Source organism: Leptodactylus fuscus, chromosome 3 (genome assembly GCF_031893055.1).
Source record: "Leptodactylus fuscus isolate aLepFus1 chromosome 3, aLepFus1.hap2, whole genome shotgun sequence".
Classification (NCBI taxonomy): domain Eukaryota; kingdom Metazoa; phylum Chordata; class Amphibia; order Anura; family Leptodactylidae; genus Leptodactylus; species Leptodactylus fuscus.
The window spans coordinates 154,754,911-154,965,627 of record NC_134267.1 but is presented as its reverse complement, the minus strand read 5'-3'; the positions used below and the strand labels follow the sequence as shown (position 1 = coordinate 154,965,627).

The following is a 210,717-nucleotide window of genomic DNA, read 5'->3' as shown; positions in this document are numbered from 1 at the left end:
AGGGGGCGGGGCTAAGTAAAGGGGGCGGGGCTTAGCAGCGTTCGCAGGCAGAGAGCAGGCACGGAGATGACCTGCTCTCTGCTGAGCGTGAGGGGAGGCTGCTGGACCAGCGCTGCTCCAGTGGCCTCCTCAATCCACCGCTGGGTGCTAAGCCAGTCCAGGACAGCTTGTCCTGGGCTGGCTTAGGTAAGTAAAAATGCCGCCCTCCCTGGGGCCCTGGCATAGCGCCGCCTGAAGCGGTCGCTTCAGGTCGCCTCATGGGAGGTGCGGCGCTGGGTAGAAGTATAAGAAATTCCTATATATTTCCCTTTTCTTTTGTAGCCATTCTTGGCTTTGGCTCAAAAAAACCCAACAACAACAAAAAAGAACTACGCAGAAAGTCTGCAACAAAAAAAGCTGTGTTTCCACAACGTGGGGCCTTAGGAGAGTTATTTGGTGCAGCAGATCTTGTGGAATTGTCTGTAGTAGAGCAATTCCTAGATTTTGGTCTTTCCGCTAGTGGAAAAAAAAAGCTAGCAGAACCCACTGAAATCAATGGGAGGATTTTTTTCAGTGCTGAAAATTCAGCACCATTTTCCTCCGTGTGAATGAACCCTAAGGGAGCCTTCACACGAAGTTTACGCTCCTCTCATTCTGAACGTAAACTTGTTCAGAATAAGCGGCGTTAAAACAGATCCCATTGATTTTTAGGGGGGCCGGCATACGCACGCTTTTTTTACCCATTGCTTTTAATGTGATACGCGCGTATCACATTGAAAGCAGTGAGTGTGTGTGTGTGTGTGTGTGTGTGTGTGTGTGTGTGTGTATGTGTATGTGTATATATGTATGTGTGTGTGTGTGTGTGTGTGTATATATATATATATATATATCCTATTAATATTATAAATGTGAAAGTTTGTGGGTTTGTGAGTTTGGATGTTCGGATGTTTGTTCCTCAATCACGGAAAAACTGCTCCACCGATTTGGCTGATATTTTCCACAAACATAGTTAATACACCCGATTGCGCAATAGGCTACTTTTCGTCACAATAGCGCACATACGTTTGTGCCAGGACCCCCACAAAACCCAAACTCACACCACCATCTCTGCAATCTCACACACTTTGGACCATAGCAAGCCACAAAATTCATATTACCCTCTACAGCCTCGCCCCTAACCCCACACAATCACATATACATAGACTTTACCACTTTGCCCCTCACCTTGACGATACTCCAGGAGGCGCTCTTTAACGCTCCGGAGCAGCCATGTTTGCCGACCCCCACCGCTCTGACAATCCGCGACACCACCCACCCATGTCAATACCCCTAGGCGGTCTAATAAATGCAAAAAAAAAAGTTTACAAAAAGTAAAAAAAATATAAAAAAATAAATAAAAAGGATTAAACATTCAAATCACCCCCCTTTCCCTAGAACACATATAAAAGTAGTTAAATACTGTAAAACACATACACGTTAGGTATCTCCACGTCCAAAATCGCCCGCTCTACAAAGATATACAAATATTTTTCCTGTTCGGTAAACGCCGTAGCGGGAAAAATGGTCAAAAGTGCCAAACCGCCATTTTTTCACTGTTTTGATTCTGATAAAAAATTGAATAAAAAGTGATCAAAGCAATAACATTTCCCGAAAATGGTAGAACTACAAAGTACACCCGGTCCCGCAAAAAAAGACGCCCTATACATCCCTGTACACGCACGTATAAAAAAGTTACGGCTGTCGGAATATGGCGACTTTTCCCAAAATTTTTTTTAACACAGTTTGGGATTTTTTTAAGGGGTCAAAATGTAAATAAAACCATATAAATTTGGTACCCTGGAATCGTAACGAAACATAGAATACAGGGGACATGTCATTTTGGTTGCACAGTGAACGCCGTAAAACCAAAGCCCGTAAGAAAGTCGCAGAAATGCATTTTTTCGTCAAATCCACCCCATTCTGAATTTTTTTCCTGCTTCCCAGTACATTATATAGAATAAATAATCGCGGCATCATGAAGAAAAATCTGTCCCAGGAAAAATTAAGACCTCATATGGCTCTGGGAACGGAGAAATAAAAAAGTTATGGGGTTTAGAAGGAGGGGAGTCAAAATCGAAAATCAAAAAATGCCATCGGCAGGAAAGGGTTAACTTCAAATACTTCTGTCCCAAAGTCACTATGTAAAGTTTCTCACAACACCGTATATATAGCAGCTCAAATACAAATTACATCCAACACAAAAGTCTCACGTATTCTCTGAATTACAGCAACAACAAGATACAAACTTACATTTCATATCCCATCCCTTATACACAGTACGAAAACCTTACCCGCGCCCGTATATACCCACTGCTACAATCACCGCAGACGGAGTCGCGGGTACCAGCTAATATATATATATATATATATATATATATATATATATATATATATATATATATATTTATATATACACACTCACCGGCCACTTTATTAGGTACACCTGTCCAACTGCTCGTTAACACTTAATTTCTAATCAGCCAATCACATGGCGGCAACTCAGTGCATTTAGGCATGTAGACATGGTCAAGACAATCTCCTGCAGTTCAAACCGAGCATCAATATGGGAAAGAAAGGTGATTTGAGTGCCTTTGAACGTGGCATGGTTGTTGGTGCCAGAAGGGCTGGTCTGAGTATTTCAGAAACTGCTGATCTACTGGGATTTTCACGCACAACCATCTCTAGGGTTTACAGAGAATGGTCCGAAAAAGAAAAAACATCCAGTGAGCGGCAGTTCTGTGGGCGGAAATGCCTTGTTGATGCCAGAGGTCAGAGGAGAATGGCCAGACTGGTTCGAGCTGATAGAAAGGCAACAGTGACTCAAATAGACACCTGTTACAACCAAGGTAGCCAGAACAGCATCTCTGAATGCACAGTACGTCGAACTTTGAGGCAGATGGGCTACAGCAGCAGAAGACCACACCGGGTGCCACTCCTTTCAGCTAAGAACAGGAAACTGAGGCTACAATTTGCACAAGCTCATCGAAATTGGACAATTGAAGATTGGAAAAACGTTGCCTGGTCTGATGAGTCTCGATTTCTGCTGCGACATTCGGATGGTAGGGTCAGAATTTGGCGTCAACAACATGAAAGCATGGATCCATCCTGCCTTGTATCAACGGTTCAGGCTGGTGGTGGTGTCATGGTGTGGGGAATATTTTCTTGGCACTCTTTGGGCCCCTTGGTACCAATTGAGCATCGTTGCAACGCCAAAGCCTACCTGAGTATTGTTGCTGACCATGTCCATCCCTTTATGACCACAATGTACCCAACATCTGATGGCTACTTTCAGCAGGATAATGCGCCATGTCATAAAGCTGGAATCATCTCAGACTGGTTTCTTGAACATGACAATGAGTTCACTGTACTCCAATGGCCTCCACAGTCACCAGATCTCAATCCAATAGAGCATCTTTGGGATGGGGTGGAACGGGAGATTCGCATCATGGATGTGCAGCCGACTAATCTGCGGCAACTGTGTGATGCCATCATGTCAATATGGACCAAAATCTCTGAGGAATGCTTCCAGCACCTTGTTGAATCTATGCCACGAAGAATTGAGGCAGTTCTGAAGGCAAAAGGGGGTCCAACCCGTTACTAGCATGGTGTACCTAATAAAGTGGCCGGTGAGTGTGTGTGTATATATATATATATATATATATATATATATATATATAAAGCCTCCCATTGATTCCAATGGGTAGCGCGCGTATGCCGACACCCATAGAAATCAATGGGATCTGTTTTAACGCTGCTCATTTTGCTTGAAAAATTTCCCTTTGGGAGCTTTCACACAGAGTTTACGTTCAGAATGAGCGGAGCGTAAACTCTGTGTGAAGGCTCTCTAAGGGGAATTTTTCAAGCAAAATGCCACAGAATTGTAGTGTTATTTACAGCAAAAAATGTATAAAATGTGCGCTACATTTATCAAGTGTTTTACACACTTTTTAGACACTTTTGCGACTTTTCGGCTTATCATGAAAGAGGCATGGCCTAAGTTACAACACTGTTTGGCAAAAGTGCACCAAAGCTTTTTAAGTTAACTAACAAGTGGAGTAATGGGCGCCAAATTTTATCAAACAGCATCAGACATTTTGATAAATCTACAGTACAATTTTGTATTTTCTAAAACTTAGCCAGGTTGCACATGGTCATGTGCTAGCTGCTGGCTGTGCCATTCAATCATCCGTGTGCTACCAGTGTGCTTCCGTGGCCCCATTCATTCAATGCATAGGAGCTGGGGAAGAACAACTGCAAAACCAGACAGGAAAAAGACCTGTCCTGAGTTTTGCGGCCTGGACTGTTGGCCCAGAGAGCACACTGATCCACGCCATGGTCATCTGAAAGGGGCCTATGACATTATTAGTAAATCTGCTCCATTCTTGATTATAACGAAAAGATAAAAACTCTTCTCGTTGATGCTTCAAAGTGGCCATGCGCATTGTGCAATCGCCACTTACGCTGGGTTCACACTAGCATTTGGTCTCCGTCTGTCGGGTTTCCTTCTTCTGCAGGCAGAAGACGTAAACCTGTCAGACCGTGTCTGGCCGTGAGCGCCGGTGAGCGGTGAAACCGTGTTTTTTTTTTTTTTTTTTTTTTAAATCAGACACAAAGTCCTGCATGTCCGACTTTGTGTCCTATTAAAAAAAAAAACAAAAAAACCGGTTTCGTCGCGCAGAGCACAAAACGCTCCCTGGCGCTCACAGCCGGACACCTTTCAAACCCAGTTTCGGGCAGGAAACGGAAACCTGAAAGCGGAGACCCCTGGCGCAGATGTGAATGAGCCATTAATAATGTATTATAACATGACAGGCTTTTTTTATGCTTTTCATGGACGGTTTTTGAATTTTTCCTTGGAACAAATAATTCCACCTCTCGAGTGCCCCAATGTTGAATCATATCAAACATGTTAGACAGTATTCCCTTGGATCTAAGGATTCTCTGCTCAAGAAGACAGATTTTAGTTTTGAGAAACCCTTTAGGTGCAAATCTGTTGCCAAAAGATGTTTTTCTACCCACCTGAATATCAAGGCTGAGAGATATGGAATGTTTTTTTCCCTCTGGTGGCAAAGAAAGGCCATAAGTTGTCTGAGTAGGCTTTGACATGAGAATTCAGAATGGGATGATTTGAAGCTTTCAAACTTTCTAGAACCACTTTCACCTCTATGTTATTTGAAGAGAAAGGTTAGATTCAGTGTCAAGGATCATTCAAGAAGATGACTTAGCTATCACTAAACCTGAATCTTACCTTTGGGGAGGGGTGCCATGGAAGTCAACTAAGTTTCTGCAATTCTGCCACCAAAAGAGGGGATTCCTTACCCTAGTGGAGAAGAGGGAAGATCTGCTGCAGTTGGAGAAAATTAGCTTTTGGAATATGGCCTGGATACATGTGATCACGGCACCTATGATGGACATTGCTTCCCTTATGGTTACCATTTTCTTCCTCTGGAATTAGGATATCTTTGCAATCAGTGACACCTTCGTCTCTTCTGGAAGAACGGGCATTTGGAGATGAGAATCTAACAATATTCATATGAATAGTTTTCTGTTGAACCAGTTTGGACTTTTCAAGGTTCACAATTCATCCCGCGTGTTCAAGTCAGCTGAAAGTTAGAAGTACTTGTTGTTCCAAGAGAAAAAGAGATGAAGCAATGATCAGAAGATATGGAACAATGTGCAAATCTTGTTTCCTGAGGACATCTACTATTTCTGATGTGATCATTGTGAAGATCCTTGGAGCAGATGAGATTCTGAAAGGAAAGACTTTGAACTGGAGGTGAAGTATCACTGAATCCTGAACTACTGAAAATTTCTGAAATTTTCTGTAGGTCTGATAACTCTTTAATATGTGATATCTTGGTATCTTGTAGATCGATTGTTGACAGGAAGAAATCTTGACCTATCACAGGGATAAAGAACTTTATTAACTTCATCTTGAAGAGATGGCAAATGATATTTTTGTTTAATGATTTCACATTTATGATAATCCTTTAATTTTTATTTGGCTTTTTACCATAAAAAGCAAAGAATAATGACTAGAGATGAGTGAGTACTGTTCGGATCAGCCAATACGAACAGCACGCTCCATAGAAATGAATGGATGCACCTGGTACTTCCACTTTGACGTCGGCCAGCCGCTTAACCCCCCGCGTGCTGGCTACGTTCATTCATTTCTATGCGAGCGTGCTGTTCGGATCGGCTGATCCGAACAGTACTCGCTCATCTCTAATAATGACCAAGACTGTGTACTGAGACAGGGACAGGAGTCCCCATTTTCATATTTATCAACTTTTGCATATCTTCCTTTAAAGTCAGACGAAGAGACAGGTAAATCTGTAACAAACTACAATTTGTCTGGGGTGTTAAGCAGAAAATTCTATTTTGTAACAATTCTGGATTATTTTTAATATCCATTAATTTTCAGTACGTCTTACCAAAAAGGAAAGCGTCTTGAGATTCTGTTCCCTATGCCTCTGGCTTCTTTGCGTGTCTTGACCTGACTTGTTTTGATTAAGAAATATGTTCCTTCCTATTTCCCTTGGGAATAACTCCATCTACTGGTTTTTCCCTTACCTCTGTAAATCTGTGACTGGTTTTGAAAGTGGCATAAAGAGCTGTTCCTTTTTTTGTTACCTTAGGTTCCGCTAACGTCTTCTTATCATCGTTATATTTTCCTAAGGTGGGTCCAAGTCAATACATATTCCCACTGAGAGGGCAGACTGCAAAGGATTGCTTTAAAAAGAACAAAAGAGAATCACCAGATCACATTTTTAGCCACAAGGCATGTCTAGCGGTATTTTAAAAGACTTCAGCTCTGGACTCAGTTCTGACCAAGTTTTTTGAAGTAACAATTTAGGTGCTAAGATAGGGAGAGGTTTTTCTCTGGGTATTTTCACTTGTCTTCTTCTAGGCCTTTAAAGTGTAATTAAACTTTCAGACAATTATTGATTTTCTGGCAGTATTTATGTCATTAATAAATTTTGTATTTTCTGACTAATTCTGCACGATTTTTCTTTTTCCACTGCTTGTCATTGTGTATAGTGTATGGGCTGTGTGAAATGAAGAGATGCTGAAAACGGGGAGGATAACTTCATATGGCTTTATCTGCGACTACGACTTTATAAGATAATCCTTTACTATAGTCAGCTAGCCCCAATAGCTCAGAATTCCCCGGGCCCAGCATGAAGAAACCACTGGAGGAGGTAAATTTAACTTCCCCCGACAACAGCTTTAACCGCAGGTCTTAGGTCTAGCTGCAGAATAGGGCAGTGGTGTCCCCACAAGTAGTTTCTCCCCAGGTGGTTGGACTTATGTCTGCTGGGGCACCTAATATGACAAAGTGGTAATTAAATTGTGGGTGCAGCAGCTGTCGCTATCACACTCGCAGTTCACTGACTCCTCAATCTAGAGGCCCTCAGAATTTTGACAAACTCTGGAGGGGCTAGGGGCAGGTGTAACCTTAATGGAAAAAAAAAACCCCTACATTTCCTGGGACTTTGGTATCCGTTGCTGAAACCTGTTTGGTGATGCACTTTGCCTTGGTCCTCAGATCCCACACACCCCACATTACCGCTGAGGTAATCAGAGGTCTCACTGGTTGCCGAAGAGGAACCAATGACTTATGTGAGTGACATCACCGGCCCTCACTAATTTGGCCTCAGCAATCATGTGGAGTTAAGGCACAGTGCATGAACAGGTTTCCGTATTGGCCACTGGAATGCTGGAGACAGAGGTGTAAGTTTTCTTCTTAATGTTACACCTGTCCTGGCCCCTCTTGAATTTGTCCAATTCGTGGACAACCTCTTTATGAATAATGTCCCATAGTGCACACAGTATAATGTCCTACAGTGGCCCACATACAGAATAATGTCCCATAGTAGACTCTTCACAAACTACAACGTCCCCAAGTATCCTCCATTCAAAATAATGTCTCACAGCAGCCCCTCCACACAATATAATGTCCCAGAGTGGCCCTTCCACACAGTATAATGCCCATACGGCTTTCTTTACAAATTTTACTCTAGCGCCATTTTGCATCAAAAGGCCAATGTCACTTCTGAGACCCCATTACAAGCATCCGCAGTATCTGATGTCATTCATGAGTAACACTATTTGCTATATTTCTTCACCTCACCCGTGACTTTGCTTGTCATACTCTGCGGTGTTAAGAAACCCCAGAGTATAATAGTAGTTTTGTTTGGGACACACACACACACACACACAAATATATATATATATATATATATATATATATATATATACACACACACACACATATATATATATATATATATATATATATATATATATATATATATATATATTTGGACGTGGACACGAATATGTTTAAGTAAATAGGTAAAAACAAAACAAAAGAAACCAAAACATAGGTTATAGTTGAATAATGTACATAAAGTTCAGACTTTCAGCTTTCATTTGAGGGTATCCACATAAAAATTGGATAAAGGATTTAGGAGTTTCAGCTCATTAACATGTGCCACATGTGCCAAGGCTGTTTCATGGGCAGGTGGGGATAATTCCTTCATTATGTCATTCTCAATTAAGCAGGTAAAAGGTCTGGAGTTGATTTGAGGTGTGCTTGCATTTGGAAGATTCTGCTGTGAAGAAAACATGCGGTCAGAGGAGCTCTCCATGCAGGTCAAACACGCCATCCTTAAGCTGCGAAAACAGAAAAAAATCCATCCGAGAAATTGCTACAATATTAGAAGTGGCAAAATCTACAGTTTGGTACATCCTGAGAAAGAAAGCAAGCACTGGTAAACTCATCAATGCAAAAAGATCTGGATGCCCATGGAAGACCACAGTGGTGGATGATTGCAAAATAATTTCTATGGTGAAGAGAAACCCCTTCACAACAGCCAACCAAGTGAGCAACACTCTCCAGGATGTAGGTGATCAATATCCAAATCTACCATAAAGTGAAGACTGCAGAAAGTAAATACAGAGCGTTCATTGCATGGTGCAAGCTATTCATAAGCCTCAAGAATAAAAAGGCTAGATTGGACTTTGCTAAAAAACATGTAAAAAAAGCCAGCACGGTTCTGGAAGGACATTCTTTGGACAGATGAAAATAAGATCAAAATCAACCGGAATGATGGAAAAAAAAAAGTATGGCAAAGGTGTGGTACAGCTCATGATCCAAAGCATACCACATCATGTGTAAAACATGGCGGAGGCAGTGTGATAGCTTGGGCATGTATGGCTGCCAGTGGCACTGGGTCACTAGTGTGTATTGATGATGTGACACAGGACAGAAGCAGCCGGATGACTTCTGAGGTATTCAGAGACATACTGCCTGCTCAAATCCAGCCAAACTGATAGATCAGTGTTTCATAATACAGATGGACAATGACCCAAAACATAGCCAAAACAAAGCCAAAGCAACACAGGCGTTTATTAAAGTAAAGAAGTGGAATATTCTTGAATGGCCAAGTCAGTCACCTGATCTCGACCCAATTGAGCAGCATTTCACTTCTTAAAGACTAAACTTCAGACAGAAAGGCCAAATCCAACTAAAAAACAGCTACAATAAAGGCCTGGCAAAGAGGAAACACAGCGGTGTCTGGTGATGTCCATGAGTTCAAGACTTCAGGCACTCATTGCCAACAAAGGATGAACAACCAAGTATTAGAAATTAACATTTCATTTACAATTATTTAATTTGTCCAAATACTTTACAGCCCCTAAAATGAAGGTGTTGTGTTTATTTATAGGCTTTAGTTCCTCACATTTTTGTGCAAACATGTTGTGCTTCACCTAATGGGGAGGCTGGGCTGGTAGGTTAAGGGGGCAGTGAGGATTTTGGGGTGCAGGGGAATTGCGGTTGTTGTTATTACTTACCTTTACGGAGTGTTCTGCTTAACATCAGCTAGGTGGTATTGCTGATGGCTTCACCACGAAAAAGAGGGGCAGGGCTGTAACTGATGTAGGGTAGGCTTTCCTCTTCAGCAGCTGAAATTGCAAGCTATAAAGGAATGACTAGACAGCTGCAAATCGCTTACATCAGTTCTACAAACTAGACTAGAATTGAAAAGCAGCTGTTGCGGATCTGTTTTTTTTTCTTCTTTTTTTAAAGGACAGAAAAACATGAATTCACACTTTTCTATCTGTCTGAAATAAGTTCATACAGAGATCATAACTTATTATTTTTTGGTGGCAATGGGTCCGCTAACTGATACATTTTTATAAGCTAAATTGCTATAAAAACGTATTAGTCAGACAGACCTCTGTGATGTGAATGGCCCCTTAGGTTTTCAGAAATTAATACATTCTTGGGCAGTAGGAAGGGATCTTTGGTGAGCAGATTGTCTTATTTTCTTTAGTGTCTTCTCTACTTGTTAGGAGATTCTACGTATAATGTCACCCCTCCTTTGACAGGCACAGAAGATATCAAATACAAGAATATACACTCTTAAATTATATGTATTCCTGTGTGTGCAGCTTGAGAGAATGAGTTGGCATTGTACAGAGTACAGCTTGCAGAGAGAAGACCACGTGGCTTCTGCCCATCCACATTACAGCTATGGAGGACAAAAAAAAAAGTGAAAAAACTATTTACTGCTTAAGTTCTCTAATCTGAGGCCATTTCCATAGTTAATAAAAGAAAAAATAAATTATGACACATTGCACACATATACATTGTTCAAATAAAGTTTTATTAGCTGTTCTCCTCTTTCTGACAAATGGAATGAATAATGCTGCCTGTTCATTACCAACTATGTTCATTTAGTAGTGTATAAGGAGGCTCTCAGAAGCATATACAATTTTTTTTTTGTAAAAACAATTTCAGAAAACTTGCAATGGATAATTAGTACCAAACAATGTACTTGTTCAAGACCAGAACTTTCATTGAAATTCCCACCTTTTACAAGAAGAACCCGGCATGAATCTAAACACAGGTCGTCATGAACATGGTACATGCAGTTCATAGTGTAAATGTACATAAAAACTCAGGACCATTCTAGGTGAAAATCCACACAGGGTAAACACATGCACATTACATAAAATAACACACCAGGGACATTTCAGAAGAGAGGAGAACACGCCTAGGTTTAATAAAGCAGCTAACCTTTCTTAACCCAGCATCAATTAACACAGCCACCAAAGTCTTGCTCATAATTTTACTGAAAAGAAGATATGAATATAGCTCATACTACTTCTTCCCCAAAAAAAAAAAAAAAAATTGAGGTGATAAGAGAAAAATATATATATATTTTATATTTGTATATGCACGTGTGCAAGAAAAGTACTTCAATAGTTAGATTTTAAAGAAAGTTTAATATTTTATTATAACAAAATAGGCAGTTATTGTGGGTAAAATATTAAAATCTGTCCTCTAAGAATAAACATACAGCATCTATGGAAGTCTATGAATCCAATTCTCCATGTGAGATGAAGAAATAACGTGTTCTCATGTAGTGCTATATACATGACCAGACCTTCAAGAGGCTATGTTAATTACCTGAAGTTTAACTCTCATTTCTTAAAGGTGATCCTTAAAAAACATTCAGACGGTTAACTTGTGTTACATGTACACGATTAACTCCGTTAGGGCAGACTCACACATGGTGTTTTTCGGAAAAATACCACAGGTTTTGTTGCATTTTTACAGTCCGCATTTTGAGCTCAATCCAAAAAAAAAGGAATAAATAAAGAACGAGAAATATAGGAGGTAGAACACATTTCTCCTTCCTGCTGAATCCACTTCTGGCTTTAGCTCAAAAAAACTGCATCAGAAACTGCAATGGTGTTTTTCCAAAAATCTCTGTGTATGTCACTACCTTTAAAGTGTAATTCCTAGCAAAAATGCTGGGGATTAGAAAAATATTTTTTTTTTTTTTTTTTTACAATGAACGTTTTAGGTTATTTCTTCCATTGCAAGATGTTGTATAGTAATTCAGCAGCAATGGATCTCAAAATCAATAACCTCTGCCTATGTAGCGAACCATATCAAGTCAAAACAGTATATAGAGAATGAAATGCATAGGCCAAACCATGCTATTAAAAGCGAAATTGTGCAAAGATGCTCACAATATAGTTAAGACCACTTATTTCATTTATTTTATTTTTTTTATCTGAAAATTGTCTATAAAGCTTTTTTTTCTTAAAATGCATTTGTCATTTTCCCTTAAACATTAAGGAATTTTGCCACTTATTTTTTATTTTTTTTAACCTTTAATAACTGGTCCGGCCGTTCCACCTTAAAAAAACAAAAACATAAAAACAAAAATCAAAACTGGGACATAGTTAAAATGAGTTAAAATAGGACAATGCAAAAGGTGGAAGGAACGGCAGCAAATAAGTGGCGAGAACAGTCCCAAAAGAAAAGGAGCCTGTTCGTATGGGTGAAAGTATTGGGTACATGTACGGGCAGTGATGGGGACTTTGATGGAGTTCATTTCATGTCTCATAACTTCTCTTTTGCAGGTACCCAGATAAACGTGCTGGACTGTTCTTCTATTATCTGTTTCACCTGATTGTAAATTTCCTCTAATGTGTCTCCTTGTACAATTGCTAAAATGAAAAAACAAAAAACAAAAACACAATTAAAACAGAGCTTTACCTCAAACATTGACAGACTATTCTACGTCACACAATACACACAAATAGTAAAATAGTATTAGTGTGCTGTGTGGACAATTACCAGGTGACCACTTGTGATGTATCTATTTTATTTTTTGCAATAAGGTTATTGTGTTAGATCATACAAAACAGAACAAGTGCTCACATGGAAGTTAAAAACAATCCCATGTTTAGATATTGGTGTTACATTATGTGTTATGGCAGCCTCAAGTTTATTTTCATTTCCTCTAAGAACATCCACATAAAGTACCCACTGCTGATGGGAAGAAGCCTCTTCTAGTGCAAAAATTATTTTTGGCTAGTCTACACAATAAGGCTACAGTCACCCTACTGTCATTAATGTCCATTGCAGTCAAAGATGACAGTAACAGACATTAACAGTAGAGATGAGCGAACACTAAAATGTTCGAGGTTCGAAATTCGATTCGAACAGCCGCTCACTGTTCGAGTGTTCGAATGGGTTTCGAACCCCATTATAGTCTATGGGGAACATAAACTCGTTAAGTGGGAAACCCAAATTCGTGTCTGGAGGGTCACCAAGTCCACTATGACACCCCAGGAAATGATACCAACACCCTGGAATGACACTGGGACAGCAGGGGAAGCATGTCTGGGGGCATAAAAGTCACTTTATTTCATGGAAATCCCTGTCAGTTTGCGATTTTCGCAAGCTAACTTTTCCCCATAGAAATGCATTGGCCAGTGCTGATTGGCCAGAGTACGGAACTCGACCAATCAGCGCTGGCTCTGCTGGAGGAGGCGGAGTCTAAGATAGCTCCACACCAGTCTCCATTCAGGTCCGACCTTAGACTCCGCCTCCTCCGGCAGAGCCAGCGCTGATTGGCCGAAGGCTGGCCAATGCATTCCTATGCGAATGCAGAGACTTAGCAGTGCTGAGTCAGTTTTGCTCAACTACACATCTGATGCACACTCGGCACTGCTACATCAGATGTAGCAATCTGATGTAGCAGAGCCGAGGGTGCACTAGAACCCCTGTGCAAACTCAGTTCACGCTAATAGAATGCATTGGCCAGCGCTGATTGGCCAATGCATTCTATTAGCCCGATGAAGTAGAGCTGAATGTGTGTGCTAAGCACACTCATTCAGCACTGCTTCATCACGCCAATATAATGCATTAGCCAGTGCTGATTGGCCAGAGTACGGAATTCGGCCAATCAGCGCTGGCCAATGCATTCTATTAGCCCGATGAAGTAGAGCTGAATGTGTGTGCTAAGCACACACATTCAGCACTGCTTCATCACGCCAATACAATGCATTAGCCAGTGCTGATTGGCCAGAGTACGGAATTCGGCCAATCAGCGCTGGCTCTGCTGGAGGAGGCGGAGTCTAAGATCGCTCCACACCAGTCTCCATTCAGGTCCGACCTTAGACTCCGCCTCCTCCGGCAGAGCCAGCGCTGATTGGCCGAAGGCTGGCCAATGCATTCCTATGCGAATGCAGACTTAGCAGTGCTGAGTCAGTTTTGCTCAACTACACATCTGATGCACACTCGGCACTGCTACATCAGATGTAGCAATCTGATGTAGCAGAGCCGAGGGTGCACTAGAACCCCTGTGCAAACTCAGTTCACGCTAATAGAATGCATTGGCCAGCGCTGATTGGCCAATGCATTCTATTAGCCCGATGAAGTAGAGCTGAATGTGTGTGCTAAGCACACTCATTCAGCACTGCTTCATCACGCCAATACAATGCATTGGCCAGCGCTGATTGGCCAGAGTACGGAACTCGACCAATCAGCGCTGGCTCTGCTGGAGGAGGCGGAGTCTAAGATCGCTCCACACCAGTCTCCATTCAGGTCCGACCTTAGACTCCGCCTCCTCCAGCAGAGCCAGCGCTGATTGGCCGAATTCCGTACTCTGGCCAATCAGCACTGGCTAATGCATTGTATTGGCGTGATGAAGCAGTGCTGAATGAGTGTGCTTAGCACACACATTCAGCTCTACTTCATCGGGCTAATAGAATGCATTGGCCAATCAGCGCTGGCCAATGCATTCTATTAGCGTGAACTGAGTTTGCACAGGGGTTCTAGTGCACCCTCGGCTCTGCTACATCAGATTGCTACATCTGATGTAGCAGTGCCGAGTGTGCATCAGATGTGTAGTTGAGCAAAACTGACTCAGCACTGCTAAGTCTCTGCATTCGCATAGGAATGCATTGGCCAGCCTTCGGCCAATCAGCGCTGGCTCTGCTGGAGGAGGCGGAGTCTAAGGTCGGACCTGAATGGAGACTGGTGTGGAGCGATCTTAGACTCCGCCTCCTCCAGCAGAGCCAGCGCTGATTGGTCGAGTTCCGTACTCTGGCCAATCAGCGCTGGCCAATGCATTCTATTAGCCCGATGAAGTAGAGCTGAATGTGTGTGCTTAGCACACACATTCAGCTCTACTTCATCAGGCTAATAGAATACATTGGCCAATCAGCGCTGGCCAATGCATTCTATTAGCTTGATGAAGCAGAGTGTGCACAAGGGTTCAAGCGCACTCTCGGCTCTGATGTAGCAGAGCTGAGGGTGCACAAGGGTTCAAGTGCACCCTCGGCTCTCCTACATCAGAGCCGAGGGTGCGCTTGAACCCTTGTGCAGCCTCGGCTCTGCTACATCAGAGCCGAGGGTGCGCTTGAACCCTTGTGCACACTCTGCTTCATCAAGCTAATAGAATGCATTGGCCAGCACTGATTGGCCAGAGTACGGAATTCGGCCAATCAGCGCTGGCCAATGCATCCCTATGGGAAAAAGTTTATCTCACAAAAATCACAATTACACACCCGATAGAGCCCCAAAAAGTTATTTTTAATAACATTCCCCCCTAAATAAAGGTTATCCCTAGCTATCCCTGCCTGTACAGCTATCCCTGTCTCATAGTCACAAAGTTCACATTCTCATATGACCCAGATTTGAAATCCACTATTCGTCTAAAATGGAGGTCACCTGTTTTCGGCAGCCAATGACTTTTTCCAATTTTTTTCAATGCCCCCGGTGTCGTAGTTCCTGTCCCACCTCCCCTGCGCTGTTATTGGTGCAAAAAAGGCGCCAGGGAAGGTGGGAGGGGAATCGAATTTTGGCGCACTTTACCACGTGGTGTTCGATTCGATTCGAACATGGCGAACACCCTGATATCCGATCGAACATGTGTTCGATAGAACACTGTTCGCTCATCTCTAATTAACAGTGATAGAATAATGGACATGGAGGCCCCTCTGTCTGTTCCCATCGACGATAACATGACTGACATAGGGACTAAACTACAGAGCAATGTGGGCTACGGAGCCATCTGACTTTTTTTTTTTTAAATAGGTAGCAGCAAATTTATATTTATTTATGGGAAAATCACTTTAAAGAACAATATTCCTCTATAACAGAATGAACCACATTTATTTTTCCAGGAACAGCAAGACTCTTGTGTATAAGCTGAGAAACCAGAAAGCTTGTAGGCAAGAGTGGTGCTGTTCTTCCTATTCACGTATCCAGTGCAGCACACCAGACAGTTAATATGCTACACTAAATTTGGCTTTCAAAAGAAAACACTGGGTGGTAGAAAGCCCAACTGGAAACAGTGTCTTACCATTACATTCTATCTTTTATATTGCCTCTGTGTCTGGATTGTGTTTAGATAAAGTTCAAAATGCAAATAAAATGCATGTGTGTCGCTATTGTACAGATGGAGGGCAGACCCGCAGAAATCCCAGTCAAATATTGGATATACATGGAGTGCAAAAAATGCACAAGGTACAGACCTGTAAAATGTTCTGTGAATTCTTGTTCTAATTTCATTGCTCTCTCAAATGTCTTTCGAGCTTGGTCTTCTGATAGACGTTTGTTCATTTCCCTGTTTAATTGTAAACAAATCTCTATGACTATATACATCTATACATTCACAGTATGGAACACAACATTTTTTTTTTTTTAAAGTTTTTTATTATAAAAGGGAAACTTTCACATAGATCTGCATGTACTATCTGTGATATATACAGTAGTTTAAGTCTAAGGCTACATTCACATCTGTGGTGGTGATTGAACAAACTTTGCATAAACAAATAGATTTAAAAAACAACATAGAAATAAGAAAATGTGCAATATTTCCTATCTGAGAGAAATGCCTTTTTATCAGGCTGCTCTCAAGCTCTCCCTTTCCTAGAAAGGGTTCTCAGTATGAAAATCCCTGCTACCTCCATTTAAGGTTAGACTGCAGTTCACATGACCCAGATTATTTATGCATAGAAGTCTACAGACAATGTCAGGGTGAGTTCACACTACGTAAACGGCAGCTTATTCTGAACGTAAAACACGTACAGAATCAGCGGCGTATAAAGCAGTTCCATTCATTTCTATGGGAGCCGGCATACGAGCGCTCCCCATAGAAATGAATGGGCTGCTTTTTTCACTACGAGCAGTCCCATTGAAGTGAATGGGATGTGCTGGCGTGTACGGCTAGCTCTGCTCATGCCGAGCTGTACACGCGGGCACTTTCCATTCACTTCAATGGGAGTGCTCGGAGTGAAAAAAGCAGCCCATTCATTTCTATGGGGAGCGCTCGTATGCCGGCTCCCATAGAAATGAATGGAACTGCTTTATACGCCGCTGATTCTGTACGTGTTTTACGTTCAGAATAAGCTGCCGTTTACATAGTGTGAACTCACCCTCAGAGTGGGGTGCCTAGGGCCTACCAGTAAGCCTCAGGCAGCAGCAAGACCATGGAAGATGACTGGCGCCTCTACAGTGTGTTTGAGAACATGGGGCCCAGAAAGGAAGGACATTGGTTGACCTGATATTGTTTCTAGTGGTTATCTCAGTCACCCAGCGCATCCACACTATCTAAAAATAAACTAGGTAGTTTCTTAAAGAGGACCTTTCAATTCCTCATCAACTCGCAGTATTATATACCACTAGAAAGCCAACACTGCGCTGTTTCAGTATAAGGCCCAGTGCTGGAGATAGCTCTGCACTGTCAGAAAGGTGGTCTTTATAGCTTATTGTCAGTGCTGGATGGTAAGGAATGCCCCCTCCACCTGACAGTAGACTTGTACTGGGGGGCGTTCCTTACCACACAATGATGATGCTAGACTGTAAAGCTCGCCCTTCTGACCGTGGAGAGACATCAGTGCCGAAACTAACGGCACTGATATCTCCACCACTGGGGCGCATACCGGGAAAGCTGATTGTTGGCTTTCTAGCGGTATATAAAAATCGCACATTGATGAGAACATGAAAGGTCCTCTTTAATACCCAGTATATTATACTGACACCTAGTCTGGTTGAGATGTTGAATAATGAATATCATCTTTATGAAGTACAATGATAAATAAGCTGGGGGCCCACCAGGTGATTCACCTGTATGCCAGTACAAGACTGTCTATAGAGAATAGAGAGTAAGTTTGAGCAAGAATTGCAGAAGAAAACCGAATTCAGACAGGCTTAGGCCCCCTTGCAGACGGCTGTAGGCTGGCCGTTGGCCTTGATTGAGATGGCACAGCCAGCCCACAGATATCATCCGTGTGTCGCCCGTTCTTCCGTGGCCCCATTCATTCAATGAATAGGAGCTGTAGAAGCATAGCTGCAAAACTGAACAGGAATAGGCCCTGTTCTGAGTTTTGTGGCCTGAACTGTCAGCTTGCACACTGATCTGTGTAACAACCCAAACAGCACACTAAACGTTCCATGGCCATCTGCAAGGGGCCTTAATTTGATGATGGAGCTAAATACGAGCTTTCAATCAGAGCCTAAATATTTTCATAGCAGATTTCATATTCCATAGCAGTACAGGTCAGTATATTTTATATAGATATATATACAGTCCTATGAAAAAGTTTGGGCACCCCTATTAATCTTAATCATTTTTAGTTCTAAATATTTTGGTGTTTGCAACAGCCATTTCAGTTTGATATATCTAATAACTGATGGACACAGTAATATTTCAGGATTGAAATGAAGTTTATTGTACTAACAGAAAATGTGCAATATGCATCAAACCAAAATTTGACTGGTGCAAAAGTATGGGCACCTCAACAGAAAAGTGACATTAATATTTAGTAGATCCTCCTTTTGCAAAGATAACAGCCTCTAGTCGCTTCCTGTAGCTTTTAATCAGTTCCTGGATCCTGGATGAAGGTATTTTGGACAAACAATTCAAGCTCAGTTAAGTTTGATGGTGGCCGACCATGGACAGCCCGCTTCAAATCATCCCACAGATGTTCAATGATATTCAGGTCTGGGGACTGGGATGGCCATTCCAGAACATTGTAATTGTTCCTCTGCATGAATGCCTGAGTCGATTTGGAGCGGTGTTTTGGATCATTGTCTTGCTGAAATATCCATCCTCGGCGTAACTTCAACTTCGTCACTGATTCTTGAACATTATTCTCAAGAATCTGCTGATACTGAGTGGAATCCATGCGACCCTCAACTTTAACAAGATTCCTGGTGCCGGCATTGGCCACACAGCCCCAAAGCATGATGGAACCTCCACCAAATTTTACAGTGTGTAGCAAGTGTTTTTCGTGTAATGCTGTTTTTTCTTTGGATGCCATGCATAACGCCTTTTTGTATGACCAAACAACTCAATCTTTGTTTCATCAGTCCACAGGACCTTCTTCCAAAATGAAGCTGGCTTGTCAAAATGTGCATTTGCATACCTCAGGTGACTCTGTTTGTGGTGTGCTTGCAGAAACAGCTTCTTTCTCATCACTCTCTAATACAGCTTCTGATTGTGCAAAGTGCGCTCTATTGTTGACTGATGCACAGTGACACCATCTGCAGCAAGATGATGCTGCAGCTCTTTGGAGGTGGTCTGTGGATTGTCCTTGACTGTTCTCACCATTCTTCTTCTCTGCCTTTCTGATATTTTTCTTGGCCTGCCACTTCTGGGCTTAACAAGAACTGTCCCTGTGGTCTTTCATTTCCTTACTATGTTCCTCACAGTGGAAACTGACAGATTAAATCTCTGAGACAACGTTTTGTATCCTTCCCCTGAACAACTATGTTGAACAATCTTTGTTTTCAGATCATTTGAGAGTTGTTTTGAGTAGCCCATGATGCCACTCTTCAGAGGAGATTCAAATAGGAGAACAACTTTCAATTGGCCACCTTAAATATCTTTTTTCATGATTGGATACACCTGGTTATGAAGTTCAAAGCTCAGTGAGGTTACAAAACCAATTTTGTGCTTCAGTAAGTCAGTAAAAAGTAGTTAGGAGTATTCAAATCAATAAAATGATAAGGGTGCCCATACTTTTGCACTGGTCAAATTTTGGTTTAATGCATATTGCACATTTTCTGTTAGTACAATAAACCTCATTTCAATCCTGAAATATTACTGTGTCCATCAGTTATTAGATATATCAAACTGAAATGGCTGTTGCAAACACCAAAATTTTTAGAACTAAAAATGATTAAGATTAATAGGGGTGCCCAAACTTTTTCATAGGACTGTATATATATATATATATATATATATATATATATATATATAGATAGAGAGAGAGAGAGAGAGAGAGAGAGAGAGAGAGAGAGAGAGAGAGAGAGAGTGGTTTCTAAATGAGGAGGCAGATTCACCTCTAAGACTCAAATGAAACATGTAGGTTTAAATCTCTGCTCAAGACTTCAATGTATTTTTACAGCAAAATAGAATTGATACTAATGTAATTTACAGACTGCTCCTTTCCTTCATTCTTCCCTTTAGCCATTCCCTTTCATGCAACCATGTAATTATTTGGCTGCTGCGCTTTCAGAATCCTTTCTGGTAGTACTAATATAAAAAAACAAAAAACTTGAGTCTTCAGTAGTTGATATCTTTTTTAATGGCTAACTACTAATGATGACAGATTACAACGCTTCGAAGCTCTTGGCTTCTTCTTCAGGTATATCTAAAAACAAGTACTAACAGAAATTATTGCCATTATTTAGCCGATTCCCTTGCTAGTATTAGCTTACAAACATTACAAGTACTTGGAGTCAATAAGGAAACCATAGACTAACGGTACAATTTTGATACTTACATAATATTTTCGACAGATTTAGGTTTGATGAAGATGGAGATTGGGTAGAGTTGGGCTATCTGTAATCTTTTAATTGCATTGCCAGAAACATCAAGTATGCAGTGCTTGCCCTAATAATAATAATAAAAAGTTTGGTTAAATGTTTAGCATTGGAAAGCACTTCTTTTATATAGTGTAGGGAGATAAGATCTTACCCTTTCCGCCACTTCCCGTACAGACTGAACGCTTGTGCCATAGAGGTGGTTATTGTATTGCCCAGCCTCAATAAATTTATGATCTTGAATGTCCTTTTCCATCTGCTCCCGAGACGTGACAAAGTGATAATCTCTCCTATCTACTTCATAATCCCTCTTTGGGCGAGTAGTGTCTGAAAATAAAATCATGTACTTATATAAAATACTTCTAGCATATGAAATCCATAATGATGGATATTAACACTCATCACCTAATGGCAAGTGAAGCAATGGTTCACACAGGATGTAGACAGTGCCAAGTGGTAACTGGAGGCTCTACAAGTGCATGATATGGATAAGTTTTCCACTCGGACCCCTACAATCCATGAGAGGAGATGGCCAACATTCCAAATGTACACATAGAAGGCAAGAGTCACATGATAATGTGGGAGTCCACAGAGAAGGCTTGCAGCCTATTAATGACGCCAATACTTTTAGATTAGATGGTCTACCCAGCACCTAAGTCTGTACATTCCATTAGTACCACTAGTATTTTTCCTCAACTGTCACAGGGCGGGCTGCAAAAAAAAAAAAGAGTTAATAACCATGAGGTTATTAACCCATTTTACTCACTAATGTTTATTAGGAGATAATAACCATTAGTTGATGTTTTGGCCAAAATATAAAGGTTTGCATCCCACTTCAATGGTCCACATGTCTTGCTGTTTTTTTTTTTTTATTTTAGCATAGGCATTTGCGAGACATAGGGAAAGATAAGCTTGAGATGAACTAATACCCCTAGGTTATTAACCAACATAGCAGGGCGTGGCTGCATCCTGCAAAAAATAAGTTGAGGGAAAATGGTATGCTGGTACTGGTGGGATGTCTGTATATACGTGCTGGACAGTCCATCTGAGCTTAAAGTACAGATGCCATTAACAGTCTGTAAGCCAGCATTAAGTACCCCACATTAACCTTATTCTAGATTCACACAAGCATTGGCGAACTGCTAAAATAGAGGTTACATACTGAGCTTCCAAATATCCCCTTCTAAATATTACAGATCAAGCCAGATGAAGAAGTTCAAACATCTGACCGAAACGTTACATGCAATTTGATCTGTATTTCTAAAACAACATTGTTACTATACAGTATGGCATTGTGACATAAAACAAATCTTTGACTACCATTGATAACTGGGGCAAAAAAGTATTTAGTCAGTCACCAATAGTGCAAGTTCCACCATTTAAAAAGATGAGAGGCGTCTGTAATTTACATAATAGGTAGACCTCAACTACCGTGTTTCCCCAAAAGTATGACACCCCCTGAAAGTAAGGCATGCGGGGGTTTCTGTTGAATTGCCTAATATAAGGCATCCCCCGAAAAAAAGGCATGCCTGTCAGTGGTGTGCGGGGTTTCGGGGGGCGGGGCTTAGCAGAGGTTTCGAGGGCGGGGCTTAGCGAGCTACACTTCAGCAGCCGTGCTCTGTGCTCCGTGTGCACAGCAAAGCCGGCTGCTGCCTCTGCTGTGGTAGGATGAGCTCTCCCAGCTCATCCCAGAGGCAGAGACAGCAGCTGCCATACAGAAGAGGCAGCAGCCGGCTTTCCTGTGCACACGGAGCACAGAGCACAGAGCACGGCTGCTGTGTCAGTGAAATGGAGCTTGCAAAGCTCCGCTAAGCCCCGCCTCCCGAAGCCCCGCTAAGCCCCGCCCCCCAAAGCCTAGCTAAGCCTCGCTCACCACTTCCAGGAGGAACAGCAGCACCAGCGCTGCTAGGAAGAAGGGAAAGGTAAGTATGATAACTTCCCCCCTCCCCTACACTACACTACTTACAACCGGCAGTCATGCTGAGGCTCCACTAAGGAAGTGCCGGCATGACTGCCGGTTGTAATAAGGCACCCCCCGAAAATAAGACAGGTCCTATATTTAGAGTGACAATTTAATATAAGACACTGTCTTATTCTTGGGGAAACACCGTATCAGAGACAAAATGAGAAAACAAATCCAGAAAATCACATTGTCTGATTTTGTAAGAATTTATTTGCAAATTATGGTGGAAAATAAGTATTTGGTCACCTACAAAATCAAGATTTCTGGCTCTCACAGACCTGTAACTTCTTCTTTAAGAGTCTCCTCTTTCCTCCACTCATTACCTGTAGTAATGGCACCTGTTTAAACTTGTTATCAGTATAAAAAGACACCTGTGCACACCCTCAAACAGTCAGACTCCAAACTCCACTATGGTGAAGACCAAAGAGCTGTCAAAGGACACCATAAACAAAATTGTAGCCCTGCACCAGGCTGGGAAGACTGAATCTGCAATAGGCATCCAGCTTGGATTGAAGAAATCAACTGTGGGAGCAATAATTAGAAAATGGAAGACATACAAGACCACTGATAATCTCCCTCGATCTGGGGCTCCACGCAAAATCTCACCCCGTGGGGTCAAAATGATCACAAGAACGGTGAGCAAAAATCCCAGAACCACACGGGGGAACCTAGTGATTGAACTTCAGAGAGCTGGGACCAATGTAACAAAGCCTACCATCAGTAACACACTACTCCGCCAGGGACTCAGATCCTGCAGTGCCAGACGTGTCCCACTGCTTAAGCCAGTACATGTCTGGGCCCGTCTGAAGTTTGCTAGAGAGCATTTGGATGATCCAGAAGAGTATTGGCAGAATGTCCTATGGTCTGATGAAACCAAACTGGAACTGTTTGGTAGAAACACAACTTTTCGTGTTTGGAGGAAAAAGAATACTGAGTTGCATCCATCAAACACCATACCTACTGTAAAGCATGGGGGTGGAAACATCATGCTTTGGGGCTGTTTATCTGCAAAGGGGCCAGGACGACTGATCCGGGTACATGAAAGAATGAATGGGGCCATGTATCGTGAGATTTTGAGTGCAAACCTCCTTCCATCAGCAAACCTCCTTCCATCAGCAAGGGCATTGAAGATGAAACGTGGCTGGGTCTTTCAACATGACAATGATCCAAAGCACACCGCCAGGGCAACGAAGGAGTGGCTTTGTAAGAAGCATTTCAAGGTCCTGGAGTGGCCTAGCCAGTCTCCAGATCTCAACCCTATAGAAAACCTTTGGAGGGAGTTGAAAGTCCGTGTTGCCAAGCGACAGCCCCAAAACATCACTGCTCTAGAGGAGATCTGCATGGAGGAATGGGCCAACATACCAACAACAGTGTGTGCCAACCTTGTGAAAACTTACAGAAAACGTTTGACCTCTGTCATTGCCAACAAAGGATATATAACAATGTATTGAGATGAAATTTTGTTACTGACCAAATACTTATTTTCCACCATAATTTGCAAATAAATTCTTACAAAATCAGACAATGTGATTTTCTGGATTTTCTTTTCTCATTTTTGTCTCTCATAGTTGAGGTCTACCTATGATGTAAATTACAGACGCCTCATCTTTTTAAGTGGTGGAACTTGCACTATTGGTGATTGACTAAATACTTTTTTGCCCCACTGTATCTTGGAAAAATGAAAAATAAAAGCACAGTTTCACTGTTTGCTGAAAATACTAAAAGGTATTTGCGGTGATCTCTATATGTTGATTACTGTGTTGCGACCAACGAGCCGTGCACCTGTGTGTTCATCATACAAATAACATTATTGGGCCGAAATTGGAGAACCCCTTAAACTCCATATTTGCTAGTCTCAGATCCCTTCCAGCAGAAATGAATACATACATACATACATACATGTATGTATGTATGTCCAGAAAACCAATTACAAGACATATGGTAAGTGGAATTACTCACGTGGGACACATGAACCAAACTTTTCAGGGAATTCCGAGATCAAATCATCATTTATCCGGTCCTTCATTGGCCCTAGAATAATTACCGGCCTGGAGTAGTTTACTAAGCACAAGAAAAAAACAAAATTAAAATGCGCCATTCAGACTCAACAGGAAACACACAGAAATAATGAGCAAAGTAATGTATAATGCTGACGTGCAGTTATACAATGAAATAAGTGAGACCATCAGCTTAGATTGTCAGGTGATCGTTCCTTCAAATCTGAATAAAAGAATAGTGCAGCATATAGTGATACTTTGCTGTCAAAATGACAGAAACCGTGCCAGATCCCATTATAAGCCCATGGGGTCCCCTGACACAGCTGAACTGAAGCCAGAATAGACATTCCATCAGAACTTAAAGAGAACCTGTCACATAGAAAATGCTGTTAAAACTGCAGGCAGCAAGTTATAGACCAGACAGAGCCAAGCAGATTGATATATACATTTGTAGGAAAAGATTCAGTATTACGCATCATTTATTGAACTCTGCTCTAGGTTTAGATGTCAAGGAGGTGGATGTATCAGTGTTTGACGCCTCCTCTCTATGATTGTGCATACAGAGATAGGTCACTGATAGGACCACTTCTTTGACTTAAGATAAGATAATCCTTTAACAGTCCCACCCTGGGGGAAATTCAGTGTGTTACAGTAGCATGTAATATATTACAAGAATGATCACATACAAGCTCAGAATAGCAAATAGAAAAAGATAATAGGAGTCATAGCAACTAAAAAGAAAAAAAAAAAAAGACTTCAGGATCATTTAGTAATCTGTGCGGAGTGATTTCCACTTAGCCTGATGTTGATTTTACAGCCTGACCATGGCTGGGAGGAAAGATCTCCGATCGCGCTCCTTCTCACACTTGGGGTGAAGCAGTCGGTCACTGACGGTACTGCCCAATGCTGTCACAGTCTAATATATGGGATGGGAGTTGTTCTCCAGCATAGAGCTCAACACGGACACCTGTACTGGATCCAGGGGGCTCCCCAAGACAGAGCTGGCCCTTCTAACCAGCCAGTCAAGTCTATTTCTGTCCCTGGCTGGTATGCTACTCCCCTAGCAGGCCACTCCGAAGAAGATGGCTGATGCTACCACAGAGTTGAAAAAGGCCCTAAGAAGTGGCCCCTGGACTCCAAAGGCCATCAGCTTTCTGAACAGGTAGAGTCTGCTGTGACCCTTTCTATGTAGCACATCCAGGTGATCAGCCCAGTCCAGCTTATTATTGAGGAGCACACCCAGGTACCTATAGGTCTTGACTATCTCAATGCCTGCCCCATGGATGTCCACCAGATTCGGGGCACTCCATCGCTTACTTAAGTCCACCACTATCTCCTTGGTCTTTCTAACATTAATCCTGAGGTGGTTCCGCTGACACCAGTCCACAAAGTCCTGGTTTAAGTCTCTGTAGTTTTCAATAATGAATGACATGTTCAAGTGAATCTTTTCCCTCAAGCTGTCTACAGACTGTACAGCATTTTTCACGTTAAGGGTTCACTTTAAACTGGAACATAAATGACAGGAGGCAAATAAACATGGTGTGCAGCCACTTTGTTCCAAAGATTGTGAGAATCACCGTACTCAAAATTTCAGGCTGCAGACTTTGACTCCTATCTTTCTACACTTCAACTCCTGCATCAAGTACTTCAACTACCATATATACTCGAGTATAAGCCGACCCGAATATAAGCCGAGGCCCCTAATTTTACCACAAAAAACTGGGAAAACTTATTGACTCAAGTATAAGCCGAGGGGGGGGGAATGCAGCAGCTACTGGAAAATTTCAAAAATTAAAATGGTCGGAGTTTTTTGGTGCAGTAGATGCTGGGTGCTGGGAAAGTGGAGGGGGTGTTTTGGTTGTCTGTCTGCCCCTTCCCTGAGCTTGAGGACTGTTTTTTTTTTTTGCCTCACTTGGAATTCAGCCTGGTTGAATATAGGGTATCTGCAGTGCTCCTATTAACCCCTTCCCGATGGAACAGGAGCACTGCAGATACCCTATATTAAGTATTCTAGGGAAAGGAGGGATTTAGAACTTTTATTTATTTTATTATATTTTTTAAAGCTTTTTTTTCACTATTTTATGGGAGATTCTATACATTATTATTGCGGTTGGTCATAGGACCCCCTATGATTGTTGTGTATTTGGTTTAATAGAAATTCAATCACAATTTTTTTTTGTGAATTAGAGGAGCTTTACGGCCTTAGTATAACCACAGCTTTCAGCCATTTATGAGAGAGTTGGATTCTGGCTATGGAAAAATAGAGGTTAGTGGTTTGCCCTACCAACTGCACAGCCTTTAAAATCATATTTGCAGAGATAAGTAAGCATTTTATAGGTCTCAAAGTCACATGCACATCTAAAGTTGAATCAATCACAAACCTTCTTGCTGGTTGACAGGTTCGTAGGATAAAACATACTCTTCTTGACCACCTGATAAAAATAAATACCATTAGGACAAACTTGAAACAAGGAATACGTACATACATCTTACGTAGATTTTTAGGTGCTCATGAGATTAAACACAATTCACTATTTTTTTTAGCAACCACCTTTTTAGCAACTCAAGTAGATAAATTAACTAGCGCAAAAAAGTTGTCTGTGTAATGACAACTGGACAATAACATTGGAATGATGCATAGTGAGGACAGGAGGCAAAGATTTTAGGTTGTACTCTGCAGACACATGCAAGTCTGTATACCAACAGGTCAACAGAATGAAACTCTGATAAATGGAGAATTAAGCTTTAGAAGTTATGGTTCATCTTTTTATTGCTCCAAATATAAATTGTAAATATTTTCAATTAAAAATATTTTACTATTGTTATGTGTTTACATCTCCGGTGTGTCTATATATTGCTGATATTTTATGATTAGGGTATGTTAAAAAAAGAAGAAACCATGGCAGGACACTGAAAAAAATAAACATCCTAGTTGAGCCATAGAGCCCAAGGACTCCAAGCTGATTAGTAACACATACACGTTCCTCCTCCTAAAAGATAGGTCTCATACTTTTTTCACCAAGATATATTTGGTAAATAGGCATAACGAAGGAGATGAAGGGCAATATCACTGCAGGATCAGACTACAGAGGCTTTATGGAGACCCACAAGAATTCACATGAGCATTCAGATGCAAAACTGTAGGATAATATTTAAATCAAATCAATCTAAAAATCTACTTTTTTCATTTTAAATACATTTTATCAATCAAAAATGATGACTATATTTTACAAAAAAGTTTGTGAGCGGAGGAATCCGTGTAAAAAAAAAGTATCAGCAAGTATCATATTAAACACTAAAATAATTAAAAACATACCTATTTACCAGTTCAACACATTACACATTCAGCATGCTTTTATCATCAAGCATATGGGATGGCACACATTACTCACAATCAAAAGCCAAAAAACAGTCTTCGATCAACAATGACATACTGTACACACAGAAGAGATGTAAGACTTCACAGCAAGTCTCAGTTTAGACTTGAAATGGCCAACTATAAATATTCTACTTTATAGCGTATGTGCACCTTTAAAGACCATCTTAATACTTGTGTGCAGACAAAACAGAAAAGTATTTAAACATTGTAAGGGTGCATGCACACTACGTAACGCCGGGCGTGTATGAGAGCCGTACACGCCGGCATTACGGCAGACTGCCGAACACTTCCCATTCACTTCAATGGGAGCGCTCATAACAGCGGCGTTTACGAGCGCTCCCATTGAAGTGAATGGGAAGTGTTCGGCAGCCCTGCTGTAACGCCGGCGTGTACGGCTCTCATACACGCCCGGCGTTACGTAGTGTGCATGCACCCTAAAAGGTTGAGTAACATTGTTAACACATTACATGGCAATCTCTATTATAGCCTTGTAAGGCACGGACTGTTCTTGTTACAAATGGGAGAAGTCGACAATCCTGTTGATACACACATTTCCAATAGCTTAGTTAAGCTTTTAGAAAATCAGTGAGGGCTTATTGTAAGACAAGCTACCCATGGTTTACAAGTTTTAAAGACTACACATCCAGGAAAGCAGATCACTAGAAGTTTCTACCCACGTCAAGTTACAGTATACACACATGCACTAGTATATACTATTTGACTTTTGTAGTTTGTGAGCCACTGAATGTTGCTTCTGATTAATTAATAAACAAAATGGAGGAGAAATAAATTAGAGAATTATCCTCATTCTATAACATCATGGTATATCATATTGATATGCCATCACTTTATAAACAGCAAGGGTCCGACCTGTAGCCTTATCGAAAGGGACGAGGAAGGTGCCACATTGCTGACTCAGCACTGCATTCAGTAGTACTAGGAGCCAAGTAAGTATAAAGTGTTTGGTGGTGTTTTGTTTTTTTTTTTGCAGTGGCCACCGACAGTATTACAATGCGTCTGATAAGGAACCTGTGTGGGACACTAAAATCCCTGTCTGCAAATAATTTAAGGTTGGATGCTTTATTGTAATCAGAGCATATAGCCATAACCAAAGGCCTCATGTTTGAATGCTAGCTGTGGCTTCAGTGTCGCTTTTTATTTTTTGACTACTACTACAATAAAGTTCTATTTTCAAGCCCAGGATAAAAATACATCCAAAACTAAACAATGGGAATAACAGATTTACTGAAGTTTTTATGTGGACTGGTGACTGGTGTTGATAAAATGGTGTTTATAGGTGAACATACAATTTAAAACTCAAGTTAAGAATTTTTGCGCTTCTTACCATCTAATCCCCTTTCAACTGACGCAGTAAACAAAAATGTCCAAAAACATGCAGCGATGATGGAAAAGGACTCAATCATGCAAGTTACAGATCATACTTTAAGAAACCTCATTAAAACTTCCATAAAATAAAGCTGTGGAAGAAGTGGAATCAATCTAAACTATGAAAATTACCAAACTTCTATGAATTAGATGCAGAAATTAATTTTTTGAGTGTATAAATGTGAGTCTGGAAGACTATTTTGAGGTTTCCAAGTACATTGTTGAGATAAAAAGTTAATATAATAGACCTTGTGAACATCCATACTCATCTGTAATCAAGATTACTTTCATAACAGACAGCAGAAAAAGGAAATTAAAGACAATTTAAAAATCTTCACTTAGGATGGCAACATATACATGGCAGAGGTTAGACAGAACTACGGTAAATGTAAAGCAATTTTACAATTCTATATTGTTCAATATTTAACATCTAAAATTCAGAACAGATTTATGCTGTGCCACGAAACATGACTGGACCTTTGTATGCCATGGATTTAAAATGACCCTTGGAGTTAATGTAATGTAAGCTGTAGTTGACATGACTGAAACACTGATGAGAAGGACAGAAAGAATGAACAGAATAAGCCTTGAGAATGCAAGAAGCTTAAATCACTTACGGTAACTACTTTCACTATCGCTGGCATTAGAAGTTACATGTTCTGAAATGCAACATAATGGGAGAAAAAAATGAGGGACACAAGTATTAAATGGGAACAAAACTAAAAAAAGCAAAATATTAATGCAACACAAAAAACACTATTTTACACTGTTACTGTTAAAAAGAAAGGATGGAATTATACATAAAACAGTAGGAACAAATGATGGATACGGGAATTATGAAATAAAAATATGTATATTCTCTCGCCACCTTTCCTATGATGGAACTGCAGTGCTGTGGGAAAAGTAAATGACATCCCAGTACTGGACAAGGGGAAGCCTGCAAGATATTGTGAGACTATCAAGCCAATGTGCGCGTTCACCTCATAGATTGTAAGCCCTCGTGGGCAGGGACCTCTACCCCACTGTGCCAGAAGGTCATTGTTAATATTATATCTACCTGTATATTCTGTGTATTGTATGTAACCCCCAAATTGTATGTAACCCCCAAATGTAAAGCACCATGGAATTAATGGTGCTATATAAATAAATAAATAATAATAAAATAATAATTTTATAAGAACAGACAAACATTTTAAATCCCTACATGACAAAGCGAGGTCTACATGAAGGATGACGTCTAGGGTGTTTATTGGTGCCCACAAACTCAGGAGATGTGTATTTAGCACTGAGCATTGCATCCAGTATTAAATGGCCCCAACTTTTCAGAGAACTTTGTCTCATTTAATAGAGTATGTGATTCTGGACCAAAATGTAATGCACTTTCTTCACAGTATGTCTGCAAACTGCTTTCTCAGTGTCCCTGGATCTCCTTTGTTATTATGCTCACTTGAGCTTTTCTCAGCCAATTGTTATTTTACAGATACCCCTGCTAGAACAACATGAAAGTAAGTAGTACTAGTAGTTATAATGGATCAGGAGGAAGCAAACATCTCCTTATTGTTTCATGCCCACATCCTCAAACAAATGTAAAATATGCTGAAGCTATAATGGGGCTACTAGCAGCAGAAAAACTAATAGGACATCATGTATGAAGGCATATACAGTCATAGAACAGACTGTCCAGCAAGCCCCTGGAGATATTTCAAGTGTACATGAAAACTCTGATATCTTTTAAGTGGCAAATATGGCTGAAGTGTTCTTAAAGGAACCAAAGCCTGAATAAACATAAACCTGTGTGCCAGTCCGTGGCACCACTTCATCATTCTAACACATAATTGTAATCCAAGTAGACGATGTGCAAGAACAGTTAATATTCTGCTAATCCGATTTCAGGCTTGTGTTTGGCTACGGTGGGTGGGGCTTAACAATTATTGTCATACTACATATAGAGCACAGCACGGAGGCTCTAACCAGCTGCCTTATAGCTATAAAGTGAGAGAGAGAAAATATTTCTTTATATATTTTTCAGTTTTAGTTGTTATACAGAACAGGCTGAGGAAAAGGAAGAGTTAAATTCGATATTTTGGCTCATTTTTAATGTACATTTTTTGAGATTTAGTGGTGCGCCTTTAAACAGAATTGTGCATAACCCAATACTCCAAATAATAAACCAGGTTATTGCAATTTAAATGTAAATCTTAGACTGGTTTTGCACAGTCATGTTAAGGCTGGGAAACACGGTCTTGTGTACCAGCCACAGTGTATGACCTGTTTTTCTCAATATGCCATATACAAGGCCATCAACAATGGGTGTTAAAGCATCTATATTATTTGGGATATGACACATTCATGGGGCTGATCACCACACAATTTTACCAGCCCCATTTCCCAGCCCAGTTGAACTGAAATAACATGCAAGTTAAACTGGGAATCGATACACGAATCATGTTTCCTGGCCCAAATACAGCTGTTTGAAACCAGCCTGAAAGTCTTCCTGTTAAAGGTACTTAGATGGATAAAGGCAAAATGTAAAACAAAATACTCTAACATTATATTTAGAAGCCTGACTGGGGTTCTTGTGGTTATCCAATTGCTTGTAAATCCCTAATCCAATAACTAGCCAGTCGCAATGTCCTGACTTTAGATCTGGAGAAGATAGTCATTGTCACTTTATGTTGTCTATTCAACCATTTTCTCTTATCGGAGAACATATTTAAAGCAGGAACAAAAAAATAAATAAAAGCCGGGTAATGAAATTCTGAAAGGAACACATTTTCTAAAAAACCAATTTGTCCACACTTCCAATGGGAAAGCAAGTAACGGTGGTTTCTATTTCCAATGACCTTGAGCACTTAATACACAAAAGGATTCAGATGGAAATACATACAAATATTTGAGGTCTTCGATATAAGGATTACATGTAAGTAGCACACCAGTTCATGATGTTGCTATTGATTGAAACATATTCCAAAAAGTGGAAGGATTTGGCTGTACATACCCTGTTTCCCCCAAAATAAGTCATCCCCCAAAAGTAAGACATGGCAGAGGTTTTGTTGAATTGCCTAATATAAGGCACCCCTGAAAGCAAGACATACCCCAATAATAATAATAAACTTTTTGCGCAAAGATTGTATAAAGAAAAACATTGCGATGTTCCATGTGCACAGGTATGCCGGCTGCTGACGGCTTTCTTGTGCACACGGAGCACCGCACACAGCGTTCAGCTAGGTTTTCCTTCATACAGTCTTTGCGCAGCAAGCACATCTCAGCTTAGTGCAGGGGTGGAAGCACACAAAAATAAAATAAGACATCCCCTGAAAATAAGACATAACATATCTTTAGGACCAACATTTAATATAAGACACTGTCTTATTTTCGGGGAAACACGGTATTATGAAAATCATTGTTAAAGAAGATGTATCAAACATTTGTAAGGAGATTTTTTCACTCAAATTGCAGGAGCATTGTGGAATAGGGGGGGGATAGTGGCTGCAGTATAGATGCTCATCCCCAACACCCACAAGGGTCAGTTGTTTGATGAAGCTAATATACATATCAGTACATTTTTGGTATGTGCAAGGAAACTGGAGGAAACCCACACAAACACAGGGAGAACATACAAATTCCATGCAGATCTTGTCTACAGTGCTGTTGTAATAGTTAAAAAATAGAAAATTTTATATTGGTGAGACTTTCTTATTACATCAATAGCTGACCAATACAATGGGGGGAGGGGGGCAGGTCCCCAGGATTGGCAGTCACTATTGCATTGCATAGTGTCTCTCTGCTCTGGCTAACCCCCCTTTATGACAGGAGGTCGTTTTTTGTGACAGTGGTATGCTGTAGTAAAGCCCTTAGATTACTTACATTCCTGGCACCCTTATATAATGAACATAGACTTTTAGATTATTAAAATAAAATGATTAATGAATAAAGCAGATTTTTTGAGCTTATAGAATATATTGAAGTCTTTCAGGAATTCAATATTTAAAAGTGATTTCAAAAGTGACTTAAAATGATTTTACTCTTTTCAAGAAGCAATGACAGATCCTCCTTTTCCAAGGAGAGGAAAGTCATTCAATTTTAGGAATTATAATTCAGCTGGTGGTTTTTCTGTCACTTACTCAGGCCTTTTGATCCCATGTCGTCAGGGACCTCCTGTAGTCCCAGAGAGCAAACAAAAAAACAAAGAAATAATCACAGAGAAAGACTTGTCAGTACAATATACACAAATGGTGCTATACAAAAAAGGCATTTCCAAGGTCAGGAAAAGGTCAAAGGTCAAAATTTTCTGCCTAATTATTCAAGGGGAAAAAAAAGTAATCATTCTGATTGTTGATACCTGAACGTACATAATTAGAGATAACGAATAACGTTTTGCCTGACTAATTACCTTATATCATACAGTGCATACATTGAAAACAAAGCCAGCGCACATTACTTTTTGTCATTAGAAGCGTCTTCCACCAAGTCTCATACTCCCAGCATGCACTGAAACATTAAGGTAATATGTTGACTGAAAACCAAGTACTGTTCTTGAAAATGCCTTATTTGTAACACCCTACTACAGGCTAGCAGACCTTTCTAAAGCTTGGCCCATTATATCACATACTTACGGTCAACATCACTGGTTTCCATCTCACTCTGGTCCTTGTTCTTGTAGAATGGGAATTTTCGGGAAAAGAGGTTCTTTTTACGCTTGTCATTGAATGACTGCTGAAGAAGAAAAGGAGGGGCAAAACAAAGGATGTCTAATGTCCATGTGTACAATTGCCCCACCCTTGCAGATCTGTGGATGCTGACCAACGTGTCTGTAACATGTAGCCTAAAGTTCAAGGGTCTCCAATGACTACTGCAATGAACAATATGTAATGGCAGCTTCCAGCATGGATTGCATTTCAAATGTAGTCTGACTCTTACATGTTATAATGTTGAAAATAAAAATCCTTCAACAAATAGGATATAAAAATTGGTCATCCTAGTAACTCTTGTTCATGCCACTTATAGAACATTAAGGGTTGTCCCAGATTAAAAATAAAACAAAAAAAAAAAAACAAACAAAAAAAAAACAATTTAGTAAAGGGCTATGGGTAAACCTCCTTCCCAAACCCCCCATACTTTTAAAATCCCCAGATACTTGTATGTCCTTCAGTAAGGATGTCATGTACATCCATGTGACTGTTGCAGCCAATCACTAGCTATGGTGACCTAGTGCTGTATATGCAAGCAGGACAGTAATAACATGCCATACATGTATATGACTGCTGAAATCAAAGACTGATAGACCAACAGAGCACTAAGGGATTTAAAAGGAAAGTTATGGTTATTTTGTTTTGGTTATCAAAGTTTTGCAAGCAACTCACTACTTCTGTGGGTGCACATGAACTATACTGAAATCTGAAGGAAGTAGATTTACTGCACTGCACTGTTAATGTGAAGAAGGGGAAGAGAAAGGTGAAATGTGAATATTCATTATCTGGCATGAGCAGAGTGGACCCAATACTTAATATTAGTACAGATATATATCAAATGGGAATTGTGAACTCTGTCTATAAAACTAATCTACAGGTCAAGGATTTGGCGTCAAGTTCCCAAAATTAACTAGAAGTTTATATTGCAGACTTATGCCAAACAGTGTTCAGCGTGATACTTTATTACCATCATCTCCATTTCTAGGTTACAGTAATGGTTTTCCTACAAATGAAAGCTGAAGGGTGCCAACACTACAGATTGTTCCACTGCAATGGTCCCATCCATGTTTAAACTACATGTATATTGTTATGGTCTGTCCATCAACAGAAAAAAATGGAATAAGACAAAACAAAAAAGTAGGAAGTAAATGGGCAGTTACAGAGCGTTTTGTTAGTCCACCACAAGTTATATAATAGTGATACCAGAGTGCAAAGAAATCGAGAATCCCATAAGAAATGTGGGAAAGAAGCATAAAAGAGTAGGCCATCAGCTAGAGGTAAATGTTGAGATGTGAGGTCCCCTATCCTGGCCCTATTACAGATGTGTGGATGATCAGGACTATGCAGGTTGACCATACTAACCACTGTGACCAGATATAATGAATGTAAACTATAGCAATAGCAACCAGATGTCCCACACCATGATAGGTAACGCTATTTTAACAATTCCTTTTGGAGCCTTTGTCAGCATTTTTGTGAGGCTTGGCTGCATGAATAGCAATCCAAACAGTGTTTTTTCGCTGCAAAACAACACACTACAATGAAACCTAAATGGATTGCTATATATGGAGTCAATGAAGTGGAACCAGAATCCACTGTACAACAAATTACACACAGCATTGTAGCTGCCCTTAGGCTGGGTACAAGCTGCGTTTTTAGCTGAAGAACTGCACACTGTTTTTACTGCAGAAATTCATAGCACGTTACTATGTCTCCTATATAAAGATACTTAAACTGAAAACTTATGGTTTAGCATACAGGTGAAATACATACTAACGTGCTACTCATTATGCAATTTAAAAAAAAAGCTCATAGTTCTTCAGCAAAAAAGCACCACAAACCCTTATAACCCTTAAATCTGACAGCACAACAGACGTGTGAACAGAGTGTTGATGTAATGAAACTTGTTGAAACTAAAGCAAGAACACACTATTTTTATCTACCCTACATATTCTGTATTAGGCTCAGTTCACAAAATGCAATTCTATGCTACTCATGCAATTCTTAAGATGCCTTCACAGAAAGCAGCAACACAATTGCACAGGGCATTTAATGTTCACTTTCCAGGTACTTTAACCCCATCCCGATACAGGCATTTTTTCGATTTTGGCTTCCTGCCTTCCAAACCCCATAACACTGCTATTTTTCAGTTCACATAGCCATATGAGGGTAGAAAAAAAAAGTCAGAATGGTGTTGAATTGGATAAAAACGGCATTTGTGCGACTTTCTTACTTTGCAAAATAAAGTTTTCTTTGGAGTCTAACACCTGTGACTTTTGTATTTTGCATAATGCTTTTTTTTTTTTTTTTTTGAGGGGTCAGATGGACTTTTTAGTCATACCATTTTGGAGAACGTCTGATGTTTTGTTCACTTTTTATTTACATTTTTATGGGAGGCAAAAGTTGTTTTTTTTAACCATTATATTATATTAGCACCCCTAGAAGCCTTGAACCTGCACTCTAGATGTCATGCAGTCTATGGGACTTTCACTATATAGCTATAACCATCCTCAATACATATGTTACTATGACAGTATCGGAGTGCCTTGACATCTACATTTACCTTGCACAAAAAGGGGGCACGGCACTGCAGGAAAAGGATTGGACTTGAATATCTGCACTAGTAAAGGTGCTAAAATGTTGATATTTTTTCTAGCATAAACCAAGTAAGAAAAGATGTAGACTTAGGCCTTATTCAGACGTTGCAGGTCCATGCTTTTCAAAGACAGCGCCACACCCCGCTCATTTGCAGATAGTCTGCTATCCATGGTTGATCTGCTTTTCATGGACAGCAGATCAAATTTTTTATATTTTTATTACATTTTGAATATCTCTGGGTCCATGAAAAACATCTGATACATGGAGGTAATCAGGTTTTTTTTTGTTGTTGTTGTTTTTTTTCACAGACTCGGAGACTTTCATTCACGTGATACATTTGTGAAAAAAGGACTTTCTTCTATTGCCTTTTTGCAGACATCTGAATAGGAATAGATACGTATGGAGTCTATGAAAAAAAAACGAACGCACCATATGTACGTGACATGTAGACGTCTGACTAAAGCCGTAGACTAGACAATCTAAAGATGTGACACATAACACCCAGTATCAGACCAATATGATAAAACTGTCTAGTTTAGCTTACAATATTTGTAAGTCTGCCCCACTGTGCTTCTGGCTGGATTGTACAAGTTGGGTTTTACAAATCACCTTTCAACAATGTATTTGCCTGCCGGATTAAGTAAAATTTTCCCTGAAATGCCCCAAACCTTTCTCATTCTATTAAGAGACTATGAATTGTATTGCAGAGTGTACTTGAGTCAAGTATTATAAATTTCACAAAATAAAAGTTGATTTATTTACAGCTGTCTTTACAGTGGGGTGTTTCTTGTAGTTGACTGAGGTTTTGGGGAGATGCTCTTATTGGACCAGTAACTACCTTACTGCTAAAACGGATTTCAAATTAATTATCCAATCTAAGAGCACTGGACTGACTGCCTATATAAAGGACAAGAATACAGATGTGCGGAGAATGCAATGCTTTTGATGGTCAATGAGGGAGCTTTGTGCACTGATGTACTCTAACTTTCCTACAAGGTAGGTTATACTCTATGGCGGCCTACTGTTGTTGACATTTAGCAGTAATGATGAATAGACTAGCAGATAAGTGAAATTTTATCTCCTCTCCATGTCCATCAGTTCTGACACTAACTCTACTACGCAGAGCCACTCTAACATATTATATGAGGTTAAATTGCAAAGTGTCGCTCAACAAATATTACAATGCCATATTGCAAAAACTGCATCTAATGACAGTCTGAGTTTGGCTTGTAAAATGTGACCTTCTACAACTGACATCCAAACCTGTTGCCTATTTGGTTGCAAGTTGCATGCAACTTTGCACTTATAGACTGCAATCCAAGTCATGTGCAACTTGCCTGGGACCTGTCAAATTTTTTTTTTTCATAATCACCCAAGCTGTGGCTCTAAAATGGTTGTACAACAATAAATCACAGGCAAGTCATGCACACTAGATCATGTGACTTGCCTATGTGTCAAACCTTAAATCTACAAATGAGTACAAGACTGGTTGCTATAATTTACACTACATATATTTTTAATGTAAATTAAATCATCAATGGCATCTAACTGACCAAGCACCATTCTAGCCGGTGAATTTAGTAATGCAGGTAAAAATGCTGCAAGGCTAAAGCTAGCCATTCACACAAAGCAGCAAGTACCTATCTGGCCTGACTCCCTCACCCATGCGCACTAAGTGTGTACTGAATAGGAGGAGGATGAAATCTGCAGGTCTCCTCAGAAAGCTGCTTATTTCCCTGTGAAGAAAGTGATTGGGTATCTCAACCCTCAACTGCCTAATCCTCATCTTCCCCAACATCTGTCAAGGGGCAGAGTCAGAAGGCCCCTCCATAGACATTAGATGATCGGCCAAATCCATTTTGATTGACATATCTAATGTGTATTTGACTGTGTAAAGCCTGGCTCAGCACCTTCACATTATTGGTACAGAAAATACAATATATTTTTTTTCACCAAACCTCCATTATTTTTATACAGAGGTGTGATCAGAAAATTTACATATTTGATTGTTAAATTAATGACGTTTGAGAGATGTAAGGAAGTGTCAATTTGCATATTACAATTATGGTCTTTGTAGTCACAAGCAAAAAAAGGGAGTATTACATTTAAGAAAAAGATGCAGAGAAAAATTGATGTATTAAAGAAAGAAAAAGCAGTTCTCTATCAATGGCAAGCGTATTTTTCAACTCGTTTCATGCATTTTTGGGTGCAGTGTTAGTACACAGTCTGTGTACAACAATTATACATTCAAAGAACAAGGACATCATTTAGTAAACTTGGTTAAAAGGTTCAGTCATTCTTACAGCATGCTCTTGTAGCAAGTTTTAAACCACTACATATAACTTGGATATCTAACACTGAAAGAAATCTTCATAAAATACACAAACATGCATCAGAATAACAGCACAGACGAATGGTTCACCATTTGTTATTTATAAGCAGACCTTATGTACAGCAACCATTACATAACGTAAAGCCACCGTCCACTTCCTTGGAAGACATTTTCTTGATATTTTTCATTATCAGCTTTTCCCTAATACTCCGCTATGGCCCAAAACCATTCATTTTACAAGCAGGAGTATTTCCAGTAAGGAGGTCAGCCAGCAGTGGGCTAGCTAAATTCTACAAATTAAAAGGTTGGGGCCATGCACAGGCTTTTATTGAAAAAAAAAGTTACAATGACATTTACTGCAAATTGTAAAAAAAGAAAAAAAATAATAATTCCCCCCTCCCTTTCATTCAGATACGTTGTTGCATAACTGTCAAAACTAATGATATTGAATGTAACTGTCAAGGAACTCAAGCTATATAAAGTCTGTATGTAGCCCAAGCATTAGAAACCAGATCAAATCTTAGAAGCTCTATTTGTAAGATTTAGAGAGCATGAAATAGAATTCCAAGGAAGTGGAGCTTTCTTTATAGGCAACAGTATCCCCTTACGCAAGGGGAAAAGACACAACCCTAAGGGTGCCCTTACAAGGAGCATTCCAGCTGCATTTGGAATACACAAATTGCTGGGCTGCACCTGTATTTCAATGCAATAGCAAGTCCTGGCTCCCCATTGCAAGCTGCACCTTTTACTGCTTCAAATAGATAGTACAGTTGTGGCCTCCCAATCAGCACATGCATCTGGGCCACACCATGTAAGGGCACCCCAACAGTCACTAATATTATTAAAGAGGTTTCCCAGGTTCACAACACCAATGACCTATTCTTGGAATAGGCTTTCAATCTATTAGTGAGTGGCTGACTTGGCACCCCACTAGTCAGCGGTTTAAAGAGGCCTCACTACTTGAGTGTGTGCTACAGTATCTTCATGGTTTACACTGCTTTGTATACTTGAAAGCCATCTACTTGCAGGATATTCCACTGAAAAGTAAGGGAATAAGCTGCAATACCCAGCAAAGCACCACTAATAAGGACAGTGCTGCACAGTAAGGAGCAATGTAAGCAAATAAGAAGCATAGTACATGACTAAATGCTTGGCCCCTTCAAAAAACTGACCGTCAAGGTTGTCAAGATCAGGACCTCTCCCCTAATCCTAATACGCTATTACAATTATGAACTAGAAAGACCCCTTTAATGGTGCCATGATTGCAAACAAAAAAAAAAAATATTGCAAGGGATTTAAGATCTATTTCCATTTGTACTGATATATTTCACTTATAATGCTCTTTAAAAATGGGGGGAAAAAAGCCCAAAATATAACTTTAGTTTATAGAGTATTAATATTCAGAGGTTGGTGAAATTCACCTTTGTATGCTATGAGATCTGGACAGAAGCTTTACAAGTCAGCATGGCTACAAGATACAAAACATTGCATCTTCATAATGGGCTTCTTTCTATAAAATAGATTACAAATGTGCGTCATGAAATTAGCATAAGCAGCAGGTCCTGCATTAGCCACCTGCATATCCCCCATGCTGCCATAATGAGCTTTAAATATTTGCTACTTAGGAGTCTGTGCCAACAATCAGATTAGGATAAAGATTACAGGGACTTGAGGCAGGTTCTCAAATCTCCAGGCGAATTTAGAGGGGGGGGGGGGGAAGCAACCATGCAATATTTTTTTTTATTTTCACTGAACAATGTTTGTCAATGTATATCACATGTATTACTGTGGAGATACATACAAACACACCACCACCAATTATCACCATAGTTGTCAAATCAGGATGACAAAGCTTCCTGCACCACGTCATCTAAACTACTTACCCCCTTGTCTCCTCTGGCTTTTGAGTTAAACTTCACAGTCTTTAACCTCGCTCGTTCTTTTTTCTCAACCCTAAGGGACATTTATAAAAGATAGCTGAGCTTCATGAGCTGAAGTACACAAAGGATGCACATAAAAAAATTATGGAACACAGAAGGGGGAGAATTGAAAATTTTCTTTGATCAGAAAGTTGCTCTAAAAATCTGCACTCTGACCAACAGTTTAGTAAGTGGCACCACAGATAAGAGAGAAAAATGACAATTTTAACCAGATGGGATTATTGCGCTGTCAATGCATGGTAAACATATCCAGGGGAGTGAAGGGGGGGGGAATGCTGCATGTTGGAGGAGCAGGAGAGCAGCAATTTTGGGAGGTCTCACAGGTAAACCAGGCATATTCAGGCAGGACCATCCCTCTACCCTATAGAGGTCATCATGCTCCTCCCTAATCCCAGAATATATCCAAACTTAAGCAAACGCTGTTCCAAGAATTATCAGCGGCGATATTGGTAATTCTGCGCTACTGTAGAACAGCCATATTCCCTTCCCCATATCAGCCTGGTTGGCCGAATTCCTCGGCTTTAGGCTGATGGAGTAGATGACTGTACATTTGCATCTCTGGTGGGAATTCATAAGGGACACCAATTTTTTTTTCTGTCTTTTAAATTAAAGAGTTGTTATTAGAGATGAGCGAATACTGTTCAGATCAGCCGATCCGAACAGCACGCTCCATAGAAATGAATGGATGCACCTGATACTTCTGCTTTGACGGCGGCCGGCCGCTCAACCCCCCCGCGTGCCGGCTACGTCCATTCATTTCTAGTTGTTACAGAGCTTGTGTGCTTCCATAGTATATGTGAGATGGACATATGTTGTAGTTTGGTTTCAGGCCCTATCCCCCAGTTTTCGTTCCGTCCTCTCTTTTTGCTCTTCTACTTTATATTATCTATTCATTTTTAATACACTTACAGTTCTTTATATTAATCTTGATGTATATTGTGACCAAAGTGACATTTTATGTATGTAATGTGATGGTTTTATGCTTGTCATTTTGATTCATGTTCATGATGCATGTATGCTTAATTCTCAATAAAATCTGATTAGAATTCTAATATTGATGGGCTAGCCTGAGGATAGGCCATCAATTTTGTCTGGCTAGGAAACCCCTTTAATGAAAATCGAAAAACACCAATAAATACTGGAGATCACAAGTGTTAAAAGAGGACGTCTTGAAATTTGAAGTTCCAAAATACTGTAGATCTGAGGATAATCTGCCATCCTGCTGTTATATTCTGACAACACAAGCACTTTAGAATCTATTGATGCTACATATAATATATATAGAATAGATCTATTATATATGAATGGGCACCTTATCTTTACCCATTGCTGAATACACAAGACAATTGGCAGCCAAATAATTTACAATATTTTATCATGATAAGTGTAAATACTAATAGTAGACTAAAGAAGTCACCAAGTGACATGATCCATTTCACATTATGTTTAATGGGTAGCAATTCAGCAACTCAGATAAAACAATTGTTTAAAGTAGGTGTTGGAAAAATTTCTATAAAGTATAACCATTTGGTGAGACCACCCTTTGGAGGAGTCCTGGATGTGATTAATATTTATCTAGAAGGCAAAGGCTCTGTTTTCATGGAGTAACGCGCCGCACATTTAGACACGTATGTCAGAGCGTGGCGCTTCAAAACAGATCCCACTCATTTCAATGGGTACCGGCTTACGTGCCTAACTCGGGCACAAAGCCTCCCATTGATTTCAATGTGTAGTGTGCAAAAGCCGGCATCCATTGAAATCAATGGGATCTGTTTTGAAGCGCTGCGCTGTCACGTGTATACGTGTCTAAATGAGCGGCACGTTACTCCGTGAGAACGGAGCCAAAGGGTGGTAACACCAAATTAATAGATTTGATTTAGAGAACTCTTGATCATTCGCTGAGTTTTGCTAACATTTCTATTTGTGAAAGAATTCTTAATTTGCAGAATTTTTCCCTATATTCACTTCGCTTTCTTTCTGTCCTTGGTTCTAATCAATCATAGGATCTATCATTCACGCCAACATTAAAAACAAGATGGAAGCTTTCTTCCATTGTGTTAGTTTTTCAATAGAAAATAAAATCCTGCGCACAGAACTTTCTTTCTTTTCCAACAATAACAAACAAGACAAAACAGCTTACATCTTGTTTTTAACATCAGATTGAATGGTGACAGATACAAAACGGAGAATACTCAATCTACATCCTTCATTCTTTCAGCCAGTTGTTCTGATCATATGACGGTTGATCAGAACAACAGACAGAAAGGCTGCAGTGTGGATACAGACTAAGTTGGTTGACTTGAGCCTCTACTCTCAGGGTAGATAGAGGAAAAAAGGAAAAATAAGGGCAGACACATCCTTTACATTTCCTACTCCTTTTCAATCAGCTGTTGAATTTGCTCAAAAACCTGTAGCAAAAACAATTTAAAAAAAAAAGTGAAAACGTGAAACCATCTAAAACTATTAGATATAAATATTGCTCATATACTGCTCCATACTAAACAGTTTGGTGTGTGCACACAGTGTAAAATCTGTGCTCAATGTTGCAGCACAGAGGACTGCCCAAAATATGGAACAGGGAAAGGCAAGACTGAATCTATTATACAAGCTGGTAGGATAAATACTGAAAACATGGAGAAGTGCCAGAAAAAAACCTTTTACCTCTATGATGCCATTATGTGTAATGTGAATTATTTGAAAGAGAAGGCAAAGAGAGCTTGTAACTTTATTAAAAGAAAGATATAGTATACCTGCGCTTGCTTGGAATGACTCCAATCTCTTCACTTTCCCCATCTGCAGTGACTTGCCGCGCCTGCCACCATTCATCATCAGAGGCGTTCACAACATGCAGAATATCACCAAACTTAAAATTAAGGCCTTGGCTGGGGAGGCCACTGTCTTTAGTCTTGTCATAATCAAATAGAGCTCTACATAATGATAAAAAGGGATATATAAAATTCACATACCGCACTTTAAAACTATGCCACACCTTTCCTTAAAGAACACGTTAATAGACATTTATTAAGAAGGAGTTATGCCAAGATTACAACTTCTCACTTATCCACAGAACAGGTGATAAGAGCCTGAGCAGTGACTGTGACCATTACAGCCCTAACTGATGACTTGAATGGAGCTCCCTTGTACCCTTGTCTGGATGTTGTACAGGCTGTTGTTCTTGTTCTGTTAGTACAATCACATATAGCCGAGTGCTGTACTCATTCTCTCTTTGGCACTTTAAAAAGAGACAAATGGAGTGTCAATGCGCCCACAACTCCATTCAGACAGGGAGTAGACACAAGCCCTGTTCTTGTTACCAGTGCAGTCACAGTGCTTGGCTCCTCAATGATCAGCCAGTTATTAACTATTCTGTTACTTGAAAATTTCCATGTTACATTCAGCAAACTATAACTTGACAATTTAAAGGTTATTTAATCATGGTATGTACTGTTAAAGTTGACTACATCTGTACACTAAGCAGATGATGTTCACAGTTCTGAAAGATCTACAAATCACAAATGAGGAATATGCAACATGAGCTCTCTCTACAACTTCTTTAAAGAGAACCTTTCACCATTTTGCCCATAGGCAGTTCTATATACTGCCGGAAAGCTGACAATGCGCTGAGTTCAGCACACTGTCGGCTTTCCCGATCTGTGCCCGGTGTGAAGAGCTTACGGTCCGGTACCATAGCTCTTCTATGGTCAGAAGGGCGTTTCTGACAGTTAGCCAGAGACGTCCTTCTTCACAGCACAGCCAATCGCGCTGTGCTGTGAGAGCCGGGAGGAACGCCCCCTCCCTCCCTGATAATGCTCGTCTATGGACGAGTACTGCGAGCAGATGGAGGGGGCGTTCCTCCCCGGCTCTCACAGCACAGCGCGATTGACTGTGCTGTGAAGAAGGACGTCTCTGGCTGTCAGAAACGCCCTTCTGACCATAGAAGAGCTACGGTACCGGACCGTAAGCTCTTCACACCGGGCACAGATCGGGAAAGCCTGAGGACAGGCAGCACTGGATCTGGAGGACAGGCAGGTTTTTTTTGTGTTTTAGACCTACCCTGGCCACCTAGTTTGTCCTAAAATTAAAGGGAAACTGTAGGAGTGTTCTTTACTTGATGGTGCTAGGTTAGCTAATAAAAAAATAAATCCATTACATTTTCATATAAAGTATGCAAACCTATTAACTTCTTATACTTTAAATTGGTGGACTACTGTAAAAGTTCTGTGGTTTTTTAAGTAGGTAATTGGCTCAACAGGAAATTCCACATACTTTCATCCAGACAATATAGCACTTGAGCATTGAGTTTTATAGAGCCAAGTCTTATCATTGTGTGGCAATTACCAGAAAGGTACATCGAAAAAAAACATTTGAGGCTACCAAACAATCTTGTTTGAAGAAAAAGCAGAAACTATTTTTAAACAAATTATGTGCATCTCCATTCAGGGAACATTTCACTAAATGTTACCTTCTAGAGGTTTGTTTTCCAGAATCAGGATATTGATGACATATAGTTAGGATACACTATGGTACCAATGGGTGTGTGTCATGGCACCTACTGATCAGCGGTTGAGTCAATCAACACGCTTACCTCTATCAAATTACATGCATGACATTTACGATACACCTTCCTTGAATGGGACAAAACTGTGCAGACCACAGAGCTAGCCTAAACGACATAGCCATTTCGGCAGGATTACAGAGAGTGCAACACTCCTCAAACTGACACCGATGACCTATTACAAGGACAGGCTAGCATTATTCTGATCCTGGAAAAGACGGGAAGGATGAAATCCTACCCTGTGAAAACGCAGTGTTTTTGTGCAAAAACCACAAAATAAAATGCAGTGTTTTAAGTTATCTTCAAATTGAATGAGATTCTCGGTAATCTCATCCATACATTGCAGATAAACATCCACCATGGAAAGGCTGCATTTTTAAAAACTTCCTTGTGTTTGAAAGTCACAGCATGTCAATTATACCTGTGGAAATGCTGACGGTTTCCCTAGAAGTTTAATTAGGGAAAGAAAATCTGCTGGGAAAATCTCAGCAAAAATGCAATGGAAAAAAAAAGTGATATGTTTCCATTGTGTTTTTTTTAGCTGTGTGTTGCTACATGGGGCCTTAGGCTTATAGAGGTTTTCCTGAGATATGTTAATATTCCTGAGGTATTACTTCATTGTAGTGTGAACATGCTTGATAATTTAGACAATCATTTTCCTGGCACTCTAAATACCTCCCTCATGGTTACCTAGAACTAAGCCTTCTAGAAGAGGAAGTCAGAGAGGAAAATCATCTAGCAGTATGCCCTAGATGACTTTACAAAAAAAAAAAAAAAAAAAAAAAGGAAAAAAAAAACATTATTTAAAATTTAAAAATTCATGATCCAAATCAAATTTGTAGTCACCAAATTTAAATACATGTGTAATTAATTATAATAAAGACTTAGGCCACCTTCATAGGACTAGAAAGTCCTTATGCAAATTCTTAGTCACATTAGGGATCAATTTGGTCGCCATCTGGAACCCTATAGCAGCCAGTATACACACAGACAAAATTGTTGGTACCTCTCATTTAATGAAAGAAAAACCCACAATGGTCACAGAAATAACGTCAATATGATAAAAGTAATATATAAAAATTGTTGACAAGCCACAAAGCTTCCGGGAGAACGTTCTAAGGCAGATGAGACAAAAATCAAACTTTTTGGCAAGGCACATCAGCTTTATGTTCGGCGGAAAAATGAAGCATATCCTGAAAAGAACACTGTCCCTACTGTGAAACATGGAGGAGGCTCTTATGTTCTGGGGCTGCTTTGCTCCATCTGGTACAGGGTGTCTTGAATCTGTGCAGGGTACAAATGAAATCTCAAGACTATCAAGGGATTCTAGAGAAAAATGTGCAGTATCAGAAAACTTGGTCTCCATCGTAGATCATGGGTCTTGTAAAATGACAATGACCCAAAACACAGCTAAAAACACCCAAGAATGGCTAAGAGGAAAACATTGGAAGTGGCCTTCTATGAGCCCTGACCTCAATCATATTGAGCATCTTTGGAAGGAGATGAAACATGCTGTCTAGAAAAGGCACTCTCCAAACCTGAGACAACTGGAGCAGTTTGCTCATGAGGAGTGGGCCAAAATACCTGCTGAGGTGCAGAAGTCTCATTGACAGTTACAGGAATCGTGTGATTGCAGAGATTGCCTCAAGAGGTTGTGCAACAAAATATTAAGTTACGGGAACCATCATTTCTGTCCAGGCCTGCTTCATGAGTTTTATTTTTGTTAAAATTCTGTTGAAGCGAAAAGCAATGTCTGACTTTCATATGTTAATTTTCATAGAATTTTTATTATCACTTTTGTCAGATTCAAGTAATTTCTGTGACCATTGCGGGCTTTTCTTTCATTAAAGGAGGGGGACCAACAATTTTGTCCATGTGTGTATTTCAGAAAACATACACTGGGGCAGGTTCATCAAGAATTAACACTAGTTTTCATTGTAAATAATTTGAAAATCTGTGGTTTGTGACTCAACACCATTTGTAACTTAAATAATCACATGTGGTATTTTGACACCATCATAGTCACTTTACTCAAAGTAGACGGGCAGGGAATGAGCCAGGGGGTGTAACAGATTTACTCTAATTTGTGCTATAGATTTTTACTAAGGTGCACAGGCCCGGGAGGATGTGCCTAATTCATAAGAAAGATTGTGTCTTCTCTTAAATTAAGGACTTCCTTTATTGGCGCATGGAAATTTGATACACCTGTCTTGAAGACTCCCCCCTTCTGCCCATAGTTTTTGTGGTTGTTGGTAGCATAAAACACATTTTAATGTAAAAGTCTTTACAATTTCTTCCTTGGAGTTATTAATATTGTGTTTTATTCCCTGTGGTCAAAACAGCAAAAACATGTCCCACCCAACTTGTCAAGGACATAATGCTATGAAACTACTACACTGCATTTACGTTGCCAATGGCATTGTCAACAGCTAGGAGCATTAGATCTGAGATGACATTTAGATAATAAAAATAGCAGCAGTTTATATGTCACAGAGACTAAAGGACAGATAATCTATGCAACATGAAGTAAACCTATTCCATCATAGGAGATACTGATAAAATTAAAGATATAACAAACCATATGAACAGAGAAAATGACACAGAGATCCAGAGTAAATAGGGACTTCACAATCTATAGAATGAGTAGTTAAATAAATGGTACACATTGTTAAGAAAATAACAAAAGAAGATTAAGCTTTGCGGATATATTACTAGAACAAGATTGAAACGTTTATGTTTATTTTTTAGGAACCCACCTGACATATAGTGACCGTTTTTGACTTGTTCGAAGAGAGCCTGACCCTGAACTGACGCTGCTGTTCATCATCTGTTCCCTAAGATCATGTATTTTTGCTTCAAAGCGACTATATTCTATAAAAAAAGGAATAAAGTGTATATATATAATGCAAGTAATAAACAAAATGATTATATGGAAAAGAGCAGGCATATGCTACTAAATTAACCCTAGAATGCGTGACGTCAGAAATCTACACTTTTACGTAACAGGGGCCTTTTATTGCAAATCATATGGAGAAACTTGCATAAATAACTTTTACAAGTTTATTTCAAAATTGAAAAATAAGATATAAATAATCCACAACATTTTAAATGATAATTTTTTTGTAGAACACACAAAATTTCAAACAAAGATATGAAAAACAAACAAAGGCATATAAATCTAGAGTAATCAAGCTGCAGTTACATTTCTTTTCAATTTTATTGGTCTTCCAAACAATTTTGACATGTTATCCCCAGATGTGTGGTTCAGAATAATAAAGATAAGAATTGCCTTTCTTAAGGCTATTCCTACATGTACTTATTTAAAGGGATCCTATCTTTTAAACATATTTTTTTCTCCCTAACATGTCAGAATAACCTTAAGAAAGGCTATTCGTCTCCTACCTTTCCTTGTCTTATCCACGCCGCCGTTTGCCTGCAATCCCATTTTTTCTCAGTATGTAAATGAGTTCTTTCACAGCACTGGGGGCCAGAGAACTCTCCAGCGTTGCCTCCATTTTCTTCTGCAACGAGGTCTTCACCGCGTCTTCTTCCGGTGGCATCTTTTAACTTCTATACCTCGCGCCTAGGGCAAGCTGACTGTGCATGCCCGCTGGCCACAAGAAAATGGCCGCTTACAATACTGTGGAATTTTTACTTGGCCCCCCCCCCCCCAGTGCTGCAAGAGAGCTCATTTATATACGGAGAGAAAAAAACAGGATTGCAGGCGAACGTCGGCGTGGAGAAGATAAGGAAAGGTAGGAGACTAAAGCCTTTATTAAGGCTATTCCGACATGTTAGGAAGAAAAAAAAAAAAAGTGTTTAAAAGATAGGATCCCTTTGAAAAAATGGAATGCCAAGGGTCCATTCACACGGAGGAAAATGGTGAGGAATTTGGTGTGGAATTTTCCACGCTGGAAAAAAAGCCTCCCATTGATTTTAATGGGTTCTGCTAGCGTTTTTTCCCACTAGCTAGAGGAAAATTCTGCTAGTGGAAAAAAAAAGGTAAGCAGAACCCATTGAAATCAATGGGAGGCTTTTTTTTTTTTTTCAGTGTGGAAAATTCCACACCAAATTCCTCACCATTTTCCTCCGTGTGAATGGACCCTAAGATAGAATTCCTTTAAAAGCACCCTCTTTCCTTAGATCACATATAAATCGATAAAAGTAAACATACTTTAATTAAAGGGAGTTTACCACCACCAAAATCCCTTCTAAACCACTTATATGCTGCTGTGGAGGATGTTCGTGACATAGTGAAAATACCCTTTTGTAAACTATAATCTTGCAGCTAAGAAAATGAACTTTTCAACTATACGAATATAAGCCATTTGGTGCATCTAGTGCACAGCTGACCCAGTTGGAGCACCTGATTTTATCACGCATGGGTGGCGGCCACAAGCGATATAGCGTGCTTTGGCAGATACAGCTAGGCCCCAGGTGCTCCAAATACATAATCTGCATATGAATTAGATGTGGATTTTCTTGGCAGCAACACTATTACACAAAAAAAAGGCAAGTTCACTATGTTCCACCAACTATATACACAAGAGCATACAAGAGTTTTCAAAATGAATTTGGTGAAGTAGACTCTCCTTTAACAGAACCAGAAAGCAGCGGGTTTGACCAGCATATATACCAAATTTTTGTCTTTTTTCTAAAGTAACTAAACACAAACTATTTTTAGTTAGTTATGCAAATAAGACAAAAGAGAATAAGCCAGTGTACCTTCTGGACGGTATTGTGCAACAATAGTCACGGTTTGGCCGGCATTTTTAAGAGCTGCTGCAGCTTGTTCGTGAGTGGCTGCTCGAAGATCCACACCATTTACCTGGAATAAAAGGACATGGTATGATAGGAGTTGTGTCAGAAGGGTAATGGATAAAACCACAAAGAAGTTTGTGTTTCTAATCTTCTAAACCATTTAAGTAGAATTATTACTCATAAGTGCATACTCTGGGAAAACATCTGGTAGGTTGGAGAGACATCATTTTGATCATTAGACAAAGGCTGCTCTAGAAACTAGTAAGAGGTAATATTGTTGAGATTCACAGTGTACGAACCACAACTGAAGTTTTACCACATACCAGAAGTTTTATATATTTGCAAGTACACAAGAATATATAAAACCTTCCTTACAAGCTGAACTTCAGCATATATCAGATCACCCTTTCTACATATGATGAAAAAAAAAATAAAAAAAATGTTACAGACTACAGAGTATTTCATGCCACAAGCTCAGATAAAGAAGTGGCCAGTAAGCATAACCAACTTGCACCCCTGCAGGCTTGTGTAGGTATAGTGTGTATGTGTTTTTCTAACGTATTTTTATGTAAAATGGAGCTTTCAACAAAAGCAGCACACGACAGTATTTCCTATTACATTAGGCATCCTGTTACATTGATTTATTTCTATTCATGAGTGACAGGCTTGCCATCTCTTGTCCTAGGGCAGCATAAAATCCATACTCCAGTCCCTTTACACTACCATGTTTATAAGTCTAGCTAGATCAATCTGCAGAATGTCTGTCTATCAGCTGAGGCGTGTGAGGGATTTAAAGAAACCATCTCAGAAGGCCTGATATTTGTAATTCAGAAGACAACATATATCAAATCAAAAAAGGAATATACAAAGGATGGCTAATGCACATTAATGGAGAGTCAAAGCTCTATGTGAAAATATAAATAAATAAGATAAGGAAAGGTTTGTGATTTGTGATGGGAAGACTAGCACTCTCTTTCACTATAAAATAATATGAAGTACCAGATGGACCCTATTTTAAAGCAATGGGGTCCACTGACCCCTGCCAGAGTCATTTGTATAAAGGATTAAGCATTACTGATTCACCACTCCAGCATGCTCTATGAGGTCTTCAGCATTTTGTAATTCTGAATCTGAACATGGGGTTACCAAATATTATTGACTTACTCTGCCCATCTATTATACACCTGATATCTGAAAATCACAACCACTATAAGGCTATGGCCAAGTGGGATATCTCTGGCCAAACACACAACAAAAACAGACATGATGTATGTTCTAAACCAGCAGTACAAAAACACTTCTTCTGCAGTGTGTCAATGTTACTTAACATTTCAGCTGCAAACTTGCTCCATGTCTCTCCAGTCTAAGCTGCAAAATCTGGAGTGCTACTCTATGCGTGTTGTATCCAATATGCAGCTACAGTAGACACTGCTTTAAAATTAAATTGTGTCATAAAAGTGACGAGGATGAGCCCACTTATCTGGCTTACATATGAAATATCTAGAGCAGTGGATACTCCTAGTGAGAACACAGATCTATGTGTCTCTACGCCACATAACCGCTGACGTCCAATCACAGGCCTCAGTTGTCCCCAACAACTCTGCAGGCCAGAAGAACACAAGAAGCAGTGCCAGATCATGGGAAATCTACAAGCAAACTGCTCCATACATTATGGAATAGATGTGCCAGGCTATTGCCCTCAGCTTCTGTTCAAGTGAATGGGAGATTCAATGCAATAGTGTGGTCAGCATGTGGAGCATCTGCTTCCAGTTAGATATCCCCACTAATTACTGTGGTTGCGGGGTATCAGGCTCCCATCAATGTGATATTGATTAATATAAGGATGGATCATCTGTATTCAAATCTTTGACAACCTCTTTAAATTTTACAGATCGAGAGCTCACAGCTGTACAGCTCACATGTCATTTTATTGTGGGTTCATGTCTACTATCTAGGATAAGGAAATTGATGTGGAACATGATTTTAAAACATACTCAAATCAGAATTTAATATGTAAACATACCGATATAATACGGTCTCCTTTCCTAAGTTCTCCGCTTAAATCCGCAGGACCCCCTGCAAGAATAAAGGAAATAAAGATTCCTTCGCCATCTTCTCCACCAACAATGTTGAAGCCTAGACCTGTGGCACCTCGAAATAAAATAATTTTCCGGGGTTCCCTAAGAGAGAGACATCAAGGTGATATATGTTATATGAAACCTGGAGAGCACAAACAGAACATTAGAACAGAGGTATAAATTTCAAGCACAAAGACAAAGAAATAGATAGGCAGTGCAGGGAGCTACATGATTTGTCTGTCCAATGTCAAAAATTTATATATATATATATATATATATATATATATATATATATATTTATTTTTTTTTTTTTAAAGAAAGGAGTATAGAATATTTTAATCCAAATTTTTTTTTTTTTCATTCATCTGGGAGATTAGAAGACTTCTCTTTACTGATGTAATGTCAATTAGATACTCCATGATGACTGAGAACAGAAAATTAAACTTGCTAGTGCCTGTTGGAAACTCTGACTGACAAACCACAGAAATCAGTGGAGAGAAAAGCCCACATGGAAGACTTTCCTATCTGCCAGTTTCAGTGTAAAAACGGCAGACACGCGATGGACGCCCATGCGCAATTGTGAAGTTAGCCTTTGGATTTCCCTAAGGCCAAGTTCACATCTTCACACAAGTACCTGTCACATGTCCAAAGTTTTTATACAAACCAGCGCACACGCTTAAACAGATGTGAACTTGGTTGTGATTATGTCGTCAAAAACATTGAATTATACACATATAAAAACTCTAATTTATTACAAACACACAGATGTATATTTACCGCGTTAAATCATCATCACCAAGCATTCCTTTTGGTACAGGGGAATAGCGGCTAGGGGATGGTGGTAACGTATGTCCAAGAAATCCAGGTGAGCTGATATGATTATCTGTTTGCTGAGAATATGCTGCAAACACAATTAAAAATATACATTTTAAGAAATAATACATCAGTGAAAAACAAAAATATACCCAAAATGTATACACAAATAATCTAAGTCCATTATCATTAATTTATATGGGATCAGAGAGTGTATTCTGTCTGTACACTACACTATAGGGGAAAGGTGATCCAATGGCTGCCAAATGTTGAGGGTAAAACAGTTATTACATGCAATATAGTAAGACGATGCTGGGGGTAGGTAGGGTTTGTGTCACGTGTAGCCACATGGTAGCCATTATGAATAGTCATACTAAGAACATTCCTAAATTTAGTTGGTTCAAGCAAATGGGCACATAAAATCAGCATACAGTTATGTAATTTCCATAGACAAATAGCTAGTATTGGAAATGCTGAAGAGCTCAGTGACTGTCATTGGATGCTACATCTGCTACAAATCAGTTCATGCAAATCTCATCTGCCAGATCTGCCCTGGTAAATGTTGTTATTGTGCAGTGTAAGCAACTAAGAGTAACAATGCTGAGTACTGAGCCCACATTGTAATTTGCATCTGGAAACCATTGGAGCACATTAACTATCTGCCAACAGCAGTTTTCTGGTGTAAAAAAAAAAAAAGTGGCAAACCCATGAGCTGGAGTAATGCAGGCACACAGACCTCTGGAAAATGAGCCCGATGTATGCTTCATAAGTCTGCTGAATCCTCTGCTAGCGCAGGAGATATGAGGACCATTGTTGAAAACCCTGATCTTCATAAATCTCCTCCATTGTCTCAGGAGCTTTATGTAATATCAGCTGTAATGGTTGGGGATTGGAAAGAGAACTCTGTTGCTTGCCATTTAACCCCTAAGATGCCAAGATCAATAGCATTTAAGTGGTCTACAAGTGCCCCCTCCCCCTTCACTCTGATCAGGGTGCCCAATGGCCCAAAATGTCTACCATCTTCGTACTCCTTTTAGGTCCTTCCAAGTCTTTACAAAGCTAGTTTTTGGCAATTTAGCCACTAGACATTTGGATTTGTACCTATAATATGTTGCTTTTACATTGGTCAGCATATTGGACATCTCATTTGAAATCCATAACAATCTTATATAGGTGTGATGTTAAGGTGTTCATTTTTGACAATATTGTGCATTTCCATGCTATATAAATAAATTCTTAATCATTTCCAGCAAGTGAGATGTTCTAACACCAAACCCTTAACTTACAGTTCGTGATATCTGGGGGGGCATAGCTGTCATTCATAAACATGGTGGTAGGTTTTGCTACTTTGAGATACACAAAATCTGAAGTGTTTTTTAAAGCCGTGACAGCTTCTTCATGAGAAACTTCTTCCAAACACACAGAATTCACCTGTAGGAAAAGAAAATGTAATTTACGTACTGTGGGGAGGCAATGGTGTGGACCCAAACAGTCAAAGACAGGGACACAAAATATGCAGCAAACAGTTTTATTTAGAAAAAAAACCAGCAAAATAAATAAACCTTGACTTCAGGCACAAAAAAAAAAAAAATACAGCCTTAACTTAAGGCAAAAACAAAATAAAATCCTGCTCGTCTGAGCAACTAACTAAACAGAAATGTTAACCTAACTATTTGTGTGGCTTATTACTAGCCACACGAACAAAGCAAGCACAACATAGTCTCACTGGACACAGGGTTACAGGACAGACCATACAGACTACAATTAACTGTAGCTTGGCCCCATTGACTTAACTACTAAGTGCAATTCCTCACAAACCGGCTCTCTAATATTATTGTTAATCAAAAAAGCACATCACATATGCCTGTAACTAAATGTAGTAACTGCTCTGCCCACTTGCAATAATGTTAGAAAATGTGTGACATACCCAAGGGCATTATTAAAACTAGGTTTTTGTTTTTTTGTTTTTTTCTGGAGCCAGGTCACATGGCTAACAGCCAGCAGCCTAAGACCAGATTAGAAGGGTTTTCCGGGCAAAAATTATTATTGGTTTTTTAAACTATTGGTGCTATTAATGGGTTAATAAATGTACCTATACACATTTTAGGGTGCTTTGAGTGGTTTCTGGGTGTCTCTGGAGGCTCCTAGTGTCTCCTACTTTTGTTTGCAACTTTCTGCTTCCTGCTATGTAACTTCCTAACTCCTCTCACCCCTCTCCCATACATCCCCTCCTTATGCTATGTCCTACCCTACCTACTCCGCTCAACCCCCGACCCATATTACATACTTACTCTTCTTCCTGTGAGACGGCCTTTTCTACTCCTGTACTGTGTGCGTGCTCCTTCTCCACTGACAAGTCACCTCTACTGCGCATGCGTTGACCATGCGTAGAACATGTAGTAGAGTAGAGATGAGCGAACAGTGTTCTATCGAACTCATGTTCGATCGGATATTAGGCTGTTCGGCATGTTCGAATCGAATCGAACACCGCGTGGTAAAGTGCGCCATTACTCGATTCCCCTCCCACCTTCCCTGGCGCCTTTTTTGCTCCAATAACAGCGCAGGGTAGGTGGGACAGGAACTACGACACCGGTGACGTTGAGAAAAGTAGGCAAAACCCATTGGCTGCCGAAAACATGTGACCTCTAATTTAAAAGAACAGCGCCGCCCAGGTTCACGTCATTCTGAGCTTGCAATTCACCGAGGACGGAGGTTTCCGTCCAGCTAGCTAGGGCTTAGATTCTGGGTAGGCAGGGACAGGCTAGGATAGGAAGGAGAAGACAACCACAACAGCTCTTGTAAGAGCTAAATTCCAGGGAGAAGCTTGTCAGTGTAACGTGGCACTGACGGGCTCAATCGCCGCAACCCAGCTTTCCCAGGATCCTGAATGGAATACACTGACAGTGTATTCCCGTATACCCGATATATACCCCCGATACCCGTTCCAACGGTGTGCCCCCCCACCTTCACCCCAGAAATACCCTGCAAGTCCCCTAGCAATAGAATTGGGGCTATATACACCCACTATTTTTGCTACTGCCATATAGTGCCATTGTCTCACTGGGAATTCAAAGAATATATTGGGCTTACATATAACTTCAATTCCAGGGAGAAGCTTGTCAGTGTAACGTGGCACTGACGGGCTCAATCGCCGCAACCCAGCTTTCCCAGGATCCTGAATGGAACACACTGACAGTGTATTCCCGTATACCCCATATATACACCCCAAATCACCGTTCCAACGGTGTGCCCCCCCACCTTCACCTCAGAAATACCCTGCAAGTCCCCTAGCAATAGAATTGGGGCTATATACACCCACAATTTTTGCTACTGGTATATAGTGCCATTGTCTGACTGGGAATTCAAAGAATATATTGGGGTTACGTGCACCCACAATTTTTACTACTGGTATACAGTGCCAGTTTCTGACTGGGAATTCAAAGAATATATTGGGGTTACGTGCACCCACAATTTTTACTACTGGTATACAGTGCCAATTTCTAACTGGGAATTCAAAATGCGCAAGGCTCCCGGAAAGGGACGTGGACGAGGCCGTGGGCGAGGTCGGGGGAATGGTTCTGGGGAGCAAGGTAGCAGTGAAGCCACAGGGCGTCCCGTGCCTACTCCTGTGGGGCAGCAAGCATTGCGCCACTCCACAGTGCCAGGGTTGCTTGCCACATTAACTAAACTGCAGGGTACAAACCTTAGTAGGCCCGAGAACCAGGAACAGGTCTTGCAATGGCTGTCAGAGAACGCTTACAGCACATTGTCCAGCAGCCAGTCAGACTCTGCCTCCTCTCCTCCTATTACCCAACAGTCTTGTCCTCCTTCCTCCCAAAATTCCCAAGCTTCACAGAACAATAACCCCAACTGTCCCTGCTCCCCAGAGCTGTTCTCCGCTCCTTTCATTGTCCCTCAACCTGCCTCTCCACGTCACGATTCCACGAACCTAACAGAGGAGCATCTGTGTCCAGATGCTCAAACACTAGAGTCTCCTCCATCTCCGTTCGATTTGGTGGTGGATGACCAGCAACCCACCCTCATCGACGATGATGTGACGCAGTTGCCGTCAGGGCATCCAGTTGACCGGCGCATTGTGCGGGAGGAGGAGATGAGACAGGAGTTGGAAGAGGAAGTGGTGGATGATGAGGACACTGACCCGACCTGGACAGGGGGGATGTCAAGCGGGGAAAGTAGTGTGGATGTTGAGGCAAGTGCAGCACCAAAAAGGGTAGCTAGAGGCAGAGGCAGAGGTCAGCAGCTTAGGCGAAGCCAGGCCACACCCGGAATCTCCCAAGATGTTCCAGTTCGTACCCAGCCCCGAAAAACTCCCACCTCGAGGGCACGTTTCTCGAAGGTGTGGAGTTTTTTCAAGGAATGCGCCGAGGACAGATATAGTGTTGTCTGCACAATTTGCCTCTCGAAATTGATTAGGGGCTCTGAGAAGAGCAACCTGTCCACCACTTCAATGCGCCGTCATTTGGAATCCAAGCACTGGAATCAGTGGCAGGCAGCAACGGCAGGACAAAGGCCGCCTGCCGTTCACGCCACTGCCACTGCCTCTGCCACTGCTGACTGTGCTGGCGATGCACTCCAGAGGACGAGCCAGGACACCACTTCATCTGCCTCCGCCACTTTGTTGACTTCTCCCTCATCCTCCCCTGTTCCTGTCTTATCTCCTTCTCCTGCACCATCAAAGGCACCATCAGGCGCTTCTTTACAACAACCCACCATCTCTCAGACATTGGAGCGGCGGCAGAAATACACTGCTAACCACCCACACGCGCAAGCCTTGAACGCCAACATCGCTAAACTGCTGGCCCAGGAGATGTTGGCGTTCCGGCTTGTTGAAACTCCCGCCTTCCTGGACCTGATGGCAACTGCGGCACCTCGCTATGCCGTCCCTAGCCGTCACTACTTCTCCCGGTGTGCCGTCCCCGCCTTGCACCAGCACGTGTCACTCAACATCAGGCGGGCCCTTAGTTCCGCGCTTTGCACAAAGGTCCACTTGACCACCGACGCGTGGACAAGTGCATGCGGACAGGGACGCTACATTTCACTGACGGCACACTGGGTGAATGTAGTTGAGGCTGGGACTGCTTCCCAAACTGGCCCGGTGTACCTCGTCTCCCCGCCTAACATTCCTGGCAGGGACACGAGAAGAACACCCCCCGCCTCCTCCTCCGCCACCGCCTCCTCCTCCGCTGTTAGATTGACCCCAGCTACGAGTTGGAAACGTTGCAGCACTGGCGTTGGTAGACGTCAGCAGGCTGTGCTGAAGCTGATCAGCTTGGGGGACAGACAGCACACTGCCTCCGAGGTGAGGGATGCCCTCCTCGATGAGACGGCAATATGGTTTGAGCCGCTGCACCTGGGCCCAGGCATGGTCGTTTGTGATAACGGCCGGAACCTGGTAGCAGCTCTGGAGCTTGCCGGACTCCAACATGTTCCATGCCTGGCCCACGTCTTCAACCTAGTGGTGCAACGTTTCCTAAAGAGCTACCCCAATGTTCCAGAGCTACTGGTGAAAGTGCGGCGCATGTGCGCCCACTTTCGCAAGTCGACAGTAGCCGCTGCTAGCTTAAAATCTCTCCAGCAACGCCTGCATGTGCCACAACACCGGCTTTTGTTCGACGTCCCCACACGCTGGAACTCAACGTTTCAGATGTTGAATAGAGTGGTTGAGCAGCAGAGACCTTTGATGGAATACCAGCTACAAAACCCTAGGGTGCCACTAAGTCAGCTGCCTCAGTTTCACATCCATGAGTGGCCATGGATGAGAGACCTTTGTGACATCCTACGGGTCTTTGAGGAGTCCACAAGGAGGGTGAGCTCTGAGGATGCGATGGTGAGCCTTACAATCCCGCTCTTGTGTGTTCTGAGAGAATCCCTGATTGACATCAGGGATAACTCAGATCACACAGAGGAGTTAGGGATAGCATCCGATCCGTCACAGCTGGAGAGTAGGTCCACACATCTGTCCGCTTCACTGCGTTTAATGGAGGAGGAGGAGGAGGAGGAGGAAGAAGAGTTGTCCGATGATGTGATGGTGATACAGGAGGCTTCCGGGCAACTTCGAATCGTCCCATTGTTGCAGCGCGGATGGGTAGACATGGAGGATGAGGAGGAAATGGAGATTGAACTTTCCGGTGGGGCCAGAGGAGTCATGCCAACTAACACTGTGGCAGACATGGCTGAGTTCATGTTGGGGTGCTTTACAACCGACAAGCGTATTGTCAAAATCATGGAGGACAACCAGTACTGGATCTTTGCTATCCTTGACCCCCGGTATAAAAACAACATCTCGTCTTTTATTCCGGTAGAGGGGAGGGCCAATCGCATCAATGCTTGCCACAGGCAATTGGTGCAGAATATGATGGAGATGTTTCCAGCATGTGACGTTGGCGGCAGGGAGGGCAGTTCCTCCAGTAGGCAACCAAGTTCTCACCGGTCCACACAAACGAGGGGCACACTGTCTAAGGTCTGGGACACCTTGATGGCACCCCCTCGCCAAAGTGCCGCCACGGAGGGTCCTAGTGTCACCAGGCGTGAGAAGTATAGGCGCATGTTGCGGGAATACCTTTCCGACCACAGCCCTGTCCTCTCCGACCCCTCTGCGCCCTACACGTATTGGGTGTCGAAGTTGGACCTGTGGCTTGAACTTGCCCTATATGCCTTGGAGGTGCTGTCCTGTCCTGCCGCCAGCGTCCTATCTGAGAGGGTGTTCAGTGCAGCCGGTGGCATCATCACTGACAAGCGCACCCGTCTGTCAGCTGAGAGTGCCGACCGGCTCACTTTGATAAAAATGAACCACCACTGGATAGAGCCTTCATTTTTGGGCCCACCTGTGTAAAGCACCCCAACATGAAACTCCATGTCTGTACTCAACCTCTCCAATTCCTCCGCATCCTCATACTCATCCACCATAAGCGTTGCACAATTCTGCTAATACTAGGCTCCCTCCACCCTGATTTCCCCCAACTCTGCTGGTTAGAGGCTCCCTCCACCCTGCTTTCCCACAACTCTGCTGGTTAGAGGCTCCCTCCACCCTGATTTCCACCAACTCTGCTGGTTAGAGGCTCCCTCCACCATGAATTGGTCCAAACTGGGCTGTTTAGCGGCTCCCTCCACCATGAATTGGTCCAAACTGGGCTGTTTAGAGGCTCCCTCCACCATGAATTGGTCCAAACTGGGGTTTTTAGAGGCTCTCTCCACCATGAATTGGTCCAAACTGGGCTGTTTAGAGGCTCCCTCCATCATGAATTGGTCCAAACTGGGGTTTTTAGAGGCTCCCTCCACCATGAATTGGTCCAAACTGGGGTTTTTAGAGGCTCCCTCCACCATGAATTGGTCCAAACTGGGGTTTTTAGAGGCTCCCTCCACCATGAATTTGCCCAAACTGGCCTGTTTAGAGGCTCCCTCCACCATGAATTGGTCCAAACTGGGGTTTTTAGAGGCTCTCTCCACCATGAATTGGTCCAAACTGGGCTGTTTAGAGGCTCCCTCCATCATGAATTGGTCCAAACTGGGGTTTTTAGAGGCTCCCTCCACCATGAATTGGTCCAAACTGGGCTGTTTAGAGGCTCCCTCCACCATGAATTGGTCCAAACTGGGGTTTTTAGAGGCTCCCTCCACCATGAATTGGTCCAAACTGGGGTTTTTAGAGGCTCCCTCCACCATGAATTGGTCCAAACTGGGGTTTTTAGAGGCTCCCTCCACCATGAATTTGCCCAAACTGGGCTGTTTAGAGGCTCCCTCCACCATGAATTTGCCCAAACTGGGCTGTTTAGAGGCTCCCTCCACCATGAATTGGTCCAAACTGGGGTTTTTAGAGGCTCCCTCCACCATGAATTGGTCCAAACTGGGGGTTTTTAGAGGCTCCCTCCACCATGAATTTGCCCAAACTGGGCTGTTTAGAGGCTCCCTCCACCATGAATTGGTCCAAACTGGGGTTTTTAGAGGCTCCCTCCACCATGAATTTGCCCAAACTGAGCTGTTTAGAGGCTCCCTCCACCATGAATTGGTCCAAACTGGGGTTTTTAGAGGCTCCCTCCACCATGAATTGGTCCAAACTGGGGTTTTTAGAGGCTCCCTCCACCATGAATTGGTCCAAACTGGGCTGGTTAGAGGCTCCCTCCACCATGAATTTGCCCAAACTGGGCTGTTTAGAGGCTCCCTCCACCATGAATTGGTCCAAACGGGGGTTTTTAGACGCTCCCGACACCATGAATTTGCCCAAACTGGGCTGTTTAGAGGCTCCCTCCACCATGAATTGGTCCAAACTGGGGTTTTTAGAGGCTCCCTCCACCATGAATTGGTCCAAACTGGGGTTTTTAGAGGCTCCACCATGAATTGGTCCAAACTGGGGTTTTTAGAGGCTCCCTCCACCATGAATTTGCCCAAACTCTGCTGGTTAGAGGCTCAATCCACCCTGATTTTCAAAACAAATGTTGGTGCCAACCTCAACTTACTACAAGGGCCAAATTCACTGCTGGTGACAAGCTCTCCTCACTGCAAGTGCCAAATACACATGTTTCAAGGTGTTTTCCTACTGTCAGAGAGGTGGTATTGAGTGTGTAAAGTGTGTAGTTGTTAGGCTGTGATGTTGGGGTAATAGAGGGTCTTTGGTGTGTTAGATGCCCCCAGACATGCTTCCCCTGCTGTCCCAGTGTCATTCCAGAGGTGTTGGCATCATTTCCTGGGTTGTCTTAGTGGACTTGGTGACCCTCCAGACACGGATTTGGGTTTCCCCCTTAACGAGTATCTGTTCCCCATAGACTATAATGGGGTTCGAAACCCGTTCGAACACACGAACATTGAGCGGCTGTTCGAATCGAATTTCGAACCTCGAACATTTTAGTGTTCGCTCATCTCTATAGTAGAGGTGATTTACTGGCAGCAGTGTTCACACACTGCTAGGAGAATAGCGCACATCCTGCCAATACAGGAGGAGAACTTGTCTCGCTGGAAGAAGCTGAGGATGGGTAAGTATGAGTGAAGTGGATGAGGGGAGTAGTAGTGACTATCCATTTCTGGAAATGAAGAAACCGGATTATCAGAAAATGTAAATATAATATATGGCTAAATATACATTTTTTTTAAATTAATTTTATTTAGAAAGTAGGAGGGGAGAGAGTGTTTAGATTAGTGTAGGAGTTTCAAAATATCCCAGAAACCCCTTTGAGTAATGTTCATTAAAATATCTGCCACAATAATAATAATAATACATTTCATTTATATAGCACCAACATATTCCACAGCATTGTACAATTTGTAGGGTTCAAGTACAGACAAAAAGATGCATTATAAAGAAATAGTCACTACACACATTTATTATTTTAATAAAACACCTGACTTATCCAACTGTCTGTGTACTAGCAAGTTCAGAGTACAGTGATAAATGCCCTCTAAAGTATTTCCAAAATACTTAAAGGGGCTCTATCAGCAAAATCATGCTGATAGAGCCCCACATATGCGTGAATAGCCTTTAAAAAGCCTTTAAAAAGCCTTTAAAAAGGCTATTCAGGCACCGTAAAAGTTATATTAAACTATCCCCCAGTTTTAAAATAATACCCTAATAAAGAATGTGATCTACTTACGCATCGTGCACGCTGGGTGGGCATTCAGGGTGCGCCGTCTTCTTCATCCACGCCTCCTCTTCCTCCGATGTCCTCGGGTCCCGTCCTTCTCCGATGCTCGCGAACGGACTTTGATTAAAAAAAAAAAAAAAAATGGCCTGGGTGCATGTGCAGTAACATGAGACTTCTACTACGGCTACTGCGCATGTGCCCAGGCCATTTTTTTTTTTTTTATCAATGTCCGTTCGCGAGCGCCGGAGAAGGACGGGACCCGAGGACATCAGAGGAAGAGGACGCGTGGATGAAGAAGACGACGAACCCTGAATGCCCACCCAGCGAGCACAATCCGTAAGTAGATCACATTCTTTTTTAGGGTATTATTTTAAATCGGGGGGAGTAGTTTAATATAACATTTACGGTGCCTGAATAGCCTTTTTAAAGGCTATTCACGCATATGTGGGGCTCTAGCAGCATGATTTTGCTGATAGAGCCCCTTTAAGACTATATGCTTCCCTCTCCCTCACCAGAACAGATTTACCACTTAATGTGCATGGATTGGGGTCCTGAATTGCCCTCTGCCAATGGCAGATCTACAGTATACATGTATTTTGTTGTAGGGGGAGGTGGTATGGCATGAACTGCCTAATTCTTTGTACTCAAGGGGGATATGATGCTGTGAAAAGAGGTGTGACAGTGCTTTATTCCTCTCCATCTAGCTGAGAACACAACCAAAGAGGTAAGCAGACTGTGCATCTTAGATGTATGGCTACCTTAACTGAATCAGACATGGCTAATCAATTCTGGGATAAATTGATGTTTAGGATCAGATTATGCACTTAACAGCAGCCTAGTCATAAGCCTGCAGATGAGCTGTATAGAGAAAAAGCAGGATTCAATCAAGACTTTGCTTCCATTTATCTTCTACATTTCTCTCTGTATGAACCTTGCAGAGTATTCGTCCATTAACTATAAACCATAACTTTATTTTAGCTACATATAAAAAAAAGCAAACTGGAAAGATAGTCAAAGATGACAAATGTTTAGAGTGACATTTTGCTTTCTTTTCTTCAACTGACCTTGAACTTGTCCTGTTGGGGCGACCGTGTTGAACAGAATAGCTTTCTACATTCCAGTATTCACCCTCTTGATACTTGAGGCTAGGTATTCTACAACAAGTAATTCCCCTGACTGAACCACTATTGACAGGAAATCTCAAGGCCATTGTATCACAAAAACATTAAGTGCATAACTATGTTTCCATGACATAAAAAACTAGGTTTATTGTGTACCCCCCCCCTTTAAAAAGGTCAAAGACTAAAAATTCTAATGCATTTATGCCACCAAATATACTGAAGTTCTACAGTAAACCTTGCACAAAAACTTTTTAGTTATTCTTTGTCAACTATTAAAATATTCACAGAGGCCAGTGCCCATGTTTTTGGCATATCATGTAATTTAGCAATATATAAACGAAACTAATTTACCGCTCTGGGTCAAGGAAAAGCTGGATAGAAACTCCTACGCATAAAATGTACTCTGGAAGATTCTTACAATCTACTACTTTTAATTATTTAAGAAAGGTAGACTGCATAATAAATGGTTACACAAACCTGTATTTGTTTGTGTAAATTTACTTCTATGTATAATTTTCTACTTTTTTTTTTTTTTTTTTAATTAGGAGGGGGGAGGGGGGGGGACCCACAAAAACACAACATATTCACCAGTCCCCGATGCTCTGGTGTCTCCCAGTGCAGTCTGGCCCTGCAGCCCCAGACAGAAGTCCCTGCTGCATGTGACAGCTAAGCTCAATCAAGTGACATGACATATAACGTCACGTTACTAACTAGGACTTTGATGTCACGTCACAGTGATGTGGGGACTTCCATCACATGAAAACACCAGAGCAGCAGGATCAGACGACACGGGAGAGTATGTTTTGTTTTTTTTTCACCTACCCTAACCAAATATAATAAAGAAAAAAATATCCTAGACAACCTCTCAAAAGCAATCGGCACACTGTGACCATTTTTTTTCTCCTAGAAATTTATATTCAGTGTCAAGATCCTTGACACATATTATTGACCATAGCAGATAAGTGATCCAATACGACTCTAGTGAATAAAGCCACATGCAAGAATCTGTACATATTGCACACGGTTTTTTGACAACTGCGGTCCCATGCTGCAACTTAGCAAAACCCGCCCTTGTAGGAAGAGTGTGCAGCTATTGGCTGTAGCTACAATGCGCTTACAATATGGCTAACTGTCCTTTCACACAACTGCTCTCCACTGTGGCTTTAAAATGCTGATGTCAACCCTTAGCAGTAGGCACTCATTGGAAACAAACTGAAATAGTGGCATAATAAAATGCTCTGTTCATCACAAACCCGATTATATTCATTTTATACAGAATGCTATTCAGAAAATATAAAAACGCCAAAACCATACAATTATCTACACCTAGAATACAGTTTTAGATTTTTATGCCAAAGGCAAAACAGTTTCTGGATGAAAAAAGTGTCCTCATTAAAATAGAATAAATTATTCAGTAGGCAGTGAAATGGTTTATGAGATACTACTTATATGAGCTGGAATCTTGGCTCAGAAAAAGTTTGTGTTGCAATAACTTAGAAGGTAAATAGTCATTTTCTGATCTTATAAAACAAATTATAAAAGGTAACTAGAAATGTATGTTACACATTTGCTTTTAAAGAAGTGACAAACAAGAAAAGTTTAGATATTTATTTAGTAATTTATAAAATGAAGTCAGAGCTACACTACATAGAGAGATGCCCTCAATTCTCGCTCATGTATTTGAAGGGGTACTCTGCAACTATGATATTGAGCTCCACTTCCTCCTCTCAGGCCATAACACCACCACCATGACCATGCTGTATATTAATGGGTCTGAGCTGCAATAGATTAAATATTGGACCGATTATCACTGTCAGATTGACACTCACTATAGTGGTGCAAACAAGTTCATGATCACAGAACTGAGGTGGTTTACTGCCAGGGCAAGCAATTTTTTTTTAGTTTCAGGAAGTTGCAGTCTAAATTTTACTCTGATATCTCATATCTGTGCCAGTCACTGCAATGGTTGCCTACTCACTACAGAATACAATATATGCTCTTATCACCCTCATCCACAAAGTTCCTCATGGTGCGGCACCTCCTTTCATTTCCTACTTCCTCTCGGTCCACCACCCAACCCATGCCCCCGGTCAATGACTTAAGAGTTGCATCCTCTATCCTCAGAACTTCCAACTCCAGTCCCCCAAATGTATCCCTAGTTGCACCACCCTGGACAAATACATTTACTTACGTCTAAAGCTTCAAGCACATCCTAAAAACACATCTCTTCAGGCAGGCCTATCACATTTCCTAAACTAACACTTCAGAAGTCACACTCCCTAAAATGAAACCTCCTCTGTTCACAACTCCAAATTACCCCATAGGGCATACCATCTTTATCAGAGTATAACTGTATAGCCAAACACTCTGGATCTGCACATAAAAGGACACTGGCCAGTGACCAGTTAATACATCTTTATTTGTAGAATAGTAAACCTTTTCCTAAAAAATGTCTGGTCCACTCTATAAGCAAAGCTACCTCTTATGCTGCCTCATAGCTTGAAAGCTTTTGTGACAGGGCCATCACTCCTATTGTGCAAATTCATTTATTATTCTGTTAGATCTCATTTTATCTGTACATGAACCCTAAGAAATGTAAAGTGTGGCAGAATATGCAGGTGCTATAGAAATAAAATGTATTATATTTCAGATACCCTGAGAATACCTGCAAGATCAGATCATGTTAACTAAAATAAACATGGAATGGTTAGTTGTCCGTCACATCCGCTTCAGTCTTGAAGCAGGAACAATTCAGATGGATTAAACAGATTTCGTTAATTACATGGTGAAGGGTGATACGAGTGTTATTACGTGTAAATCATTTGCCAGCTTTCATCAACCCTTTTACCTTGATATATTGTAATAGGACTTATGCAAAACAGTAGGCAGTGCCATTGTAAGAAACAATCCCTGTTACCAGTGTAAGACAAGCTGTTTGCACAGTCTCTCCACTCTGACTTTCACATAAACAGGTTTTGTCCATGGACTGAGTTTCACAGACAAAAACTTATGTAAAAGCAGCCTACTCTGAAAACGTGATTCTTTGCATTACACTGGCAGACAATCTCATTTTGTAAATGCGATTTAAAAAGATTAGCTTGTTGCCAGATGTGGTGATCACACAGGTCACAAGTAGCAATAAAGAACAGTTTTCAGTTTAATACTAAGGTGTGCACAAGGAAATTGTCCAACAACTCATCATCCAATTCATTAAAGTTACAAATATTTTATGCCAATGAGCAGGTAAGAGTCTGCATGGGAGTGATTGCTATGAGGGTTAGGTTTATTGTTATGGGAGTACTGTAAAATCATTCTTTACCATTTTAAGATCTCCATGCCTACCAGAATAATGTATACTTACTGCAAGAAGTTTGTCCCCAATTTGAAGCTTGCCATCTTTGTGTGCTGCACCACCCTCAATGATTTTAGTGACATAAATACTGTTGTCACCAGGGATGTGCTGATTCCCCACACCACCAGCTATACTGAAGCCAAGACCTAGGAAAACACAGATATTAAATATAAATGTATTAATATATCCCCCACAAATCACATACTGAATGATTTTTGGGCCAGACAACTCCTTTAAAGAAGATCTGTCAATAATGCTACAGGTTTATTTTAGCCAATATTTCTGTTCTTCTCAGAGTAACAATTCTGGTGCATCTTTTCATAGAACTTGTAACATTCCTTATTGCTTAGAACACCAAGTGACAGCTGTGTGTAACAGTCAGGAGGTATCTCTGTGCAGTCAGAGCTACCAGTGTCACACTATGTAGGTGCATAAACCTATGACAAGCGGTATGGTATCAGAAAAACATCACAACGCAGAGCTTTAAGAAAAGATGCTCCAGATTTGACATTTCCTGGGCTATACAAATAACTGAGCTTTATCTAGCCCTAAGGGAACCCAGTTATTAATAAAAAGCTGGTATTACAAATGAGGTAGAACCATGCAAGTCCATACTGTTGCTACTGTACACATTGAATCAGCTAGGAAAATAAGTGAGCTCCTTGGGATAGGTAGTAATACTGTCTGTGGTGACCTGTATGCTGGAGAACAACTCCCATCTCATGTATTAGACCGTGACAGCAATGGGCAGTACTATCAGTGACCGACTGCTTCACCACAAGTGTGAGAAGGAACGTTATCTGAGATCCTTCCTCCCAACGACTGTCAGGCTGTATAATCAACATCAGGCTAAGCGAAGATCACTCCGCACAGAGAACTAAATGATCCTGAAGTCATTCTTTTTATTTGCTATGACTCCTAGTATCTTTTCTATTTGCTATTCTGAGCTTGTAAGTGTTTCTTATTGTAATATATTACTGTATTATCCATGCTGCTGAAACACACTGAATTTCCCCATGGTGGGACCATTAAAGGATTACCTTAATACTAAATATATTTTGGTATGAGAAAAATATTTTTTAAAATTTAAAAAAACGTTTCTAAATAAACAGTTACAAGTAAAAACTAAATTAAATCAGTAATACTGAATACAAGAGGGAAACAAAACTCTTAACTATTTGGCACTTTGGTAACACACCCATATAATAATATTTAGTGGATGGAAACTTGGCCCAAGCCTGCCTGACTAACTAGGGCACAGGAAGGTGCTAAGTGAACCTAAACAGCACAGACACTCACGCGGCACACTACAAGCACTGACTGAAAAGCTCCAGTAGCAGACAGAGCCCTGTGCTCTCTCCCCTAGGCATCCTCATCCGGAAGTGAGCAGCACTGTGGTGTTTCTATTGTAATCACTTCTTCGGTAATAGTCCATGAAGTGACTTCAGTCTGATAAGCTTGGAAAGCGCTGTACAAGCGGTTTCTTTACTGCCCCTATATTATGAACTGGTTATAGATGGATAAGCATTTGGCAACACTTAATTTACTTACTATTTTAATTTGCCAATTAATAAAACTGTTAAAGGCTAAATAAAAGACTTTTAGGACATTATACACAGCATTTCGGTTTTTACATGTTGAGCTTTCATATATGAGGAAAAAGTCCTTAGTCTTACTTTATGCACATTTTATTTCTGTGATTGTGCATGTAAAAACACAAGGAGTAGCCACAGACACTCAGGTAACTGCTGAGAGACTGACTGATGGATGATAAAGGCACAGGAGGCGTTCATGCTTCATGTCATTTTTTATTTTTTTTTATTTTTTTTTTCTCTGTGTTCTGTTTGGAGAGTTGTCTACATTGTTACACTATATGAAGACAAATGCTCAATGGTAATTAAAAAAAAATAAAAAAATCATACACTGAATATTACTGTTGACATTTTTAAAAGCAGACCATCATGCACGTTTAACCTGAATATAGGTTAGGATAGGATTCTTAACCCTAAAGGGTATGTGGATAGGCTGTGCCATAAGCTATTTAGATATCACCCACCTAAAACTGTCAATGACGAGCCCTTCCATCTCTTCAGAATTGTCATGTTCTGCAATGCGCTTTTCTCTGGTTGCTTGGCAACCTTATCAGGGAACTAAAGAGTATCTAGTGCCCACAGTCCAGATACAGAGGCTTGCTTAAGGTGCCAGACTACAGAGCACAGCATATTCACATCTACAGAGATGACACTGGAAACTTCAGTCATTTTTACTCAGTGGAAACAGGGATATGTCAGAGAACCTGGGTAAGCCAATGTAACAAACATTAGCATATCCAGAGACATTAACTCACCTGTTTTCTATAGTCTGGTGCAGGGTGATGTGTGATAACTGGATTCATGAAAGTATAGTACAGTGAATTAATGAATACTATGGATTCTCCACTCACCTTTGGGGCCTTTAACAAGCTTTATCTCCATTATTTTCTCTGTTATTGGCTTTCTTCTTCTAACATACAGGCGCACAATAGATCCTGCCTCCTTTAATGCCTCGACGGCTTTACTGTGTGTGACATCTTGTACATCCACATCGTTCACCCGTAATATACAGTCATTAACTCTAAGGAAAAAGGTGGAAAAACAGAGCAAGGATTAACAAAATGCAATAACTAAATATAGAAATGAGAACGAATAGACTTCTTATGCCAATTAAATAAAGTCAAATATAGTAACTAAACACATATGCAACAAAGGACAAACTATTTTTTATCTAAAAATATAAAACCTGCCTGCATACAGAATATCACTGCACCTTTCCATTGCCATTGTGAATTTAAGGTGGCAGAGCGCAGTTTTCTAGAGCAAACACTGAAAATGCTAGTAAAATATTTACCTGACACCAGTTTAGACTTTATATAAAATTATTGAACTATAGTAGAGGCTCTATGATAAGCAATATATTGTTTTCATATAAAAAGTGGTCTTTTATTGACCTCTGTGTAATTACACCTGTTTATGGTGCACATTAGACAATGTTTTAAAAAAAAATATATAAATGTAACCCCCCCCCCCCCCCCCCCCGAAAAAAACAAACAAAACAAAAACCACATCCCATTAATTTCTCCCCAATATCCTTATTTCCTTTGATGCTGATCGGTTGCATAATTCAATCAAATCTGTGAGTAAGAATTGTTCTGTGTGTGTCTCAGGAGATCACCCCCACCTCCCTCGCCCCCCACCCTTACATCAGACCTGTCTCTAACAGTAAGCTAGCCAGGAAAGTAAAGCCTTAAGCTGTCTTCCAGATTTCTTCAAGACTGTTAATTTCATAGAAAACCAGCAGACTGATCACTGTGGAAAGAATCTACTTGTCTCATAAATCTCTAGGATTTAATACAGGTTTTATAACAGAAATGAAAAATAAGAGGTGGAACTTGAATACTGTCGGTGGCAACTCCATTTTTATATTCAACAGAGGCCATACAAAATTGAAAGCAGCAACCCAGTTGGATTTATTGGGAAAGCACTCTTCTTTTCACCTATTTATTGGGCCACACGAGCATTCACAGGAAAGTCCATTCCCTATACGGCTCTCTGTAAACTGCTTATGCATAAAAATTCTCTTAGCTGCCCATCAACTTGTGTAAACAGGGAATATGCTGCTGACAAAATGCAAGGTTATTACATATTGTTAGTCACCATACATTACGATGATTGAAACAAGTTTAACAAGGGGTGATGGATTTGCTATAATGTCAATCACGGAAGGTCCCTTAGGAACAAGCTCCTCCAACTCTATGAAGCAAATGTAATTTCCCCCTTAAAAATGTATGGTCTACACCCAACATACTACACAAATGCCTGATTTGCAAGTTACAGTCTTGTCTTTTATCATCTAAATTTCACTTACCGTAACCTTCCATCTTGAGCTGCTGCACCTCCAGAAATAATTTTTGTAATAAAAATGCTAGTATCCTCTCCAATGTGTGGATTATCCGTACCTCCAGCAATGCTAAAACCAAGCCCTGATGTGCCCTGAAAACAGAGACCAACAAATATACTTAAATACAGGGAATAGATTATATTACAGTGCCAAAATCGCTTGCATTTACTTTATACAGTAGTGAGAACTCGTTAAGGGCTAGTTCACACGTTGTTAGGTGGTCGAGGAATTTGGTCAGGAAAAAAATCCACTTCAGGAACTAGGAAGCGTTTTTTTGGAGCTTTTTTCGTTTTTGTTTTTTTCCTCCAGCACAGTGAATGAATCTTGAAAATAAAAAACGCGTTGTGGTTTTTGCCAAAACTGCATCAAAAAACGAGACGCAGTTTTTCTGCCTCCAATTGAGTCCCATTGGTTTCTTCAGGCAGAACCCGCCTGAAGAAAGGTCATGTCGCTTCTTTTTTCCGCTACCAGAAAAAAAAAAAAAAAAAAAAAAAAAAAAAAAAAACACAATAGCGGTCTACCTAGAACTGCATTGTTTTGAGGCGGATTTTGATGCATCAAAATCTGTCACATTTCACCATGTGTGAACTAGCCCTAAACATTCTGAAATACAAAAATAAGTACCGTATATACTTGAGTATAAGCCAACTTTTTCAGCACATTTTTCATAAGCTCTCCTCAGCTTATACACGAGTCAGGGTCCACGGAGCACAGAAATCTGGAAGGGGGGAGGTCCTTTAGTGCTACTGCTCTGCGATTGGCTTGTCATAAGGTCACGTGACTGTGGTGTCATCAAAGGTCCTGTAACCACTGGTATGTAACATCTGCAGATAAGGTCAAGTCTAAATCCTAGTAGCTCTGCCCACACCAGAGTCCGATCACATGGTCATGATGTCTTCAGAGGTCTTTTAGCACACTAGGATTTAGCATCTACCCTGCAGATGAGTGGCCAGGATTCATTGTGTCTTATGGAAGATGTCTGTCTATGAAGGCGAGGAAGCTACAGTAAAGTTTAGTTTCAGTAACTCTATGTGCCTCACATTAATAACAGTTAACCCCATCATGTCCCTCATATTAACTCCTCCCCATATAAGGGTTACTAATATGTGAGACACATGTTGGAAGGACATATGAGACAGACACATAATGAAGGACCTTAATTATGAAGATACCTAATTATTACCTCCATATGTCCCACATATCAGTAACTCTTATGTGAGGCACACGGGGTTAATGTTATGGACATGATGGGGTTAACTGCTATTACTATGATCCCCATGGAGTTACTAAGCTGCAATGCACATGACCAGACTTTTTATCTGCAATGGTGGATTCCCCCCCCCCCCCAGGCTTATACTCGAGTCAATAAGTTTTCCCATTTTTTGTGGTAAAATTAGGGGTCTCTGCTTATATTCGGGTCAGCTTATACTCGAGTATATAAGGTAATATCCTTTTCCTTTATTTGCTCAGTAGCCAGGGCTTTCCAAATATGGAAATTGTAGGAATAATAAATACACACTACTGTGAACGTGGACTAAACAGAAAAAAACAAACCAAACAAACAAATGCTAAACAGAACATTTAGGCTTGATCCAATAGATATTCTTAGTGTTATCTGATATAGTTTTAGATATAGTGCAGTGAAAAACTACAATCAATCACAAAAGACCAGCAACTTCTAAAATTTTTCTTTCTAAAGAGTTTTTTTTTTTTTTTTTTTTTTTTTTTAGAATTTACCCTTTCAAGCGTAATTTCTTCATATTCATAATCTGTATCAGTTCCATTCACCTGTAAAATAAAAACATTTTAGCATGGTCATGAAAGTCGAAACACTGTTACAGATGTAAATTACAGTCAGATAAATTAACTTCAAATACGAGTCCTAAAGATCAAGTTACTAAATGGGTTGTGGGAATAAAAAAAAAAAAAAAAAAAAAAAAAAAAGTTGATTTGAAAAAGGAAACCAGATTTTAAACAAACAGAGCCCCCCCCCCCTATCTCTTCAACTTCAATTCCAAGATTATTCTCATCTTGGCAAATCACTGCAAAGATTGGAACAACAGTTCCAAAATCTCAGCCACCAGGATAAGACTTCCAGAAACAGCTGAGCAGCGTTGCTCTAAACTGTTTCTTTAAAGGGGTATTCCCATAACTCTTTTTCTGCAGCCGGAAGGCTCTGTACTTTCTTCACTTCCAGGATTTCTCGCACATTGGTGGGCGGGGTTTCACTTGTTCTGCTATCTGCTATGATCCACAGTATGACGCGGATGTGGAAACTGATGTAGCAGAGCTGGATTTGAGTCAGCTTGCATTACATACAGAGGTAACAGACTCCTTATCTCAGCCCTTATCAGCCAAATTTAATTAAACCGGCTGATAAGTGGAAAAACTGAAGATAGACAGTACAGTAATCCCGGAGCTCTCACCTTCCCCCTCCCCTACATGAAGAGCTCAGTTGCTTGTCAGCCCCTCCCTCCCCCCCTGAGAGCAGGCAGCTACATCGCTTGACAAATTAGCAGATAATCCCAAGGGCCAGTGTCAACAATGAAGTGAATAAATTAAGATAGCGGCTAAACAAAGCAGTTTTGATAAAGCAATGTATTTAGGAAACCCTTTTAACTCTCACAGAGGTGAGCATGGGCTACGGAAACCATATTGTACAGGTGTGCTCTCTCTATGGGAGTTTCAGAAACATCATAGAGCGACCTGGGAATAAGCCTTTAAAGGGCATCTCAGCAGAAACGTGTAAACAGCTAAACTCAGTATCTATTAGAGACGATTCTCCAGTTGTCAGGCCAGGCTTATCTAGCTAGGATTTTCTATTTTCATAAATATATGTGAGCAAAAAGTGCTTTGGAGGAAAGTTTTACTTTGCCCAGGCTTTGGCCTCTGCTCTACCTTCACTGTCCTATACCCTGGCCCAGCTTCTTCCACTAGTATTTATATTTCGCTAAAAATGACACATAATATCCTTGGTAAAAAATACAAACCTTTATTTAAGCTTTAATCATAAAATGTGTAGACAAAGAGAAGTAAAGTGATGAAAAGTTCCATCACCAGAAAGGTGCTGAAGTTGTAGTAGATATCTCTCCCCACTGTCAGAAAGGCGTTCCTCACAGCCCAGCAATGACACTGAGCTATAAGTAATGCCCCGACACTGTCGGCTTTCTAGAGGTGCATAAAACTGAAAGATGACATGAAAGGTCCTCTTTAACAGTTTCCCCCTTATAAATAGCAGCCAAGCCTTTTATAGAATAGGTCATCCCTTATAAACAAGAGCCCCCTTATATATAATAGCTCTAAAATATAATATATAGTTCCCCTTTATACAGCGTTGGACTGAAGGGTGTGAGGTTCTCCAGAGGAACTTGTTCTTGGGGCCTCAGCCAACAGCTTCTTGTTAGTAACCTACACCACGGCTCCTTCACTGAAATATTGCCAACGGGCTGACTACCTGGCTTACAGAGAATATTCACAGTATAGTCATACCCTATAACACTGTGCAAGCCCCAATAGCTCCATAGCCGGTTCATTCACAGTACTGTATGAGGAAAGACATGGCCATGTAGCACTACATGTATGTGCAATATTATAGTGAGAGCCGTGATACAGAAATAGCACACTGGACTGCTGCCAGCAGGAATTTTGAATATCAATAAAGAAAGCTCAGCTCACCCACATAAGTCTTGATTCCATAGGCTGTGTAATTTGTTGTCCGGGGTGCACGACACAGACACTCTATTCCGAAAGTGTCTAGTATTCCAATAAACATATAGAAAAAGATGTCCGGCAGCTCTCCGATAAAATATAACTTTTAATGAAAAATGTCATAAAATAACAAAAAATGACATTACACAGAAAAAAGAGAAATAATAAACCCCCTAAAAAAACGCAGACGCGTTTCGGAACAAGGTGTTCCTTCCTCAGAGCGCTCTGAGGAAGGAACACCTTGTTCCGAAACGCGTCTGCGTTTTTTTAGGGGGTTTATTATTTCTCTTTTTTCTGTGTAATGTCATTTTTTGTTATTTTATGACATTTTTCATTAAAAGTTATATTTTATCGGAGAGCTGCCGGACATCTTTTTCTATATGTTTATAGGAATTTTGAATGTCTCCTCCACCACAATATAATATCCTGAGCCCACAGATTCCACATATGGTATATAATGTTCCACACAGTACAATAAACTCTGCAGAGCTCCCACAATATAATGCTCCACCGTGACCCAACACGGTATAAAATGCTCCCCTGAGGCGCACCCCCCAATGGTGGACCCACATGGTATGTAACGCACCACACAGTATAATATGCTCCCCAAAACCCCAACACAGTATAATGTTCCACAGTGGTCCACACAGTATAATACCCCTTAGTGGCCCCAGACAGTATAATATGCTTTGCAAAAGCCCCACTCGATATAATATTCTCCACACAGTATAATATGCCCCCACAGTGTATAATATGCTCTCAAGAAGCCCCACACAATACAATATGCTCCACAGTGGCCCCGCAGAGTTTAATATGCTCCCCAGAGGGTCCCCATAGTATAATGCTACCAGAAAATTAAAAGTTGTCCAAAAGTTTAGTTCCATTTTAAATAAACATCTGCATTTTTAGCACAAATTTTGTGTGTTATTTTTGGTGCTATATTTGTATTTGGCACACAAAATAACTTTGATAGTTATGTTTTTTCATTGGTTCCATTTTCCTCCAGTACTTGGTTAAAGGGTTTTTCAGCTTCGCATGTTGTTTTCATACTGGTGGTCTATCCATAAGACTACTCACAATAGTCTTAAATCACAAGCAATAACACCACATTGGCAAGACAACTGAATCATGTGATCTCTTTCTGACTTGATGAGAAGTACATGCCGCCGTGTAAACTAAAAAGTTACAGCGGAACTTCCTGTATGATGGACTGTTACACATATTCTTCTCGGAAAAGGGGGACACAAACTCCTATCACAGTCTTCTGTCACATAGTTATAAGAAATAAGATAAGATTACAGAACAACCCCTGATGGTATATTTATGGTCTCAGTTTATTTAGGAGAATATAGAGAGAAAGAATATAAAGAAAGATAATTACAGTGGCCCTAGCAGGTACAGATGGTGTAGTCTCTAGCTGCTCTTGTGATACTCTGCTAAGGTATTATGGGATGAATGAGGCTCCGTTCTCACGGAGTAACACGCCGCTCATTTCGACACGTATACACGTGTCAGAGCGCGGCGCTTCAAAACAGATCCCATTCATTTCAATGGGTGCCGGCTTACGTGCGTAACACATTGAAATCAATGGGAGGCTTTGTAACTCATTGATTTCAATGTGTAGCGCGCGTAAGCTGGCACCCATTGAAATCAATGGGATCTGTTTTGAAGCACTGTGCTCTGAAACATGCATACGTGTCTAAATGAGCGGCGCGTTACTCCGTGAAAATGGAGCCTTAAAGCAGAGGAAAATGTAAAATCCTAGACTGTCTGAGAGGAACAGAAGGCAAGCTGTACTGAATAGATGTTTGTGTAATATACATAAAAGAAATAAAAAAAGTGTGAGAAACAGATGAAGGGTGGATTGATGGGGAAAAAAATGTCTATGCTAGAGAGTTGCTTTAAGGCTAGATATACATTGTAACATTAGGATTGCTAATATTGAGCAGCCAGTCAATTTAGGAGCGTTGCACATTGCAACACTCACACCCATTCACCATCATTAGGCACAATAAAATAGTCTCATGTCATACGACTACATGTGAGGGATGTACATTATAACTGCTTATTATGGAATTGTTATAGATATACTACAACACTGCATATAGCTGATGCATTATACTAGAAGTGTAAAAGGTTTACTTGTGACCCACAGCAACAACAAAAAAGCCAAGAGTGCCCATTACAAAATAATAATATATTATTATTATTAACCCTTAAACAACAACAACAACAACAGTACTAATTCAAGAAACCAAAAGGAGATAATTCACGATTTTACACGCTGCTTCAGATGCAACTAGAATCAAATAAGTAAATACACTGAACTATTTTCCATCTGCGTAAGCTAAGAAACAATACATAGGAAACTGTGTAAATAAGTGTTCAGTTCAATATCACTGCTGCTTTTTTTTTTTTTTTTTTTTTTTTTTTAAAGTCACCCCAAGTTCTGAGGTGAAAGCACCTTAAAATTCTACCTCCAAAACATACAAACTTCACTTTAAGAAGCAGAAGTCAACATGTAAAAGAAAATACAATCAGATTTTGATGCTGCTGCAATTTGGTCTAGCCAACCATTGTGAGGATGAGATGTGATACTACACAAATTTCTAATGAAACCACTGGGAAAACATCCAAACCATATTAAACTTCACAAATACTAAAAATTTAATGGACAGCTTTTGTTTATAAAGAAATAAACAGCGAGGAAGGGGCTGGGAGGCCAGAAGCCAAGCAATAGTCAGCTGCTCACTTTCTTTGTGTGTCATGCTACCTTTTGGTAGCTTACCTTATTTTATTTCTTTTGAACAGATGTACAGCACCTGATCTATTCACAAATTGTTTGAGAATGAAAGTATTCCAACTAGTTTCTCAGTTTTTGGTTTCTGCAGCAGGGGAAACCTCCCCCCATACATAACAGAAGTGGGGGTTAAACATTTCTAGCAGTAAAAGGGCTCACCCCCAGGGTTTCAATGACTACATGTGGTCATAACCATGCCCGGAGGACAGAGTTTTAAAACACCTTACTAACTGGCTAAATTCCAAGTTGGTAAAATCATGTGGTCTGTTAGCAACTTGAAAATGTGCCCACCGCATGCAACTATAGGCACATACCCTAAGGGCCCCTTCACACGGCGTATACGCTCACTGCTTTGGAGCGTGTAAACGTTCCGTAGCAGCGGCGTCTAAAGCAGTTCCCATTGTTTTCTATGGGAGCCGGCAGACGCGCGCTCCCCATAGAAATGAATGGAAAAAGCAGCCCATTCATTTCTATGGCGAGCGCGCGTCTGCCGGCTCCCATAGAAAACAATACGATCTGCTTTTAGACGCCGCTGCTACGGAACGTTTACACGCTCCAAAGCAGTGAGCGTATACGCCGTGTGAAGGGGCCCTTAAAGGTAAAATTATTTTTCCATTAGCATTAAAGGGATTGTCCAGGATATGGAGCAAACTATAAGGCAGTCAGGGTGGGTGTAAAGACTCTCATACTCTTCCAGCATTCCATTATTTAGCCCCAGGAACAGGAAACCGAGAAGCTCACACTATCTATATTTGGTATTTCTAGGATCATACTAACCCATGCACAGTATACCATTTTCTCTCTATATTCACATGACTGCAGAGACCAATTTAGTGGCCTCAATGGTTGGAATTGGTGACATACCGGTATGTGAGTGACAACACAGATCCCTCTCCAATGACCACTGAAGGCTTTGTTCTCAGCAGTCAGTGTACCTCTTTCCTTTCTGCGTGACAAGTCCCAACATTGTTTGCAACTTACCCTGGCCACATGCGAGTTTGCTCCAAATCCTGAACAACCCCCTTAATTTACAAACCATTACTCCTTCAAGACTGCCCTACATCGGGCTTAATAAGGTTGTCTGCAATAAATGGCCAAGGACAATACAAAATAGAAGACGTGATCCTCACCTACCCACAAGTCCTCTATTCATTTGGTTCTCTTTGGTAGCAACATTAGCATTATTATTAACATCAGCTCTACATGTACAGTGGATGTCAACACTTTATATATGGCACCTACTGAGGAGCTGGGTGCGCATCATAGCCACTGGGTCTCTGCTGTTTTACAACAGAGACACAGCAGAAGTCTTGGGGAGAATGGGCCTGGGAGTCTTCAAAAGGCTTTTGGCTGCAATGATATTTTAGTGATTTTTCCATGGACTGCAATACTCTAGTACTGCAGTGTATTGTTTAAGTAATCTAATGATTGCATGTTCAAATCACTGCAGGAAAATAAAGCAGAGGCCCAGGGGAAGTGAGGAGAAAAAGAGAAAAAGTTATAGATGTGGCAAGAAAATGAATAAAAAGGGTTTTTCCTGCCAATAATTATTCCCTAGCCATAGAATAGAGGATAAATGTCTGATTGCCGGTCATCTGACTGATCAGAAGAATGGCGATCCTCTAGTGCTCTACAAGGAGTGTGCATTCACCTCTGCATTCAAATGAAACACTCTGTTGTCATAGTCACACCAGCAACATTCAGATACTAAGGACAGGAGAAGAGTGTTCATGTAAAATCACTCACTAGTTTTTTCCTGAACTAGAAGAACTTTAAAAGGGAGTAAAGGGGTGTTCACACTTGTGCGGCTGTCTGCTCGCTGTGATTACACCTAAATCCCAGGAAAAACAGATTGGAGATGGCTTGCTGGCAGTCAGTTTAAAAACCCATTCATTTCAATGGATTTTTAAAGCAAACCGTTGATGTCCGTATGCCACCTCTCCGCTGTGAAACGTTTTTTCTTTAGCGTGTCCGACTTTGTGTCCGTGCAAGAAAAAAAAAAAAATGGTTTCACGGCGGAGAGGCTGCCTTAGAAGTAGAGAAGAAAACAAAAGATATATTGCAAAGTTTCATACCTTAGCCTATAGCGCTCATTTATGAAAAGTTGTTTAACTCGAGGTACATTTTAAATTGTCACAGTGGGTAGATGGTGGAGGCCGTCTTATGCCCAAGGGTACAATGCCAATGTTCCCTCCCTGCCAATTATGGCAACCATGGCAGCTACTAAAAAGATTCAGCTATCAGAGAAATCATAGTTAAAGACTATTTTAGCTAACTGCTTAGACATTTGTTACCAAGTCAGACAACCTAAGCAATGGTCCACTCACATCAATGGCTGGTTACATAATGCATGGTCAGAATTTTTTTTCTCCTCACAAATCTTTCCTTTGCTGATCATACTGTTGATTTGTTCAGAATTCAGGGAACACTTAACCAGCATGGCTACAGCACTATGCAGAGATATGCCATGCGGCCTGCAGTTGGTGAGATAATTTGGTTTTTAACGAAGGAGCTGTTTGACCAAGGAGAATGACAGCGTGCCATGTTAGAGGTCATTCCGCCACTATCACCTGGTTTAAGCCAAACTGAATTTGTTTGGGATGAGATGGCCCTCAGAGTGAAAAAGTCAGGCAAAAGGTTTTCAGATATAGCATCATTTTCAGAGTGAAAGTCAGCCTAGCATAGAGGATGAAGTAAACAGCCTGATAAGAGCAAAATAAGAAGCATTTTTCCCTAAGATAAGATCCATTACAATGTTTCCTACAATCACCTGTACTACTGTAAAGTTTGTTAAGGGATTGACTTAATTGTTCTTACAAGACTTACATAAGGTGGAGAGTCCAGACTATCTGTATTTACAATCACAGGTGGGGGATTTGCCTAGAAAGAAAGAGAAAAGAAAAATTATAAATGTTTATTCTTCAAATAATGTAAAATAATATAATATACCGTATTTCGGACTATAAGACGCACTTTTCCCCCCCAAATTTCGGAGGAAAATGAGGGTGCGTCTTATAGTCTGAATGTGGGTTTGCAGCATGGCCGCGCTACTGTCACCGCTGGTTTTCTTCAGCGGCAGTAGCGCGGCAATCTGCAGGCCCCGGCAGCTAAGACAGTCCCCGGCATCTGCTGTAATAGACCGGCGGATGCCGGGGAGTGTCTTAGCTGCCGGGGCCTGCAGATTGCCGCGCTACTGCCACCGCTGGTTTTCTTCAGCGGCAGAAGTGTGACTATACTGCAGGCCCCGTAAGCTAAGACACTCCCCGGCATCCGCCGGTCTATTACAGCAGATGCCGGGGACTGTCTTAGCTGCCGGGGCCTGCGGATTGCCGCGCTACTGCTGCTGAAGAAAACCAGCGGTGGCAGTAGCACGGCCATGCTGCAAACCCACTCCTCCACCGCAGGTCCCGACAGTTAGTTAGCAAATCCCCCCCCCCCCCCCCCCACAAAGGCCTCATACCTTTAGTGATGCAGGCCGGCTCCTGCACGGCGAGGCCGCAGGAGCCGGCCTGTTCCGATGACAGCCGGGAGCCTAATGAAGGCTCCCAGGCCTGTCATAGATATATATTACTATCGCGGCTGGTCTATGACCCTCCGCGATAGTAATGTATAGAATCTCCCATAGACGGCAATACACTTGTATTGCCGTCTATGGGACTTGCAATCAAATGATTGCAGGTTCAAGCCCCCTAGGCGGGGGATATTAAAATAGTAAAAAAAAAAAATAAAAAAAAAAATAAAAAACCCTTAAAAAATATATAATAAAAAATAAAATAAATAAAAGTTCACCTCCTTTCCCTAGAATACATATAAAAGTATAACATTACTGTGAAACATATACATTAGGTATCCCTGTGTCTGAAAATGCCCGGTCTACACCTGGCCCCACAAAAAAAACACCCTATACATCCCCGTACAGCTGCAGGGTCACCTGTCAATGTGGCCTTGCAGCTGTTCCAAAACTACAACTCCCATATATTAAATATTTTACCATTTTTTGCCTGAAAATTTTTTTTCCCTATTTTTCTCCTCTAAAACCTGGGTGCGTCTTATAGTCCGAAAAATACGGTAAAAGCTTGCAGCACAATATGACCAAATAGGTAATGATTAAAAGAAAAAAAAAAAAACAAAAAAAACCACTGTCTCCATAAGGCTGTGATCAGGTCAGGTTTATGCTCTCTTTTCCAAGTACGTTAGAAGGAGGGTTGTGATGGATGTCAAACAGTGGCATCAATCACCCAGAAGGTCCCATTGTTAAAAAAGAAGAAAAAAAAAAAAAAAAAAAACACGAAACAAAATCACACAATTATCACATACTTTTTTTTACTGCATATCATGAATCCAAAAGCATACAATAGCTTTTCTGAGTGATATAAGCTTTCAACCACCAAATGCCAAATGGCTTCTATTGGGCTAATGTAACCTTATGGAGAAGGTAACATACTAGGTTGCAGGCTTTGTGTATTGCAGGACTTATATACAGGACTTTTTATGGGGTTTTAAATCCCATGTAGAAAATAGTTTGTGTGTTTAAAAAGATTTTTAAATTGTCTTTTTTGCACAATTTTTTTTTTCTTTTAATTTTTTTAGGCATTTAAAAAGTCTACTAAAAAGGCATACCTTTGGCATGCAGCATTTTGATCAAAGAAAAAAAAGAAAATTGTCAAAAAGCACACTAGCAAACATACTGTGTATGTAGTCATTTTGATGTATCCAAAGCACAGTAACAGGCCAACACTCACTTGTAAATGCTATTAATTCAGAGATACAAGTGAGTGATGGTCTGTGGCTACTTTTTAGATATACATTAGGCTGCTACCCATAGACATGTGCACCACAATATCTGTCCTCATGCCAACCTTTTATGATATATTTTGGATCCCCACAAATATCTTTCTGTAGTGCTTAATTCCACACATTTTTTTTTAATTAAAAGTAGAACAGCATCCTTTAGTGCAGTGCAATGCTGTGTTATTTATCTATCTTCAAATGATCAAAGACTCAATGTGGTGAGCAGATCCTGATTGAAGAATGGAGAGGTGGTCAAGTATATGTCCTGCTTAAAACAAAAAAATCTAAGTATTGACAAAAATAACTGAGTGCTTGGTCTTGGCAATTTCCTTCAGTCCCATATAGACTGAATGACCCTGCAGCGCACATGCCCAGTTGTCTCTCTATTCAACTCCTCCTGGCTGCTGTCTTGTGGCTGGAGGGGTGAACAGATGATAAATGGAGTGACCCTTTAAGAACTATACCAATCTAAACACTAGATTCACATCACGTTTCCACAGTGACCTTTCACTAACATCCATTTCAGTTCATCTAAGATTTGCTAAGTGGATCATAAAAACTTAACATTAACTTAACAAGTGAACTTAACATTTTTTTATTATTTTATTTCATAGGCACAAAAGTGTAGAGTCTGCTATTGTGTCTGGTTAAAAAAAAATATTGTATAAATAAATATGTATGCATATCTATCTATCTATCTATCTATCTATCTATCTATCTATCTATCTATCTATCTATCTATCTATCTATCGGCCAGAGCTTAAAATTAACTTGCCATAGAAATTTAGATTTAAAAATAAAGATTATAAAGGAGATTCACAGTCATTGCTTATTCAACAGATCTCAACAGATGTTGCAATTATACAGTACCATGCAAAAGTTTTAGGCAGATGTTAGAAAAAATGCTGCATAGTAAGAATGCTTTCAGAAATAGAAGTGTTGATGTTTATGTTTGTGAATGAACAAAAGATATCTAAAGCCACATCAATATTTGGTGTGACAACACTTCAGAGGGGAAGTCTTGGAAGTGAAGATATGGCCCCCACAGAGCACTGATTCGCACATCATGAAGCCAGCCTGGGATTGCATGAAGAGAGAGAAGGATTGGGAATGATCTACGGATAGACTTTCTAGAATAATTAATGCTGTATTGAAGGGACAAGGGCTGTCTCACTAAATATGGATTTAATTTAGAGTTCCCTTTTGTTCATTCACTTAATTTTACTAATTGTCCAAAAAAACCTTAAAAGAGGACCTTTCAAGTCTTCTGACATCAGTTTTATTATATACCGCTAAATAGTTAACAGTGTGTAGATTTCAACGCAATGTCTGTATTGATGGTATGCACCACTGTAAGCTATAAGGGCCACCCTTCTAACAGGGAAGGTAGATCGGTGCTGAAATTAATGGCACTGAAATCTCTGGCATCGGGGTGCAAACCAGCTAATCTGACAATGAGCTGAATTCGCCAATATTAGAGGACATGAAAGGTCTTCTAAAAGTAGTGACACAGGTCGCACATAAAGCACCAGCGGTTTGGTATGATGTAGCTGTAGCTATCTCTCCTGTGTAAGCCTAGGGAATACTGCACAGGCTGAAATTAACTAGTGTTAGGGCCCGTGCATACGGAGTAAACGCGCACTCATTTTTACATAATACACGTGTAAAAATCAGACTCCCATTGACTTCAATGACATTTTTTTACACGTGTAAAAAACGTGCAAAAAAACGTGCGTTGTTTGACACGTTTTTTATACGTGTAAAAAATGTCATTGAAGTCAATGGGAGTCTGATTTTTACACGTGTATTCTTTACACGTGTGTTATGCAAAAATGAGCGTGTGTTTACTCCATGAGCACGGGCCCAGAAACTGTCTGGCCTGTAATTCTATCCAGCTGACATTAAACAGTGTTACACTTACACAGAAGTGAATGCCACATCCAGGTAACCCGTGTGTCACCACTTTTTTTTTTTTTTAAATTCACACAAATAAATCTTTAAGTGAATGAACAAAAAGAGAAATCCAGGTAAACTGTAATTTACCAACCAACACTTTCTGAAAGTAAAATTTTTGCAGAGTACTGTATGAATATCAAACTTATTTTCTTGGATATTCTATACAGGATATGCATAGAAGACAGCCTGGACAAGCTCTCACATCGCAACTGTAGCCTACAGCTCGCCGCTAGGTTCATACCTGCATTCGGGTTTCTATTTGGGAAGTCCCCAAGTGGAAACCTAATCCACTTAAAGCGGTTATCCGCGGACACCATAGACTATAATGAGGTCTGCCAGGTTTCCGCTCGGTATCTGCCCAAAAAAGAGCAAACAATACGGAGAGAAGAGCGCTGCTTGCAGCACTTTTCTCTCTGCATTTTTCAAGCAGAGTGGGGAACAGAATCCCCAGGTGGACAGCAAGCGCAGGTGTGAACCCTGCCTTAGCCAAACATGCAAGTTGTTTTCTTTTTTTTTTTTCTTTTCTAAGAAGGGAGGTAATAAAAACTGTGTGTCAGAAATTAAAACATGCCCAAGTCCTAATCTATGCAACATATTCAGTAACTCACAGATTGGAAACTGTCTGGAGATCTGGTATAACAGCATCACATTATACAATTACAGAACAGGACAGTAGTCCTTAGGTGAGAATGTTATGCAGGCAGCCCGGGCCCCCAGGCATGTTCATGTGATGCAGGCCTAGGGCTGGGGCCACACATGTATCAGCCACAGTTACCAATCCAAACACTGATCAGCTGAACTGAATTGACATGCTGAGATCAGTTCAGTCGAGCCATGCTTGACCAGGAACTCTTGGCTTGAACACAAACATATGAACACAGACTTTGATGCTCAAAATCTGACATCAATTTTGATATTGATGAAGATTTATAAAAGTAAAACTTATTTTTCCCTTTGTAATGAGCATAAAGTATTAAATGCCTTCTCACATGTATTAACCCTTTCGCTGCCAGGCACGTACACTGTACGTGCTCCCAAGGTGGCACTTCAGTAGCGGAGGACGTACTTAGTACGTCCTCCCTACTAATGCAGATATCTCTGGACTGCATCAACATATCTTGATGCTTTAAAATGCATTTTAAAGAAGAGACTTTCATCTTTAAAATGATACCAGGGACTTGATGATTTTACTTACAGTTTTGTAGTGATTCACTGTTGAAAACACTATTTGGCATTGAGATCCAACTGCAGATCTCAATTCCTGACAGCATTTCAACAGTGAATTTCTCCAAAACTGTACATCCAATCATCGAGTTCTTGATATCATTTTAAAGATGAGATTCTCCTTTTTAAAATGCAATTGAAAGCATCAAGATATGTTGATGCAGTCCAAAGATGACTCTCTGCATAACTTGTATGTGACAGCAGGAGGGGGGTGGCAGGGACTCTTTTGTCCCTATTAACCCTTCTCCTGCCAATCAGAGTGTATACTATACATTTGTCTCTGATTGTCACGTACAGTTATAATATAATTCCCCCCTGATCTTTACTAGTGAGCTATTCTTATGTTATACCTCCTGAACATAACCAGGAAGTTTGTTGGCACTGTGACCCAGACGTTTACCATTGTCCAGGTCGCAAGCCAAAAAAAAAAAAGTTGCACCAAACACTTACACAACATATACATAAAGTCGCAAATAAAGTTTACATTTCACCCAATCCCTGTCCTGTCTATACCTGAGCTTTCTGCAGTAAAAAACGTCTCTAGTGATATCCGTTACACACTAAAATAATAGTAATAACGATTATCACTAGAGATGAACGTATAGATTGCTAAAAATTATTATAGGGGGATGGAAAATAACATTTTTATGTAAAGTCCTATTTAATTTTCATGCACAAAATGGGATGGCGCATTTCTGCGATTTTGGCGATTCTTTAACACCCGCCCCTGTAAATATATACATGTGTGGTATGTATGAACTCCTCACATATTGCAGTTTTATGGACAGTACATCATGTTTGCAGAAAGGGATTTCTTGAGCCGCACTTTAGTGGCAAATTTGAATTTTTGCGCAATTTTTGCTACCAATCTCTGTTTGCGGCAAAGTTGAATGAAGGTCATTGTATATATAAACTATTAAATTGTGTTTTTATATACGGTATGCTGTGTACTCTGAAAAAAGTTAGATTTTGGTATCACAGTCACAGTTTGGTAGGTGCAGTATAGCTTTTTAACATATTAGTGAACAACAGCAAAATCCTGCTTGTGTTCTGTATTCGTGTTTTTGGGAGTCCGAGCTCTTGTTGTAGTTGATGTTTGCGGTACATATAGTATATATACACATTGTATACACCATAAGCTATTATTTTAAAAGTATTTTGTATATGAATGTGAGATTGAACATGAGTTTTAGGTGCAAATATGTGTTTTAGCGTATTTTTTCAAAAAATTATTTGTGTTGGTCGCAAAGTTGCATGAAGGTGGATGTGGCTATCGATGACCCATTAAGACATTTGTAATCTTCAGATTGTCTACTTTCAAAAAATATATAGGGTTTAGGGGTTCACTTACTTTTCATGGTGTGTAATCCCTACATTTTATAGGATGATACTTTTTTAACATTTCCAGCTTCAAAGCAGAATTTTGTTCCTTCCAGTTCTAGTGATTTTCTGAAGACACGTGCATGCGGGTTCAGGCCATAGTGATATGTATGAACTCTGCACATGTTGAACTCTTATTTTTAGGAGGTTTGGTGCATTTAATTTTTTGTTTGGTTTCCGCTTTTAAACAACTAATATACATTTATTTGCATTTTTTCATAAAACATTCACTTTAAATCAAAATTGCATGAAGGTGCCTGTTCGTATACAGTACCAAGTGGCATTCTGACAATGCTGCAGGTGTCTACTTTAAGAAAATATATAAGTATGCTTTTTTAATGTTGCAATTTAGGTTTGATTTGTCCATCTCAAAACTGTGAAAATTGCTCTGGCTACTGGAGGTGCAAAATTTCCAGAGACCCTTGGCAGCGAAAAGGTTAAAGAGGTTATTAAAACTTTTTTTTTTGTATAACATTATATAGTTGGGCAGACAACCCCCTTTAAGATGGTCATCACTGGGTAAGGCTTCATGCACACATACTTCAGTGAAAAAAATATTTGAGAATCTGTTTATAACTTTAAAGTTTGCCTGTGAGTTCATGAAAAACAGATGATCCCATAGAACTCAATGAAAAAAAAACCTGCAGTGAAAAAAATTACAAAAAGGACATGCCCATAAAAAAAAAAAAAAAAGTGTGTATGAGTCCTAACACATAATTATGGATGACAGTAGTTATGCCCAGAAAGTCAATCAGGTACAGGTATTACAGTAAATCAATTTATTGGCATGTGTGACCCACCGCTCACTTCCAAAACTACACTCCTTGTGACTGAGGTCAGCACTTTCTTTCTCTGAAGATTTAGCTCGAAGGCCCTTTGTAAGGGGTGGTTGCCACATAGGAATTAGATGCTGAATTTGTCAAGCAGAAAACTTCTCCTTCAGGAATTTGGATATTTTTTTTTCTGCCTGACAAACCAAAGCAGATTTTGACGATGAATTTGACGTAAAATTTAAGGCAGAATTTGGAAAAGAGTAGCAACATATTTTGCCTATATTAGGCAATTGCCACCTCTCATTTACTTCAAGGGGGTTCTCGGGTGTAATCCGCCTACAGAACGAGCAGGATGCTAGCAAAAAAAAATTAAAAAAAAAAAAAAAAAAAAAAAGTATAAAATATCAAAATCTTAATGAATTAGAGATGATCTGCAAAGAGGAGTGGGCCTGAATTCCACCTGACATGTGCGCAAACCTCATCAACTACAAAACATCTGATTGCTGTGCTTGTCAACAAGGGTTTTGCTACCAAGTCTTGTTTGCCAGAGGGATCAAATACTTATTTCTCAATGCAAATAGATTAATTAAATGTATATAATATAATGTGATTTTCTGGATTTTATTTTTGATATTCTATCTCACTGTTAAAATTAACCTACCCTATTAATTCTAGACTGTTCACGTCTTTCTCAGAGGACAAACTTACAAAATAGGGTAGGTTAATTTTAACAGTGAGATAGAATATCAAAAATAAAATCCAGAAAATCACATTATATTATACACATTTAATTAATCTATTTGCATTGAGAAATAAGTATTTGATCCCTCTGGAAAAGAAGACTTAATACTTGGCCGTAAAACCCTTATTGGCAAGCACAGCAGTTAGATGTTTTTTGCATGAGGTTTGATGAGGTTTGCGTACATGTCAGGAGGAACTCGGGTCCACTCCTCTTAGCAGATCATCCCTAAATTATTAAGATTTTGAGGCTGTAGCTTGGCAACTTGGAGCTTCAGCTCCCTCCATAAGTCTTCTATGGGATTAAGGTCTGGAGACCGGCTAGGCCACTCTATGACCTTAATGTGCTTCTTTTTGAGCCGCTCCTTTGTTGCCTTGGCTGTATGTTTTGGGTCACTGTCCTGCTGGAAGACCCAGTCACGACCCATTTTTAATGTCCTGGCAGAAGGAAGGAGGTTGTCACTCAGGATTTTACGGTACATGGCTCCATCCATTCTCCCATTGATGCGGTGTGTAGTCCTGTGCCCTTAGCAGAGAAACACTCCCAAAACACAAGGTTTCCACCTCCATGCTTGACAGTAGGGACGATGTTCTTTTGTTCTCTGGGTCATGGGCCGCATTTCTCTTCCTCTAAACACGGCGAGTTGAGTTAATGCCAAAGAGCTCAATTATTGTCTCAGTTGATCAAAACACCTTCTCCCTATCACTCCCTATCAGAATCATCCAGGTGTTCATTGGCAAACTTCAGATGGGTCTGCACATGGGCCATCTTGAGCAGGGGGACCATGTGGGCACTGCAGGATTTTAATCCATCACGACGTAATGTGTTACCAATGGTTTTCTTGGAGACTGTTGTCCCAGCTGTCTTGAGATCACTAACAAGTTCCGCCCGTGTAGTTTAAGGCTGATCTCTCACCTTTCTTCCTGATCAAGAATACCCCATGAGGTGAGATTTTGCATGGAGCCCCAGATTGATGTTGATTGACAGTCATTTTGTGTTTCTTCCATTTTCTTACTATTCCACCAACAGTTGACTCCTCCTCACCTGCGTCTTACTTAAAGAGGACCTTTCACCATTTTGCCCATAGGCAGTTCTATATACTGCCGGAAAGCTGACAGTGCGCTGAGTTCAGCGCACTGTCGGCTTTCCTGATCTGGGCCCGGTGTGAAGAGCTTACGGTCCCGGTACCGTAGCTCTTCTATGGTCAGAAGGGCGTTTCTGACAGTTAGCCAGAGACGTCCTTCTTCACAGCACAGCCAGTCAGCTTTCCGGCAGTATATAGAACTGCCTGTGGGCAAAATGGTGAAAGGTCCTCTTTAATGTTTTGTAGCCCATTCCAGCCTTGTGCAGGTCTATCACCTCATCCCTGACATCCTTAGAAAGCTTTGGTCTTGCCCATGTTGTAGAGGTTAGAGTCTGACTGATTAAGTCTGTGGACAGGAGTCTTTTATACAGGTGACAATACACTGCCTACCAATAAGTATTTGGACACCCATGCAAATGAAGATATCTGTGGTGTCACGCCTTCCGCCGTTAAATATCGTGTAGGAAACAGCATTGGCATTAGTTGCATGCAAGATGCCATGAAGTGCAGAGTTGTCCAATTTCCAAAAAGGGGTAATTGTCAGGTACCACAGAAATGGTTGATCCTTAAGGGACAAAGCAAGCGAACTGAATTACCCAATATCGACATTGGCCTATGTGATTACGAAGTGGAAGGTGATTGGCGATTGTCGGAATGTGCCCCGAGTCGGCAGACCCCCGAACCTGGGAGATAGAGACCGACGAGTGCCAGCCAGAGAAATTTGGAAGAACCGCACCCAACTGATTGCTCACATACACCAGGAATTTCAAAGGGATCCAGGAGTATTGTGTCGATCAATACCATCCATAAGGAAGCATCTGCTGGGTTCTACCAGCTGCCAAATGGTAGTGAATAATTGTGGTTTTTCTATTATACCACAGGTGTCCAAATACTTATTGGTAGATTGGTCAATTAGGAGCTGGTCTGTAGGAGCCAGAACTGTTAATGGTTGATAGGGGATCAAATGTTTATTTCTGTATGCGAAATGTAAATAAATTTATAAAATTTATACAATGTGATTTTCTGGATTTTATTTTTGATATTTTCTCACTGTTAAAATTAATCTACTCTTAAAAGGGCTCTATTATTGGGAAAAATCATTTTTTAACTAAGCACATACATGCAGAGCCTTTAGAAATGCTATTTATCTAATATCTAATATCTGTGTGTGCAAACAGGAAGTCATCAGCTGCAGCCTGTGCTGTACACATACATAGGAAAGAATAGCACAGAGGGTGCACGATCAGACTTCCAGGGTGCACCGAGAGGCTAATTAGCATATGAATAAAAACTGTCTCATTCAAAAACCACTGAGGCAATTTACATACAAATGGTAGGTATGGAATAGCCTTTTCTAAAGGCTATGCAAGGACGTGCTTATCTAAAAATGACTTTTCCCAATCATAGAGCCTCTTTAAAATGACAGACTGTTCATGTCTGTCAGTGGATCAAAATTATTTGATTTTGATTATTCAGTTTTTGTGCTGAAAAAGTCCGCCTCGGCTTATACTCGAGTCATTACGGTAATTCAACAATATTTATAGTTACAGACCCGGCATCTGGACCCAGCAACAGGCACCGGGGAGGTGCCAGGCCGCAGCTTCGCCACGCTCTTAGCAGGAGCGTGGCGATGCTGCTCATTTCAAACTGCAGAAGTACTTACGGTACTTCTGCTAGCAGGCCTGGAACGCAGACCATGCCCCCGCACTACAGACACCGGGTGACGTGGCCACGTAACCTCAGGCCCGCACCCGGCGTGTATCTGCGTTCCAGGCCAGCTAGCAGAAGTATCGTAAGTACTTCTTCAGTTTGAGCATGGCGATGCTGCAGCAGGGCACCCACCCCGGTGTCTGTATGACGGGTCTGTAACTATAATGGCATCGCTCTGCTCAGAGATTGCAGGCATGAGTTCTGATATCTCTGCTGTAAATGTTACAGCGGAGATGCTCTCCGATGATGTCCCTGTCCAAGGGGAACCTGCAGGCGCCGCCATGTCGCTGGAGGGAGGAGGGAGCGGGCACAACCGCTCTACAAAGGCCGATCCTGAAGATAGGAACTGCGGCCGGCCGCCGGCAGAAGCGCTTCTGCGGAGGATTGCCCTCAATGCTCCTGCCGGGTATTCCCCTCAGCGCTCTTACCGACGGCCGGCTGCAGTTCCCTTTCAGGTCCAGCCGGCTGAGGTTCTCATTCAGGTCTGCCCCTCAGCACTCTTGCTGGGGATTCCCCTCAGCACTTCTGTAAAGGCTCCCTGGCTGGCAGTGCTTTTCTTTTGCAGGCTGCTCTATGCAGCCTGCAAAAGAAATGACAATTTTTGCAGTGCACTGCAATGCATTAGCATTGCATTGCATTGCATTAGTGATCAGATCCCCTGGGGTTCAAGAATGAATAAATGCAAAAAAATAAAAAATTAAAATAAGTATCAAAAACTCAAACCCTCCTCCTTTCCCTAGAACACATATGAAGCACATACACGTTAGGTACCACTGTGTCCAAAAACACTCTACAAATCTATAAATATATTTTTCCTGTACGGTAAATGCCGTAGCAGGAAAAAAATTTGTCTAACTGCCCCTTCCCCAAGACTGAGTTTTTTCCCACCCCCAATTGAAAATCAGCCTGACTACAGCCAGCCTAAATATAGGGTATCTGCACTGCTCAGATTCTGTCGGGAAGGGGTTAATAGGAGCACTGCAGATACCCTATATTCAGCCAAGCTGAATTCCAAGTGGGGGAGGGGGGGGCAGTTCTCAAGCTCAGGGAAGGGGCAGACAGACCCCAGCGTCTACTGCATCCAAAAACCCTGACCATTTTAATTTTTGAAATTTTCCAGTAGCTGCTGCATTTCTCCCCAAGGCTTATACTCGAGTCAATACGTTTTCCCAGTTTTCTGTGGTAAAATTAGGGGTCTCCGCTTATATTCGGGTCCGCTTATACTCGAGTATATACAGTATATTTACACACACTTCTGCCTCTCATTAAACTTAATGGAACGCAGATTTCAGCGTGAATTCCGCCTCAAATTCCTGTGTGTGAACACCCCTCAGCTACACATCTGGCACAGCTATTAACACAACTAGAAGCCTTTTCCTAACAGATTATGTCCTGGGTCATACTCAATTAGGGTAAGTTCACACAGAGTTTTTTTGGTCAGGGTTTTGAGACCGTATCCGCCTCAAAACCTTGACCAAAAAGACAGTCAGTGAAATCAATGGGAGCCACTCAGGTCTTTTTTTTTCCGGAAGCAGTTTCTTCCAGCTCCCAGAAAAAAGAAGCGAGATGCTTATTCTTCAGGCTGAGTCGCCTCGCGATTCGGCCTGAAGAAACATCCTCCTCCGGCCTAGGCCCATTCATTCACCATGGAGGCTCGTTGTACTTCACACATTGATCTGGCATGACGTCCCTGCTTAACACTGGATCAATTTTTCATGTATACCTAAATGCCGTTTTTTCCATGGCGCATCAACCTATGTTAACTTCACAATAAATGTATTTGTTTATTCATCACTGAATCAAGAGTGTGCAGCAGATAATTTCTTTTTTGGATACTGACAGGATTGGAGGACCCATTTTCTGCTTGCACCTCAATCCAACATATGAGTGTGCGGTTCCATGGTTTTCTTACATTAGGCCCATTCATTGGGCCTAATCCGGAGCAGAGTGCGTGGCTGGATGCCGATGCAGTGCACCGGCTTTTAGTCGCGACTACCTGGTTTTTGGATCGGAGCCTGAGACGGCCTCCGCCTCAGGTTTCGATCCAAAAAACCCAATGTGAATTTACCCTTAGAGCAAAGCACAAGTTTTACAGGGGCTCGGCTACATTCTTCTCTCTACATTTCTACAGGCAACCGAGTAAGATTGTATATGACCTTTTATTTTTCACAGTATAACGCCATTGTATTAGAAAGCTTGGCACTACACCTCAAGTCCTGGGTCTTTTAATGGTTGCATTAAAAGTTTATTACATTGTTGCTACATTTGTATTTATCTTGATTGCCTACTATGCACTATGATACTGTGGTTTATAAAAGATTCCACTAAGGCTAGGTTCACATCTGCGTTCAGGTTTCAGTTAGGAGAGTCCACTTGGGGACCCCTCAAATGGAAACCTAATCCGCATAAAAAAAGCAGTTAGCTTACGAAACCTGTGGACCCCACAAACTATAATGGGGTCCATTTGGTTTCCGTGCGAAAAACACAGAGAAAAGTGCTGCTTGCAGCGCTTCTCTCTCCACATTTTTCATTGCGGAGAGGAGAACAAAATCCCCCAACACAGATATGAATCAAGCCATTGATCATGTCATTTACTGGGTCTTTTACTGTTTGTGTCTGTCATATCATTTGGATTACATATATCAGTCTTGATTAAGTGCATACAGGTACAGCCATTTTGATTTCTGGTTTATTTCTATCCCATGTCACATGACATCCCCTCACTACTACTATTACACATCTTTCCAAACGTCTGAGGAAAGTCCCACCGAAACCTCATGTGTTGTGTGGATCACCAATAAATTGATTTACTATATTAACTGTACCTGAGAACCAGAATTGTTATGTTAATTTTACACAAGTGAACCAAATACACCAAATAAATAGGCAAGCACAGCAAATTAAAATGAGGAGAGGATATGGTAAATGTTACAGAAACATTCACTGAAAATATGGATTATTAATGGTAGACAAACAAACAACATAAGTAGAAAACAGGGGAAAATAAAAAGACCTGTGGAGTGGAAGATGGAATGACATTGTTCTCAGCAGGGACTGGAATAACAGGGATCACAGGGACAATGGGAGGGCAGGGAGCAGCAGCTTCTGTGGACTAAAAGAAAAGAAAAACATATTCAACCTCCTAAAATAAAGAAAAGGGAGGAAATTGAAAATGAAATCAGCTACATGTAGAAAGGGAACTTTGCTATATACACACACAACATAAGTGTCACAGCTTTCTACCCACACATTTGTAAATCCATCTCACACCAGATTTTTTTTTTTACTGCTAACAGACAGAACAAAAGAGTTTTACATAACTTGCTTCTACACTTTCTGTACCCACAATTTGGAACATAAAGCACATTGCAACACTCTGTAAATATGGCAGTTTGTGAAGGCATGCAAGGATTATTACTTTCTTACTTATCACTTTCTAATGCTTTTTCTACTCTCAGGCTAAGCCACACGCGTTTCAATCCTTGCCTGCTTTTGACTTAAAAAACTGCATGCAAAAACCGGACTGTGTCAATGTACCCTCATCAGTAATTTGGTATTTTTCGCCCTTTTTGGGTGGAAAAAAAAAAAGTCTATGGGGTCCGCGGGTTTTTGCAGGCGACTGCTTTTTCAAGCGGACTCCCTAACCGAACGGAAACCCATAGGCAGGCGAGAACCTAGTATAAATCACTGTTTTATCCACATGCAAAACAAGGGAAAAGTGCTTAAGGCTAAGGCCCCACATTGTGGAAACGCAGCTTATTTTTAACTGCAGATTTTGTTGCGGTTTTTTGAGCCAATGCCAGGAGTGGATTGAGCAGAAGGGAGAAGTGTAAGAACTTCCTATATATTTCGAATTCCTTTTGTAGCCATTCTTGGTTTTGGCTTTAAAAAGCGCAGCAAAATCTGCAACAAAAACTACGTGTTTCCGCAACGTGGGGCCTTAGCCTAAAGGTGTGCCTTAAGCTTGCCTGGTCTGTAGATTCCAGGACAAAGAACTTTTCCCTTCATTTGCATATTAAATGTCAATTTACATGAAAACGAGGGTTCAAAGCTGAACAGATACATATTTGGAAACTGGAATCACCTCTGCAAGGCATTGGGACAGGGAGGTTTATAACCAAATTACTGCTGACAGAAACCCTATTTCTAACATTTTTATAGTAGCATTACAAGCGCATTAAGTAACTATGTCAATAAAAAAAAATAAAGGCTTATTCTTTGTGAGAAGTCTTACTTTCAATAGAATCAATCATTCTCTAGTAGATAAAACTTAGAATTTCTGATTTCCCATTGTTTCTGGGGTTTTTTTACTTCCATTCTATGAGATTTTACGATGATGGTGATATGAAATATATATAGTTTATGTATTTCCATTTTTTGCAAGGTAAAAAGTATTTTTTTGGGGGGGTTTTTTAGGAAAAAAAAATTGTGTCACCATATTCTAAGTGCTATAACTAGCTTTCTTTCAACAGAGCTGTGTGATGGTTTTTTTTGTAGTTGATATTTTTATTGGGATTGTATTTGAGAGATGGGATAGCAATATAGAAATTATGGCTTTTTCATGCATGTGGGCTTTTTTTTATTAATCGCTACATTGTAACAGAAGCAGCAATATCAATTATTTGTATTTTCTAACTCAATAGCTTGAGGAAAACCGTGAATAATTTTTTAAAAAAAATCTATTTGAAATATTTTGAAACTTAATTTAGTTCTTTGTTTAGACACACTAGGGGGACATGAACATATGTTATGACAGAAAAACAGGGGCAGAATCAATTGCTTTTGTGTAGTTTTATTCATATCTTCCTGCTCAGTCACAGGTGCAGAAAAATGAAAGTGGCAGCATGGTGCGCTATATTGTCCACTTTCCCTCACATCTGCATTAGAGGGTCCATTAGGAGCCTCAGATGCAGATTCCGTCAAAATCTATGGCAGGAATATATCAAATATACCAGATGAGAAATAGGAACAAAAAAAAAAAAAAAAAATCCACTCTCTGGGTTGCAAGATACAGGAGCTGTCAAACTCACTGCTCAGTGGTGCAGTTGAGCAGAATATACTAAAATCCAGCATCTCAATCCCACATGCTGCATAGCTGAGTGCACAGTGTGTGACTGTATCAGGAGAGTCACTACAACTGCACATAATAGCAATGTAGCTGGGAGGAGTATATTATTAAGGAACTGCCACAGTGGGATTCAATAAAGCAATATACACATGAATTGTTTCCATTGAATCCCAATTGATTTGTGTAGATCACATAAACACAACAATTCCTAAAAGCATCTCTGCAGTCATGGAAATTCTGTTGTGCGGTTTCCCAACAAAAAAAAACTCTGAAGTGCGAAATGGGTTTGAGCATAGCAGAGACTTCTCATTTTGGAAAAGTGGTGCGCTGAGGACCCAGGCTTCACCAGTGCTATCCCCGTACCATCTGTGGCAAACGGTATCAAACGGATATGGTTTTCCATTACCTTATGTTGGGTATGACCCCTTTATCGATCATTACTGTTGCTGTTACCACATACAATCTCCAATGATATCAATGTCATGATGTAACTACCCTAAAATGACTTACACATATGATTCAATGTTCGTTTATGGACAATGAACAGCATAGCAAGTCAACTACCCGAAAAACCAAACAGAAAAAAAAAAATATCACACCACAAAACAAAAAGTCATGTTAATAGTCACTATTCACATGTATTGAATTTAATGCAGCCGTATAACTACACGACATATAGATATTTTTGAACAACTCGTGACAAGAACTCTCTGAATTGGGAGCCCGTCCTTATCATGTGAGAAACAACCTATCTAAACAACAACTGGTAGCCTTGAAAAATCTGGAGGAAGATGATACAATTATTATAAAGGCAGCAGATAAGGGGGGGGGAATATTGTTATTATGGATAAATCCCAATATAAAACAATGTGCCTTGACCTTCTACAATACCCAGGGGCCTATAGAGTTCTTGACAGTGATCCAACCAATGAATTCTCTCTCAAATTGTGTGGCATTTTGGATAGAGCACTTAACGATGGTCTAATTTCAAGTAAGGAGTGGGCTTTTATGACTCCCGAAAAACCTATAATCCCAACATTTTATTGCCTGCCGAAACTGCACAAAGGGACCAATCCCTTAAAAGGGAGACCTATAGTATCTGGAGTGGGCAGTATTTCGGCAGGTATTAGTATGTACGTAGATCAAATCCTTAGACCATTTGTTACTTCCCTTCCGTCATATGTACGGGATACTCAAGATGTACTTAGACGGTTGGATGGAATTACATTACCAGCTGGCAGTCTTATTGCCAGTCTTGATGTGGAGGCGCTCTACAGCTCCATACCCCATGAATTGGGGTGTGGGGCGCTTCCTTGAGACTAGAAGTAGTCTTCATGCACAGCATAGTCAATCTGTCATGAGTTTGCTTGAGTTCATTCTTAAGCATAATTATTTTGTTTTCGACGGCTGCTTCTTCCACCAGTTGGTTGGAACTGCGATGGGCAGTCCCGCTGCGCCAAATTGTATCTCGGCTGGTGGGAGGAGCGGCTCGTCTTTGTTGAGGAAAATTAAATTTGGACATCTCAGATCCATGACTGGATTAGATATATGGATGATGTACTGTTGTTTTGGACTGGAACGGAACAAGAGTTCTATACATTTGTGGAGTTGTTAAATAAGAACAGTATAAACTTGAAATTTACAGCCAATATTAGTAAAAGGGAACTCACTTTTCTTGACTTATCTATCATGATAGATGAACAGGGACATATTTCCACAAAAATTTTCAGGAAGGAAACAGCAACAAATAGCTTATTATCCTGGAACAGTTTTCATCCCCTTCCCCTCCGTAAAGGGATCCCTAGGGGACAGTACCTTCGCATGAGACGAAATTGCTCATCATATTCAAACTTCCGTAAGGCTTGTGACGACTTGACTAATCGTTTTGTGGATCGTGGTTATCCATCTGAAGTGTTGCAGGAAGCCTTTAGACACGCATCCATACAAAATCGTACAGCTTTACTTAATCCTCGTCCAAAAGCCACAGGAGAGAATCAATTACGAATCATTGGTACATTCGACAATCAAAATTCTAGAATGAGATCAATCATCGCTAAACACTGGAATGTGTTGAGGTTGGATCCAGACATTAATGCGTTATTAATAGAGATGAGCGAACAGTGTTCTATCGAACACATGTTCGATCGGATATCAGGGTGTTCGCCATGTTCGAATCGAACACCACGTGGTAAAGTGCGCCAAAATTCGATTCCCCTCCCACCTTCCCTGGCGCCTTTTTTGCACCAATAACAGCGCAGGGGAGGTGGGACAGGAACTACGACACTGGGGGCATTGAAAAAAATTGGAAAAAGTCATTGGCTGCCGAAATCAGGTGACCTCCATTTTAGACGAATAGTGGATTTCAAATCCGGGTCATATGAGAATGTGAACTTTGTGACTATGAGACAGGGATAGCTGTACAGGCAGGGATAGCTAGGGATAACCTTTATTTAGGGGGGAATGTTATTAAAAATAACTTTTTGGGGCTCTATCGGGTGTGTAATTGTGATTTTTGTGAGATAAACTTTTTCCCATAGGGATGCATTGGCCAGCGCTGATTGGCCGAATTCCGTACTCTGGCCAATCAGTGCTGGCCAATGCATTCTATTAGCTTGATGAAGCAGAGTGTGCACAAGGGTTCAAGCGCACCCTCGGCTCTGATGTAGCAGAGCCGAGGCTGCACAAGGGTTCAAGCGCACCCTCGGCTCTGATGTAGGAGAGCCGAGGGTGCATTTGAACCCTTGTGCACCCTCAGCTCTGCTACATCAGAGCCGAGGGTGCGCTTGAACCCTTGTGCACACTCTGCTTCATCAAGCTAATAGAATGCATTGGCCAGCGCTGATTGGCCAATGTATTCTATTAGCCTGATGAAGTAGAGCTGAATGTGTGTGCTAAGCACACACATTCAGCTCTACTTCATCGGGCTAATAGAATGCATTGGCCAGCGCTGATTGGCCAGAGTACGGAACTCGACCAATCAGCGCTGGCTCTGCTGGAGGAGGCGGAGTCTAAGATCGCTCCACACCAGTCTCCATTCAGGTCCGACCTTAGACTCCGCCTCCTCCGGCAGAGCCAGCGCTGATTGGCCGAATTCCGTACTCTGGCCAATCAGCACTGGCTAATGCATTGTATTGGCTTGATGAAGCAGTGCTGAATGTGTGTGCTTAGCACACACATTCAGCTCTACTTCATCGGGCTAATAGAATGCATTGGCCAGCGCTGATTGGCCGAATTCCGTACTCTGGCCAATCAGCACTGGCTAATGCATTGTATTGGCTTGATGAAGCAGTGCTGAATGTGTGTGCTTAGCACACACATTCAGCTCTACTTCATCGGGCTAATAGAATGCATTGGCCAGCGCTGATTGGCCGAATTCCGTACTCTGGCCAATCAGCACTGGCTAATGCATTGTATTGGCTTGATGAAGCAGTGCTGAATGTGTGTGCTTAGCACACACATTCAGCTCTACTTCATCGGGCTAATAGAATGCATTGGCCAATCAGCGCTGGCCAATGCATTCTATTAGCGTGAACTGAGTTTGCACAGGGGTTCTAGTGCACCCTCGGCTCTGCTACATCAGATTGCTACATCTGATGTAGCAGTGCCGAGTGTGCATCAGATGTGTAGTTGAGCAAAACTGACTCAGCACTGCTAAGTCTGCATTCGCATAGGAATGCATTGGCCAGCCTTCGGCCAATCAGCGCTGGCTCTGCCGGAGGAGGCGGAGTCTAAGGTCGGACCTGAATGGAGACTGGTGTGGAGCGATCTTAGACTCCGCCTCCTCCAGCAGAGCCAGCGCTGATTGGCCGAATTCCGTACTCTGGCCAATCAGCACTGGCTAATGCATTGTATTGGCTTGATGAAGCAGTGCTGAATGTGTGTGCTTAGCACACACATTCAGCTCTACTTCATCGGGCTAATAGAATGCATTGGCCAGCGCTGATTGGCCGAATTCCGTACTCTGGCCAATCAGCACTGGCTAATGCATTGTATTGGCTTGATGAAGCAGTGCTGAATGTGTGTGCTTAGCACACACATTCAGCTCTACTTCATCGGGCTAATAGAATGCATTGGCCAATCAGCGCTGGCCAATGCATTCTATTAGCGTGAACTGAGTTTGCACAGGGGTTCTAGTGCACCCTCGGCTCTGCTACATCAGATTGCTACATCTGATGTAGCAGTGCCGAGTGTGCATCAGATGTGTAGTTGAGCAAAACTGACTCAGCACTGCTAAGTCTGCATTCGCATAGGAATGCATTGGCCAGCCTTCGGCCAATCAGCGCTGGCTCTGCCGGAGGAGGCGGAGTCTAAGGTCGGACCTGAATGGAGACTGGTGTGGAGCTATCTTAGACTCCGCCTCCTCCAGCAGAGCCAGCGCTGATTGGTCGAGTTCCGTACTCTGGCCAATCAGCACTGGCCAATGCATTTCTATGGGGAAAAGTTAGCTTGCGAAAATCGCAAACTGACAGGGATTTCCATGAAATAAAGTGACTTTTATGCCCCCAGACATGCTTCCGCTGCTGTCCCAGTGTCATTCCAGGGTGTTGGTATCATTTCCTGGGGTGTCATAGTGGACTTGGTGACCCTCCAGACACGAATTTGGGTTTCCCCCTTAACGAGTTTATGTTCCCCATAGACTATAATGGGGTTCGAAACCCATTCGAACACTCGAACAGTGAGCGGCTGTTCGAATCGAATTTCGAACCTCAAACATTTTAGTGTTCGCTCATCTCTAGTTATTAACACCATCCCCCTCTATAACATATCGTAGGGGTAGAAATCTCCAGGACCGATTTGTCCATAGCCATCTGTCCCCAACAATACACACTACATGGCTTAATAAACATATCCCAACGGGGAACTTCCGTTGTGGACATTGTAAAGCATGTGACTTTATCAAAGCGGGCTCTGTTTTTACTAGTGTCACTACAAAAAATTCGTACGATATCCGCAGCTTTATTAATTGTCAGACCTCCGGCCTTGTGTATATGGCTACCTGTGGATGTCCTAAGAATTACGTGGGGAAGACACGCCGCAAATTTTGCAGGCGCATTCTAGACCATATCGGCAATATTAGACGGCGGGAGGACCGTACCCCCAGCCGTCATATGTGGGAGGTTCATGATGGGAATCTTCAAACATTGTCTTTTCAAGGGATCGAAGTAGTACAGGCGAATCCTAGAGGGGGGGGGGGGGGATTGGGATAAAAAGATTTTACAAAAAGAGGCAGAGTGGACATATAGACTTAAAACCTTGGCTCCACTAGGGCTTAATGAGAATATCAATTATAGTTGCTTTATATAGTTAAAAATGGGGTATAGTGTTGTGGTTTGTGATTTTTGATAAGATTAAATTAATATAGATCTGAATAGAGAACTCGTATATATATATATATATATATATATATATATATATATATATATATATATATATATATATACCATAACTCACTATAGACTTATTTATAGCCCCTATGTGTTTTACTATAGATATTCCATTTTTGCAGCCTCTAATTGTCTCACAATAGGTTAATATCGCCGCAGTTTTAATATCAATGTTGCTATATGATTACTACCCCCTCTCTGTATCATGGATGCCCTAGTATCAATAAATACACTGAAGAGATTCTAATAGAAAACATTTATTCTCTAGCTGGGACTTGTGGTTCTCCAGCTAGACTTGCATATATCCATAGGAGCACTAATGAGAGTGCCTCCACGCCCCCTGAGCGTCATATGACATCTACGTGGGTGTAATCCTTTGGAATCACGTGATGCCTGCATGGGCGTTGACTGGGGATGTGGTTAAGCTTTAAAAGGCTTGACTGCCGGCGCGCTCGCTGGCAGTCTAACCTAATACCACGTCCTACCACCAAGGACGTGGGAAGTGCAGTTTTCACTGCAGCTTTCATCTTTCCTTAGAAAAACCTCCTGATGAGCTAGAATATCAGCTAGTGAAATACGTATAGAGGGTATTAGGAAATAGTTTTTTCTCCATGTAATAGTTCAGGGACTTACAATACATTTAAATTGAACCAGAGGATAGATAGGACTGCTGCTTATCCATTGTATACTGGCAATATCATTACCTGGTCAGACCTCTGAGTACTGTTGGGAGCTAATGCTGCATATTAACTCTTGCTCCTCCAAGTCCTGCTGAACAAATAGAATACTTATCTATTTTTTCCTGCCAATTGGAAAGATAAAGGGGAGAGTTTCACTTTATCAAAGAGATAGAAGCCATATCTACCTAATCTCTTTACTGGTTAATGAATCTCCCTATTGGAATATTTTATGCTATAATGGGCACAATTTTAATAAAATAAAAAATAAAAGTTATGTTTTATTTCTACTCCCTCAGCTGTATATAGCCGTATAACTAGTATTTAAAAAAAAAAAAAAAAAAAACAACCGTCACGCGGCTGATAGTTACTGTTGTGAGAATATAAGGTAAAGGAGTCTGTCTTCCTAATATGAGGAAGGGCCTGGTACATATTTTGCTGTGGAGCTTCATGTTAAGCCTCTGGTGAAAGCAGCAGAATATAAAATGTGTTGCCCATGGATTTAGCCACATATTTACCCAGCATTCACATGACAGTTTCAGCCGTGAAACTTGGTCCATGTGTAGCCCAGACCAAACAACATACTGCATTACATGGCTGAAACTCTGTCATGTGAATGTGAGGTTATCCTTTGCATTGTCAAACGCCTAAACGCCGCCATCTCACAAAGCTTACTCATAATGGAAATGTACTTTGTAGTGTAAATAGAGCCTCAGTTCTGCACCTTAAAGGGATATATTATAAACTGGAATGCATTACTTTGGTAGTCAAATTCCCTACATAGTGGAGCAACACCTGAAACCAGTATAACAAAATAAATGCTTCATGGGTCTCATATCACAAAATCAAGTCAATGTTGAAATCAGTTAAAATCTATCTAAGGCTTCACATTGCAGATTTTGCTGCGCTTTTTTGAGTTAAAGCCAAGAGTGCCTAGAAAAGCAATGGGAAATATCTTGGGAGCTCTAATTCTTCCACCTCCTGCTCAATCCACTCCTGGCCCCACATTACGAAAACACCGCCACAGTATTTTTAGAGGGCAGATTTTGCTGGCACAGTTTTCCAGTGTCATGTTACATGTGCCCCTGTACTAACAAAATACTGGAAACCCTCTAAAAGTGATCCAATTCTGGAAACTACATCCCTTGAGGAAAGAGTACAGTAAGTACTTTGACCCCACAGGAGTGTCATACAATTAGGCTGTGTAAATGAAAAAAATATGTTTTTGTCCAATATAATGTAGCATTAGCCCAAAATGTTTTCATTTTTACAAGAGGTTATTGGGAGGAAAAAAAAAGAACAAAATACCAGAGTTTGTTTTGCAATTTCTGCTCAATATGGCAGTACCCACATGTGAATGTAAACTGTTGTTTGGGTATATGGCACGACACAGAATGGAACCAATGGGCTTTGAAGGGAACATCTGGCTAGAATGTTTTTTAGTTGCCATTATGCATTTTCCATAACCTAGAGGTAGCAGAAAAGTGGAAAACTATTTTAGAGATTACAACCTTCAAAGAATTTACCAGAAGATACAGTAATATTTTAATGCCTATGGGGTTATGCCACAAAGTATTTATCCTCTAACCAAAGGATAAGTAGCAGATCGTGGAGGTCTGACCGCTGAGATCCACCCAAACCCGAGAACGGTAGGCATACATACATTCAGTCAGATCACAATTCACTTCAAATGGGAGTGCTAAAATAGCCAATTGCTGTTTTTTTTTTTTTGTTTTTTTTTTTAATTAACACCCCCCACACACACACACACACACACACACACACAAAGTCCACTGTGCAGATTAAAATAAGTTTTGCTGTATGGGTTATTAGGGATGTGGTAATTCAAGATCCACATTATTTTTTTATTTTATACTAAAGGACTTTTTTATGATAAATCATTCAGCAGTGATTGAAAGAAGACCTGATATGTCTGCCATGAAAAAGGATCATCTTGGGTGGTAAGAGGGGGACACATTTATTTATTTATGGAAGTTTGAGGTGCTTCACTCCTCTATTATTTCTCCTAGAAACTTATGAATAAACTAACCATTAGGGAGTAACATGCCCTTTGTGTATAGGGGCACAACCCTGGCGATGCCGAATTATTGAAATTAATAGCTTTAAGTAGGAATAGCAAAGGAACAGCAGATACACACCATTGTATTGTTTGGTTACATCTCAAACCAGTGGGTGCCTCAAAATCACACCACACAGAGAATAGTGCACTCTTGTGGAGTCACCCCTGCCATTTTGTCATCTTGGTAAAACAAAGTGCGTTTATGATCCAAATATTGTGGTTTTCTCACACCAAAACACAAAACACTGAAGAAATATGCTCAGCAAAATGACAAACATTAACTCTACATTATCATTATAAGTATAACAAAGTCTATCAATGTAAGGGTCTGACGCTAAAATATTATTATTCTACTACTGTTTTGTGTGTATTTCTCCTTTTATTTTGTAAGCAGAGAATAAAAACCAGAATGACTTCACACTTCCAACTCAACAATTCCTGCAATCATCCTTTCTGATATAAAAGGTATTGATGGGATGAGCTGGTTATTTGCAGTATATTGTGATGCTCATACAAAGCCAACATATTTCACAGAAATGTAAGAGACGTTTCAGCCACAGTTATACAGTAAATTTCTACAAACACATCAATTACTCCAATATACACTCTCAAATAAAAAAACAACACATCCAGATGCCAGACTGCCGTAAAACCTGGCATGACGTTATATCTCAGGCTGATAGGAAATCATTACAGATGTGGTCTGATTAAAACGGTTTTCTCCACTGCCCTATAAAAAGGCTCTGAGAGGATACATTTTGGTAGTGAACCTCTTGCAGAGACAGCACTGAATACTACACAAACCTACTCAACACATTTTGTACAGAAGACAGAGAGGGTGCATAATTGGACAGAGGAGAAGATTTAGGTAAAGGCTCCACGTTGCAGAAATGCAGCTTTTTTTATTGCAGATTTTGCTGCAGTTTCTTATCCAAAGAATGGCTAAAAAAGGAATGGGAAATATATATAGGAAGTTCTTATACTTTTACCTACTGCTCAATCCACTCCTGGCTTTGGCTCAAAAAACAAAACAAAACAAAAACAACAAAATCTGCAACAAAAAAAAAGCTGTGTTTCCACAACATGGGGGCTCAAACCCAACTCTAAATTCACTTTAGCATTCGGCACTTCGTCCCAGATTTTGCTTAAAATTGGAGGAGAAAAAAAATGTACTGCAATGAGAAAGATCAGCAGAAACTGTGCAGACCCCATTATAGTCTATGAGATCTGCTTTTTAATTAAAGTTTCCGACTCCCAGGTCGCCATGCAGACCTGAAGACGCAAACCTGAACGCTAGTGTGAACCTAGTGTAAGTTTTGATGAACCACTAACCCTCTATGTTGCACTGATCTAGCAGTGAGATGGTGTTGGGAGCAGTCATTTCATGAGGGCATACACACATGACAAAGAAGCTCCGGAAGGTCCCAAGAGACCACCAGTAGCGAGGCTTGGTTGATCTGCCGACAAGCACAAGTATCTCCCACAGCTAAACTAGACACACGTAGGACTCACACTGCACACCCAACTCTGCCTCTTCCTAATCCAATGTAGATGCCAGCAAAGCCTTATAGATATTCCAACCAAGTTTAGTAATACTTTCTAGGTGTGGGTTATATAATGCAAAAAATAAACCAAACAGACTGTTATGTATCTGATATATTTTTAGCAATTGAATGCCCACTTGGCTATTATTCTCATATTAAGCAATTCGGTTTTATGAAAAACCACAAATTATTCTATAGGAGCTACCTTCCAAAAGGTGGCACTAGGAGTAATGTCCACTTTTCCGCCAATGAGGTCTTACTTCTATAACCCTTATCCATTGCAAACAAAACAAAAAACTGAATCTAACGTCACACGTGGTTATTGTACCATTTTATGTGCCAGGAGAGCTCCTTGTGAAAACCAGGAACATACCCCTATGGCCTCACTGACCTGGAGTATGCCTTGCCCTTTTACCATGCTTTTCACTGTATCTAAAACATTGAGTACATTTTGTTTGAAATACTATGGGCGACACATGCAACTATATGCATAGGCTAGATAGCGAGAGAGAGAGAGAGAGAGAACTTTGTCTATCTAGAAGATATCTGAATATTCTGTCGGGAAGTCATTCTGATATCTACACCTAATAGTGTGGACAGATCATAAATTAACATTTCTAATTGAAAAAGCAAAAACACAACACACACAGAAAGACACAGCAGAAACATTAATCCCTATGTGGTAACTAAAGCCAAAAATTTCTACTACTTTAGTCCCGTTGGCCTTTATGAGGCTATAGCTTTTTCCCCCCTTTACTCTTACATACACACAGACTGTAGGTTAAAAATATCTCTCTAGTCAAGCAAAAAAAAGAGGTTACAATTTCTAATCATTAGTAAGCCAAATCATGGTGAAGTGTACATGTTCCAACAACTCTGACAGCAACATTACAATGCCAACATTATAAATAAGGATGCTAAAAAATACACAGAAAATCAATCAACTATACCTTGATAAAGGAATAATTTGACCAAGAGCCATCAGACCACCAGCCACTCGTTGCTTTGACTTTAGCAGTGCTCCTAGTTGGGCTTTTTTTCACACTGTCACGGAGATTAGTAAATTTGCCTTTGCTTTTGGAGGATGAAGGTAAAGTTGAAGAACTAAATGACCTCTGCATGCATAATGTCTGTTGAAGGTTCTGGATTGAGGGATGATGTAGTTTTTGGCAAATATCTGTAGCATTTCGAGAGAGACTAGCCATGATAAGCTTTCCTAAAAAATTTCCTCTGATGCCAAAAATACTTAGGGTTGAAACTAAAATAACCTTACATCTATAACTGTGCCATATGTGAACTGGACCAGCAGAAAAAGCAAGCACAGCAAAAGCGATATTTTCCTGCAGCTCACCAACCAGTTTGTTAATTAAAGCTGCACCAACGGAATGAAAGGACAGACCGCCCCGGTCCTAGGCATGAAGAATCAATTCTCAGCACAGATTAATATGTGTGATACAAAGGTCAGATCACACCAGACACACGCTGATGGCCAGGCAGCAACACAAAGCGGACATTAGAAAAGCCTTAAAACAGGCTGAACTTTTTATTTTGCTGAAGGATGCCCTCATTTTAGGTTTTTAAAGGAGCATTCTGACCAGAGATTTTTATAATGTATCCCACTTATACACTATAGAGAACAACTGGAAAGAGTGGCTCTCTGTGGACACAGCAGGATTTAGAATGAAAGGAGAATGGTGGCTTTTGGCTTTTTTGAGTGCATGTTTAAAAGGATTGTTTTTTTTGGATGTCACCGTGGTAGGTGCTGTAAACTTGAAAATCCCAGGGAAGGAAATACATTTTGGGATCTAAACCCATTAAGGAATTTAGCAAGAGGGTGGTGAGCACTTTGACCCCACATGTACTACATTTATTTCTTTTTAGAAATGGTATCATAGGATTTAGGGCATTCTGAGGTTTTAATTCTGATGTCTTCACGCATGAATTCTAAATCTGGAGGAGCCTATCCTGATGTACTTTCTCAGATAAAAATAAAAAATTCCCCTTCCTGCTGCAGTCAGTTTTGTGATGATTTTTCGGTTCTTTGTTGTTGCACTGTATAAACCAAGTTCATCTTACATTGATGTTGCCATACGAGGGCTCGTTTTTGTGGATTAGTGACAAAAGACCTTTTTATGGTTCCTTTAACTTACTGCTTAAATAGCTTTATAGTTTTTTCCATCATGCCAGAGTGTATTGTGTCATGCACATTTTTGTCTTCTAATCTCTGAATTTATAACTTCGCAATAAAATTTATTTTGTACATTTTTATTATTGTTCTTGTGCTTTCACCATACAATCTCCTGCCTGTGCCATCTCAGAGTGAAAGTTGATCCTCCCACGGCTCTGACAATACCCATCCTACTTGAGCAGCAAGAGCAGTGCTCCAGAGAGCCGAACGCCCGCCCCCACAGAACCAACTGCCTCACTTGCATGAGACTTCAAAGTTGTTTTTTGCCAAATCAACAAAAAAAGTAAAAAATACATAAAAGTATGATGATCATCACTGTAACGTGTTCTGAAACATGCTGAATATACTTAGAGGAGATGGTAAACTCTTTAACAACTGATGTCTGCAAAAAGGGGGATCAGATGGGGCAAAACTTTGTCACTGATAAAGCTCTGTGCTGCCATAGAAACAACAAGCCCTCCTAAACCGGCACAAGGAAGGGGGGTCATCAAGGTACTAATAACTTCGCAAAACCTCTAAGACCTCTAACTTCCAATCATGACTGATCACCACACCTAAAGATAAGAAAACCCATGAATGGAGTTATGCTCGACCGCAGGTGATGCAACATGGTGTCTGCTGCATGTTAAAAATGACACCTGCTGCTCAGCTTCGGAGCAGATGCCAAGTCCATTCCACAAGTATACAGCAAGGTGCCTTCACTACCTAGCAGCCATGCCATAAATATACGGCAAGCCATAAATATACAGCATAATACGTCAAGTGGTTGAAGTTCACTCAGCAGCAAAACTGCACTCAGTCACCAAGAAGATAGAGTTGCTGTGCCATGAACAACCTCCATGTGTTTCAGAAGCAATTGTGGTGGAAGACCATCTTTAACAAAAGGGACATTACTGACGGTTCACTTGAAACTTCAACCATTACAGCCAAGAGAACTAGCCCATGAATGAAAAGAAAAGCGTAATCTGTGGAGATGAGCAAGTAGTACTCGATCGAGTAGGTATTTGATCGAATACTACGGTATTCGAAATACTCGAATGTAAAAGTTCGATGCAGAACCAGCATTGATTGGCCGAATGCTATACAGTCGGCCAATCAACGCTGGTTCTTCTCCCACCTTTAAAAGTCTTCTCCGTGCAGCTTCCCTGCAGCGTCTTCCGGCTCTTCATTCACTCTGCCAGGCATCGGGCCTGGGCAGAGCCGACTGCGCATGTCCGCTTGTAGTGTGGGCATGCGCAGTCGGCTCTGGCCAGGCCCGATGCCTGGCAGAGTGAATGAAGAGCCAGAAGACGCCGCGGGGATGCTGCAAGGAGAAGACTGCTTGGAGGATCCAGCCCAACCCTCACTCTTGGACTTGGCAAGTATAATTTGATCGAACGTTGAATACCCCTGAAACAATCATCCCCCCCCCCCCCAGACTATAATAGGGTTCGATATTCGATTCGAGTAGTCGAATATTGAGGGGCTACTCGAAACGAATATCGAACCTCAAACATTTTTCTGTTCGCTCATCTCTAGTAATCTGTCAATGCCATACCATGAGCTAGACTAAAAAGTTTAGGCAGCGCAAAGATATGGTTTCACCAACATGGTCAATTCCATTCTATAGAGCTTCAGTTAACTGTATCTCATGTAACTCAAGTATCTTTGCAATCAGGTGGTAAGATGGCCATACAGACTATATTAATGTTGAATTACCCTATTGATCCATGGGTTGATGTGTATGGGGAGTAGCAGATGTTGGGGGGAAATAAAGATCAGATTGTTGGTCTCATTAATCCTTTTGTTTTCATGGCAGAAATTGGTGCCTGGCAGTGGCTTGTTCCCATATCCTCACAGAACATGCATGTTTGTTTGTTTGGCATCCATTGGGAAAAAAAATAAAAAATAAAATCAGCCGCAATTTGATACAATAGACCTCTATAAATTTACACACACTACAGTGGACTGCGGAGCATTTCTTAGAGGCCACAAATGAAACATTACTTTCTTAAGATCTTAAATAGCATATTCTGATGACAAATCTAGTGTAGCTGCAAGCAAAGTGTGAAGAGACTTTCTAGATGAGATGTATAAAAATTTTACATTTTTATTTTTGACTGGAATATAGGGATCAATTATGCATACTGTAACTAAATGCAGATCACCAGCAGCAGGGAATCCTCAATATGGATATTGAGTTTAGAAAATATTGTTTGTTATAATGACCCAAAATATAACTGCAATACTTGGATATCCACTTGAATGAAAAAGACAATGGTGGTTATATGTAAACCCGGCATCAGTTACACACCACCTATGCCCAGGCTTGAGTTCATAAGGCACTGAATCAGTGACATATGGAAAGAGCTGGCTTTAGCATCTCGGGCACATATGCTCCCAGTAATAGGAAGCCCGATCAAGCTGATACGCATAAGAGTGTTATAAAACATTGGCCTTTAAGGACATTTGCAGACATAATTACACGGCAGACACATAAATCAATGAGCCAGCTTGTGATGCCAAAAAGCTTGTCTGGAAGTGATCAACAACCTCTATACAGGGAAACCTGGTAAATATAAGGAGAAGCTTAACTTAAAAGGGGTGTTATAAGAATTTTATACCTTCACATAAGTCATAAATACCAGATCAGTAGGTGACCAACTCCTGGCACGCTCCCCTATCCATCAATGAGTTCTAAGTCACTGTGATGCCATGTCCACTACTTCTATGGCTCTTATACAAGGCAATGAGTGGAAAAGAGCTGTGATAGCCACTTGCAGCCAGTATACAATGTATGGTGCTGTTCCTAATACAGTAAGGAATCCCTACAATCAGCTGATCAGCTAGACCAGACCACACGGAGACATAGGAACACCAGGGGCAGGCGAGTAAGTTTTGGATTTTTTTATTTTTTTTTTACAATAAATATTAGCCCGGGCAAGTCTTTTAACAACTCGAATCTTTTTAATGGCACAATCCAGATATTACCATGGATTTCGCAAGGATTTGGATTTCTGCCTCAACAGATCAACCCTTAACAAACCGCTAGATCATTGAGGGTGTTTAATTCATCCAAAGCAATCTACTGGTTTGATCAAGGACCTTTGAGACCAAAACACCCCAGTAACACCTATGCTGCAAAGGCAAAGAGGGTCAAACTATTAAAGCGAGTCTGTCACCAGAATGTAGCATAGATTTAGGTGACCCTAACCCATTTATCTTCAAGAGACGTTCTTATTTATTTATTTTTTTGCTTACTTATACGGCACCATCATATTCAGAATGCTTTATGGATAGATAATGGTGACACTGTTTCAAGCAGGGGGACACAATCCAAGCTCCCCATCAGTATGGAAGAAACCAAAACTCCATGAAAATGTTTTCTTTGGATGGATTCGAATCCAGGACTCCAACTCTGCAAGGCGGTTTTCTTTACTTTTACTCCTGAAACAGGTTTCTACCCAAGCGTAGGTGCCATGGTTTAGAACGCTATAATAAAATCTCAATAGTAAGTATTCTAAAACAATAAAGAGTTCCTTACCATCAACCTACTGTGACCGGGGGTCATTTCCTAGGAGCGCGGGCTGTCCTCCATATTCCCTGGGTAACCAAACCCATTACTTGCTTATCTTTAGACGTTCCGAACCATTGACAAAAGGGCGCACCTTCTGCCACTCTTACCTTGGATATTCACTATAAACAGTTTATGGTGTTGTGACCCATTTCACAACCCAACAAGGTAACAGACAAACCGGTCTTTAATTTTCCTACTTTTCTCACAAAATCAAGATGTGCCGTTCAGCGTTTGTCCTCTTTATCTGAGTATTCTAAAGATAAATCATTAATACAAAATCTCAGAAAACCCCTTTAATAATGCCAATAGATTATATTGCAAAACAATGTCACTATAGACAACATCAGAAGATAATCCTGGATATCACATGTAAGTCTATAGCCTGGAAAGAAGCTCAATTACACCTAATTTTAGAAATGTACTCATCAACTACCCACATTTCCTAGTCCCAAAAGCACTTTGCTAGATATTTTGACAGCATCGATCGACTCCTTAGGGTATGTTCACACAACAGATTTAAAATCCAACATGTACATACTAATTGGCCATGGCAGGCCAAAAGTTTGTTAAGAAGGGGTTTTCCAAGGGAATTAGAAAATACCTAATATAGCTAAACATGGAGCCCTCAAATACATCAAAAACACTCACCTGTCCCTAATCTCTTGATAGTCAGATGTTGCCCAGGTTTCCCATTGCTCTCCACTTCTTGAAGATTTACATTACACGGGAAAGCTTAAAAGATGTCCAGCTGACTTTCCTGAGCAGGTGAATGGGCATCACCAAGTAGCAAAGACTCAGCCAGTGTCTGAATCACAGCAACAGGATCAGGGAGAGGTAAATACTGTTTTGTTACTTTAGGGCCCTTCATAAGTTTTGCTATTTGCTCTTTTAGAACTCCAAGTTAATTTGATCCCAGTCTTATTTGGGCCTAAGTGATCACCTATACAAGCAGCTGTTTGTGACATTTTTGTGGCGCTGCTTTTGCAATCTGTACTTAAACAGCTTTAATAAAAAGTGATTGGGGAGAATCAGACATGTATTTTACATGACAGGGATTCAAAGTTAACCCCAGATCTGTGCTGCAAATTTGCTACAACTTTTACTGCTCCTCATTAAGGCTAATCCTGACTTTTCTCACCTGAAATGACACGAAGTTCCAGAAGGAGAAAAAGGGGGAAATCCGGGCAGAATTTTTCCTATGCATCCGAAAGGGATTGCAGAAGCTAATAACATGCATGGGCTAAGCAGTCTGCATGCGGATATTCATCAGAAATCTATGTGAAAATCCATGGTGTAAAAACCTTAGGGTGCATTTACAGTAGCCTTAGGGTGGCAGTACAGGTGAGGATAAAGCAGCTTTTATAAGATTTACACAGGTATTTAACATCATTTGCCATAGCTTTGTGATGTGGTAATTGGTTGCTCTGAGTTTACAGGTTGAACATGTAGAACAAATAGGTTTCACCTGAGGAGGGGAAATGTGGATGATGTAAAAATTATTTTAAAATAGGTTTAAAAGTCTTATTTTTTAGTAACCAGGTAGCTTGATAAGTCAATATTATTTACATATGTAAAAGGATCCAAAGCAAGAGTTATTCAGTAACTCAGGCATCATGCCATTTCCACTTCAATAGCACTCTCAGTGAAGACAACACTTTAGCACAGCTCTCTCCCTTTTGTTTTTGGAGAGATCCTCCCCACACAGTACATGCACTGTTAAGCATGCTCAAAGGGTACTGTGCACAGTCAAAGGCAACATGAAGCTGCTATGGGGGAGGAAGAGCAGGGTCATTTATACTACTCCTATGGGATATCAGCAATAAAGCTCTTCTCAGAGCCATTTCGTACAGACATGCACGTGGTGGTCAAGATTTTTGGATATTCTGAAACCAAAATGTTGAACTGTCTGAAAAAGCCTTATAAAAAAAAAAAAAAAAAAAAAAAAAAAAAAAAGTGTATGGGCACCCTAATACTCTGTTCACAGTTACAAAAACCTGCAAAACTGACACCTTACATAAAACCCCTTACAGAAAACCTCACATGGAAGAATTTGCATTCCACATGGCTAGCAGTGACAGGATGCCGATATACGGCGCAGCATTCCGCTCCAGATGAGGCCCAAATGAATGGGAGTTGGGAGCGAGTCTTGCGCCGGAGTCAGCTGCGGAATCAGCGGCAAGATAGGTCACCTTGCTTCTTTTTTCCGATAGCGGTAAAAAACTGCTAGCAGAAAAAAAAGCGAGAGGCTCCCATTGAAGTCAATGTCATTTTTGGTAGCAGATAGAGGCAAATTCCGCGCCACAATCCGATGCCAAAAAACTGTGTGAACTAGCCCTAATATATACGAGAAACACAACAAAAGCCAAAAGTTTTTTCCAGAATTTGAAAATCAATTATATTTAAAAAAAGGGAAGAAAATGATATAAAACATTATAAGCATAAGGAGCGAATGTACCAAGAATAGGTACATCAAACACATTTGATATTATTTATGACCATTTGTTACATTTTTTTTTTACAAGTTCAATATTTTTTTGGTGATCAACATTATCCATTATTTATAGAGCACCAATGTATTCCAGAGCTTTCCTATTCATTCAAGTCAGTGAGCATCCCCTATGGAGTTTGTAATTTTCCTTCTTCAGGCACCAAAGCACACCCTGGGGCTAGCGACATGGGAATCCAATTAACCCTAGTAAGCCTTGCCACACAGACTGTACAAATCCTATGTAAAACCCTTGGCTCTATTTTTTACGATTACTTGTTGCTTGGTGGCACATGGGAATTTAGGTCCTATAGAACTAGATACCAAGCATGGTTTTATGAGCAAGATCTGACTGTATTCTCTTACATTTAACCCCAAATATGTTCCTCTATACAATATCACTAACAGACTGAACTTCCAATGTTTCTGAGTAGGTTAAACTGACCCAACAATGGCTTCTCTGAATCTTCCTTCAAGAAAAAAAAAAAAAAAAAATTTGCAACTGCATATCCAGTCATCTGACAAGCAGTCCGTGAAAGTATCTACCAACTCCGATCATTTTATCCATGGTGACACCATGGCAACATGAGAAGCAGTCTATGGAGACTTGCCTCCATGACAAGGTTATAGCATTAGTAGAGACTCAAGTAATTGCAATGTGCTATGCAGCGTAGACTCCGAGGGACACACAAGCAGACAGAAAAACCAGAGCGCTTCATAGGTTAATATTTTAGCATATGGCTGAATCACATTCATCCTGACAGTACAATTCATATAGTAAGTTTGAACCTGAATAGGCTAGACACGTAATAGCATATGCATGCTTTCTAGCAAGTTACATCCAACTCACGTACAGTGAAAAGAACTGAAAGTCTAAAAATAAATAAAATGAATAAAATAATCCCTTTCCACAAGTTTATTCAATCATCATGAAGCTGGGCTCCTTCAGGCAGAGGCCACATAGCACGATGCCCTCTTCCTGCATTGTCTCCTTACACAGACATTTGGGATTTCCCCCAACCAAGCATCAGCCATCTGCCAAGCCAAAACCCCCAACATGCCCTGAACAAGGCTCAAATAAAAGGAGTCATTGAGAGAGACAGAGAGCGGTACATCGAGGAATGGAGAAGCGCAGTAAATAACTCCCAGAAACTCACCATGTACCAGTCACTGCAAAGGGACTACACCATGGCCACCTACCTGGAGAGAATACGCCACCCCAAACACAGACACACCCTGAGCTGGTACCGACTGAGCGCCCACAACCTAGAGATAGAGACGGGGCGATACAGGCAGACGTACAAGCCACGGGAGAACAGACTGTGCCAGCACTGTGACCAGGGGGTCCTAGAAGACGAGACCCACTTCCTGCTACACTGCACCAAATACTCAGCTGTGAGGGCCGTCTACTTCCAAAGACTCTCTGCTCACATCCCAGCATTCACATCTGCAGACGAGAAGAGGAAACTCTACATCCTACTGGGAGAAGAAGAGGCCACTGTGGAGATCGCTGCCCAATACGTGTCCAGCTGTCACCAAATAAGAGGAAGATGAGACTCCCAAGACTGTTATACCCCAAATCAGCCACCCCCATACTCTCCCCCTCGACTCCAACCCCCCCCCCCCCCACCCACCCACTTTACTAGCCTTGGCAATGCCAAATATCCATTCGGACGTGCCAATAAAGCCTATTTGATTTGATTTCAATTTAGGCCCAACTGGTTAAGTAGTAGCAGGATTTGCAACATGTTCAGCAGAATGAGCTGCCAGAGTAACTGACCACCCATACATAACAGCTTGTCAGCAGAGTACATCATAGGGGCATGAGGGAGCTTAGTAAATGAAATCACTACCGGAGGAGATGGGAGGTACTTTCTATATATTATGCATAAGAGGCACTTTTGCAATTCATGACGAAAGAAGATTAAGCACTTTGGAAAAAAAAAATGCCTTTTATAAAACTTATCTGGGTCTTATTTGATTCCCCCCACCACCTCCTTCCTAAATAGAAATGTACAAATCACATGTTTTAATACTGAAGAATGTTACAGCAGCTCGGTTATTGCTGCTCAGCTCTCTACGTAGCGATGCTCTGAGCTTTGTGTTAGCTCAGACGCCTGCTGGGAGAAGCGGATTGGTCAATACACCACAGACTTTCTACGTTTGTCAAACTGCCGTGTGATGGCTGTTCAATGAACGACATCATACAGCTTTTTTATGTAGTGTGAATAAGGCCAAAGGATCTGTTCCCTTGATTTTCCTTTTATTGGAGGCTGCCAGTGAGCTACCATTGTAACAGAACAAAATAAATACCATGTAGCATTTGTTTTATTACTGTATGCCTCCATCAAGCTACAGTGAAGGAGTGGATAACCATAAAGTAGTCATCTCATAATGGCTACCACCAAAAGGATAATCCACAGTATTAACAGTTATACATTATCACAAACTGGTAAAACATAGATGGGAACAATGTAATTATATTCCAAAAACCTGTAAATTCATTACCTAAGCCTACACCAAATAAAAAAAAAATATATAAAAACAAATGTTACAATAAAGTTGATACTGAAATACAAAATGGATTACAAACACAAATGGGATTTCATGAAACCTCCATAACAGAAATGGGGCATACAAAAGTTGTACAGTCTTTCTTCCACCAGAAAAGTGAAAATCATGACTGAAAAACGCTTTGTTTGCATTGTATAATGTTCATCGCTCGCATCCTATAATGGATGAGAGCAGCAGACATCAAAGTAGTGTGAACCTACCCTAAAACTATGCTGTTACTCAGCAGACAGTAGCCCATGGACATTTGTTGTGTCCAAAAAATACAAGCACCACACTGAGGGTGGATTTGGTGGTCAGCAGGGATTTGGAGAGAAATTTCAGTCAGTCAATCTTCTGCCTCAAAAATCCTATGGATTCTGCGGAGGAAAACTGAAGCAGAGCCTTGGCACATCATTGCCCTCATATACAATAAGGCTAGTCGAGCTTGAGGCCTTGCCACGTGTACCAAAAGCATTTCTTTGGACAGGCCCATCAAGATTTCTAATTCCCCTCTATTATACCTCAAAGCTTGATCCCTTAACAATAAGCCCACACGCCTTGCACCAATTACATGAGAACGGCTAACTCGTACAGCTTTATATACTGTGTACATCACAGATTGTAGACAGACCGTGAGCAGGGCCATCACTCCTTATTAGTTTTTGACTAGGTCTGATTTTATCTGTACATGTACCCTCAGAACATAAAATAATTTTATTCTATGCCTTTGAAGATAAAACCTGTGTAACAGATACCGAACCTTCAATTTTGCATTTTCGCACTTCAGTCTGTTTTTCTTCTACTATAAAACTACTGAGTTGTACTAGAATGTCAATATAATAAAGGGCAGGAGCAGAAGTGATCAAACATTTTCTGGTTGATACCCAACTTTTTTGTCTGTTTTCTTCAGAAACAATTGCCCGACTACCAACAAAACTCACGCAGAATCCAAGAGGTAGAGAAATATAAATATATATATATTTATGTAAGTAATCTTGTAGAAGACTGCCCTACCTACATGTTCTGCTCATGTTCAGCCGGAATATCAAAACCCTCATTACTTCCCATCAATAAATAAATGTAACTTAAACTGGTACAATGCTACAATGTATTCAATGGCCTTTCATTCAGGGAAATCTGCAGGTTACTATTACAATAGAGTATTACTTTCTCTTTTAAACTGTTTATCTGAATGGTAGGACAAGACATTAAAAATTCATGTCAAGTTTGTTTTACTACAATATGTACAGCTTACAAAAAGAATCTAACATATATATATATATATATATATATATATATATATATATATATCATAAAAGGACTACATATCATAAAAACCAGACTTTCCATTTAAGTATTTAATTTTTTTTTAAATAAAATTACCTACAAAGTTCACTGAATAAACCGAGACTTTACAGCTTGTTGTGCCATTCGAGGAGGATACTTGAACAGAAATGAATATATTGTTTGCATGCCATCTCTCCCACCCTCCCTCTAACTTGTTGCCAGCGATCATGGATTATTTTGGGAGCACACAGTAAGAGTACCAGTAAACATTATGTATGATAAAAGTTCAATTTCAAGTAAAATTTGCAACGTTCTGTTGGCTCCTCCTCATTTTGTCTGATCGATTCTCTGACATCAGTTCCAGATCCGTGCTGTGAATTATGCTGAGCAGTAATACACAGAACAGAGGATTAAAAGAGCGTATGCCAGTGTGTATACACATTACATACACATCACACACAGAAGTTAAGGAAATGCAGATACACTGCATATGTGCAGATTTTTCACAGAAGTGTGATCATCAAATCCATTAATTAAACTTTCAATGTAATCCGTATTAATGAAGTTATAAGCCGGCTATACCAAATATTTCAATTTCCCCCATTTACTAAAATATATCAGGATGATCACTTTCTTTGGATACAAACCAAGAGAAGCATTGAAAGCCATTAGACTAAGTCTCTTGCTGCAGAGCAAAATGAGAAAGCAAGGTCCATTTAAGAGATTTTAATTTAATCCTACACCCAATGCAGCACAAACAGGTGCACCCCCCCTCCCCTCCATAAGCACAGCAAAAAAAAAAAAAAATCACACGCTCTAAAATGAATATTTCATTCTCAGAAAGCAGACAAAAATACATTTAACCCCAGAATACTGTGCTGACATTTCCAAATAATTTACAGATAAAAGAGTAATTACAACAAGTGGCAAGTTACCTGGGCGGAGCTGGCAGCTACTGAGATGCAGTCAATAAAGCTGTGTCTGCGAGTAAAAAAAGCCACTATCTGCTGCCATCGAGAAGGTTCTGGCTCAGCTCTAAGCTCTTCTGTAGAGCCCTTCTTTGCCCATGGCTTCTGTTTTGGGCCTACTGAGCTATGACTGGAGCTAGTATTGCCCCCTCGATTGGCGCGGGAGTATAGGAGTGTGTTGTTTCCGAAAATGTAATTCATCTCTGCAGCTCTGCAGGTGGTTGCCAGGCAGTCTTACTCTTCTACCAGCTGCCGAGTGGTGAAGGATCAGCAAGAACTGCAGATAGAATTACAGCAGCATCACATCCAAATCAGAAAGCAAAAATCCTGGTCCCTTGCTGTGCTCATTGTTTTCCCTTGGAGTCTAGCCATGCAGAACACTATACCTGTTACATGTCTACAAGGTAGTGCTCATTGCTGCAGCAGCAAAAAGGAAAGAAAGGAAATCCAGCAATTGAAGAAGCATCTGCTGCCCATGATTTCCTTGCCTCTGAGGTCTGCAGGGATCAAAAGCTGCTCTTCTTTTGTTAGCTGATAACTAGGCAGACTGAAGCCAGGAAGTGAGGTCGATTAGCAGGTAGGATGCTACAAGCATTTGACTGCAAGGACCCACTGGGGCTGCCTGATTTAATGCACTGGGTGGGGAAAGGCTCCATCGCAAATTACCAAGTTTCAATCACCGCATGGAGTCAAATCCAATGACATTCTCACTGTTGACATAAATAATACATAGGACCTGAACAAAAACAGTGAAAGTAAACACTAATTGATTTTCCTCATAGACAATTAGTTAAGTGTTCTCAGATAAACAGCATCTAAAATGTCCGGTTTAGGGTATCGCGCATGAAATGAATAATATTCCTGGAACAGCTACATTAGCATTGATTTTCACTGTGTTATTAAGCATTGTGCTTTCAGAAACAAGAACCTAATAATGGGAAGAAATCCATTTGAAAAGAGATTTGTGTGGACATAATACCACAGTATTGAGTCCAGGACAAAGAAGTCTGTAGCCACAACACTTCATGGATAAACCAGCCGCTAGAATCAGAAGCCCTGGACACTTAGATTTATTCTAAAGCAGGGCTTATTTTTTTACGTATTTGTTTATTCCAATAAACATAAGACTTCTTTATAGAATGCCAGGGGTGCTTCCTGAAAATGGCACATCTTGTAAGTTCATGAAACTGTCTTCTAGAAAGCTCACCAGTAACAAAAATGTTCTACAACATGAGCTATATTCACACTGGTGCAGCCACAATAGAGGATAATCAACCGGTGACTGGGCAGCGCTCATATTGAAGGAAATCTGTCACCACATTTACCGCCAGCATAAACTAATGGCAGATACGCTGACTTCAGCACTGCCGGCTGGACCTGCCTTTTTGTGAAATTTACAGTTTAGTGGTAGCAGCACTCAGTGAGCTAGGAGCCAGGCAGGAGTCCTTGAGTATTCAGGAACTGCAGCCTGCTCTTATCCATCACCATCCTCTTGCTACTGATTGCCTCCTATCTCCCAATATTAGGGAGAAAGTTGTCAATCAATGACAGGAGGGCAGAGGTGGGTCAGACCAGACTACAGTTCATGATAAGGTGGATAAGGACTAGCCACATAGACCTGGGAGGATAATAATAATAGTAAATTTATTTATATAGCGCCAACATATTCCGCAGCACTGTACAATTATGTACAGACAGATACATAAAGAATGTCATTTCACACAATGGGACTGAGGGCCCTGCTCGCAAGAGCTTACAATCTATGAGGTAGAGGGGGTGACACAAGAGGTAGCAGGGGCGGCATTGCTTATACAGTATTCAGACAATTTTGTAATAGAGGTTACTGTCATTACACAAAATGGATGTGCATCAAGCTGCAGGTCTCTAAAACGTACTGTGACACCTTCAGTTTGATATATAAAGATAAGATAAGATAATCCTTTAATAGTCCCACAATGGGGAAATTTCAGTGATACAGTTTCATAGATGGTACAGTAGTATATAACAAGAGAGAAACACATACAAGCTCATGGCAGATAGAGAAATCCTAGGAATCAGAGCAACTAAAAAGGAAAGAAACACAGACACACTGCAGGATCATTTAGTTCTCTGTGTGGAGTGTTGTTAATAATAATACAGCCTGACCGTGGTTGGAGGACATGAGGAGGGGTCACAGCATGTGGATATAACAAGCAGAAAACATTTTTGCAGAGGTGGGGGACATATGCAGCTATCATGATAACATGTGGTAGTTCCTTTGGTAGGTGGTGAGATCTCCTGCTCTCAGCTGATAGTTCGGTATCTTGCATCAGCACTATTGTCCATTAACCACAAAAAAATGCCCCAAATGTCCTTCATCACAGCCCTCCTCCATTCCTCTTACCACTGTGTTCTACTGCCCAAGAAGTCCGAAGCCATCCAGGTATACATGGTGCTGCTCTCTTGCCAAGCTTCCATAACTCCTGGGGTAGGTGGGTGATTGTAGGTTTCCAGGCTGTAACAGAGTCCCACGTGTCCACAGTAATAGAAAGAAATACCAGTCAGCTGTAGGCATCTTCACACACCAGCAATAGACTCCAAAAATCATCTCCTTGAAGGAAGAAGTCCGCATTTCCATGTAGGTTTCTCCTCCTTGCCACATGGTGAGCCATGCTGTCCTAGCTGGGGGGATGGTAACAGGCACATGTGGAAACCAACAATAGAAACAAAATACTCCACAGCGTCTTCCATTCGATTTATAGTTGCTAATTCATAGCGCTAGATTGCTTAGTTACACGATTCTTGAAGATAAAGAGGAAAAGAGTGAGAAAGGAAAGATAGAGATTGCTCCCAGCTTGGAGCTCTGTATCAGGCAGCCACTAAGGGCGCCAGGAAGTAGGAAGTATGCCTGAATCATACTCCGCACCAACCAAATACTGATGTGTAAGGCTGAAAAATCACTTTAAAAGGAACTCTATCATTGGAAAAAGTGCTTTTGAGCTAAACATGTCTGAATAGTCTTTATAAAGGCTAGTCTACTACTACACTTTTTCTGTTGTCCCCGCCGTTTCTTTTTAAACCACTTTATTTCTTTATGTTAATTAACCCCACGGAGCACCCTGGGCGTTCCCCAAGGCCTCTGAGATCCCCCACATCATACCTTTAATACTGCCCCGCCACTGTTTGTGCTCCGCCTGTCCTCCTCCCCCAGATACTCCTCCTCCTCCTCAGTCTGCCCTCCTCAAATTTCAGTTCAAAGCTCAGTTCTCCAGAGAAGATAAGATAATCCTTTAATAGTCCCAAAATGGCCGCTCGGACAAGCACAGTACTGCAGTCCAGGATGCAATATATGGAACAGGTTCAATTCCTGTCCGATGTTGCAGCCCTGCTTCTGCAGCTCCAAGTCATTGATTGAAAGGGGCTGCAGAAGCATGGCCAGTGCATAGGGGGAAGGGGGGGGGGCACTGATGACATCAGTGTGTCCCCCATGCCATTCATTCATGGCAGCCGGTTAGCAGACAGTTGAGCTCTTGCAATCTATGAGAGAAGGAAGATCAAAAAAAGTAGGTGGGGGTAGAAGCTGTTCAGATGCTCGTGTTAAGTCAATGAGGTTAATGAAGGTTGTAGGCTACCACAAAGAGATGAGTTTTCAGGGTCCTCGTGAAGTTTGTGGTTGTGGGGAAAATTGTATGTATCATGGTAGTGAGTTCCTGAGTATAGCAGATAGGTGTGAAGTCTCAGGCTAAAATGCTATGTTACTGCAAAGATGCTTTTTTTGTTGCAGATTTTGCTGAGCTTTTTTTCTGCCTCGCATTAATTTCAATGGGGTTTGCAAGGCAGAATGGATTTTTGATTTTTGAGGGAAGAGATGCACTGACTAAATTTTTTTAGGGGAGGTTAAAGAAAACGAAAAAAAAGAAAAAAAATCAAGTAAGATGTTAAAGAGGACCTTTCACCATTTTGCCCACACTGTCGGCTTTCCCGATGTGGGCCCGGTGTGAAGAGCTTACGGTCCCGGTACCGTAGCTCTTCTATGGTCAGAAGGGCGTTTCTGACAGTTCGCCAGAGACGTCCTTCTTCACAGCACAGCCAATCGCGCTGTGCTGTGAGAGCCGGGAGGAACGCCCCCTCCCTCTGCTCGCAGTACTCGTCCATAGACGAGCATTATCAGGGAGGGAGGGGGCGTTCCTCCCCGCTCACACAGCACAGCGCGATTGGCTGTGCTGTGAAGAAGGACGTCTCTGGCTAACTGTCAGAAACGCCCTTCTGACCATAGAAGAGCTACGGTACCGGACCGTAAGCTCTTCACACCGGGCACAGATCGGGAAAGCCGACAGTGCGCTGAACTCAGCGCACTGTCAGCTTTCCGGCAGTATATAGAACTGCCTATGGGCAAAATGGTGAAAGGTCCTCTTTAAAAATAGGTCATGTTTTCAGCTAGCTAAAAAAAATAATAATTAAACAAACAACAAACTAGTATGCTCCTGACTCCCATTGAAATGGATGGAGCTGGGAGCAGTTTTCTGAGGCAAATTCCTTTTCAAAATTCACTTGCAAAAATTTCATGTGTAAACTTACTCTTAGGGCCAGTTCACACGGGGTTCTGCGTGAACACATTCGGTCGCAGTTTTCTGCTCCAGATTAGGTCCAAATGAATGGGCCTAGTCCGTAGGGTGGTGTCGTGAGGCGGACGTCCACGGCTGAATCAGACACGGAATCCGCCTGAGGAACGGGCAAGCTCGCTTTTTTTTTTTTTTTTTTTTTTAATGAGCGGGAACAAACCGATCGAGGAAAAAGGAAATGACCAGCTTCCATTGATTTCAATGGGAGGTGGCAGGGTTTTGAAACTGATTCCGCGTCAAAATCCTGACCATTTTGCTCCATGTGAACTAGCCCTTAAGAGGATCCCATATTATGTGGAAAGGTAGCAAATGTTGTATAGAAGTCGTGGATGGCTTTGTATGTCAGTGTTAGCATTTTAAAATCTGGGCGATGGGTAGCCAGTGATAGGATTGGCAAAGGGGAGAGGTTGATGAAAAATGTGGAGGAGGGGTTGATTAAGCGAGCGATAGAGTTGAGGGTGGACTGGAGGGGAGCAAGGACATTTGGTCAGAGCTACAGAGAAGGGTTCTGCAGAAGCCTAATTGGTGAAGAGTTGGTGTGTGAGTGGGAGATGCTAAATATGCAGTTGGCAAGGAATTAAATCCAAGGGATCTTTTTAAAATACATTTTTAAACATAATAGACTCCATCTTTTTTTCCTTTATGTAAACACTGAGGAATTTGGGGGAAATAAAATCCTGCTAGTTATTCAGATTTTCAAAAGTTTAAAAAAAAAAAAAAGATTTTCAGAACCAAAATCAGCTTAGGTCCTGAAATTGACTTTCTCTGTCTGTGCAGACAGAACATACCTACCAACCCCAATTTGCTGATTCATGCCAACTGCTACACCTATAGATATCAATGGATATGCGGTAGCAACTGGTTTTATTTGCTTCCATAGACAGGGCCACATTACTTAGGTCACCTCACCATGGACTTTCATAGGCCCAGCAGCTATAGAGAATTTATCAATTGGAATCACAGGATATCCTGTACATATACCACCAATGTTGAACATGGCATACTCTTTTAAGCAAGGCAAGCTCGTTTGCCTTTGATTAAACTAATATCCAATGTATAATACAAAAGCAGCTAAGTGATAGACAACATGCATCATTAATAAATCTTCAACTTAAGCAGCAAGACAAGGCAGAAATGGTTAAGATCAATAGGTACTTGCCAGCTGAGCACCACTTACAGTACATTCCATATAGTTAAATTTTAAAAAGGTTTGAAAGCAAAGACGTTAATTCTTGTTCAAGGCTTATGGTGTTGGCTGTAAGAAAAAATGCGCCAAAAATACCAACCTAATGATAATGACAGCAACAAGAAAGGCCTGCAAAATGTTTACATGTATCCTGGACCATCAGGAAACTAGTGTAAAGGCCACAAAACATAAGAGTATTCAGACTAACTGTACATAAAAGACACAGTATACAGCTGGTTATGCATTAATATTTTCCATTTTTGAAAACAGATTGGGTATCCCCAAGGTCAGACCCTCCGACCCTGAGGCACTATTGTCCTTTCTCATGGTTTTACCTGCACAACATGACCCCCAGTCTCCTGTGCACATAATTGCAGTATGGTGCCATTAAAGTCAATGGCATCAAAACACAGCTATAAAAAGACACCTTAAAAGGGGATGCAGAACTACACCAGGGTTGCTATCAGAGGTACAACATGAAGCTCCTGGGCCCCAATGCAAAAATTTGTAGCAGACCTTTCAACTATATGTAAGTTTTTTTTAGTAGAGTCTTCTCATATTGTAAACAAACCAATGACATGTCAAGGCCTCTTTTGATACTCCTACATTTAGCTTAGTACAGGGGTTTTCCAGGAAAACTTAATGTTCCAGTTCATGTCTACACTGGTTGGGCTGGAAGTGAACCAACTCAGGTAATTCTTATTAGTAACATCACTGGTATAAACGTCACACTGCTAAGACTGGTGGACAGCCTCAGCAACTACTTCCGGCCAATCCAGTGTGGGCACATAAAGGGATGACCTTAACCAAGAAAAGGGATGGGAGGTGGGGGGGTGTTAGGAGAGTACTGCTTCGATTTTAGATCATCCCTGGCCTGCTGCCCCTGGGTTTTATCATTTTATCTGGAAAAAACAAACAAACTAAGAATACAGCCTAAGGTCCCCCACAGCGAAAATGAACTGCGGGAAAAAACACGGCTAAAACACATCATGGTTCTTCAAGCAGAACTTTAGACAAAGTTCGCAGAAGTTTCCTCTGCGGACTTTCTGTTGTCAATTATACATATGGGGAAAGCACCGGCATTTCCATAGGTATAATTGACATGCTACAGTTTCCAAAACTGCACTGGTATTGGAAACTGAAGAGTGTCCACATAGTAGTGGTTTTTACCGCAAAGCGGGCATAGGATTAGCTAGAATCCCCAATTTTTCCAGTGGCATTTATGGCACGTGGGGCCCCAGCCTAATTTGAGCATTAGAATTAGTGCCTCAATTTTTAATTTTTTTTTTTTTCTTTTACATTTTCCGATCTCAGCACTTCAAAGACTATACATTTATCTCTGTAACACTATATGTCAATGTCACAGCATTTCTAATTTTAGATGGCAACAATCAGATATTTTTTATGCTTTGTTTAGGTTTACTAACGTTTTGGGGGGTACATTTTTATACTGTTCATTATAGTCAATGGAGTCCACCCATTGACTATAAAAAAAAATTGTAAATTTGGTTTCAGCAAGATATTCTACCTAATTTACACCCACCCATTAAAATTAATTAATCTGACTGTCAGGCTCTGAGTACTATATAGGGCTCGCAATGTATATTTTTCACTATCAGTATGTCTTTGGAATATGGGATGGAAATCCATGCAAACACGGGGAGAACATACAAACTCCTTGCAGATTTTTTTTTTTTTGCCCTTGGCAGGATTCGAACCAAGGACTCCAGCGCTGCAAGGCTGCAGTGCTAACCACTGAGCCACCGTGTGGCCCCCCTGAGTACTGGGATTGTGACAGGCTCAGGAGTGGCCATGTAACGTCACTGGGCAATAGTGAAAACAGCAACTCAGTACTGCCAAAATAAGGGTCCATTCACACGGAGGAAAACAGTGAGGAATTTGGTGTGGAATTTTCCATGTTAAAGGAAAAAAAAAAAAAAAAAAAAAAAAAAGCCTCCCATTGATTTCAATGGGTTCTGCTAGCTTTTCTTTCCACTAGCAAAAAATTCTGCTAGTGGGAAAAAAAAAAAAAAAAAAAAGCTAGCGGCACCCATTGAAGTCAATGGGAGGCTTTTTTTTTCAGTGTGGAAAATTCCACATCAAATTCCTCACCATTTTCCTCCGTGTGAATGGACCCTATATTACCATGTCATGCAAGAACTCTACCGTTACTACAATGTACTAATACATCTTAAATAGAGATGAGCGAACAGTGTTCTATCGAACACATGTTCGATCGGATATCAGGGTGTTCGCCATGTTCGAATCGAATCGAACACCACGTGGTAAAGTGCGCCAAAATTCGATTCCCCTCCCACCTTCCCTGGCGCCTTTTTTGCACCAATAACAGCGCAGGGGAGGTGGGACAGGAACTACGACACCGGGGGCATTGAAAAAAATTGGAAAAAGTCATTGGCTGCCGAAAACAGGTGACCTCCATTTTAGACGAATAGTGGATTTCAAATCCGGGTCATATGAGAATGTGAACTTTGTGACTATGAGACAGGGATAGCTGTACAGGCAGGGATAGCTAGGGATAACCTTTATTTAGGGGGGAATGTTATTAAAAATAACTTTTTGGGGCTCTATCGGGTGTGTAATTGTGATTTTTGTGAGATAAACTTTTTCCCATAGGGATGCATTGGCCAGCGCTGATTGGCCGAATTCCGTACTCTGGCCAATCAGTGCTGGCCAATGCATTCTATTAGCTTGATGAAGCAGAGTGTGCACAAGGGTTCAAGCGCACCCTCGGCTCTGATGTAGCAGAGCCGAGGCTGCACAAGGGTTCAAGCGCACCCTCGGCTCTGATGTAGGAGAGCCGAGGGTGCACTTGAACCCTTGTGCACCCTCAGCTCTGCTACATCAGAGCCGAGGGTGCGCTTGAACCCTTGTGCACACTCTGCTTCATCAAGCTAATAGAATGCATTGGCCAGCGCTGATTGGCCAGAGTACGGAACTCGACCAATCAGCGCTGGCTCTGCTGGAGGAGGCGGAGTCTAAGATCGCTCCACACCAGTCTCCATTCAGGTCCGACCTTAGACTCCGCCTCCTCCGGCAGAGCCAGCGCTGATTGGCCGAAGGCTGGCCAATGCATTCCTATGCGAATGCAGAGACTTAGCAGTGCTGAGTCAGTTTTGCTCAACTACACATCTGATGCACACTCGGCACTGCTACATCAGATGTAGCAATCTGATGTAGCAGAGCCGAGGGTGCACTAGAACCCCTGTGCAAACTCAGTTCACGCTAATAGAATGCATTGGCCAGCGCTGATTGGCCAATGCATTCTATTAGCCCGATGAAGTAGAGCTGAATGTGTGTGCTAAGCACACACATTCAGCACTGCTTCATCACGCCAATACAATGCATTAGCCAGTGCTGATTGGCCAGAGTACGGAATTTGGCCAATCAGCACTGGCTCTGCTGGAGGAGGCGGAGTCTAAGGTCGGACCTGAATGGAGACTGGTGTGGAGCGATCTTAGACTCCGCCTCCTCCAGCAGAGCCAGCGCTGATTGGCCGAATTCCGTACTCTGGCCAATCAGCACTGGCTAATGCATTGTATTGGCGTGATGAAGCAGTGCTGAATGTGTGTGCTTAGCACACACATTCAGCTCTACTTCATCGGGCTAATAGAATGCATTGGCCAATCAGCGCTGGCCAATGCATTCTATTAGCGTGAACTGAGTTTGCACAGGGGTTCTAGTGCACCCTCGGCTCTGCTACATCAGATTGCTACATCTGATGTAGCAGTGCCGAGTGTGCATCAGATGTGTAGTTGAGCAAAACTGACTCAGCACTGCTAAGTCTGCATTCGCATAGGAATGCATTGGCCAGCCTTCGGCCAATCAGCGCTGGCTCTGCCGGAGGAGGCGGAGTCTAAGGTCGGACCTGAATGGAGACTGGTGTGGAGCGATCTTAGACTCCGCCTCCTCCAGCAGAGCCAGCGCTGATTGGCCGAATTCCGTACTCTGGCCAATCAGCACTGGCTAATGCATTGTATTGGCGTGATGAAGCAGTGCTGAATGTGTGTGCTTAGCACACACATTCAGCTCTACTTCATCGGGCTAATAGAATGCATTGGCCAGCGCTGATTGGCCAGAGTACGGAATTCGGCCAATCAGCGCTGGCTCTGCTGGAGGAGGCGGAGTCTAAGATCGCTCCACACCAGTCTCCATTCAGGTCCGACCTTAGACTCCGCCTCCTCCGGCAGAGCCAGCGCTGATTGGCCGAATTCCGTACTCTGGCCAATCAGCACTGGCTAATGCATTGTATTGGCGTGATGAAGCAGTGCTGAATGTGTGTGCTTAGCACACACATTCAGCTCTACTTCATCGGGCTAATAGAATGCATTGGCCAGCGCTGATTGGCCGAATTCCGTACTCTGGCCAATCAGCACTGGCTAATGCATTGTATTGGCGTGATGAAGCAGTGCTGAATGAGTGTGCTTAGCACACACATTCAGCTCTACTTCATCGGGCTAATAGAATGCATTGGCCAATCAGCGCTGGCCAATGCATTCTATTAGCGTGAACTGAGTTTGCACAGGGGTTCTAGTGCACCCTCGGCTCTGCTACATCAGATTGCTACATCTGATGTAGCAGTGCCGAGTGTGCATCAGATGTGTAGTTGAGCAAAACTGACTCAGCACTGCTAAGTCTGCATTCGCATAGGAATGCATTGGCCAGCCTTCGGCCAATCAGCGCTGGCTCTGCCGGAGGAGGCGGAGTCTAAGGTCGAACCTGAATGGAGACTGGTGTGGAGCGATCTTAGACTCCGCCTCCTCCAGCAGAGCCAGCGCTGATTGGTCGAGTTCCGTACTCTGGCCAATCAGCACTGGCCAATGCATTTCTATGGGGAAAAGTTAGCTTGCGAAAATCGCAAACTGACAGGGATTTCCATGAAATAAAGTGACTTTTATGCCCCCAGACATGCTTCCCCTGCTGTCCCAGTGTCATTCCAGGGTGTTGGTATCATTTCCTGGGGTGTCATAGTGGACTTGGTGACCCTCCAGACACGAATTTGGGTTTCCCCCTTAACGAGTTTATGTTCCCCATAGACTATAATGGGGTTCGAAACCCATTCGAACACTCGAACAGTGAGCGGCTGTTCGAATCGAATTTCGAACCTCGAACATTTTAGTGTTCGCTCATCTCTAATCTTAAACAGCAAAGGATTAAAATAACACACAGTATTGATACCAACTTTAAACTTGGCACTAGTGAAAATTTGTGCTACATAAAATACGCACTATTCACTTTCAATTTTAGATGTATAAGTTACCAGCATATTTCTGCAGATCAGTGTTTTGCGCCGAATTATACACACACAGTTAGGGCAAAGGACTGAATTAGGCATTCACTGGTCCCGGGAAAACAAGGTCCCCCATGTTTGATTGTGACACTCAAGAGGTTATCTGGAGGATCATAAAATTGGGCTGTTCTAGTGGATATGTAGACACAATGGCTATATTCCCCAATCCTCTCTACCTCCCACCCACCCAAATCATTAAAAAAAAAAAAAAAAAAAAAAAAAAACACCTCTCATTTTAGTACAGCTGTCAGAGGCATAACCTGAAGCTTATGGGCCCAAATACAAAAATCTGTCAATGGGCGCCTACTTGGCTTGTGCCCTTTAAAATATATTTCAGATGGTAAAGGGACCTTTGGGTCCAGGGCCTTCTCTTCTTTTGTTTGCCACATTATCTTATATTTTAGATCACATTGGTACCCCCCACCCAAGTTCACAAAAAATGCTCCAGGAAAGCAGAGCCTACTAACATATGCCCTATATGGCATACATCACAGCCTAGTGTTGGGGAAACACAGGCTCAAATGTAATTTAAACAGTGTTCAGGGCAAATACATACAGACGGACTTGGGAAGGAGCTTAGAACATGAATGAAAATGACCAAAGGACCCGAATCCTCTATCATCACTACAGTAATGTAACAATCTTTAATGTGGATCTCTACAAACAGCAAAACTGCAATGGCATCACCCCTCTGCAAATATCTAGCATGACACTGTCTTAGAGGACCAAGGTGAAAAAGACAAGCACATTCACAGAGCACTCTGACTGCAATGTAGTTTATAGTTACTGAGGTGGAAAAACAATGTAAAAGGACAGAAACAGGTCTTCCTTGCATGGAGGGGGATGAAATAAAATATTAAAAGGCAACAGCACTTCATAAATAATGCAGCACCCTGTGGAGGGAATAAAAAAAATGAAACAAACCTATTAAATGCCAAAAATATTGCTGAGAGAACAGAAGACTCCATCATAGAAAATGAAAACAAAATGTTCACATACAAAAAAAAAAATTCTAAAATTCAAAATCAACCCAGATATACAGGTCCTCAAAAAATCCTGAAATGTATCCAATCTTTTGGCCTAGGTCAAAAGGTTTTGTGTACACTTTATGAGGTGCAAAAACGGTACCCTGCAGCAGTCATCATTTTAGAAGCTTCTTATAATATATACTTCTAGTGAAACCTTTCCATAGTACTCGCTATGTATCTCCATTTGGGAAGCTATATACCGTACATATAATAGATGATTTACTTAAGTTAAAAAATAACTGATCTTGGTTAAAAAAAAAAAAAAAAAAAAAAAAAATTATATTTATATGAAAAATTGTAATATAATATTTTCAGGCCGAAGCAGCAACATTTACTTTTTTTTTTAATAAAAAACACAAATAGCTGGAGGATCTGATTTTGAATATCTCAAAAGTAATATAATAAACTTCTACTGCCCCCTTCTGTTCACTGATCAAAACACACAGCGAAGGAGAACTTTAACCCTTTAACAACCAAGCCAATTAGACAAAGTAGTTTTAGCAGGATTATTTGCCAACTCTCATTGATTTCTTATTAACCGATATCTCAAACTATTAGGATTTATCTTCTATTTTTCTTGATAACGTAGGTGCGCACTAAGAAAACCAAAGTCTGCAGCTGTTATGGCAAGCAAGGGCTGCTGAAATGTACGAATGTAGAGGCTCTTCAGTGACCTTTTATATGTTTTTGGAAATACAAGGATGTGAACTATATTGGAACCATCACTGCTCCATGACTGTCGTCACTAAGCCTTCCTCTACAGTATGAAAATAAAGAACTGAGTTCTCCATTGTTTTTAATGTACATTAAGTCTCGTACTATGCAATGGTCACCTCACTTTTCCAAGAGTCACAGTAGATAATATCCTGTCATAACTGATAAAAACAGGGCCATACCTATCTTTATCCTAAGGAGTCAGCAACAGCAAGCTTCCCTAGAGCCACCTCCACTGCTATTAGTCATAGTATTTTATTTATTTATATTGCTTCCTTATATAGTGTCATCATATTCTGCAGGGCTCTTACAGATATTGTCAATACAGTCCCATTTAGGGCTCAATCTAAATTCCCTACTGTGAGATACCCAAGTGGTCGTTGATTTCAATGGGAACACTGAAGCCTCCAGAGTACAGACAAACTTGAGAAACTCAGACACACAACGTGGATTAGAAAAGGACTCCCAATAACTCAATATTTAATCAATCATACAAATACAGCACTTTGTAGGGTATTCCAAAAGGGTAATCATTTAAAAGGGGGTTAAGGCTGAGGCCCCACGTTGCGGAAACACAGCTTTTTTTTTGTTGAAGTTTTTGTTGCGGTTTTTTGAGCCAAAGTCAGGAGTGGATTTAGCAGAAGGTAGAAGTATAATGACTATATACATATCTCCCATTCCACTTGGAGACATTCTTGGCTTTGGCTAAAAAAAACACAACAAAATCTGCAACAAAAAAAAGCTGCATTTCCACAACGTGGAGCCTTGGCCTAAAGGGGTTTTCCAGGATAACTGTGGGAAGCAGGTGACATCTGAGCAGCGATGTCACCAGTCCCACATATGTGACCCTGGGGTCAGTGATTGGACACAATGGTCAAAGGAATATCAGAGGAAAGAAGGAGCCAAAATGGCAGGCAGCCTATAGAACAGCAACTAGAGATATTTGCTGTTAGGATATTTGGGCTCTGTACTGTCAGGAGGGTAGTATCAGGCAGCAGCAGGAGAGCAGTGTGATTCTGAACTCGGACACTGGCTGCCCCAGATTGGTGCTCTGAATCACACCACCTGCCTGGCACTGCCCTTCTGACATTATAGAGCACAAACAGCACATCGAGTATCAAAATTAACTGCCCCAGTTACTCGGGGATGGTGAGGACTAGAGAAAAAAATTCCAGCTGTGCAGCAGTCAGTGGCGTAGTGCCTTAATAAATACCAAGAACTTGAAGTTATCTCTATATAAACAAAAATAAGCTCCAACACTGGACATTCTGTCGTTTGCTAGAAACAAGGGGAAGATAAAGATTTAAGAGAACATGTGCCCCTGGCAAAGCTTTTTCAGCATTCTAGGAACACAACACACACTGAAGACAACAAAAACCAATTTAGTAATCTTCAAGCCAGGCAAGGAGTACTCCATAATATACTGAACCTCCATAACATGCCTCAGGTCCTAACAAATGAGAACTTCAAAAGGCCAGGATTTCGTACCTCATCAAACATAATGACAGAATGTACTAAAAAGCATGTGGGGGCTGGTAAATCTGCCACAGGAGATGTTCAACATTTCATGAGATCTCAGCATCAACCACACAGTGAACTAATCATTAGAGAATACCATTATATCCTGGGATTTAGATAAAAGACTGAAACAGACATCAACACGTATTAATGGTACTTCAAAATAATAATCTTCATTTACAGCTCTATAATGTAATAAAGAACCACTTAAATAACTAATGCACTAGAATTTACATTAATGTGCTTCTTCTGACCCAAAGTAGGATCTACAATGTCAATATTGACATACGATATCCAAAACTTGTCCCCTCTATGGGTATGTTCAAAATGCAGAAAATGAAGAGAAATCTGAGGCAGACATCTGATTTGGATTCCTTTCCACCCCCCATGCACCTCTAGTACTGTGGAATGCTCTACCATGAAACACAAGATTGTCCTCCACAAACAACGTGAAGACTCAATTTCAGAGGAGCCAACAATAACCACTCCACCATCCAAACTGCTTTGACGCTGTCTCCCTCCCCTATAGATTGTAACCTCTTGTGAAAAGAGTCCTCTCTCCCACTGTACAAGTTGGTCATTAATTTAATCTACTGTACTTGCTCTTTGTATTTTGTATGTAAACCTCTTTCAAACATACAATACTACGGAATTACACAGTGCACTAAAATAAACCCCATCAGGACAGCCAAATAAAACTTCCTACAATTATTAATGGTTTACTTTTGAGGTGTATATTTGATGTCTTAACAGCACACTTCTACTTTCTGCACACAAAAGAATGCAACTGAAATGATAGACTATAGATAAAATTTAAGAGAGCAATTCAAAAATAAAAATGCAAATCCTTACCTTTAAAGGAGAAATATGTGAGTGGGACACAAGTCCATGGACATTTTCAATCTGAGAGATATTCTTTTCAGACACGTGGACCAATTCTGGACTTCTTCCCTCGCTCAAGATATGTGGAGAGCTTGGGTCTTGAGATGGGAGATCATCATCTTGGTATCGATATTTCTAATCAGAATTATAAAAAAAAAAAAAAAAAACCCACCATCATTAAGAACATAGTAACAATGATTATGTTAAGACAATGAAGCCTTAAAGGGTTTCTCCAACTCTTTTCTTAAAAGGTTACCATGCACTGCAAATAAAAGCTCCATTTCCAGCACCCGCAGCTCTATTTTATTTATTTTATTTTTTTTTACAGATCCCAGCGGACATCAGTTTACAGAAAGGATGTGACTGACTGGCCTCAGTCCTTTGTAGAGGTCACCACTGAATTCTGTGGAGGCTGCAGTGCTCATATGACACAAACAAGATGGGATGTCAGCCAGGAACTGTAAGCAGAAACATGGAGTTGCAAACATAGAAAGTTGTGGACCAGGGAAAGGGTGGTATTTTTTTATTTTTTTTTTTGCTTTCTTTTATTGCCCCCATTTGCAGCACAAAATATTAAACAAAATAATTCTAAGCTTTCTGAGAAAATTTCTAATGGGCAAAAGTGTCACATTCGTAAAGATGTATTCCCATCTCTCAAGGATCCCATCTATACTGATAGCTTATGTAAATTGAAGACTTTTTCTAAATATATTGCTTTTGCAATGCTGCTTTGTTTGCCTGCTATGTGAAATTAATCCTCCCATTGTTTACACAGTTTCCCTAACCAAAGACCTGTGTGATAGGACAAGTGACATCACTGACTGCTCTCACTTATCTACAGCTCTGCCAGGACAATCAGTTCAGCTGCAGTTTGTTGATAAAGCCCTGTCTGTTATCTCTCTATGTAAACACACAGATAACACTGAGTCTCTACAAGCATGTGCATAATATCTGATCTGCATTTATATTGGATTTCCAGTAATCATAAGTATTGTTATACTTCAGTGTCCTGTTCAGCAAGCTGGAATTGGGGAAGAGAATACAGGACATGACATGACAAGAAGAGACAGCACGCAAAACAGCTGAAACTAAATGGTTTTGTTTTCTTAACTTCCTGCTGCCAACATTAGCTTAAATAAAGTTAGATCTAGTAGTCACCAAAATATTTCTTTGGCCCACCACTTCCAAATTTCCTACAGATTGCCAAGATAGGTATTTAGGCTATTTTTATAAAAAGGAAAGAGAAATATTAAATTGAGTAGGGTCTGTGAAATCAAAAAGTATACACAATCATTCAATCCTTTCACATCATATCAGGAACAGTAGGATTGATCTCAGATACAGTACAGAACAAAGTTTGGACACACTTTCTCATTCAAAGAGTTTTCTGTATTTTCATGACTATGAAAATTGTAGATTCACACTGAAGGCATCAAAACTATGAATTAACACATGTGGAATTATATACTTAACACAAAAGTGTGAAACAACTGAAAATATGTCTTATATTCTAGGTTCTTCAAAGTAGCCACCTTTTGCTTTGATTACGGCTTTGCACACTCTTGGCATTCTATTGATGAGCTTCAAGAAGTAGTCACCGGAAATTGTTTTCACTTCACAGGTGTGCCCTGTGAGGTTTAATAAATGGGATTTCTTGCCTTATAAATGGGGTTGGGACCATCAGTTGTGTTGTGCAGAAGTCAGGTGGATACACAGCTGATGGTCCTACTGAATTGACTGTTAGAATTTGTATTATGGCAAGAAAAAACAGTAAAGTAAAGAAAAACAAGTGGCCATCATTACTTTAAGAAATGAAGGTCAGTCAGTCCGAAAAATTGGGAAAACTTTGAAAGTGTCCCCAAGTGCAGTTGCAAAAATCATCAAGCGCTACAAAGAAACTGGCTCACATGAGGACCGCCCCAGGAAAGGAAGACCAAGAGTCACCTCTGCTGCGGAGGATAAGTTCATCCGAGTCACCAGCCTCAGAAACCGCAGGTTAACAGCAGCTCAGATTAGAGACCAGGTCAATGCCACACAGAGTTCTAGCAGCAGACACATCTCTACAACAACTGTTAAGAGTAGACTTTGTGCAGCAGGCCTTCATGGTAAAATAGCTGCTAGAAAACCACTGCTAAGGACAGGTAACAAGCAGAAGAAGCTTGTTTGTGCTAAAAAACACAAGGAATGAACATTAGACCAGTGGAAATCTGTGCTTTGGTCTGAAGAGTCCAAATTTGAGATCTTTGGTTTCAACCACCGTGCTTTGTGCGACGCAGAACAGGTGAACAGATGGACTCTACATGCCTGGTTCCTACTGTGAAGCATGGAGGAGGAGGTGTGATGGTGTGGGGGTGCTTTGCTGGTGACACTGTTGGGGATTTATTCAAAATTGAAGGCAAACTGAACCAGCATGGCTACCACAGCATCTTGCAACGGCATGCTGTTCCATCCAGGTTGCGTTTAGTTGGACCATCATTTATTTTTCAACAGGACAATGACCCCAAACACACCTCCAGGCTGTGTAAGGGCTATTTGACCAAGGAGGAGAGTGATGGGGTACTACGCCAGATGACCTGGCCTCCAAGTCACCAGACCCGAACCCAATCGAGATGGTTTGGGGTGAACTGGAACTCAGAGTGAAGGCAAAAGGGCCAACAAGTGCTAAGCATTTCTAGGAACTCCTTCAAGACTGTTGGAAGACCATTTCTGGTGACTACCTCTTGAAGCTCATCAAGAGAATGCCAAGAGTGTGCAAAGCAGTAATCAAAGCAAGAGGTGGCTACCTTGAAGAACCTAGAATATAAGACATTTTCAGTTTTTACACTTTTTTGTTAAGTATACAACTCCAAATGTGTTAATTCATAGTTTTGATGCCTTCAGTGTGAATCTACAATTTTTAGTTATGAAAATACAGAAAAAAAACTCTGAATGAGAAGGTGTGTCCAAACTTTTGGTCTGTACTGTATATTACATAATGTTTGCTGTATAGTCAGTCCAAAAATCCGAGTAGTGGCCTTAACGATTACTATTAAATGTTAACAAAATAAGGATTTGTTTGGATCCTCCATCAAGAGTTATGTAAAAGCCCGCTCAGTGCTCCCACATGTAATATAATAGGGTCATTATACTGTACTCCAATGTATGATATAATGGTCCCCACACTGCATCTACATATAATTACCTCCACACTCAGTGATGCTTAAGGAGCGAATGGTAAACTGGATTAATTACTTACCACTCTGCTGCATGCTTACTATAAATGCCCATGGGCGCAATTCTTGCTTTACAAGTGCAATGACTGCTTCCATCAGTACTGATGGAGACACTCATTGATGTTACAAGAATTCTGGGAAAAGGAATATGCAATTAAGTCCTCCTTGGTGGAAAAGCAGAACTTGGACTATATCAACCTTTTGGAAAGATCTCTATAGATCAAAGTGTTTTTGTTTTTTTTGTTTTTTTAAACATGGTGGCATAATCTGGGAAACTCTTTCTGTACTAAATCCATGATCACTCATCTATCCAGCCAGTACACAGCTTTGCACTACTGAAATGCAAAACAGCCGTCTGTGGATGGGTTCCTCTAGCTTAGCTTCATTTCCACATTATGCCCCTAGATTTCAAGAAAACCAAAGATGGATCTAAAGGGAGCTACCTTCCAAATGATGTTGTTAGGACAAGCTCCCCCTTTCCACCAAACTAACTAAAGTAACTAAGGCTGTTTGAGAAGTCAAATCAATCTCGTCATTTAAAAGAAGTACAATTCTGAAAACCCTGATATTGATGTTAGCCGCACCCTCAGAGAATTGAGATGGATAGAGGGACATGACAATGCTGGTGTGGGTTCTAATACACTTTCCTGCTGCCAATGATTGAAAATTTCAAGTGATAGTCTTGCCCGACTCCTTGGGTTTTTATTTTCCACAAGGCTGAGGGGGTTATTATCAGTTTGAAGTCTGTGCACTGATCGTGCTTTTATGAGTGGTCAAGCTTTAGATACAGCCGGATTGTGGAACCAGCTTAGCAGAGAGGGCAGAAGAGAAGAAAAGAGCGAGACCTATTAGGGAAAAAAAAGTCACAGGCCGTTGAGGTAGTTTTCGCCACAAAATCCTGACCAAAAAGATGGCTCCCATTGAAATTAATGGGAGCCAGTCACGTCTTTTTTTTCCCGGAAAGAAGAAAGGACATGCTCATTCTTCAGGCCGATTTGCCTCGCGAATCTGCCTGAAGACAGTCCCTCCTCCCGACTAGGCCCATTCATTGGCCCTTATCCGGAGCGGAGTGCGCAACTTGACTGCACTGCACAGGCATCCAGCAGCAGCTACCCATTTTATGGTCCGGAAACTGAGGCGGCCTCCACCTCAGTTTCTGGACCAAAAAACCCTGTGTGGTAGGATTATGCTAGGAAGGGGGGGGGGGATATTGTGTTGACACTGCATCTAGCTTGTCTAAACAGTACAATTACAAAGCAGGTATGTCAATGTACCTGATGACTACCACATCAGCTCCTGTGCCAAAACAGAATAAATTAGAGATTACAGCTGGCATAGTAACAGAATGTTCCCCCAATATGTCACATGACTGTCACCTGACCCCTGCACCTTATATGCAAGTGGCGGGATTTACAGTTATAAAGTGAATTAACCCTTTCCCCACCGACAACTATGCAACAACATGCAGCACAGTCGCAAATGCACATTAATGGGTCGCTTTTCACCCGAGTTGTCATTCAGTTGGATTTCTGTATGCAAGAAATAAAAAAAAATAAAAAAAAACACCTGCGGCTGCTCCTTGTGAGCATCCACCCTTCTTTTTCAAAAACAAACACAAGTTCACTTAACTTTTTTCCTTCAAGGCCATCGATGACCGCTAAAAGTATGTAGGTAGGGGCCTCAATACCAGCGCTGCACCTCCCATGAGGCGACCTGAAGCGACCACTTCAGGCGGCGCTATGCTGGGGCCCTGGGGGAGGGCAGCATTTTTGCTGACCTAAGCCAGTCTAGGGCAAGCTATCCTGGACTGGCTTAGCGTCACCGTCTCGGCAGCCCGGCACGGGAAGCGAGCGGTGGATTGGGGCGGCCCTGTGGACGCAGCACTGCTCCAGCGGCCGCTCCTCATGCTTAGCAGTGAGCAGGTCCTCTCCCTGCCTGCTAACGACGCTCGTTCCGCTCCGCCCCCCCCCCCCCCTCCAGGGGGAGGTGGCGGCTTTCTGATGTCCGCCTATATATATATAATGAGATTTAAGATTGATTTCGGTGGTAGTAGGATTCCACTTGAAGAAAAAAATATATAGAAATCTAAATTTTATTGTGGCGGGGAAGGGGGGGGGGGGAAAATCACACAAAGTTTAGTTATAGCTAAATAAATATATTTCGTTTTTTCATACCAGATTCAGCACTTCTGCTTCAAGGAAATGAATGCATTAACATCTCTTAAAGTGCCAAGTTTGCAGCATTAGCAGTGCTATGGGGCACTAAAAAGGACAGACATTGACGTTGAAGTCTATAAGTGAATATTCAGGCGTATACTAGGGCACCAATTTAATGTATCAGCATCATGTCAGCAGCTTACGCTGGGTTCACACCTGCGTTCATGTGTCCGTACTATGGTTTCCGTCTTCTGCATGGCAGAAGACAGAAACCATAGACCGGGTCCGGCCGTGCGCGGCGGTGAGCGTTTTAGGCTCTCCGCCGCGAAACCGGATTTTTTTATCTGGACACAGAGTAGTGCATGTCCGACTCTGTGTCCGGATTATAAAACCCGGTTTCGCGGCGGAGAGCGCAAAACGCTCACTGCCGCGCACGGCCGGACAGCTTTCTCACCCATTCAAATGAATGGGTGAGAAAGTCTCCTGCAGGCTTCCGTCTCCTGCATCTGTTTTATGCAGGAAACGGAAACCTGCAATAAGGACCCATGAACGCAGATGTGAACGAGCCCTTACCAGTGATAATTAGAAATTGAGTCTAGGACAATGTCAGCTACAATTCATTTATTTCATGTTTATACGGTACTAGCATATATTCTGCTTTTGTTTAGAAATAAAAGAAATACACTACATATTCATCCATACACACAAAACTGAGGATACAATAAAGTGCATCACAGAGGTCATGTCAGAAGCAGATCTGCTGTAATGTGACAGTTACATCAGTGTCATACTGCCCGGCTATGTTAGTAATGAAATACAGACAAGCAACATTTACTTTGCCTGCTATAGTATTCTACACAGTATAGTATTCTACCACAATGGCCAGATCTTTAGTAGTAGGTTTACACAAAGCTTTTGGAGACAAGAAAAAAAAAAAAATACACGTTTCTATTGAAAAAGAAAAAAAAAAAAATGAAGACGTAAAATTTACTTTTTCACTGAAGCTTCTTGACTATATGGACTTAAAGGGTCTTGCCATCCAGATGTTTTTAATGCTGGTCTTAACAAGGAAACACCAAGGAAAAAAACAAAAAAAAACAAACACACACCCACACAAAAACATATACCCCAACAAAAACAACTTCTTAGGCCCAGTTGACAGTGTTCGGGTTTCTGTACCGGGAGTCCGCTTGGGGACACCCAGTACGGAAACCTATACACATTAAAAAGCTGTTACCTAAGAAACCACACAAACCCCATAAACTATAATAGGGTCTGTGTGGTTTCCACATGAAATATGCAGAGAGAAAAGTACTGCAGGCCTTAGATAATACACCTCAAAATGCCAAACTGCCGTTATATAAAATTGCCTAAATCAATTTTATTGATGCCCTACCTGGAGGAAAGTTCATCAATAAGAACCCAGTGAGTCCAACATCAGGACCCTTGCGGTTTGAAGGGGCGGCGGCCCTCAGGCAAGCGCCATGACCTCTTCAATGTTTACATTGCACACATTCTTTAATAGTCGTCATTTAATACAGCATAGTCCCATAGAAGACAAAGGAAAGAAGCTATTACTACATCACACAATTGCTATGAAACAGAAGTCATGTGTTGTAAACAGCTGAACATTCAAACAGCTCATCAGCGGGGACCTTGGGTGTTGAACCTCTGATGATCTCCATTAATAAAATTAGACTGCCATTTATGAACAGACTGTTATAGCAACAATTTCCCTGCAAAAATCACATCCTCTTAATAATATGTCAGTCTCAGGCTCCGTTCTCACGGAGTAACACACCGCTCATTTAGACACGTATATGCGTGTCAGAGCGCGGCGCTTCAAAACAGATCTCATTGATTTCAATGGGTGCCGGATTACACGTGCTACACATTGAAACCAATCCTCAGTGGATTCTGTACATGCATTTGCATATTATCTGATCAGCTCCAGGCAACATGCTGACACACTAGATGGGAAAACACATTTAATCCAAATTGGCAGTTTAGGGCTCGTTCACATCTGCGTTCTTCTTTCCTTATTGCAGGTTTCCGTTTCCTGCATAAAACAGATGCAGGAGACGGAAGCCTGCAGGAGACTCTCACCCATTCATTTGAATGGGTGAGAAAGCTGTCCGGCCGTGCGCGGCAGTGAGCGTTTTGCGCTCTCCGCCGCGAAACCGGGTTTTATAATCCGGACACAGAGTCGGACATGCACTACTCTGTGTCCGGATAAAAAAAATCCGGTTTCGCGGCGGAGAGCCTAAAACGCTCACCGCCGCTCACGGCCGGACCCGGTCTATGGTTTCCGTCTTCTGCCATGCAGAAGACGGAAACCATAGAACGGAGACATGAACGCAGGTGTGAACCCAGCGTTACTACTTTTAAACATGCCGGGAAAAAGAAAATCTAAATTTGTTGCAAAATTCTAAAACAACGACAGCTATGAAAGTATCCAGAAGTCACAGACTTCTTCTCAAGTGGAGCTCAGGAAGATCATCAACACCAACAACACCACGCTCGTTATATGGCGTCCCAGTGAGCTGCTGAGATGCTGGAACAATCACAGGCACGGCATGAGGAACAAGGTCAGAAGGACAGCTTGAGAGCTGCTGAAATACCGAAACAGGCAAACCGTCAATGGCAACAATTTGCTGAATATAGGCGGATCATCGACGCCAACAACATGCAGACGAAATAGTGGGCAGAGACTAGTGTATCTATAAAATCTATCTATTGTCATTTCCAAACAAACTAAAAAAGCAATGCTGTAAACTGCATATTTTACAGTTTCCACAAACCCTAATGAAAAGTGAAGTGTCTTGTAAATCTAAGGATATTGTGTACATCAAATCAATATTTAAGAGCCTTCATTTTCTAGTTATGTTCTGTATCAGAATTAAACTGCCAAAAGCAATGACTCAACAAGAACAAACCCAGAGCTTTGACAAGCTCTACACTAAATGTCATTGACTGTCCTACCAAGGAATAAGAAATGACCCACATATGTTGTTTTCACTCTGGCATAGCCAAAAGCATTCATCTGACTGCATTTCATTTTCATTTGCAACAATGAATAACCAGAATATACAGCAGAAAGATTATGGATTTCTGCTTTACTTAACATAGAGGTACATGCCAAAGTTTAATGGGTTTTACAAACAGCTAGTAGTGGTATAAAATATCAAAAGGGGTATTATTTTATCATTCCCCTAGTGCTCCTGTGCAGACACATCCCTTGCATCCCCCCACCCCATTCACTGGTCTCTAGTTCAAACAACTCCAGCGATGTCATATTATCCTGACATATGACTGCTGTGGCCCGGGGACTAGGAAAGCAATCCCTGTTATTTTATACTACTATCAGATGTTTGTAAAAAGACTTCATAGATCTGCACACAAGTCCATTAAGTTCACTGAAATGCATTTGTAAACCTGAGCAGATATGTCCAAATCTTAAACACACAAATCAGGTTTGCGTTATTTCACAAATATACCCTACGCTTTCTTCAGGGAAGGCCCCCAAGCGGACCTAAACGCTAGTGTGAGCCTAGTGTAATCCATTGTAGCAGCCTATGCAAACTTTCTGCTAGATAACCCACTGATCTACAGCAGCAGCACTATGGATGAGATCTCAAGACTACTTATCCACATGCTGCGACTAAAACCTCCAAAACAAAGTACAATGCAAAGGCTGAAACCAGTGGGGCCTTCACAGATACCTGTAGGTGACTCACTGCAAAAACCACAAGATTTCAGAGATTTTGCTGTAGCAGCTTTGTAGAAGAACACACTGCAGAAATTCCCCTTGGAAATTCTGCTACATGTTCCCACTGTATTATGGGGGATATTGTCACTGCATGAAGAGAGACCACCTTGACAGGTGTGTGGAGTCTTACAAAGCCATTTTCGCTCCACTGTGGGGGATCATGGGAAGAATATGCAGATCTGGGTTTTTTTTTTTTGTTTTTTTTTTTAAGATGTAAATAGGGAAACAGTCCCTATTTACATCTTTGGAAACAGATTTGCATATTCTTCCCATGTTCCCACTGTGTGACCTTAAAGGGAAGAAACCACCATCAAAATCACTTCTAAACCACTTGTATTCTGTTGTAGGGCTGGCAAGTTGCATGTGTGAACATACCTTTCTGCCGAGCGAACAACTTATATTCTATAAGCAAATAAAATGTTTGGCGTTCTCAGGCCACAACTGATGGATCACCCATTTTCTACCGTGGTCGCTACCTAGTGCCATCACCTAAACAAGCTGACATCATTTACAGCCACCACAAAAGAAGACTGTTTCATCAGGTGCTGCCCTCCTCAAGAGCAACAAAGAGCTCATGTGCATATGAAATAAAAGTTGAATTTCTCAGGAATGACACTGTACATTGTCACTAATAAGCCTATATTTAAATTTTTGTTTAAGACTCCCTACGTTCCAATCCCCATAACCTTTTTTTCATTCACAGAACCACGAGGGCTTACAATTTGCAGAAAAACTGTTCTGCATAATGGTACCATTTATTATTCTGTATAATGTACTGGGAAGCTGGAAAAAAAAAAAAAAAAAAACATTCAGAATGGGGTGGGATAGGAGAAAAAGTGCGTGTGTGCGACTTTCTTACAGGCTTCGTTTTAACAGCATTCACTGTGCAGCCAAAATGACAAGTCATCTGCTTTCTAGGTTTAGGTACGACTCCACGGATAACAAAATTATATAATTTTATTAAAACTGTACACCTTAAACGCCAATATCTAAAAGTCAACATATTTTAACACTAATATATTTCTGTGTATGGAATTGCATAGGATGTCTTTTTTTTGCAAGTGCCAGGTGTTCTTTTTAGTTATACCATGTTGGGGATGGACTATTGCTTTGATCACTATTCAATTTTTATATATTGGCCAATTCCCCGCGACCGTGTTCACCGTACGGGAAAAATATTTATAGAAGTTTGCAGTCTGGGCGTTTTTGGACACAGGGATACCTAATGTATACGTGTTTAACAGTAACTTTATTGTTTTATATGTATTTTAAGGAAAGGAGGGAGGGGTTGTGTGTGGTTTTTTTTTTTTTTTTTTTAAATGCTTTATTTTTTTAAAAACTCCTAGAAGTCAAGCTCCAGGGGGTCTAATTACTAATGCAATGAGTTACAATGCTATTGCATTGCAAAAGATCAGAATTTGTATTACGGTTTGCATAAAGCAGGGCATAATACAAATGAATGCCAGACAAGCCTGGGAGCCTTCAATAGGCTTTTGGCTGTTACGGCAACAGAACACCTGACCCGGATCTCATTCAGGCCCTGACACCCAAGCACCGATGGGAAAATGGCAACTCAGTTAGCTATGACCAAGGAGCCAGGCGTCTTAATGATTGCGTGGCACTGATTGCGGGCATTAGCGCTGGGTGTCTGCTGAGACCTGTCTGCTACTCTGCTCCTGAATAGCCGCCATATTTAAATACTCGACATCTGCCGTACTATTATGCCGGATGTCATGAAGGAGGTTCCAAATTTTTGGCAGCGGTAAACTCCCTTAATCAGACCAGATAAAGGGAATTACAAAAAGGAAGTGCAATATTTAATATATGGCAATCTTTATTATTTGTTTTGGGAATCACAATTATATTTGCCAAGCCAATGAGGTTCTGGCACGTGCATTTTTTGTATATCCTTTTTGCTTTAAAATATACCGTATATACTCGAGTATAAGCCAGCCCGAATATAAGCTGAGGCCTCTAATTTTGCCACAAAAAAACTGGTAAAACTTATTGACTCGAGTATAAGCTGAGGGGGAGAAATGCAGCAGCTACTGGAAAATTTCAAAAATTAAAATGGTCGGAGTTTTTGGATGCAGTAGATGTTGGGTGCTGAGGAAGGGGAGGGGGTGTTTTGGTTGTCTGTCTACCCCTTCCCTGAGCTTGAGGACTGGGTTTTTTGCCCCACTTGGAATTCAGTCTGGCTGAAGGGTATCTGCAGTGCTCCAATTAACCCCTTCCCAATGGAACAGGAGCACTGCAGATACCCTATATTCAGTAGACTGGGCACTTTCAGACACAGGGATACCTAATGTGGTTCAAAGTAATTTTCTACTTTTATATGTATTCTAGGGAAAGGAAGGATTTAGAATTTTTTTTTTTTTTTTTTTTTAAAGCTTCTTTTTCCCTCCACTATTTTATGGGAGATTCTATACATTACTATTGTGGCTGATCATAGACTCCCCAACACAAACAGCATATTATGTGTGGACATGAAATAGGTTTATATATTTATTACTATTAGAGCCTCAATGAGAGTCTTATAGGAATGGAGAACATGAGAGGCTGTTTATTGGTCAAATAAATAAATAAATAAATAAATAAATAAAAATATGACACAGCTTTAAAAGGGGTCATAGCCTATACTTGGGAGAGGTCATAAATAGGAGATAAGACAGAAGTCCTATCAAGTCCCTCCTTCACACACACTTAAAAGGGTTTTCCAGGCAAAAAAAAAAATAGTTTTTTTAACCCCTTAAGGACCAGGCCATTTTTTGGTTTCGCATTTTCGTTTTTCCCTCCTCACATTTCAAGAGCCATAACTTTTTCATTTTTCAGTTCACAGAGTCACATGATAGCTTATTGTTTGCGGGACAAATTGTACTTTGTAATGGCACCATTCAATATGCGGTGCAATGTACTGGGAAGCTGGAAAAAAATTCAGAATGAGGCGCAATTGGAGAAAAAATGCATTTGCGCCATTTTCTTATGGGTTTAATTTTTACAGCATTCACTGTTTGGTACAAATGACATGTTACCTGTGTTCTACGTGTCAGTACAAACGCGGTGATACCAAATTTATATAGTATTTGAAATTTTTTGATACTTTTAAAAAAATGATAAACTTTGCAAAATAGAAAAAAAAATTTGTGTCATCATGTTCTAACACCTGTAACTTTTTCATATTTCCATGTATGGAGCTGGTTGTGGTGTCTTTTTATGCGGGACAAGATGACGTTTCTATTGATACCATTTGGGGAAAGATCCGATGGTTTGATCACTTTTTATTCAATTTTTTATAGGAGGCAAAGTGTTGAAAAAAACGCTTTTTGGCAGTTTTTATTTTTTTTGCCGCTACGCCGTTCGCAGTACGGGATAAATGTTTTAATATTCTAATAGTTCAGGCATTTTGGAGCGCAGGGATACCTAATATGTTTATGTTTAATGTTCTTTAATTACTTTTATAGCTGATCTAGGGAAAGGGGGGTGATTTGAACTTTTATATTTTTTTATTTTTTTAATACTTTTAAAAACTTTTTTTTTTCTTCTGTTACATTTATGATCAGACCCCTTAGGTACCTTGAAACCTAGGGGGTCTGATCGCTCATACTATTCACTGCAATACTACAGTATTGCAGTGAATAGGAAAATCGCAGCACTTCTATTAGACGATGCCTCTGGCATCGTCTAATAGATCTAGTGCAGAGACAAGCCTGGAAGCCTTCAATAGGCTTCCGGCTGTCATAGCAACCGATCACCGCCCTCTTGTGACGTTCAGGAGGGCAGCGATCGGCGAAACATGGCGGCGCCCATGCCGCCGTTTACACACTGCGGTCACGTTTGACCGCAGTGTGTAAAGGGTTAACAGCAGCGATCGGCTCGGGCACCGACCGCTGCTGTTAGTGGCAGGTCCTGGCTGTATTATACAGCCGGCATCTGCCGTGTATGGAGCGAGCTCAGCGTGTGAGCTCGCTCCATACATCCCCATGCGACCCATGACGTACAGTTACGTCAAGGGTCGCTAAGGGGTTAAAAAAAGGTATTTTAGTGCCAATAATGGGTTAATCATTACACCAAAATACCTCTAGCAGTGTTTTGAGTGATTTCTGGCTCTCTGGGACCTCCTGACATCCTCTGCATTTGTTTACATGCTTCCCTAGCCTACAACTCCCAAGATACCCATCTCTAACACTCCCTGTTTCCCTAGCCAGCCCGTAGACTACTAGCCCTATTTATTTATCTACCTACATACCTACCTCACGCAGCCCTAATTCCCCCTGCAATCATACTTTCCTGTGTCCTGAGATCAGCGTTTCCGGTCCAGTTGACATTTTCTTCTGTGGACTTCTTACGCATGCATGGTACGCGCTCTTTGCTTCTGCCGGCGACTGTACAATAAAGTTCTATTGAGCAGGTGCCGGCAGAAGTGCTGTTTGGTGCCAAAAGAATGGAGATGGATAAGTATGTAAGGGACCGGAGAGTTTTGGCGATGCTTTGTTTCTGGAAATCCAGTGATGTTCCGTTTCCGCATCATCAGAAAATGTTCCTGGGGCGGTCACGTGACCACCCTAGGTATATAGGTAAATACAGATTATATTTTTATTTTTAAGTTAGGCATGAGGAGGGGGTTTAGTTTAGGGATTTATCCCGGACAACCCCTTTTGAGCCCTATTATCCCAAGAAAGAGCAATATGACCAAGTCATATTGATTTATCCTAATCTGAAGACTTCCTACAGAAAGGCAGGAAAGAGTCTGGAATCGAATGTTGCTAATACGGATTGAAATCTACAGGCTGAATATTTAAATCCATCAACTTAGCCTTGGTTGTTTACAGTCTTTATTGGAGATTCCTTCATTATTAGGGGCAAGCTAATAAAATCTCAACATGCAACACTTACTATCAAAAGGACTGAAGGTGCCATGACAGACCCCATTAAACCAGCAGAGTATCATGGCTCCAGTTGAAAACAGAAACCATAACGCCAGTCTGAACATTGTTTTAAAGGATATAAACTGTGTCCAGGGACAGGAGAAAGCCGCTGTACAGTACGAATGCAAGCTTTAACCCTATAAAAAGTTTATTAAACCCAATTAGACATGCAGGGCACTGTCTGTCAAATATATGGCTCCGGTACGTAACCATTCCTATTAAAAACTAAAATATGATCAGTCTTAAACGATAAACAGGTTTCCATTTCAGTCTTAAAAGGATGCTACTCTATATTATGGTGACAAACCAACAAACATGTAACTTTAGTTCTCCAATTGTATTCAATTATTGTTCACATTAGAAATACATTAATTCAAAATAAACTAAAAATAATTTAAAAACACTGGAGCATATTAAACGGAAAACACAGCACAACCTCCAAAAGGATTCTTATAGCAATTACTACTAAGAACAGTGATGTGAAATAAGATCACAAGAACAGTCCTCCAAGATTATACTACCAAAATCACTCAACACCGATCGTTTCTGACAAAGTCACAAAGCATTGCAGAAACTGTACATCAATCCAAATTGCCAATTCATACAGTACAATTAAAAAGGCAAAAAAAAAAAAAAGAAAAATACACACATTTCACTGATAATCAAATTGAAATTGGGAATACACTATTTAACACATTCAAGACAATGCTATAACACAGTTATGTTTGAGTAAAAAGATATGTTGCAAAAAATAAAAAGTAAACTACTAAGAAGAACATGCATTGTAAAGAAAATGGATACTTACTTTACATCCAAACATTAAAGAAATTGTACTGTTGTTACACGCCACCTTGCAATGGCAAAGCATTGGAGAAAAACAATCCAAGTTTTTGATATTGGAAGAGAATTTTTCGGAGCCAGGGCATCTTAGTCTGTCGTTTTGAAGAAGTCCCGGAAAATGTCTTTGGAAATGTTTGTTTACTGAATTCGACATTTACCTCAACAAGGATATTAAATAGTGGATAAAAAACAACTTCTGCTTTACTCCACATGAAACAAATCCTGTTTCTATAAAAGTGCCAGAAAAGAGCCCTCATTTACCACATCTACCAATCTCCACATCTACTAAACAAATAAGGATGTGAGATCCACTGGCTGCAGTGTACACTATCACAAATCATCTGTAACATGCAGACCAGCAGCTGGAACACTGGAAGCTCACTGGCTGCTCTGAAGGAGGAGCAACAAAGCTGCAGCAAGACATTCACATTTACAGTAAAATACTGAAAGTATTGGAGAAAAGTATAAGCATACCGCTCACCAATTTCTCACAAGTATAACATATCTAAAAACAAAAAAAACTTTTTTTTTATATATATATAAAAACCCATAGATAATCAGAGGGATGGGGTCCCAAGCCTTGTAATCAATGTAATATTAGATCCCACTGGAGATGTAGTCATTTGCAAGGATTCTTTATTATAAACCAAGATACAAGTGCACATGTAGAGCTTGTACAGTAACGTTTCAGCCGTTAGAGGCCTTCCTCAGACTCTACAATTGAATAAATGCAAGTGAGACAGGGAACTAGCAGGTTCTCCAGGTACAAAATATTGACGTGAATAATCTAGTGTATAAATATATAGATAATATATAGATATAAATTTATCACGGTTTATATAAAAAAAAAAAAAAAAAAAAAAAAAAAAAAAAAAAAAAGAGAATCCTTGCAAACGACTATATCTCCAGGAGGATCTATATTACATAAAAATTTTGAACATGCAGAAATAACCAGTTATTTTTATATAAAGGTTTTTAAAAACCATATATATTTTTTAGTTCCTGATGCACAGCCTTTACAGTTATCACTTAGCCTATGTTCACATGACCAAGGTACAAAACTAATTTTTCACAGCTGTTTTACACCCAAGGCGCTCTCATTTTCAGGGATCCCTCATACATTGCAGTATATGGAGAAATCCGTGAGAATAGACAAAGAGTATGATCTATATTTTGATGGTCCGTTACAAAGCACCAATTCACAGACAGTGTCTGAAGGCAATTATATTCACATTCGTGTGAATATGGAATACGCCACATTTCTATGTGCACAGCGGCTCAATGATTAGCACTGTTGCCTTACAGCGCTGGAGCCCCAGGTTCTAATATGACCAAGCACAACATCTGCGAAGAGTTTGTATGCTCTGCGTGGGTTTGCCTGGGTCGCATCCTCCATTTTCCTCCCACACTCTAAAGACTTGATAGGAAATATAGAGTGTGAGCTCTATATGGGAGAGTGACTGACAATGCCTGTAAATCACTGTGGAGTATGTTGGCACTATACAAGTAACACAAGGTTCACATTCGTGTTGGAGCCTCCACCGCAGATTCCTCCTGAAATCGGTGGTAGAAAGATCCTGCAAGGAGACTCCATTGTAGTCTATGGGTCCACAGGTAACCGCTTTTTTCTCAATCTTGAGGGTCATGCAGACCCAAATGAAGGAGACCCACGTGCTAGTGTGAACCTATAATTGGCAAAATAAATATGCAAATACAAAGTAAATATTGCAATTGGGTGAAGCACCTTGCTAAACTTGACACCAGTAAACTGAAGAAACCAGTAAGGCTATCCACTCACCATATACACTGATCAGCCATAACTGACAAAGAGTCTTGGTTTAAAGGGGCTCTATCACTGGGAAAAGTCATTTTTAACTAATCACATCCTTGCATAGCCTTTATAAAGACTATTCCACACCTACCTTTAGTATGTAAATTGTCTCAGTGGTTTTTGAATAAGTCTGTTTTTATTCATATGCTAATTAGACTGGGTCTATTGTTGCCTATGGGAGGCTGCTGCTGATGATGACTCAGCTTCCTGTTTGCACACACACATAGGAGATAATAGCAGGGACCAGTGCTGCTGGGAACTTCCTGTGCTGGCTGGAAGCTTATTAGCATATGAATAAAAACATACTTATTCAAACACCACTGAAGAAGTTTACATACTAAAGGTAGGTGTGGAATACCCTTTCTAAAGGCTATGCAAGGATCCGATTAGTTAAAAATGACTTTTCCCAATGATAGAGCCCCTGTAAAAGTGTGGGATGTACAGTATTAGGAGCATGTGCACAGTCATTTAAAGGGGTTGTCCAGGTTAAAAGCTAATCCCTACACTAATCTAAACACCCTCAAACGGAACGTCACTACTACTCTCCCCCCTCCACTCCATTATACTTACGCGTCTTCCTTCCTGGCTTCTTCCTACGGGACAGCCCCTCCCCTCTACTCTGATTCTGCCAGCGCACACAGTAGTCCTAGCACTGCTTGTGCTCTGCAGCAGATAATCCATCTCTACTACACAGCTCCCACGCCTGCACAGTAGAGTTGGATCGTCGGCTGCAGAGCACAGAGCAGCGCCGGGACTATTGTGCGCGTAGGAAGAATCAGAATAGAGGGAGGGGCCGTCCCGCAACAGGAAGATTGGAAGGAAGTATAATGGGGTTGGGCAGAATGGCTAGAGAAACAGTGAGGGGTGTATGGGAGGGAGGGAGCCAGTGTGAAAGCAACATAGGAGGAAGCTGAACTATGTAAACAAATGCAGAAGATGCCAGGAGCTCCCAGAGACAACCAGAAATCACTCAAAACACTGCTAAAAGGTATTTGGGTGAATTTATTATCCCATTAATAGCACTAACAAAAAAAGAAAAAAAAAAAATTTGGGTCCAGAAAACCCCTTTAAGTTGAGGTGTTGAAAGCACAGGGTGGGAGCAGCATTGACAGGGGCAGGACTGTCAGCGTCATGGCGATATGTATACTTGAATAAACAGGCTCCATCCAAAGCCAACCATAAAAAGAAATAACAATAGGTAAAAGTGTCTGCAGTGTACTTAACCATCTGCATTTAGAAGCAGCATCAATAACCACAGCAAACACAGTCTTGAAATCATGACGCGATGACCATTCTGTACTGGGGTCCACCAGTGACCTCTACAGCAGGTTACTTTCTTTTGTTATAAAGTATATGTAGAGCAGTCTTGGTTGCTTTATCAGTATATGTGTGGTGGCCTTGCTGTTAGTCTAATTAAACTATGAATCCCATAGAAATTCAGTACTACTGAAACACTATGCTGAGAATAGGCCAATATCCATGTGGGTTTCCTTTTAGTCATACTTTCCAACTCTGGCCAGAACTGTATTGTCTGTCTGAGCATCTGTATGGTCACAGCAAGCATCCAATATTCCTGATGAACACCCGTTTGGGGGGGGGGAGAATAATGCAAAGTGTGGAATGAATCACATTACCACACTGATGTGTATGAGATTGCTAGCGCTCAATGTATGCATCCATGCTGGAGCTGGCTCCCATGCATTATCAAAAAGGCCTGTTTCCATCATATTAGTCTTATGGTTCATTACATTAAAAAGGTAACTCAAATGTAACATGTAAACCAGCACTAGGGTCATGGGTACCCAAATCATGCCCAAGGGGAGTGATGGCCTGCTCATCTAGGTCCATTACCACAGAAGATCTACTGTTACAAACAGTTTTGAAAATAAATATTACATTGTTAATATTAAATAATAATACTACACTAAAATAAGGTGTCAGAACAGTGCATCACAACCTGATGCATAAGGGCCTGTGTAGCATGAATCACTTACCTGGGGAAGAGATGGCATTAAAATGCAAGAATAAAAAGGCAAGTCCTAATGTCTCAGTGCCAGGTACTATGCTACACATTCAGAGGTTTTGTGGAGACCATGGTTACACAGATTAGAGCGGTTATCATTAAAAAGAGGTTTTCTGGCCTTAAAATTGTTGATTTTTTCATGTTGATGACCTATCCACAGGATGGGCCATGAGTAGGTGATCTATCGGTATTCAACATAGATAATTCAAATAATAGGAGTGGTGCTGCAGTTCACCGGACCCACCGCTATACAGTGGATGATGATGCTGCTGCACAGCTCCTATTACTGGAATACAAGCACTCGCTGCTCATCCATTAGCTACTTCTGACACCCAGAGGCTGCTAGAACAGATGATCCATGTGGGGTTTTGGTAGAGGTCATCAGTATAACTTGTGGATAATTCACCAGTATGAAAAAACTATTTTGTGCTAGACAACCCCCTTTTATGTCTGATTACTCCTGTAATTCAAATCTATGGGGGGGGGGGGGGCGCGTTGCACTGTGCATTTTAAAACGATACCACAGCAAATTAAAGTTATAGTGTGCCAGTCTCAAAGGCATGGCAGATTGGAAGTGTTTTATTTGCACTTTAAATGTAAAGAGAACAAGTGTAGTTGGAATCTTGGTTTAAATACTGTATGCCCAAAGTGGGATGAAATATCCTTATTGTTCCAGGTACTGATTTTCAGAGTCTAGGGGTTGCAAGGCAGAAGACTCTGGTACCAAATTCTTTATACTGGATCATGGGTATAGAACATTTATTAGTACCTGCTGATCTAATGGGATGGCAGAGACTATAGGCCTTCAATAGCTATTTAAAAGTGATCAACAACTTGAGGCCTAGCTAATATAAAAGGTTACCAAACAAACTTTAAAAGATTTTTTTCCCATTTTAGGAACGGACAGTGCAGCATAGGAAGGACTAGTGTTACTGGTGAATGCCAAGAAGGTTTGATTATTAACACAGCTGAGGCATTTTCAACTAAAAGTTGACTTTTACGGTTCATTAGCCCATTAGTAGTGAGCATAGTCACGTGTAAAGGGTGCGTTCACTCACCCTGCACACACCTTCTTATACAAACGGGTCCCAGTCAGGTCATTTAATCAGCAGGAGGACCTGTCAAATTCACACAGGGGCAAGAAAGACCCTGTTTTATGCAAATCGAAGAGCCTGACCTCAAGTCTCTCACAAAAGTGGATGTGACTTGTGCCACAGACCAGAACAAACATGAAGACATTTATATTAAAGATCCAACAAATTTATCAACATCATTTTTTTTCTTTACTACCAAGGAGACTTGTAAAGTCTTATGCCACTTAGGCCTGGTTAATATATGCGTTCGGTAATCTGTTTGAGCAGTCTACATGATCTACTTTCCTGTCCGCATGACTCGTGTGGCGTCTATGGGGTCCATGTGCTTTCATTGCACATCGCTTGTCAATGCGTTCGGTAGTCCGATCGGGGGGGGTCCCCATGCGGACTTCCCGAATGCAAATGTGAACTGGGACTTAGACAAGCCCCTTGTTTGATTAAGGCTCTCTGAAGCAGGGGTTGTAATACCTCCCAAGTGTACAGGGGCAGAGTTGCGTCATTAGTAAGCATCTTGGCAAAGCTCTGCTGTGCATTCCAGATCACACAGCAGATTGTGATTTTTGCAGGTCATTTTAATAAATAGGGAACAAATAATAACATTGCCTGCAACCGAAGAAATTTTAAAAACATTAAAGGGAGTTTATTGGTGAAACTCATTTTTAAGTAAACACATTTCTGAATAGCCTTTAAAAAGGCTATTCTACTGCTGTCTTTATATTTTTAAGACACCCCATCATTTCATTATAAATCCCTATAAACATTTATGCTAATCAACCCCACAGAGTACCGTCGGCATTCCCCAGGGCCTCCGAGCACCCTTCCCCCCACACATCATACCTCTGTTCACACTCCTCCACTGTTTGTGCTCCATCTGCCCTCCTCCTCCCTGGATGTTCGTCCGCCCAGATCGCGCTACTGCATTTGAAGTCTCGGGCATGCGTAGTTCCACTCTGTTCAGAGCGGTACTCCACACATGTCCAAGCACCACTTTGGTGTAGTTAGCTACAGAACTGAGAATAGTGAGCAGTATGCTCAGTTCTCCAGCAAAATACACCAAAATGGCCGTCGGACATTCAAAGTACCACTCTGCGCATATCAGAGCGCCATTTTGGTGTAGTTCGCTGGAGAACTGAACGTATTGCTCAGTTCTAAAACAAACTACACCAAAATGGCACTCAGACTGTAACTGCGCATGTCTGAGATTTCAACTGCAGGAACGCGATCTGGGCGGACAAACATCCAAGGAGGAGGAGGGCAGATTGAGCACAAGCCTTGAAGGGGTGTGAAGAGAGGTATGACGTGGGGGAGGAAGGGGGTGCTCCGTGGGGTTGATTTGCATACATTTTTATAGGGATTTATAATGAAACAGCGGGATGTCTTAAAAATATAAAGGCAGCAGTAGAATAACCTTTTTAAAGGCTATTCAGAAATGTGTTTACTAAAAAATAAGTTTTACCAATGAGAGACTCCCTTTAAAAGAATCTGTTGTTGGTGAAATGTTCACTCTTCTAGGTGTAGATTTCCCCTTGTCACAATCACCAGCCTAGTAGTAAAGAGATTAGACAGCTCTTTGTACTGTCCCTTCATGTATTTGTACATTGTAGTTGTCTTTTTTTTATATAAACTAAGTAATTCCGGTTTTGTAAATTTTTCATTGTATTCCAATCCAGTCATTGCCCCAATTATCTTGGTTGCCCTTTTCTTTCTAGTTCTGTTATGTCCTTCTTGTGTACACGAGCCTAAAACTGTACAAAATATTCTACAGGTGGCCGTACTAGTGATTTGTAGAGAGGCATAACTACATAAGGTTTTGGTGCAATTTTTCACAAAAATGGAGCAGGTTCCCAAATATAGCGAAGTTTCTGCTGCACTTTGATAAAATATCTTAAAAAAGGAACAGGAATGGTATGATGAGATTCAACCTTATACACCTATATTAGGCTTTATTCAAATATATCTAAGCCTTGTCTCAGACATATGCAATATATCAGGCAAATACATACATCAGAAACATATATATTGTTATGCCACCATAGCTATTGTATTGTACACTAGCAGAGAAGCTTTATATAAAGTGACTGCAATCATCTCAATCATCCTGCAGAGGGCAGCAGAACTTCATGTATAAAGCTCAACATGCACTGAAGAGTGGGTTGTAGATTTTAATACAAAAAAATTCTCAGTGATGAGTATATGGATATTTATGGACATTATATTGCCACATCCCACAATAGAGAGAAAGAGAGAGTCATAACCGGCCACCACAGCTTTGTCGCCCTTTAAATACATGAACACTTAAATAAGGAGCAGGCGGATAGAGGAGGAAACCAGCAGCAGGAGAACAGTTTAAAATGCGTAGGTTAACAAGTTTAATTGATTTTTATGCTCATCAAATGCTTACTGAATATACTGCAATTATGGTGAGGGAAGTTTAAGGTGGTTCAAAAGTCCTTAGTTTCCATCAGAGGAAAGCAGGATCAAGCATGTTGGATTTTAACCTGGTTAGTTTTTTCTCCACATGGAGATATGTGACCCGATAGTTCTTGACATCACCTCCGCACCATTAAGGTATAAGGTATACAATAGAGTATAAATAGGTTGCATTGTGATTGAACCAAAAAGCCTTAAAATAACCAAACAAGTACATTTGGTGATTCTACTGTTCCAAATATTCCTCCATTATTCTACTTTGGTGGCCTTTTCAGGTTAATCACAATTTTTTCATATGCAAATGAGAAGAAAGTGCTTTTCCTGGGAATCTAGAACAGGGGGCATAGCCCAGGCAAGCCAAGACACTCCTCCCAAGCACTTTCTTCACCTGCATATGAATAAAACAGCGATTTACATGAACATGAGGCTCCCCAAAGGTGTATATAGTATATTTGGAAACTGAAGAAACACCTCTACAAGGTACTGTGATTTAGGGTTTAAACCAATTGACTGAGACTCCATTAAGGTAGCCAGAGTCTTCTTAGCCAATACCACTAATTCCATATCCGCGAACATCTCTTGCCGAGCCAATAAGCAGCCATAGCATAGATTTAAACACACCTAAATCTTTGTTCTCATAGGGATTTCTTTTATGCCTCATTGCCCACTACCTATGGTAATATATATATGGATGCATGAACAATCTGAATAAGCAGTTTTATAGATATTTGTGGTAGGTAGCCGCCAGTTTAAGGTCTTTTGCATGCAGGACTGTAATTTCAAACAAATAAAAAAATTTACAGCAATACAGAGGGAAAAATACAAAGTTGGCTAGTCAGAAGAAAAAATAATGGTCATTCTTTATTTTCATATTTTTCTATAAACTGCAAGATATAACTCATTGGTAGCTAAAAAATGCAAAACAAAATAAAAAAAGTAGTTAAAAGAAAACAATGATTTGTAAAAATCTTCTAAATGTAATAATTTGCACAGCTAGGAAAAAAAAACAAAAAAAACACACAAAACAACTGTAGAATGTGTAGACCTCCATGGTGATGTTATACTTACACATCTACACGTAAGTGAGGGTCTCTCTCTAGTATTTTGTTACTGCTCTCTGTACACCCACACTATCTATGCAGGACAGCTGTGACCATCAGAACCCCTTATACATGAACGCCTATACAACACAAATTCAGCATTTATGGTGCCGTTCAAATGACGGTTTTGCTCATTTTTAAGCAGTTTTGGCGTTGTGCAGAAAAAAAGGGGGGTGGTAGAAGAGATTATCCACACACTGTAGTCAAGTGGGGTTTCTGCTGCAATTTTCAAATATTATGGCATAACCACTGTAAAAGTGTAACATGACCATGGCATGTGAATACAACCTTTAAAAGTCACTTTTTTTTCTTTTTTAATCCACACTTGGTTTTAGCACCAGAGACTGCATACAAAAATATGTACCTGTACAGCCTGCCTTAGTAGTTTATTTTGCATGTAGCACAATATTGCATTTTCCAGCTTTCATGGTGTCTCTAGAGGTCTGGCAAATTGCAAGACAGCCTTCATAAACACTAGCTTAGATAGTAATAATGTGCCGTAACTAACATATAGCGCACAAGGGCATTGCACATATGCACTGTTAGCACATCTCTGGTCTGTAGCTAACTTACAGTTCTAAATATATCCATTAGTAATAAATATCCTGAGAGGTGGGAACACTGTAGAGCCCCTTCTCTGAAGCAGCAGTCTCCTCATTGTCTAACTCTGTACAATTACCCTTTCAGGAAGTGTTCATAAGGTGACCATTTCAATCTGTCATAGCAACATAACAGTGTCACAAGAGGGAGCCAAATTATAATGGCGCGGAGGAATAAGAGGAGAGAATTGCTGTAGGTCGCTCTGAAGACAAATCAACTATAGCAAAGTCATTGAATGAGAAAAATCCAATCAAGGAACATACATTATAGACACAGACATCTTCTGAGTACTTATTACTTTTAAGGCTTTAGGAGCTGGTTAATAGTTTTTATTAGGACATCAATTAAAGAAAACAACCTTCACGCCTAATAAAGATAAAAAGCATTATAGAACTAAAAAAAATAACTAAAAAATTTATAAAAAAAAAAAAAAAAAAAAGATACACGACTAGAAGTCATTCTGAATTCAAATTGCATGAGTATACTAAAAATAATCTTCATGGCTTACCTTGGTAGTCACAATGCACAGGCAGTCCATCGTTCACACATATTCAACACATTCTTACTACTTATGTAGGTAAAATGAAATAAACATAACGTAAATCCTGCATGACCATTAAAAGTCACAACAGCAGGAACAAATTGCAGTCCGCTAAAGGTAAAAACAAGCCGGGAGGAGAAGCAAAGCCCAAGCAGCTCCGGGAACAGTACATGAGCCAGTAAGTGCCCGATTTGTAAAGCTCATCTATTTTTCAGATGTGTATGTTTAAGCAGCTTGAAAAGATCTCAGAAAGTTGTATTCCAGGGTTTATTCCACAGCTTCATTAATTCCACCTCTCACAGAATTAAAGACATCATGTTCATAGTGAGTCATTTGCTGAAACACCATATAAAATAAGCTGTGATCTAGCACGTCCTGATAAATAATGCATCTTCAGGAAAAAGGTGAACGCCTTCCTGTCCATGTAGGCTCAGGGAGAAAACTACTCCAGAATATAAAAAAGATCTGTATCAGACCATCCCTGCTTCTGCAGCCTGAAGATCAATGACTTTCTTGGCCAGAATGAATGGAATATTCCATGTGCAACTCCTGAGGAGGGGAGTTGGTAGTACTTCAAGTGACAGTTCACATTTAGATGAAATATATGTAGCTAGCCATTTTCTTTCTTTTTCCAACTACAAAAAAAATCTGAATATAGATGTACAGCTAAAAATATACAACAGATCCGACAGGTATTCTAACACATTAAAAATAAATAACACACAAACACAACAACAATCGCACACACACACCAAAAAAGGACCCCCCCCCCCCTTCCAGTTTGAGAGACTTGACAGCTCCCAAAATAAAAAGTCAATTGCAGAATGGAGGTAAGCAGCTGCAGTCATTAAAGGGGTTGTCCCGTCACAAGGATCCTATCTATAATGCTTGTAAATGTGAATGTAAGACTTTTCCTAAATACATTGCTTCAGCAAAACTGCTTTGTTTGGCCACTATCTCACTTTATTCATTTTTTTGTGGCCACAGCCCTGACCTAGCTTCTCCTGAGTCAAGTGATGTATCAGCCTGCTCTCAGGGGGAGGGAGGAGGGGCTAAGTACACGGGAGCCAGCCTGGAGGGGGAGGGGGGTAGTTTACCCTTTGGGGGACAGGTGAAGCCAGCAACATCGCTATGCTTCTGCCCTGCATGAAGACAGCAGCGGCAGAAGCGATGCTGCTATTCCGGGGCAGGGGCGGAGGAGCGGAATAACAGCATCGCTTCTGCCGCTGCTGTCTTCATGCAGGGCAGAAGCATAGCGATGTTGCAGGCAACTGTACCGGCATCTAACTCCCCGGCATCCGCTGTAATAGGCGGATGCTGGGGACTGTTAGACGCCGGCACAGGCACATCGCTATGCTTCTGCCCTGCATGAAGACAGCAGCGGCAGAAGCGATGCTGTTCCGCTCCGGGGTCACATATGCAAAGCCAAGCGGCGAGATGCCGCCGGCCCTGCGTGCGCGCTCATACACCAGTCTACCCTTCACAATGCTAATAGAGACCCGCAGGGTGTCGGGTCTGTATTCGCATTGTGAAGCCTAGACTGGTGTATGAGCGCGCACGCAGGGCCGGCGGCATCTCGCCGCTTGGCTTTGCATATGTGACCCCGCCCACCAATGACGAGACAAAGCCGGAAGACAGAAGATTTTAGAGGAATGAAGACGGGTAAGTATGCGACGTGGGAGTACCCCTTTAAGTCAAGTTGTCCAGCTGAGCATTATTGTACATCGAAGGAAAAGCTCCAAAGAAACAAAGTACAGCATGTCATAACCTGCAGCTTTAGTCACTTCAGGTCAGTTGCCATCAGGTAGTCCAGAACGGGGCTAAATCTAAATTTACTACAGTGGATCCTGATGGTCCCCCTCCATTGCCATAACTAGATCCACTAGTCACCTCGTATCTGCTGGCTCCTACATTTCATGATCAGTACACAAACCTGCAAGCAATGGATAATACTTAACAAAAGAAAACTCAATGTTGCCTAAATGTTGCCTGATACACAACTTGCAGATCAGACTAGTATACAGAGCACAAGGATTTCTAAGTGTGTGAGGATGAACACCTGCACCAAGCAAATGGGAAACTATGTAGGCATGCGATTATTCCATCAACTTGAAGACCACAGCTTCTGTACCACTGACAGCCAGACAAGGCTGGATAATAAATATATGCCTAAAAATACAGTGTGCACCCATTTCTTATGGTGCACCTGAAAAGTATGAGAACAGAGCCGATTAGAAAACAATAGCTATGGTTTACTGGCAGCTATTTTGGACACCCTAAGGAAATTATGTGTGTACTGGGTACATATATTATCAGCACAGAACTTAAAAGGTGGGGGGGGAGGGGGTTCTGATTTCCCTCTCAGCAGTTTGCCTGCTGTCACTTCCCATATTCTTCCACAATCTAGTGGGTGGCTTTACTGATGGCTAGAACATTATGAAGTACCTCAATAGATACATACATTGCCTATACCATGACAGATTATTATGAATAGTAGAAAAGTCTTTAAAAGCAAACAGCAATTAACAGAAGATAACTCAGAGAAAGCGGAATTCAGAGAACTCAGCCCCCTTCCCCTCCAGAGAGCAGACAGTCCTATCATCTGTCCTATAATGTTAAATAAGAAGAGAAACCAGGACCAAGCTGCGAAACCAAGAAAACAAGCTGCAAACAAATGGGAGGAATAATTTCACACAACAGGTAAACAAAGCAGCATTTCTTCCAGTAATCACTGCTTGATGCCACATATCTACACAAAGTATACTTAAGGCCTGTCGGATCAAACCCCGAGTCAATACCAGTACTGAAAGCATCATAGTCATTCATGTTGCTAGGAGTCTGTGCTTCCCTGTGACTCTGCTGTCCCATACAAAACACATTATTAAAAGTAAAGGACAGTGGAGCTGAGGGGAAGCAGAGACTCCTAGCAACACAGATGGTTTGGTTCAGAAAATACTGCAGACATCCAGTTCAAACCAACTTTGTTCATGTAAAGCAGGCTTTAGAGACTTTTCTTTAAGAAGACAATGCTTTGCATCAAGGACTATAATATTATCTGAGTAAGAAGACACCAACTATTTTACTGTATTCTAGGTGCTAAGATGAATGAATAGTGAATTACATAAAAATTATGCAGTACAGTTCTAGGCTTTAATATGCTATTGCTACAATATAAGTAATGTATTATAAATAAAGTCTTTCCAAAATGTAACATTGGAATGGTATATACACAGTATCTGCTCATTTTGCTCTAGAAGTTAACTATTCCTCACCACACTCAATCTTACACTTTTTAGATTTTCACAGTCACAGCAATAAGCAAATTCACTGCTAAAGTTAACAAAACCAATTAGCATTGTATATACTTTTATAGCACCTATTGCATTCAAGTGTAAATTTCAGATCAGTAGGCGTGTTAATGAAATGGCAATTAAAACACCTATTGGAAAAGTAAAGCTCAGGAGCACAACTACACACTTTAATTGGTTTTTTGCTGCTCACTAAAGGAAATCCGGAGAATAAATCATGTGGACACAAATTTTTAGCGTATGAAAAAAGTGGTTTTAATGTAAGCTAAAGCCACTCAAGTCCAAAGCTGTTGAAGAAACCTGAATGACTGCAATTACAGCCAAGACCCCATGTTAAGGAAAAGCAGCTTTTTTGCAGATTTTGCTGCAGTTTTTGAAACAAAGCCTGGCTGAGCAGAAGGGAGAGATGTAAGGGCTCGTTCACACGTGGCAAAGGGGTGGATTTTGACAGCGGATTTCGCTTTAAAATCCGCCCCTTTACAATGGTGGTCTATGCAGACCGCCGGGCTTCTTTTTTCCGCTAGCGGCGGGCTGCTGCTAGCGGAGAAAAGAAGCGACATGTCCTATCTTCAGGCGGAAACTACGGCGCGCTGGGCAGCGGCTTCCCCCTAGCGACAGCACCCTCCTGTGTCGGCTCATTCATTTGAGCTGAGATAGGAGGGGAAAGCCGCGACCGCGATGGTCGCGGCAGGCGGGTTTTGACCAGAGAGAGATGCAGCTCGCCGCGTCTCTCTCTGTGTCAAAACCCGCACGGACCCCCCAACGTGTGAACTAACCCTAACAGTTTTCTTTATTTCCCATTCCTTTTGTAACTGCTGCATATACTCTAGTATAAGCCGACCCGAATATAAGCAGTGGGCCCTCATTTTACCACAAAATTATTATTGACTCAAGTATAAGCCTAGAGGGGAAATCCACCATTGCAGATAAAAAGTCTGGTCATGTGCATTACAGCTTAGTAACTCCATTTGCCTCATAGTAATAACAGTTAACCCCATCATTTCCCTCCCATTAACTCTTATGTGAGGCACACAGGGGGTTACTGATTATGTGGGACATACGGAAGTAATAATTAGGTATCTTCATAATTAAGGTCCTTTATTAGTTCCCCCATGTGTCTCACATATTAGTAACCCTTATATGGGGCACACAGGGGTTAATATGAGGGACATGATGGGGTTAACTGCTATTAATGTGAGGCACATGGAGTTACTGAAACTAAATTAATAACCCCAAATGCCTGACATTAATAGGAATAGTAAGCCCAGCAGGTACCTGTGTGTTTTACTTTCACTTTACTGTAGCTTCCTCTCCTCAATATGACAGACATCTTCTATAAGACACAATGAATCCTGCACATAATGGCCACTGACTTATCTGCAGATGTTATATTCTAGTGGCTACAGGACCTTTGATGACATCAGTCACATGACCTACATGACAAGCCAATCACAGTTCTATGCCCCAAGTGAAGAGCCATCGGTGCTGGTACCGTAGCTCTTCACCGTCAGAAGGGAATTTCTGACAGTCAATCAGGAACGCCATTCCTCACAGTAGCGCCTATAGCGCTGTACTGTGAAAGCAGTAAGGAATGCCCCCTCCCCTCCTGATAGTACTCGTCCATAAACGAGTACTGGAGGGACGTTTCATTATCTATTAAAATAAGAAAACCAGAGAAGACATCACATGTGCGGCACAGGTAGAACAAAATGGGTCATAAAGTAGAACAGGTTTACAGTTTCCAATCTAGTTATTTTTCTATGAAAGTTGTTCACCCAATATAGTTGGAACACCATGAATACCTCTGTACACTGATTGCTTGGAAAGGTCTCTGACGTTACAGTTGAGCTGGGAAGACTAGAAAACTCCCATGTATTCACAGGCAATGCTGGTTCAGGTGCCTTTGAGTTGTCAGTACATTTTGGATTGTCCAATAAGGTCACTTCATAAAATTCTTGAATATCTGAAAATTACAGAGTATATAAGAAGTAAATGTTAATATCCATAACACAATTGCACTACCTCAGGAACAAAACTTATAATCCTTCATTTATTAAAGAGGACCTTTCACCACTTTTGGGCACAGGCAGTTCTATATACTGCCAGAAAGCTGACAGTGCGCTGAATTCAGCGCACTGTCGGCTTTCCCGATCTGTGCCCGGTGTGAAGAGCTTACGGCCCGGTACCGTAGCTCTTCTATGGTCAGAAGGGCGTTTCTGACCATTAGCCAGAGACGTCCTTCTGCCTCGCGACGCCTATCGCGCTGTGCTTTGGAGCGGGGAGGAACGCCCCCTCCCTCTGCTCACACAGCTTGTCCGTAGACGAGTATTATCAGGAGAGGGAGGGGGAGTTCCTCCCGGCTCCACAGCACAGCACGACTGGCGCCGCGAGGCAGAAGGACGTTCCTGGCTAATGGTCAGAAACGCCCTTCTGACTGTAAAGCGCTACGGTACCGGGACCGATAGCGCTTTACACCGGGCACGGATCGGGAAAGCCGACAGTGCGCTGAATTCAGCGCACTGTCAGCTTTCTGGCAGTATATAACACTGCCTGTGCCCAGATATGGTGAAAGGTCCTCTTTAAATGTGACTTTACACATCACATTAGGAAATAATAGAAAGTTTAAAAGAAGTGTTGCTAATCAGCCATAGTACGGGATCCTCAGAAGCAGAAATGTGATTCTCCTCTTTAATATAGATAGCAATTCTACCTGTATTACTTCTGGAAATAACAGAGGTAGAACTTCAAGCTTAGTGCCTTATGAAAGCTGAGAATTTCCTCTTTTATACAACACCGGGACCAAAGTTTAATATTGTCCAATATATATTTGTTATAAGTCACCCACCACCATTATTTTCTGTTCTTTACAAACAAGCCCATACACAGTGAGAAAAAGGGTACATCTCTCAATAGAGAAGCAGGTGAAAGACTATAAAAAAAAAAAAGAAAAAAAAAGGATTTCACACAAAGACAACTAAATGTGTAAATGATTCAATAATCTAGATTTTCTGACAAATCCCAGCCAAAGGGTTTCTTTAGTTTTCCCTTCTCCTTTCCTTCAGTGCATGCAGAGGATGGGCGAAGACGACTAAATGATTTATTGCCTCATTCTATACAGTGGTAGAGCCTTATGCATAGAGTCAAAAGGGCTGCCTTACGTACTCAATGTACAAAATCTTAGTAGCTACAGCACCCTCCCTTCTGCATAGACTTCTAGATTAGAGAATACTCAGCCCAAAGCATATCATTTTATAATATACTACAAACTACAAATGCTTCTTAGGGGCATGTCGTTTCTTTTCTCCGCTAGCGGCAGCCCGGTGGTCTACATAGACCACCATTGTAAAGGGGCGGATTTTGAAGCGAAATCCGCTGTCAAAATCCGCCCCTTTGCCTACGTGTGAACTAGCCCTTATAGTCACTTGCATTATTCATTTATAAAAAGTTGTTTAATTGTTAAAGTTATTCTTCAAATTCAAAGATGGCACAAACAATAGTAATTGTGAAAAACACAAGTCAGAAAACTCAGCAGACCGACTACTAGGTGGGCAAGTTTAGCCCCAGCTTAATTTTAGGTTTAATATTCGTTTAGGTGATTGTTTAGCTGCAAGGCATACATCAGTAGCATTTGTGAAGATATAGTACTAGTTCCCAGTTCTCTTTCAACTAATTCATTTCCTCTAGTTTTTACCTCTCCACCCAGGAATCTTAATGTTAGCATGTTAACCTTCACATACACACACAAACGTGAGAATAATATTCATGTTACCCTTGGATAACAACAGTTCCAGTTTTTCTACTTTTCTTTGAATCTAATTAACATTTGTCTTCCATATTAGGTCAGTTTTGCACAGAGCATTTACCTGGTGGTAAGCTTTACAGCCTAAACAAACATTTTTTAAGCATTTTTGTGTGGTACTTTTATAAAGAAAAAAAAAAAGTTTGGAGTAATAAAAAAAAACAAAAAAAAACAAACAAAACACAACATTAAAAAAAATATTTTCAATAAGCATATTAACCCCTCTTCCCGCTGGCTGTATATCTCTTTTTTCCTTTTTCATTTTTGACTCCCCCCCCTTCCAAACCCATAAGTTTTTTTATTTCTCCACTCTCAGAGCCATTTGAGTGAGGTCTTAATCTTTGCGAGACAAATTGTTCTTCATGATGCTACCAATTATTTTGTACAATGTACTGGGAAGCTGGAAAAAAAATTCTGAATGGGGTGGATTTGAAGAAAAAAATGCATTTGTGCAACTTTCGTACGGGTTTCGGTTTTACCGCATTTACTGTGCAGTCAAAATGATACGTCCCCTGTATGCTATGTTTCCGTACAATTCCAGGAATACCTAATTTATATGGTTTTATTTACATTTTAACCCCTTAACAAAAATCCAAAACCGTGTTAAATTTTTTTTCTAAAAGTCGCCATAGTCTGACACCCGTTACATTTTTATACTTCCATATACGGGTTGTATAAAGCTTTTTTTTTTGCGGGGCCGGGTGTACTTTTTAATTCTATCATTTTGGGGAATTGCTTTAGCTTTGATCCCTTTTCATTCAAATTTTTATCAGAGGCAAAACAGTTTTGACATTTTTTCCTGCTACTGCGTTTAACGTACAGGAAAAATTTTTTTATAGATTTGTAGAGCGGGCAATTTCAGACACAGGGATACCTAATGTGTATGTGTTTCACAGAATTTAACTACTTTTATATGTGTTCTAGGGGAAAGGGGGGGGGGGGGTGATTTGAATTTTTAATATTTTTTTATTATATATTTTTTTTTTTTTACTTTTTTTTTTTGCATGTTAGACCCCCTAGGGGTCTTGAACCCCAGGGAGTCTGATCACTTATGCGATGCATTACAATGCTAATGCCATGCAATGCATTGCAAAATACCTAACGTAGCCTGCAATAGAAGCAATAGAATGACAGGCCGGGGAGCCTTTACAAGGCTCCCAGCTGTCATAGAAACATGACCTGGCCCCGGAGCCTACTCCGGGTGCCGGCACCCAAGTGTCGCCAGGAAAATTGCGCCTCGGTCAGCTTCGACCGAGGCACCAGAGGGATTAATGCCCCCGATCGGTGCGGGCACTGACCAGGGGCATTAGCGCTGGGTGTCTACTCTATAAAACAGTAATCAAACAGTATAAAACAGTAGACACCCGGCGGCTATAGTGGCCGCCTGGCTCCTGGGTGGCCACTATAGCGCACCCAGCATCCGCCATACTAGTATGGCAGATATCAGGAAGGGGTTAAAAATCATTAAACTAACGCTACATTCACATCTGCACTGAAGACTTTGTTGGAAACTCACTCGCAGAGTCTGCTGAAAATTCAGAGAGGAAAAAGTCCACCAGATTCATTTTAAAAAACAAACAAAAAAAAAAGAAAAAACTGACAGACTCTGTGTAATCCTTGTTTTAGAGGTCTACCTATTTGTTGTTTGGGTCCCCCAATGTCCCAAGACAATGGAGAAACCGTGCTAGTGTGAATCTAATATTAGTATAGCTTTATCCCCTTACTGCACCTTGACACAACATATCCACAGCAACTACTTATATTTGCTCCTTGTCCACTAGCAGCTTCTGGTACCCCCAACAGATCACATACTGTGGACACATCATTATAATGCCAAAAATAAAAAAATAGAATTGGTCTAGAATAAAAACCTTTAACTGCAATGCAGATATTTATAGCATATGTATTGTGCAGCAGCATATAGATATCCTAATCTTGACTGTGTTTTCAAACAGTGATATCTCTGGAAATAATATAGATAGTGCTGCAAGCTTGTCATGTGATAGATGAAAACCCCCTCTTTCACCAAAAGCAAGTTTGTACTGTTTGAAGTGACCCTCTCCCATTCTAATTTTCCTCTACATTTTACACAGTTGTGTACCCCAAGCCAGAACTCCACACACAGTTACTGAGTGAAAGGCAGAAGCAGAATACAGAAGCAGATCTGTTTATATCTCCATTACACTCAAAGTAGACCTACCTATTAAAGCTTGGAAAAGGTTGCTCTGAAAGATGTTGATGACCCGCTCAATAGACTTTCTTAGTTGCTTATCCTCAGTCTGGTTCAGTTTGGTGCGATATTCCTCCAAGAGGTCCAGTGCCCGCTGAGTGTCTAGATAAATGGGAGAATCATTTATATTAAAACACAATACAATTCAGGAAATCTTTAATACAAGATATTATAAAAGATTTCACACCTGTGGGAAGAGAACTTCCATTTCTGAATGGACACAAGAGCAAAAAAAAAAACCAAACAAAAAAAAAAACCACAAACATTTACGTTTATGCAACCGGCTCACTATCAGTTTGCATCCGTTGAACGGATGTAAAGAAAACAGATGTAAAAAACACATTCCGTTTTTGTCAGCAGCATTTTTCATAGACAGTCTACAAAGGAAATATCTGCAGACTTTCTGTCTCCATTACACCTTTACGGAAAATACCAGAGTTTCTGTAGATATAATTGACACGCTGCAATTTGCAAAGACGCTCGCAATTTTTTAAATCACAGCATTTCCACTACAAATTTCTTTCTGCAATGTGTGAATGGGATTGGCTAGAATCCCAAACACTTTGGGGGTACTGTAAAATACAGGGGGTTTTTTGTTTGTTTTTTTTAAACCTAAAGAGCTCTTTTAGGGCTCGTTCACATGGCGCCCGGGGGGGGGGGGGATTTTGGCGCTGAATCCACATCAGAATCCGCCCCCTCACAATAGAGGTCTATGTAGACCGCTAGCTTACTTTTTTCCGTGAGTGGTATATTCCCGCTCACGGAAAAAAGTAGCAAGCTGCCCTTTCTTCAGGCGGATTCCGCAGCCGATTCAGCCACGGCATCCGCCTCACTAGGCCCATCCATTTGTGCCTACTCTGGAGCAGGAAGCAGCGACAGGCGCATTTTGGTCCTATTCTGACGCGGCTTCCTGCGTCAAAATCAGGACCAAAATACACCAACCCGTGCCCTGTGTGAACAAGCCCTTACATGGCCTCATGCAAACTGTATGGTAATAAACTATCATTATTGGAGTAATGCATTTTTTACTTGAATACAATTGTTTGGTCCCCATGCAAGCTGCATATTGTCTGCAGACCACTCCCCAATTCCCAGTGGCAGTTCTGTTACCAGTATCAATGATTTGTTTGACCAGCATAAAAGATTGATTAGTCAACAAAGAAGGGACTGCTATTTTATAGTTTAGTCACCAGGCCTTTCATGGTGCCTGCATAAAGTCTGGTTGTTGATCAGGTGTCTTAACTAGTTTTTATTTCAAATTACAAAAGGTAAAGGGAATGTGGTGGGGGTGGATTATAATTCAGACAAATTCAGTAATGTGCTGCCAATAATCCTGCATCTTTTATGCTACACAAAAAGTTCCAGTGTCTGCTTGCTGGTCAGCAGAACAAATAGACAAGGAAAATACTGTATCCAAACATTCCTAGGAACACCTGTTTCTGATAGACTCATGCTAATGTTTCCTAAAGTAGTCTCTTAATCTGAAAAAATAAATAAAAAAAATAAACAGAATATTACCTATTGGTTACATCTCATTTTTGCTAATCATATACTCCCCCCCCCCCTTGTGTGAAGTTTATTGTGCAGCACAGATCACCAGCCATCATCTGCTAACGGCAGTCACATTACTAATTTTGTACCCAACTTTTGGGAAGAATGGGTTGCTAAGATGCCCAACCTTTCTGCAAGGAGGGATTTGTTCTAGCACTGGAATGTAACCTCAATGCCAATGAGAAGGCTAAGGAGGAACTTAGTGCAGGGTTTGCTAATCATATTTTTGGGCACGTGTAATTTTATTTTTATTTAAAAGAAAGTCGAAGCCAGATCATATGCTTATACCACCTGTTTTCAGTAAATGTATTTGCAGTAGTCACCCCACTTGGCACACTGATGATCACAGCTATCACATACATGTAGACAAGTCACAGAAGCTAACAGTCACCAAAGCTTATCCATTCCTTTATCTGCACAGGTCACTAAGGATGCCTAGAAAACACTTCCACAAAAGTCAATAGGGTCTACTGTATACTGTGTTGGTTCACCTCCAGGAAAGAGGTGGGGACAGATTTGACAAGCTATTTAATGCTTAGTGTCCGCAGGTGGAACTGTAGGATTTTTAGATTAAAATAATTCACCAAAATAAATTGATTTAAAAAGAGAGTCTATCACACCCCCCTCCCCAACATGTGTAACTGGGATCACCACATTGCAGAGTTCATCACAGTGATAAACAACATACCTTTGAAGATTTGGAGAAAAAGGAATTTGAGGTCTTATACAAATAAGGTAGTTGGTGAACTGGGGATGGGCCTTCAGCTCCTTGGAGCACTGCCCTTGCCACTACTGCCTTTGCCACCCTGTGCAGCGGGAATTGATCCTCCCCATCACCCATCCTACAAGAGTAGAGCTGCAGGGATGAAGACTCCCACTGACTCGTTTGCTTAAAACAGTCTTTTTCCAAATCTACAAAAGTGAAATATATAACAAAGGTATGTTTATCACTGTAATGTGCTCTGTACTGCAGTGGTGGTAGTTAAATATGCTTGAGGGAGGTGGGAAAACTCTCTTTAAAGGGGGATGTCCAGGATAACTATACAACTAACTAAACCCCTACACTAACCTAGACATCCTCCCCACGCCTACTTTCTAAGTTACATAATTAATCAAAAACCTATATTTACCCTTATCCCTGGGGTGGTCATGTGACCCACCCAGGGATATTTACTGATTATCCGGCGACGATCTCTTTCCCCATTTCTGGAAACGGATCGTCACTTCTACTGCCTTCCCCCATGCACTCCATCATACTTACACATCTTCTTCCTGTTTAGCCTTCCTTCTCCAGGGAACGGCTCCTTCTCCTTCCCTGATGTCGACACGCTTAGGCGCAACAGAGCCAGAGTCCTGGCTTAGCGCTGACACTACATTACTGAAGGCCTGCGCAATAGAGATGTATTGAAGGCTACAACACAGTGCTGCGCGTTTGCAGCAAAAAAAGTGGAGGAGCCATTCCCTGCAGAAGGAAGACGGGAACAAGAAATGTAAAGGATAATAGGGTACGGGGGTGGGCTGAGTGAGTTGGGAAAGGTTACAGTGGGGATGAATAGCTAGGGAGACCGGGAGGAGAGTTAGATGGGGGGAGGAGTGAGAGGGAGTGAGCAAAATATAGATCTCCATAGGGAAATAAAGGAAATAAATGCAATGGAGGATTTTACAGAAAAGAGCTAAAACATGTTAATAAAGTAGATTACAAAATTAATAATATACATACAACCAGAAAATCAAAGTTTGTTTGTAAGTTTAGTTGCCATTGTTGTGAAATCAAAGTTGAGACCAACTCTGGGTGGTGTTGAATTTGAAAAGAAAGTTACCAACTCTGGTTCCAAAATATGCACACAAATTGATAAATTTTTTTTAAATTACATTATGCAATTATCAATTTTGTATAATCAGATGCATAATTTGTTACATATTAACATTCATAGGCAATCACCAGCTTTCTAATGAATTAGAGGATCTTTAGAAGGGGCTGACAATCCATGGTCAGTAAGAAGCAGTAAAGAAACTGGAGTCGGACTATGGAAAAACACAGTCGGAGATATTATTGGCCTACCGATTCCACAGCGTTATTACTTACTGCAGTCATTAATCACATAGATAAGCTTATCTAAACATCTCCAGCTCTAAAGACACGCACACAGGGAACAGAGTACAGTGTGAACAAGTATATGCAATATATATATATATATATATATGTAACACTCTGTTAAAAGGGTTGGCTAAGATTTTCTTTCACTGGCTAAAAATCGGTGGCAAAAGTCTGCCCACACATGAATAAGCTATTTGGAGCTGCATCTGATTCCCGCACTATACAGTGTACAAAGCCATCTCCTTCTGGCTCATTACAGTGTATAGCATGGGGAAAGGCTGATCTGTGAGCAGGCCGGATTTCAGCGCCCCCACTGATCAGATGTTTTTAGACTATCCTAAAAATGGACCAACAAAAAAAAAAAAAAAAAAAAAAAAAACACACCCGGACAAACAGTTGCATTCACTAAGCATTTACAGTTCTCATGCCTGCTCCTTAGCACTGTCATCAGATAAACCCTAATACAGTGTCTGTTTCTCCTTCTGTTCCTTGAATTAAACATGTCAGGGATACCACGGTAATACTTGCAGAAAAAAAAGGTAACATTTTACAGGCCTTGCAAAGTGGATGAAATGTTAGTAATTCTCATCTAACACTCTGCTTTACAAAAATTTATGTTGCGGATTTTCATTGCAGATTTTACTCTTTGCTTTGCAAAAAAGGGAAATTTGCAGAATAACCAACCTTTTCTTAATGTAATTTGCATCAGAAATATGCGCTATTTGGTGAATTTTTATTTTTGTTGCAGATTTTCTGCCACAGAAAACATGCAGCATTTCACCCCAGTGTCCCTACCTTAGACCACATATGTAACACATGACCATGTGTAGTCTGAGGGTCAGTAAAAATAGCATGTATGACATAATGATTGCCATCTGTAGGTCATCTGTGGTTTTCAGTTCGTTGATGATGAATTGACAGGACCATCCACAAATACGAACAGGTATAGGACACATAGGACCTGCTCCATATTTTGTAGCTCTTCAATCAGCCCAGACACACAAACGCAAAAACTACGCTTGTGTGTATGGGCCCATAGAAATGTAAGGGTCTGTATTTTAACCACAATTGCGGATAGAAAAGTGCAGTCATGTGCATGAGGCCTAAGGGTGTCTATGACAAGCACAACTTCTATTTTCTCTCCACTTCAGAATAAAATCACTTGTCTGTCAGGAGCGAAGTTGTGCCAACACTGATGCAGCAAATTATCACAATAAGTCTTTTGTTATATTGAAAAAGTTTTCTTATCTTTGTCATCTTGGGATACTTTGACCAGCATATGCCACTGTATAGAAAAAGTGACATACACACAGGATAGGTCATCACTATGATCTGTCGGAGTCTGATACCAAACCCTGCACAGATCAGCTTCCTAGCAGCCTCCTAATGCACATAGCTGCTGCAGTAGACAGAGCACAAGTACTCAAGTAATAGGAGCGGTGCTGAAATTTCCCACAACCACCGTGTTTCAGTGGATTGGGCTACTGCACTTCTCCTAATAATTCAGCAGGCAGAATAGCTGATAAGAGATAGAAACCAGAGTGCTCAGATGAATGTTGCAGCCTATTCACTGAGCAACAAGTACATAGCTGTATACTTTGCAGGGGCTGTGCTTGGTATAGCAGTGGAGGCCCATTCACTCGAATGGGACTGAGATGTTGCTGTATCATATGACCAGTGATCATAATGTCAACAGTACACTCATGATCACGACCACCAAAACCAGTTCGAACAGTTGACTAATCACATACTGTAGATCTATCCTAAAGATAGGACATTAATATGAAGGTCCAGGAAAATCCCTTTAAGATCCTTAGCTGGAATTAGAAGCTGAAACATGTCATCAGCTGTCTAATACTTCTAGCTAAATTTGTGAACTTGGATAGATAAGTAAAATGCTTTGCTGGATACTATTGTTTATGGGAAGAACACCAAGTGCATTTATCAGTTTGCATGTACAAGTATACGTATCAGATTGCTTCAAAAGAGTAATTCGAAAAGCCCTAAAGAGTGGCAAAATAAATAAATAAATAAATAAATACATAAACAGTCCATACCCTGCTATACACTATTATACAGATAGATCGACCCAAAATATGTCCACATGGTTTTCTTAAATAAAATTGGGATCTAACGGGAAAAAAAGGGAAGGCAATTGGCAACAATGCATAATAAAAAGTTTGATCAAATCATAACCTATTATAGGGGGGTGTTTAATTTCTTACATTTAGCTCTCAAAAAACAGGATGCACTTGCTTTATAATACTCAGACAAGAGTTTTGGCTGGGTAACACCCATCAGATATCCTTGGCTGAGCTTCGGCTTTCTGCCACAGTGAGCACTTTTACAGCCACGGTTTTTGGCTGCAGGTCCACATGAAGACAGAGCCCCTTTCAATGGCACTTATCTGTGTGCTGTCTCCTGACATGGTTTCTGTGTTGGTTTTGTTGCAAAAACCGCAATAAGGCAAAAAAATCTGTATATTTCCACACCAAGACTGTAATTTATTTTTTTTTGGTTTGTTTGCAAAATCCAGAAAAAAAAAAAACAACACAAAAACACACTTAAAATTCCCATCAAAAACGCTAAGTGAACATAAAGTTACGTTTACACTGAGAATCTGACATTCTTGACATGGATAATGCCAAGGTTTACAGACTTGAACTGTCCCATTCAATGGGACGAATCTGCATGTGGCGACCAACAGTGGCGTTTCGATGCTGAAATGGCAAGATAGGACAGTTCATTTACAGGGCCACCTATTCCACATTGTATGAACTACGGCACAAATTTCCACTGAAAACAAAGGAAGGTTAAAAAAAAAAAAAAAAGTAGAAATCAGCATAGAAAAACAAAAGAAAAACTCATTTTCAGTTACATTGCATTAAAAAAAAAGCAACCTGTCAGGGCCATTTGGGGCACAGCATTCATCTCTGGCACTGCAGGCGCCAGCATAGCTCCTCACTGAAGCTGGTGAAGTACACCTGCACACTGAAGCAAGGTGAACTATAGTTTGAGTGAAGAGCTGCAAAGGGGCCATACAAATAAAAGGTTTATTTTGTGGAAGCTTTTGTTTGTTTTAAATCCTGGCACAGAACAGAATTACCATAGGGCTATTCAGCACACTAATTCTCAAATCCATAAGGTCCTTTGGGTGGTTTAGTGCCATAAATATCCTTTACAGGCTCCATTTAACCATTGCACGTGTATCACATGATCCATCAGTTTCAACAGAAAATTATTAAATGGGGTCGTCCAGAGAATCTCATTTTACTTCCTTCCTCCAAGGTTTTTTTTTTATGCTGTATCTGGGGGTTCCAGATTGGGTCACATTATTGGGACCAGCACATGGACCAGGGATGGTCTCCCTCTTTGGGTCTCTCCCATTTGTCTCAAGGGGGGTTGGTTATTTAAAAAAAAAAAAAAACAGCCAGCCTCTATATTACAGGTAACTACCTATGAAAACTGGAGAGGAGGGAAGAGGTGGAACGACCCAGAAGCTGGTTCCACTCACATGATTCGGGATCAGAACCGGCCAAGAACCCCCTGGAGGAAGTAAACAGCACAAGTCTCGCTGGACAACCCCTTTAAGTGTTCTTCTACACAGCCAGGCGAAAAAGCAGCACAGGGTTCAGATGTTTATGTATAAACAATGATTCCACTGGATATACATAGAGTTGATGCTCATCAATAACACAATTACTGTACATCAAAATCAATGAATACAGGATTCAAGACTGAGGCTGAATACTTTCATATATTTCACAACAATCTCAAGCAACTTCTTATAAGCATAAAATAAAGAATGTCACAAAATACAGGACCTGATGCTTTGCAAATCAAATATACAGACACTGGGTTTACTTTGCAAAGAAGAAACACATGCAAAAATGGTTAAACTTTCAACCAATCAGACGATCACACCAAAAAAGTGGCTCCTTTGTAAGGAAGGAAGCAGATCCTTCCAAGACACACAAGGTGTCCCATTCACCCTGCATCACAGGGATCAGATCCGCACAGCAGCGAGTGCAGGGCTGGAAAGTTCCCACTTATGGCCAAGAAGCTACGTGGACATTGTGTGGGTAATGTAGACAAGGAAGAACTGTGCACTCCAGAGCGGCGATCATTGCCACAGCCAGGAAAAGAACAATGCCACTTTGTAGCGCAGCAGGGGGTCTGTCATCATTAGGGTTGCACCCCCTCCCCAGGGACAACTACATAAAGTTACAACACACACATCCTTCAAAACAATCCAGCTCAGCGCCCCCTACTATACACGGATCCTGGCAGCGCACAGCCCCCCGTAGTACATAGACTTTAGTCTGAAGACACACACCTTGCTTCCTGACAGGCATGGTGCCACCCCCTGACACACACCAACAGGCTGCCAGGAGGATGACCTCGCCAACCCAGCACCCCTCAGCTGCAGACTCCACGAAATAATTCCTGGCTTTCAAAGTGCCCCACCTCCTGGAGCAGGAGAACACCGGGAGCTTTCTTGCAACCCCCCACAGTGAAGAAGTGGAAAAGTCCTGTGCTATGCGGGACGGCTCTCTCGAGACTATTCCAAGCACTCCAGAAGGGAGGTTCCCAATTATTTCCAGCACAAGTAATGTGAGGAGAGCCCCGGCTGTGTTCAGTGCCTCTCACTCCTGTGGGGGTGGAGAAATCCGAAATGGGGCAGAAAGTTGTTGGTGAAGGGGTGGCGAAAACAAGTTGCCGTCTCCTCCGCGGCGGCTGAGAAATGTACGCGACAGCCGAGGGACAAAACCAAAAAGTTATTCCTCACAGACGCCTTTTCTCCTCTTTTCCTTGTAAAATTTCCTTTCCCTCCACTTCTTCTTCTTCTCGTCTTTCTCTCTGTCAGCGCCCCCGCCCCCACCTCCTCCTTCTACTCTTCCACCTCCCTCCCTCCTCCTCCTCTCGCTCTCCCACCGTTCCGAAACCCAAACTTTACTCCAAAATGGCGCCCCGGAGCTGGCTAGAGCACACCACGTGACCTCCCCCTTCAGACCTAGCCTGGTCTCCACCAATCGGGAGTGAGCTCCGCCGGGCGGCAGCGCCTGCTTCTACCTTGGCGAAAGAGGAAAGCTTAGGAGAACAGAGTCTCTTAAAGGGGTAAAGTTGAGCGGGCGGGTCACACTTCACACCTTTTTAAAGCGGCAACCACAAGACTTCTCGCACTGTCCTCTCATAGATGGGGACAGAAAGTTGGCTTCCTATAGTCACCTAGTGGTCACGGTGCACAGTGCTCTCTACTTCCATGATGGCTGTGTGACTGCTTCAGCTACAATATTACCATGTCTGTACCATGTACATGTTTAGGACAAGAATTTTCTTGAAGGAACATTTTCTTAGCCCTACAGCCTTCTTTTGTTTTTTACTCCGTGCCTTACAAAAACCATAACTTTTTTATTTTTTCCATTTACATGGCTGTGTGAGGGCTTGTTTTATTGTGAGACAAATTGTACTTACTTATGGCACCATTTAATGTTCTTTACGATGTACTTCGAAGCTGGGAAGGATTCAGAATTGAGTGGAATTGGAAAAAAATGCAGTCATGCCATTTTCTTACAGGTTTTGTCTTGACGGCTAGATTTGTCTTGGTGTCGTAGCTTTATTCTGCAGGCCAGTAAAATAACGACAATACCAAATTTATATACAAAAAACTGAATGAAAATGGAAAATACCAAAGGTATTGACAAAGTAACCTGCATCCAAGGGTTTAGAATAAAAACAGTATATAGTCTGCCTTCAAGGTTCCTATTAGAAGACCTATTACTTTATATTTATAAAAACAGTGGTAAGATTCCAGTAATAAACTCAAAAGTATCTGCCTCCTATTGTATTTAAAGGGGCTCTATCAGCAAAATTTTGCTGTATGAGCCCCACATATGCCTGTATAGCCTTTAAAAAGGCTATTCAGGTACTGCTAATCTTATTTTAAACCCCCCCGCCTGTTTTCAAATAAAACTCTAAAAACATATATGTAAATCATACCTTTGCATGCACGCTGGGCGGTCGTGCACGATCCGACGTCATCTTCGGTCCCGCCTTCCTCTTCTTTCTTCTTCCAGCGACGTCCTCCTGTTCTGGCTCTTCTCCGCCTTCATCTTCTTTTCTTCGAAAGTGAAGAATTTCGCAAGCATACTGCACATGCTCACGTAGTTCTAAGGGATACTTAGAACTTCAACAAAAATGTCGGAGGGAGCGCTACTGCGCATGCGTGGGATTTGAAAACAAACCGGCAGAAGAACAGGAGATGAAGGCGGAGAAGAGCCAGGACAGGAGGAAGTCGCTGGAAGAAGAAAGAAGAGGAAGGCGGGACCGAAGATGACGTCGGATCGTGCACGACCGCCCAGTGTGCATGCAAAGGTATGATTTACATATATGCTTTTATACTTTTATTTGAAAACGGGCGGGGGGTTTAAAATAAGATTAGTGGTCCCTGAATAGCCTTTTTAAAGGCTATTCATGCATATGTGGGGCTCATAAAGCATAAATTTGCTGATAGAGCCCATTTAATGAGAGGCAGAGATCAAAGCAAGACACTGAAAAAATAAGCCCCCTTGAAATCAGGGTGCAGCTGTGGTTGGCTATTTACTCTCTGCTGTGGTTATCTCTATACATATTCCTGACCTCTGGCTTTACCTTCAACTATTCTCTTGGATTCCAATTCTGTACTGTATTGCTTGATTGAGTCCGACCCCTTGGCTAGCTGACCTCCCTTTTGTTGTTTCTCTTGTCTTCGTTCTGTGTCATCACTTATATCTAAGAAGGGACTGCCACCCAGTTGTCCTCTACCGCATAGGGTAGTTGAGGCAAGTAGGCAGGGATAGATGAGGGTACAGCTTAGGGCTCACTGTCTTTTTGTGTTTAGGTTAGAACTGCACGCCAAAAATCAGTGTCACCCTGCATCTCATTCACTATTGAGAATGGAGTCACATTGCGACCCAAGGATACTGAAGCAACGCAAAAAAAAAAATCAAGCAGTGGTAGCAATAGCTGCAAAGCAAGTAGCAATAGCCTTAGCAGAAATTTTGGTGGTGATAGATTCGCTTTGTTTATTAACACATCAGTGTCCATGTCTCATCCTTGACAATGTCCCTTTTTTATCATTTTTCTGTTTGTAGTTTTGCAGTTGTACATCATCCTTTTTTAATGTCTGTTTAAAAAAAAAAAAATGGAAAGAAAGCTGACCCACTGTGGGAGAGCATATAACTACACAAATGCAAAGTCTCTTTCCAACAATCCATAAAAATCAGATAGCACCAAGATGACATCCATGTGCTATCCCAGTTTTTAATGGACCCTTCGACATGCGTGATCATATGCAAACATAGGACAAGTGCCTTATTTTTTCTTTTTCCTATGGAACTTTAATCTATGAAAAAAGCTGAAGTCTGAATAGGCACAAAAATCCATTGGTCTGTTCACTGTGGAAAACACTGACAGCAAACAGACAAAAATCACTGTGACATGTGAAAAGCCCTTTCGTAGAGTTTTACAGCATGTTTAGTGAGAATGACAGCTGAGAAGCTAATTCACAAGCTAGAACCAATAAAGCTCCACTTCCTGTTGCTACTTTTGGTTTGCTAAAGTATGGAAAATGTTGCTTGTAGTACTTAAACGTACCTACACTATTGGATGACTTTTCCAGGATAAGCTGCTGTGTGTGTACACGAGGAGTAACACTATTTCTGGTCATTATATGGCTTATATTTAGCATTTTTTAGTATATTTCCCCTTTGTACGCTTTATCTCTGACTACAAGTGGTGCCTGAAACAGTGGGTAGAGATACTTCTATGATGTATCTGCTTCTCTGTCCACAGATCCCTCTTCCCGTTACACAGACTTCTGACCATCCGTTTAGAAGACCAAGATTCACCAGGTAGTTCAGTGAGTGAGAGAACTATTTAAAGGGATTCTACCACTGAAATGAATTTTTTTGGCGATCAATCGTCGGAATAGCCTTTACAAATGCTATTCGTCTCTTACCTTTAGACGTGGTCTCTGCCGCTCCGTTCCTTAGAAATACCAGTTTTTACTGGTATGCAAATAAGTGCTCGAGAACACGCTCCAGCGACGCCTCTATCTTCGGCTGGATCCTCCCCTTCTTTCGTCGTCTTCTTTCTGCGTCACCTCCGACGCCTGCGCAGTTGGCTCTGCCAGTGAGACACTAGCAGAGCCGACTGCACATGCTGGCCATTTTTGGGAGGTCGCTCTTGCTCTTGTAGTTCAATACAGGAGCGGCCTCCCAAAAATGGCCACCGGCCGGCATGCGCACTCGGCTCTGCTGGTGTCTCACTGGCAGAGCCAACTGCGCAGGCATCGGAGGTGACGCAGAAGGAAGACGACGAAAGAAGGGGAGGATCCAGCCGAAGATAGAGGCGTTGCTGGAGCGTGTTCTCGAGCAGCAGTGGGGACGTCCCCATCGCATTTTCAGTGCTGGGGCCCGCCCCCATGGCTGCAAGAGAACTAATTTGCATACTGGTAAAAAAAACGGTATTTCTAAGGAACGGCGTGGCGGAGACCAAGTCTAAAGGTAAGAGACGAATAGCCTTTCTAAAGGCTATTCCGACATGTGATCGCCAAAAAAATTCATTTCAATAGATGAATCCCTTTAAGGGCTAGTTCACACGTTGTTAGGTGTCGAGGAATTTGGTTAGGAAAAAATCCGCTTCAGGAATTAGGAAATGGTTTTTTGAAGCATTTTTTGACATGAGGCATTTTTTGGAGGTGTTTTTAGTTTTTGGATTTTTTCCTCCAGCACAGTGTATGAACTTTGAAAAAAACGCTAGCGGTTTTTGAATCGGTTTTTGGCAAAAACCACATCAAAAAACGCGTCAAAAACTGCTTCAAAAACTGTGATGCGTTTTTTCCGCCTCCCATTGACTCCTGTTGGTTTTTCAGGCGGTATCCAACTGAAGAAAGGTCATGTCGCTTCTTTTTTCCACTAGCGGAAAAAAAAAAAGCTAATGGATTACATAGGACTCTATTTTAAGGCCTTTTTTGGTGGAGGATTTTAAGGCGGTTTCCACCTCAAATTCCTGACCAAAAAACTTGGTGTGAACATACCTAATAGGAAAGGGTTTTTTTTTCTAAATGTTTTTACTAATATTTTCAACAAAAAAAAGAGAAACTTAGTGGAGAAATAGAAGCAAGTTATTTCTAATAAACCGTTCTAGTTAAATGGAGCTGTATCGTCACTTTTGTCTTTCGAGTGACAATCTCCATCCATAGTTATTTAGAGCCATTTGGAAAGGGTGAAGTAGTGGAATTCGAGGCTAGAGGTCTGTGGAACTTGTATGTTGGAAGCTTGTAAATATTCTCAGATGAAACTGAAACAAAAAAAAAAGCAAATACAACATCAAACCATTTCTGCTGATGTATTAAGATCTACTGTAAATCCCCTAAATGACCAACCAAGCCCTATTTGGTGCTTACATAGGGTTTATTTCATGTATAAATAGGGAATTGTCAGTCTGAATGCTCTCTGTACATGTCCAGGAAGTTTGCTCATGGTCAAGATACATGGGCCAGGATTTTTAAAATTGAGGATAGAGTGACATCAGGATGATCTGACTGCCATTTGGTAATTGGACTTGAGGAGGAAGAATAGTCAATATCTTGAATGTGAGAATTTATAGTTGTATATAATTAAGATCCTGTGTTTAACCTGATGTGGCCTCTTCATCCAAAGATGTGGAGTCTGATCAATAGGGGACAGTTGTGAAGTTGTCAAATTATGTGGTGGAGATAGTATTTAGTTTGCAAGTAGGGAGATATCAATATAAACACCAAGGCAAACTTGTTTTGGGATTGTAATGGGGAATTAAGAAAATTTCCCACAATGTGAAGACCCAACATTTCCCACTACCAATACACCTGATGGGCTTGATCATTTTGGAAGTGTAGGTCCTTGATGAATGCCAAAAATGGGGAATATACGGTATGGAACTTGAAGTTTTGCCTAACACTATTCTACACTTTCCAAGTGGAAAGAAGTAATGGGGTTCTTTTTGCCTGGACAGTTAATTAGTCATCATCATCATTGCTGATGCGGCAGATTGGATAATTGTGTATATATATATATATATGGGCAAAAGTCTTTTTCCAAGTTGATAAGATGTTACAAAGTTCCCTATATCCACCTGTATTATTGATTTATGGAATGTATTTTGAAAGTGTTGCAACTTTTTAAAGTGTTTTGCCATTAGTACATGCAAAGATAAGATTTTTATTATATCGATGGCCGGCAAAATAAGGGAGGGGGTGTACATCTCAAACAAGTAAGTATAACGGTTTTCGGAGCTCACCATGTATGCTGTGGAACACTTCGGGGTGCACGAACTAACTCCCTCGGACTCACAGGGCTTCAACACGTACAGAGAAGAAAAAGAAAATTTTGGTTGATATGTTTTGTGTTTAATTATGAAAAAATTGGAAATTTGGTGGAAATTTTGAAAAATATGCATTTTATAAAGTTTGAAATGATGTGCATTACATACAGATAGTCAGACCGCCAAAATTATATCATAAATCTCATGTCCCAGATCTCTGCTTTATGTCGGCATCAAACTTTAGTCACCCTTTTAATTTTTATGGACATTATAAGATTTACATTGAAACAACAATATTCAAAATTTTCAAGAAATTTCCAAAACCCATTTTTTAAAGGACTAATCCAGTTATGAAGGCGTTTTGAAAGAGCCTTATATTAAAGCCCCCCATAAATCACCCCATTTTCAAAACTGCACCCCTTAAATAAGCCAAAACAACATATACCTAGTAATTTAACCCTATAAGTGCTTAACAGGAATTAATACAAAATGGAGGTGAAATTTTCAAATTTGAATTTATTTTACTAATATTTTCGTTTAGCCCTAGAATTTGCACATTCACAAGGGGTTAAAGGAGAAAACGCATCCCACAATTTGTTAGGCAAGTTCTCCCGACTACCATAGTACCCCACTTGTGGGTGTAAACTAATATATGGACGCACAGCGAGACGCAGGAGGGAAGGCGCGCCAAAGAGCTTTTAGAGGGCAGATCTGGCTGCGATCAGTTTCAGGAACCATGTCGCATTTACAAAACCCTTGAGGAGTCAAAACAGTGGAAACCTCTAGAAAGTGACCCCATTTTGAAAACCGCACCCCTCAAAGAATTTATCAAGTGATGTAGTGAGCATTAGTAACCCCGAAGTGAATGTGTAAGCTGTGCGGAGTAATTGGGCACACCAAATCCCATTCTATTTTCCCACTAGCTCCTATGACACGGACGGGGAAGAGGGGCATTCTGGGGGATCAGCGCTGGTGTATTCTCTCTCATAAGCTCTAAATATGGGGTGTCCCCTGAAAAAGCTTGCACCGCTTACACATTTCCTTCTAGTCGCAGCCACTTATGTCCTAATGATTTGGCGACTTTTGGGGTTTTTGTCTTCACATTGTACAAGGTAGATTTTTATTTTCTGGCAATGTGGCCATATTTTATATGGGGAAAAAGGGATTTTTGGGGCTTTATTTATTTATAATTTTAAACTTTTTTATTTTTACTTTTTTTTCACTTTTTTTTTCTGTCCCCATGGGGGATTGAAGCAGTGATCGGCTGATCACTGCTTCAATAGAGATACGCTGCAATACACGTGTTACACGTGTATTGCATTGTATAGGAAGCTGTCAGCCTGTGTAGACGCACAGGCTGACAGCTTCATTTACGGCAGGATCAGCCAGGTGCGAGGACGGGGTAAGTGATGGGGCAGACCCGGGGTCACTGATCAGACCCCGGGCTGCCCCCTACGAACACCGGCACCCCCCGAAACCGGCGCGGGGGGTGCCGATCGGCACCATATGACACTGTAACCCCGGAGGTGCCGGTGGTCATGTTGATCAATGGCATCTCAGGGATTAACACCCGCGATCGGACCCGGTTCCGACCGCGGGTGTTACGGGGCATTGTCAGCCGTGTATTACGGCTGACACCCGCTGTGCATGGTGCGCACACAGTTTCTGTGTGCGCACCATGCATCCGCAGTAATAGTACGGCGGTTTGCGGGAAGCCCTTCCCAGCAGTGCCGTACTATTACGGCGAATGTCGGGAAGGGGTTAAAGGTCTATTATGCAATTTTTGAATATATTCTATGTATAAATTCATCGCTGTATTCTATGAATGGGGAAGATTATTGTTTTCAGAGGGTAAGGATTCAGTTTTTTGATGTGGGTTTTTAAGCCAAACTCAGGTACAGATCATAAATTGATGGGAACATAAAGGCTACATGCACACACCATTTTTAATTAGTTTCTGCTCTGTGATGTACTATTATGGAATCTGTTCCCACAAACTGACATAATAATACGTCATAAAGATGGCGTTGGCTCAGAGGCTAACATGGTGCCATCAGGTAACATACAGGTTTTCCCAATATATATTTTTTTGTAAGGGAAAAATAATAGTAAAATATTTTTTTACATATTTTGTATTGATGTATCCTAACAACCCATACTATGAAAATAGAAAATTAGTTATCTTATGGTGAAAGCCGTACACAAATTAAAATGTTTTTTGGACACATTGTTTTAAAAAAAAGTTGTAAAAATTATGAAAAAGGTCATACAGAGGTAGCACTGTTTAACTTTACTGTCTGCAGCGTAATATCCTATCTCGGAAAACACATCAGCAAAAACAACTGAAAACGCATTGAAAGAGCAAGGTTAACACAGTGTTGTTAATGTGCTATCTGTCATGTTAAAGGGTTTGTCCGAGATAATTAGAAATCCCTACACTAAGCTAAACACCCTCCCCCATCCTACTTTCTAAATATTAATCAAAAATGTATACCACTCCAGGGACATTTTCTGATTACCAGGTGACGATCCGTTTTCCCATTTCCCCGAAACAGATCGTCATTACTACTCTTTTCCCCCAACCACCCCATTATGCTTACCCTCCATGCTTCTTCTGGCGAGATGACACCTCCTTCTGTACTGATTCTGCAGGGTGTGTGCTCTTCTCCAACCATTGTGTGCACTGCTGCCGGTAATTCATCTCTACTGCGCATCCACGCATGTGCAGTAGAGGTGGATCATCACTGGAGGAGAAGCGCTCACACAGACAGAATCAGTACAGGATGAGAGGCCACTTTCTCAAAGAAAGAAGCATGGAGGGTAAGTATTATATAATATGGGTTGGGGGTTGAGTTGGTAGGGAAGGGTGGGATAACTAGAGAGACAGGGAGGAGGTATATGGGAGAGAGGAAGGAAGGAGGAGGTGAGTATGGTGAGATGGGTTAGTGAGGAAGTTATATAGCAGGAAACATAAGCATGTAAACAAATGCTGGAGATACCAGCAGCTCCCAGAGACACCCAGAAACCACTCAAAACTTGGCTAAAGGTATATGGGTGCATTTATTAACCCATTAATAGCACTAACAGACATTTAAAAAAAAAAAAACACATTTTTTGACGGAAAATCCATAGGTGTAATTGATGCCGAAAGTCCACAGATGAAAACTCTGTGTATTTTCTGTGAAGAGCACTACATGGGGTCTTAACCTTAGATGTGTTCATCAAGCATGGTTTAGTGTTTTTCCACCTAAGCAATATATCCCCTATCAACAGTGTAAGGGATAATCCCACCACTGCGACACCCACAAATCATGAAAATGAGGGTGATTTGTTCAACAGTCTAAATAGAGCAGTAGTAGAAAAGGTATGCCCCTAATTCTATAAATTTACAGATAGACAATGTACAGCACTAAGCTATAAAATGTGTGTTTATTTTCTTATTCAGCACAGTTTGCATTGGGGTTTTCCTATCATGTGAGATTCAAGGGAAATTCTTTTTTTTTCCTTCCTGCATTTTCAGTTCCAGTCTGAAATATTACCATAGTAAAATTAACATAATGTTTTCTAGTGTGATGTATCTTTGTATCAGAGAAAAAGTAATATCCCATGTTCCTATATATCACTTGTCTGTGCCCTTTGTGCCTTTATAGCTTACTATTCCAGTGAGCACATATTGCTATTCTCAGGGTGATTTTTTTTTTTTTTGTGTTTCCTCAAAATCAGATTAGAAGCCAATTGTGTAGAATTCTGTAAAACTTATGGTAAATGTCATTTTGTTTTCATTTCCTAGATATATACAATATGCATTTATCAATGTCCAAAATATACTTCTTTTTTTGCTATTCACATATATATCATATATATATATATATATATATATATATATATATATATATATCATATTGGCTACAGAAATCATTATACCCAAACATTGCCTACAAACTTGGAAATCTAAACACAGAGATATCCTTACATCCGCTCTTCTAGAAAGGATGTGCTGGACATTGTCCACCTCTGGAAAAATCTCTTACTTGTACTGACACTTGACTACACTGGAATGGAAACTCCCATGTATATCAAGATATGAAAGGGAAATGGGTAGGGAGTTAAAGAGGACCTTTCTTATCCTCATCAATGTGCAGTTTTATATACTGCTATAAAGCCAATGGCTTTCCCGGTATGTGCCCCATGATGATATCAATGGAGTCAACACATTGAAGACCCTTGGCGTAGCCCTGATTCACCACCCGCAAAACCCAAGGGTCTTCTATGTGTTGACTCCACACAGTGGCAAAGTGGGTAAGACGGCCTCCCACGGGGTGTTCGGCCACAAAGAGCGGCGCACCTTCAAAAGGTTGGCTTTTTTTCCGGCTCCTCCCTAGCGAGCCCCCAGCCTGCACCTCTAGAGCGGAATCTGGCTCGTCTTTGAGGTTGGGCTCTGGGAGAGGCCCCTTGACCCCTAATCGAGGGAGGTCTTCTATTTCTGGAGGCTTGAGGTAAGGATCTCCCTTTATCCTCCGCCAGACCCTCCATGAGGTCGTTCAGCCAGTGCCCAAAAACTTTGCCAGGTTGGAAAGGCAAACCACAGAGCGCATATTTAGAGGGCAGATCTGCTCTTCATGGTCTGAGCCATAGGGGTCTTCTTGCGGCTGTTGTCTGGGCCATGGTCTTGGATGACAATCTAAGCTGCTGTCTTGACGCTTCACCCAGGAACTCTGCTGCTAAGTGGACGGAACCCATGGAGGCCAGTATCTCGTCTCTACCCACACCTGCATCGATGTCTTGTTCTAGTTGCGCTTGCAGGCACGGAGGAAATCCGAGACTTCGGCAGAAGAAACAGCCACAGCCAACTGCTCCGATGCGGTGGAGTATGCCTTTTTTTAGGGTAGAGTCTATCCTTCTGTCCAACAGGTCCAGAAGGTTGGACCCATCCTCTAGGGTAACGATGGTATGCCGGGACAGCTTTGCAACTGCGAGGTCCATCTTTGGTGGAGGACCCCAGAAGTCGAGTTGGGCCGAATCAACAGGGAACATATTTTTGAATACCCTGGAAGCGACATGCGCCTTTTCTGGAAATTTCTATTCCTGCTCCATGATACTAGATAGAGAGGCATCTACATGGAAGGCCCTCTTCCCACTAGAGGTAGACGCGAAGGCTTTCCCCATTCCGTCCTGGTCCCTTGACCGGATGGACTTCAGCAAAACTGATGTTTTATCCCAATGAAATATGGGCTTGCTGGTAAAACTCAACTGCTCTTCAGATTGGCAGGAGTCATCCTCAACTTGCAATCTGTCCAGGGAGGGAAGAGAAGCCGAGCACCTCTCGGTGCGTTGCTTCTTGGAGTGCTGGGCGATGGAGCTACAGATGTCTTTTAGCAACTCATCCTAAAAGGAAGGAGGAGGATGCTTACCAGAAGTGAGGAAACCACTTTTCCACTTATTACTCTGTACTGTACTTACCATATACTCCTTTACCCAAACCACCATGTCTCTAGAGGGAATTTCCTCAGGAGGCGGGCCTCTGCAGGAGCGGCAGCAAGCCCAATCATATCCTAGGAACACACATGGTCTTTCAGAATCCCAACTGAAACGGACCGTACAGTATACCCCATTGTATACGCTTACATCCGGCAGGGGAATGTCACACTCTCGGCATGAAAAATGCTTTCTCTTTGCGGAGGAACCCCTTCTCTCCCGATCACCCGGAGGAGTGGTGGAGGATGACATGGAGGCGGAAGAGTAGCGACTGCTGCAAGCTCACCTAAGAGCCAAATTACTGGGTAATAAGGAGTAACCAAAACAGACTTTGAATAACAAAGAAATGTCTTACCAGGATGAAGCGTTTTCAGCATCAGCAAAATGGCAGCACGAACAACAACAGTTGTAAACTAGTAGTCTTGTGGAACACCAAAGACTAGAAGCCCCACCAGTGAAACCAGGAAGGCAGGGAACTAAGCCCTGCCTTCCCCTTAAATCTGCCACCAGGTAAGGGGGCGGGGCCACCGGGGGCGGGGGAAGGGGCGAATCAGCTCCTAACCCAACATCCCCCACCCATTAATCCTGGAATTTTTACCGAAATTTCTTTACCTCCGGCTGCCGCCGCGACCGAAAGTGGAGGCCGCACTGGAAGTGTGCGGTCGCGAGATCCATCCTCCCCGCAACTAGGAAACAGAGCACAGGTCCCGCCTACCGGCCGCCCGTGCCGTGCCGTCGGCAAGGCTGCTGACGCCTACAGTCGGGGAACAGAACAGCCATCCGCGGCTGCAACTAACCAATGATCCCCCAGGTAGGAGACGCCGTGGCTAAGGAGGGGAAAGGGGGAGGGGGAGTAACAGCGTTCACATCTCCTTCTCCTTTTACAGATGGAGAGGAGCAGTGGAAGACGCTGGATGCAAAGAAAGGACATCAGGAACCAGGTAAGTCCCAGTCCAGGTCCCTATAGGAGGACACCAAGTCCTCCCCACCACGCAGGGGGAGGGGTTTGGTGCCCCCTTATAGGGACCAGCAGGTGTTCAACTTGGCTAATTAAAATTCCGCCTGTCCTACTAGCACGCAGGGGCAGAAAATACCCCATATTGTGCTGCTGGTGGGGCGACAGGGAATAGGGCTCTATTGTACACATTTGGTGGAAGTGTAGGGAGATACAACCTTTTTGGTCCTCGGTAATCTCTCTATATAGTAAGGTTAGAAACCGTCCTGTAGTACCCTCTACCCAGTTGGCACTCCTCTCCCTCATCCTGGGCAATGTCTCCAAGTGTAAGGGGGACCTTCTGCGTCACTTCCTCATGGCCACCAGGGGGGTTATACATCCGCACTGGCGAAGCACTACTACCCCTTTATTGATGGAGTGGCTCCAAGAGTTCGTTCTTATTAAAAGAATGAAGATTTTGATTGCAGAGGACTCTACTGATTCCTCTAAGTTTGATGCCCTCTGGTGGCCAGAGGTGGTGTTCCACGAGTACTTGGAGTTCACCAACCTCTTTTTCTAGGGTTTTCCCTCCTCCCCACAGTGATTTCTGTTATAACCTTGCCTTTCCTCTCCTACCTGACCCATTTTGTCTGTCCCCCTTCCCTTTGTAAATTGTCCCCCCATCATCCTCTGTCCCCTTCTTTTTCCTACTAGTTTTACTTCCTAGTTGTATTTATTGCTTGATGGTTTAGCATCATTTGCTCCTTATTTTCACAGGCGAAGTGGGATGCTGCTATTGTTTTTCTAATGCCTCTTTCCTCAATGACTAGCCCGTTTTTCTGGCCCCTTGGCTTACTTAAAGGGGTTGGCCACTTTCAGACCAATATTGACAAACAAATGCACAATAAAAAGATACACAATTTTCCAATATACTTTCTGTATCAATTCCTCCCAGTTTCCTAGATCTCTGCTTGCTGTCATTCATTCTGTTACTTCTAGTGGATAAAAGTCTGACCATGGTCATGTGATTTACGGTCCATGGTCATGTGATGAGTACACAGGTGCCGCTCGTTACAGTCACAGCACAATATTCAGACATCTGCCTGGTAATCAGCTGTGCACCTGTGTGTCATCACATGACCATGGACCGTAAATCACATGACCATGGTCAGAGTTTTATCCTCTAGAAGTAACAGAATGAATGACAGCAAGCCGAAATCTAGAAAAGCGTGAGGAATTGATACAGAAAGTATATTGGGAAATTGTGTATCTTTTTATTCTACATTTTTTTTCTCAATATTGGTCTGAAAGTGGCCAACCCCTTTAAGGAATTGTATTCCTGTTTTTTTATGGTTCTCTCATTCTTTCTTTGACCTGTACTTGTTATAAATCCAAAATTTTAATAATAATTGATTAAACATAAAATAGGTGCAAGAGGCCTGATAAATGTCTCACAATGTGTGTCTTTAAAGGGGTCTCAGTACAGGTGATCTGCAGGGGTCTCAGGTGTTGGACCTCCCCAGGTCTAATACCTATGGCCTATGCTAAAGATTGGCTTTCAATACCAGAAACAGGATTACCCCTTTTGTGGTTTCACTTCTTTCTTTTTTAGAGAATCTGAAGTTGATAATCTGGATATATGTGAGTACTAAGAGGCAGAGCTATAAGAAAAAAAAATCTAAATAGAGTGAAAAACAATGAGAAACCCTTTAGTCAATCATATCTACATACCGTAAGTTCTTTATTTTAATTTTTCATTGCCCGCTTTCTAATGATATGACATTCTATTCAGATAAAACGCTGTCTGAAGCTTCTGCTGGATTCCTGGTACTAGAGCAGGCAATGTGAAAGCTCAGATCACAGATACACAGGTCAGATGAGTGTCTGCGGAGTGCCAATAAACATGTATAAAGATTCCAGAATTTTTTCCTTTTAAGTGTGAATGACATAGAAAGAACAAAGCTCAAAATCAATACTATTTAAGTAATTGCCAATTTTTTTTTCTATTAAAGGGGCATTCTAGGCTCAATACTTATGATCTATCTTAAAAATTAATTGATATCAGATTAGTAGGGGTATGACATCCAATACCCCTATCAATCTGACAGTGGAGCAGGAAACGGCTCTATTGGGCCCTTACCTATCTCTTATTCGTGACCTATCTTTTAAGGGGTTTTCCAGGCAAAAAAAAAAATTTTGTTTTAAAAGGTCTTCTGTAGGAGCTCCTGGCATCTTCTGCATTTGTTTACATGGTGTTAGCTTCCTTCTATGTAGCTTCCTGTATACCTTCCACACTAACTCCCCCCTCCCTATTTCCCTAGCTAAGCTATCTCGCCCACTTCTAAGACCTCCCCCATCTCTCACCACCCCCCTTCGCGTCATACTTACCTATCTTCCGTTTTGCGAGATGGCTCCTCTTTTCTCCTTCACAGTGCTCAGACTGGAGTCGCTATTCACAGACCTCCCCAGGAATATGGGTAATTATACTTTTTTTTTTTTTATGCAAGTAAATTAGAAGTTAGGCAGGGGGAGGGGGTTTAGTTTAGGGGTTAATTTGTATTTTAACCCAGACAACCCCTTTAAGACTTTTTTTTTAGCTTGAGCACCTGTTTAAGATTTTATCTGTGAAGTGTTTACTTTATTGTAAGAATTTCCGACATGTCATAAACTGATGCTGACATAGAAAACTCTAAATTCCTTTACTCACTGCAACATCTCAATTCAACGCCCATTGAATGCTACCCATTGATAGGGTATATAGTCAAAAGGATGGAGGAGTTCATGTTATTTCCCCACTTCACCACCTCCTCAACTGTGTACAGTGTACATACACAAGATTCCGCTGCTGATCTGCATATGCACTGAACACTTTCAGCACCTGCACAGAAGAGGACACTGTTGGATGTGTAAACCAACAAATATGCTATGAATGCAGATATTGCATTCAGTATCTTCATACCCTACCTATGGACAGCCGGCAGCCTCATACTGAGGTGCTGTTGTAAATATAGGACATTTTACTTATATTTTCCACAGTAATTTATGGCATTTTAGAAATTTTATAAGAAAGGGGCCACATTTCAGTTAACCAAACATTTTTAACTCAAAGTATTCAAATTTGACAGTCAAAGTTAATGTTTATTAGAACAGTCCAGCATTCCTGCATACAAAATGTACGTGCATACTCAGTGGAGCTGAGAGTGGACATTCAAGTGATATATGCCTTAATGTTTTTTGGGGCAGTCCAGCATTCCTGCATGGCAGACAAAATATGCATGCATAGTGTAAACCGATGGCTGGTCAGATAATGGAGGGGGTGTACATCTCACCTAGACTACTCAGGTGGGTGAGATGAGAAAACTCCAGAAGGAATGTTTGTTCTCAGCAGACAACTTTCGTCTGCTGAGCATTTTGGTAAATGCTCAGTATTGGGCTGGATTTTTAGGAATGGCAGGTAGGTTGGTAGTGGGACCCGTCATTCCACCCCCCCTCCAATCCACACTTTGGGGATGTTCCGGCAGTGACTCAGCTGTAGAGAGTCTGCTCATCAAGGAGGTTTAAGAAGCCAGCTCTAGCAGCAGACTTTGGGGCAGAGCTTGGCTGGAGTGCCTAATAGAGAGGTCATATTTTTGGAGCTGTGTCCTGAATGATTCTACTGGCTTAATACTAGGTGAGGTAAGCTATTCTATGTTTAGTTAGAGCCTAGCCGGGCAGGTATTTATTTTTTGTATTGTTTCCTTCTGTTGCTGCACTATATTTTTGAGTGAAAATAAACTCTACCTTTGTTTTGGACTAAAACTGGACTTGTGTGTCTATGCCACCCCACGTAGCAACCCCAGACCCTGACAATAGTCAGAGGAGCTGAGAGTGGATATTTAAGCGATGGTTGGGCAGCACGGTGTGAACCAGATGACTGATGTCAAGCAACAGCTATGTAACGTGTATGGCAAGAAGTGATAGCCAAAGCACAATCCTCTTTATCTTTGTGGTTGAATAAGATGAAGCTCACAAAAAAATCTCATATAACAGCTTAAGAGTTTTATTTCAATTAACTGTGCTGCAAATGTAATCACTTCTTCATCCGTAAAGTAGGTCAGGTCTTTTGTAAGTGACCTGATGGTATTTTGTGCTAAAAGATTTGTTAAACTGATACACACATTACATGACAATAAGGTAAAACAGACTAGTAAAAGCACCTTCTCAATTCCTCTACAGGGCAGAGATACTTTACTAAGCTGCAGATGCTGTTCTTTTGAGCACAATAAATTATTGTAATTCTAATGTTGTACTTGTAAATAAAACCAAGTAAGATCTTCAAGACATCCTATTCCTTTCACATAATAGAAATAAAACACCTCATGAGAAATGAAGACATGAGACTGTTACAATACAATCTATGCTGCTATTAATTTTGATATTGACCTTTGTAGACTCTATCTATAAAATATATTAACTCCCAGTCCCTACACGACAACTTTCAGTTTCCTAGCTATTGCCCTGATCGTTCATTAACGGCGAATCCGGTACAGGATTTCCCATTTACATGACAGTATTTTGCGGGTCCGTAACTGTCCACAATTGTGAATCCTCACAATATTAAAGGGGTTGTCCAAGATAAATGGAAATCCCTACACTAATCTAAACACCCTCCCTCCCTCCTACTTTCTAAATAACATAATAAAAAATGTATATTTACCCATATCCATGGGGCGGTCATGTGGTAAGGGACATTTTCTGATCATCTGGTGACGATCCATTTCCCCATTTCGGGAAAAGGATCATCACTACTACTTCCCCCATCCACTTCATCATACTTACCTTTCAGGCTTCTTCCTGCGGGACGGCTCCTCCTTCTTTTGTGACTGCCAGCGCTGGTCCCTTCTGACTTGCCGCTGCTGCTCTATGCACTGCTCCCGATAATCCACCTCTACTTTATAGCTTCTGCAGTAGAATTGGATAATCACTGCAGAAAAAAGAGCAACGATGAAAAAGAGCGCAGGTCGTCTCACAGGAAGGTAGGTAAATACTGTATAATGGGGCAGGGCTTGGGTTGAGTAGGTAGGGAAGAGCAGGATAGCTAGAGAGACAGGAAGGAGGTGTATGAGAGGGAGTCAGGAAGAAAGGAGGGAGGAGGGAGGAGTGAAGTGTGAGGTTGCTAACATGGAAGTTACATAGCTGGAAGCTGACATATGTAAACAAATGCAGGATATACCAGGAGCTCCCAGAATCGCCCAGAAATCAGTCAAAACATGGCTAAAGGTTTAAGGGTGCATTTATTAACCCATTAATAGCTCTAACAGACATTTAAAAAAACAAACATTTTTTGCCTTGAAAAATCCTTTGAAGTTAAATTTCTGTGTTGGCAATTTATTGGGTTTTGGATTGCAATTTGGGCACTCACTCTCTTAAAGGTTCACCATTACTGGACTAGGCCATTATTTATCAGATTGACACAAGATTACGATAAACGGACAGCAGTCAGGGAACAGCAAGATCAAAAGAACAGAAATCATGTAGTAGAATCAATACCGTACATATGTTGAAATGTGAATATCTTACTTTTTAGTATCTCCAATGAGAAAACATTATCACTATACCACTATGTCTGAATTAAGTGTTATTGGCAGATTTTTTTTTTTTTAACATTAAAGTTTATTGAAATTTTTTAAACAAATTTTAACACAATACACAAAAAGAGAAAGACAAAAAAAAAAAAAAAGAAAGAGGGGGGGGAAAGGGGGGGGAGCATGGGTGGTAGGAAAGAGGGCACTGGAATGGAGCGAGTCTCTGAAATAGGAAACCAAAGGGCCGTTAACAGAGGTTGGAGAGGGAGAAGGGACCTAGAAGGGGGGACGGCTCTGGCGCAGCAGAGCCAATATATCAATGCAAACAATACATCAGAACCAAGTGTGGGAGTCTGGCGCAGCAGACTCAACAATTGGCAGATTTTTAATGAAACAGCAAACAATTTTCATTCAATGCCAATATATATAATCTGTTGCCAGAATGACATGCTGTATAATGTGAGGCAGCTTCTGGTTCTCAGTAAAATCTACATAGCCCTAGGGGTAGTTTCACAAACGGGGTTTATAAAAAAAAAAAAAAAGTACCACTGCAGTTATAGGTGCAGTTTTTTTTTGCCAAAGTCATAAGTTAATGCAGTAGAAATGAGAAATGTAATTTCATCCGCTATATTTCTCATTTTTTAAAAAAATCTCTTCTGATTTTAGCTTGAACAGCCGAATGGAAAACAAAAACTGTGTAAAAGCATTTTTTCAAACGAGGGTAGAATTACCTTTAGGGCACGTTCCCATCTGCATACTAGCTAGCAGAACCCATTGAAATCAATGGGAGGCTTTTTTTTCCACGTGTTAAATTCCACACCAAATTCCTCACCATTTTCCTCCGTGTGAATTGACCCTAAGGGTCCATTCATATGGAGTAAAATGATGAGGAATTTGGTGTGGAATTTCAGTGCTGAAAAAAAGTCTCCCATTGAGTTCAATGGGTTCTTTTTTCTGCTACAGGAACCCATTGAACTCAATGAGAGGCTTTTTTTTCAGCGCTGAAATTCCACACCAAATTCCTCACCATTTTCCTCTATGTGAATGGACCCTAAGGCTGAGCCCCCCATGACTACAAAAGGAATGGAAAATATAAAGTTCGTTCTTATATTTCTCTCTTTTACTAAACACACTTCTGGCTTTGGCTCAAAAAACGCAGCAAAATCTGCAACAACAAAAAAAAAAGCTGAGTTTCCGTAACTTGGGGCCTCACCCTAAATGGGCTTTTGTAAGACAAAGCAACAATAATAGATGGTTGGGATTCAATTCTTGGCATGAAAATGGAATTTCCCTTCATTGGTTGCAAGGCCAAACTCCATACTCTGCCATAGCAGCTCTGTCTGCTATAATAATAACAAATTAGGACCGTCACAGACAAGCCTATTGCCTTTGCATTTGAACATCATTATTAAGGATGTTCATCTCAGCCCAACTGTAGGTCTTCTGATCCAAACCTATAGCATCACTGATCTATAACTTTAGGTCACATTTATAACATAGACATCCATATGCATAGGCAATACAATTGTTTGTGAGAGCTTTTCTACTTTTTGTATGAATTCCTCATTCCTCATGAATTCCTCCCTACTTGCTGACAGTTAGAACCTTCATTGGTTATTTTCACGGATACAAATCTTTTCTGGCATGTCATGTTTACACGCAATTGTGCCAATTTGTCATCCAATGGAAGTTTGTATTCAAAGACTGCAAGCAGACATTTGAAACAATAAGAAACCCATTATGAAAGTATCATAGAAAACAGTAATAAATAACCTTTCTTTGCTGACTTCAGAATATTCCTTTGACTGCATTTTCAGTTGAGTAAAGTCAAGATTGATAAACATAACATTACACATTCATTGATTTGTCCTGAACTAAAGATTGATGTGTGACTATTAAAATATATAAGCCTGCTTTAAAAACATTAAATATACATTTAATTCCTGGAGACAGAAGACACCATCATACATTTTTTATTATTTGTCTGGTTACAGGCAAAAAGGAAAGATTTTAGTGTCTCTGTCCACTATGGATTGCACATTTATGTAATAAAGTAGTAAATTGTGGTTGATTAAAAAATCATAAGACCAAATCTTAAACAAATTAAACAATAACATTGAACAAAATCATTATTTCATATTGAACATCCATGCTCAACATTGTAGGAAAAACGCCCTTATTGGGGCAACAGATAATTCTCAGCCTCTGGTTTTCCTACTTCCATGTGACCAGGACATTACCTCAACATCAAGTTCTGTCCCTTCTCCAACACAGTTTCACAAACCTACAAGCCCCAAGCACATGGACTTCACTTTTTACATATCCTTCTCTTGTCCAGTCTATGCATGAGTCAGTAAATGCATAGTAAAGGCTCTGACCATACTCCTTATTGAACCAACGTCACCTCTGCCAGCACATTTCCAAAAGTTCTGGTATTTTTATAACCCAATTCCTCCTCCATATGTGTCAGACCAGTGACCACAACAGATGACTGGATGGGTGCATGTAGTATTGCTTCGTTCACACTTGCACCCGTGTCCGGTGTGTGCATTCCGTCTTCAGCCCCAGAGAAACTGGACAGGGGATGGAAACCCAGTGGTCAGCTTTAAAACCCATTCACTTGAATGGGTTTGTAAAGGTGACCGCCCCTGTTCGCTTGCAGCCCGTCCGTGGGGAAATAGTTTTTTTTTTTAGCCAGACAGAAAGTCCTGCATGTCCGATTTTGTGTCCAGCTAAAAAAAACACAGTTTCTCCGCAGACAGGCCGCAGGGGAACATGGGCGGTCACCTTTACAAACCCATTCAAGTGAAGACAAAAACCCAACAGAATGCATACACCGGACACTGGACGCAAGTGTGAAGGCCCCCTTAGTTTGTAAAACTCAAGCAGCACATGCTGTCACATTGGCCATTAGTGTCATTTTCTAGTTTGCATATGAATATTGAACCATTGGTTTGTTGAAGACTGTGGTTGTAAGAAAGCTACTTTGTTTTTGATAGAAACATTTTTATTAGTCTGATGTACAGTCTGATGTCTAAGGAAAGTTGTATCATATTAGCATATTCCTGTAAAGCGTGATTTATTGTATTACATCATCTAGTCTGTATGGCAAGTGCTGAACAGCCATATGTGGAACAGGTTCACCATATTATAAATTACTTTCACTAACAGGTTTTCATGTCCTCCTATCACCTTCTTTTGAACTATAGCAGATGTGCAGCTGACTTGTTGGCGGGATTGCCTGCGCCAGCTGGAACATAAGATATGACAGATGATTTCAGATTGTTGCCAGTGAAAAACATTCTATGTCTCATACTGAACGGTATGGAAAAAAGTTAAGCTTTGCAATTGAGAGCATGAAACACCAGAGATGAAGGACTTGATGCTCCTTTAGCTCTTGTGCTTAAATATGGGATCTAGATGGTAACATATCTAGGCAATATTCTCACCGAAAGCCTGGTTCACATCTGTGTTCTGTATTCTGTTTGGGGACCCCCCTCCCCCCCAATGGAAACCTATACGCAATAAAAAGTGGTTAGCTAAGAAACCACTCGGACTCCATTGACTATAATGGGGTCTGTGTGGTTTACACTCAGTTTCTGCACAAAACATACAGAGAGAAATAGGAGCAACATGGTGGCTCAGTGGTTAGTACTGCAGCACTGGAGTCCTGGGTTTGAATCCCGCCAGGAACGACATCTGCAAGGAGTTTGTGTGTTCTCCCCGTGTTTGCGTGGATTTCCTCATATTCTACAAAGACATACTTAGATTTTTTTTTTTATTTTTTTTTTAAAGTACATTGTAATCCCTATATGGGGCTCACAATCTACATTTTAGGGCCCATTCACACGGAGTTACCGCGCGCGCATTCTGAAATGTATACACATGTCAGAGTGTGAGTGCTCAAAACAGATCCCATTCATTTCAATGTGTCGGCTTACGGGCGTATAACGCACGTAATTTTGTGCCAGCAAAATTACGCGCGTTATATGAAAAAAAAAAAAGCCATTGAACTCAATGGCTTACTACATTTTACACGTGTATTTTTACACGTGTAATTTGTGGCAAAATGCGTGGAGCGTTGTCCGTGTGAAGGTTAAAAGCCTCCCATTGATTTCAATGTGTAGCGCCCGTAAGCCGACACATTAAAATGAATGGGATCTGTTTTGAGTGCTCACACTCTGACACGTGTATATGTGTCAGAATGCGCGAGCGTTAACTCCGTGTGAACGGGCCCTAAGGAAAAAAAAAACATACAGAGAGAAAGGTTCTGCTTGCAGTACTTTTCTCTCCGCATTATTCATGCGGAAACACACAGACCACATTATAGTCTAGGGATCCGTGTGGTTTCTTAGCAAACCACTTTTTTAAATGCATATAGCTTCCCATTCAGGGGGACCCCAAGTGGACTCCCCGAATGGAATCCCAAACGTAGATGTGGACGGGGGGTAATAGTGTTTGCCAGACCAGAGTGCTAGTTAGGGGGGCGGGGATTTATTTAGTGTAATGGGGCATCATAAGGCATGTTTTATAATGTCATCCAGTTTGCAATAAGTTCATACAGTCTAATAGAACAGAGCTCACAATTACGCCTATTAAAGGGTTTTTTTTTCTGGGGAAAAAAATGTTTTTCAAAAAATGTCTGTTAGAGCTATTAATGGGTTAAGAAATACACCCGTATATCTTTAGCATGTTTTGATTGATTTCTGGGTGGCTCTGAGAGCTCCTGGTATTTCCTGCTTTTGTTTACAGGCTTCAGCTTCCTGCTACGTAACTTCCTCACTAACCCCTCTCACCTTACTCCCTCCTCCTTCCTCACTCCCTCCCTCCCATACAACCCTTCCCTGTCTCTTTAGCTATTCTGCCCTTCCCTACCTACTCAGCCCAACCCCCGACCTATATAGTATACTTATCCTCCATGCTTCTTCTTATGAGACGGCCCCTTCTCATTTACTGATTCCGTCTGTGCGAGCTCCTCTCCAGCGATGATTCACCTCTACTGCGTAAGCAGTACTTGTGAATGAATGGGATTTTGGCTATTCCCTTACCCACACTACAGAAAAAAATCCATTCTTAAAAATCGCAGCTGTGGAAACACTGGCGTTTTCTCTAAAGATATAATATGGACCAAAAGTCTGCAGAGAGAAATGTGATGCATTTGTGTTGCAGTTGCAGTTGTGTTGTGTTTGTTATTTTGCTGCATATCACTACATAGGGCCTTAGCCTCAGGATAAGGTGCTTGTCTCTTGAAGCCACTATTACTTTCAGTTGTTAAACTGATAAACTACGTTGGTTACATTGGAATGGGAATAACTATTATTCTTTCCTGTAAATTGAATTTGATTTTGAGTATAGATTAAGAAAAAAAATTTGTTTATAAAAAGAATATCACACTAGGTTCACAATAGCATTCAGCTCTCTGTTCTTCGGGTTCACTTGGGGACCAAAACAATGGAAAGGTAACCCAGTTAAAAAGCGATTACCCAAGGAAACCTGTAGACCCCATAGACTGTAATGGGTTCTTCCAGGTTTCTGCCTCAGTTTCCACCTGAAAAAGGCGGAAAAATGCAGCAGGACGTTTCTCTCCGCATTTTTTTAAGGGGATTCGGGGACAGAAATCCAAATGTATAAGGGGGCCACACGGTGGCTCAGTGGCTAGCACTGCAGCCATGCAGCGCTGGAGTCCTGATGTTCAAATCCCGCCAAGGGCATAAAACCATCTGAAAGGAGTTTGTATGTTCTCCCCGTGTTTGCATGGATTTCCATCCCATATTCCAAAGACATACTGATAGGGAAAAATGTACATTGTGAGCTCTATGTGGGGCTCACAATCTACATTTAAAAAAAAAAAAAAAGAAATCCAAATGTATAGCGAGTACTGTTGTAAACCTATACTAAGGGTTCGTTCACATCTGCGTTGGTATTCCGTTCGAGGGAGTCCACATGAGGACACCCCCGAACAGAATGCCAAACGCAATTGCAAGCGCTGTGCAGTAAAACCACACGGATCTCCATAGACTATAATGGGGTCCATGTGCTTGCTGCCAGATCTCCGCACAGAACATGCGGACAAGAAAGTAGTTCACAATCTACTTTTCTGTCCGCATGATTCGTGCAGGCAGCGCGCGGCAAGCACACGGACCCCATTATAGTCTATAGGGTTTACTTCACAGTGCTTGCAATTGTGTTCGGTATTTAGTTATCCGAACGGATTACCAAGCGCAGTTGTGAACGAAGGGTAACTTGTATTGGAATACCATTATATTAATTCTTCCCTGTTGCTCTTTGACATAGCCCTAGTCCTTCAGTGCTGAGGCCAAAAGTATTGCTTTACAGAGGTATAATGTGTTCCCTTTTATGACTTCCTATGGCTTGTCTAGGCATAAATAATCTCCACCTGCTTTGAAGCAACACTGACATGTTGCTGAGTTCACATTATGGTGAAACTCTAGATCTTAAAAGGTTCAAGCTGCCGCCTCCTGCTGCTTATCTACCTACAATAAAACGTATAGGTTAATGCAATGAGATGAAGGTGACAGGAGTATCACAATAACCAGAAAAGAGCTTGTTTCATTCAATAAAAAAGGCAATGACTAAAGTTTTCTGTTAATCAAGTTTATGCACATTGAAAATACAGCATTGCGTAATGTTGTTATTCCCATAGCAGAGGATGACTGCTGTTAATATATATCATCTGGGAAGTCATCAGACAACTGTAATGTCATAAAGTATTGCAATGATCTTCATATAATCTGAGTTCTCATGACACTTTGAGTAGGTAATATATGTAAATTTGTGTAATACATTACAGAGAAGTCAAACTGTAGGCTTTAGGCTGCTTTCACACATCAGTGTTTGGTCAGTGATTTTGTTCAGTGATTGTGGGCCAAAAGTAAGAGTAGAGGCTACACAGAGATCAGGTATAATAGAAATAATTGGACCTTTTCTGTGTTTTTAACCCACTCCTAGTTTTGGTACAGAATAACTGATGAAAATCACTGACCATACACTGACCATGTGAAAGCAGCCTAGGGTTAGTGCACACAGAGTTTTTTGCCGCTGATTTTGATGCTGAATCCACCTCAAAATCAGCCTCCAAAAAAAAGCCTTCCAATAGAGGAGGCTTTTTTTGGAGGCTGATTTTGAGGCGGATTAAATGTCAGAATCAGAGCCAAAGAACTCTGTGTGCACTTACCCTAAAGCTACTTTCAGACAACCGAGGTGCAAGACAGCTGTGAAAAACACCGTTTTGTACCTAAAGGGTCCATTCACACTGAGTTTTTGGGCGCTGATTTTGATGTTAAATCCGCATCAGACTCCTCAAGGAAAAAAACACCTCTCCATAGAGTTCTATGGGTTTCCGCTCGCTTTCGCTTCCACTCATGGAATTTTTCCGCTAGCGAAAAAAAACAACGCAGTCAATGGGAGGCGGAAAATCCACGTTGCAGATGTGGGCATGGTATTGGCAAAAACCACACAGAAAATTTCCTAATTCCTGAAACGGATTTTTTCCTCGCCAGAATCTTCACCAAAAAACTCTGTGTAAGGGTGCCTTCACACGGAGCTACGCGCCGTGCTTTTTGTCCATTTTACACGTGTAAAAATACACGTGTAAAATGTAGTTAGTCATTGAGTTCAATGGCTTTTTTTTTTTTAACGTGAGTCTTTTTGCAAAAAGATGCGCGTTATATGAAAAAAAACATTGAACTCAATGGCTTACTACATTTTACAAGTGTATTTTTACACGCGTAAAATGTAGCAAAATGCAAGGAGCGTAACTCAGTGTGAAGGCACCCTTAATGGACCCAAAGGGCACCTGTTTTCACAGATACCCCATACACGAAGAGATCCATGGAAATGGAGAAAAATACTACATGACCTATGTTGACCTATATTGATGGACCGTCAAAATAACAGTCATGTGAATAGCCCTCTTTCACTGATATTGAATTCAATGCTGCCATGTGACATCTGTTAAAAAGAAGGACCTCATACAGCCAAAGACCTCACATTTTTGGCTCATGTGAAAAAGCAGTGGAAAAGCCTTGTATTTTACAGTCCCAGATAAATGAAAGAGATTTTATTTAGGCTAAGGCCCCACATAGAGAAACACCGCTAAAAAACAGGGCTAAAAAAAAAAAGATTGTAGTGAAAATGCATTGCTTTTATTTCCAGAACATTTTTCATTGAATTTTTGCTGTATGTTTCCCTGTTTTGTTTTTTTTATTCCCCTATTAAAAATCTTGGCAAACCGTATATGATTCAGCAACTAAAATTAACATGCTACATTTTTGATAACGCAGTTTTTCCGCAATGTGTGGGTGAGATTAACAAAATTTCAATTTCATCCACTTTACAGGTATTATAAAACACAGTTTTTTCTTCTCCGTTTTTGCAGCAGTCAAAAGTGCTAGGTTTCCACAATGTGACGCATTAGTAGCGCCGTATCCACATAGCTTTTTTTTTTTTTTTATCCTTCATGATGCCTCTAGGAATTAGAGGATAAAAAACTTTAAAAAAAAGCAGGAGTGAGAAACTGATTGTGCTGTCCAATGAAATGTCCTGTTCTTATCCAGGAAACCTCTATGAAGTCTGCATAGCTCCATTCAGCTCCTAAGCCAGAGGGACACACACAGTGCCAGCTAACCCACTGCAAAGTACAGTAGCTGCATAGTGAATGGGATTTAAAGAAATTTCTTCCACACACTACAAAAACAAACCTGTAGCACATAGTCTCTTGCACTGTGGGTGATTGGTGGGGGTACCGGGTGTCAGATCCCCACTAATCTAATATTGATGATGACCCATCCTTATCCTTGTACATTCCATGCAGATTACAATGACTGTGCTGGTTAATGAAGCATGAAAAATGGAAAAGAACCATTAAATGACCTGCAAGCAGCAGTTTCAAGTCTAAGGGGCTTTCAGTAACTTACATGACCTTACACAATGTACTATATCGAATTGTGCTAGTTCAGGTACACTGTGGCTGCTGCAAGCAGCTGAAAGCGGAGGGGGTGTCAGGAGTCAGACCACTGCCAATTTGCATTTGATAAAAAAAAACAGTCATGTATACCATCCAGATTTTAAGCTGACATAAGATGCAAAAATAAAGCCTCGAGGGTTTTCTACTAAAATCCAGCTTTGTCTAAAACCCAGTGGTGTTGCTGTTTCAGACAAGACTTTTCCCAAGTTGCACCACTTCTCTGGAATGCTCTACCCCGGACAATCAGATTAACTTCCAATTTCCACAACTTCAAGCGCAAACTAAAGACACATCTTTTCAGACAGGCGTATCACAATTCCTAATGTAAACCATAATTAAAATCCCTAAAACAAATCCTCCTCTGTTCACGATCCCACATTGCCCCATATGATATGGTGCCGTTTCAAACTAACTTTATACATCCAAGCACCATCTGCATGTTAAAGGACACGACTGGTGATGATTCATACAGTGTAATGTTTGTGTAATGACAGTAACCTCTATTACAAAATTGTCTGACCACTGTATAAGCAATGCCGCCCCTGCTACCTCATAGATTGTAAGCTCTTGTAAGCAGGGCCCTCAGTCCCATTGTGTGAGGTGGCCATTTCACTGTAATGTATCTTTTTATCTGTACTTGAACCCTACAAATTGTAGAGGGCTGCGCATGTTGGTCCTATATAGATAAAATGTATTATTTTTAGTATTATTCAGCATGCACAAAAAGAATAGTACTTATCAGAAATGGGCTGAGCTACCGAAAAAAAGGAAATGTTGTACTAACTCTACAAAACAGCTGCTTACAGTATTCCAACCAGCATGAGAAATGAGTGATGAGAAAAATAAGAACTTTATGGTTACAAAAATGAATAAAACAAAACCAAGAGACAAACATTATATTTGGATAAGATTGTCAATGCTTATAGAAGAGGCTTGAGCATACAGTTTGCAGATGGAGCCCTTCTGGTCAGACCTGATGCCAGAATAAACACAACATCTTATCAGAAAATAGGGGAAGTGACTTAAAAGCGCCACAATAGTGTTGAAAAATTCCGGGTCAAAGTAAACTAGCAAAAAAATGGTATAAATATAGACTAGACAATCAAAAAATATGCCAAATTTATCATCCAACATCAATACTGTGATAAATCTGGTGCACTTTCAGTAGGTATACAGGCTCATAGTAGACATCTAACGAATTCTGGAGGCAAGAGGAATCCTGGCCAAGAGGAAGCGACAGCTTTACCACATGATAAAATAAAGGCCTCATTACAAAAGACTGCATTCCATCATTGATGCAAAAGGAGACATTATAGAGAGCCTGCCAGGTCCAGAATGCCTTCCAAATTAATAATAATGTTGTGCAGGGGCCTATAATAGGACCACAAACATGCCTTTGTGGCCCTGAACCAATGAAGCAAGGCAGAGATAATGGATATTGTGGAAAAGCAAATCAGCCGACCATGGTCAAAGTCTTATTTAGGGCAGTTGCCTACAGATAGCTGTGACCCAGGCAGAGCCCGAAAATGTCATTCACAGCTACAGGAGTGTTGTTGGGATGTATTTGCAGTTTATAGGTAAATGTGGCAAGTCAGATCCCATCCATGATGGTCTTGTAGGATAATTTGCAAATGCATAAAAAATAGGACTGCAAGATGATCTCTGAGTTGCTTCATCAGTTTCTGGCCATAAAGGTTTGTTCTGCTCCTCCAGACTTCCTTTAACCACTTCTGGACTGCCTTTTGACTTTATACATCCAGGTGGTTCACTCTTAACCCTGCAAGAAAGATATAGAGAGAGCTGACAGTTACTATAGCTGGACCTCAATGAGTGCTGTATACACAAGACATTAAAAACAACATCCATATTATTTGTCTGACCAGTTATGATGACTTAGTAAGTGTCAGGAATCCCAGTATACTTACCCCCCCATTTGCAGCTGCCACCTTAAGGGTTCCATCAGGGTCGGACTGGCCCACTGAGGAACCGGGGAATCCCCCAGTGGGCCCCGAGCTTTGACTATCAGTGCTCATTTCCCCAATGCAGAAGCATTGGTCAGCATGGTCAGCCATCTTTGTAATATTGATGGTCTGTCCTTAGGATAGGCCATCAATATTACATCTGTGATGATTCAACAGCCAGGACCTCTGCAGATCAGCTCTTCCAGGACAGCATGGCTACAGGTAATGGTAACATTTCTAGGACCATGCTGATCACTTTCCTTACAATGTGTAGCAGTAGGTTTAGGTAGTGCGTTGTTGCACATCGTATGGCAGGTGAGCTGCATGGCTCCCGACATGTTATTACCTTTAGCCGCCTGTCTCGTATCGCTGGTCTGCAGGGGTCCTGATAGTGGGCCCCTAGAAACAATTCCACTGGTGGGCCCTAGACACCCCAGTCCGACCCGGGGTTCCATGACCATGAAACCTAATCAGAGATCTGTCTAATTATTCACTTAAGAATAGGTGGGGTATTTAAACTTTGCCGGACTTCAGTCCTATGCCTGCGATTGTCTAGTACAGTCGGACCCTTACTTTGCTAAAGAAGACTTGTTTTCTACTAATCCCTGACTTCTGGATTTGTTCTCTTGGTCTACTCGCTTGGTCTCTGATTTGCATTTGGCTCTGACTTATTGGACTTGGCTTTATTTTGGACTCTGACTCTTTGCTGATACTTGTTTTTTGGCGTTTCCCTGTATTCCTGGTATAATTTTGGCTTGTTGATTACTCTGTTAGGGTAAGTTCACGCAGAGTTTTTCGGTCAGGATTTTGAGGCCGTATCCAGTCAGTTCTTTTTTTCCGGGAGACGTTTGTTCCAGCTCCTGTAAAAAAAAACAAAAAACGGACATACTCATTCTTCAGATGGAGTTGCCTCACGAATCCACTTGAAGACACTCCCGACTAGACCCTTTCATTGGGTCTAATCCGGAGCGGAGTGCACGACTGGATGCCAGTACTCTGCATCAGCATTCAGTCGCGAATACCCATTTTTTGGTCCGGAACCTATTGTATCTCTAGTTAGAATGTTTCCTTTCTGTGTTGTATTATGTGTGTATTATGTGTTGTATTTATTACAGCCTTTCCTATCTAGAGTCTAGTAACATAACATATCTTGCTCCATATAACGTTATCCAGCTGAAGAAAATTAAATTTAAAAAAAAGAAAAGAATCAAGGACCTATTCTGATCTGGTGGAGTGATGCCAGAATACGCTAGTGGAATAATGTCAGCCTCTGACCACAAGATACAGTTTGTTTCATTACTTGTAAACCATCCATTTAAATGATTGCAGTGTCTAGTGGTGGGATTTAGAGGTGTTTTTAATGAAGTTTTTTTGTACGTGTTATGAATGCAAAGTTTAAAGATCACCTGTCACTTCTGCTGACATTCTGTTTTAGTAAATACATAATCTATAGAGTTGAGCGAGTACTGTTCGGATCAGCCGATCCGAACAGCACACTCCATAGAAATGAATGGATACACCTGGTACTTCCGCTTTGACGGCGGCTTAACCCCCCGCGTGCCGGCTACGTCCATTCATTTCTCGCTCATCTCTAATAATCTACATTCACATCTGTGTCATAGTCTTCATTAGCAGACTGAGTCGCAGTGTCTGCCTGAAATCTATAGACAAGAAAGAATCGCACACACAATTTCTCGTCTGGTACTTTCAGTTTATAATCAATGGTCGCCTGACAGACCTGATATTATAGTCAATGGGGTCAGTCTGGCTCAGTATCAGTTTTAATGGTCCATCTGTCCATTGTTTTGGTCCTCCAACAGATCAAGATCAATGGGTAGTATGGCACTAGTGTGATTCTAGGGTAGCTCCCCATAAGGTAATTCTAGAGTATCTTTTTTCACTCTGCATTATGTTTTTCCTGCATTATTCCTCCTATAAATGTATTAGCAAATTAACAACTGGATGTAACCATGGCCCTTATCTGCAGGACTTGTCCTTGTCTGTTGAACCAGACAGCACTGACTGGACAGTGTAAGGGTTGGTTCACACTAGCGCTTTTATTCCGTCTGCAAGGAGTCCACATGGAGACCCCCCTGGACGGAATACCAATGCTAATGCAAGCGCTGTGCAGTTAAGCACACGGAGCCCATAGACTACAGTATAATGGGCTCCGTGTGTTTGCCGCGCACTGCCCGCACAATTCATTCGTGCTGGCAGTGCTCGGCAATTGCGATTGCATTTCGTCCGGGGGGAGTGTCTCCATGCGGACTCCTTGCGGATGGAATACAAGCACTAGTGTGAACCAACCCTTAGGGTGACACTCTCCCAATTGGTAATACCCAGCTGTCAATTCATGCATACATTTCTAGTAGAAATAACAAAGGAATGACAAAATGTGAAGCTTTGAGAAAAGATATTCCAGGATTGATATTACATATAGAATACAAGCTTTTACTAACACAGGCATGTCATATGAGATGTGTATTCCGATGAGATATTCCAATGTCCTTGAAGATTCACAGCAAACATCTGACTTTGGTTTATTTGGTTTTCATAAAAAAATAAAATAAGTCAGAAATGTACCTAAATCCTGCTTGTGGGTCTCTCATTACTTATGTCACTTTATTACTTTATTAATGTAGGATTATTTACTTCAAACCATTTCCTCTGGGGAGTAAAGGGTTAATTAGTGCCTGACAGATGGTAGTGACATCTTTTCAAGCGTCCATATCATCTTGTGGACCAGATTGCATGGTATGGACTTACAGTCGAGGACTCAGACGTGTTTTGCTCCCTTAATAATAATTCCAGATTAAATGGCATTTCATCACCTCTCCTGCTCTTGCAGTGACCTCACTAGATCCGCACGCTTCAGGTCCCAACCTTCTTCATCCCTCTTACATTGATGAATTGCTTCATTGTAAGAGGAGTCAAACCTTTAACTACTGAAGCATTTTATAATTCATTAGCAGGTGCAACAGGGCTAATCTGCTGATAGTGATCAGAAGTGCTGGTCCATCTTGTCTTCTACTGTCATTCCTATGACCTTCATTAAGCAAAGGTAGAAGAGCTAATCTTCAGAGAAGTGAGTCTTATCATTGCAAACAAGCTGGGAATACCAACACTGATGTGTATTTATAGAGGAACTGCACCACTTACCAGAGCTACTAGATATACATAGAACAACTCTATGTATATTCTACTTGTACAATTGATATTAAAGCGGCTCTGTCATTTAGAAATAATGTTTTTACGTAGTAATATGCCTGAATAGCCTTTAAAAAGGCTATTCAGGTACTGCTAGTAGATTTGGAAAAGACCCCCCCATTCTTTTTACTTATCGGTAAAAGCGATATGTAAATGAACCTTTCCGTGCACCCTAGGTGTTCCCCAAGCCATCGTGAACCCCCCCCACGTCATACCTTGGTAACGCCCCCTCCTTTGCTTGTGTTCCTGTGATGCCCTCCTCCTCCATAGGTGTTACTGCCCCAAATCTCTAGCCTCGATCCCTGCGTTTTGAAATCTCGGGCATGCGCAGTAACGCTCCCTTCTGAGTGCTACTGCACATACCCAGGCGCCATTTTCTTGTGCACCTGGGCACGTGCAGTAGCGCCCAGAAGGGAGTATTACTGCGCATGCCTGAGATTTCATAGCGCAGGGATCAAGGCTACAGAGAATGGAGGCGGTTACACCTACGGAGGAGGGAGGCATCACAAGATCACAAACAATGGAGGGGGCGTTACCAAGGTATGACTCAGGGGGGTGTACGATGGCTTGGGGAACACCCAGGGTGCATGGATTTTATATTTTAAGTTTGTTCATACAATTGTGCTTGCAACAGTAGGAATTGCACTGCTGTCCTTGGGCATCAATGGTTTATATTGCATGCTAGTTCTACAAAATTATATTGAAATCATACAGTATATTCACCTTTCAACAGTTTTACACATACAGTGAATGTAATACATACAAGTTGTGAAACAGCAGATTAAGGAACACAAAGTCCTGGCAGTCTGCAGACTCATGAAGTTCCAGCAAACAAGTTCTTGGCTAGTTTCAGGACATTGGTTGTATAGTGGTGTATACAAGGTAGCAGCATAATGTTGTGGTGCAGACTAGGTACTAACACTGGCCTGTGTCATGAATTTGTGTATGGCGATGGAAGAGAAGTAGAGGAAGGAGTTGTGAGTAAACAGAAGAATCATGATGGGATCTCACTTAATGAAGTTATGCCCCCAAACATATGTATCCTTTATCTATAGGATAGGGGATAAATTGTTGATTGGTGGGGGTTAGATCACTGAGAATAGGGGGGGTACCCCTGATGTAAATGCATCTGGGGTGAATTTGTGCGTGCCCCTGCTGGACTTGACACACACACGCTTCCATTCAGTTCAGTGGGAGTGCAGGATGTAACCAAGTGCTGTATATTGATCAGCAATCTATGCTAAGGATAAATAATATTGTAAATATCTTTGATAATATAACCCTAATTTTGAGGTATGATCTGGTATGTCACTTAATTTTTGGGTGTATTCTGGGATCTAAATTAATTTTGGAGCCAATCAAAATAAATTTGGGGGTCTGATTTGGAATCTATATTTGCAACCTAGTTTAGGATTTGATAACTCCCTTCCTGCATTTATCATTTATGTATGTAGTGCCATTATCCAATCATGCTCTGATATTTCTGGAGTAGGTGCTTTTTGGTTTTCTTCATACATACAAAATCTAGTGGTGCAAGCCAAAAGAATACAACCACACTCTTTTTTTTTTTTTTACAATTCATGACCTATATGTCCTTAAGAGGACATACACACATTACGTAGTAAATACATTGGTAACAGTGTTTGGTGTGGATTTCCCACCATGAAGGGTGAAAATGCCATGTATCTTTATTAATCTCTCATGCCAAGATATCAGAAAATCTGTCCAGTTTCTGGACAAAGGCACCAAATGTAATATTAAAATAATCTTTTCCATAGTATTCCAAGAGAACAAGTCTCCATAGCATTCTGAATTACAGTGAACAGTAGATGTAAAATATCAATAAATGCTGAAATAAATTGTTACCTCATTTGTATTATATGTAAGTTAAGTGATGAATTGCTCACTATTAAGTTTCACCATGTGACCATATGGACGAAGGGGTTTTCTCATGTACCCAGCGATTGCATGTATTTAGATACCACTTTAATGCAATGCATGTCTTATCTTAACATTTAGTTCTTACTTACTTAAAGTACTACACTTAGAATTCTCTGTGATTCTGCCATCATTTGCAGTGTAGAGATATGTCACTAAGTGATCACTGACAAGTTACAGGCTTATACTGGGTAAGGGCTAAACTTCAGGTCTAACAATAATTATGGGAAATTAAAGACAGACCTTATTTGGAGAATATAATGTTCAGAGATAGTGAAGAATAAGCTGAGTCATTTGTCATAGATTCAATTTCGATTGTTTAATGTAGTTATTAAACAAGAAAATCCACATACTGCTGTCAGGTGAGTGGCAATGAGTAATACAAAGCACTGCAAATTGTATATTTGAGTGGAGCCAACTCCAGACAACTGAGAAGGCGACTCACAGAT

At 41.1% G+C, this 210,717-nt stretch overlaps 1 protein-coding gene and 1 non-coding gene across 25 annotated transcripts; both read right to left on the bottom strand.

Moving 5' to 3' along the window:
- Nucleotides 1-10,675: 10,675 nt before the first annotated feature.
- Nucleotides 10,676-176,756, bottom strand: DLG1 (discs large MAGUK scaffold protein 1). 24 transcript variants are annotated; one of them, XM_075268605.1, is made up of 26 exons: nt 176,196-176,756; nt 168,181-168,312; nt 163,984-164,144; nt 134,323-134,487; nt 94,339-94,437; nt 80,495-80,548; nt 72,898-72,948; nt 71,128-71,252; nt 69,668-69,837; nt 67,234-67,370; nt 54,448-54,592; nt 53,126-53,249; nt 52,294-52,450; nt 50,235-50,337; nt 48,266-48,380; nt 43,705-43,881; nt 40,898-40,967; nt 34,010-34,109; nt 30,011-30,052; nt 29,642-29,677; nt 27,010-27,060; nt 24,591-24,692; nt 20,823-20,995; nt 20,629-20,738; nt 16,372-16,463; nt 10,676-12,552 (listed from the first exon to the last, which is right to left on the bottom strand). In XM_075268605.1, the coding sequence occupies exons 1-26, from the start codon at nt 176,212-176,214 to the stop codon at nt 12,446-12,448; spliced, it is 2,817 nt and encodes a 938-aa protein (XP_075124706.1). In that variant the 5' UTR covers nt 176,215-176,756; the 3' UTR covers nt 10,676-12,445. The 24 variants fall into 24 exon arrangements, with proteins under 24 accessions (XP_075124706.1, XP_075124707.1, XP_075124711.1 ...); XM_075268606.1 differs by having other exon boundaries at nt 34,010-34,106; XM_075268610.1 differs by lacking the exon at nt 34,010-34,109 and adding an exon at nt 33,518-33,551.
- LOC142198726 (small nucleolar RNA SNORA35) lies at nt 169,843-169,969 on the bottom strand. Its single transcript, XR_012715384.1, has one exon. It is a non-coding gene; the product is annotated as a small nucleolar RNA SNORA35 (small nucleolar RNA).
- Nucleotides 176,757-210,717: the final 33,961 nt, after the last annotated feature.

What these genes read in the sequence shown, in the direction of transcription:
- DLG1 (XM_075268605.1), bottom strand. An exon ending in AAGCCAGAGGAGACAAGGGG is followed by an intron (nt 34,110 to 40,897) that starts GTAAGTAGTTTA and finishes TTTCTTCTTCAG; the next exon opens with CAGTCATTCAATGACAAGCG. An exon ending in AAATCTGTCGAAAATATTAT is followed by an intron (nt 16,464 to 20,628) that starts GTAAGTATCAAA and finishes ACAATTAAACAG; the next exon opens with GGAAATGAACAAACGTCTAT.